This window comes from Atractosteus spatula, chromosome 26 (genome assembly GCF_055471065.1).
Source record: "Atractosteus spatula isolate fAtrSpa1 chromosome 26, fAtrSpa1.hap1, whole genome shotgun sequence".
NCBI classification, from domain to species: domain Eukaryota; kingdom Metazoa; phylum Chordata; class Actinopteri; order Semionotiformes; family Lepisosteidae; genus Atractosteus; species Atractosteus spatula.
Genome location: NC_142731.1, coordinates 6,514,198 through 6,739,007, shown reverse-complemented (window position 1 = coordinate 6,739,007; position 224,810 = coordinate 6,514,198). Strand labels below are relative to the sequence as shown.

Sequence of the window (224,810 nt, the reverse complement as noted above, 5' to 3'; positions counted from 1 at the left end):
AAGCTGACAGACTGGGCTAGAGAGCAGCAGAATCGTGCAACATTGACACAAAGCGCACAGTGATAACTGGAATTTCATCAAATGGAAGCTACTGCCGATTCTGGAATGTCACATTGCTGCCTCCTCCATGGACCTGAGAGCAATTCTTAGCACAGCACCCACCTCAGAACCCAGCTGTGACCCTGAGCACCAGCCCCGGACTCGGGCCTGGCAAAAACAGGCCCCCTGTAAAGAAAATAAGAGCAGAAAAGGCTGGCTAGCTAAACAGCGTACGGTACGTGCCTCTCCAAACACAACCCAAATGTCTTTAGCACAGGTTTATAATCCAGTCCGAAAAGTGCTGGCAGTAGCATGCTAACAAAATGGGATGTGTTTGTCTTTTGTCAAAGTAGATGTCACAGGCCGCAACAGGTAGGCTTGATTAACCCTCCGGAATGGACAAAAACAACACTGCACCAGCGGCGTGAAGGGGAGCTTTTTTACATAGAATGTTAGCTGACGGCTGAGGCTGCGTGAGCCGAGCCCCCGAGAAGGATTCAGTACAGAAGAGGACAGGGTGTCTGCACCATCGAAGTTACCTCTCCTGGCACAGGTAAACGTGCACCATGTCTGAGGAGTGTCCAAAGTCCGCCAAACTTAGACTTTTTTCCCCAACATCCCCCCCTCCCCTGTTTTTTTTTTAAGGACAACGGTGCAGCCGTGCATGAATGTCTGGCTGTCACCTCTCGTTAGAGGCGCCCAGCCAGCGAGCGGAGTGACATTTCGAGGCAGAGGCCTGCGAACAGATGAGTTCAGTCAGAAACAGCCACCACGGGGCACAGAGTGGGAGGAGAGTAAAAATAGATAAAAATACTAGATTCTTTCTGAAGAAGGACAGAAAAAACACACCAAGAAGGAGATGATTTAAAGGCAGAAATCTAAGAGAGTCATCAGCTGAACACATTTGCTCTCCATTCATCACTAATACCTCCTTTCTCTTCACTGCGCTGGAACACACACGCTCTGTCCTCCAAGCCACGCAGAGAACTTTTTCAGCTCCTTTCCAAAAGACTTCAGAGGGACCAGTTCCTCCTTCCTCTCTTCCTCTCTCTCTCTCCCCCTCTAAGCTCTGCGGATTTTTTTTTCTGAAGACATTTTTTACTCCCTTTGCAGAAACATCATCTAAACCACAAAATGTGGACGCATAGTCAGTGAAAAAGAGAAAGGGGGGAAACCTTGAAGAAGGGGAATAATTAAAGATCAAAAAGCAATTGTGGATCTTCCAGAACAGAAAAAAAAATGACAAAGGATCAAGCAATGGCCCAATCAAGAATATTTTGGAAATAAAACAGGGCAAATTGTCCAAGTGGACGAAGTCTTCCCACTGGCTCAACGTCTTTTGAAAGAACGCTACTAAATGTGTTCCCAGATTTTCACACCCGCTGCCCCTGTGAGCAACAGGAAAAATCAGTTTCCCCTGGGATTCTTTCTTGCATCACCATTTTGCCAGCCAGCTCATTAGCGTCGCGTCTCTAACGAACCGCCATTCGATGCGGGGTAGGATCCGAAAAACCGCTGGATTGCGAAACAGAACTTCCTTTTTTATTCTCCGCCTTCCAAGTTATTTCTCGATTGGTTTTCTAACTGCTGAGCTCCAGTCTCCGGCTCGCCGTGTCAGAAGCCTCAGCCCTGGAGTTCAGTCCTGCGAATTCACAGGCCATCCACTCTGCAGTCTGCCCCCCCCCCCCTCATCTTTTCTCGCTTCCTCTCTCACGCCACCTCGCCACTCGAAAGCCGCTTGTTCCTCATGCGCGACTGGCACAGTGCTTGCCGCCCACGAGAAATGAAACTACACGAGGGTCAGATCTGGTCAGATCAGACTGACAAGCGCTGTGGTCTAGCATGGAAGGGCTGAAATATCGAAACAAACAAACAAAAAAAACACTTAACACGGTCCTTCTTAAATGGCAAGGATGCAGAACAATGAAACTGAGCATCACACAAATGAAGCTACGACCTTTAAGAAGCTGTTGAATGGGTTTGTGCGGTTTCGCTCAGTGTTACCCAGGAGGCAGTTCTCTCTCTACAGAGAACGTGTTGTTCCCACGCCACAGCCCATGTACCTCGTTGTGTTTCTTCAGAAACATGGTGCAGATGCCCAAGAGGGAAATGCCCTGAATTTGACTTGTGCCCGTACCCATAATGAGACCCCATGCCAACAATGAAAGGGTAAAACAACAAAATCGGGTTTGGAGCTGTGCATGACATTGGACAGGCACCTATCGTGACTACTGGCACCTCGTCTCTCCGGGACCGCCTTGTAAAACTGGGGTGCCCCACGCTGGGGTCACATGGCTGCAGGTATCAGGTGACACAGGTTGATACAGGATGGGTTCTTTTTTCATATGTATCCCTACAATGGGGTGCGACAGGGAAGCAAAGACGGAGAAAAAGGGAAGGAGCTGATGATGGTGGAAAGGGCAGGCATGTGGAATTCTAGAAGACAAACAGCCTTATTGCTGGAGTCAGTGACTATTTTTATTACCAGAAACACACCCAGAATGGTTGTCCTAAGACTTGGCTCACAGCTGTTGCAGGGGGAGAAAGACAGACAGGCAGACGGGATCCTCTGACACGCTGCACATGCACTGCAGCGCCAGGCAGGTGAGTCAGTGTGGATTGGCAGAGAGCAGCCTCTTGCGCTGACATCACCGCAGGCCTCCGGCCCTCCCACAGGTCCCACCATTGCTGTTTCCTAGGAAACCAAGAAGGCTGTGGCTGGTTTCGGTCCACTCAAATCCCAGGAGCGCTTTGCCGCATCTGCGCCGAAACCCCCGGGAATCCTGGTCAGTCTGCTGCTGAAACAATCTGAGCTCCAGCTGGCAACACTTGGGCTGTGGGGTCCTGGGAGAGCACCAGTACCACATCATGAGTGGGTGTAGGTCTTCTAGGAATCCACCCAACATGGATATATAACTATATATATATAACAATGGGAATTTTGGGACGATCCGGGCAAGTTGTGAGCAAATGAAGGAAGTGAACCTCAGATTACTGGTGGCACCAGCGATCATCACATGGGGTGTCGAGGGTTTGGGGGCAGAAGTGAGATGGAGACAGAAGAGAGAGCTGACTGGGGGGTGAGGAGGTGGGGTAAACAGTCAATAACACACTCAGATGCCCCCCTTTCCTGTCAAACACAACATCCACTCCCCTGGGGGGTGGGGTTGAGCAGATTTATGGGAGCTGTGGGTTTTTCTCTCTTTGCAGAATGAGCTCTGCCTCGCACTCCTCGGCTGAGGGATTGATCAGTAGAGCCGAGGACAAGGTGTGTGTGTGTGTGTGCGGGGAGTCTGTCAGCACTAGAGCTCCGATCAATCCACCACATTGATTCTTCATCGGTGGAGAGGGGAAGAGTGTGCGCCTCGTGTGTGGAGGGGGGGCAGCTGTGCGGTGTACAGCGTAATAAACAAGGCGGTCCATTCCCGTAGGCTCTACTTCTCAAATCACAGCAGGGCAAGAAAATTAAAGACATTTCTCTTGTTCTAAAGGAGCGACGATCAAACCCGCAGATAGCCTAGACTGGAATGCCTGCTTCATTCATTGTGTGTGCGCGCGATTTTAGATCTCTGCAGATGGAATGCAAGCAAGCATGTGTAAACGTACTTCATATCCGCAGTGTCTGCCTTGTGGGGCGATGCTTTTAAGAACGTGACGGGAAAGGAACGCAAGGAAACAACAAGGATACAGGAGCAATGGTGCAGGTGCTTGAGAACTCAACAACTACGGTTGTCATCATCCATTACCAGCTCGAGGTGTCTTGACTTGAGCTACAAGTTATAGCAGTAGAGAGATAATAAACCAATAGCGTAACACATCAAACATCAGCTCTAACATATATTAGCAAAATTTACTGAGCTGATGCTTCTGTCCTAAGCGACTTCCATTTGCACACATTTCCATAGCTGCAGCATTCCGAGGGAAGCACCTTGCTCAAGGGTACAACAGCAGTGCTTCCCCTGGGAGTTGAACCCGCAGCCTTCCAGTAAAGAGTACTGTTTAGCTGATGACTAATCAGTAGCAAAACTTATGCTTGCATTTAGTTATCAGTGTCCTACCTAGAGTACAAGGTTAATGGCTTGCAACAACAGAAATTAACCCAGGACAGATTTATACCCATGAGACAATACAAAGGGTCTTTTGGCAATTGGACTACAGTTATCCCTAGCTAGGAGAGACAGAAAATGAAACCTAACACAGCAGGCACTGCCCGAGGAGCTAGCAGTCACTCACACAGGTGAAGGAGACGAGGGTTATGTCATAATGCTCGGCTTTTTTTATCATTAACACACCAGTCCTTTGCCATAACCAACAAGGCACAGGGACGGACTGCAGACATCAGCTCATGCTAATTACAGACAATGAAGGGTACTGAGTGCATCTACTGAGACAGCAGGGCTATCAGTGCCGCGCCACAGGACAATTGCGTTTAAAATGGTAAAACACAGTGGCACAGAAAAAGCCACTTCATATTCCCTGTGCAGATCCAGGGACAGAGATGCTAAATGATACCATAGTTATACTGGTCGACAGAATGAGGAAAACGTATATATACATACCCTGGTTTTATACATTCACATTTCTCTCTTCACACGCATGTATTAAATGCACTATATCTGTCTCCCTCTTGCTATCTCTCCCTATAGATGATGACGTACATTTTCTGCACAAGACGGGCCAGTTTCAAGTTTCAGTGAAATGCTGAAAGACACGCAAATCATTTAGGAAAAGGAAAGAAAAGACCTGTGAAATGAAGTGATTGAAACATGAGCTGACTGTCTTTATGGTTTAAGAACAATGTCGTGCATTCTTCACCAAGACCACAAAATTCTGCGCCCCGCCGCCCTCCCCTTTTGGATTATGCTGGTAGCAATCACAGAGGGGGGGGGAGCAGTGTGTGTCTGGAGGGGGGCGGCTTTAAGATTTATTTGCTGCTGTCGGCAAACTTTGACCTCAGAGCTGTAAATCTGTCAAAGGAGTCTGACCTGCCCAACAGGAAACCGGAGGAAAAAAAAACAGCACACCCACACTCACGCACACACACACAGCTCGAACATTTCAAAAGCTTTTTCCAGTCTTCACAAATGATCCATTGCAGCAGGAACAGTCGCTCCATTCCAAACAACCTCTGCCACATCAGCTCTAGCCCCCAGGCCCCACACCTCTGACACACACCGCGTCTCCCAAAAATAATAACCCGGCTCCGTTTGGGGAAAGTCTCTGGGGACCAGCTCCTAACCCGTCTCCCTCTCAGGCCCTGTTCTCACGGTGTTCAAGACCACACACCGCAGCACACAAACAGCTCCCCTCCTCACCAGGACTGAGGAAAGGATGAGGAGATCCTCTCTACCTGCTGCTCTTCCTCTCTGCCAGCTCAGTCCACTACGGAAGAGCCAGAGGCAAACATCTGAAAAAACTAGGATAGAAATATCCCCTAGACTCTGACTTCTGCTCTCCAGCTGACAATAACACCTGATCTACTGGGGCAGCACCCAGGTGTGGCTGCACTTGGACAGCTCTAAAATAAAGCAAGGAGCTAATATTTATTGCTGCTGGAGAGTGTGTTTGTGAATTAAACCATGCAAGGTGTGTGCATTGGACTGTTGTGTGTGAGTGTGTCAAGACAACAAAGTACTGTATGTGTATGAAATTATGAAGTTGTGCAATGAGCATATGTCTGACTGTTTATGTCTCTGCTCACTGAACATTTACAGGTGCGTGTTTTTATAAAGCTGTGCAATATGATTGTATTTAGAAGACTATGGGGTATGTATTGATAATGCTGTACAGTGAGTGTATGTGTTTGCGTGTGCATTTATTACCCTGTGCAACATACTGGCATATTTAAAAGGCCAAGTGTGTTTATTTATAAGGTCATGCAGTCTGTATGTGTGTAAGCCTGTTCAGTGTGGGTCTGAGAGTGTATTCATTAGGCCTGCAGTCTGTGTGTGTAAGATTGTTCAGTGTGTGTATTCATTAGGCCTGCAGTCTGTGCGTGTAAGGTTGTTCAGTGTGGGTGAGTGTGTGTATTCATTAGGCCTGCAGTCTGTGCATGTCAGACTGTACAGTGAGTAGCAGAGGGTGGCTGCCCAGGGCCCTGGTGCTCTGACACACTGCAGGGGGATAATGGGCTTGTTGTTCTGCCTGTTTCTGTGCTGCTGGCTGGATGTCTGGCAGGCCTGGGAACCCCCAGTCTTGGCATGCAGTGGCACACTGTCACAGCCCTGCTTGCTAACAGCTCAATTAACCACCAGGGCAGCCCAGTGCACAGCTACAGTATCTGCTGCAGCATGGGCTGCACCTACGGCACAGGTATGTGGACGAAGGCCAGGGCTGCACAGTGACCAGGGTGCATTTAGCACAACATTAGCAGGAAAATGCAACAGAACTTTAAATACAAAATTTTACTAGTGCAAAGTATGGCATTATCACGCTAGAAAGCACAACCAGCCTTGTTTAACTAAGTGAAAATATGGCAGAAGATCTAAAGGGACACTATGAAAAATAAGTGCATGGTAGTTTCATAGAAAATATATGCTAAACCAGTGGTAACACTTCACTTGAACCGAGCCAGCATAACAACTATAAGAAGATGTAAGGGATACAAATCTTAACTCTTATCGGCTGCATGACTGTGCTGTGACACGTTATGCATATTGTGAATAATTCTGTCCTGTTGTGTAGGAACAGTAGTCATAAACGATTTGGAATTTTATGTGGTTACACAAGACCACATTCAAATAAAGCAAGATTAGACTTTTATAACAGCTGGCACCCTAGCCTGCCAAGGAATTAAAGACAATTCAGAGGCCAGTCGAGATGTGTATGTTAACCCAACGGTGGCTGCAGGTGGTCTGTTTGGTGATACCGATGAGTCGGCTAAGCTCACCTGCCCCGTAGCTAAAGAGGCTGAGAGACGATTCAGCAGAGGAATTCGGGGGCGAGGTGCTTCTGCCACGGCTACACCAGGCTGTGCCGTCATCTCGTTTTCTCATGCCAACCAATCTGGGTTTTAACTCGCCCTCCCCACTGAGAACTGGACCGTGGCACGGTTTCAAAATCCCATGGCAGAGCTGATATAACTAATTGAAATCCACTGGAAGCCCTTTGGGATTTTGAGAAAGTCTCCTTTTATCCCAGTATTTTTAGAAATAGAGCAGAGCCATGGGATTTGGGGCCTGTATTTCCAGGGGACTCCATAACCACGATGTTCCCTGAAGTGATGGGGTGTCACTTAGACACCCTTTCTTTTGAAGCAGTACAGCATGTGGCCTGTGTGCCCCATAATGCTCTTAGCGGTCTCAGGCCACGCTGACGCAGTCAGGAATAAAGGGCTTGTGAAAGACTTCCCCTCTTTTTCCGCAAATTGAGTCACTGGAACAGGTTCGGATTTCGCAATGAGTGGCACTGGGCGAACGGACACAGAATTGCCTACTGCAGGGGTTCTCGACCAGGGGAACCCCAGGGCAGAGCAGCACTCACACAGCAAACCTGCTCTGACAGTGGAACTACTGGCTGCAGTTCTGCCTTTAAGACTTTTCTCATCTAGAGCTCCAGAATGTCCAATATTTCTGCACTTCAGTTCGATGTCATATTTAATCCGAGAATTTTTATTGCAAAGGAGTTCTTCGGAAAATGTTTACCAGCCAGAAAAGGCTGAAACTCTCTGGCCTGTTGTACAACACAGTGGCCAAGGAGATGTCAGTCAGAGGGCACTGCTTATGAAGTTTACATTACCATGGTCAACCTATTGAAAAGGCCAAGAGAGGAAACTGCTGGCCATCTTCTTTTCCCAACTAGAACTGCCCACAATCAGCTCCTGCATCTCTGCTCACTTATAAAAGGTTGATTATATTATTTTTTAAGGGGCTGCAAATTAAAGGTATCAATACTTTATGCATCAAATACAGCATATAATTGCTTTATTACCGTATTTTGACTGTTAATAGCTTGTTATACTATTGTAAACTGTTTAAAATCCTGACATTATCACAGAGCGTCTTAAGTCAGAGTAAAAATTAAGGCAGCACGTCCCTTTTGGTGCTGATCTGACACCAGGGGCACAACAGGATATGAGTCGCAGAAGACAGGAAGTGACTGGAAGGAGGTAAGTGACAGAGTCCCCCCCTCCGCAGGGCGATAAGCTGATTCCTGAATGAAGGCATCCCCATCAGCCAGTTGCCCTGCTTCCAGGAGCCACAGCCAACCCCACATGTCTCTGGCAACAGACCTCCGCCTTCCAGAAACACAAAGGAACAGCTGAGCAGCAGATAACTGGCATCACACATGTGGGCAACACCCATGAACCACTGCAGTACCTAGGAGCAGGAAGCACACAAGCACACACAGAGAGGGACCAGGAAGGGGAGCGTCCGAGAGCGGCAAAGGTTGTTTTTTGGCTCCGTGTGCGACTTACTGTTCTGAGTAACACAGAAGCAGCGAGCTCAGGGGGAATCCAAGAGGTACAGGCTCGCTGTCACAGGAGTCCGACGTCCATTCACGTCACACGACGTAAGGGAGCTTGTTGTGGGAACGTTTACATCTTGCGGTTTTCACAAAGAAAGAAGTGAAACTACACACCCAGCGCAGCCAATGGGTTGGCGTGCATCGACGAAATACCACTTCGGCTTGCAACACCACCAAAGACAGAAAGTAAAATAGTGAAAAACACCAAGCCCGTTTCTCATACATTATGCTTTAGAAATGCAAAATTTGTCTCACACTTTATACACAGCTTAGAAATATGCAAGAACTAGGTCCAGACAATTCTCTGAAGTGCAAAAAAGGCATTGTCAGTTGAAAACAATGGCACCCAACCCAAGGCTGGTTTTAAAGCAGTGCAATGAGCCAGACATTGGGTACACAGCAGTCTCAGCAGGCAGCACCAGCCTGGCTAACCCAGATGAACAGGCTGGCACTGCTGGACCTCTCACGGTAGTGAAGTCTCCCTGGAGGAGCCCTGGGAGCCACTGATGGCACTGCTGTGCCAACTACCGTACAAATAACAGGTTTGAAAACTAAAATGAGCATCAACCAAAACAGTTCCGCATTAAGATCTACTATCCTGGTGTCTTACTACTATTCAAAAGGGATTTTTTTTTTAATAAGGACAAAAGCATTCACAACCCCATATTTGCAAATATTTGTTTGCGTCTCCATCTTGATATACAAAAACAAAACAAAAACGCAGGCATGTTCCACAACGGAGGACAGCGACCTCTGGGGCACTAGCTAATGTTTTTTTTTTAATTTTCTCAAAGTAATCAAAGATGTTTGCTGCCTACAGTTTTGTCCTGCTTGCCTGCATTAGCCTCAGGGGTTGCAATGGATCTTTAAGAGCGCAAGAAGGCCATCACGTTTGCCTCTGAACGAGGTCCTTTTCCTATGTGAAAGTATCAACTTCTTTTTGCTCATTAACTTTATCTGAGCTCATTTCTCTACTCAAAGCCTGCCCTGTTTTCCTTACCGCACTGTAACCTTGCTTTAGTTGGGGTTTTTTTAGCCTTTCGTGAAATGAAATGCTTCCCACGAAATTCCGGGAAATCTGACACGCGGAGCGTCGCAGCTCGTTGGGAGCGTCACGTGACCTTCGATTGCCTGATTGCACGCTTTTCATTTACAGTCCTTGCAGCTCTTCCATCTGCGCCTTTGCCGATTTCAACACGGCTGGTTTCTTGTACCCTTAACAAATGACTTTTTCAGCCAAAAAAAAGGGTTTCTTCACTTTTTTTCTCATTACGAGAAAAGCATCGATCCCACCAGGCCTCTTTTGAGTCGCACGTCAATACCCCCTTTGTCAATCCTATTAACTCAAAACAGCAGCTTTGGAGTCCGGGCTATTTCCTTTCCAAACAACGGCAGCCCGAGACTCTCCATTGGCCGATCTGAATTCAATATAATTCTCACCTGCTACCTCTGCCACACACAGCATTCCATCTCCTCACTCGTCCCTGCTTTCTCCCGCCGCCACTCTTTCCAAAATCTAATAAAGCCATCTAAACACCGCCTTCGCATTTAATTAACAGCAGATGGTTGGGTTGCTTGGCTAGAGTTTCAATTCACTTACCTTTAACCCACTAACTACAGTAATGAAATCACTCTATTGATTTTGCTGGCTCCGGGACCCGTTGTGACTCAGTGAGGTAGCCTGAACCTGTGGGCTCCGTGATCTCCGTGTCTAGACTCTGGATGTACGTCGTCACCCGATTGAGTGCCGGCTCATGAGGGTCTTGATTCGAGCCAATGGGCTCCCCAGGCTCAGGGAAAACGCACCTCTGGCTCAGATGGGGTGCTCGGCTGTCTCTGAGCCCTTTCCTCACTGGAGTGCTAAGGGGAGGCCCAGTCTCTGGTCTGCTGTTCGGCACTGGTACCACACCTCCCCTTGGCAAACGTTCATCAGAGTAGATTTTCAAAGTCACTTTCATTAATTACCCTCCTCTTCCCCATACCTTGCTTTCTAAACCTCACTGCTGTCTTCCCAGCATTCTGGGATTTTTCCCATGATTCATCAGGCTGCTCTGTGTTGACATTCTTCTTCCCTTCACTGTAGTGTGGCGACACCATGACCTACAGCAGGACAAAGACCTAAAGTAAGAGCTAACCTTCACCGGTTTCACATACATTAAATCACTGCATGTATGCAAGATATACACAGACAGATACAGATATTAAAGAGATTCCTGATAACATTTTCAGGTTTAACTAACAGGTGTCCTGAGAGAACAATGATTATACTGTATAAGGATCGGTGCAGGTTAAAATAAAATTGTGGGACACTGTACTTTTTTTCCCCCAACAGCATTTATGATCTTACAGGTTAAAAAGGAGTGAAAGAATTCAGCCACAAGCCTTTGCTTGGTTTGATCATTTGAATCACATGGGACAGGTCTCCCAGGTTTTTGGCTCTCACCCTGTTTTATGAGGACTTCAAGGGGTCCTTCAGAGCGGTTCAGGGCTGTCCTCAGAACAGCCCGTGAAATATTTTAAGGAGTGTGAATGATTGACAAAATCATACAAATAACATTCCTGTTTAAGCTCTGCTTGATTCCCAGCTCAGGGCAGAGTCCTCATAGAGAAGCGGCATCATAATTCACAACTGTATTGTTGTGTATACTGTACATGACAAGCACATCAAGACAGTGTTAATAACCTGGTGGCCGTTCTTACCTATGATTACTTCCATAACTGTTAACCAGCATCAGTTATTTATCATTTAGAACCATTATAATAACATTTCTACCTTTAGTAAAGGCTACTTCACTGTTATCCGTGTTGGCTGTGCTGATCCCCTAAAATACAGTGATTGTGATTGAAAATGGTGGAATAATTCCAATGTCCGTTTGCTGAAACAGATTACTATGATCTGGTTTTATTTAGTGGCTCCAGATGTGCAACCTACTTTGCTCCTTCTGCAGAAGAGTTCAGCTAAACTTCTCTCAGACAGTCAGGGCAGAGATAGATTAAATCATCCTCATGGGCTGGATACATGCTACACAACAGTATGCATTTTGCTCTTGTACACTCTAACTTCAGGTTTCAACGTATTTGTCCAGAGTCCCTCCTGGACAGTAGGTTCCACAGCAGACAAGGCTGGAATGACCATACAGGCTCAGGAAAGGGAGGGGCTTATAGCAGAGCAGGATTATCTGGGGGGAGGGGCTTGGCCAAGCAGGCTCCAGTGAGGGGAGGGGCTTAACTGTGCAGGCTCAGGGGGAGGGGCTTACTGCATGCAGGAGGAGTATTGCACTAGCAAGGCAGTATGAAAATAGCCTAAATGTGTTCAAACTGAACTAGCACTATGAGGATGAGATTTGGATTAATGGGAAATCAAACAGCTGATCGTCTGAACCCAAACAAGTGAGCACTCATGGCACAATGCCATACCACATGGCTCCACAGGTTCCCCTCCTGGCTGCGTATTTTTGTGGGTTAGAGGTTAAGATGGGGGGGGGGGTCTCATGTCTGAAACGGTGTCCTCCCACCCCTCAAATGATTATTAATAATTTTCAAATTTAAAGTCAAGTATTTTCAAGAATATTTACCACTAGATGAAGTTTATGTTCATTTTTGTTTTGAGTGTTTCTGGGGGGGGGGGGGGGTCGGATACGCAGACACACGAGGGGAAAGGGACACGCAGCCCCAGAGCATCGTGGGTCTTCTCTTGCGGTTAGCATGACCCGGCACGCCCAGGGCGAGGTGAACAGGGATAAAAATACATCAGCGTACGACACCCCCACCCTTGGCCTCCCCCAGCCACAGCCAGGGAGCAACACGCAAAATGAGTTTCAGGCTGCCAGGAAATGAGAGATTTCTTAAATGATAAGTAAGAAAAAGAAGAACAAGGATGATGGAGGGTGGTGTTGGGGGGGAGAAAGAAGAAAGAAGATTACAAATATTTTCCACTGCACTGCACTCCTCTCAGACAAAATATTACGAGACGTCCAGATATCCATCCCTCTATATCCTTTGACCACGGCTACCACACGTGGGTTTCCTCTGACAAGACTATCATTTTTGACCCAACCAATTCTGCTTGGCATTGCATTTCCCATTTCTACGGTGGTTATAATTCACTGTGGTCCCTGAGTTTCCCAGTGCGCCCAGTGCTTGGAGCTTGTGACCTCCACGTCTCAAGACTACTGCTTCACTGTAGCTTCTGGGCTTCTTCACCACAAGAGGGTGCACTGAAAATGGAAAACAGGAGGCGCTTCTTTATACAAGAGTTAAGGGTGTCTGGAACAAAATACCAAGCCCATGGTGTCTTTCAAGAAATAACTGGATGAGGATCAACTAGCCAGTAGCAACCAAACACACTGGGCGAACTGAATGTTCTCATCAGCATCCTTACTTGAGAACCTTACTTGAGTACTTGGGGCCTGATGTTCTCATTTCTCATAGCAACCCACAATTCCATGGCTTTACAGGACAGTGTCTTCACCATGTTTATACTATGATTCACACCGGTGATCGTCTGTAAAAGGGTGTGGCAGCAATAGAAAAACAAGCATAGCTCTGGTGTGTGTTTTGACAATAAAATGTAGGTAATCTCTGTTAATGCTTTCCATTCAGCTGAGCTTAACAGCGCTGAAAGGACTAATTAATGCTCTGTACTAAACAAGTAATTACAATCAACTTTGTCTAACAAGTCGAGCACGCAGTGTGTTATTAGCTCCGAATGAAGTACAGCCACCACTTCATGGTATAAGAAAGGATAATTATTAAAATAATAACAGTACCTGATATCTTATCTAGTCCACTCCTAGTTCTGCTAATAATGAAACTGATGGTACTGGAACTAATATTACTACTATATTAATATCTACTAATAGTAGCAATACAGGCGCTCTGAGACACCCACACACTCTCTCACACACACAGTGAGGTGCTGTGCAGGGAGAAAGGCGGGGGTGGGGGAGGAGGTTAGTTAATGCCTTTTATATTTCCACTGAGCGAGTGACTTACAACATCTGTAGGAGAGAGCAGCTGTTTCCAATTCCAGGGAACAAAGGAGGAACAGCAGCGGTTTGAGAGAAATCGTTAGCGTGCTGGACCGGTCTTCACTGCTGCTAATGGGCTGTGGTCTCTGGAGGTCGGGTGCAGATGTGTGGGGGGGATGGGTAGGTAGGGGGGTGGGGGCACCGGGTCCGTCACAGCTGGAGAGCCCTGGGAGGGGCTGGGAGAGACTGGGGGTATTACCCCTGGAGAAGGCCCATATTGTAGAGCTGCTCCACCGTCCATGTTGAAAAAGTCCAACACACCCGCCTTCCCGCTGTGCTGCGATGGGTGAGCCGGGGGGAGAGACTGCGAGGGCGACAGCAGGGTTACGCAGAGCACAGACAGACAGCCCGTCTGCCAGGACTAAGAAATAACTTCAGAAGAGAATCTCTGGAGCCCCTCTCTGAAGAAATTCTATAAGGTCCTGCAATGCCTGTCCATTAAGAGACTCCCACAGAAAGCTCCCACTGCAACATAACTCAACAAGAGCGAGCAGCAGGAAAACAACGTGCAACACAGCCAGATGGGCCGTTGGAAACGGCAAGTATGCCAGAGACCTAAAAAAACTGAAAAAGGAGCTTAATGTCTGATCTTCCACAGGGTGTAGCACCAGGGAGGAGCCTGGGGCATCTGTTGGCAAAGCCCAAGCGCCACATGCAGAACTAAAGCCCATTAACCAAGAAACAGACACATTGATTGACTGCCCCAGTCCCCAGTTCAATGGGCCATAGCACAGCAGATTAGAAGCAGTTCGAGGAAAGGCTGTTGTGTGTCTTTCAAAAAGAGTAACTGAGGGGAGGCAAGAGCAGCAGGCTTGTGGCCTCAAACCAACCGGGCCTGTTGGGGTCCCAGGGTGAAAGAGTGACCCAGGCTCCCGGCTTTTCCGAAGCTCCGGCCCTGCTGGTCCTAGGAGGGAACCGATCTTCCATTCCTGTGTCTTAAGCTGCTGAGGACTTCATTTGGATCAATTATGTTAATGTTTGCGTTAATGAATCCACTTGAGAAATCAAGAGAACACGTGGAATCAAAGGTGGATTCTGAGAAATCAGAGCCACTGAAGTAAAGGGATGTCCACAAGTAATTAGGCAATTAGAACTACTTGAATGTAATGTGTGGAGGTGAACTGCAAAGGCAGGATTACATAGAATTCAATGGCAAAATTAGCTAAAAAAAAATCAAATAATATAAAATGACAGATGGCCAATATTGGTCAGTAGGGATGACGACAACCGAATCACTCTCACCCCAGTCGTGAGATATCATCTCAAGATAATATCCCAAAAGCTACAAATACAAATAAACCCATATTTTCACATTTCATCTCCTGCATCCCTCCTTCATCCCATCTCCTGATCTGCCCCTGGTCACCCCTAACTCTACCCCTTGGCCCATCCCTCACTGTGCCCCCAGCACACTCCTCATTCTGACACCTGGCCCCGCCTCTCACTCTCTGCCCCACCCTCACCCCGCCCCCTAGCACACTCCTCACTCTGCCACCTGGCCCCACCCCCTCACTCCACCCTGGCCCCACCCCCTCATTACAAAACACACAGGTGTCAGTGTTGGGAGGGAGGGAATAGGAACAGCACCCCAAAAACCAGGCCTAAACCCCAGATCAGGTGATGAACCCTGGCAAGCAGCACAGGTGCCGTGACAACGGGTAGTGTCTCTGTGAGCCACTTGCCATCAATCAGTGTGTGCCGATCGGCTCGCCATGCCTGGTGATCGCTTTCCACTATCACCCCCCCTCCCCCCCGCCTGTCTGTCGCCCTCACATCCTTCCTCCACCCTGAGAGCAGACAGAGAGAACCAACGGCCGCGTCTGGCCACAGAAAAGGCACCAACAAATGCAGAGCAAAGAAACCTGCGGAATACGAATATGAATATGGTCAGATTGCACAACCGAGCCACTGTGGTCCAGACCTGCTTGTCACAAGCCGCTGCTGCTGTCTGCCGACAGAGACTGCGGACAGGTGTGCCGGTTCACCACTGTGGGAAGACCAGAGAAGTTTACGCGTCTACTGTCCAACACACGCGTTGGACCGCTCTAAACCTGAAATTCTCCGGAGGCTCGGGTTCAAGGTCAGAAAAACTGGGACAAGTGTTAGCTTGTTATCCACACTACGTCAGCAGTTACAGCAGACACTTCGACCATCTGTGTCCATATTTCAGACATACTGTACAGAAGATAGACTCAATATTCCCCGACCCAGTTAACCCCTTGTCTTCGCCCTGGGAAGGTAAAGATTTCAATAGATCTGATCCTCCACCCATCCTCACAAAACAAAGCCGACTGCACCTGGCTTCTTCCAGACCTCCTGAGGTAGGACCGGCCCCGGGTATAGGAGACCTAGGGCCCACCTAAGGACCCTCAACGTGCAGCACAACATGCTTTTTTAATCCGCACATTCAAATGTGAGCCAACAAAATTCACTCCAGCGTCTGTTGCTTTAGTGCTAATCTAGGCCTTTGGGCATTTATAAAGTACAGTATAATACGGTATGATTAGTTGTGAATGCAAGTGCAGATGTTTATTTCACTGTCGAGCTAGGAAGCGACTCTCATCTTTGCCGTAAGATGACAATATCAGTGTGGTTTTAGCCACGGCTACATGGATTGCTGCATTGCAGAAAAGTCTGGGGTGGGAGCTGATAACAGTAGTGTGTGTGCAAAGGGTGATCCTGACTAGGGCCCCTAAAACACTGTCCCCAGGGCTAATTCAACCCTGGGGGGGGGTTCTTCCTCCTCATTCAGAATGGCTCCGATCGAGCCCTCTCAACCACCCGCAGCTGGAGTCTGGACAAGGAGATCAGGGGCTGTAGAGCTGCGGAAACATCAACAGGCACAGAGGACTGTTCTGCTTTGTTTTTTTACCACCTGGAAAGCGAACGAAAGGTCAGCCTGAGCTGACGAGGCCCCTCTCCTCTTATTTTTCATCAGCGCTCAGAACAATCTCCCAGGAGACCTGTCTAGCCCTCTAGAAAGCATGTCAGCCTAATAGATTTTTCTGTTCCAGGTCTGAACCAGGCTACATGCCTCTCGGGCTGCAGACACACTCCAGCTGGAAGCAAGTTTTTTGCAGCGGCCGGTGCCGAAGTGCGCCTCCTTCCCCCCCCCGCCCGTGCTCACACAGCCAGAGAGAGCGGCAAACTGAAAAGCAAAAAAGATCCACCTGCCTTGGCCGACTGTCCGCCACTGGCTGTGCTACAGCCCGAGCAGAAGAGCGTGCCGCGTTCCCACGCTATTGATCGGCGCTCTCCCAGCTGTGATCGGGGATGAGATCAATGACCCCCCCCCCCCACTTCCTGTTCATTCAGCAGAAAGGCACAGTTACCTGTGTGGCCTGGATGTCAGTAGGGTCGGCCACCCCACCGCTCCGCAGAAAGACACCAGCCGGCCCTGCAATGAGAAAAGGAGAACTTCAAGACCAGGCTCTTTGCGGAACGGTATAGGTACGAGCTCTGTTGGCGCCTGTCTGCGCCCGTGTGCAGAGCTGAGTGCCGGTCTGGCCTCTGGCACAAAAAGTGGAAGTGTTTGTGTTCGAGGCCATGTGTTGATGTGTGTCTGTGCTCAGCAGGTGCGGTGCTCTTGTGTGTGTGTGTGTGTGTGTGTGTGTGTGTGCGCGTGTGCTGCTCCGTGCAGCCCGGCCTACAGCCCACCAGCCCGGCCCCACGCCACGTCGGCAGCCCCCCGCGCCCCCCCTCTCCGCCGTGTCACATCGCATCTCCCCGAGCCAGGCGGGAAAAGGGCAGCGCCGCCGGGGCAGGAGCCCCAGGGAAAGGTCACGGGGCGGGAGGAGGAGGCCGGTCCCAGGGAGCAGCTCATCCCCACGTCTCCCGAGCTCGGCCCCCGCCAGCCACCTGCGCCGGACGGCTCCCGGCTTTTATCTGCCGGTTTAACGGCTTCTCCCCATTCCCATTCTGCTTCGCCCCCTCTTTCACCCGGATGGCAAACGTTCCACGTCGTCTCTCTGAGAAAACAGCTTCCTGCAGCAGCTGGTCCGGCACGAGCCCCCCCTGCTCCTGGGAACGGGCTCTTTTTGTGTGCCTTCAGCAACAAACGCAGATGAATGCAGGGTGATCGCAGAGCTGATAGAAAGGTTGGGGTCTGAATGCGAGTTGCATTTCTAGGGGACTATAATCCCTGCAGCACAGGAGAGCAAAGGGGCTGAAACTGACTACAGCCATTGAGGTCTGCAGGTGTCGCTCCATCCCTGTGCACGATTTCTGCACATCTCCGAGATCCAGCCCTTTATAAGGCCCTTCGGGAACTCTTCAAATCTCCAAGTGGTCCAGTTCGGGTTTTTCCTGTGTGTTTGTAAATAAAGAGAATCGATTCTTTCATTCTATAAAGCAGCTTTCAGTCCTGTTTCCTGTCACCTTCAAACCCCACATCCCTTCACTTCCTTGTCAGGAAACTGTACCCGGGCCTGGCACTGGTGTGGTAGGGTGCACTCACACACTCTTAACCCCTTCAGTACGCCACGGATAGGAAGACGCAGCATCTTGGCATTTAACAACAGCTCACTGTGAGCACCTTACCAACCACGTCTGAGGGCGATGACGTGCTTACCATCATGTCCAAGACTGTCTCCACTTTCTGCTGTAACAGCGGCTCGGGGCACGAATAGCAGCCGCCTGTTACCCAGCCTTGCTGCTCACGACGAAGCGCCGGCGTGCGGAGAGCGAAGCACAAGGCGCACAGAGCCGAGCCGACGGCTCCACCTAGCGGCCGCCTGCGGGACCTACCAGCGTGACGCTGTCTGAGGCGAAAGACGGGCAACTCCAAAACAGCTCACAGCGCAGAGGAAAGTAGGAAAGCGACAGGCCTGTTTCTAGACTGTCTGAGCCTGTTTTTGAAAGCAACTGGAGTTTTAAATTGGATTAATCCCCTGCTCTGCCTGGCTTATATTCACGTAACGGCAGCAAACTCGGGAGAGGATTCTTGAACTAGCAGAGAAAAGGGCCGAAGTTTGATTTGCATTCATCCTCCAGACCTCTCGTTCACATATCGGGATCGCAAAAATGAAAAGAAACAGCCAAATGTAGTGAAGTGAAAAAAGTAAAACGCAATAAGACCAGATCAACTAAAACTCCAGACCAAAATAACAACAAATATACACTCACATTTCAGACCGAATCTTTCTACTTTCGTCTTTCATCAAGAGCACCTGGGGTCCACCGGGAGCAGCCGCTCTGCACAGTCCAGTCTATTAGGAAATTAATAATCTATTAGATTCAGGTCAACTGACACGCTTGCTTCAATGCGGAAGGCATTATCGTCTCCTCGATAACATTAGGAAAGCGTCACCAGCAGACGGTGCAGCAGACCATCCGCAGTGATAAATGTTGAATCATAGTAACAGCCGAGGTAGATGTGTGAAAAAACGACAAGGAAACGACATAGAAAATAAATACATTTAACTAAATCAGGGGTCTCCGGCTACAAATGTTTTTACACGCATTAAAGAGCTGCGAAACACGGGGCATTCCGAACTACACGTGTCTTGGGTTCTCGGGATCCAGCATTGTTAAACAGCCCAGATATTGACGGAAACTGCACGTAAACTGCTTAACTAGATGCTGTTAAAGCTGGTTGGTTAGCAGTGCTGTGCTACACCGGACGCAGTTCTAAAGCTCTGAGTTCTGAGAGCAGAGATACCCAACACGGCTATCTATAAACGCAACGACGCGACGCTGGCCACACGCTAATATCCGGGGGAGCTCTTCAAGTTTCAGAAAACCGAGACATTTTAGCTTCATTCCTTAATTTGTCCCCTTTATACCAATGTACAGTGTACGCGCCCTATTGAAAAGACCCCCTCCCTGCCGCAGACACGTGCAGGATGTTCTCAAGGCAAGTTTCCAGACAGCGCCCCCCCCCAGAAACAGAGCCATCCTGCGCAAGCGAGCCCGTTCCGAAAAACACGGGCTCTTCCTCCCACGCGCCTCTGAAGCACCACGTTAGCTTCCCCACGTCACCGTTGAGCGGCTTCAAAGATCAATGTCCAAAAAAAAGAGAGAAAAAACGACGTTTAGAAAGACAGAAGCGCCCCTACAGATACGGGGACACACGGAAAAGAAGGCACGCACGCACGCACGCACGCTCCCCGGGCTCTCGGCGGACAACACGCACAAACACACACTGACCCCACGCCGCCCGTGGACCCGTGGAGATGCCGACGCACACGTACAGAGTGCGCGCGGAAGGGCCTGTCCTCTGCTAGCCCAAGCTCGGCACTTTAGTCTCTTAACACTTCCCTGGCTCAGGAAAAAGTGTCAGTTTCCGTCGGGTAGGATGTCCCCTAAAACATTTTGTACGAAGCGCCTTCGTAGGGCGCTGCGGCCGAAGAGCGCCCGGCGAGGGGCAGGACGGGAGTAGTAGTGGTCAGGGTGTGTTTCAAACGAAGTTCATACTGCTGGCGTACGCTTCACATACACTTTTAGCGTGCTTAGTTTGATCTTCGTGACATAGATCCGTGACTCTCAATTCCTGCTGCCACGGACCGGAGAAATACCGACTGCTCTAAGGCAGGGACTGATAAGGCCCAGTTATAAGGGAGTAATTCACTGTTTTTATTTTCCATTATTGTGATTTTAGTCAAAACTGTCTTAAAAAGAAGAAAGAGGTAGCTGGTCTCTGATGCAAAAAGGTTGAGAGACAGTGATGACATTGAGTAATCATTTTTTTTAATCAACAGTTTCAAACGCGTCTGGATAGGTTTCAAGTTTAATTTTGTTATAGGTTATGTTTTGGCTCGCCGGTTGTTGTTCCTCCGAAAGAAGACTCTACAGTCATTTACATCTTGTGAATGGTGCTGTACAGGTTCCATACCGTACTGCTGTGCTGCTGGCCTCTTGTGTCCAAGAGGGAAAATCACACATTTCGCATGGTCGCCAACAAAACACTGCCCCCTGCTGGGCTGTAGTAGAAATCACACGTGTGCAAAAACAAGTAAAATACTCGTACGCATATAAAACCATTGCACAAATTTAAAAAAACAGTTTTTCCGATACTATTATTTCATTGAAAACACGATCGAACCAAAAAAATCAAAAATACAGTTTTAAAAATACTTCAATTTATACACATTAAAATATGGCGGTAGTTGTCACTTCACAGAAACAGTTTCCTGGCAACAACAATTAAAAACATACAAACAGCAGAAAGCCTGGAATCTTAAGTCTCTCTTTTTGCACGTCACAGTGATGCTGATCCTTTTTCGAAACAAAGTGCCCTGAGGAGTTTTCAGACAGCTTTACTCTGGAACCCGTGCTGCCACCCCCGAGACTAAGGTTACCTTACTGAAGTAATCTGTGGTCACATCCATCTCCGAACTTCCCTCTCCGGATGGTTGCTTAAAACGGTCATTTCAGCGCTGGTGCAGTCAAACACACTGCTGAAGAAAGCATGCCCTGTGTTCGTATTGGGGGACGCTTATACAGTATGTGTAGAGCTGGCCTGCCCCGTGTGAATTTTACTTGTGTGCTTTCTATAACTATACATATATAAAACTTTCTTTGGTTTATTAAGCGCCCTACCCTTAAAAAATATAAGTCCCTACCAAATAAAAGAAAGAAGTATCATGTACTGTAGTGCAGAAGTATAAAAGATTACAGTACAAACCCACAGTCAGGAAGGTACACAGACCACCAGCACTGCTGTTAGGAATGAGCAACCTTCAAACTGCTTTATATTTAAAATACATTCATATATTTGATATAATAATAATTGCTTACACTTATATGGTGCTTTTCTGGACACTCCACTCAAAGCGCTTTACAGGTAATGGGGATCCCCTCCACCACCACCAGTGTGCAGCCCCACCTGGATGATGTGACGGCAGCCATAGTGCACCAGTACACTCAGCTCACAGTGGGGAGGAGAGCAGAGTAATGAAGCCAGCTCAGAGATGGGAATTATTAGGAGGCCATAATTGGCAAAGGCCAGGACACCAGGGTAATACCCCCACTCTTTTTGAGAAACGCCCTGGGATTTTTAATAACCACAGAGAGTCAGGACCTTGTTTTTACATCCCATCCAAAGGAAGGCGCCTTTTTAGAGTATAGTGTCCCCATCACTATACTGGGGCATTAGGACCCACACAGACTGCAGGGTGAGCGCCCCCTACTGGCCCCACTAACACCTCTTCCAGCAGCAGCCTTAGTTTTTCCCAGGAGTCTCCCATCCAGGTACTGGCCAGGCTCACACCTGCTGAGATCCAGGGGGTTGCAGGGTGATATGGCTGCTGGCCTTTAGGAAATTTAGACAGCTCTATAAAATAACAGACTTTGTTAACCTAATGAACAACTCGATATTCATTTCATTTCTTTCATGTCTTCTGTTCTCCTGTGCAGCTGCCTGACTTTTTGGATAGGCCAATATTTTTGTGCTAGAGAAGTGACTATCTCTAGTGAGTTCAATCAAAGTTATAGGGGAAATATGTCAGTTTACAAAAAAACTGCTTTTGTTTTCCTTCGATAGGAAGTTTGACTGATATTTCAACGAACAAAAAACACACACTGCCTCCCAAAAAGTGCTTTGTCGGTTTAAGAGAAAATTCACTGGCTTAACAAAAGAGCAATCATTTTAGCAGAACTAATCTTAGTTGACAGCACTGAGAAGAATATCCCACAATGCAAACGAACACTGCTGAATACATCTCACTTATAGCAGCTCCGTATCCACACTGCCTGAACGGTCATGTCAGAGCTGCTGAAGAAATTTCCAGTTAACAGACATTTGGGCATTTCATTTGCCCACAAGTATTTGTCCTCTAATCCATTTCCTCAGTCCTAAACCATTACAAATAGTCCATTACTCCCCTGGAGGTGCCTGACTTGTTCCCGAGTCTTGTTCTGATAAAACGGGCCTTTCCTGCATTTCTGAGCACAGTGCAGGAACATGCGCCTTTCTGCTCTGCCCCCTGATCAGGGGGTTCCAGGTACAGGGTCCAGGCCAGCTGTGCCCCCCACACCCTGCCCACACCGTGGTGGGCGTGGCTGTGATCCAGGGCACTGGGGGGGCCGCAGAGCCCTCCTCCAGCCCAGCGCGGCGCCGAGCTGAGCTCCCGGGCCAGGCTGCTGGCAAGGCTGGAGGAAGAGCCTGCACGATGCAAAGGCAGGCGATGCAAAGATCTGTCCTTTTTTTTTTCCCCCCCATTCTCAAAAAAAGCACGTCCTAACACAAAGTTTCTTTGAAGCAGACTAGATCCTCAAAACCCTGCTGCGGTGAGTGTTGGGGTTTTTTTCCCCCACCTTTATTCTTCCTATCTGCACCTCCCACCCATTTTCACACCACCAGTGACCCTTTGTGGGTCTTGCATTTGGAGCTGCTGCAGGTCCTGGTGCTCGCTGTGCTGCGCACAGAGCCGGAGTGGGCGTCCGGCTTGCGGCTGCCCCTGGGCTGTGGGCTCGCCCTCCCGGCGAGGCCCGGAGAAAGGGTCTGTCCCGCGGCCTCGTGGGCAGCGTTCTGCAGGTTCTCCCTCTTGCAGGTGCGACGGCCCAGCTGGCCGGAGGAGCGGGCCAGCTTGTAGGACACCTGCAGGAGCTCCGTGAGGCTGATCAGGGCCGACACCACGCCCACGGTGAAGTAGAAGCGCAGGAAGACCGTCTTCTCCATGGGGCGGGAGGTGAAGCAGTCCACCGTGTAGGGGCAGGGGAACCGCTGGCAGGGGAACTGGGCTTCCAGCGTGAAGCCGTACAGCCACCACTGGCCCACCAGGGCGCCCACTTCGGCCAGCAGGCGGAAGCCCACGTTGACCAGGTAGAGCAGCCGCAGGCGGCCTGTCTCTCGCGCCAGCTCGGCCCCCGCCGCGCCCCCCCCGCCCCTGCCCTTGCTGCTGAGGTGCGCGGCGTACACCAGGAAGAGCAGCGAGGGCGTGGAGATCAGCACGATGTGGAAGACCCAGAAGCGGTAGTGGGAGATGGGGAAGGCCATGTCGTAGCAGACCTGCTTGCAGCCCGGCTGCAGGGTGTTGCAGGCGAACTCCTCCTGCTCGTCCTCGAACATGTCGCTGGCCACCGTGCTCAGGATCAGGATGCGGAAGACCAGCATCAGCAGCAGCCAGAAGCGGCCCAGCAGGGGCGACTGGCCCTGCAGGCTGTCAAACAGGGTGCTGAGGAAGGCCCACTCCCCCATGGCTGGGATCCCAGCGCCCACCTTCCAGGCTCCACTTCCAGACTTCCAAGTTTATGCCTTGGAATTTGAGGGAGGGGGGGGGTGGGGTTCTGCCTGCTGGTTTCCACGCGCTCTCTTCTCGGTGCTATTACTCAGTACAGCTCCCAGCCCATAGTCAAGCACAACCCCATCCAAGTGCTGGTGAGGCTTTGTTAAACGAGCATTATCCACAGGGTAGCTTTGAGAAGCGTTCAAAGACCTTAAGCGGTTAGGGCGTAGTGCTGGGACCGACAGAACCCAGCTTGGCCGTCTCTCCAAACAGAATTCTGAACTTGATTCCCAGCCTCCCACTTGGAATATCAAGATTCGCAGACTTGCCTGTTCTGAGCCTTGAAATATGGAGGGAAGTCAGGATTCTATGCATTCCTCGCCCCAGCATGATTGAAGAGGTCGAGGTTCATCTTGGCCTGACATCTCCCGGCTGCCCTCGTACCTCTCTGTAAAGTCAGTGACCTAAAGGACAGAAACCGCAGCGTCAGGAATAAGGGTCACAGATCTCGCCGACTGCCTGTTTAATTCATGGAGAATAGGGGAGGCGTATGAGTACTTGTGTAAAACTCCCTCACAGGCAGCGACAAAGTCAACCCAGAGGACTACAGCACAGACCAAGCAGCAGTGAGGACTGGTGGCCAGAGCTCTGGACTTGAAACAGGAAGGTTTTGGGTTCAAATCCCCAGTGAGGCACTGATATCATACCCTTGAGTAAATACTTCCCCCTGAATCGTCCCAGTAAGATCTTCCAGCTGAACAAATGGGGGGACCCATTTTAACCCACTTTGCATAAAAGCATCAGGCAAATATATATACACACACAACCGTGAATCGTGAACCAGAGGACAAAATACAACTGCGTTAAAACTGAGAACAGGACCTACTTCTTTACCCAACAAGCCAACCACCCATGTTGCTGAAGCCGATATCCTGCTTCTTTCAAGAAATAGCCAAGTGAGGTGCTTGGATCAATTACATCTGTAGTTAAAAAGTACGAAATTACCTTGTTCGGTTTGTACCATCACTTTATTAGCCCTATACAATTTCTTGTCATTGTTCCCTTAAAGTGGATTTCAAATTACATATAAAATAATACACAATTTTATCTGGAGGTAGTTACATTAAAAATACAAATGGTTACTGGAATAAAAAAACACCAAATGCAACGCTCACAATAGAGCACTGTACTCTTTCTTGGCAGGATGTGTTGAAAAACAGCACGCATTTCCATTAATCATCGCTGCACTCTTGAGAAACTCAAATTCATGCAAAAGATGTTGTTTAACCTACAGTGTGTGATCCAGCTTTTGTTCTTAAAAGTTTGAAATCTTCACCTCTCCTGACTCACTCTTGTTCTCTTCCAAAGCAAAAGGCAACGACTTCTGTCTCCCATGAACTCAGACTCCTTAGATATTTGGAAGAATGTCTTGGAAAAAAAAAACAAAACAGACCAGACTTTTCCCCAAAATACGTCTGGAAGAAGATTTATGAGAAAGTTTCTCATGACTACTGCCCTGTCTAACCCATTCCCTGTCCTTGTGGAACCATGACAGAACTGAAAGGTTTCAATACATTCAGTCTAGAAATCCTAGTTTTGAATTCCTTTGGGATTTGTCTCCTCCTGAATCCGAAATGCTCTATCCCAAGGCATGAAGATGCCAAGGTTTTCTCACCAGACAGCAGATTCGCATCCCGTTTGACCAACCCAGCTCAGGACTAGAGAGATGACAGGCCGCAAATCGGATCTGAACAGCCGACAGGGCCCGGAACCGATCCGCTCCGCGATTCTGTCCGAATGGAGCACACCAGAGCTCTTCCAGGGACAATGGCAGGGATGTAGGGAAAAAAAAAACCCACCAGCTCCTGCTGGAAGCAAGGAAAAAAAATCCAGCCTACCCAACCGGGGGCTTTCTTGATCAACACTTAAAAGAGCTCCCATAATTACAGGAAAGGCAGTATTTTTACTGCAGGTCCTGCGTGCAATCAGTTCACGGGGGGACACTGCTGATAGGGGCGGCATTTTCCGGGGAAGAGAGAGAGGACATTGTGCCACGCCAAACCATAACACAGCCACGGGAGGGATATGCCACTCCTTTGGCAAAAAGCACTGTTTCCACCCCCCACTCCACTCCACTGGGTAACCCCTACACCCGCCCACGCACAGAGCCCCAGCAAGCCTGACACGGGCAGTACAGTCGTCATTGGCCTGTGCAGACAATATACTGTACAACACGCCCTTAATAATAACTACTGCTCCCCTCCTTACACTGCTCTGCACCACACATCGCCCCACATCGAGGCACATTCCAAGCTTCCTGTTATACCACTCCGACTTGGCGTCAACTCAGGCACCGTGTGAATGCGTTTACAGCTCAGTTAGCGCTTTGTACTTTGTACTGGATAATAACAGCTAATCGCCTGTTCACCAGGGCGTCTCCCGGGTTCATTATTGTCAGGTCCTGTCAGGAATAAGGGTACAGTACTAGATTTCTCTCCTCACGTCTTGTCCTAAGGATTCTGTTTTCCCCTCTGCCTCCTTTCCAAGCAGAAAAGCAGCTCAGGGTGTGAAGGAAGGAAGAATCGCTAATCTATATATTCACAGACAAAGGGTGGGAAAAAAAAGTCCGAGAGCACATTACAGAGTGTGTCTCACCCCCTTCTACTCCCCCTACACCCCCTCTATAAATTGGCTTCATTACTCTGCTCTCCTCCCAACTGATAGCTGATGTGTGGTGAGCGTTCTGGCGCACTATGGCTGCCGTCGCATCATCCAGGTGGAGCTGCACACTGGTGGTGGTGGAGGGGAGTCCCCATTACCTGTAAAGCGCTTTGAGTGAAGTGTCCAGAAAAGCACTATATAAGTGTAAGCAATTATTATAATTATTATTACTCCCATCTGGGAGACTCCTCTGTTGTTGTATTGAACTGTGCCTTACAACAAATTTCTTTTGTCTTTTCGCAGACCCCAGCTTGCTCTCCATGAGACACACAGGCGGGTAGAGAGAAGCTGGGGGTCAGAGCGCAGGATCGGCCATTTATACGGCGCCCCTGGAGCAGTTGGGGTTAAGGCCTTGCTCAGGGGCCCAACGGAGTAGGATTCCTCTGCTGGCCGCGGGATTTGAACTGGCAACCTTCCAGCCACAGGCACAGATCCTTAGCCACAGTGCCACCGCTCCTAATGAACGTCCAAGTGGAAAATATTATTAGAGTTGGAACATTCATGCAGAAACTACGAGACTACCCAGAAGAGGCATACTGGGAATAGCAAGAGGAAACACAGAAAGAAACAGTTTGCCATGAGAGGCCAACTTTAAGAGCTGAGGAGAGATCCCGTTAGGCCTGTAACGACCTCGCTGGGCTCGTTAAGGCCTCGTTAAGGGCTCGTTAAGGGCTGAGCAGCAGCGCTCCGAGACTGGATTGGGCCTCCAACACCGGAACATCATCGTCAGAACGCTAAAACCGCACCAAGCTGGACACGCGGCCAGGAGAAGAGGTCAGGTCACTGGACCACGGGATTGTGGACTGGATATCCAAGGAAGCCCAAGTTGAGACCAGGAAGACCAGGTAATCCACAGGATCTTATTGGAATGATCTCACGGAGGCGAGGGTCACTAGAAGCTGAAGGTGATGCACAATATTCCGTGTTTGTCCTGCACACTGAAGGGAAACCCTTTCAGGTTTGTGGTGGGTTACACACCAGGTGGTCACACACCAGTGCGATACACTCTTGCAAAAACAGAATCTGAATCTGTAATCTGTACCTTTAAATAATATCCTGTCACATAGTCCTACCTGCTAAACTGATATAGACTAAACAAAACGGTTGGACAAAACTCCTTAAAGATTCTCTTTCAGTGTTTGGCTGTTAGTTAAAGGAATAAAAACTGACATCTCGCAACAAGTGGTCTACGACCGCAGGTTAGTCCCAAACGACATTGCACGGAGCTAAAAGTCGACTGCACCGGCAGAAGCTGTACATCGTAATTCATTTCCTTGCTCATAATAAATTAATTCTGTTTTTTTTATATTTGTTACCGGTTGTTTCGCTATCAGGGTTCGATCCGACTCGCCTGATGAAGCGGCACCGCGTTACTCTTGTCCGACAGTGTCCGGAATCGGGTCTGAACAGGTGCTTCGACAATGTTCCCTACAGAATGCAAAACTGAAAGTTAGGAGATTCGGTGAATCTCGATTGTTAATTCCTCCCGCCTTTAAAACTGGGGGGTGGGGGGGGGGCAAACCGAGGATTCTCATGTGTACAATAGTTTGAGAAATAAAGACGGACAAGAAATTGGCTCCAAAAAAATAATATAATGGGAAATGGAAATGCTGGTGTTGGTTATAAAACTCCGGTTCTGCCTTTTTTTAACGTGACCGTACAATAGAGGAATATAAAGAAAGAGAAGTCTGAGTCACACCCTACCTTTTACAGCGTCGGGTCTGCATGTTAGTCCAGCACTCACGGCCCTTTGCGGCACTTTCTCTGTTGCTGCTGCTAGTGTTTCAATTCCTCGGAGTTGTTTAAGTGCTTTCCTGTGCCGCGTTGAATTTCCAGACGCCGGGATCGTTCAGAACTCCTTTTGTTTCCCTTATCACTTCCGAAGGCTGTTTTCCCTTTCTGTTTCTGCCAGCTGCCGGCCCTCATGAAGGGCAGCTTGAGCCGCGCACCGGGGTGAGCCGGAATGTTTTGACCGCCCCCGTCGCAGTTTCATCGTGTCGGACTCCTTTTGCAATATCAATTCATGCCCCGGCTTGAATTTCACACCTCGATCGTTAAATTTCCACGCACTAATTGTGCAAGAGCTGGCTCAGCTGGGTATATGGGCGAGGAGTGGCGGGAAGGTAGCAGATTCTGATTTTTGCTTTTATAAATGCACCTGTCCCAAAACCGGATTAATCTTGGAAGAATCACGTTTAATTGACTGACAGACTCGGCGCGCATGTTTTAGCGCGTCCCTAGCATGTCTAATCCCCTGATCCGTGGGCTGCCGAAGCTCTAAAGATAAAGCAAGAATTGGAAAACAGATCACCCATCACGTCCAATATTTGCGTACTTGAAGCAAAGTCTGCTCAAGAGGTCATTCCATAGGGCTAAGAGAAATTATAAGGAAGTAGAAAGCAGTTATTTTTTATTGAATGGTGAAGTGGCAAATGCCTATAGATTGACGCAGAGGGTTTTATTGGACAAATTAGCCTAAATCAGATCTCCAAACGAGGGCCCTACAAAGAGGACATACAGGTCGTTTTACGGCTTAAAGCTATAACCTCAGAAACATTAATGCGCTGCAATAAATGTATCGCGTGTCAACACACCTTAAACTAGTTGAACTGCTTTAACTGCAGTTTTCTACCATCTTATAAGCTTTGAAGGTTTCCTCCGTGAAAAGTTCCAGTCTGGTAAAGAAACATTTTACTTGCCCGTCTATCTGAGCCAAATTACATTTCAGTGTTTGTTTCCCACGTCTAAGCTTGTGAAACAAAGACCTCAAGTCGTCTGTTACGCTTGAAACCACTTTTACAGAAATTCTTGATCTTAAACATGACGGTTTCTGAACATGAATGTTACAAACTAGTTAATTGAAACAACGGGTTGAACGAAATCAGGGTGCTGGCTTGAACCACATGATTAAGTAGCTTGTTTCAGACTCCCACAACTTTGTGTAAGCATTATAAACAGAATGCACAGAAATGTGCAGGATGACCAGTTAGTACAGTGCCAAGGTTCACTCATCATCCCCATTCCCAAACGGCTCCAAATTATAGTTGAGCAAGCACTGATTCATCCCTTCCTAGCCCTACAGTAAACCTCCAGTGTTTCTATAGGCAAAACCCCAAGAACCTGCCCTCACACGTGCAATCACACACACCAATTCAAACTAATTTGCCAACGTAACTGTTTCCAGTTCTTGCAAACCAGCACATTCCAAATCACACGGAAAATTGGTGGATCTCACTTTAAAAAAATTCAAAAAGGGCCTAATTAAATTGGAGATCATTTGGAATAAAAGCCAGTAGATGGTGATTCCAGAGGACTATTATAAGTGCTGCTGTAAGGAATCTAATTAATGTTAGCTCTAGTCAGATACTCAATACTGCATATTATCTGCACAGTACAAATGAAAAAAATGCATTCTCCACTGTAATATGCAAGCTTTCCATCATCCACATCCACACGGTGCTTTCTGAAGCAGTTGCACTGGATATTTGCAAGTAAACACGTCACCAAATGCCAGCATACATACAGTGAATTTCCAAAGAATTTCCCAGGTCATATTTCAAGAACTGGGTTGTGTGGGTGTTCAAGATACAAAAAAAAAAGGAACGGTCAGAAAAAACAAAACGATTCAACTTGTTTGAGCATTAAAAAAGGAGATTTTATTTAAACATTAAGATCACAGAAGATATAAAAATAAAAAAAAAGCTTAGAAAAAAGATGCACTAGAAAATATTTACAGGACAAAAGACAACGCACAAGACAAAAAACAGCTTCTAATATGAAGGCAGTGCTTTCAGACAGATGGGATTTTACAATGAAAACGTCAGGCCTGAACAAGGGGGAAAATGCAACAGGAAACCTGTGTCCAGTTTAAAGGTGGTATGTTCTGTCAACGTGGCAGAACCCAGTGCCTTGCACATTTCCACAGCTGTGCGACCAGCAGTAAAGGACTCACTTCACTGTTAAGGGAATTAAACCTTATATATGTAGGAGACATGAATTCTCGCCCCCTTCCCACTTTTAGTAAACATTTTAACCTCTACCTTGTCAGCTGGTGGATTTCCACTGCACTGAAACGGGGACTAATTTGTCAGCTTTGAGACCTCCTCCGTTGTAAACCCAAGTGATTTCAGGCTAGTGCTGCAGAATACCATCACTTTACTTGCGATGTATCCACTTCTGCTCAGATCCAGAAGTCAAATATCCTCTAGTATGTAATGTCCATATCGAAAACTTTGTTCATTTCAACAAATGATTCAGAAAAAGTATTAAACTTACAGGTGCCTTGAAGTTGAGTTAGATTGAGCCATAAACTGAGATTCTCAAATATTCACGAGAATCTACAAAAATGCTTTAAAGCAGCATTTCAGCAGAAAAAAATCTAAAATAGCTACAACAGTTAAAACTGTCAGACATTAATACAGTGGTATTGAAAACCTCTTCAGAGTATTTTTATATTAGAACCAAATTAAAACTCAGGCAGTGTCGTTTTGCAGCAGGACCGGGAGGGGGGGGAATGACAAAGCGCAGGTGCTGATCGCAGTGCCCTGCTCCTCACGTCCTTGTGCCCAGCGAGGAAGTACAGCACTCTAGAAGTCCGAGTCCGAGTCATCCAGGGCGTACGATACAGGCTTCTTGGCTCGGCCCACTCTGCTCCGTGCTGGCAGCTCCTCCTCCTTTTCCGACAGCTGGAAGCTTTCGTCGTCTTCCCACTTCTTCGCTTTCTGAGGGACAGAGGGACACAGGTAGGGCAAGGGTAAGGACGGACACGGACCCAGGCAGAGGAGAGGATGGTGTAACCACTGGAACCGGGTGGGTGGGCAGACACAGGCCCACGTTCACCGCCTTCTCCAGCAACACTGAATGTGAAATGTGGTGGATCTGAACCATTTGATATTCTCTATTGCTGATTTAAAAGGAAAAAAAGTGCTGTTGCACATGGATCATCACCTGGTATCTAAGAAATATAATTTGAAAGAAGAATGGAATGAATAGGATCTTTAACAGCTCCTGAAGTCTGAGGCACAGCAGATATGAAGTAGCCATCTTGGTTATCAGCTGTTTAACCAACAGCTAATACACAAAAGCACAATTTATAATCTGCCGCTCAATGCAAACTAGTAGCATTCAAGGTATATCAAGACGCCTGCAATTTAAATGCTTTTTGCAGTAAACAAGAATTAAAACCTTATACTGAAAAAAAGAAATAATTTGAAACGGGACAGGACAATATGCTTTGGCTCAATCCCACATTGTCATGGCTGTAGGCAGCACCACAGGCAAAACCTTTTACCTCTGCTGGATGCTTGACAAGGGTTTTGCTACAGCGGCTCACGCAGTGTTGTAAAAGCACGGCACCCTAGACAAGCAGCAGCTCGACTGACCTTGCTCGCGGTCTTTTTGCTGGTGATGCGGGATATGAGGTCATCGGAGCTGCTGTCGGACTCAGAGGTCTTCCTCTTCCGGCTGGCCTTCGGCTTGGCCGTGCTGGTGCTGGTAGACTTCTTCTGCTCTGTTGACTGCGATGGCAGGTCGGAGTCGCTGGAGGTCAGGGCTGATGCCTTGACAGATTTAGGGGCAGCCTTGGGCTTGGACAGAGCCTCCAGGATTGATGGCTGCTTCTCATCTGGGAAAAGGAAAAGGGGAGAATTGAGCACGAGAAAATGAGGCTTCCGTACACCTTCCAAAGCAGTAGGGCTGTCAGATTAGGCACAACCCCACAATCTCTCTGCAGCCCATAATGTCCTGCCAGGGAGTAGTCACTGCCAGTCATATCACGGGGCTAGAAAGGAGTGCATGTGCAACCACTACAGCCCCTTTAAATGCTAATCTGTTGTAGGAGGATGTTGCCCTCCCTCATTTTCACTTTCACTATTGTCATTCTGCACTTGTACAAATGTACAAGAGAACAAAATAGTTTCTCCGGGGCCAAGGTGCACAATGCACTAGAACAGTCAGAACCGAGTATCATTAGCAGCTATTGAGGTAATTTTTAAAATTTGACTTATATGCCATGTCATGAGTAGATAAAGAGATAAATAAATGGGTATTTACAGTAGTATAAGTAGTAATGTGCAAATAAGCATTCTGAAATCCAGGGGTGGTTGGGGAAGCAGGAGACAAGTGCAGACAATAGGGCAGGACAGTCATAACACGACACAACAGTGCAAACATCACATTTTGACCTCTCAGCGTTGGAAAAGACTCGGCGAAATGTTCAGTGGCTACGCACCTAGGGTGTGGTTTCAACTGAAGCTTAATTTATAAAACTTATGATGAAAGGTCTTCCACTTTGTACAGATGATCAAAAACGGTTAAAAGAGCAGTCAAACGAGAAGTGTTCTCATACAAGTTTCTCCACTTTTCCATCGGTGTGCTACTCATGCTTTGACACACCCAACTGACAAAACCCCGAGTGCTGAGATCGCACCCGTGCTCAGCTGTACACCCGTGTTTTTATAGCGTGTGTAGGTGTGACAAAGGAGGGGCACCTTTTTTCTTGGGGGCAGCAGTGCCGAGCTTCTTGGTGCGTTTCTTGGCAGGGGCCTCCTTCGCCGGGGGCTTTGCTGGGGGGTCAGAGGGTACCGCCGTCTGCTCCGCTCCATTGTCCTCAGCTACAGTGGGAATAACGCAGAAACAAAATCAGACCGAGCATCTAGACTGAGTCTAGCCTGACCCAGTTTTCCCCATGGTAACCTGGACACATGTTCGTCCCAACAGAACAGAGAGAAGCAGTTCTGAATGGACTAAAACTAAACTGATCGCTCGCCAAACAGGGACGATCAACAGAACATCGGGGAAAAGCCCCAGATTGATTACTCCTGCTCCCAAAGACAACCGCAAAAACGAATAAGTTACATAAACCTGCTAACTGAAAAAAAATCGATCAATTCTGATTACAAAGGAATACAAGAAGTGACTGTCAAAATGCTGATCAAAAGGCGATATAGCTCATGTTTTCTAAAACAAATGACGAGAGAATGAATAGCCTCAAATTTTTAGTAGAAAGATTTCAGGGCTGAGCTGGGAGAGGGACGATTTGTTTTTAATTGATTTAGTGGCAAAAGTTGCTTTTCAGCAGCACATGTCTATTTAAATGTAAACGAAACCATAGTGGGAACAGTACATACAGGTCAGGTCAACGCTGCACATGCCCTGAACAGGCTTGTCTTTTTTCTCCTTCTTTGCTGGCTTCTTCCTGTAAAGGCAAATGAAATTTTGTTAAGCTGTGTTTAGTAACCTGAAAGTTGTCTTTGCAGCATGACAAAACACCATTTAGATCTGACAAAGGATTCCTTTCTTTCCCCAGGATTTAATATATAACCCTGTCAAAGCAGTTCTCTGCTCGAGGACAAAAGTTACCCCTGGCACAAAAGCCTATTGCAGAATCTACAATAACTGTCAAACTCATTTTCAACCCTGTTTGAGTGAGCATGAAATAAACAGCCCACATGTGCAGACTCGCAGGCCAAACATTGAAGTTAACAGCATTAAACCAACAACTGGCGTATTAGGATAAGGCTGACTTTCTTTTTGCAGTCTTCCATGATGGACTGTCGCAGATTAAAACGCATGCCAGTTTTATCATGCCTTCAGAGAGCTTGGCTTCTAGCACATTAACACACGGGGGGGAAAACAGTTTAATGCGGATTTTGCACGGAACGCAGTAAGTAAGGGAGGACTCACGTGAGCTTGGGTATCACGGATTGCATCGATTCTTCATCCTTGCTGTCAGAAGCCAAAGCCTCAGGACAGAAATCCGAGTCCTCAATGTCATCGGCTTCCTTCTTCTTCCAGTCACAGTCATCCTCACTGCTTGAGCCCTCATTATACTTCGCCTGAAGGGCTGCACAAATAAAATAAAAGCTCAAAGCTCTGTCCACATGGCATCATTTTGATAACATTTCGGCAGTACTGACCCAGCATCTTTTACACAATAAACAGGAAATTTGTTATAAGATCAAACAGTGTCATCAGGAGTAGCTTGGCTTTTAATTAAAACAAGGAAATCATCACAAATCCACATCAGGGTTACCTGTCAACACTAATTCGATTCCCAGTTTTAAGGCAGTACTTCAAGATGAAAGCAACTCTGGTATTGGAAGGAAGCAAATTTGGTATTTCGCAGTCAGCACTGGAGTGCTCAAAACATTTCAAAACACATTCCATTGGCGATGACTCCTGGCCTCGGCTGGTCAGAATTGCACAATTACAGTCAAAGAAAAGGTTGACAGAAGCACACAGTGGAAGCAAAGGTGTCTTCAGACTACAGAAAAATAGTGAATAATCTGTCCTTTAACTTCTCTCATCATACAGAAATTCAGAGAGAAGTGCTCCAGCTCACAGTGCTAGTTGTCTCTGGAAATAAACATCTGGTTTAATGACCTGTGGATCCAGCAGACATCTACAGGACATTGAATTTAGGGAATGTGACCTCTGATGATGGGCGTGACTTTTTTCAGTGTTTACCAACAGGAAGGCACACTAGTGCCGATGTGACCCTCCACCTGCCAGTTAGTTCTTAGTTACCAGGCTACCCCACCCTCTACCACGGCGAGAGGAGCCAGTCTTGCCTTTGGTGCGGCGCTCTGCTTTTTCCCTGGGCTGCACCTCCGCCTCGGCCTCCGACTCGGAGTCGGACCAGGGGTGGCTCTCCTTCTGCACCGGCTTGAACTGCAGCACGGTCTGCTTCCCGCTCTTGGATGCTGCGGGAGACCACCAGAATGAACACAGTTCACAGGACTTCGCCGTTCACCCTGGTCACCTAGCGGGACTATGTTTGTAGCATCAAGCATATATTTAATGCCTGTTCTTTCTGATTAAAGACAAATCAATACATTGGTATTTGCTGAACTTTTGACTTTTTTTCCCCCCCAATTTTGAAGAATGGGAAGAGAACCTGTCCCCCCCCCCCCAGAAGATTTATCTAGGTGTCCCTCTACATATAGATGCATTTTACAACATTATCCCTTCTCATACTTTACTCCTAAAGCAGCATTGAACTATCGCGGTCAGCAATCTGGTTTTAACGTCACTGGAGGGGAATGGTCTCTGCTTTAATGTTTTAAAGCTGAGAAGTTCAGAAAGTCAAGCCCAGCACTCAGAATTACCTGCTTTCTTGGTGGGCTCCTTCTTGGTTTTTTTAGACAGTCTCTGCGCCAGACTAGTTTCTTCTGAGTTATATTCTCCATCCTCCCCTCCCTCCTCCTCAAACTCCATCTTCACCACAACCGCATCCTCACTCTGACGAAAAGAGCAAACAGGTGAGATTCTGGTAGCACCGTGTGCGAAGTAAGGAGTTGGAGATGGCATGTGTTCGGAATTGTTTCACATTGAGGATTCAGCAGCAGCACAACAACTCTGATAAATCCATTGTCACACCAAACTAGATTTGCAGAGGAAGAACTTCCAGGAAAACGGTTCCACCATTTTTTAGACACTTTTGAAGAAAATCAACATTTCATGTTTTTCTACCCCAAAAAAAGGTTAGCCACTACCATTTAAAATTGCATTACTTTCTTTCTGGTGATGTCTGAAATCAAACGTATTGTGCATCATGATAACTATACACAGTAGTCAATTTTAAAAGCATCAGGTTTTGACAGGGATACCAGATGTTTTATTTTCACTTGTTTATTCGAGCGCCTTCTTGGATCTTTGCAAACTCAGCACTTGAAAAGTTGACACTGGGGTGTCTGGCTGTCTCACTGGCCCCAGCTGAGTCCAGCCCCTACCAGCCTGCAGCACTGCACCATCCCACCCAAACAGCTCAAACTGGCAGACTGCCTACTCAGTGTTCTCTTACTGGGGTCAGGATGGGTCTATAATGAAGCTCCTCCTGCAGAAACGATTTAGTCTAGTCATTTAATATGCCTTACAGAAAGTAATCAAACCCGTCTACTTTACCCCACAGTGGAAAGCATTTCTTAAACAAAAAGTCCTGAGGAGCACGATCAGAAAAGGGAAAGGAAACCTCCATTCTCAAAAGTTCACAATTCTTTCGTAGTAACACTTTCGCTGCAGACAGGAGCACAAGCTGAAACACCGGGCCCACGGGTGGCCATCAGACTGGTCCATCTCGCGATGGCAGATGGGCGTCTGAAGGAAGCCTGCCACAAACCTTGAGTTTCTTGCCCTTCTTGGTGGCGTCTGCCTTTTTGTTGGCGTCGGCCTTCATGGCGCTGGTGATGCGTGGCACAACGCGGCGGCCCTGTGGCGTGGGCAGGGTCTCCTCCTTCATCTTCACCAGCTTGGCCCTGCCCGTCTTCCCCTTGGTGGCCTTCACCTGCACAGCTGCGTCCTCCCGCTCCTTCTGCTCCACTTGCTGCGAAGGGCAGAGGGCGCGTGAGAGGCCGGACAGGCCAGCCGGAGCCACTCCAGTTCACACAGACAAGATCTCGTCTCAGCTCAGTGTACCCGACTTTCATAATGCCACTTCACGTCTAGAAGAGCTCATATGGAAAACTGTTGGATAACTGCCAATAAACTAAAACTTAACAAAGGAAAACTATTAAGATACATCAGGATTGCTTTGCATTTGTCTTCACTTTAAGATGGAAAACTCGGTGTGGCATGGATTTGAAAGCATATGGATTACAGATGAACTTCACAAGATGTACTTGATGGGATGAAAAGGCATTTGCAGCTCTCTCCAAACTCACATCCAACATCTCCACCAAGTTGGCCAAGTCCTGTTTCCAGAGGTCCGCGGGGCTCTTCTTCTTCAGTGTGTTCAGCTCATTGATCTACAGAGAGAAAGGAAATGAAGTAACAGTACGAGAAACTTACAGGGCAGGAGAGGAAAGTGTAATGGGGTTCTCTAGACAACTTGACACTGTAGGCAGAAATACAAAATCTACTGAAAATATGCTTCTCAATTTAGGGGAGCACAGGGTGAGGAGAAGAGGGAAATAGGCTATAAATTGAGGAACAGGACCTCAAAAGAAGGATCTCACCTTGACATCTCTCTGCTTGCACAACTCCTCCTTCTTCTCTTTGGTCAGGAACCACATGGGCATGCTGAGCAAGTAGTTATAGTCTGGGCCTGACAACTGCTCTTCTGAAGTCTCCTCTTCCTCAGTGTCTTCCTCCTCAGACTTGGCAAAACAGGCAGGGCAGACACTCGTTCAACGACATGGAGCCTGGCACTTCATCAGTTACACATCATAACTGCATCCTTATCGATACCTTCATATCTTGCATAAAAATCAGCAGTGAACTTTCATTCACAAGGGAATGTCAATGTTTAATCAATCGCCAAATGTTTGCATAATAGCATAAAAATTTGAAGTGAAGAACCATACAGCACTATAGAGAAAAGCCCAGTTGTTATTGTTGGAAAGTGTGAAATTTAAGAAACACGAGTACCCACCTTTTCTTGGGCTTCTTTCCAAGCCTTCACAGGATCAGAGTCATAGCCCATCTCCTGCAGCATGCGGATCAACTCCTTTTTGGGCTTGTTCTCTGGGGGATGGAGAAATGGAAGTCATGCCCTCATTCAGTCACCATAACGGTTAAAACAAATCTGTACACCAGCCATGAAAAATCTAGTTGTGTGCTTGAAAAAAACCCAAATAGGTATAAATTTAAACCATGCTTGCAGAAGTGGCACTGAGTGGTGTTGATGACTGAGTGGTCAGAAATGAGGCTTGAGATGTCGAGGCTCTTGAGTGACTCAACCCATATAGGCATCGAGCTGTTATGCAGACATCACTAGGTTGAGCCTGGGGCATGTAACCAAGGGGCTGGAATTCTTCAAGCAGCAGTGCCCAATGGGCAGAGTACTGTGTGGTGGGGTGGGATTTGTCAGGGTCTCTTAGCTACACAGCTGTTCCCAAGACAGTGAGCTTGGCATGATGCTCCATTCCTCCAGCTGGTATCAACCTTCCAACATTACACACTGGGCAGGTTGCAACTTTTAAAATGTTGCATCTCTCAAACAGGTACAGCTGAATAGCCAAGTCAAAAACAATTGCCAAATCCCTGTTTCTTGGGTAAAGAAATGCTATAAAGAACTGGCAATGCAAAATCACACCACAGGATGCAATAGTAATGGGTGAACTGGCCAAAGGGACTCACCGATGACAAGTTTGCCCTCAATCTTCTCTAGGATGAAGCGTGCCTGGTTGGAGAGCTTGGCACTCTCCGCCCCCAGCATGCCCAACAGCCAGTCCTTGCGCAACGTATAATACTTCAGTCGCAGCTCATAGAAGTCCTTCAATATGTCCTGAACAAAGTCATACTTCTTCAGGCTTCCAGTGTGGTCAAATAGAACCTGACAAAAACGGACAGACATCATTAACATTAACAGAACAGAAAAACATTGTTGAACTGGTGCACACAAACATGATAACACCATAACCAGGATCAGGTTCTGAATGGAACGCACTGTAACCAGGCTAAAAAAAAACCTAAGAATTGACCACAAAAAAAGCAAACTGATGAAAGGGGAATAACTGGAAAAATGACTAAAAACTTCTGTAGAAATCATGACTAAACCAAAAAGTTTTATTTCTTAATTACAGAACCTTTAATCATCTACTGTACATAGGCCATCACTAGAACTGGTGCTCATTCATCAAGTTACTTATGAGTGTAATTCTTAAACTACATCTAATCCACTATTCTACATTTACTGAAGACTCATATCAAACTGAGATTTGGCATGAATTAAGATGGGGTGCGAATATTTATTTCTACAGTTCCACAGACTTCTCCAGCACGCCACACCTGGGGGGAAATAGAGGGAGACATTACCATGGAGTTGCAGGTGAGGGTGGTCTGCAGCTTGAAGACCTTGTGCAGGCCAGCAGCCTCGGCCTCAGCCAGCTTCTCCTCCGTCATCTTGATGACGAAGCGCACAGTCGTGTCCGTGTGGTACTCTTTATAGTCGGTGATGAGGGCCGGGACCTTCTCGGTGCCGTTCAGCATGGGCTCCAGCACATTCTCTTTGTAGGCCTGCAAGGGAGACAACAGCGGGGGATTAAATGATAAAGACAAAAAAGTCCACCGAAAAAGCTGTACAAATGAAATTGGGGGCAAAAAAAGGCAAGAAGATTCAAATTTATTCTGCATTGGTGGAGAAAACTAGGAGAAATTAAATATGCACAAAATTTACTTGTTCCCCAGGTGCACATATTTTTCAAATATTTTGTTATGAACAAAAAAACAAAATAGGGAACATGCACAGCAGATATCCTAGATATACATTACTTCCTGTGAATACTAAAATTCTGCCACTGATAAGCAGCTACTAGAGAAAAATAACTAACATTAATTAAAGTAGAAAACATCAGTTTGCAGTAATCTGTAGTTTGGTGCAGATGCAAGGCGCTGGGCTTCTAGAAGCACTAACCTGAGTCCACGTCTTCACTGGCAGCTCCGAGATCTCAACGGTGGTGGAGTCGATGATGGAGACTTCGCCATTGATCACGTACTGGTTAGGAAGCAGCTCCTCAATGGTGCCCTTGAAGTTCTTGTAGTTAGGGAGCTATTAAAATGAAGCCGATCAGTAAGTCCGAAAAACTTCCAGATTAAATGTAGACAAAAGTCAAGAACGCCCACGTTTAAAATATGCAAGGAAAAACAAAAACACAGCATCACCTCTCCAGGATGCAATAAGTACAAAGGTTTAAAGTAACCAATCCAATACGCTACAGTTTTGACAGATGCAGCAGGTGTCGACTATACTGGGTATAACTCAAGACTACAGTTTCATTGTATGCATGAAACCCAAAACGCATTTGAATTCTCAGTTATGTATTTAGGAAACCTTCCTATTTGATTGCATTGAACCAAAAGCAATATCTATTAAGAGAACTTCTGGCTGCTAACAAAAAAACAGTCATGGGAAAACAGTACGTAAAAGAACCTCCAGCATCTGAACAGCGGGTTGACCGTGAATGAGCTTTACATGATGGAAAAGATGACATCTGGTTCCGTTCTACAATAAGAAAGGTTTAGCCAACACTGGTTAACTTGGGGGAAAACGATTCCAAATTAAGACCCGATTTGACTTTCTGAAGTAAAATAATGTAAGATTTTAGTGTAGACTTTTGTTTCTTTTTGTGTTGTCTTCTGGGTAATGATTAAACTAATGTAGATGTGGATAATTATGTTTCTGCATTTAACCTCCCTGTTTCAGCTGGCAGAGAGTTAAAAAATCTTCCTGCAAACAAAGAAAAGGCTGGAAGGAAAACAAACCTTAGCATCATGCATAGTTTACACGTTTCTTCAATAAATAGTCTGAAAAGGGAGACGAGACCCTAACCGCCTGTCACGGGGAATACAGTGCAGTTTGGACAGCAGCCCCCCAGGCCCTGCCGAGCGCGCTCACCATGGGCAGGGGCTCGTCCCCGTCCAGCAGGCGCCGGATGTTGTTCACGACCTCCCGCACGTCGAAGTTGGGGATGCGGCTGGCCCAGCCCGTGCCGATGCCATCGGCGCCGTTCAGCAGCACCACGGGGATGATGGGGATGTACCACTCGGGCTCCACGCGCTGGTTGTCGTCGTAGTTGTTCTTGAGCAGGTTGTCGTCGACCGGGGGGAAGAGCAAGCGGGCCAGAGGACTGGGGGGAGAGGCAGGTCCCAGACGTTGTGACACCAGCAGTAAGCCACGCCGAGTCATAATGTGAATCAGCTTGTTTGGAAATGTACTTAAACCCCAAAACGCCTTTGTTTTATTTTAATGCACCCAAAGTAATCAAAATGGCCATTTGCAGGCATTAACTTATTTCCCTGCAGTTGCTGACGTGAAAGGGGAACTGCAGTCCCAGTTTCTCAGACTGATTAAAACTCTGTAACAAAATTAATTCATTGATGGAGTAGAAATCCCAAATTAAGCACAAATTCGCAAACTTTGTGAAACTATTGTATGGTTGCCATTGTTGTCACAAACCCCTGGTCTCGCCACGGGCAGGAGCGAGATGTTGTGCGAATTGCACTGCCCTTCCTGCTCACTAGTCACCGCAATGACTAATGTAATGAGGTGCCCGGGTGAATAAGTACAGGTGGTGCAGCAGACATTTCACCTCAGAAATGTTCCGATGTGATCTGCATGCAGAGTTAACAAGTAGTATTTGTCGGCAAAAATTTGTCTCGAAGTTGAGAGCAATACTTCTATTGGATTAATAGAGATGTTTTCACAAGCCCATTTCTTTACAATGTAACAGGCCTGCTTCACCTCACCAAATGTTCTATTGACTCATTCTGAATTGCAGAATATGGCACTGCGTATACCTGAAAATTGTCTATTTCGTGATGCAAACTGGAAGTTTTACAAGGTACTGTGTGCATTTTACTTTCATTGTGGTTTGAAATGTGATCAATGCTGATTCTTTCTATCCCTGAAATATAAAACCAGCATTGCAGCTCCTCAATGGTTTAGAGCCACCTGCGTTTATAGGCATTGACTACCTTAGTCTCATCAATGTACTAAACAGCTCTGCAAAAAATGTGCACATGGTGGTTTCTAACCACTTGAGAAATGTTCAAGTCACAAAATCACACCGAAAGCGCAGAATAACGTCCGCACAGACGCTCTCATGCAGCACTGACCTCAGCATTGTAAAGATGTATCGAGGACTGGCAGCGTCTTTGCCACCGTGCAGCCTTGTGCCAAACTGCCCGAGGGGCTGCAGGAGGTTAAGGTTGTTGCTGCCGACAAAGTTCTGAGCCAAGGTGATGATGGTCATCATCAAGGACATCTATGAAGACAGCAGCAAAAGCCAATATGCAGGGGGTCAGCCTGTGGTTTCATGACGATCATGATGTCACGATGCATGATATTCCTCAAAGGGGCTTCACAAATGCCAGCCAGTTGAGCTGCACTGCAATCTAAATTACGCATCTGCTCTCTTGAAGGATGCAGGACACGCAATGACCTTTACATTATGATCAAGAAATCTTCACAAAATCAGAGAATTATCCTAAATAACCCTCATCTGTCATGGAAAATAGAAAAGATCTGGACATCACAAGGGAATTTCTCCCTTGCAGCATCGTTTCTGTCCTTAGGTTGTGTTTTTTCAGTGGAAAACACGAGAACCTCAGGGCCCCAGGAGGGACCAGAGCCAGCTGTGTCAGGGCTGAGGGTGTTCAAGGCTGAGTAGAAGTTCAGTCTGCAGAAGCTTTTTGCAAAACTTTCTCAACAAGTTTTTTTTATACATACAGGAATCAAAGCTCGGATCAGGTAGTTTTTTTGTTATGCACTGCAGTACAGTTAAGAGTGAAGTACAGCCTCGTGGTACAGAAAAATGCCATGCGGTATAAAGCCCGCTGTGTTCCACTCACCTCACCGTGGTGATAGGCAGATGTCTCGGCCACAGAGCCCGCCAGCTGAGCCACCTTCACCTCTCGTTTGTCATTCCTCTTGAAGCAGGTGAACAGCACCTTCCTCTGGCCCGGTTTCAGGCCTGGGAGACACATGGTGGTTAAGAGATGCAAAGGGCTGGTTTATAAAAATTGATTGGCATCACTAAGTATGAACTACAGAGTATTTGGTCCCATTTTAGACCTAGTATCCCAACAGAAGAAAGTACAGGCAGGTAAAAACAGTGAAGACAGCAGCCCTCTCAGACTCCTCTTGACAGTGATAAAGAAACTAGATCCACCAGACTGCTTTCTAACTTACCATCCACCAGACTGGGAATGGACCTCTCGTTGTCCGAGTTGGAGAACAGGACCAGCTCTTTGTTGATGAATTCATTGTATGTCAAGTATTGGGTGGTCTTCCCATACAGGTAATCCTGCAAGAGACAGATGCTCTGTTAATTGTGGTTGGGGGGCCTAGAATAGGGATGGGGTGGCAATTTTAAAAATAGTCTGCAGCCAAACCAAATGCCAAATCCAAAAACAAATGGTTTCCTGACCCATATTTTCTGGTGCTGAAAATAAGTGCAGAACTTCAGATGCAGCAACCACAAATGTGAAATTCATGCTCACCCTTCGCTTAAGCAAACCTCTGAAATGCTGAGTGCTCTTAAAGGGGAGAACAATTATGTATGTGACAGCTGTGCATGTAGCTTCACATCAAAAGGGTTTAGTCTCTTAGGGCGCACTGGGCTAGAGCTACAGCCTGCAAGTGAATCAGACCAACGGAAGGAAGGGGCAGACGTTTGCTGAGCAAAGTTTCTGAACAGAAACCAGCAAAACCATTACACACCTTCTGAGAAAGAGAGCCACAAAGCTTAGTTACTCAGTGCTCCAATACCATCTTTCTTAATGTTCCTACATTACATCTTAATTAAAAAATTCTTCAATGGAAAGATAACACTTTATACAGTGGAATAATGAAACAGTCGAAAGATAACTGACTTTTTTCCCCACCATTCCAAGACTCATACATGCAGCAATCATGCGTTATACAGCTTCAAACTGTCAACACAAAAAACCAAGTATTTTAAAAAGTTGATCTTGAGACAATCAGGAGCTGAAAACATTAATGAAAGCATGTTTCTCACCTCCTGCAAGCCGTGCTGTCTCCGCTGTCGGCGGTCTGCCATGAATCTCGTAAGCCACTCTTTGCGTTCGTCAACCTTCTTCTTACTAAAGGCCTACGAGAAATCAGTGTGTGACACAGAGACATTTCCCCCAGTCTACCCAGCTACATTCTTCCCTAATGCCCAAAACGAGCAAATGATGATTTGGATCTGACTGCCACTAGGATCTGACAGCTGTTTCAGTTGGAAACATTTCACTAGCAAGCAAAAAGGGCACTTAAGAAAGAGAAAACAATTACATGATAGTGGGGACCAGTAGGGGCCACTCACCCCAAGGTCTGTATAGGTCCTAATGCCCCAGTATAGTGACGGGGACACTATACTGTAAAAAAGACGCCATCCTTCGGATGAGACATAAAACTGAGGTCCTGACTCTTTGAGGTCATTAAAAATCCCAGGGCGTTTCTCGAAAAGAGGAGGACAACCTGGTGTCCTGGCCAAATTTCCCCCGGACCTTACCAACCATGGCCTCCTAATAACCCTCATCTATGAATTGGAGTGTCCACAAAAGCACTATATAAGTGTGAGGATTACTGATATACAAGTAAAATAGAATAAGGCTGCTGATCTTTGAAACCCCCCGTACAACATGTATATATTTTATTGTATATCAATAGGGTCAGTCAGTCCTCTTCAAACGTGCTCACCAGGGTGATTGCCTCATCATCGGCAGGACCAGCATACTTGAAGGGGATTCGATGTCTTTCCATGTCAGCAAAGTATTCCTTTGCCTCCTTAGAAGTGCTGGTACCCAGACCTGTAGAGAAGACACAAAGGGGTCTCAGTGACAGATCCAGAGATCATCACCCTGGGGCGATAGCAAGATGGCGGATCTGCACTGTTCCTGCAAATCTGAAAAGTGCAGAAAAAGTAGAGTACAAAAACCTAGGCTTCTGAAGAGAAACTTGAATTTTAAAAGATGAAGAAACTCCTCAGCATGTTTGAAGACTCTCTGTACAGGAGGATTACAGAAGATTATGGGAACTAAACTGTCCAACCTTTTCACTTACAATAATAAACCTTTCAGAAATGCCTGCAAGAACATGAAATGCTGAAGTATGTGTGGTTGAAAACACGGGTTTGAACTGCCCCACAGGCTGATCTCAGCCCTCAAACGCTCTAACCATATTAACACCCAGCACAGGACAATCACTCTGAAAACCGAGCACCAGGGGTCCCCCACAGTCTCACCATGAAGAAGAAACCAAAATTTCCAAGAGTGCTGAAAGACCTGGTCCAAGTCACAGCTTAAACCACCTTCCATACAATTAAATTGAAGAGATAAGAATCGGTTTAAAATGCATTTACAGCAAAGTACAGCATTTTTGAAGCAATTCTGTAAAAGGGCTGCTTACGTTGCCAGCTGCACTACCACAGGTGTTTACAACAAACCTTTGTAGTACTTTATTTTCCAGGATTTGAGGTTAGACTGGCTTTCCTTCCATTCATTAAATTCGGGGATGCTGTAAAAGCACAGTTCTTGCTTCTTGTTGGATGCCTAGTGGGGGCAGAAGTTGAAGAGAATAAGTGTATGGTCTTTGGACATTTTGGTCACTAAAAGGTTTCAGAAAAAAAATGAGATTTCATATGAAATAGTCTTTTCCCAAAAAGTATCAAACTTCCCAAAGGTAGGTTTAGTCTCACTTCTGTAATTATCTATGAACATATACTACAGTACAGAATCATATGCTTTTGAGGTTCCCAAATGCAGTAAATATATTGCTTAAAAAGAATGATTAGCCTAGTTTATACATTTAACCAACTTAACACGCCCAGTAGTAGCAAACTAATGTGTGATAACCTTTTACATCCATCTTTCCTTCAAAGAACAGTCAACATTGATTGCGTTAACAAAACTGTACAATGAACAAAAAATCAATTTACAAAGAAATTATTTCCTCCTCTCTGATCAATATCTATAAACTGGAGTGGTGGCCCACTGGAAGAGATACCTTGATGATGGGGGTGATGAACTCCTCCAGGAAGTTGTGCCTAAGCAGAGAGGGCCAGTTGTGGTGAATGAAGTTTATCAGGAGTCCCTTGATGTGAGACCCATCTTGATCCTGGTTGGCAAAGGGAAGGAAAACAATATACATCACCTCTGGAAACTTCATATGACACTATATTATATATATTGCATGCTGCCAGGAATACAGCTTCTCAGGGTGGTCTGCCATTACACTTTCTGATGAAAGACATCTGTTTAATCAATTAGACTCTTTCATGGTCTGATTTGACGGTCACAATTTTTAATTCACATTTTTAACACTAAGTCACTTGAAGAAATGCTCAAATTTGATGGCATTCAGTGGTCTGAGAAATGTATTCAAACCTCAAACGTTTCTTAATTTTAGGCTACAGTTGTCTTGCCTTTTTTACAATTTTTCCTGTTATGTTCCGATGTATATTTCCTTTTCCATCAGGTCAATGTGCATCAATTTCACATTAGGAGTACAAGTTACTTCGCAATAAAATATCAAGGCTGTACTATGGGAAATGTCTCTTCTGTTCCACAGCTCTACATAAGAATGGGCTTCCACTGCACCCATCCTACCAAGCTCCATTAGAAAAGCTGTGAAGGAAACTGACCCGCAGGAATGATTCTGGCATAGCTGGTCTATATACTGAAAGTACCACAGGACTAAATCCAAACTAAACTTAGGACTGAAATAGGAAATGCCAGCTAAAATCAGCACCTTGTCCACAGTCCTCTTAGTTGGAACAGAGGTCACAGTTATTACCAAAGGGTTTTGCTAAAAGTGGTGGGAGAAAGAAGCAGCAAACAGTGTGCCGTCACAGCACAGACCTGATCTGTCATGATCATGATCTTGCCATAGCGCAGGGTCTTCAGAGACTCGGCATCACTGTAGTTCTTCTTGTACTGCAGCCCGACAATCTTGATGATATTGTTGATCTCTGCATTGTCCATAATCTACGGAAGGCACACAAGCATAAAGAATTTAACTCCTCAGTGATAAGATACTGAAATACGTTTTTTTTTAGTACTTTCAATATTAGTCTGATCTATTTTAACTTATTATGCTATTGCTATTTAAAAACAGTCAATCCAGTTCACTGTATCCCCTTCTGTAAATCATGAGCCAGTAATTTCTCACATTAATGTGCGTTTAGCATAGTCTACTGCACTTACAGAAATCATGTAAATACAGAAGCGACCAGATGACATTTCCAAATCCCTAGCCCCAAGTGCAAGCAAAAACTCAGACATCAAACTGATGTGCATGATATTTCCTAAATGTCAGCAAGATGTGATTAACAGCTAGGATGAAATGCAAACGTTTCAAAGTCTGAAGGTTAAAACAATTCTGCTGTTTGCTACAGTTAGATCCTAGGCGCCACAGCACTCGGTTAGCTCAAGTGTTAGTTTGAAAAGCCATTAGGATCTACTAAAAGATGATGCATACGAAAATCCACTTGCCTAATGAATCGTCTTTAGGACACAGTGCTGTACATGCGTTCTTAATTCAAAGATTTACTCAAAACAAAATCTTTCTTTGCTCTCAGGAAAGTCTGGAAGCAACTCTGGCTATGATATGAAGGATTACAGAAATGAATTCATGAGTTAAACCTCCAACAGCACTTTTAAAAAAAAAAACGTCTGATATGTAGAATTCTGCGCAGTGAGCTCCTTGCTGGTCCTGGCTGCCCGAGGCCTACCTGTTTGTGCGAAGCCTCCCGCACGTTGAGCATCTTCCCCCGGAGGGGGAACACCCCGTAGCGGTCTCTCCCAACCACGCCCAGCCCAGACACCGCCAGCGTCTTGGCCGAGTCTCCTTCGGTCAGGATCAGGGTGCACATGTTCGAGTTCTTACCCCCTGGGGGAAAAAAAATAATTCACACTATTGAGAGCTTTTGTGGAAACCTTCAGTATTCTAGTGCCTATTAATATTGAGAGAAAAATAATCAATCCTGCTGGATAACTTCAAAAGCACCATTTGACCACTCATCACTTTAAGCTTCATACAGCAGGGCAGTAATTCTGAATAACCAAGATAAGATTCTTACTCCAGAACGTTTTATGTTCCTGGCCTTGTTGTTACAATGCTTTTGCCCACTTTAAATGCTATGTGTTTTAAATACCTTATGTATTTTTAAACACCTACTGGAGCCACAACTCAGGTCCTCACAGTCAGCCAGAGAGCAAGCTTCTTTTTCCACTGGCCTCCCTGCAGCAGGGCGCTAACTCTGGCTACTACAGCAGTGCAGTTTACCTGCATCGTTGGCATCATCCAACTTGGGGACCCCCTTGATCTTGGTGTGCTTGACAGCAGAGCACTTCTTATTGAGCTGAGTCTGAGCCTTGAACTTCACCCAGTTCATGACGCTCTCCACAACCCCACAGGAGGTGGCCTGCAACACACACAGGAGACAGGGAAATGAACCACGCCTGCAGGATGCCCACAAGCTCTGTGTGTACAGTCTAGTGAGGAGTTCAGAGGTCATAACCACACGTTTAATTAGAACTTGACTGCAGGAGTAAAACAAACAAACAAACAATGAAAGGGATCTAAATAAAACACAGGAAGAGAAGATCAAGGTTTCATTCTTTCATTTTCATCTAAGTCACTGGGATGCGAGATTTAGGTTTTAGTCTTCCACATAGGTCAAGTAAATATATGCATTGAGCCATTCTTCAGGAGCTTGTATGGGAAACAAGAACTCCCCTCGGAGAACTTAATACAGCAGCTCAGCCCACAGTCCAGGAAACAAACTCACGGCCTTGATGAACTTCTCGGTGAGCGGACACGTGGAGCCAAAGCTCTTCTGCTGCAGGGTCATGTTCTCCTTGGTCTGGGAGTCAAAGGTGGGGTTCTCAATCAGGCAGTTCACAAACAACCAGATGTGGTTCTTCACCTGCAGGGCAAAAACACCATGGGAGCCGGCAGGCACAGAACGAACCCTCCTAAAGGATTCACTGCCTGCAACCATTCTATGGTCAAACCATCGTAAGTCTCCGAGCTTCGTGTTTGGATGGCAACCTCAGAAAGTAGTGAGTAACAGAAATCAAAGGAAGATTAAATTCCAGTTTAGCAGTTTAAAGTCCTCTGACCTACCTGGAAGGGCTTCACTGTGACACCAGCCTTGTTCTTCTTCTTGACAACTTCGATGAGCTTGCCGACAATCTGGTCTGCCACGTAGTCGACGTGCCTGCCACCCTAACACAAGAGCAGAACCAACACGCTGACAGGAAGTCCCACATTCACTGGAACAATGTTATACCCGAAGAGGGTTAGCTAACCCAGGGTTACTGGCACCAGTTACCCAACGTGCCAGTAACACAAAACGAACCAGACCGCAGACTAAGGGGAGGCCGTGGAGTCACCTTGGTGGTGGCGATGCCGTTGACGAAGCTGACTTGCTGGAAGCCCTTCTCGCTCATGGTCATGCACACCTCCCAGCGCCCGTTCACCACCTCGTGGATGACCTTCAGCGGTATGCCCAGCTCGTCCACCTTGTCCTTCACGTAGAGATCCACGTAGCTGCGGAAGCCATTCACCTGCAGGCCGGGAAAGAAAGAGGACTAAGGGTCAAAACGCACAAAAACCCATCTTTGTAGTGTATAATTAAGAGACTACATTTTAGCACATCTAATTAGCCAGGGAGGCTTTATTTCCAAACCACGACTGATAATACATACTGTTACAACAAATCAACAGAGAACACTGTTTGGGCATGCAGTGGTCCAAGAATCACCCATTGCAATTAATAGTGCACATTCTTCTCTCATAAGAACAGGGATTTGAGAAGAACTCTCCGTCTTAAAACGTACATTTTCTAGGTTATCAGCGGCTAGACACTGATATAATCTTCACAAATACAGACAAAACACATTCATCTAAAATATTTACAGATGCAAGCAACTGCCTGGTGAGGGACTTGCTACAGAAGCAGACAGTGCAATACGAACCGACAGCTTCTGTCCATTGAGGAAGACTTTGACCCCCGCGGTGGAGCCGGCCACGTCGTACGCCCTCCTGGACATCAGGGCCACCGTGTCCTTGTCCAGAGACTGCATCTTGAACTTGGCCAGGTCCGGCTGGAAGGTGATGCAGGTGAACTCCTCCCCGTCAAAGGCCCTGATCTTCGCCTCGCCCGCGCACCCCATGTTATCATACCACGTCTGCAAAGCAGCGGGAGATCAGTGCTCGTGTCACAGCAAGACTGAGCACCTGTTTGCAGGACAGTGGAGAGCTGAACCTCTTACAACACTTTTACCATTACAGGGGCATCTACAGTCCAATCTGACATGAGTGACTACTGGGGGTGACAGTTATTCTTGCTGTGGATATTGAGAACAGTTTAATTGCAATAGTAAGTGTCTGACTCTATACATTATATAGTGAGAAACACCAACAGGCACTGATGTCAAAGCAATTCAAACCATTACGCAAACAATTTCCACGAAACAGCAACTTAATTGCAGGCTTAAAACAGTGACATTCCCCCCCCCCCCCACATGCCGTTACAAAAAACAAGAACTTTTTATGCACCTCAACTGACTGGATTGGGATGAGCTCAGCAGGAAGAAACTTCACTAACTTCATCACTTCACCATTTAAACAAGAACCCCTGATCAAATTATTCATGTTTTAACTGATAAACTGTAAAATCAAAAGGATCCCACCACCATGTTATTTATCATGACATATGATGTCTCTCCATCACATTTTCAACATTTGTACAGTACTTCACCCCAACCCTCAAAGTGCCCTACCTGTTTAAAACACTTCCTGGACTCACGACAGGCTGTCTCCACAGTGAACTTGGTGCTGAAAATATTACACAGCTTGGCACCATATCCATTTCGTCCACCTAGAAAACCAGCAAATGACAAGCTTAAGATTATTACTTTAACATCTCAGAATTTCGCAACACACAAACTAGATTAGGGTGAAGTGGGGTTATAATTATTCTTCAGATAACCACACTAACAATGCGTGTATAATGCCAAGTACAAATGATCATGATTCATTTACAGCGGTCAGCCTTGGCATCCGGTCATTCAAGCCTAATGGATGCCTGCTTTTATCACTGCTAATGGCTTGAAGATTCGCCCCCGCCTGCTTCAGGGGCAGTGCCAGTCAGTCTTCAACACTTCGCGCTTGGCTGTGGTGGACGAGGGGCCAAGAGGTTCGAGTCTTTAATGTCTTAGTATTGGAGCACACATGCAAACAAGCATCTCACTGCACTTGTGCCTGTGACAAATAACCTGAACTGAACTGAGCCCGGCTGGCCTTACCGGTGACTTTCTTCTGGTCATCGTTGTAGTTGCTGGATGTGAGAAGCTGTCCAAAGATCAGGGCCGGCACGAACACTTTCTCCACTTTGTGCTCGACCACAGGAATGCCCTTCCCGTTGTTCCACACGCTGATGGCGTTATTCTCACTGGCGACAAAATCCACACAGAGAGATCCAAAGTAAATACCCAGCCATCCTGACCTTTCCTGGCTATATACAATAAGAAGTTTGTCCCTATAAAGATGGTTCCAACTGCTCCTGAAATTTTATTCTCAAGGAAGCACAGCTTCCCTAACAAACATTTTGATCCAGGTGATAGATAGGATTTCCGAGAGTCAGTGACACTCAAGTGATCTTTTAGAGGTGTGTCATTGATAATTGTTTCCATAATAGTGTACTAGTGTAGGAATAAGTGTAGCAGTGGGTTACAGTGCAAGTATGTAACTAAGGCAGGGTTTGCGAAGCCCAGTGACTTTTGATTTTTCCTCCAATTAAGTCATTTACTGTTAAATGATCCAGCGATTTATTTAACTTGAGCTTTTTTATTGTTTTTTAAGCTCCGAAACCACAATAAAATAAAGTATCTACATTTGAAAAAACCACTCTAGGTACTGAAATGTTAAAATGTTAACGCTAAAATGTCGACTCGATTGCACCCTCGACTATAATCTAGAACATCACTCACGGGTCAATGTTGATCTTGATGCAGGACATGTTCTTATCCCGCTGTTTGTTATCTGCAGCATTCACTGGAGGAAAACAAGATCGTAGATTTAGGCTTTTACTCATTTTTCAAACAGAAGAACAAATTTTCTAGTTCAATTTTCAATAATCTTGAAAAGCTGTGTTTAATACTGTTGATCATTAATATGCACAGAGTCAAAAGGATCAATGGAAATATCCTCTTACAGCAATGTAAGAACACAAATACACACCGTCCATTATCCTGCGACGCTATGAAAAAGATCGATGGCTCAATGCTGTATGGTATAACAATGTCCGGAAGAGAAATCTTTGTCAATTAAGCACAAGTTATTCCAACAGAAGGCTACTCTGAACCCACCTCAAATTATTGATTTGTACCTACCAAGGATTTCATCAAAGATCTTGTACAAGCCAGGAACAAAAGTCACATCTCTGCAGTTCATTCCAATTTCTTCATCCATCACCCACATTTGCTAGAAAACAAGGCCATCAAAACTTAGTTATCTATTCTGGAACATCAAATTGGGGCTCTTTAACAAGATTTCAGTGTGAGCCGATTGTTAGTTGACTGGTGCCACAGCCTTCATTCAATGCAGTTACATTGCAAAGCATGCTGGAACTCTGCATTATGAAACATACTAGAAACTAGGGAATCCACCATAGGCTGCATTTCTTACTTGACTGTCCAACTACAGCAGGTTCTCAACATCCACAAGGGTTCAATGCAGAAAACCATCACAAATAACCAAACTGACATATAACCAAGTGCACCCCTGTACCATTGCATAATGTACTACAGTTTAGAGTGTAAACTGTCTAAAAGACATGAGACACCCTCCCTTAAATGATCACAAAAGTATTAATGCACTAGCTTTGAGTTAACAAAAATGACATTCATCCACTAAAACGGGGTAATAAACAGCATGAATCCATCCTCTCTGATTGCAGTGGCTGCCTGCACTTTTCCGGATATAGCTGTCGCACTGGGATGTGCATGGCCAGCGTGCCTGCCCGCCGAAGTGCCCACCTGTGTCACGGGCTCCACAGACCCGATGTAGGTGTCGGGACGGAGCAGAATGTGCTCCAACTGCGTCTTCTTCTGGTAGATTCTCTCCACAGACAGACGCTTCTCATCCTTCGCCTTGCTCACAGGCTTGTTCTCAAACATCGTCTACAGGGGACGCAAAAGGGAAAGAGGTGGGCGACAGCAATTTGGCTTTACAAACGCGCCCTGTGGACTGGTATTTAGAATCCCAGTCTGGGAGAGCCACTGTCCAGCGGGTTTTAAAGATCCACAGGAGGGAAAAGTTCGTGCAAAAGAGCTTAAATGAAGCCAATAATCATTTCAATTGTATTATTAATAGGTGCGCTGGAATGAAAACCAGCCCTGCAGTGGTGAAGTTCGGCTTCACTGTTTAGCTCATGCCATCAAGGAGTCTAAAACGGTTAATTTCCCCACAGGAAAAGTGCTGCATGAAATGATTTTGCCTTACTCTGGTGTCGTAAGAGAAGAAAGCGATGCGTGTCAATGCCACAGGCGGTAGTGATTTAAAATTGTTTAGTGGGGGGGGGGGGGGACAGACTGAAGTTCGGCTCGCTGCCCCCAGATAGTAAACTTGACCAAAAAAAAAAGTTAACGGACAACGCTCTTCCGCCCCGCTCGACCCAGACCGAAGCACTTAACATTTACAAGTGTAAATAGTCTTTTGTTTCTGGACACAAGAAAGACTAGACATCCATTGTAGCCGCTGCGTTCTATTCAGTCAAACCCCACAATATTTACCCCTCAAATCTGTAATTGAAATATCTCGGAAGAGTCTTCGTCCCAGATACAATGCCTGTGACTGTGGTAATTAAGAGAGGTTATCAAAACGCCGAACTCGACTTTCGTTGGTCCCGCTGGGACAGTAAGATGAGAACTAGTTAATAATTCAGTTCTCGCAGCCGAATAAGTAAAGCAAAAATCACGGAATCGTAGTTTTAGGGAAATCGAGGCAGGATGACCGTCAGTGGGCATGAAAAACTGAGTCCAGTTCTCGCCATTTTGTGTACAATAAGCACTTCGACGACCTGGGGACCATCACGATCTGAAATCTGATTTCCATACCCATCACCGGCTGCGACCGCAGGCTGCACGCAAACAGGACAATTTACCCTCGCCAGAAAAGAAAAAGAAAAGAAAAGACGAAATCGAAAGCACTTATCTGGAAAACTTTACTTTAAAGTAGTATTTGAGCATTGGGGGATTAGAATGCGGTCATAAATCCAGTTTTTTACTGTTCCGATTGTTTTCATAATCCCAGATTAAAAACTCCCCCCCACCCCGCAAGTCTTTTGGCCTTACATAACGGTTTTGAACATGAATGTAAAACCGTGTTTATTAGTCCAAATGAAATAGAATTGTTTAATCGTGCACAGACGAGGAAAGAAAAAGGTATATAATATTTTCAAGGAAGCATTCGGCTCCAGATTTCGGTTTTCCCTCCACAGATACCACCCGCATGCTCTTCGATATTAACCTTACCTTCAGCGTTCCTTCAGAGGCCATTTCTTAACTATTCGAGCGGTATTACAACCTATATAAAACAGAGAATGGCTGTTTTGCTAAAACAGATGAATAAAGCTAAAAATATCAACGTTAACAAAACCCCCTCAACCGAACCTAGCACTACACTTACTACCACAACCGACAAAGAGCCAACCCTTCACCGAACTGCATTTTCAAATTTAAAAATACGTTTACATTGCGCTTCAAAGATTGACCAATCAGATCCCGCGGTGCCTACTGACTTCCGTTTGAAATGTTTTTTTTTCCGTAGCTGTATCCGCTCAAGTGCTGTCATTGACCAATCACAGAACACAGCGACATGTTCTTCGTCTCACATTGGTTATCGAGGACAGGACGGGGCGGTGCGTCGCAAGTTGAAATAGCCAATCACATCAAGAGAGGAGAGTAACCAGCATTGCTTTCGCTCTTTAGCTGAATCGTAGGCTTAATAATCTTCAAGCAGCTGTAAGTTTTTTTTAATAGCTTTGATCCAAAATGCACTACCAATGTGCAAAGGTGGACTTTAAACTAGCACGTTGTTGTTATAAGATTTTTTTTTACTTGTGCAATTATGTATCCGTACTTTAAACTGTATGCAGTAACGCTGTATGTAAAAAGACTTCCCCCGAATACAGGACTCTATATTATGACTCCTTCCATGTGGAAACCTTTCTGGAGCTTGAGAACACGTTATTTGCCGCGGCTGGACCAGCTCGCTAGCATTATCAGGAAGAAATGTCGACTATGTGTACCGATAAGGATATCCGATAGATGGCATCGTGTTCCAAGCAAAAGTTAACGCGTGAAGACCAGCAAAAAAAGCTATTTCTCGCTGTAACGCGCCCTCTACCTTTGTCAGTAACCCCCCTGTCACTGTACGCTCTCACCCCATCCCGTTTGTGTTTATTTGTGGAAAGTAATTTTCACCAGTTTCGTCACCCCCCCATTTGCAACATTATTATTATTATTAGGAACAAGTAATAGGTTTATTCCATTCTGAAAAGAAGAAAGAAAACACAACGTTTCGGCCGTGGAGCCTTCTTCAGGTGTGAGCATATTATTATTATTATTATTATTATTATTATTATTATTATTATTATTGTTGTTGTTACCATCCTCCTCAGCCTTTATGACTGTTGTTTTTTGTTTTGTTTAATATAATACATATTTAGCTCATGACTAAACGTGTCCATGGTCTCCTCTATATATTATAATGGTGTCTTATCTTGTGTATTCTTCTTATTGTTGTTGTTGTCATCCTGTAAAATGCTTTGAGAAGCCACCTTTAAAGGTGCTATATAAAATAAAGTTTATTATTATATATTATTAGTATGACATGGGACTCGCTGTAACCTCAGTCCGGCCTGTAACCATGTGCACACTGTCTGGACTGTCCTCTCCCTGTTCTCTGAACCCTTCTTCTTTCAGTACTTGTGCTTTACAAGTGAGCTATTTGACAACGTGGCTGAGAAGCGCCTGGAGATTCCAGGCTTGTCAGAGGTACTGTTCATCCCACTGTTTAATAGCCCCTTTCTCAAGTACACAGTGTGCTTGCCCAGCACCTACACGTACCAATTTCAGCCGGATGTGTGAGCGGGTTGGGGCCTGGGCTTATTAACGCTGCCGGTGGAGTATGCTACACACATATCTACGCCTGCATCGGGCCTGCTCGTCCACTGCACCTGGGCGGTCGTCCGATCGCTGCTCTGAGAGCCCTGGCTCGGGCAGGGGATGTTTTCTGTCAGCCCGCATGCTCTGTTAATACTGAGTGACAGCTGTGGGCCCCGTGCTGATGGCGGAGTGAGCGGGCTCCAAACAGGGGAGAGGCTGTGCTGTGGATCCCAAGGGGGGCCCTGCTGATCCTCAAGGTCAGGCTAAATTTAGCCCAGGCAAGGTTGCTGATAGACGCCCATCCCAAACCGTTGATGCTGATCAGCAAGGCCAGACTGCAGTGCTGCAAGATGGCCACTCAACACAGCAAAAGCAGATCTTCCTGGGACACGCTTTATTGCTTGATGTCATTATTTCTGTCTGGCCCCCTTGTGATTTGGTGAAGGTATTGAAAGACGGGGTTATTCTGAGATCCTATCTTACAGTACATGCCTAAGGATCTTTGTTTCGTGGGAGACCTTTATTGCAGCAAAATGACATTTAGATAGATGGTTTGCGGTTAGGGAAAAAAAAACATTGCATTCCAATTTCTTTTTGCAAGTGATTCCAAAATGTCAAAAAACAACATCTCAGAACGCAGGAATCATTGACATTTCCTTTTGAAATATAAGCCATTTCAAATCCTGAACAGAACAGATCATAGGTGTGACAATTTTAGATGGGTGTTTGTTGTTTTGAAAGTGTGCTTCACGATTTCACGATTTAAAATGCCAGAAGCGCAGGAGAAAGAAACATTAGAATACATTTGATGTTACAGTGCCCCCTGCTGGAGGGATCAGTGTCTCAGGTGCTGTCAAGTAGTTGCGTTCACCTTTATTGCAGGTTCCCAGGTGTCCATCTCACCTGCCATCCCTCCTTTACAGCACGGCTAGAGGGCACACATCCATGAATTTTCAAAACTGCTTTCCCCAGATTTTAACTTCAATAAAAAGCCTACGGATTGTAATTGCGATTGTAAGATGCCTTTAACTGTTTTTAATCTCCAGCGGAAGCGCACAGTGCCTTTGCTTGCAAAAAAATTCAGCCTCAGTAAGTCAAAGGAGGTAACCATTGGCAAGGACGTCAGTGCCAACCAGTGCGGGAGAGATGGCCGGGGCAGTCTCGGATTCAGCATTGATCCACTCCTGACTGTGGACTGTAACACAGCAAAGAGTAGATCCTGGGAAAGCTAACATAGGAGCAATGAAAATGGATGGGGAAGACGCTGGGCGGACTGCTATCAAAGTCCTCCCTCCCTTGGTCGGGCAGCAGAGCAGAGCTTAGCCCGAGAGTGCAAGACTGAGCAAGGAAGGCACAGACTCTGCATCAATAACAGAGTCCAGCCACTTGATGGCTGTGGCCCTGTGCCATGACGATCCGGCACTCTGCACTAGACTGGAATCCATTGTTCGGCCTGACAATGGTATCCGTTATTCCCAGCTGTCGGAGCTGGGGTAGGGTTAGCATTGGAGTGAACAACAGAGTAGAGTTATATTTAGAGTCACAATACGGTTTAGGGAGAAAAGCTGGATTAAGCTCAATAATGCCACAAATTTAGAGTTAGATTTAAAGTTATGTTTAGCCTTAAGGTTCTGGACTGGGTTTGGGCTTGGGATATCCTAAAATAGTTTAAGGTGACAACTTTAAATTTGTCTAGAACCAAAAAGAAAAAGAAAAACAAGCAGGAAAACCAAAAACATGTCCTGTGGTGACATGCAAGCAGCAAAGCTGAAATTGTTTTCCCCACAATTGCTCCTTCAGGCAATTATGTTATTCATCCTTGATGTTGCACTGAAATCTTTCTCTCTGCATCTCTAATGTATTCATTAGCTGTTTAGATGTCATTATGCAGCGTGCCACCAGCGGATATTCAGGTTAGCAAACCGTCAGGATCTTTATGATTGCCGCACTTACTATTAATAAAATATTAGCTGTGTTTTGCAGCGAAGGTGTTAACCCTTTAGTTTCAATAGCATACCGCTGCGTTAATTTCTGAACCCCTATTTAACCTTGGTCTGCCTTTTCCTCTCATTCTGGGACTCTTTCACTCTTCGCCAGGAGTGCTACACTTGTTGGACAAAATATTAGGACCCCCCCCCCCCCCCACCTGCTGCAAACGGACATGGCTTGTATTCTGCAAAATTCTGATCTGTTTGCAGCCCCCATTCTTCTTCTTCTTAATGTATGTGTCTCCAATTGTTCCTGTTATATCCACCCAGCCTGGAAGAGCTAATCATGTGTTTTTCACGTTTTGATGCCCAGCTCACGAACCCCACAACCGCACACAGGGAGGATAGAACGAGCAAGGTCAGACAACTTCCTCTGATCCACCCACCTCTGAGCCGCTCGTCTTTAAAGGCGTCCCAGGTGCCACACTGCCCCCTGCAGGAGAGGCTGTTTACCAACAGCCCTGTGAGCCTGCAAGTCCCTGGGAGGCCACATGGGGGTCACTGTCATTGACATCCAAGATCTCTCTAGCTGACTAATCCCCCTTCCCCACCCTCTGCAGCTCTCGGCCAATTGTTCACCACCATTCCGGGATTCCCAGACATCCCAGCATCCCAGTTAGTGACCTGACCCGGGCTCGAACCTGAGGTCACAGAACTCTACCTAATGCTCAAGCAAGTACATTACCAGTTGAGCCACTGAGCCATCCCCCAGCACCTCTAGCTGGGTCACCTTCAGTCGAGGTTGTGAGACTGTGTGTTCAGAAAGTCTGGGGATCAAAGTCTGTCTCAGGCTCTTCATGGCCTGCATCCTTGACTGGGGGTGTCCTAATATTTTGGCCAGTGAGTGTGTAATATGGCACACAAGTTTGTCACTGCTTTAGAAGGGCTCCTCACGCCTTCAACGTCAGTATTTTTCACAACGGTGTTGTTTATTTAGTGTTATATGCAAAAGTACACATTAACACAAATGTGTTAATTAGCACAAATGCGTTAGGATTCTAAAACAAGATGGAGAACTTCAGTTATTTAGGTGGGCACAATACATTCAAGCAAAAGATTTGTGACCTGCTCATAATACTGTAACAAACACATACTTTGAGTATCAGCAAAATGATGCCTTCTAGCAATAAATAAATAAATTAATTATAATATAATAAATCAAGACTTCTTTACCCCTGCATTTGTGAATTTTATCTGGTTTAACATGTGCTCTTGGGCACCAAAGGAGTGTCCAACCTCCACTGTGGTCCCCTTGCAGAGGAATGGTGAAAGGGAGGCAACAGGAATGGGGTCTGATTGTTAATCGCACATCAGAGGGATAACAAAACACATTGTCACCTCAGCAGAGCAAATAGCACATGCAAGCATGAGTGTCACTGAGCAGTTTATTTTACTTTCGTTAGGTTCCTCCAGCAGTAACTCCTCCTGAGCTCCCTAATATTACCGAAAACAACACTGCAGCTATACTATACTAAGCCTACTGCTACTGCCATTAATATTCATAACAACAACCAGAACTGCAGTGAAGCTGTTGAGGACAATGATAACAGAAACAGTGTGCAGTACCATTTATGTTGTCACCAGATGGTGACTTAAAACCAGAAATTCCTTTTTTTTTAAAAAAAAAGATGGTCAATCATTTCTAAATGCAGATGGTACAATTTTGTTATTACAATCCACGGACAAAGAGGGCCTTTGGTGAGAGTTGTTGTTGTCAATTTGCAGAGCTCTTTCTTGTCCCATGCAGGCCGGTGGGGGGGGGGGTGTTAATGTGTTTTCCTGTTCTAAGTGCTTTAGTTAACTGTGGGATTTGTGGTCCAGGTGTTCTGCCTCTCTAGGTGCCCAGACAGGAGCTAATGAGTGTTGGCGGTGCCTGGCAGATTATCCATCAGGAGATGGGCTGTTTTAATGAGGTGGTTTATAATGAGTCTGCCCATCGCTGTCAGGGGACAGGAAGAGGGTTCTCCCTATGAAACACCAAAGAAAGAGAGAGCACCACAATGCACAGCAGGTTCTCAGACTTTCACATCTCCCTTTAACACACTGAGGCTGTCTGTGCAGCGAAGCACGGGGTGCTCTGTGCCCACATATTCTTCATTTCTTCAGATTAATCCCCCAGCTCTGAAGTTATGACAAGTCAACTCACAAAGCTATTTATATGGGACGAGGATAAGAACATGGTGGGGAACCTAAACGAGTTCTCCCATGGCTCTTCTGTTTGTTTCATACAGTGCTGACAAGGGCAAAACAAAAATGAAGGAAATGTGCAGATAAGGGGGGATCAATTTGGAGTTGCGCAGTGCATTGAAGCTCACTGCTGCAGTTTTATGAATGTAAACTAGTGCAAGGCCTGCTGGACTACTCACTCTGCAAGGGAGGTCTTTTGCATTCAGTAGTCCGTCCAGCTCCCTGCACCAGTTGTACTCTGAAACCCTGATCAGGCCCCAGAAATAAATGCATCTTGACATCATGCACATAGTACCAGCCCCCGGCTGCCTTTTTGTCTGCATGTGCAGTAGCCTGAAAAATTAAAAGATGGGAACAGAGGGAGGGAGGGAGGGGGCAGGGCAGTAGAAAGTCCATCTTTGTATTCTTGACACTGAAAATTCTGCCCCCTCCCCACATACATTTTCAACCCATACATGGGCCCAGTCAGTCCTACAGTCAGCCTTGCCCCCTGCCTGGAAGTTGGATTAGTGTGCCTGTAGCCAGATACTCAGTATCCGCTGAGCATTGCCTGTATCTGACGGCCAGAGCAGCCACAGCTGGGAGCCAGCGGACGAGAGGCTCCCCATTGAATGCTCTATTGCATTAGGCACACCACAACAAAGTTCAGATGAGGGTGTTTCCTTGCCCAGGGTCAGAAACTGGGTTTGTAATGGAAAACGGAAAGAAAAAGCTCTTTAGAAAAGACAAATTCCCCCTTTCTTCTTCTTCATTATTTAACCAAGCGCTTTGACTTGAGTTCTGTGGGCCTCTATCTCTGTTCATGACAGAGAGGAAGGAGAATCTTTTGTAAATTACTTACTGAGAAATTCATGATAAATTACGGCACAGAAGAGCATCTGTAGTTAGTATTACTGCCTCAAGAACTGGGGCCCTGGGTTCAATTCCTGGAGTGCTGTCTGCATGCGGTTTGCATGTTCTTTCTGTGATAACGTGGGTTTTCCCCAGTCCAAAGACATGCTGGTAGGTTAAATGGCTTCTATAAACCTGGTGTTTGCTTTAATTAGAGCAATGCAAGATTTCCCCCTGTTGTTAAAACCCTTGCTGCTCTAAAGGGACTCATAATACTGGCAGGACTGCAGTCCTTGAGTTGTCACTGACTTTGAAAGCAACATTTATTGGAATAATAAAAGAAGTTGCTTTCGCAGTGATTCATCATGGACACATTCAGGCCATCTTTCAACTCACCGGTGTCAGTCTGGAGTCTGATGCCTAACAGAATGAAATCTCTCAGCATGCTGGACTGCCTAATGGAAGTCTAATCATATTTCCTGTAATTTCATCTGCATATTGATTACTCTTCCCTCCGTCTAATCTACATTCCAGACCCTGGATTCTCTCACATTTTCTCCATTTGACAAGACACCTTTAAAACGCTCATGAATCACTTTATTGTTTTCTCACATCCTGCTGCCTTGTCCTTTTTTATCCCTTTTTTTTGCATCGGCTTTTCAAAACAGTATATGGATCAAACTGGAATTATCGTTTTAGGCTTTCAGCCTGACTGCTCATGCAGGCTACAAGCTTGTTCCTTTTGGGGGGGTTTTAAGAAAAAAAAGGGAAGGATGTTAAAGTAAATTTCAGGGTTCATATGAATAACTCCTGGTATCTTGAGTGGGGTGGATTTTATGTGAAATCAAGCAGAGTTCCATGTCAACATTGTAGACAGTTGCGTGACCAGAGTGTAAGGGGATCCCTTTTCATGCGTTTAGTAAACCGATAACTTCAGAGATCGTCCATTCGGGGAGCCAGGGTTCAAAAGCGATCTTTTTCCAACGGGCACACCATCCCACACTGGGAGGCTGCTGTAACCCTCGTTGTCATGGTTGCAGGTGCCTGTGATGGAAAACTCGGATGTTACCAGAGCGATCGGAATTCAAGATCAAACCCCTTTGTGTTTCTGACGTGCTTCCCTCCCAGCGGATCTTATCTGGGGATCTCCCTGCCCCAATGTATATATATACATGGAAAAAGAGGAAAGCCAGTAACACGAACTGGGAATCTGTGCCTCCTCCCAGGGACTGTAGAGGGGGCTCAGGTGAATGGGAGCTGGCATGCTGGCTGACTGCACCCAGGGGAACCTCCATTGCACCCAGTCCCCTCTGCTGATGCCGGCTCCGTTCCTGCGGCTGCTGCTCCTGCTGCTGCGTTATCAGGGCCCCGGAGCAGGGGAAGCGATTCCAGCGGGAGCGCGGACGCTTGCTTATCTCCAGGCAACAGGCAGCCGGAGCACGGCGGGATCACGCCGCCCGAAAGGCCCGATCCCAAAGAAACAAATGCAGCTCTCAGATCAAAACCCGATTAGCAGCGCCGGCTCGCTCAGGTAATTATATTTCAGCGCTGGACTGGCAGTCTGTGTGCAGGGAGGGGGGTGGGGGGGTGAGGCATAGAAGGAAACATCTTGAAGTAAAATTGCTGAGGACCTCATTTATTGTGCTCAGCGGGCAAAAATAGGAAATAAACATATCGGAAAGGTTCAGATCAAACAGACGCTGCTTTTTCCTTTCCACCCCAGCTGTATTTGAAATGGCTCTGGCACCGTTTCAGACAGGGCTGGCGTAACGTGTGCTTTCCGGCTGTCTGGCTCAGTCTCTGCAAGCTTGACTCTTCTGGCACCACAGGGCCAGAGTTGACTCTCTGACGGCCCCTGTACATGGGCTACACGCGTCCAGGAGATTCCTGCAGGTCTTGCATTCTGTAGATGACGACCTACAAAAATATCAAAGATGGCTTCCATACCGTGGCTTAAAATTGGTCCAGTGTTGGCTCAGGATGAAGGTGGCATTTGTGCCTGGAGCTTAAGCTCCTTTGAACCTACAGAAAAAACAGCCATGTTCTAATTTGTGTCTCAGTATTGTTCGAATGTTGGACGAAAGGTCAAACAAGGCAGGTCTTGGATACTGACAACAGTGGTCACATGAACAAAAGGACATACAGCTGCCATTGTTGGTCTGTATTGAAGGTGGAGTGACTCCAATTAGTTCAATTAACTCAATTTAAACAATTAAGCGCAGAGGTTTGTAATATAACCAGGGTATGCAGTGGCCTTCCTCTGATACATCTTCACGGAGTTCATTTACAGATTTCTTACATAGGAAAACAGGGCACAAATTGTGCCAGTTATGAACATTGGTTGTTTCAAAGTCAATTTTTAGGAGAAATTCAGGATGTGGATACAGGATGGGCGTGTACTGGACTTCTATACTACTTGGGACAGTGCTGTACTGGGCCTGTATGGTACCAGTGCCAGTACAGAACAGAGCTTCTATGGTACCTGGGACTGTGACAGTTTTGTCACCCAGATTAACTTCAGTCTCACATTTTTCAGCTGTTCAGCTCCTGCACTGTAGAATGTACTCTCTTAACAGGAAACAGGTTAAACCTCTCCGATGTGAAATGTGTCTCAGTTCATTTGTAGGCATGTTTCAGCGCTTGACTGAAGAGAGAAATTCCCCATCTTAGTTGATACAACACACCGCAATCCTGCCAGAGCAGGAAAGATATGATACAATAACAACGTGACTTGTTGCTGCCAGGAAAGGACAGAGCATTGAATATGTGACAACCAGCAGGAGACTTATAAATAGCTACAAGGTAAATATACCATTAATCTTTAATACCCAAAGGGTATTGTTTATAACGCAGCTGTTATCGGTCTCCGTCTGCGTTTGCCGGTGAAAAGCAGTGGGGCCAGGCGTGGAAAACAGCACATTAACGGGATACCCCCCGGCCCCTCCCCGCCTCTTAGTGTATGTAGCGTTGCGAGTTGTTTGTTATAATTGGCAGAGTGGCTTACTGCGCTGTAACTATCAATACCACTCTCCTCTCCTGCCGCTGCCGGATTGCTTCCTGTCGTGTTGCCTAGTTTGATGGTTGCATAGAAACCGGGGACGGGCAGCAGGCAGGCAGCGGGAGCGCGCTCACGGCTCTGCGAGGAGGCGACTGATCGCAAAGGTTTCCACTTGGCGAGCTCAGCGGCAGGGATGCGCCGTCCACAGAGGTAGGGGATATTGATTCCTTGCTGCCGGCGAGGAACGTCGCGAAACCCGGGCTTCTGCTTCCTATCCCCGCTTGCGCCTGCCTTCGGGCTGAAAGAGGCCGGACCGATACCGCCGTCGTTAGCAAGCCCATCAAGTTGACCGCTGCGCGTGTCCGAGAATCGCCAACCAGACGGCGGATTAGGAAAATACCACCATACAAAATCAAGGACTGTAAAGACGTTGTATGGAGTAGCCTTTTAAAAAAAAATGATTTAAGGACGAGCGAACCAGCCTCTTAAAAACCGGCAATGAATGTTATTGTGTGTTGTTTCAGTGGCTATTTTTAAGAAGAATCGTGGAAGTCAGATGTATTGATCCGAGACCCTTATCGATGGTTCTACTGTCCGAACAGACTATTTCACGGTAAAATACCTCCAGAGGTCCAGTCTAACCCGCACCACCACGATCTGGCCCGGCGGATCCCGGATCCCGGATCCCGGGGAGTTCCCCTGCGTCCTTCCAGTTATAAGGCAAACTTTCTAACAGCACGTCCGATTGTTTTCAACCTTTTTACAAGAAACCGGAGGGCTGAGGTTTATGCGTTTTAATTGCAGGTCTGTGGAGGAAGATAGCCCGTGAATGCCTGTTGCCTGGAGGGGAATTCTGACGGGAAAAGGCGACACATTCTCTCCACGATAAACGGGTAAGGTTGTGTTGATTTCATTTCGATCGGGGGTAAAATAACAAATAGTCATAGTAAATTACTTAACACGGAAAATGAGTAAGCGCGTTACTATTGTTAGCGCACTGCTAATGTTGTACGGGAAGTATGGAAAATACTGTATAAACAGCCTTAAATCATCAGTGGCCTATATGATTTCAGGAATTAATTACTCAAATAATCATTTCTAGTGAGGAGGGGGTTCGGCTCATTGGGAAAAAAAATAGATCAGTACTGTACATTACAAAAATCCTGAAGTAAGTGTAAATGGGTGATCGCTCCGGCCCTAGATTATAGAAGTTACTGCTCATGTTAACGAAAATCATTAATCATTAACGAGTGGTGTTCATTTCTTCTTTCATCCCCACCTTTTGAAAACGTTCATACTGTGCTCTTCACATCTGACCGGGGTCACAGAGTGTATCTAACCCTGACGTTCGCTGTTTGACAGAAAAGGGCTGTTGCGGACCCATAGTATAGTCTAAAACACAGTTTTATTTTCGTCGTTGCCGATGCCGCCGCGGTCCCGATAGGGGGCACTGGGCCGAGGAGCGATTAATCTGCGACTATCTGTTCAAAATACCGGCCTCTCTATTAATAGGACGTGACAGGAGAAAGTACTTTTACGAGCTGCTCTAGACGCGTAGCCGGAACTTTGATGTCGGGATTAATATAACGCAGCAGGCAAGTTGTCGCTAAGGGGTGTTAAACACAGCGCGGGGGGGGGGTCGGGGAGATTGATTTTGGGAGCAAAAGGTTGCTGACGGGGCGTCGTCTTTTATCTTTAGGGGCTCTGACGGTCTTTTCCGTCCACTGTAACTTCCCTCGCGTATTGCAGAACCGAGCAGATCCGGAGGGACAAATCCGTGAGTGGAGAGTTTTTGAGCATCCATGTGATAAATATATATACTGTATACTGTAGTATATGAGAGGAGAAGGGCTGGCGCTGTGCTGTATAGCTGTAATGCACGCATTACATCTCGCCGCCTAGTCTCTGTATCGCCAGTCCGCGGTCAAACAGCAGTGATGGGGACCCCACTTCGGGTACAAAGTCGAGAGGGAAACAGAAACAGTCTGTCGGGGTTCCAGGGCTGTCTGGTAGCTTTCCATCTGAAACTTCCATCTGAAACTCGGATTTAATATTGTTCTAAGGTAAATCTGGGGTTTAGGAACAGCAACTCAACTCCAAAAATGGACGCTGCAAAGATCACGCAAAAGTCAGCGAGTTTTACCCCTCATTTCCGACGAGTATAGAAACGTGCTGGTTTTCACTCCAACTCCACCTGCTTATTCAACTGAAGCCTTCTTTGAACCAGTAAGTTGCCTGACCAGAACATTTTGTTTCTGTCCTGCTCGAGTGTTTGGATTTGGATGTTGGTCATGAAATGCAGTAGTTAAAAGGAAAACAGCTGACATTGATTCTCGTAAGAAGCCACTTAAGGGTATAGATGTGTAACTGGGGGTCTCCAGGGCGAGGACTGGGAATATCTGGGCTAGATCCTAGGATGTGGAAGGGAGGGTGTTCTTTCTGCACGGACGGATGACCGAGGCCGACCGACCCATTCCCGCCGCCTAGCAGCGCCGCGCGGTCCGCCGTCCGTCTGCTGGAGCCCAGCCGGGCCGCCGCGGTCCCGGGCCTGCCGGACCAGCGCAGTGAGCTCGGCGCCCCGTCGGTCTTGTTCGCCCGTTTGGGAAAGGTTCGTTTCTTGGAAAAGAAAGGGGCAAGTTCAGCCGTCCTACAGAGACTCGCGGTAGACAATTGGGAAAATGTACTCCCAAAACGGTCTTAAATCCCTATTTCTATACGCAATTGTAGTTCTATCGACGCTTATAGCGTCCCTTTTTTCACATTCACAAACATAAGCACAACGAATTGGGCGTACAGAAAATCAGATTAATACTAAATTACTTTTTTATACAATTTCTCCTTGTCTATTGCATCTTCGTTACTATCACGTTTTAAGTTGACAAAGCTTGTATGTATGAATAGTCTACTGTGTGGAGATCGAGCGACTGGTGCATGTTTTTTTTTTTGCAAAGCCTTTTCTATTCCTAATGTATGCCTTACATCAGTATTTCCCCCATATACACAAAACAGGTTGTTAACGCATAGCGCTACAGGTAAAAAGGTCAGGTACTGTAAAGTACCTCTGTGCGCCCAGTGTTAGTTTCAGTGACGATGAATCGTTATTATGTGTGTGCAACACATTCCTATTGAACCTAACAGCTCTCCGGTTTGGAACTGTTAAGTGTTAATGACTTTGACTGTACCAATACGATTACCCTCAATATTGTTAAGGGTAGGCGATGTACTTAACTGCGCTGGGCCAACATCGGAGATGCAATCGTTCATATATCCGGCGGTTTTCGTCTGCAGTGCATCAAAACACGCTGTTGGGCCTATACTGAATAAATATGTATATGGATTGCCAATATGTAGTCCAATTTTATTTACACGATCAACGGGCCCTAATTAACTTTTAAAGGTATGCATTGGATCGTGCTTTGACAGGAAGGCGGTGCAATTCTATACGGGAAGCGGGCAACTGACTGCGAAACGCGATCGCGAGACAGCCGTAGAAGCAGACGTCGGGGAGCCAGCGCGAGATCGCTGCTGGAAGACATCTGTATAAATAGAGCAGGCGAGGAAACTTCGGCGGTGTTCGCAGCTTCGCAAAACGGGGGTTAAAAAAGTTAGCAAGTCTTGTTTTTTTTCGGTTTACTGAGAACCCACGCGAACAAGAGCCTTTCCTTGGCCCTGTAGGATTTTCATTTTTAATTAAAACCGAACGTAATGGCTATGTAAAAGGTGACATAAAAAGTTACAGTTAGGAGAGGTTTAGTGGCCTATCTCGGCTTCTGGGTCGCTTTAGGTGTCAACTGATGCAGGCGATCAAAAGGATATTCTGATGTAAGCGGGTAATTTCCTACGTATATATACTGCGGCGTACTTTCTCTTTCGGGTGGGCAGGTGCGGTATCGCCATTCACCAGAGCGTTTCGGTAGCGCAACACCTGTCCCCCGACGGCTCCTCCTCACGATCAGGTGCCGTTACAACGGAGAAGAATTAAAGACGAAGGCAGAATACTCTTCCCTCGGAGTGTAGTTATACTGTCGGCCTTGTCCTACACAGCACAATACCAGCTACACACACACACACACACAAATCGATGACCTGAACTACTCAGCTCGCTTAAAAGCTCCTTCTCTCAGCAGCCCGCCTGACTCTCTTCTCGCTCCTGTGTCGTCACAACGACCTCTCACCCTCTCACCTCTGAAACTCGCCATTCGTTTTAAAGCTCAAAACTCTTCACATTTCCTGAATCATGTCTTACACTAACATGCATCGACATGAGAATGCACAAATATTCAGCGAGAAGGCAAGAACACGGACCCCTGAAGTTTGGTTGTGCGCAAATTCCGTCTTAAATATGGCTGGGCACGGACCTGCTGTTTCCCATCCCAAACAGGGCAATGGCGTTACTTGAGCATGCCAAGCTCTGAAGAGCAGGGAAATCGTTTTATAGTTTTTAGATTTCAGAACATTGCAAGAACTGTACAGCGTTTTGAGCCAGTGAGTTACTTTTCACGGTCTCAAGAAGAAGAAAGTAACCACAGTCTTTTCCCGTGTCCTGAGTGGATATACGTGTCCCTGTTGTCATGAAAGACGATTCATACCAATTTCGTTCATTAAAACATCGAAACTTAATGAAAACCATTATTGCTACTGTATGCTAATGTGCTTTTAAGATGCGCATTTTTGTTTTTAAAATGTCGTTTCTCTTGCCCGTTGTTGGTACTGCATTAATGATAGCTGTTTTTTTATAAGTGAGGTGTTTAGAATTTCGTATCTCCAGGAATTCCTGTTCGATAGTTTTAGTGAGTTCTGGTTAATGACGCGGTCTAGATTACAGGGCTCATCCTAGACTTTGAGCCCCTTGAGAGCCTTCGAATATATTCTGAAGACACTTTTTACAAATGGTATTTCTTGGCATCTGATGAGACTTTGAATTACAGCGTGGCCTGTTTGATGGGTTCCTCTTGGGGGATGGTCAGTAATGCGATACTAAAAGGTACTTGGAGATTGATTTCATTTTTAATCTTGGTAAGTGGATTTCCAAGTGGTCAGCAGTCATTTTTCAAGAGCGTAAGGGCAAGATGGTCTTGTGTTATCATACCAAAGATGTATAATTAGATGAGAGGGTTGTATAACGGTGCTCCATTCGGGATAGGAGAGGGATAACCCTCCATCTTAATAAAAAAAACAAAGAAACTCAGAGTTAAGGACCTTTGCATTGTGTCTCATTGGCCCAGGATATTCTACCAATTAGCAGCCTTAATAGCCTTTAATATTAAGAGCATTATCTGCATTGATATGCTTATTAACATGCTCCTGCAAGACTTTGAAGCGAGACAGGCAGCATCTTATCTGCAGAATGATACAGGAACACTCCAGCGCACAGACTCTAACACACAAGAAACAGCTGGCCTCAGTCCCACAAGACGCATGTTCTGCTTGTCTGGGTGAAAGATGACTGCTGCTTCTTGTGCAGCTGTGCAGCTGTGCAGCTGTCCAAGGTCCTGACAGCCTTGTCTGGAACCCCCTCATATCTGAATTAGCCAGTCAGCATGACAGGGGAAGAAGCACTGTCTGATTCCGCTGAACAGGGCCTGGGACTGCTCTAAGCATTTTGCACGTGTGCTCTGCCCCTGCATCCATTCCCTGTGAGGGTGTGAGCACTTCTCTTTGCACAGTGCCCGTGTAAACCTAGGAATATGGTTCTCTGTGTTACCAGCCTGCATACTACAAGACAGACTGTCACAGCCTCCTTGAAGGGATTGTGCTATCTTTTACCCATCTGCCCATCGCCCAGATCAACATACCAATTTCAAAAACAAATCAGATGCATTTGAATCCTTTGCACTTCTGCAGTTAGTTAAAGCAGAGCGTGATGCAAATGGAGAAGATGCCTGCAGATGTTTTTAAGGGTGTGATGGAGTATGTCTGCAACTCGGCTCTTTTATTGTTCCCTGCCTCTCCTCTTCAGGGCTGGCTGGATGTGAGATGTGAGCAGCTCTCTGATGGTAGCAGGGGACTCTCCTTCCAGGAGTATGCCTGTATCCCACGATGCCGCTGCTGGTGGACTGGCTGCTGCGCTACTCTGTGGTGATGTGTCTGCTGCTGCACAGCCTGGTGCTGCTGACGTTCTGCTTCCACCACGCGGCCACCAGCTGCGCCAGGGGCTGCTACTGCTCCGAGCGGCCGGGGGGCGCGAAGACGGTGCGCTGCAGCAGCCTGGGGCTCACCGAGATCCCCCGGGACATCCCTAACGACACCCAGCAGCTCTACCTGGACTACAACCACATCACCACCGTGCCCGCCCACGCCTTCCGCGAGCTGCCCCTGCTCGGCGAGCTGGACCTGTCCCACAACGAGCTCGCCAAGCTGGAGCCGGGGGCCTTCCGGGGCCTGGCTGGCTCGCTCGAGTTCCTTGACCTCTCCTCCAACAAGCTCATGACCCTCAGCTCGGAGGCCTTCGAGAGCCTCCGGGCCCGGACCAACTTCTCCAACAACCGCTGGCACTGCGACTGTACCCTGTGGACCCAGCTGCACAAACTGAAGCTGCAGCCGCTGTCGTTGGCAGGAATCATCTGTCAGACTGCCCTGCCTGAGGAGTACAAGGGCAGCCCTTTCCTGCTGGTCAAGGATAAGGACTTCTGCATTGCCTTGAAGAAGACTACCGACGTGGCCATGTTGGTCACGATGTTTGCCTGGTTCACCATGGTCATCTCCTACCTGGTGTACTACGTCAGGCAGAACCAGGAAGATGCACGACGCCACCTGGAGTACCTCAAGTCCTTGCCCAGCAAGCAGAGGAAGTCTGAGGAGTCTTCCACGATCAGCACGGTGGTGTAGGGGGGGCTGGGGCCGGGGTAAAACAGTTCCTAGGAGGAAGGAAACTGAGATTATTCCAGTTCTCGTGCAACGTCTACATCTCATTGCCGATCATGGGCATTCAGAGCCAACATGGCAGGAAAGCGGTTGCAGTTGCATGTGTATACTGGTATGGAAAAGAGTTGGACCAGCAGGGCTTGGACGGTGGTAGGCTATATTACCTCGTTCAAGGGCAGACAGACGAAAAGGGCAGAAATCTAAACACTTTTAGAGTCTCTGTGGCCCATTTGCTTTGTGCACTTAAAAGCAGAAGGCTGGCCTACAGTGCATTTCCTGAACTACATTACACAGCAATAAATTTACACAATGGGAAAAACAGCTTTGGTCAGATTCCATTAGCTGCACAAATGGTAACATTCATATCAGTTAAACAATTTACCAAAACTGTGTAGGATGAACTAGGGAACAAAGCAACAGCAATTGACTTGCAGACTTTGAACTTTTCTTAGTTTTTCTACTCTCAGTAGGGAAAGTGCAGATTTATTGCTCAAACGCATAAGGAGATGTAACGTTAACTAGATAACTGGGAATTTACATATGAGTAAATGGCGCCAGTGTACATTTCACTGGGTTTTGCAATTATCTCAATGACATTTACTCCTTTGATCACAGGTTTGGAGAGGCAAAACACACAACTCACCACAGACAAACCAGACATAATCGGCAGATGGCTACAGGACATGTATGAGAGGGACGACATTGGTATGTCCTGTGAATACGCTTACCTTGCAGCTCAAAGGTAGCCGTCGATCCATTACAGCATCTGTGACATTGAAACGCTGGCCCTGCGGGAGCTCTGTTTCTCCTCGCCTTTTCCCCCCCCCGTAGATTTCAGGAGCACAAAAAGAAACAGAACAACGGAATAAATAAATAGATGGATAAAACAAAAACAAACTGGGCAATTTTGTCACCTTCCTTCCCTGACGACTTATGAAAGCGATGCTGGTTCATTCCAGGAATGGACAGCTAGTGAACACTTACTTACTTTGGACCTGTCCCACTCATTCCACCTGAAAAGCCTTTGAGCTGTGATACTGTCACGTCCTGGCCAGTACTTTTACGTTGTACACCTTAGGTTTGGGTTATGAGCCCTCTATTGTACCTGGGCAGGGAACGGACCGCTGTCCTCTGTTCATCGGCCACACGAAGAACTGAGCTTCACGCCACAGCCTTGAAGACTGGAAGTTTCTGTACTGCTGGCTCCATGTGTGGTAATCTGAATAAACATACTGTTACCACCCATTTCTGTGAAAAAAAACAACAACTTTATGCGTATCTTTACATGTGTTTCCTTTTGCAAAGTGCATGGAGACGGTTGTTCTCTGGGTCAAGCTACTACTGGGGGGTGCCCAGCTCACGGTTCCCCCAGAAAGTCAACACCAGCTGTGCTGCAGATTCTTCAGACCTGCGTAATACCAGACAGAAATACTGTTGTATACCTTGACAGCTGTGTGTTACAGGAAGCATCCAGTCAGTATCTCTATACCTCAGCTGTAATACAGTGAGTCTCCAACCCTGGTCCTAGAGAGTCCCAGTCCAGTTATTCTAATGGGTCACCCTAAATCACATTTTATTAAGGTTTAGGGACACTTGTTGAAGCAATTGATTGTTAAACAAGTAATATTTGAATGAAGGGAAAACCGGTTCTTGAGGGCTGAAGGATATTCTGAGTTTTGTCCCAAAGTATCTCTAAATTACTTACGTGAACATGCCACCTGTTTAATTGACCATAGTTAAATCGTTCCAGGCCTTTAGAAATTGATTATTTAAAGGCTGCCTATACGACCTCTTAGATTGGACCTTTCCAGGTGCAGAGGATGGGAAATTCCATAGAATGGGACACCCCATGTGGAACCAGTTGTTTTTTTCACTGCAACGTTGACAGCTTAAATTCAGGCCACCAACAGAGGGAGCCACTGAAATAGGATCTATGCTCAGCAGTGGAAAATGCCAGTTATTTGTTCTCGGAGAGTCTCCCTTTCCTAAAATCCCATACCAGTCCTTGGCCTAAGGAGGAATCCATCCTAAATAGGAATGTCTTGCTGTGATCATCAGCTCCAGTGCCTTGTGCTCACCCAGCTCATAAAGTATAATCATAATAAAATCTAACTACAAGAAAAATCACCTGCTGGCAAGGGAGGTGTAAAGATGTTTCTCGGCTCTCCCTGCCTGACTGTTTCACTCAGGCTTCAGAGCAGTGAGCCGTTCGGATTGCACAGAAAGAAATGCACTGCATTAGAAGAAAATTAAAAAACACCCAAGGGGTGTTTGTTATTTTTCAATCTTTATGTCTGACAGAGACGTAACAGGGAGAGTGTCATAGCACAGGCCGAGCCAAAGTCTGCTGCCCTGCCCAACCCCGATTCTCAAAGCCATCAGCAAGTGGCAAGTGAGATGTTCTCTGCACTGCTCTGTAGGGCTGTCTCTGATTTGGCGCCCCCTGCTGGGCGCGGGAGGGACATCTCCCGTCGCTGCAGTGACGATCAACGAGCAGAGCGCAAGTCCGCAGGAGCGCGATACCCAACGCTACCCCGTGGACAAAATAAATGCGGCTGTCCATTTTCGGTGGTTTTGCGCCGATTCCTGTTTCTCCCAATAGATTTCACGCTGCGTCGGCTTTCTCTTAAACTAGCTGTTTTTCTCACTTATATATATATATTGTATTCTCACCCCCCCCCCCCCCCCCCCAAAAAAAACACCAACCCCAGATATTCTTCAATAAAAGAAACAGGAACACGGGAAGGTGGACAACAGGTCCCTCTCGGCCATTTTTCTTTTAAAAAGAAAAAAAGCATCTTGAATATACGGGCGATATCAATGAAGGAGATGTATTCATGTGATACCGTGTTGCAGGTGCTCGGCGTGAACCCAGTTCGGATGTGGGCTTCAGTTACTGTCCGTCTCGAAACCCGTTCGCTCCCGCCGCGCATAGCAAGTCCCGATATCCGGGTGTGAAGCGCTTTATCGGTGAACAGAGCAGCAGCCTGTCACACTAATTTGCTCCACGGCGCTCACGGAGCTGCTGCAGTAAGCTTTAATAGATGTGTTTTTTTTTTCCCCAAAAAAAGACTCTTTGCTTTTCAGAAGCGATTAGTCACCACTATGCATTAATGATTAATCTACGACTGAATAAAATAACGACGGCGGAAGCGCGCAGAATAAAGCTGTTGAGGGAGCGAGTAACGATAGAAATAATAGACATCGTCCGATGGTAAAAACAGGGACTTCAATTTTTCCGCCTCTTCTAGTCAAGGTGATCTCAATGTTACTGTGCTTCAGAACAGCGCGGCCTGGCCTGTTTTTTTTATCGCGGCAGGCAGCAAATTAAAAACTAAAAACGCATGAACAGGGGTTTCACTGGTAATGCAATACCGCCGCCGCTTCCTCTCGGCTGCAGTCCATTTCAATTTTCAGCCAGGGTAGTATTACAGCGGGGCACGGAGCGGACCGGCCAGCGCTGACCCCAGACACGCTGCTCTGGTGTGTGTTACCGATGCCTGATAATGGCACACAAAAGGACCATATTGTATAACCGCTTCAATTTAGCAGAGCGCGTCTCGGTAAAAGCACACTGGATCAAGTTGCAGATTAAAATGCCTCCGGCCTCGTTGCCCCGAGCGTGTGCAGATTAGAATTGCTGGAGCAGGGGGATGCCCACAGTGTTCACTGAGCACACAGGGGGATCCCCACAGTGTTCACTGAGCACACAGGGTCCCCACAGTGTTCACTTCTGGAGCACACAGGGGGATCCTCACAGTGTTCACTGAACACACAGGGGGATCCCCACAGTGTTCACTGCCGGAGCAAACAGGGGGATCCCCACAGTGTTCACTGCCGGAGCACACAGGGGGATCCCCACAGTGTTCACTGAGCACACAGGGGGATCCCCACAGTGTTCCTCTGCTGTACTGCAGGAGCACATTTTGATTGGTTGGGGGGCTTTCCATCATGCAGCCCCCCCGCTAAAAGTTAGTGACTGACAGATTAAGCACAAAGAAGATAACAGCACAAAGATGAGGAGACCTGACTTTGTGCTTTCTTTGCATAAGCACTACAAACATACTGTATAAGGCTGCAGCCACATGGGTGCATAGGCCATCGTACATGCCATTACCATGGTATAGTAGTAGAGGATGCTGTTGACTGCTTGGAAAAAAAAGACTGTGAAGGGGCAAGTGTGGAGACCAGCACTTCAGTGAGGGAGGTTATAGCATGCACAAGCTACAGAACCCGTGCCTTAAAGACTGGCTCCCAGTGTTCGGAAAAGGCGGCTAATTTTATATAGCCTGTCTTGGTTTCTATGTTTATTTATAATGCACAGTCTGCAATTAAGGAGCCCAAGCTCAGTGCTGGAGGGACTAAGGGCTTTTGCCATAAGGGTATCGATTTCTAGCACAGCCAGCATGGCCTGGGTGTGGCCTTCCCTCACGTAATGAGCTCTGATCTGTTCTTTCATCTTTCTGCTCAGCTCCACATGCCAATAGTCCCCTCTGAAGGGAGGCAGTTTCCATGGCAACTGCATACTATTTCTTACATAACCCCCCCCCCAATCCCCCCACCACTCCCCTGACCCTTTGAAGATCAGTGTAACTCTGCTGCTCTGATTACGTAACACAATATACATATCAGTGGCTTGTACAGGAGAGAGATGAATAGCTCCATCACAGCAAGTGGGCAGCAGCAAGGTACTTTTCCCTACGCAGCATCATGAAACCTTTCCACACACACGTCTCTGCGGTGGGATGACTACCACCTGATGAAGAGGAAAGCTGTGTCTCCATTACCGATCCACTGTCTGACAACACCACAGGGCTGGAAAGGTGCCCTGTTTGCACCCTGTTTTGTATGGCTCTGAAGCGTGAACCTATGGCTTCAAACTCCATCCCTCCATTTTCAGAATGCGGCTCACCCTGACATGGGTGATGGCAAGCCAGAGCCTATCGCAGACGTATAGCCCAGGACTGAGGACTCACAACAGCGCTCAGCCCGGACACCAGTGCATCACAGGGGCAGCAGAGAAAGACGAGAATTCAGAAGAGCCAATCAGAGAAAAGAGACAATTCAGAAGAGCCAATCAGAGAAAGGTAACAATTCAGAATAGCCAATCAGAGAAAAGCGACAATTGAGAATAGCCAATCAGAGAACAGTGACATTTAAAAATAGCCAGTCAACCCTAACCAACATGTTTCTGGGAGATGGAAAGAATCTGGAGCCCCTGCAGAAAACACCACCAAATGTAGGAAGAACATTATAACTATCGGGAATGACAGAGACAGATGCCTAAGGCCAGCATCAAACCCAGTACCCTGGATCTGTAAGAAATACACACTGACCTCCATACCATCATGCCTCCTAGTTTCCTATATTGTTACTATTGATTTATTTAATTTTTCCTCGTATTATTCCAACTATGCCCCTTTGTTAGTTCACTGAGATCAACCAAAATGAAGGAGGCCAGCAACCTAAATAAAAACACATCTCAAGAGGTATTTGAATAAAGTGTAAAAGGCACAAAGCCGTTCTATTGAACAGCAGAAATTAAAAGTATCATTTATTTTGAAAAGTAAGTAGGTGCACAATCATTTATGCATTTTTCACAGACCTGAAAACATGCAACAGTAAAGTAATTCTCTGATCGGCACAGATGTCTCATGTTACATAAGGGTTCCCTCCAACTGCTTACATAAAGTGTCTTTGATCTATCCACACATGCAACCCTTTTCTCCAAAAATAAAGGCTATGCCTTTAAGTGCAGAATTCTCAATCATGCCCAGTATCAGAGATTGAAATATTCTTAGTTTTCCCTATGTATGTGGCTATGCAGGACTGGATAGTGGACTGTGGCTATAGAGGACCGGATAGTGGACTGTGGCTGTACAGGACTGGACTGGACTGCAAAAATATTGTCTCTAACAGGACTTCTCGGATCCAGACCCCAGTGTCCACAATCCTGCAGGTTTTCTATGTCTCCTCAAGTTATAGACAGTGTTACACCTGGGAGCAAGGTTAAAGCAAACCAATTATGGTTTAACATAATCAATTAATTGGATTCTGGTGCCCCTGGGAACCCCAAACACAACCAGTTGTAAAGAAAGTACCCCTGCAGTAAACTAGATTAGCCATGAGAGCATTCAAGAACCCAAGTGTGTCACTCATTAGAGAGGTAAAGTAATGGTATCTGATCCCAGGTTCAAAAACACATCCACACACTCCACTTTATTCACACAGTGGCGATCAAAATTAATAAATTACAATTTAATTAAGAATGCTTTAACTGGTTGTTGCCTGATCATTTTTGCCTAAAAAGAAGGGGAGAGGAGTGGATCCCAGGACACTACACAACATTTACAGAAGACTCGAATGATCTACAGTCTCCCAAACCTTAGAAACATCTAGAAGAGAGCTGCAGGAGTGAGATTTGAAAGGGCACTGTATAATATCATAGAGAACATTTTAAAGCTGCTACAGAAAACAAAAAGCAGATTGCACGGAAAAATGCCTTACAACTGTAAAAAACGGAGCTTAACTACTTGTTAGCAGCTTTTTCAATGATCTGAGAAATGCAAAATAGACACCCCACTAGAGGACTTAGGTTGTGATTTATCATCCACTTAAGAGAGAATAAGGGCGGACTTCCAATTGCTAGGATTTCAGCTGTCTAACAGGAAAGATTGCATAAGTGGTTCAGTGGAGGGAATATTAAATGAGCAGCATGTTTTATAAATACGGTTCAATACCATAGGAACAGCGGTTATTACTACTGTCAGCTTTATCAAGCTTCGCTGGTGTTTCTGATTCATTGACGCAGTTTATAAAAAAGGGAGGAACTCACATAAAATTCATCTGAATCTGCACTCGTGTTCATGTCGATTTATCGTATACAGTCGGCGTTAATGATGTTTGTCGACTGACTTGAAGAAAACAATCAAATTGATCTTGAGGTGTGGAGTTAATGGAGATCGATGGCCCAGTTGTTCAGCATTAGAGAACAGCGAATGATCACTGTCCTTGATCAGAGCCCTGGAGGTCTGCGGATTTCCTTCCTAATCTCTGCTTTCCGTTTCTAAATTGAACTAACAACCTTATCGACTGCTCACGTTTTGCCAATGTCTTTATCAATCAAGGAGCTAAGAATAACGGAGAAAGCTGCGGGATAACGAAATCTTCAATTTCGAAATTTCCCGGGGATACAGATTTGCAAGGGAGCACTTAGTCATATTAGGCTTAATACTGTAATGAACGGTGATATAAAATTCCCTGGCTTTTCTGAGCATTAACCAAATAACCAAAAAACAAAACAAAACAGGTGTGCCTTTTCTTTTATTTCTTTTTCACTTTACTTAAAGACGTTCAGTGGCTTAATGGAACAGCCTAACAGTCGACCGTACTTATTGAATGCAATCAACATAATAGTTCATGATCTGAGGTTCTGTGTTCCTCACCTCTTGCCTGATGAAGAAGTAGCATGATCGACTAGAGATGCCTGACTCCCAGAATCCCTAGCGCGTCGTCCATAGTTGCCAGTCATTCTGCTGGGGACAGGTAATTGTTAGCGAGTACTCCTGCAAAGTAGATAAGAAAATAAAGATCGTTACTGAAATACCTTTACTTTCTTCAGTAACCGTTAGCCTAGCGGTTTGCGTTCGGAAGCAAAGAGGATGAAGGAAACCACGGCGAAGCGGCGGGAGAAATCCCGTGAGTCCAAGCCGGAGAAGCAGCCGGAGTCGGGCCCCGAGTCGCAGGATGTGGAGATGCCGGAGGAAGACGCGGCTGGCTCGGGGAAGCCGCACCGGGAGCTCGACACCCTCACCTTGGAAGGTACTGAAACGGGAGAGGGCGGGACTGCCCCCCGTCCCTGTCGCGCCGACTGGAGTAAAAATGCTTTTAATGCCCAGTTCATCGGGTCTCGTCCGACAGGCCGTCATTTGTCAACAACAACTGCAGCTGCCATGACTCTCATAAAACACAAACAACAGCGCTTCTCCGCGCAAGACCGCACCTTCATATCGTCGTACATATTTTGGTCTTCATAATGATCAGCGTGCGTATGCATCTCCTTCATTTACGTGACTATATTGGTGTTTTCGTGTTTGTTTCGATGGTTTATTTTTGTCTTGTACTTAAGATAATGCACCCATACTGCCAAGCGTTTTCCATTTTCTTTGGGACCATCGCTATGTAAGCGAGCTGACGTTTAAATTTGTTTCACAAGCGTATGATAAAGTAAATAATCGTACAAGTGGCTTTTTAAATTATGCAGTAGCTCATAGGTGCAGAAAAGATGGACTCAACGTTCTTCTCTACCACATTCATACAAAGTGGACGTTTTCTAGCTGACGTCGTTAGAAATCAAGAACGAATAGGGAAAGACATTTCAGATGGGCTGCAATAAAGATAAAACTCCTGAGAGAATCAGGAGGCACACAAATGACAGTTCGGTAATGCTGGTGTTAATTCTTGTCGCTCAGCGGCGCGGAGGGTGCTGCGTAATCACGCTGGGACCGAAGAAGTTTCTCCTGGGGCTCTCGCTCCCTTGAGTTTATCTTAATTGTAAAAATAATAGGTTCGTGGTGGATGTTTTTAATAATTGCTTATACTTATATGGCGCACTTTTGGACACTCCACTCAAAACGCTTTACAGGTAATGGGGATCCCCACCTGGATGATGTGACGGCAGCCAGAGTGCACCAGTACACTCCCCACACACCAGCTCTCAGTGGGGAGGAGAGCAGTTCAGAGATGGGGATTATTAGGAGGCCATGATTGGTAAAGGCCAATGGGAAATTTGGCCAGGATGCTGCGGTTACACCCCTACACTTATTGAGAAACGCCCTGCGATATTTAATGACCACAGAGAGTCGGGACCTCAGTTTTACATCTCATCTGAAGGACGGCGCCTTTTTACAGTATTATGTCCCCATCACTATACTGGGGCATTAGGACCCACACAGACCGCAGGTTGAGCGCCCCCTGCTGGCCCCACTAACACCTCTTCCAGCAGCAACCTGAGTTTTTCCCAGCAGTCTCCCATCCAGGTACTGACCAGACTCACACCTGCTGAGCTTCAGTGGGCTGCCAGTTATAATAATAATAATTACTTACACTTATATAGCGCTTTTCTGGACACTCCACTCAAAGCGCTTTACAGATAATGGGGACTCCCCTCCACCACCACCAGTGTGCAGCATCCACCTGGTTGATGCAACGGCAGCCATAGTGCGCCAGAATGCTCCCCACACATCAGCTCTCAGTGGGGAGGAGAGCAGAGTAATGAAGCCAATTCATGGATGGGGGTTATTAGGAGGCCATGAGTGGTAAGGGCCAATGGGAAATTTGGGTTACACCCCTACTCTTTTCGAGAAACGCCCTGGGATTTTTAATGACCACAGAGAGTCAGGACCTCGGTTTTACGTTTCATCCGAAGGACGGCACCCATTTACAGTATAGGGTCCCCATCACTATACTGGGGCATTAGGACCCACATGGACTGCAGGGTGAGCGCCCCCAGCTGGCCCCACTCACACCTCTTCCAGCAGCAACCTTAGTTTTTCCCCAGAGGTCTCCCATCCAGGTACTGACCAGGCTCACACCTGCTGAGCTTCAGTGTGTTGCCAGTTGTGAGATGCAGGGTGTTATGGCTGCTGTTTAAACGGATCTTACAGCTGCAAATATGATTTCAGCCACGCATCACAGCTTTGGGCCAGTGATGCTCAATTAGGGTCACACATGCTAGAGGGGTGGGTGTTGTGTTTGCGCAGGCCGACCCAGCTGCTGATTCTCCCAACAGGAGATCTGCTGCGTGACCTTTTGACCCACATTTGCTTTTTTCTCAGACATCAAGGAGCACGTGAAGCAGATCGAGAAGGCGGTGTCGGGGAAAGAGCCCCGCTTCGTGCTCCGCGCCCTCCGCGCCCTCCCCTCCACCAGCCGCCGGCTCAACCCCAACGTGCTGCACAAAGCCATCTCCGGCTTCTTCACCTCCAACGCCGCCGGCAGGGAGTTCCTGCTCAGCTTCCTGGAGGAGGTGAGGACTCCTGCGGCGCTCCTGCCTGCGAGCGCAATGCACTGGTTTTCCTCTGCCGGCGGCGGCAGCTGGCGCACAGCCTCGGAGCCTCATGGAGGCTGAGGAAGCTTCAACAGCTGTCTTCACACGCTTGCCTCTTTCAGCTCTCGCCGACTGCTGTCAGTCCGACAGGCACACGAGCTTTTCTGTCTCCTCCTGCAGCTTCAGAAAGTTTCAACTGCGAGAGGCTGGAGACGTTGCATTGACATTGGCAGCGCAGTTCCCACCTACACGAAACACACACGGGGGTTTGGAAGCATAATGATGGAGTCTGCTAGCAGAATCTGTATGTTACTCTGTACCCCTATAGTGGTAGGAGCTGTGAACTCCTGCTGAATTCACATGCTAAACTCTCACCTTCACGCTTGCTGTAGCACAGATGCTTCCTCCCTCCCTGTACTGAACTCCCATCTTCTGTACTAAACTCCCTGATGGGGAATGTTTATACTAAAGTCCTGATAAGAAAGGAATGTTTAAGTGCTTTCTGAGTCCTGGAGTTTCTTGAGAAAGCTACCTCAAAGACAGGAGGGGGAGGGTGTAGAGAAAAGTATATATAAGCTGTGTAGAGCCATATCCCTTTTGAGCTATAAAACAATAAGCCTGAAATGCATTGTTTTTTGTATACATATAGTAAACCTTGGCTTGACGAATGGACACTTCAGTCTTGACTCTCTTGGTTTCTTCATTATTCACTCCAGATTATCCAAAAACATTACAATTGTATCCATACATGAACATTCAAGATTCAAACGAGCCCACCTCCCACGTGGACGTTCTTATGCAAAGGCGTTTAGTTCAGCTGCTGTTATGGCTGTAGCTGGAGAAATGGGCTGATGAAATGTCTTGACTCTCCTCAGCCTATGGACACGGAGGGTGATGTCCAGTTTCGACCACGAACAGGTAAGGCAGCTGCCACCCCATTGCTGCCTGAGGTAGAGGCCTACCTACAGCTCCTCCTAGTGGTCTATCTCACAAACAATAAGCGCTACACAGAGGTGAGTTGCATACAAAAGATTGATCTTCTGAATGATTGGGAATACAGATATTAGGTTTTGTTTAATTATGATCATACCATTTTGCTCTTAGACACTTTAATATGAATATAATTAGTTAAAAGACAAATACATAGTATTGCTCTGTTATTTTTTAAATGCTTTGTTAAATGTCCACATAATGAATTGCTAGGATTTGACAGCTTACTGCAGTTCATTTTTCTGCCCATGATATGTAATATATCAAATGTGATAAGCTTCTGAATGTCTTAAGTAATAATAATGAATGTTAGCATACTTTTCAATTGTAACATAGTAATAGAGGTGTATATGGAAACTGGTGTTAACTCCCAGAATATCATATAGCTACAGGTACAGACATTGTAAATAAAGCTTCTTATACCCGGTGAATTACTCTTGACCTGTGGTTTTGTAGGCTCAGAAAGTGTCCGATCACCTGCTCCAGAAGATCAGTTCTCAGAACCGCCGGGCCCTGGACCTTGTAGCAGCCAAATGTTACTACTACCACTCCCGTGTATACGAGTTCCTCAACAAGCTGGACGCCGTGCGCAGGTGAGCCCCCTTCCTGTGGAGCTTCCAGCTCTTAAACATTGTATTATAGAGAAAGACAGACATACCAGCACTGCCTGAAGCACAACATGTCACTGCAGTTAAAAAGAATCACGGCTGTATTTTAAAAAGGTTAGCATTTAAATTAACATGGTCTTTTTCTTGTGTGGTCACGCGCCTAATTGGGAGAGATGCATTGCAGTAATTCAGTCTATTTTACATCAGTAAATCAGCTTCATTATGTATAATTCTTTTAAGACGTACCTTTCATCAGAACATATTTACCTAGATTTAAAAGTACAGCTGTTACTTTGCAGAAAGGCACATTAATTCATTTGAAGCATTGGCAAAGAAACCTGTGCCTGTTAACCCATGTGCTGTGGAACAGACTGATGCCACTAGACACCGGGGCCTTTGAAACATCTCAAGACCTCGAGTTCCAGTTCAGTTTCTGCACCCTGTGCGTGCCACATCACAGCGATAAGTTCGCTGAAACTGGACCCAAGTGTTATAAAATCAAAGTCCGAGCAGCTGCACGTATGTCAACTTAAAATCTTCTAGAGAATAAAGTGGCACCAAGGATGGATGTTTCATTTAACTGTAAATTCCATCCAAGCGGATGTCCCTGTGAAACATGCCCTGCCTAGAGATTAGGTTTGATCACTAGCAGATTTTGACTTCTGTTTACACTCTGTTATTCCATGCCTTCCGATACCCACTTCCCAACACCAATGCCTTTTTTTTTTCCTGACGTGATTTTCTCGTCTTACCCCCTCGTAGCTTCTTGCACGCTCGTCTCCGGACGGCCACGCTGCGCCACGATGCCGACGGCCAGGCTACCTTGCTAAACCTACTGCTCCGGAACTACCTGCAGTACAACCTGTACGACCAGGCAGAGAAGCTGGTGTCCAAGTCCGTCTTCCCAGAGCAGGCCAACAACAACGAGTGGGCACGGTACCTCTACTACACAGGTCAGTGCTCCTTCCCACTCCTCATCTGACATGGCCAGTGTTTTCGAAAAGATTTTAGTATTGTTCTTGAGAAATATTTTTCATTCTACAAAATTGATCAATCGTTTAATTTAAGACAAATTGTGGAGAGTCGTAGTCAGCATGGCATCATCATTAGGAGAGGTTCTAATCTCACTTGAAATAACAGTTTCAAATTTAAAAATGAGAGGAGAGGACTTATTTTTGGGATGTATACTTAAAATGCACTGGACTTTAAATGCAGAACAGAGGAAATTTGTGCAAGATATTCAGGAACACTGGAGCCTGACCCTCAATAACAGACAAAACAAATATTGGTTTTTAATTTTTTTTTTAGCCAGCTGTTTCTTATGCACCTGGTGGTACTAAAGTCCTGCATGTGAATGAATCATACTCCATTGTAGTAATAAACCTGAAATCAGGGAGGTCAGTAAAAAGTTCATTATTTACTGTCCATCTGTAGAGTACTCATATATAGCACAAGGTGCATTGGCTTGTGCAGAGGACCTTGATCAGGGTGCCACAGTGGTGCCCCACATGAGATCCAAACCCACAGCCTCCCAGTTGCAAGTCCAGAGCACTAAATACTATAACATACCTCTGTCCCTGGTGCTTGTCTGCCTGTGGCCAGTAGTGTACAGATGCTCAGTTCAAGTTCTCAACCACTCTCGCCCAGGCCGCATCAAGGCCATCCAGCTGGAGTACTCGGAGGCCAGGAGGACTCTTACCAACGCCCTGAGGAAGGCCCCTCAGCACACTGCCGTGGGCTTCAAACAGACCGTGAGTTTGCAGGCAGCACGCAGAAAAGTCTGGAGTGCAAACGCCGTGTCCGATCTCTGTAGTGTAAAACCTAACTAGACTTCTTAATTAGCATGACAAAAATGTGTAGCCTGAATAAATCCCAGCATTTACTCATTCTATTTGGATGTTGGGTGATTAACTTCTGCTCCAGGAAGAAGCTGTGCAGTCTTCAGCAATCCTAGTTCTTAGGTTAATTTCATCTTGTGTGCATGGACTGCCAGTAACTTGGGGGATGTTTTTTCTTCATTTGAGCAAGGCATTCCTTAAGAACACTTGGAGGTTTCTTAACGATTGTTTTTAGTTCCCAAAACAAAGTGAGAAAAGGGAAATCGGGTCCATGTGATCCCTCTTCAGGTGCACAAGCTGCTGATCGTGGTGGAGCTGCTGCTGGGAGAGATCCCGGACCGACTGCAGTTCAGGCAGCCCTCTCTCAAGAGATCCCTCATGCCTTACTTCTTACTGACTCAAGGTAAGCAGAAGGCTGGCTTGAGCACTGCTGTGCGCTGTGTAAATCTGAACAGTTACAATCAGGAGGAGCTCATTGGGCCCATCCAGCCTGTTGGGTTATAAGTCACTGATTGATATGAGGATCCCACCCAGCCGTTTCATGAAAGAAGCCAGACTTTTCACAACCCATTGGGTAACAATATGAACGACTGTTCTTCGTTTTAAACACTGACTTTAATAATTTTTGGTCCGTCCAGAAGCTTCAAATAATTCCTAACATTTTTGTCTGATACACATAGTATACTTGCTGCCTTTTCCATGTTGCTTTTCATCCTGTTCTAATTGGTGCAGCCTCTATTCTAATTCTTGTTTAATTCAACCCCTCATTTTGACTGCTTTTGACCTGTTCCAATGCCTTGGCTGTTGGTGTAGCTGTGAGAACCGGAAACCTGGCCAAGTTCAACCAAGTTCTGGAGCAGTTTGGGGAGAAATTCCAGGCAGACGGGACTTACACACTGATCATCCGCCTTCGACACAATGTCATCAAGACAGGTGAGCACAGGGGGACTGTACTTTCACACAGGTACCCTAACTAGGTGCCCCCCTTTGATAAGGGTAGCTCACCGTAATCACAATAGCTGTTCATCAACCCGCTGTTTTGTTAAAGAGCTCAATACACAATTGTCTGTCCACACCAAGACAATTTCTAGTTGTGACCCTCTTTATGGATACACTTGCTTAGCCTGACAGGAATTTGTCCATAAGTATTTGAAAATCTTTAAATATTCAGTCAGTCTGAAGGAAACAAGTTTGTTTTCCAAACAAAAGAATGGAATGAATTAAAAAATAAACTAAAACAAGTTTTGTACTGAATACATGGATATTTTAAATTTAGAGTTAAGTCACTGTTGACTGGTATTCTATTTCTAATTTTAGACTGAACTTTTTCGTATTGTTTTATCGTGCGGCAGTGCTCTGCCCATGAGGGCAGATCGTCATTGGAAATGAGGATTTTTATCAGAGCTGGTTCTTGCGGATAAATGAAGAATCTTCCTCGAGTTTTTTTTTCCCGAGATTTAAAGGCCATCACTTTCTTCTGCACTGTAACGTCTGCACTAGAAGAATCGGCAGTGTGTGGGTACGCACAGTCAGGGCTGCACGTGTTGTCTCTTGAGGGTCTTTCAACCCAACCCCTCTCCCTGCTCTGTGTCTTCTGCCCAGGAGTCCGGATGATCAGCCTGTCGTACTCACGGATCTCGCTGTCTGACATTGCTCAGAAGCTGCAGCTGGACAGTCCTGAAGACGCTGAATTCATTGTGGCAAAGGTATGAGACCATGTGAGGCTGCAGTTCAGTTACTGGTAGCAGGCATGAGTAGTACCGATCACTGCTGTATATAGATTTAAAGTTTTACGCCACTTTATTCTCCGATGCTAGAGTTTGCACAGAGTTTTTGGGATGATGTATATTCTTTGATTTTAATATTTAAATATAGGACATGTGCTTCAGTGTAATCTTCTAAGGTCTAAGGGCCCCCTAGCCATGACACCTTGATTTGGCCTGTGCAGAAATCGCTTAAACCACTTGTAGTAAATTTTATTCCTCAAGATACAAGTTGATATGCATGTTACATCTGCAGTGCGTTAAATCTATTTTTGACTTGTACTTAGTTGAATTAATGAAGGATTGAGAGTTTACGGTGAATGAGAAGCAGTGTGGATTGACTATAGCCTATCCCGGGATTGAACTCGGTTATCTTCAAAAGCTTCTGGCGACTTGAACCAATTTATAATCCGGAGAGCAGTCCATTTCCGGAATGCCGAGAACGGAAATATAAGAAGGTGACTGACCTTGAGTTTTCATTATCCCAATGTGGCTCCCAGGCCATCCGAGACGGGGTGATCGAGGCCAGTATTAATCACGACAAGGGGTACGTCCAGTCCAAGGAGACCATTGACATCTACGGCACCAGGGAACCCCAGCTAGCCTTCCATCAGAGAATCTCCTTTTGTCTGGATATCCACAACATGTCCGTCAAGGTAGATAACCTGCTGTCTCGCGTGTACCCTTCATTACACCAGTACAAAACAATAGAGGGTCATTTTGCCATCCCCACAACAGCCTCAAAGACCTCTGCCAGTGAACTACAAAAACCCTCAACACTTTAAACCTCCATTCATTTTCTAACTGCTCCATCCAATTTAGGGTTATGGGAGAGCAGGAACCCATCAAAGTGCAAGGCACTGGGACAGGACGCCAGTCCATTACAGGACATAACACATACAGATATGCACGCCAGGGCCAAGTTTCTCAAAAACCCAGTTAACATACCAGCCTGTCTTTGGACTGGGGGAGGAGACAGATGCGATCATGGGGAGAACATAAAAAATTCCACTCAGCACCCCAAGTCTGGAGTTGAACCCAGGGCTCAGTGCTGCAAGGCTGTTAAACACTGTCCCACTGTGCTGCTTCACACATTCAGCAAATCACGGGGCTTTTCAGCCATCACTGATATTGGTATGCATCTTAGGCCGTGTATGGTGGTAATATGAGGTGGAGTCTGAAGAAGGTCAAAGTGCCTTGCCACATGCTTGAACTAAATATGGTGCAACAGTACAAAGATCAGAATGTTCTGTGTATTTGTTTTCACTGTCATGCAATGCCAGGTCTAGCCAGCAGATGGCGTTGCTTGACTGCATTCAAATTTGGTCCTTTTTTTTTGTCTTGCAGGCAATGAGGTTTCCACCCAAATCATACAACAAGGATTTGGAATCTGCAGAGGTGATGTCAGATTTTACTTGGATTTAATGCTATCCTTTGAAAGGCAGCAAATGTAATGGCTTAATTAAATATTTAACAGTATTGTATGGGATATATTGTGAACAATATTTGGTTAGTACATATGCATTGAACACCTATAGCTCAGTGACTTTAAGGAACCAATTTAACAACTTTTCCTACATCATCAGGTGTTGTTTCTTTGAAGAGACCTAGAAAAACTTTAACAGCAGGCGTCTTCATCTCTGAAAAAGGGAGAAGTTATGCGACTCATGTTCCTTACACAGTTGCCAGAACCTCTTTGAGAACGAAGTGTCACAGAAGGATGAAAGATTGCTGTTGTCCAGCCTCAGCTGCTTGCATAACAAGCTGTACCTTGAAAGTGCTTCCCGCCGGGGAGTGATCCACTGCAGGTTCCCACAAGAGGGCAGCAGTGTCTAAAACACAGCAATGTTTGCACAATGTCACTTTTCTGGCCTTAAGGATCTGCAATTAAAATAAAAGGTTTAATTTCAGACAGTTCCTGATCCATCTGTTAAGGGTTGCCTTTCCAGGATCATTAAATTATTGGATTTTCAGTTGTTGTTTTTAACCGTTATACAGTACTATTGTTTTTTTTTGTCACACGAAGGAACAGATTTCTCATGGGAGAATTGTTTTTTGCAGGAGCGTCGTGAAAGGGAGCAGCAGGATCTGGAATTTGCCAAGGAGATGGCGGAAGATGATGACGATAGCTTCCCCTAGATGTCTTTTTGTTTTGTTGTTTTTATCTCATACCTGGTTGTCTTTCTGGTCACATCTTTTTGGCGTCTGCTAATACAGTTCAATTATCCTACTACACCCTAGAATGGCTGTCTCTCTTTTTTTTTTAAGACTTCTGAAAAGCCTGTGGGCTGTATTATTGTTTGGTATAAATGAAATATCAAATGGAAAAGTAAACAAACCCTACATTGGGTTTTAAAAGTGAGAAACAGAAATTGTGTCAGGCTTTTGATTGATACGAAAAGTGAGATATTCTAAGATCCTGAAGGTACAGTTATTACTTCAGCTTATTTACATGTCTGACAACCACCAAAAGACAGTACTAACGCAGTATTTATAAAGAGGGAGAGCATCATCAATATAACCACAGTGTATTTGGCAAATCCTATTGCACAGGGTGATACTAGAGAAAGTAGACTTCTTCTTGCAGTCCATGACAGACTGGGAAACCTACCAGTCCCTGGGTTCTTTCTTTCAGAATTGGTTTCTGCTATTCTTTTGGTCACATGAGTATGACCTCACCCCCAGACAAACAAACAAACCACAAAAGAATTTTGTTTGGTTTTTGTTCCGTCTTTCCCCAGCCCCGCGTCTGCCCCTTGCTACAGCTTTAAACTCCAGCTTCCCCATTCAGTGCAGAAGCACCTTGTGCCTTCTGCCTCGCGGCAGGCAAGTGGACTCGTCTTGTGAGATCTGAAGGACGATGAAGTGTCTTTATTTCACTACCATCACTGCTGTGCAATCGTGCCCATGGGTTTAACCATCTAGCCAGCCTCAATCAGAGGAATGGGCATTTGTGTAACAGAAGCAATTAAAAACCTTTTTTATATATACACTACACACAGTGTTTGTTTTATTTACAGTACATCAGTGTGGAGTTTTATTATTTTTGGTGTGCTTGTTTGATATTTGCTCTGATATAGGATTAAAAAGAGATGGCTAAACTACCTAGTTATAAATTTTAGTGTTCATGTCATGGGGGAACACTTAATTTATTTTTCTCATATGCAGAAATGTAAGCCTTTAGGGCCTTTACAAATATCCACTGAATATAAGTGAAAGGAAAAAGGAAAGTGCAATATTACTCAACTGTTTGCAGTTTACTGTTCTCATATCTAGAACAAGACTAAACCTCATGGCCTTTGTATACAGTAGAGGTAACATTGACGTCAGAAATGTATTCCAATTCTGAATGGAAATAGTATGTAATATTACTCACAGCTGTTGGCATTGTCCCTGTATACCCTCCTGCAAAAGTAATCTTTGTTTTCTCTAGGTAGAAACACAGTCCTTTTGTGATCTACTGGTGTTTTAGCAATTATTCCTTTGTAATAACCGCTAATCCTGATGAGTATCACATTGTAGAAGTACCTTTTAAGTTTTGTAGATATGTAGGAAGGATCGTGTGCCAGTAAGTCAGATTTCACTGGTAAATGTGATGATTCTCCCAACATAGAAACAGCTCACACGCATCATTACTTGGGAAATATTGCAAGTAAAACTTTAACTTTGTGCGTCTGCTACAGTATGTCTTGAGTGAACTACTGTGATTCCTATCTTGCATTACTTCCCAAAGCCATTGTAGTGGCGTTTTATCAGGATCTCAATGTGGCTGTGGTACTTTTGACACACGATAGCATTGAAGATTACATAACAGCCAAGGTACTGAGTCTTTCCTGGGTTCCTGTAGATCAAGAAAGAGAAAACTACCTTGCTCTTCCTTGGGGCTCTGCAGGGGCTGGCTACAGCCAGCTTTGTCAGTTGTATAGATTCCACTGGCTGCAGCATTTCCTCCTTGGTGTGAAGAAATGGGAGTGCCCCCCTAGCATCACCTGCTTGAAAAACATAATAGACATTTTGTTAGACAAAGTTGAAAAGCAGTTTTGAAATTGTTTGCTTAGGATGCACAAAAGAACTTCTTAAGCAGAGGTTTCTTTTTCAGCTAGAATGGACTCTGAATTTGCACTGAAAATGGACTTCATGAATCTTTAAATGTTCACCTAATATAATTACACCTGGCAATTGCTTTTACAGTATTTTCGTCTATGCTTGTTTTGTATTTAAAGGGTCAAATAACATTGGTTTACTTCTTTCTCAATAATGAGCTAACTGGAACATGCCCCCAGTAAGAGTATGCTTCCCCCAACTCAACATGGATTTGAAGGTTAAAACAAGTGGCATATTTGTTCTGGGGAAGGGGGGGCATGTAAAATCCCTTTTCCATGAAACAGTTACTAATTCATTCACACAAATGGCACCTTAAAACACATACAGATTTGTAAATACAGCTTGTAGTTCATCATTTTTTAAAAGCAAAACAAAAGATTTATTTTCTATCATTGCTAAATCATTTGCCTACTAGTTTTTGTATGGGTTTGTGCTTGATAAATAAAAGCTGATGTTATTTGTGATTTGTTTTCTCATTTTAATGATTGTCCAGTGAGAATGTTACAGCATTTTATTTTATTCACCCATTGCCTTTTGGATTACTGCTGTTATATTATCTCAGATTCAGGGATTTTTTTTTTTTAAAGGGAGCCAAGATTGCAGTATGCTAAGGAGATCTCAAGTGTCTCTGATTATGTGAACCTGGAATCTATGCTATTAGCAAACAGAGAAATGATGTCATGAGCTTTGAGGATTTGCCTAACTGCAGGTAATGAATTGGCCCGCCTCATGCTTTTTAGGAAAGATGGGAAAACCTGAAGCAGTTATAGTGTGGCAATGTAAATTAGGAACAGCTTAGATGGACACAAACTGAAAGCAGAAGGGACAAAGGTTGAAAGATCTCAGGGGACCAGCCTCTGTCTTCCCCTCTCTGTGCAATGCAGTGAGAAACCTAACCAGGGCCTAGATTGCAGAAACGGGTGGAAATTTTACCACAGAGGAAACCATTAATGACTGCTTTCAAAATCAGTACAGCACTCTTCAAGTCCAGAATAGAGAGACCTCAAACTGCGCTCAAATCAAAAGGTTATCATTAAATCTCTTAACTTGCTCAATTGATCATCAATTTAATACTCGGTAACCTTGTTTTCAACACTGTCTTAATCGAGAAGTAATTATAAAACCATAAAAATGACAAAAACCTTAGGGTTAATATCATATCATGTTCTGTCATGATCATGGTAACACCAATTTAATATTCTTAACATTGTAAAAACACATGATTTTGGGTTCTATTTTTCTTGAAGGACAATAGGAGCAAATATTACTAATGGACCCAAATGTGCATTTCAAAACCATCTGAAATGATCTGTAACGCGTTTCCCTGTAGAATATAGTTTATTTTTATTTTTTAGATTGGTTGACACCCTCTTTCCCAGTAGACTTCCAAGAGACACGATAAGAAAGTATAATGCATCTCTCTCACACACAAAGTAAATATTTCGCGGTGTTAGAAAGGTACTGTACAGTGGCTTACGGTCCGTAGAACAGAGAAGATAGAAATACTATGCTGTACGTCATCTGTACACCTCCCTGCGGCACACAAGGCAAACCAGTGTGAGAGGTGACTGTAGAAGCAAGGGAGAGGAACCGGGATGGGACTGAGCGCATCCCGTCCCATCCCACCCCAAATAATTCGGGCTGTGAATTAATCCCCGTGAGAGCTCAGCACCCCATCCAGGGAGGTGGAGGGGGAGTGGAGTCGGTAGACTTAACGCGACGGAAACCAGGATGAGCTCTGGCCCAATGAGCTGCTGTGGCTCAACTGTGGGGGGGGGGGGGAAAGGACAGCAATTCAATGTACCCGTCTGCACACATGGGGCGACACCTGACAGCAGCTGTCCAGGTACCACGCAAACGCCAGTGCAAGATGAATGGTTGTGTTCAGAAAATAGTCACATATGCTTAATTCTCAATATACAACCTTTTTTTTTTATTTGACAAACTACCGTTTATAGATATGCTGTATGAGCACATATATGCTGAGTATTACGCAGTGCATAACAATGATCGATTTCAGTGTCATATGACTTCATTCGCATCTGACAAGATTGGCGGTTAAGTACTCCAGTTTACAATGATACTATGTTTCCTTTGTCAGTCTTGTGAAATTTGGGGATTTCAACATTCCATTGATTGTATTTATATTCCAGGGTCTCCTACTGTATTTTCAGTTCTCAGTTAGTGCTCTGACTAACCTGTTCAGTGGATCTAAAAATCTGACACTACAAACCCACATAGAATGAATTCTTTATACAGTAAGTAAGCTTATGTGTTTTCCTAAATTCTTACTTAATTCAAAGCTAAATTATTTGCTTTTCATTCAAAGTTAAATTACTCTTAGCAATTTGCACTGGGATACTGTTTCTTTTGGCAATGAAATAATTGCAAATTAACTTGTTTTTAGGACTGAAATGTTAAGCTAAAAGAACAACTCTCTTCGAAACAACATTTAAGCAAAGCAAAAGAAACAAAGCTACTCTGTGGATTCAGCAAAAGCCACCACAATCGAAAGAGAAATTCGGCACAATAACAGTCTCCTCTCCGAGGCACTGCTAAGGAGTGATTCTGAAGAGCCAGCAGCCTCTTGGATACTCTGTTTTCTGTTTGTCGTTCTGCATGATGTAACAGTTCTATCACTGATTAGGTCTGTAGGAGGCACTGTTCGTCAGCTTTGCTTTTGTTTCTGTTGTACAACCAGTACAACAGCGCTCTAGGAGTGAGCAGTGAGAGCAGAGAGCTAAAGATCATTTGTGCTCCTCTCTGCAACTCACCCAGAGCTCTGCAGAGCTGCCTTTCTCCCCTGCGTGCAAGGACTATAACAAGTGTGTTTCCTCTAACAGCCCTGTCTATGCACTTCTGCCTGGCTCTGCTGGCCTGTGCCCACCCCCTGCCGGAGTATTCTGGAGAAATCGGACTTGTCATGGAAGATCCAGAATTCCAGAAAGTAGTCAGCCAGAGCTGGAGCTTGGTGAAGAAGATCCAGGATGACATTCCAGAGGTGACCAAGGCTCTGGTGAGTACTGTGGGACAAACCCCGATTTAAAAAAAAATACATTCCATTCTTGGAGAAGTGCAGTTTGGCTTTGCTGGATTTGAGATACATTCCTGACTCAGGGAAAGTGACGGATCTGCGTGTGTTAAACAGACTGAGAGTCCTACATTTTAGCAATTAAAAATTTCACAGTTCGAAGACCAATTTTTCTGACTTGCTACACAACTTAAAAAGGACAGGAATTTGGAAATTTAGTAAAGGTCGTCTTCAAGTTAACTCTCCAGCAGTTTAACATGCTCACTCAGATAAAAGTCTTTGTAGACAGCCTTCTTTAATCCTTCCAAAGGTTTCAACACAGAGGCTGTAGCAGCTCTGCTGTCACTTCACGTTCTGTAGGATTACAGAGTATACTGCACATATGACTAAAAGAGTTTCGTAAAAGTTTCCTGCGTTATGCAACAAGTTATTAACTTGAAAGCTCGCTCTTCCTCAGCCAAGCTTAATAATGACTCAGGGATTTATCTGAATCACAAATGTCAGAAACCATTTGCCAGGCAGCACTCCAGGAAACCAGAGGAAGTGCAATTGTCATAAATAGAAATATAACTATTTTTTAAATAGCAGAGCCAAAACTGAATGTGGGATTCTCACAAAGCACAGGACAGCAGGCTGCTGCAGCAGCAAGCCAGTAGGATAGCATTCCCAAACACTCCTCTCCTGCAACATTACTTTGCTTTTGCTCCGATAGCAAGGGCTGTAGGTCAGTGTGATAAGCATGCTTGTTTTCAGCCAGTTGATTTCGCATTTGGGCTTTTGCAGAACTAGCGTTTGAGGTTTTGGCAAAAGTTGGGAGTTGTGGTACTTGCAAAGTACATGTGGCATGTATGCTTATGCAAATTTGGAATGAAACCAGGTACCCAGTAGTGCTGTACACCTCCCCACTCTGAGACGCCAATAAAACATTACAAAGCAAAGTGCTTTTGAAATCTGTTCAGCTTGTGGATTACATATTGCGTGGGTACTTCTTTCTGGAATGCTAGCAAACAAAAAACGAATGCATGAGAAGATAGAGACAGCACATGGATTGCAACTGTGTCAACATTTCTTTGCAACGGGCAGTCCGGCAATTCTTTGAACACTTATGGAATAATGTTATCTACTTCCCGTTATACCACACAAGGTCCTACAAATGCTTATTGTTGGCCTTAAAGGAGCAAGTACTGACAATACTACAGAGTTCTGGATTTGACTCCAGCCATCTGCACCTGTCTGTGTGGAGTTTGCTTCAATTTCCCCCTTTCCTCCCAAAGACATGCTGTCCACATACAGTATGATCGCCAAGCTGTCCAAGAGGAAAGAAGCCATGTGATCTCTTCCCCACCTTGCGCCCTGTGCCTCTGGCTTGTCAGACCCTCACAGGACAAGCAGCCTCCTGATAATAGTTTGAATTGCCAAGTCTTTACACAAAGAGTTGTAACCAGCTGCTTCATGAAAGAAGCAGACCTTGAGATCAGACACTTAAAGGCACACAAATACGCTGCATGGCAGAGTAAAGTATCAAGACCACTGTAATCCTTGCAAAGCATAAGCATGGCAGACTCCAGAGAGGAAGCAAGATTGTTTTCATGATGCCAGGCCAAGCAAGATAAAAGCACGGAATAACGCCTGATGATGCTGTGCGGAACGAGTGAAAACGGAGCAAATCTGAAGTTTTTCCCATTCCTCTTAATCCCTCCCTGGCAAGCCATGCTGCAGCACTGACGGGGTGCAGGGGGAGTGCACAATAACAAATTAATAAATACAATTCCGTCTCCTGCTACAGACACCTCGATCATTACAGGCTGAAAAGCTGAACAGTCAGGCTGGTGTGTGCAGATTTGCAGGGCTCTCTGCAGATAAACATTCACTGCCTGCAGCCAAACAGAGGGAGCAGCCAGAGCATGTCACTCACCACCCCAGAGGGCTTCTAGAACCAGGACGGCCCTCTGTGAAGCAGGCTCCAATTTCAGACTCCAGCCTGTCTGCTTTGTACCTAATAAACCTTGTCCATGCCTGGCTCACAGCAAAGAGGGTTAAAGTGCAATAAGCAGAGTGCAGGCACTATGAAAGCATGCTCAAGGATAGAAGCCCAAAAGCAACACTTTTTCCTACAGGATGAACGTTTTACTAATGCTTTTCTTTTTAAGCATAAAGAAACAAGATACAAACAATGACTTATGCCATGTGAGCATTTTACCAATATTCAAGAAATGTCTGAACGCCAATTGATTGGTTGCTAACCACCAAACGGGCTAAGCAGCCGCATGGCCTCCTGGTGTTTGCAATCATTCTTATGCTCTGAGACACTGCAGTGTCTAAGTGAAACCCACTGGAAATCCATGAAAGAACAAGACTTTCCTCTCTCTGTTTGGGAATGTGAGCCTGATGGCATCTCTCTCTTTCTCTCGCACAGGCCCTGCCAGACTATAAGGACATAGACCTCCAGATGATGGCCGCCCAGCTGGGAATCCCCTCTGCCCCTGTCCTCAAGGCCCTGACTACAGAATTCACCCTGGTGAGTAGAGCACGCCTGGCTCTCTCCCTGTACTGTAATGCAGGGGAGAGTGTGCGCGAGAGCTTCTTTTGCACTGGCCCAGGAGTGGATTGTTTAAGACAGGAAAGGGCAACTCCAGGATCACAAAAGTGGCTGGGCTTTCCTGCCCCATACTTTACAAAAAAGCCACAGGTGTCCCAGAACACTCCTGCAGCAAGCTTAGTAGGCTGGTGATTTTATGGCACGAGCCAAAGGCAGGTGTACCTTTAATTTCTGAGTCTGAACCTAAACTATCAAGATGCATTTAAATCTGCTCATATGGTTGATGCTGTGGCAATAAGAGTTCTGCTAAATTGTGATAAAACAGTGGCATTGCACAGAGCAGTACATTAAAGGCTGGCAAACACCACAAGCAAAACCTTGCAAAAGAAAAGGCATGAGCACGGCATTAGCCTGGCAGAACCAAGGAGAAACAGATTTGTTCCTTACCTTCTGAGCTCGTGCCTGCTCTCCTTGAAATCCGACTCCTGCTGCAATTTCCCCAAGTCCTTAGAGCTGTGACTGTTCCCCTGGCAGGAGACATCTCTCACCAGAATGACAGAGGGGCTCCAGATGTTCCAGCACCTCCTGGAAGTAGTCCGTGATCATTCGGTGGCTCCTGAGAAGCTGGACATCCTCCTGGCTGACATCAGGGACCTGATGACCCAGAATTACAAGGTGGGGGCCTTTCCGATACACATGGTTAAGAACCTACAGAGCCCAGCAGGAATAAAACAGTCACCTCTGCTCCTGGGGGGCCACTTAGACATTGGAAAACGTAGACTTCATTCAGTGAGTAACTGATTGCATTAGATATTAAATGCTCAGGTGTAAAAACCTGAAGGTGATGACCCTAGAGCTGGGGGTGAGTGACATCTGAATCCCTTACGAAAGGCTGAAGGTTTCATTTTGATTTTCTGGGGGGCTCCTGCAGGTGTCCCAGTTGGCCCAGCTGGAGATCAATGTGGTGCAGTACGTCGACTCAGGGCTGGCGGCCCGGCTGGCCGGGGAGTTCGAGAAGCGCGTGGCGGCACACATCGTCCTGGCCAACCTGCGGGCCTTCACCCAGGACGTGCACCGCAGCCTGCGGCACATGAGCGCCAAGAGCCGGCGGGCGGCGAGGACGTGAGCCAAAGATGGTAATCCTACACTGGACAAAAGAAAAATCAGCCTCTCTTAGCAAAAAAACATACTTTCTTGTCTCAAAACAGCCTAGAAAATAGGATTCATTTAGTAATGGTAGATTGTGATCCATGTCACTGTTTCTCAGCCACAGACAGAAGAATAAGCCTGTAAGTCTCAAGAAGAACCTTTGTATTTTAGGAAGCATGAGATTTAGCTGTGTTTTTCCTACAAAAAAACAACATATACATTGATCAATACAGGATTTTGTCCATTTACATTCTTAGGGCACATAATTCAAGCAATGCCAAAATAGCAAATTGAGCTATGAGATACTTTTGGTCTCCTTGCTTTTAAAGGGATCATTGCAGGATTCAGGGTGCCTTGTTATCACAGCTCTTCTGTTGTGGTCAGGTGTGGAGACAGTGACATGGCAGGTACTGAATGTTTCTCATTGCTAGGCTGGTGTGCACCCGATTGCACCCCATGCAATCGGCACAAGTACAAGATGAATCTGTAACTCAATCTTGTAGCATCCCTTCTGCAAGTCACACTGCAATCTCAAACTATACAGAGTTATGGGAATCTACAAAAAAAATTCGTAGCATAAGTATAATGAAAATCGCAAAAATAGTTTTTGTAGGGATCTCCTCCTTTGTAGGCTTAGGGAAATAATTTCTCAGGAGACATCAACAGTTAATACCTTATTCTTTAAATAAATTCTTAAATTCTTATTTATTAAGGGGGAAAGGGGCTGGAAGGGCTAACAGCAAAATGGTTTTGTTCTATTTGATAAATATTTGTATTCTGCAAAAGGTTTCCAAGGTTGATGGGGTTACTTTTCAAAAACATGGGGAATTGAAGAAAAAAACCGTACTGGCCCCATGTGTAGTCAGGCCCTGACTCACCAACGTTGCGTGTCATGACCATGACTCAGCAGATCCTCCCTCATACTCCAGGGTGAATCCTGGTGCACTGCTGACCATGACTAGGCGCTCGGTGATGCCACAGGGAGGCAAGACTCCAGGCTTAATTTTCGAATTTATTTATTTGACTTATTTACCTATTTATTTGATTATTTATTCACACAAGCAAAGATGATATTATTGTTTTTCTTCTATAAGCTAGATCATTCCCCCTCCTTCATACTCTTTGTATTTTGACGACATACATATTGACAAATAAAACATTTTTTAAAACACACACACACACACACATATATACTTGCACTGATTTAAAAATACTGTACATATCTCTACAGGAATGATAAAAACTACTTGCAACACCAGCGAGTTGTACATTGGTTACAGTGCTGGGCACTGTGTGCCAGTAACAGGCTGTGCAGAACGGACATAGCCCTGTGCTCCCAGCATGTCTGCGTTTCTTTACCTTGGCTGTTCTTAAAGCTCTCCTGGAATTGCCAGCCCAGTGTAGGAGTCTCCAGGGCTGCCTGGATGGAGAGAGCATCTACCGGGCAGTGCCGGAGTTGATTAAGAGAACAGGCAAGGAGTGACTGCTGTAGCAAGCATATCTCAGCATTCAGAGAACAGAGAGCGCAGAATCTGTCATGTTGTACATGATGGTGCTCTAAAGAGTTCTGACAGACCCCAGCTGTCGCTCTGAGCTTGTGGTCTTTTTTTCGCCAGGAGGTGACATGCCATGAGCATTACTGATTGTAACTGTTGTTAAAAACAGAAGAAAGTTGTGAAAGAAATGAGCAACAGGATTCTGAAAATAAGCCGAACTGTTTGTTTTCAGTCACTGTGATGCTGATGAGGGTCCACTCTTTGTCATAAACAGAATCCTTCATGAGTTTACTGGATTAGACTCTGCAATTTTGATATATTTATGGCTTTTATATATTTATTAATAACATCAGTTATAGCTCCAACGATGTGGCCAAGTTATTCTGAAGTGTCAGAATAACCAGTTGTGATCATGGCAGTATACTCTGTAACACTTCTAATGTCCTTTTGTAGCAAGAAAAGGACACAAGAGACACTACCATTGATATCTCGTTTTCACAATTTTTATATAAAAAAAAATAATCTTGATACGTTATACAAAAATGGGAAAATGTTTTATACTGAAATATGCAGCTTTTTATATTGTGTAATGCAGGGTCGCTCGTTGAGAATGTTGAAATGTTAAGTATTATTTATATTGTTATTTAGTTGTTAAGTAAATGTGTTTATTCATGGCAAATTACAGACAGAACAGAAAAGTGCAATGATATTGCAATGGTACAATTTAAATACAAGTGCAAAGGTTAGTACAAACCCAACACTACACAACTAGAATACACATCAATCGCAGTCGCCAGTACATTGTCATTCTTTGTGTTTTTTACACCTGGAAAGGAAAGTGCTTTCTTTTCGGGACAATATGGAACAGAGGAATTGTTTTCCAAGAGTCAAAAATCCTGTCTTTTAAATGTATTTTTACTTGTAGTATTTTTAGTGCTTGTTTATTTATTTCTGATATTTATTCCTACTGGCAAAACACGCTATTTTTTATTTATTGTATTGTACAACCCCGTTTATTACTTGAAATTTTCTTGATTTATAGGGTGCTAAATAAATCTGTTTTTCAAAAAAATACGAGTGTGATGTTGTCATTACTGGACCTGTGTTTCTGAAAATGGAGCCACCAGGTTCCTCCTGCTGGATGGTGGGAAGACCTAGACCTGTCTGAGGGCTGCTCCAAACACCCAAGAAGGGACCACTGGAAAGAAAAAAAAAACATGATTCTGTTAAAAATGCTTCGTTGTTCTATACACAATCATCAAAGCTTGCCAAGTGTTTGTAAAACTGCACTCAGAATAGGCACAGAAATATACATTAGCTCACAAAAAGGCCTCAGAACAGAAGAGACCATTCAAACAATCTAGCCCTCCCGGTTTACTAGCAGCTAGCTGATCCAAGGATCTAATCCTGGTATCCTGGAATTAGAAATTTAATCTAATTTCTTAAAGGATGCAAGTATCTCAGCTTCAAAACATGCTTAGGTTCCTTGTTCCAGACACCCACAACCCTTTGTGTAAGGAAGTGCCTCTTGTAAATGTACAGATACAGTAGGTAGAGTCCATACCAGAGCTGAGGTGACTGATCAGGCTAGAGTCCACTCTTGAACCTCTAAACGTTTGGTCTTAACTTCTACCCATGTCCCTCGGTCTGCGTTTCACGGGTGTTCCTACAGACATACAGTGGCTGGACTTGGACAGTGCCTTTCTGGGCTTCAAACATTTTTTTTCAAGCAGCGCTTACAACCTCCTGCTTCACAAGCATCCTTTCTACCACATTGACAGAAATAAGACATTTTCACTGGGTTAAACTGCAGGGCAGGGTCAAACTAAGACACAGTACTGAAATAATAAAAATAGCAAAGGATCGACTATCACCCTCACTGTGGAAATGATTAAAAACCATTGGTTTCTTTGAGTGTCAGTACAGGACCTTCTGTTCTCGGTCTTGCCTCTCCCCCATTGAGGGATTCTCCCCAGAAGCTGTGTACCTGGTGATCACTGAGCCCCTCAGACCAGCCACAGGTCCACTGGATGACAGATGAGTCCCTCCAGCCCCCTACTCCTGCCCCTTCGGTTTGGCCAGGCCGGAGGAGCCCCGGTTCGTCAGCGTTTCCGTTCAGCGTGACACATTGCATGGTCGGGAGCAATAAATAATTAATAACAATGAAGTGAAAAATGACGCGCTTGTCCCAGGTGGGCGTGAATCATGTGCCGAGCCTGTGATGCCAGGGCAGGGGGAAGTTCTGGGAAACGCTTTCAGGATGAACGCACAGGGATGCCGCCCTTGCCTTTCTTAGAAAAAGGAAGCAAGGACTGGCGGCGCGGGCTGGCGAAACAAAGTGACTGATGTGCCAGTGAAGATGGTCGGTCTATTGTTAGCTCTGGGGTTTATTGTGCAATAGCCCCGGACTTGGGCCACGAGAGGCCCCCGGCCTCACAGCTGAGGGGGAGCGAGGGCAACACGGCGGAGCAGATGACTCCGGAATGACATCATCATCATCGGAATGGCATGCAAAGGGAAATACTGAGAAGCAAAAGAAAAAGGAACGGGACAACCGAGGTGAATTCCCCCTGCTTTCGAGGAAGACGCAGTGATTTGCCCGTTCCTCCTAAGCGATGCGCGATGATGTGCTACCAGGGGTGTATATGAGCAATCAGGACGGGCTGCCGTGGGTCAATGGGTTTTATCGTTTCAAAGCGGACCATGAAATCTTATAATCCAGGGGGAATAACATGCAGACTCCACACAGAAGGAGCCCCAGTTCAGGAATCGGAGCCAGGCCACACAGACTGACATCACAGCGCCAACCCCCCCAGGCTAACCTGCAGGTCCAAACGTTCATCATTGTTTGGAATAACAAACACAGATGTTTGTTATTCATGCTGTCATGCTTATGCTCTTGCCAATCTTTTAATATAAACAACATCACATATTTTGTGACACCATTCTCTGTAAGTAGATGGGGAAGAGTCTATTCTGTCTCTATGAATGCTCAACAATCATAAAAGGCACTGAGAAACCTTTTTCTTCTCGACATTTCTATTAGTTTTTGAATCCATATTTTGCCAGATAATTCAACTGAGAACAAATCCTTGTTCATAAGGAGGATTAAGACACATCAGGGTACTATCTGCTGGGGCAGTGAGATACCTTTGTTCAAGGGTGCAACAGCACAGACCATACCATTCAACTGTTGCTTCCTTTCATTTGGCAGAAGACCAATAATAAAAGATCTGACTCAGCATGCCTATCTGTGATGCAGCACAGGCCGCTGTGTTAATCACTGTAATCTCTCCATGAATGATGCTGGTGTTGAGCTGGCTGCCGAGATGTCTCCAAGCTCTCGGGCTTGAGGCCAGGAACTGAACAGAACTGTATGCTGTTATCCAAATAAATGTTGCACTCCCTATTGTGTTGTTAACTTCCTGCATTAGTAACAAAATATATCATTTCATGTTTAAGAAACACGCACTGGGACAACCGGCTGTACATTCTATGCCATTTCTGTTTCAAAGGCTTGAAAACAAACCAAATGATTCAAATGGCCTCTCCATCCCCTGTTAATCGAGAGATGTGGAAGTTAGTGAATCAAAAGACTTGAGCCAGCAAAACATATCAAATTTCATCCCATATAAACGTTAGAAAGGTTACAGATGAGAGTGGGTTTTACAAACCTTAATTGCAACTGTGAAACTGACAGGTTTGAAGACTTACTTGCATGTGTGGGACCCTCCAGGGCACTTATCAGCTGTAACAGAAAACAGGCCCATGCAGCTCACGGAGAGCGGTCAGAGCAGGGGTCACGTCAGGGCACTTCAGCAGGAAATGCATCCTGAGCAGGCCTTCATGCCAACCATGTGACTCACTGTGATGTCATCATGCCCCGTTTGGCGTCACTGCTCCCTTTCTCCCTACCTTGGGCAACGTCAAGCAAAAAGCCCAGGATTCCAAAATCTGCAACAGATGTTTGTAAATGGTTAGATGGAGGAGGGTGGGAAAGTGCCCTTTCTTGTGCAGTAATATTGACGGAGGGGGACCGGGCTGACAGACTTGTCCTTGCATGTCTCGAGCACTGGCTCTGAGATCTGTGCTTCAGACACTCTGCGCTTCTCAAAATAACTTTGTGCCGATTCCAGAATTGACATGGCTTACTCACAATAAATACTACACCCTCCAAAAACCACAATACTTAAAACTGCGTTAAAACCCAAGAAGATTTTTAGATGTCATGCAATTGTTACCAGGCTTAAATTTCCTAAATCTGGGCCTTGCAGGCCACAGTTTTCATTACAGCTCAGCCTTTTCTTTATCCAGTTTTTATTCTCAACATTTCCCACGAAGAGCAAATCCCATTTCCTCATTTCTATGCTCCATGTGTTTTAAGGACACAACACAGGGCAATAACAGTAAAAACAGACTAAAAAACAGTTAAAAAAATTAATAGACAAGAAGAGCTTATTTCCATGCTGAAAATGAGCAAGAAAATGTGACGTTTTGGCTGTAGAGCTTCTTCAGGTGCGACGAGAGAGAAGATAATGGTTATAGTAGGGTAAGGTACAGGGCAAGCACTGCTCTCCTTTCCAGATGAACCCTTACCTATTCATACTATTTTGATAACCTCATCAAACTTGTTAAGTGCTTAACTGGACAAGACGAAGGCTTTCCTGGATCTTAGGAAAACATATTGAAAAAGACATTCAATACCTGCTGCACAGGATCTCTTGAGGACTGGAGTTGGGCTCCCATGAGCTAAAGAGATGCCAGTAAATAACCCCAAATTAAAGAAATGTAAATGAGGAAGAGGGAGGAAGACAATGACAGTCCCTCAGCTGATCTCAATGGGATTCAACAGAGACCAGATCGGACCGAACCTTTCCGTTTACTGCTGGAGGTCAAAGGTTATCCGTTATCTGAGCGATCAACATTCCCAAAACAGAGATGGAGTCACAACCCCTGGGGCAAAAGAACGCATTTTTAAGCAAAAAAAACGAGAATCAAAGACTACTTGAAACCTGTGATCGTGTTTGTCTGAGTCCACAACTACTATATCCAGAGATATGTTTTAAAAGATTCAAGCGAGGGCTCGTTTCAAAATTTTAAATTTAGATTTTTCTGGGACGTCAGTTGACCATAAAGGTTTCACATAATCCAATAGTTCCACTTCAGTCTTACATTGTCCAATGGCTGGGAGAGGTTCTGTAACTGAAGTAGAGAGGTATCTGATGAAGTCTAACTGCAGTTGAGTAGAATTTATTAATGAATTTATACTGTATGTGGCCTCAATTGCCGATGGAGAGAGGCCTTTGTTGAAACGCAGAGATCAAATATTGACAGATATCCATGATCAGGGCCTTTTTCCTGGAGGCTTCAAGAAATAAAAAAAAAATCTCAAAACTCTTTAATACTGTTTTATATGACAGATTTCTAGAATTTTCTTCTTCGTTAAAACAGGAAATTAACAATATTTCAGTCTCGGAAAACCTGTTCAATCAGTTTATGAGAATCATTTCACATAGTGTGTTAGAAAGTTATCAGATTTGCAGGTACTTAAATGTCCTTGAACAAAATTACCAATTTAATTTAAGAGTGGTGTAGTCTTACACGTGGAAAATGAGTTTTCAGATACAAAAGGCTCCAGCTCGGAAAGCCAGCTGCTTTCAGAACAGCCACGGGCAGAACGGGATTAAATCTGAGTAGGGAAACAATTTAAGGGATTTTCATGAATTTAGAAGATTGTACGTTACCTTTATGACACAAAGTTAAATATATTTAAGGACTGAAATAAGGAGAGTTAAAAAATGTAGCGAACTATCAGCAGTATAAGCAGCTCAGACTGGAAGAAACACTTCAGGGCTACTACACTGTGAAAAAGGTGTTTTTTTTGTGAAGCATCCTGTTGAAAGACATTCATCATATTTCTTAGTTTAACCCACGGGTGTCTGTGCCTGCAGGCCCTACATTCTCATCTGGTTTTAGTGTTGCCTGAGATCCTGAGTACATCACTTGTCTTCTTATTACATTAGTCGTGGAACTGATAAACTTCAAGTTAGCTACTGAGATGATTTAGTGAAGTGAATGTCTTAGGCCATCAACTGGAAAAGACCTTAAGAAACATCTTATAGCTCTCTTACACATTCCCTCCATTTTCAAACTGCTTTATCCAAAACAGGGTCGCGCCAGGGCCAGAGTCTATCCCGGCAAGCAACGGGAACATGGCAGGGTAAATGAGAAAATAATAATTAGGTTAACTGTTTGAGTGCTCTGCAACAAAAACCAGACACCACCAGGGCCTCCAGGCACTGGGTTTAAATAGGCTTACATGCCGGGAGGGACCTGACTGGAAAAGGACCCAACTTCCAAAGTTCTTTCTCCCGATGGGACAGCTGAGCACCTCCGGCTTGTAAGCGTGGGGGGGGAGGGGGGGTCCATAGCGTTGTCTGCATTCTGGATCTGGAGCGATGGTCGACAGCAAACCTTGCTTTAAATGGAAATCAGCATGAACTGCACCTTCATGAAACTACTAGCGAGTCAAAACATGAGTCGCCTACACTGACATTACACCCTGGGTTCAGAATGTTTTAATCTGGATTTCTGTGGCCATTGTACACCATCTGCATCTCCATTCTGCTGAAAAAGTACTTTTGCTCAGAACTCTGATTCAGCTACTGGCTAAAACGTGCAACGATATATATATATATTTTTACATCTATATCTCATTATCCTCATATAAACAGCAACTTAAATGGGAATCAACATCTGTAAACTCATCCTGAGGAACAGCTGGTCTAGGACAACCCCATCCCAGTAGGGTTTACAGGCCACCTCTGAAATCATCCATATCCAAAGGCTTGAGACAATTTTATCACAATCAATGACAAGTGCTTTGGAAATTATTACCTTCTCTAAATTCCCTTAATTCAAGAACACGCTTAATGAATTACTTAGACTAATTGCTTAATAATTTATGGGTGCTCCCAGTTCTTAGAAAGTGGTAATTTAACATTTACACATACAGTACGGTATTGCAAAATCATTCTTTTTTTAAAACTCAAGTGTGTAACAAAAACCTGGGAGGCACGCTGGGCTCTCGTCACAATTGCTGTTCCAAACCAACACCGCTGTGCTTCACCTGTTTAACGATACGAGGGGTCTGGAAGAATCTGGTGACCCCTGTGGCTGGAGTTGCCTCATCTATGACACGCATGTGGTTTCCTTCTGGAGACTCTGAACCTCGGAAAACACATCTCTTCCTGTGCATCACTTCCGGGATGAGACAACACTCTGCTCCTTACAACACAAGACTAGAACTAAGACAACCTCTTTGTAAGAAAGCGTGCATAAAGGTACTTTTTTTTTATTCGTTATGCTTTAACTTTAACACAAAGGTCAAATGTTCAGCTTGCACTGATTTTCATTATAAACAGTAAAAAAAAAACAAAACAACGCAAATCCGTTTTTGTGGTTCCGAGGCTATTACATTGTGTAGCTTAAGTGAACAAATAGAGCTCAGTCCATTTTCATTTTCAGGGCACAGGCTGTTGGTCTCCCCATGGCACGGCAGCCAGGGCCCCTCGCGCTCAAAGATGAAACATCAAATAACTGGATTCCTTTGGAACCAAGCCCAGCCTAAACTGGAGTACACAGTGTGCCCATGGAGTGTGTCCAGCTCCCTGCTGCCACATGTGTTGTCCACGGGGATGCTTAAATAGACTTTGGCATGTGGATGTTTCCGTGGTAGTGCTGCAACAGAACAGTGCCACAGCGCCCCCTGCAGGGCTACGCAGAGTGTCTATAGGGCTGCAATAGCCTTGGCGGCTACTCTCCTCCCTAGTGGCAGGCTCAGGTCTGTGATGGCCAGTACCACCTTGGGTTTTGCCAGGGCGGTCAGTTTCACCAGCTCGGACACCTGCACAGGTAAGCAGATGAGAGAGACGTCAGCCAGGGTCCACTTAAAGAGGGCGATACAGGGTTGGGGCACGTGTGGACGAGTGAGAGAGGGAAAGAGACCAGGCAGGCACAGGGTTAATGAGAGAACAGAGAGGGGGGGGGAACCACTAACAGCTGGATTGCCACCCTTTAATTCAAGAAAGATCGTTACTTCCAGGCCTTGGGACTCACCTACCTACCTGTTGGGAAAGCAGAGCTCTCGGTTCACCGATAAACCCCTTAACTGAACGAATAAATTTAACTACAACCTTTTATCGATGTTTTCACTTACTTGAAAGCTGCAGATTGTCATCTGCTTCTAAAAAGTACAACATCTAAAAGTCGCCAAAACATTTAAGCTGCAATCAATTAACGAGGTTATAATAAGGATATTATAAGATCAATTAAGGGTTTCAATAATGTAACAGAGCTCAGCTGGAACAAAAAGGTCTAGGAGTCTTTAAGACTAGAATTGGGAGCTACCGAACTAGATCATCTTCACCACCAGTTGAAATTATTAACATCTTAAGTGAAAAATGTAAAAGAAAAACACCTATACCTATGTGTTTTTTTGTATATTTACATAACATGTCTCCTGTATTTCGGGAGATGAACACACAAGGCACATTTACTATCGCAAGAACGATTCACAGAGACTTCGCTTCCACCTTGCAGGGAAATCGCTATCCTGCACCCCGAGTTCCTAACTCTGTCTCTGCGGCGCATCTGCCAGGGTGCACCAACAAGGAGCGCCTCACCATGGTGAAGGGCATGAACTGCAGGATGCTTCCGCGGCTGCCCTGCTCCAGGCACTCCACGCACTCCTCCATGAAGCTCTGCACGAACTGCGTGTGCGGCCCCGCGGTCTTCGAACTCAGGATAGACGACACCAGCAGAAACAGGTTCGCTGGAGAGAGGGAGAGAGGGAGAGATGAGACAGATGGGGGAGGTGGCGCTGCCCCAGCTTCGCATGGTGCATATTGCTCTCGTGTAACTCGGCAATATGGCTAAATTGCAGCTGCACTTATCAAACAGGTCACATCAGAGCCGCTCCCTCCAGACAGATTAGAACTGGGGCGCACAGCTCCTGCCCTGACAGAGACGCACAGACCAGGGCCAGTGATGGGAAGAGAGGAAGACGGGGGCGGACAGGAGGACAGGAGGACAGGAGGACAGGAGGACGGAGCAGGGGAAGAGCGAAGGTGCAGATGAGAAAGGGAAGGGTGGGCTCAGCCCCTAACACTGACCTCCGAGACACTTAGGTGGTAGAGAGAGAGACGAGACAGATGTGAACAGAGGAACACAGGCCTGAGGGAAACGGAAACGCATGCACGGCTACGCTCGCCGCACATGCCCAGACTGTCAGGATGGGTCAGTCAGATCGTACCCAGCACGCGGTTGAGGGGGTCTCTCATGTTGACAGTGTGTAGCTGGGAGGCCGACAGCGAGCTGCTCATGGACCGGTCCCCTGTGGAAAGACAGAGGCTGAAGGTCAGTGACTCGCACAGCAAGCAGCTTTCCCTAAGAGGAGGGGGGGTCAGGACAGAGAGAGGGGAAACGGAAGGCTTGCGTTTGAAGTTTAAAATGGGGGGGGGCGGAGGGCTCAGTGAAAGGGAAGAAGACGCAAAAGGAAAGAGAAAGACTTTGAGAAATCGGAGGGGGAGACATAGATCAAAGAAAGTCAAAGGAACACTTATCTAGCGTTGGAGTAATCCCGGGCTTTTTCCCCCACTCACTGTACTTTTTTTTCCAGGCTGATGCAACTCATGAACAAAGGCTCACATCAAAGGGAACTTTCCCATTTTTCGTGGGAGAAGCTGAAAGAGCCTTGATTTCCCAAGAGTGTAACTGTGTAATTGTTTAATTAGGAGCCCGAGCTTCCCGTGCTTACCAAGAGGAAGTGTTGCGAAAGGCAATTTTAGTAAAAAGAAAAGAAAGTGCCTGAGCACTTCCCAGCTCTAATCAGGGCCATTCGACCCGGATCTTCTAAGCAAACCCATTTCGATTTCTGCCTTTCTGACTAGATCAAGTGAGCAGATCTCACTTGGCTCAGTCTAGCTCCCTCTGCTAGCTGTCTATACACGTGTATATATGTACAGGGGTCTATACATCTCCCTCTGCTAGCTGTCCATTTCTAAAGAAAAAAAATGTCAGGTTATAAAAGACAAATCTGGAAGACTATTAGTGGCAAAGAGAAATAAAAATGCCTTTAAACAAGATAATACGCCATTTAAACGCCATACTTTGTAAAGAATATTGCCTAATACATATGATTTTGCAATATATATGCAACACAATTCTTCCATGCAAAGTAGCATTGTCATTAACAGAATAATAAAATCACACTTCTCTGTGCAAATAAATTAGTCTGAAGATCATGTGTAATTACTTTTGTATATATGCAGAAGACCGGACTACCTCCCCACCCCTCACTAACACCACACTTGCATGGGTTTTCTCTGGGCGCCCTGGCTTCCAAACACCTGCCAGTGTCATACTAATCGAGGATAGGTTTGCGATTCTAAGCAGAACCCCTTCCCCCATGAGGAAGAGCAGCCTTTGTGCTCCATGAAACGGTGGATTAGCTAATGGATAGGTTTGTGGCAAGCATTCAGAACAAACAGCCCGAGTCTGCTTTCTGTCTCCCCCTCTCTAAACAACAGGCAGGCACAGTGCCTGGCACCTCTCGCCTTGCTTTGTCATGGTGCTGGCCAGGCCAGTGCAGGATTATGCCGCTAGACTTGCTCTGCTGCCGTGGGGCAATCTAAATCACAAACTGGACAATGTTTTCCACTACTCTGACTGTCTGCTGCCCATTGCACCGCACCTCGGTAGTCAAGTCAAGATCAGGGATGAAGTTAAGAATTTTCTACAGCAGGCAAGTGTTTCGTAGTGGCATTTTCCTGGATTGTAAAATGTGGAGGACCGTCACAATCAGACCATCCACCACATTTAAAATGCATAAACCACTTATGTTTGGTGAACACACTGAAAAATATTAGTTGCTTGAGAAGCTGTATCGAAAATCATACGATGAGGAGCTGTGTCCATTACATACACTGACTGCCCACATGAATCCTGCCCTGTCAGTGTGCCATGTGCTAGCCATAAGAAAAAATAATTTGCAAAAAAAATGTTTAACCCATCTGCCTTACTTAGTTTTGATCTTACCCAGGAATTTCTTGAAAAAGGCCAGGATCGTGATGTTCAAGAACATGACTGAATAGCTTGTAACAGACTCCTACATCTCTTTGTGTAAAGACACGCCTCCCACTTTCCATTTCCCATTAGTTTCCATTTACATCACACTGTGAGGTATCACTAAACTCGTGAGACACAGTTTGAGTTTGAGTTATAAACAGGTATGCACAGAATTTATCATCAAATCATGTCACAGTGAAATTGTTCACTGCATTAGTAGTAGTTTACTTAGAAATAACGCACACAACTTTACCACTACCAGTAAGATTTTGCTGTTTTCAAACTGGTCCAAAGCAGATCAGTGATGTACATTTCCAGAAATGTCTTATACTGACATCTTAAAAGAATCCCTATTATCATGAATAAAGTTCAAATGAACAATTATTCAAACGATCAAGTTCCTAAGAAGATGATGATAATGATGAATGCGGTGTACCTGGGCTGGAAAGAATGACTGGGTCGTCCTCATTGGAACTCAGCAGACGCATCAGCTTGGAGGGCTGCGTGTCATCCAATGGAAACAGACTGTTGTAATCCTGCAGCCAATGAGAGATCACCAATGTTCATTTCAGAAACGCCACCACGTAAAACACAACAGGCGCATCATGGGATATTACGACTGTGCTTACTAGTATCCTTTTTAGCAAGGATTACAATGAATGAGGAAGAACTGAACCTTTCTATTTAAAACCGTCATCTACAATAAATCAAAACAAAAACCAGCATTTTGGGGGAAGTGGCAAGTTTCATTTTTTTTTTACCACTAGATCTGTGACCAAATCCGTCTTTCTTTCTTCAGGCTCTGTGTTGACGACCTGACGATGTCGTTTCGCGCCGCCGGGCTGGTGAGCGCGGGCGCGGGCGCCACTCACCTCAATGTCCTCCCGCTGTCTCTTGCGCTGCCGCGCGGAGGCCTGGCCTTTGTGGTGGGACGAGTAGGAGCTGAGCGCACACCAGACCGACAGCCTGCAGACAGAACGTGTCAGAGCGCGGACCCCACAACCTGCTCCCGTCCCACGATACGCAGGGGAAAAAAAAGAAACATTGTGTGCACTCTCCGTTTCTCCCAATCCAGTGTCACAGGGTGGCTGGAGCCTATCCCATCAAGCAATGGGCACAAGGCAGGACGCACCCTGGACGGGAAGCCAGCCCATCGCAGGATTTTGTGCACTAATTTTATTAATTGATGTAAGCCTTAAGTTGGAGGCTCCTGTACAACGGCAATCCCAGACCATAATGAAGGTAAGGAAAAGGGGAGATCATTTGACTCGTCCATGCTAGCAGCTTATTAGTCAGACTATCTCACCTCAGCCGTAGTAAAAACGTGCTTCCTAGGGCTAAATACATCCGTCCATTTTCACTCTGCTTTTCCTGGTGAGGGTCGCGCTCGGGCTAAATACAATCCCTTTTAACTCCTAATTCTGACTCCCAGTTCTTGTTTCATTGCTAACCCTGAAGTACAGAGTTTAATGAACTCTCTGCAACTTTCAGGATGGGTTTAGTTCTGTGGTCGCCCCGTTTTTTTTTGTTTCACAAAGTCTCTTTGACCGTCTTGGCCGGCTCTCCCCCCGATTAGGCGACCTTTCCCAAAGCGCTGATCTAGGGTGGACGCGTGTCTTTCCTGCGCCCTGCCCCTAGGCAGGCCTTGTGTTTTGCGACAGCAGCGGTGAGGGTCGTCACGGTGCCTTACTTGGCCAGGGCCTTGCCCGGGGGGTCTGCCAGGCTGTGCCAGCGCGCCGAGTCCGTGAGCAGGCTGGGCAGGATTTGCCCCAGGAGGGTGAGAGTGATCTGCTGCATGTCCAGGCAGAAGATACTGTATAGAAGCTCCACCGCACGCATCACCCACTCCTGACGGGTCCCCCTCAGCAGCTCCTGGGGACACGAGTACGTGCACATTGCAGAAACACACAACACACAACAATACAACACACAACACAGACATTAATAAACATCTGTTAAAGGCCCAGGTTGTTGAGACAGACACTGGAACTCTATATCAGGAACAAGAGCACACAACCACTTCATAAAAGTTTTTATAGTGGTTTTTATGTAACTCACTGCTACCTTATCACCTTTTGGTTGCAGAGCCTGCTCACAGCTGAAGAAGGCTCCACAGCCGAACTGCTGAGTCTCTCCATCTCTCCATTCTGTTTTTAAGCATGCAGTGAACCTTTCCTTTGTTGCCAAGTATTGTCCACCTGGGAAATATTTTGCTGTCCATTTTATTTGAGCTGTACTGCTCAAAACATACAACCAGACCGGTGACTGCACTTCGCAAAAATGTTTCTTGGCAATGAGTACATTGTTCGCATCAACAGAGGTATGCATTTCTTCAACACCTGACATTTTCTGTAATGTATTTTTGTTACAAGCTTTAACAATTAATTGAATGAAAGAGTTTGCTATGGACTATTACACACTTGGTCTGGCTTTGAGACTGAAATCCAGGCTGAGACCAGACTGAAAATGGCGCTGGCAGTTCATAAAGTTTAGGAATAAGTGTCCTACACCTGAAGCATAAGCTAAAGGTTGTAGGAGAGGAGGTCACAGTGAAGTGCATTGACACAGTCTCTCTACCTGCACCATGTGATCCCGGCACTGACTGACCTTGACCAAGTTGTTGGTGAACCAGAAGACCCCCCCCATGTGCAAGAGGCTCTCGAAGAGGTGCAGGGCCTGGCTGTCCACCCAGCCTCGCTGCAGCACCTCCGAGAACTGGTGGCTCAGAGCGGCGCGGATGGGCTCGCGGGGGGCCAGCAGGTTCCGATAAGGGACAGGCTCCAGGCCCTCCATGGGCGGCCGCAGCACCACGCCGGTCTGCTGGAAGACGTCCGCGCACATGTGCTCCAGGATGGAGCTCATGATCACCACCCTGAGGGGAGAGGGAAAGACAAGACACCTCACGAGACAGAAAGGGAGAGAAAAAAAAAAAAGAGAGAGACAGGAGCGGGGGCGGGGGGGGGGCTAAATGCCCTGACACTGGAAACGGAGACAGAGAAAGATAGGGAGGGAGGCAGAGGTGGCGGTAAAGCGGACAAATAGCAAATCCCAGGCCTGGTCCTGGAGGAACTCTGTCTCCTGGGCCTCATTCCAGCTGGTCCTTACATTGCCACTCCTAAATGCCTGACTTAAATGATCTGCTTGCTCGTTTAGACTTTTATTTAAAGTGTTTCTTCAGTCAGTTGTGACTTCAGAGGTACTGTTCCAAATGCTCCAGCACACAAACCACTTCTCAACTTGCTTGCCATTACCTCTGAATTCATGACCATTGCTATTCTGCCTAGGTTGGAAACCAGATAAGATAAGATCACTTTATTGACCACATACAATTTCTTGTATTAGGAATTTGTCTTGTCACAAACCCCAACTTATTCTCCATGAGACACACAGACAGGGAGAGAAGCTGGGGGTCAGAGCGCAGGGTCGGCCATTTATACGGCGCCCCTGGAGCAGTTGGGGTTAAGGGCCTTGCTCAGGGGCCCAACATAGTAGGATTCCTCTGCCGGCCACTGGATTCAAACCGGCAACCTTCCAGCCACAGGTGCAGATCCTGAGCCACAGAGCCACCGCACCACCCGCGAGTGGCCTGAGAGGTGGCCTAAAAGACCACACAGAAAAGAGGGATGGGGAAGGAATATTGACAGTGGCAGAGAAAGCAGTATTTTTAAAACCATGGCACAGGGAAAGGAGGCGGAGAGCTGTGTGTGTGTGGGGCGAGGGACAGAAGATGATTTTAAGAGCAACGACGTCCCCTACCGCTCATTGTAGAACTGCAGGGTGTTCTCTGCAGAGTGTCCGTAGAGAGGCGTCATCAGCTGCCGGATCATGGTCTGGGGCTTCTCCCTCTCGTCCAGGCCCAGCATTCTCACGTGGGCCACCAGCCAGGCCACAGCACAGATCGCCATGCTGCACACCTTCCCCTTGATGTTGTCGGTGATCTTCTGCTCCAGGGACAGGGGGGGTGGAAGACAGTTGGATCAACGGACAAGCACACACTCGCACCCACGCTGATGATCACACTGTGCGACGGGTGGAGGAGATGGCTATCAGCAGACAGCTAAGCCAAGATCCTCAGATCATCGCGACAGGGGGGGGTACATGCCAGCTTGCCATTCTCTCACAGGACCACAGAGTCGGGGGCTGTGGGACGCACGCACACACGAGCGGACCTGTACGGACTCCACAGTCAGCACGCCATTCTCCCAGGCGTTCAGCACCTCCAGGATGGCCGCGGGCGTGCTGAGGCAGATTTCGTGCCACTTCATCTGACTGGCAGACACAGGAAGAACGAAAGAAAGGAAGAAACTGCAGTCAGACACATCGGGCCAGTATGAAGTCAGTCTAGGGTAAGGGGTAGATTGAGGGGTGGGGATAGGAGTGGAGCTTGTGTTACACATGTGACTCTGCCTGTTGGACCAACTGTGCGGGAGGGCTCTGCTCCCCCCCCCGCGAGCGGGGAAGCCGCTCTGGAGCGATTACTCTTGCCTGCCGGCAGAGGGGCATGCACTCACACAAGCTTCATCTCCGAAGAGTTGTTGAGGAGGGCCACCAGGTTCTCCACTTTCCCCGGCTCGGGCCGGAAGCAGGGGTGGTCGGGGTTCAGGATCTTCCCGTCCTCCGGCATGCAGGTCTGCAGCCAGGTCTCGAAGAAGGGCGTCTCCCCCGAGGGGCTGGGGTCCGATAGGATCACCTGGGGTGGGAGAGGGGAGGATGAGGAGCAGGGAGAGCAAGAGAGTAAAAAGGTGTGTAGACGGTTCAGCTGGCATTCGCTAAAGAGCAGACCCCCCAAGACAAAATGCAGCAAGAGGACTCATATACAGAGTGAAAAACTTGACAAACAGTGCCAGCTAGTGTCCAACAGAGGCACTGCCTGCGGCACAGCAAGAAATAGTGGGGAAGAACAGACAACCTTTCTTCCCTAAAATAAATAATCTAATCACCAAATTCCCACACCTGCCAGAATCAGAAGAGCTTCCAATCCTGCTGGGGGAGGAAACTCCCAGTGTGTGATCTCCTGTCACGGCAGGATGTCACATGTCCAGTAACATGTTTTTACTGTGAGCGTTAACTGTATCCGCTTCGACAACACTGTAACTTATCAGTCGTGCCAAAAAACTCCTTTAATTGTGGATTAGTGGGAAACCTCTCCAGCCAGAGGAGTCCGAAACTGGGAGATTCTGCTATCAAGGGAAGTAGAGAGCATGAAGATTTAACTGCAGATTGAGAGAAAGGGACATACACTGGTACAGAGTGACACCTAGTGGCGTCTTGTGCAAATGGTAAAAGCAAATAACCATTGAGAACGCCTTTTACTCTAATAGTGATAGTGCATTCAGGGTGGACTGCAAAAGAGCTGCAGGAACAGATGCAGTGCAGATGCACTGAAGAATGGGCAACCGCAACACATACCCCCCATTTCTATTAATGAGACGATCAGTTCAGTCATGCTCGTTTCTGCCAGTTCAATATTCGAGGGCAGAGCCACACAGGGAACCCTGTTAAAATCCCTTTCTGTATTAGTAACTCCTAATAGATCTGCACCACAGGGCAGGGCATCGCAGTGCAGTTCACCCGCTGTGCCACCAAAGAGTGCTGACCTCCGAGCCATAGGTCTGGACCACATGGCACAGCATGAGGAAGGAAATGTCGAACAGCAGGGCACGCACGGAGGCTGGCTTCGCTGGGGAGAAAAACACAGAGGGGGAGGAGGGCGTCATTAAAAACAGCCTCAAGCTACAAGCCACCAGTTTCCTTCACACACTCTGAGGCATCGCCATCACAGCCAGCGCGACACTTACATCCTTCCCCGCTGATGTGCTTGGGAAACTCATTCAGCCTAGAGGACAAAGAAAAAAAGCCGTGTTAGAGACCATCATCGAAAACATTCTAACTCTCCATTCAGGCTCTGAGGTTCCCCCCTGTTTGTCCCATTTCGACTGCAGCCTCCACTCCTTCCCCACCTGCCCGTTTCCCTTCTCAGAGACGGCGTCTCCCGTCCTATGCAGGGATGCTCAGGCAGTGGTTGTCCCTGCACCATGATGCGATAATAAGATGCAATGATCTGACTGGCGTCATTTTGCACCTGAGTATTTCAGTATTTCAGGGTTTTCTGTAGATGGGCTGATCGGTTGGGTGTTGTGCTGTATTGCTTCGTCTCTCGCTCCATCACGCCTCCTTATTGCTGTGCTGTGATGTCATTTTCTGTGGTACTAGAAGGTACTGTGTTTGCTTGTGCTGTATTTTGCTACATCATGCTGGAGTGTACAGTGTTTCACAGAGCTGTGCCCTGCTGTACTGTGTTTTGCGGTGTATGGCACAGGCTCTCACTTGATGAACTTCCTGGCGAATGACTTGAGTTTCCCTGTTGCGGCTGCAGCAGCCAAGAGCAGATCCAGACTCTTCCCAGAGAGCATGTGACCCAGCACTCCCAGCAGCCCTTCCGGGGACTTGGAGTGATCAGCATCTACTGTCTGCATAAGGACAGGAAGAAAGAGGGAGGCAAGGAGGTTGGGGTGGAGGTCGGAGAGAGAGTTATGAGACAGGAGTGGGTAACAGACGCTGTCAGCAGCATCTTTCAGTTCCTCATGCAACCACATCCTTTCAAAAGTAGCCAGAAAGGCTTACAGACCAATGTAAAACCAGGGTAGCTTGTGAAATAAGCATAAAGCACATGAAGACCAAGTGAAAAATGAGCAAAAATAGCAGCCTGTTCCACCAGATGGGTTCAGGTTGTGGTGGTCCGTTAGGCAGGCTGAGCAGTGGAGTGCCTGCAGACATTTTAATACACGATCCAAAACAATATCTTCAATTTACAAAGCCTTCCCAAAGGAGAACCACTTGCCTTTTGTCAATATATTGATAAAACAGTAGCAGAATCCAATTCAGGTAATGACACTGCTAGCAAACTGTTCACACGACCCAGTTTGTAAGTGAAGTATTAAACAGCCCATCTTCTGAAGTACGGCCCTGTCTGCTGGGCTGCAGGGGAGAGGACAAGCATGCAGGCATCCCAGCCAGCGGTACCTTGAGGATGTTGGTAACGGTGGGCTCCGCGCGCAGGATGAGCCCAGGATTGGGCTGGATGTTGGCGTTTTCGGCCGTCTTTAAGCGCGGGGCGTGCTCCCTGTCCACAGCCCTGAAGAAAAATTCAGCGTGGAGAAGGACAGGGGGACCGGAGGGGGAGAGAGAGAGCAGAACGCAGAGAGGGAGACCAGGAAAGGAAAGCAAAGCGAGGGAGGGAGGCAGAAAGGAAAATAAAAGAGAGGAAGAGGAAGAATGAAAGGGGTCAGCTCCTCGCTCGGGGCCCGCGCTCTCCGTGGATGACGCGCGCAGGGAGCTGACCGATGCTACGTACCGCTTGGTGCTGAGGTTCGAAGTGTTGGCCTCGGACAGCAGGCCCAGCTTCCTGCACTCCTGCAGCAGCAGCTCGATACAGTCACAGCTGCAAGACAGGAGACGCGTCACCGCCAGCGGAGCACGCAGCTCCAGCCCCCTGCCCGGGCAGCTGCAGGACTTGTGCAGACTAGGAGACGGTTCAATTAGGAGGGGGCGGTACGGTGGCTCTGTGGATCGGGATCTGCGCCTGTGGCTGAAAGGGTGCCTAATTTGGAGGTATCTGTAGATTTTTCCCCCCCGATTATGACCGTTTCTTATGTCAGAATCTCCCTAAAAGGTACGGCACCCTGACGCAGGTTTCCCAGGTTTGTTCACTCAGTGAAATAATAAAAACCCAAGATGGGTTTGCTCATATTAAAAATCTATGCTTAGAATAAATAAAATGCACATTAAAAAATGAAATGATGAACACAACCCTGAGCACAGTTCAACCTATTACACCAGGGCACCTTAAAAACCCTTGTGAACAGCTGGGAGAAAACGCCCCCCCACCCCCCTCCCTGGGGCACCTACTTGCACCTCTGGTCCGCCTTGTCCAGCAGTGGGGTGAGCTTCAGCAGGTACTCAAAGGCAACGTTCACATCCTCCATGAAGTCCTGGCAGACAGAACAGACAGGTGCTTTCAAACACAGACAGCTGGAAGAGGACTTCTGGGACAGGCGCACACTGCAGCACTGGGCAATCAGAAGCAGGCTTTGTTAAGTACTATCAGGCATGAGCGACAGGAACAGGAAGGACCTCCCTGCAAACAGACACACGGTAGACTGGAGCCCGGAGGCCCCGGCAGACATGCAGAATAAGAGCGACAGACGGATGAATACCTTCTCTCCCTGCGGATACTTCTTCAGCCGGAGGAGTACCTGGGGGATCTGTGGAACAGTAACAGCAGTTTGGTAAAACCACATGTGAATGTAGGTCTGCAGGCAGAGGGCACACACGGACAGACTACAGAGTCATGTTACTGAAGTTCATTCCCAGGCTTCCTTCAAGAAAAGACTGAGCGAGATCCTCAGATCAATAACCTATTTGGCCGCAATGCTTCCCCTCATGTACACATGCCTCTTATGTTCTTATTATTTCTACTGGCCTCAGTGAGGAAGCTTTGGTTTGGTTCACACAAATTTCAGCTATGAGGTGTCAGTAACAAAACGTGCAATTAAGAAATGAGACAATGCAACTTACAGGAGTCTCAATATTTAAATTACAGTGCCCAACATTCTTTAACATGAAATAACAGGCAGGTGCTAGTGCTGGTCTTTATCAGCACTAAGCGCAAGTCGCCTGCAAGCATTCACACGACTCAGACATACTATACATTACCATCCATCCATTTTCTACCCACTTTCACTAATTCAGGGTTGCAGGTGAGCCAGAGCCCATCCAGGCAAGCAATGGGCAGAGGCTGGGGTACACCCTGGACAGGATGTCAGTCCATCATAGGGCAGACACTCAGACACACCACACCTCACACCAACTCTCCCAGCAGCCAACTACCCTACCAGCATGTCTTTGGACAGTGGGAGGAAACCCATGGGAAGAACATACACACTCCACCCCAGGAACTGAACCCAGGGCCTCGGTGCTGTGAGACATCAATGCTAACCACCATGCCACCATGTTGCCATAATATGTTTTACCATGGTAGTCATGCAAAGCATAAAATAGAAACTAAAATGCAGGTTGACAAAAACCAATCAATCCTTAAAGGTTTGCAACAGACCCTGCGCTGCTTAAAGGGCAACTGCAGAGCTCTGCGGGAGCGCTGGCAGAAAGGGGGTCGTGCACCACCCCCGTCCCGTCGCCCACCTTGAGGAAGGTGAAGGCGGTCCACTTCAGCTCCTCGGTGCCCTCCGGCGACTCGATCAGCCCGGTGAAGCAGGCCTTCCAGATCTCCAGCACGAACAGTGGCGAGGGAATCCGCTGGGGGGAGGGCAGCACACACACACACAGGGTTAATCCCGGCAAGCCCCTCGCCGTTGCTACCCTAACCTCACGCCTGCTTCCACAGGGACTTACACTGCAAGAACCGTCAGTGCAAAAAACCACACACACATATATATATAAACTTCGTGTGGGACATCTCCTGGTCACCCACGTAAAAGGCACAGGAATATTCCCAGGCTTGCACCCACGAGGAGTTCAGCTCAAAAAGCAAAGGCACGAGACTTACAGTTTTCAAAAAAAGAAAAGCTTGTCCTCACAGAGCACTAACTCATTCAGAGGATGCTCGGCGAACGCTGGGCGCCCAAGCGCTTTTACAGTCGGACCACAGCGATGCCAATGGAGCCCTCATCTGCTTCGCACACACTTGCCTGCCCCTATGCCGCTGTCGAGACCTAGAGTCTGACTCCAGTCTGCCTGGCGGTGCTCTCCTCTTCGCAGTGGGGAGCCAGTGCCTCCACACGTCACCCTTAGGGAGTCTGAATCTTACAGCACAACCCGTACAGACGCCCGCCGAGGCAGGGGGAGCGCCTACGGGAGGGGGTGGGGCCGGCACCCCCTGCTCACCTGCATCCTCTTGATCATCATGAGCTGCTCCACCAGGGGCTGCGTCTCCCCGGTCAGGTTCATGGTGCCCTCCAGCATGACCAGGGTGTGCACCGAGGGGAAGGAGGTGCGCTGGGGGGGCTCAGCCTGCACCGCCAGCATGAGGGGGATACTGGGGGAGAGGGGCGGAGACCAGCAGGAGCCAGGGAAGGGGCCGGGAAAGAAAAGAGGAGAAAAGATGGACAGAAGGAAGAGGGGTCAGGACTCATACAACTGTCACGAGCTTCACACCCCGCATACACAACTGTCACGAGCTTACAGACAGAATAAGGTCAGAACCCACTGAGCTTGAGGTATGAGATGCCCCCTTACGTTATATATAACACCACCCTCTTGAAGTATGAAGAACCGCTGTACATGATGAGACGTCCCCTTGAGGTATGGGGAACCCGTCTTATGTAACACCTCCCCATTTTACAGGTTATGAGGTAAGGTTCCCCTTGAAGGCTTGTAACATTGAAGAAATGCTGCATGGCGAGAAAGCATGGCACAGATCAAAGGCTACAGCAGCCTGCATTAATAAGGCTTAATTGAGTAGGCCAGTCTTGATCCGATCTGTGTGGACATGATTTCTTCCACAGGTTACCGGGTGCACTTATCTCAAGAGACAATGTCACACTACAACCCCGCCCTGCGCTCACCTCTTCACCAATGACAGGCACTCCTCCAGCTTGCTCCTCAGCACCTGATTGGTCAAACTGTTGAGGTTCTCTGTCACTCGGATCACTGCCTGCTCCACATTGGTCCAGGAGGCTGTCAATCACAACCAGGGGAAGGCGGGACAAGACCGCAGTCTCAGTTTGCTTCTACACCGGCTATGTGCATGTTTTTGGAATGTCAGATTCCTGCGCTAATGACAGAAACTGCACTGCTAATGGACAAAAGGATGCTGCATTTGTGATGAGAGCTTGTGGCGATTGTGGTGTGCAAATGGTTTGTCACAGCATATCTAAAAAAAACCAATCCTCTAACCCCCACCCCTGACCGGGGCACTGACCCTGCTCCTCCAGCCGGGCGATGTGGATCAGGGCCCGGTTCTTGGTGCCCCGCAGGAGCCCCTCCAGCCGGTCCACGCAGGCCCGCAGGCTGGCCTCCCCCGCCTGCTCCCCCTGCTCGCGCAGCCGCTCGCTGTACCAGGCGCAGCCCTGCAGCAGCCACACCAGCGCGGCCAGCAGGGAGCGGCACAGCCCGATGCACTCCTCCGCCTTGCCGTGGCAGCTGGAGGCAGCGGGGGGGGGGGGGGGGAAGAGAGAAGGAGCGTAAGACAAGAGGTGCACAGACGAGATGCTCAGTTAGTGGGGCAGAGCCACGTTTTCCATAACACCAGCGATGATCCGTCAGGCTGTGCCTGCCTCGGCCCATAATCAGGACTGGGTAAGGGTCCCTTGGGGAGCCCTACAGTTTAGCCTGACTTCACCTCTTGGGAGGTCCATCCCTTGGCTCCTGGACACCAGTGCCCCCCACATCCTGGTAGGACTGGTAGCAAGGAAGAGATTTGCCCACGGACAGGTAGTGCGACAGGGAGCCCAATCGCCTTTCACCAAGGGATCAAAACCCTGGGGGACAGCGAAGCCTCACTTGCACAGCTTTTGGGAACCGGACGGAAACCGGAGAACCAGGAAACCAGCAAGGACCACGCAAGCTCCACACACACAGGCAATAAAGGCCGGGACTGATCTACACATCCGCAACATGGCTGGGTAGCTTGATCCACCCTGCGAAGAATATGACCTCCGCTGACCTGTCATCACTATGTTATCTGCCATGCGGAGTAATTCCTCAGCCTACCTGAGCTGGTGGGAGAACATGTCCATTATCTCCAGCAGGGACTTGACGCAGAGCTCCCGGGAGAAATCGTCAAACTGGGGACCAATCAGAACAAACAGGGTGGAGAGGGTCAGTCACGTGCCCAGCTTTAGATTTCCACACACAGATTGAGAACAGAAGCAGAGGACACCTCTCTTATTAAACATCACCGGGATCTACATCTGGAGAATGCATTCCTTTTGAACTTCTTTGGGAATTAATTAAAAAGAACACCATGGAATATCTATTATCCAAGTACAGTAGAAATGTGATCTATATTAACTAATGCACACCGCAGATGTTTTGCTTTGGCAATTAAAAAAAACAAACATATACCCACCTTACTAACAGCTGTCAAAATGCTGGAATAGGAAACCATCTAGGGGAGAAATAAGATGACGAGAGTTAATTTTACTGTCAATATCAATGTCAATGTCAATATCGCCTCACCACTCTGACCCACAGATCAAAGCATGTCTCAAACCAAAAATCCCTCCATTAAACCTCCATGCCGCCCTGTACCCCTGGCACTGTACCTGTGAACTGATGGCGTACTTCAGGTAGGACAGGATGAGAGGGTTGGGCGACAGTCCAATCATGGCCTGTTCCAGAAGAGCTTCTGCACACAGGGGACAACAAATACCCAGTATGACCCATCAGAATGCCCAAAGAAGGACCGACTAGACTGTGTCCAGACCTGAAACTCCATTCAACAAAGCGACTATACTACACATACTGCATGTTCCTCAAGAGGCACAATGTAATAGAAAAAGTTAGTCATAGGTGCAGTGTTTCTTGTCCAAGCTGCAAGAATTAACAAAAGATATCACCGTTGTTTGTTTACTATTACCACCCACAATTAAGTGGATCCATCACCCACCAGATCGTCCTGGCTTGGAGCTGGGCAGAGAAAAAGCGTGCAGACACCCAGCAGCTGTAACTTTCACCATCCCTCATCAACAAGCAAGCATAGAGCCATCTGCTGTATCACCCTGCAGCCCACTGAAGCTCAGCAGGTGGGAGCCTGGCCAGTACCTGGATGGGAGACCTCCTGGGAAAAAAACTAAGGTTGCTGCTGGAAGAGGTGTGAGTGGGACTGGTAGGGAGCGCTCACCCCGCGCGGTATGTGTGGGACCTAATGCCCTAATGAGACGTAAAGGACATCATGACATTGTCTGCCAGTCAGCGACGGGAACACACACAGAGGCACGACTGACCAGCCAGGTTGAGGTAGTCCCAGGTAGCTCCCTTGGGGAAGTTCTTCTTGATGTTGATGGCCCACTGAAAGTCACTCCAGCGCTCCTTCCAGGCCTGCAGGATGGCCTGCTTGAGATTCACCACCTTCATCTCGTGCGCTCCGCCACCCCGTCACACCGACACGCCGCTGGGGAGAGCACACATACCTGGGTAAGGCTATTTCTGGCTGTGCCAACTCCAAGCCAGCAACTTGTGCTTTGAAATATTTCATTCTTACACCACAATTTGTGCAAATTCCCATTCTAGGCATGGAGAGCTTCACCCTTCTCCCATCACTATTGCCTTATTAAATATTAAACTGCTCAAATGTAGAGCTGTCAGCAAATAAACAAGGTCTATGTTAAAGAACACTATACGTTAATTTCTAAAATAGCCTTCAAGGCCTTAACGGATCACAGGTCTTTACAATTACAATCTTACGTCCAGGTGTCCAACAGTTAATTAACCACCTGCAAAGTTTAGCACAGCCATGGCATGAAGGAGCGATGAACAGCGAACTGCAGGCCTCACAAGACAAATACCGTGTAAACAACGCAGGGTTTAACTGGAAACAACTGCGTTGCTTCGAAAGTCACAGATATTCAGTATTAACCGTCAACCACAAACCAGTTACAACGTGTGAACAATGACGCTGCACATATCACATATCGAAAAAATAAAGATAACAAGAATTCAAAACGCAAGTAGCGGCGCTTAAACTTCAGAAGAGTCTCGAGTAGTTCACGTCCCCTTTCATGAAAAGCCAGATCCGGGAACACTGCAGACTTCGGTAACAAAATCCCCCCACAAGTGGAGTGGCACTTGACAACACACAAGCCTGAAAACGCGAGAGTACATCTTTTATTACTGTGAAAATGTATTGCCAGCGAAAATGTTTCAATTACTGCAGCGTAAAACTCTGCCCCAGAAAGCTCAGTGGCAGTTTCGCCTCAGCCTCTCACAGTTTATTCACTGTAAGATACCTCAAGGTGGGGATAGAGTAGAGTTTCAAGAACCCAAAGGGGATTTATCACACACTTTATAAATAACCCGAGGCTTTCCAATTCTCCATTTCTCCGACGGCTCCATGTAAACACGAAAATAAATTAGAAGTGCGGTATAGGGCGGTTACGCAAAACCTTGAAGCGTTCAAAAAATACTACACTGCTCAAATGTAGAGGTGTCGGCAAATAAACAATTTTAAGAGCACTATACAAGTTCCCCACAACAAGAGTAAGAATGTGAAAAAGTGTTCACGGGCGGCTCACCTCCTGTCCCGAAACGGTAAAGTCAAATGTGTGAAATTCTCAACAAAAGCATCGCGTTCAAAGTGCTAACGGTAAAGCTTTTTGAAAACTATACAGAATATTTTAATTATCACCTAAATGATACAATACTTACATTTTAATATTTAACGCATAAAAGCGAACCAGCATAACAAAACCAATTCAAGCCCTCTTCTTACGGGCCTGACTGTCCGGATTCATGTGTCAGAACCGCATTAAAGGATCATGGCTTCCTACGCTCTGCAGGCGACGGGATATTTATTTTTTACGTATTTCCTTCCAGCTGAACCTGCAGGCAGGGAGATGTGAAGCGCAGACAGTTGAACATTAGGACAATAAAAGTCTTGTATTTAATATTTTATTGATTTATATATGTACAACGGAAGTAATTATTCGGGATGGGAACCTTCAAAGCTTATATGATCGCAATTTTGCTTAAAACTCCCTTAAAAACCTAAAAAATAACAATGCAACCCTCCCTCCCACAATTTATGTAAAAATATGAAACTATTGCGTTCTGATTTGTAAGTACCCTGGCACCGTGTTGTGTTTTTCGTTCACTTGTATTTTGATCTCTTTTGGAAACCTTTTCACCTTTACATGCATTATTTGATGCTCAATAAAAGCTTAAAAAAAATATATATATACGGATAGGGGAATTGGAAGAAAACCACCTGTGATAAGGAGCAAGTTTTTTAATACGGTTGTGTTACATAAACCAAGACCATGTCGCGCCTCTGATGTCATTCTTCTAAAAAAAAAAAGGTACAAAGCTCTCACTGTGATTGGTTGCTCGACCGGCCACTATGCAATCGCCTAATAGGTTAAAACGCAAACCGGCTGTAACGGATTGTGGGAGTTGTAGTGCTTGTCAACCTGATCATATTTGAGGTATAGAAGGCAAAGGTTTACTTATGCTGAAAGGAAAAGAAAAGAGACACAACGTTTCGACTGTTGGAGTGATGGATGTGTGCTGATGTTCTACTTGTATTTTGATAGCTGTGAGATGAAACTTAGGAACATAATTACAAGACTGGGGGGGGGGGGGGGGGGAGGCACGAAGAGTTTTTCTAGGCAGCCCTACCGCGACGACACCTACTGGTGAAGCTATTTCTCACCTCTCTGCCTGATCGGCGCAGTCGGGCTGCTGGTGCAGAATGACAGTCCTGCAGTCCATCTCCTAGAGCAGCAGTTCCCATCCCAGTCCTGGTGACCCCCAGACCTGCTGGTCGGTGTTCCAGTTACACAATCAAATCCTTCATTGACCTAATAATAATCAGACTCATCTGAAGCGTTTGCTCCCGGCTCTTAAACATGCTGGAGCGTTAACCAGTGTATGTTGTAAGTGAAACGAAATTGTGACTGAAAACAAGAAGCAAATATTGCAGTGAAAAACTGGAATGAAAACCAGCAGTGTGGGTTTAGACAGTCCTCCAGCATGTGAAGTGCTTCTGTATGATGTCAACTCAAGGAATTAGAATTCAATTACAGGGTTTAATCAGGATATTGTTTGGTTTATCTACCCTAAAATCAAATACAAGACATCCACTGACTTTCATATTGACCTCACACAGCACTATACTGCAGTGAACTGTTCTTTAGCATGCAGGATTAAAAAATAATGCTGAAAAGAATATGATGAACGGAATACTTATAACAAATGCTTCAACAGACTGTGAGACCAATCAGCTGCTTAAGGCATAAGAACAACCCACCGCTACACAAGCTTGTCCAAAACCACAAGACCTCTTGATACAAATATGTTTCTATTGTCACGTCAGTGTAGCTCTCAGGCAAATTTCCTTTACCCTGATATTGTAGTTTGTAGGAGTTTTTCATGTTTTCATCACAGGAAAAAAAAAAACTAATCGCACCTACTGATTTTTTTAAATAATTCCATTTATTTCCAACATATATAGAACTTGTTTTCTCAGGGGTTGCATTGTTTTTTTTAAAGCACTGAACCTTGTAAATATTAAAGGGACTTGTTTCATGCAGGCTGGCTTAGCAATGTTACACCATTTCATATTAGCAACATTTTAAAAACAATTAATATTTTTTGTTTCTCTAATATGTTACACATTTTGAAGACCATATGTACAAAAAGGTAAAATAAACTTTACAGCAAATATTTGCATACATTTTTAAAACAACAATAATACATATGCATAGAACATACAGATTCATTTCTGTGTCTTTTTCCTTGTTTGTGTGTTTGACAGTTCTTGTCCAAGGCCTCAGAGGAATGGTCAGATTTTTGTTTCGATTAGTTTCGCTGGAAGATGAACAGTCTGCCTCCACCCTGTAAATTCAATTCTCCTGGAATGAAAAGCACAGTACCAGTTTTACTCTTCGATTTCCCCTTGACCAGTGTCAACGAGTTTCCTGCAAACAGAACAGTCGGTTGCTTTTGTTTGGGGGAAAAAAAAATAAAATAAAAACACTTATTTCCCCCATAGCAGCATTTAAGTTTTTTTTGTATTCATTTCAGACATGAATAAGGAAACTGCATAGTTGTCTTTTTTTGGAGTGTGCTTTTATCAGCCTTCAGAGAGGTATGCCATATTATTGTCACCTTGGAGATCTTGCTGACTAAAGGTAGAAGGAACAGGATAACGTAGGAGGTGGAGTAGTAAAATAAATTTAAAACAAAAAGGTAAAATGATCAAAACTAAAAACTGAGTGTTGCGTTGTTTCTTATTTTTCAAGGGAACACAGAGCATTATGCCCCAACAACACCCATCAGAAATGAGGCACTTCTAGGACTTCTTCAGAAAAAGAAAACAGGAATCTTGAATAAAAAAACAAAACAAGATTGTGTTACCATTTTACCCTGCAGTAGGCACAACACAGTCCAGGGGTTCACACAGTCAAGGAAACGGGCATCGCAAACGCTCAGGATTTGCTTCCCCGAATGGACAAGGAACATTGATGATAACTGTCCACTGGGGGGGCAACAGGATTCCTCGTTTCACTCTGGCAGGTCTCCCAGCTTGAACACACTGCTCATCGACTCAGGTTTAGGCAAGAAACTCCTCAGAAACTGCCATGGGAGATCACACTTAAACTTCCAGTTGCAAAGGAAGCAGAGCTACAAGTGCATTTATCACCAAAGCACGGTGTGTAAGGGTAAAGTACTGTAGATACTTAGGAGATGCCAAGCGGGTGTGTTAATTGTAGTGACACTCTGCAGCCAGACTTAAGCAATATGTCCCTTTTATTGTGTCATCTGCTCCGATCCAAAATCATGTCTTAAACTAATCTTCCTTCATTTTTTTTTTTTTACTCCAATCCATTCAGGAACCAGTCCAAGTATCTCCAGTCACATGGCCTGCATGTTTCCTGTCTGAAGACCTCTCACTTCCCGTACAGAGTTGACTTTCAGTGGACACGGCCTCCTTATTCTGCCTTTCATTTTGCATTCGCTATCAAGCTCTTCCAAGCCACGTCCCAATACAATCACTCCTGTGCAGAGCTCTGCCACAGCGATGGAATTGTCTGACTTTTCAATATCACATCCGCACCTATGGTACACACAGCATCCTGTCTGCGTGCCTGCCTGACTGCCTGTGCACCCAAAAACAAAACCCTGAAGGTGGAGATGAAGCATCAAAAACCCATGTTAGCTGTATAAATAAGATCTGCAGGTGACACACACAAACCCTGGAATACAAGGGATGGCAGTTCAGAAGCGTCAAGGACTGGACATGGGCTTCTGTTTGCTAGCTTGCTTCTTACAATGTTTAAAATGCACCTTCAGCAGGTGGTCCTGCAGAGCACGGTGGGGGGGGGGGGGGGGGGGGGATGAAATGATTTGTCCCAGCAGTGGCCAGATGGTCGGCCTAAGCTATTCCCCTAAGGCCTGCGAGCAGTGGCCGCAGAGAGGATGCCATGGACAGACAGCTCATGCAGAACAGAAGGTGCGGTTCTCTGATGGCATGTGACCAATGGTCCTCATCGTTCAAGGGCAGGGAAGAGGCTAAAAGTGCCAAGGGCACAGAGCTGAAGAAGGGCGCCGCCTTGTGGTTAAACTGAACAGCAGCCTGGTCGGCCTTTAGTTGCGCTGGTCAGCTGTGACGGGGGTGGCCTCCACATGCATACATCCCAATGTGCCTCACAAAAAGAAGCAACTAATCACTTTTGCATCAAGGCAGGAGTGTGGAAATGCAGTTGTCAAGAATTTCTTTCTTTTAGGTGAACAATCTAAGGGCCGAGGGGGAGGTTGCTGCAGGTGGGAAAAGAATCATATTGCTTAAATCTTGGCAGCAGGGAGGCAAAACAGACTAAAGGTCCATAACACCCTGTTCTAACATGCCGAAGGACTACTAGACCTTCTGCAACAGGTTTCTATTTCATTTTCTGATGGTTGACAATTTTGCAATATGTTATTGGTTAATTCTTCTTTGTTGCTTCTGCTCATGTTCCTAGTTCCCTGTGTAATCTGGCATTTTGAGCTGAAAAGAAGAGCTTCTGAAAAGACTCCTCCAGACTGACTGCATAGACTCCTTAAGGGGGGGGTGGGGGAGCAAAATTATGCTGCACCCCAACTGAAAAAGCATTGTACTGTATGCAACACTGATAAAACTCCCCCTGGAACAGCCAGCATGGTTCTCCTCTGCAGCAGAAACTAAAATTACAGAGTACACTACTTTTAGTTAGGGCAACACTACCTCACCCACTGGGACACACAAACTGGAATGCTTTAGGGCCCTAAAAGGTCAATATAGGCAAATCTGGCAGGTCTGGCTACCCAGAGAGAAACACGCTGAGCTCCCACTACAAGCGGGGAGGAAAAAGAGAAAGAGATGCTCTTTCTGTGGCACTGCAAGAAAACCTCTGGATAAAGATCAACATTCCTCCCCACGTTAGCAATGCTAATCCCTCACATGTATGATTCAGAAGAGCTTCCAGTCCTAGATTTCCAGACATGACAAGAGATATAAAGTTTTTAAATGGTGCCGTGTTTTATGAACACACTTTTACCCTTACACACACACACACAAGGCTCCCTTCTAAAATTAAGAATAAATGATTTTTTTTATTGATGTAAGGCAGATCCTGACTAGGAGAGTTAAATAGTACAATCATCTGATGCTCCAGTAATACGTTCTGTGAAGACACTTTCAGGTTCGTGTCTGAATGAACTGCTGTATGTCAAATACACAGAAAGACCCCAACGGTCCTTCCCCCATATCAACACACCAAAGGACCACATTTCTACTGTTACACGTCCACACAAATGCAATAATTAAGACCTTCAGACCATACAGCTCACCAATTCACAATCTGTCAAAAGGCTGCAGCCAACAAGCCCATGTAAACACAGTCCTGATAGTTCAGATCTTTCCCCCACCAGTCTGATCACAACATCCAATTAAAAAAAAAAACACTCTTTACCCAACAACCTGGACGTACCCAGAATTCCCCCCACCCACCTGCAAACATTGGGAAATATGGCCAAAACACGAAATCCAAATATCGTTAGTATCATTACGGTTGCAGAAAAGAAGTATCAAAACAACAGCCAGGAAAAGGCCTAGTGTCAGAATTCAGTAAGGAAACTATGAAAACTAGTTGTTGTCCTCAAACGAATGACTACGTGTATGAATATATATATATAGCCCGTGTGTATGTATAAAAAGTACATCTGTTTGTAAAAGTAGTTAGGCATTTTAACCCCTTTCCCAGAAGATTTCTCTTCAATGACACGAGGGCATTCCAGGTCTCAATAACTTTGTCCAGAGTTCCCAGCTGTGGGGACACAGACCGCCATCATCTCACTGGGAGAGGAAGCTCTGATGACGCCTCGACTGGGAAGTCTTGGAAAGTTGCATAGATTATGCCTGAAGTTCTTTCTAGTGCACGATCCTTTCCGGTGTCACTTGTCTCTCTCGAGCCAGCCCTAGTGGCGATCGTCCCTCTCTTTCAAGTCCTTGCCAATAGAAACAATGGTACGGCGCCCCAAATTCAAGGCTAGATACATCGCAGAAGTGTTCCCGGCAAGGAGGAGGAGGGATTTCACTGAGTGACAGGGCTAGGCAAAGTGCTCCCAGAACTCTCCGTCTGATCACTGCACCTCTGTGAGGAAATAGTCCCTCACAGGAAGCAGTTTTATTACATCTGCTAGAAGCAGTTGGAGAAGCATTTCTTTCTTTTAAATGCATCAATACTCCCCCAAATTAGCCTCCATGTGGCCACCTTCTTGTTGAAAGCGGAGGTGCTGGCACACTGGCAGTGGAGTGAGGAAGTGGAGAGCTCCAGGCTGCAGGCAGTGGGAGGGCCAGCAGGGGGCAGTGTGGGAGGTCCTGCAGTGGAAGCACTTAAGCATACTTCTCACAGACCACCTGCATCCACTGAGCTGCTCACTCTGCGTCCTAGACCGACTGGGACACTAGCCTCATCGAGCAGCTAAGGCTGGAGTGGAGTGTGCTGGAGTGTTCTGGATCTGTTCGCCAAGCGTCCTCTTTGACAAAGGAGCCATGCCGTCTTCACCACCCCAGCACACTGCTACTTCTAAAAAGGAGCCGTTTTCTGGGGACGTCACTCTCGAGGAGAATGAAAAACAAACTCCGAGGGGGAACTGATGCTAGGCTCAGCACCGATGCCCCCCATTTTCAAGAGTGTACCTTCATGTTGGGGAGGGGGGCGCCCCTTGTTTTCAGTCTATACCTCCTCAGGCGGGGCCGTCCACTCCGGGTCCTGGAGGGCTGCTGTGCCTATAAGGTTTTCATTCTAGCTCGGCTCTTAACGAGCTCAATTAGTATGGTATTGTCTTAATTGGACTAATTTGACAGCTTCTTCCAACTCTTCAGGTGCTGCTGCTTTAAAACAATCGAGAACCCCCCCCAGATACACCGGCCCCCCAGGACCAGGGGAGACACCCATTTTCTAGGGGGGGAAACAGAAAAGACTGTGAGGGAATATTTTCATTACTTCTTTAAGCTGTCAAGTTCCAAAGCAAAAGCCAGGATCAACGAGTTCTACCGAAAATGCCCTGTAGTCCATACACAATAAGTGCTTTAGTGAAATGCATGTTGTTTTTTTAATCCACACCAGTCAAGAGTATTTCCCAGGATAACAGGAGAACCCCCAGCAGCCATGTGAACAGGGCTGTCCAGGAGAGGAACAGTCTCTTTACACAGGAACAACCCGAGAGTTCAGATCACAATAAAAGTACTTCTTTTTCTTACAAAAAATATATAATATATATATACTGTATATAAAACAAAAAATAAAAAAAAAACATAGGGAAAACATTTCAAGTAACAGTTTAAAGGAAATGACTGTGCATGGGATGCACTGATGTAAACAATGAAAAAAAAAACAAATCAGACTGTAATTATATACACACTGAGGTTAACTTAGCAAGGCTTTGTACAAATGTTACAAAAGTCGCACTCACACACACATGCACAGACACACAACAGGGCTGTGAAGGCTGCCTGGTGTCAGGCAGTGAGCCAGGGGCACAGAGCGAGCCAGGCTGCACCCAGTGTGCAGGTTTACGCCATTCTCACAACTCCGAGCCACCCGAGCAGGTGGCAGTGCAGAGCAGGGGTTCCCAAACCCGGTCGTGGGGACCCCCACACTTGCTGGTAGTCATTGCAGCTGAGCTCCGTGCGGGAAAGGATCCTTAACTGAACCAACAAGCTGCTTGGATGCAACCTGCTAACGTTTTTTTTTTAAAAGTTAAATTACTTTAGAGATGCAATAGTAAAAAAGCCGTATAGTTAGGGACTGAAAACAATTAAAGAGCTTGGCGGAAGGCTATTATTATGTCTGGGAAGGGTGAATGATTTGATGGAGGGCTCTGGCAGAGCCAAAACAAACAGGTGGATCCCCTGGACCCAGGAGTTGGGACCCCCTGGTGCAGGGTTTTGCCACACGTGAGGCCAATGACAAATGTTTCCTCAAAAGGGACTGGAGAGGAGCATGGCTGGTAATCAAGGACTCCACTGGAGCTGATCTCCCTTCCTCCCACTCCTCCATAATCTCAGACTCGCAGCCACTTCAGCACTCTGCCCCCCTCACAGCGTCCGCTGCCTGATGACCACCCAAGTGACCAGCGGGAAACTCGCGCTGGTGTCTACCGCGAGAGCGCGTGCTTCAGAAAGCAGAGACCAGTCGCTCTTCTAGCTGAAACCTACGAGGATTAATGGTCGAGAGACTGTTTGAGACGTCTTCCATTTTCACTCTTTGCAAACCGATGTTCCCAGACAGTAATTTATTTTTAACGCCAAGTAAGATCGTTCCTCACGAACTGAAAAGACACTTGCCTTTGCAACCCACCTGACCTCTGCTACCTACTGCATATGGTGTACACCTGTCCGTCGTTCTTTCTGCTCAGATTTTTAAACGCATGGGGGAAGCAAATTACTGTTGCAGCTGCCCAACAGGCACACCATCCTGGCACGACACCGAAACCCTTCCTCTTGTGGCTTCCTCATATTTGGTTTTCAGAACTGTATTCAAAAGGTATTGCATGTTAATTTACTGACCACAGCAGTTTAACAATCTAAGCAGAACATGACGGTATACAGACTGAAGGAATGATGGATTCATTAGGGCATGCGAACTGTTCCTTTAAAGCTCCAAGAGCTCGGTCTAAAAACACTGGTCTCAGTCCACTTGGGGCGTAGGACTGCCTTTAAAAAGAGGTCTACAGCACTGCATATGCATGTACAGTACATGCAACTGATCTTTAGAATGGAGTTCATGGAGAATGAAGACGTGACAGCGCTTACACCCAGACCCCTGCTGTAACACTGACTGTGTAATACTGTTGAGCACACCGATCCGATGTTCAAGACCCACTATGGTTCCCTGCCAATGCTCATACCTTGGCCACTCTACAGAGCCATGCAAGCATACTGGAGGGCTGCGACTCCCATCACTGTCCTTGGTACCCTGTTGGCATTTTTGCCCCGGCTGGCCGGAGAGGGCCCCCTTTGTCCCCAGGAAGGGCGCAGGTAGAAGCCCCTTACTGAGTCAACGTGTCATCTGACCACGACATTTCAGTAAGCCGCATGACCCAGGACCCCTGCGGGTGGAGAATGCGTGTATTAGCTGCTGTTGTGTTCTTTTTGAAAAAATCGGATAATAAAAGATCCCTGCAAAGCACTGTAGATCGCAGTTCTGGTTCTGTTCCATCTCGGAGTTTTTGTCTTTTCCTCGGTCTCCTCTCTCAGGTTTCCGCGGCGTCGTAAGAAAGCAGGAGCATTCCTTTCCGACCTCAGTCTCTCCCGGCGGCACGAGCTTCTTCTGCCCTCCTGCCAGCCGCGTGGGCGCACCTTCTCTGCTCTTGGGACGGGAGCCGTCCCGAGAGGCTTGAGGGGGCCTGGCGATCCCAGGGCCGGAGCAGCTCCCCATGGCGGTCCCTGCCGGTGTCGCTACAGGTACTGGCGGATCCTGGAAGGGGCTGCGTGCGCGTGCGGCTGTGCCGGGCAGGGCGGGGGCGTGGGATCAGGAGCGGGAGGGGCGCCCCGGGCGCCGGGCTTGGCCGCCCCCGTCTGGGCGGAGCTCCTGAGCACCCCCTGGTCCTCGGCGCTGGGGGGCGCGGACGCGAGCGACGGGCGTTGGCCCCCAGAGCTGGCCCGGCCCCCTCCCTCCTCGGGGGGGCGCGGCTCGGCCGCCCCGCCGCTGAGGTGCACCACCACGGTGTGGCGGCGCCAGGCGCTCTTCTTGCGGCGCGTCTCGGGGGAGTGGGGCTTGCGCATGCCCACCCCGAACATGTCGTCCGCCGAGCTGAGCAGCCGGGCGCGCACCTGCTCGGCCAGGGAGCCCCGCCCCCCCTCCGGCCCGGCGGTCTGGGGCGGGCCGGGGGGCTCCTTGGCCCTGCTGTGCACCGGGGCCGCCGAGACGCCCGGCCTCACCTCCTCCTGGGAGGCCGGCCCCAGCCCCAGCCCCAGCTCCAGGTCCAGGTCCAGGGAGCGGGCCTTGGCCTTGTCCCCCTTCAGCTTCTTCCTGGCCAGCGTGTCGCACTGGATGAGCTTGTGGGAGTTGAAGGAGGGCCGGCTGTGCAGCCGCTGCGCGGTGGAGGAGGACGAGAAGGAGGAGGGGGTGGTGGAGCGGGCCCCCTCGCTCCTGTCCCCGGGCTCCGGGGGCTCCTCTCCCGCCAGCGGGGGCTGCCGGGGTGCCGGGGGGGGCTTGTAGTGGCTGTAGAGGAAGCTGCGGGGGGCCGGGGGCGGCTTCTCGGGCCTCTCCTGAGTGAGGGAGCGCGAGGCGAAGCCGCTCTCGTTGTCCGTCTCGCTCACCAGCTCGCTGCGCTCGTCGTCCGCCTCGTCGCCGCGGCCCTCGGAGGCCAGGCTGCGGCCCAGCGTGGACAGGGTGGAGTAGCCGGACACGATGGAGCGCGAGTCCTCCGGGGCGCGCCACGGCCTGGGCTTCGCCGCCGCCGCCGCCGTCGCCGCGCCCTCCTGCGCCCCCTCCTCCTGCCCCCGGGGCTGCCCCGCCGCCACCTGCTTCTCTTCCTCCTCCTCGTCCTTCTCCTCCTCCTCCTCCTCTTCTCCATCCCCGAGAGGCTCTGCGTCTCCCGCCTCCTCCTCCTCCTCCTCCCCCCCCCCCTGCGGCGGCCTGTGCCCCCCGCGGTTGCTGGCCTTGACGGGCTCGTGCTCGGAGTCCTCGTCGGTGCTGCTGCCCAGCAGCCGGGCGTCGCGGCGCTTCTTGCGCTTGCGGGTGACGGCAGACATCATGATGGACAAGGTCAGGAAGTCCTTGGCGTGCAGATCCCGCTTGGACCCCCAGGAGCCCTGGGTACACACACAGGGACGACACGGCGCATGACTCGCAGGACCCCGGACTGCACACTGGCGCTCAGCCCCAGTACAGACTGGGCCGATAATTAACTGGGAACTGGAAAAGTTTCCCCACTTAAAAGACAGTCCAGAGTCCGGCTCAGAAGTTAAAAGACGTTCTTATTTCATGCGCATGGGAGCGAAACACACGGAGATGCTTGGTGTATTTTTCTCAAAGAAATTAAACTAGAGCAGTCCTTAGATATTTTCCCCTTATCCAGCATGCTTCCCTGTGCTTACAAGATTGGCAGTGTTCCCAAATCACGCACATCTTCCTACTTCCCTATTTGCCAAAGATCACTTCTTTTATAATACAATTGGTTATTTAGGTTCGTCGCACGAGTTCCTATATAACAGTATAGAATTACATTGTAGCCCTTGAGTCCAGCATTCATCCAAACAGGTTTAAACCAGCTCTGAATGTCCACCTTCAGCAGAGAAAGTGTGTACAAAGTTCATAGAGACCCTCTCCACAGAATATAGGTCTGTGAATCAATGAAATCACTATTAGAATGATGAAAGAGTAATACGAGTCAAATACTCCCTATGCTGTGCCGTATGAAGGGAGTATAGGAAGTCATGGGATTGAACACAAAACTTCCCAGCAGAGTACAGTTGTTAAGCAAGCTCTCTTACCTTGGATTTAGCTGAGTCGCTGTTGGTTGAATCTGAAATTGGAAAGGAGGAGAGAGGAGGTTAGAGTAGGGCTGTCGGGACGTCCACTAGTGGGTCAGTGTCACTGGAGAGGGGGGTGGGAGGGGTGCAGAGACCAGGCCACAGGACTGAAGCACAAACCCCTCATCTTGTGGAGGCACTGCTTCAGTGGAGTTTTGCTCGGGCGCAGGTGTGTGCGTTTTTGGAGAAGCTGTAAATTACGAAGGGTTCCAAGTCCCCGGCTACCTGCCCCAGCGGGAAAGTGGAAAATCCCGGGTGGGGGGGCTCGCGGGTCTAACGAGAGGCCGGTGGCTCAGGGGAGGGACCATCCTCACTCGGGCTGTGGGGTGTGTGTACCTGTGGTCACCCTGCACCCCCTCCTCAGCACCCCAGGGAGCAGGCAGCACAGGAGCACAGCGCGAACACATCACAGCACACACACTGCTGGTGCTTCACCAGTGAGGAGGGAAAGCCTGGGAGCTGGGGCAGAGATGGCAGTGAGCACAGGGGCTGCTCCAACACACAGACGCACACACCGGGAAGGGACAAAAACAGGGCGTCAAGGCGATGGAGTTATGGGTGAAGCTCCAAAACACAGCCGCTGGTGTGAAGTAACGCAGGTCAAAAGGCACTCACTCATGGACTGACACACAGGGGCATCAAACACTCACATCGGCACTGAACCTGAGAGCGCACACACACACACAGACTCTCTCACAAGGCCAGAGAAATCCCAGTCCTACCGGAGAGGCTGCTCCACAGGCTCAGCTAGGAAAAAGGAGCAGAACGGTACAGAGAGAGAGAGGGGGAAGTGAGTATAAAAGGAAGGTATAAAAGTCCAAACCCTAGCTACTTAAAGAGAACTACAGCTACAGACTTTAGCCGAGTTTAAGTTCAGCTATGGATTCAGAAAGCAGTGCTGGTGCAGTCTCTGAGGCACCCTGCATGAAGACACAGGGCAGTGCTGTGGTTTAGCTCTTACCAGAGGCCTCCCCTGGAAGAACTGTCCTCCCAATGTTGGACAGGAGGTGGTCAATGTTGGGGACGGGCTGCAGGTCTTCCTTGTCCACTGGCGTCTGTGATACGGGCAGAGAGAAAGACACTCTGAATTTGTCTTTATTTCAAAGACCTTAAGACACCGTCACAGGTGTGATTCAGACGAAATAAGCACTCAGAGACCTAGATTAAAGAAGGGTGTTATTTTACATTGTATTAGATCTATCTGATAACATCTCATGGCTCATGGTTCCTGTCAGCTCTGTGAATGAGAAATGGTTGCGCTAAACTACTCACTTACATGTTAACGGAATCACAACTCATCATGTAACTCCGCATGACTTACTTTGTCATCCTTGTCAGTTTCCTCGTTGAAGAACCAGGAATGCTGGAATTCAAGAAAAAAGAACCAAAACAATGAGCACCCAAACACACAAGGCAAGGGTCAAAGGTCAAAACTCATCTAGAGCAGCAAAAAGATGTCTCAACCATGTTCATCTCTCTATTAGCTACACTAAATAAGCATAGGCTAGCAGGCAGGATATGTTAGGCTGGGATAATTCACTGTTATCATTTACAAATCCTTACAAAACATTAATGTTCTGGTGGATTTGTTTGTGGGTGGCTAGCATCGCTGCCTCACAGTGTTAGGGACCTGGACCTTGAATGCTATCTGTGTGGAGTCTGCATGTTCTTTCCCCAGGGAGCTGGGACACTCCCGTAATGGCTACAGAGTCCACCTTCCCAGAGGCCATGCAGGGCCATCCCAGGAGCTGCTGTTCGGCCTGTGAGGCTGGCTGATGACCCTGCAGGGCCCGTGGCTTTCTGCTGCTGCTGACGGCATCGCGCTCTCTGTCTTGCCCGTGCCTATGGGAGGCCGTGCAGCTCTGCAGACTCGCCGACACCAAGGTTTTAGCTCTCCAGCAAAAGAGGGAGGCATGTTTTCTGTCTGCGTTTAGCTCCGAGTTCAAGTTCGAGCGGTTTCCTACTCACATGCTGGATCAGCGTCTCCACGATCTTGTAGCGGTCTGGCATGTGGGTCACCATGTCCGTCATGTTGTCCTCAGAGGTCCTTACCAGAGTGGGGCCAAACACCAGCGCCAGGTTACGGGGCTCCATCTACAGGCAGGGAGGGAGGGAGAATGGCAGGAGGTTGGGGTGGGGAAGACCAGTAAATGCTACTGCGCTGAGTGATTGAAACAAAGGTAATTGCTACTTTGGAAAGAAACTGCAAATTACAAAAATGACGTCCCAGCATGATATTACGTTTTTGTTATTTATTAATTCATGCTGATCATAAAGGAAATTGCTATTCCAAGAAGCAGGTTTTTGGACCTGCGTTAAGTTGGCATCCAGAGCACTGTGTGGGAAGGTGTGGGGGATTTCTCCACGGTTAGTGTGAGCGCTGGGACTCACCTTGTTTTTCTCCGAGTGATCTGCCACAGTCTTGAGATGGCCAACCAGGAACTTGAGTGTGTGGTAGTAGTGAGCTGGCAGGTCATGGATCTAGACAGCGGGAGAGTAAGACAGTTACTGTTCACTGGCCAGACTGGGAGGACGGTGGAAAGCTCCTGCCTGGAAGGTCGTGGGTCCGAGTCCCCGCTGCAGACACTACTGCCGTACCCTTGAACAATACACATCAGCACCACACCTGCGGTCCAGCCAGCTGTGTCAAAATAGACCAACACGCTGGGCATAACCCTTCACGGACCAGCATCCCAGTGAGGAGGATTAACTGGGATTAGCTTTGATCCAGTCTCTGCTAGACTTGAGAGCTACCTGTGATTGGTAACTAACCAAAAAGACTATTTGATTTCACCTGTGTTTAATCAATAGAGCATTTATTACGCATCCTATCCTGTGTGCTCCATGCACTTTTCCTATTGTAGATGCAGCAGAGATTCCTTAATTCTCAGACAGGATTTATCTACTAGAATGTCATACCAGAGGTCTGAAGAGTTGCCCATAAAGAGGTACAGTAATGCTGCCATGTGCCAGGGGTGGAATGGAGCCTTTGCAACACGTTTCCTCTCCCTGTCCCAAATCCACCCCCTTATCCCATTCCCTGAAACCCCTGTCCCACTGCCTTTCCACCCTGCTCCTCCGGCCAGTACCCACCAGCTTCTTCATGGTCTTCAGCCTCTCCCCAGCATCCTCCATCCTGTTGGCATCGATGAAGTCATTGTACTTGTCTGTAGGAATGAGAGGGAGGGTCAGGATGCTTCTAATTATTATATAGCCAGCAGCAGTATCAGCCTGCAGCTCACAGCTGGCAGCCCACTGGATCTCAGCAGGTGTGAGCCTGGTCAGTAACCTGGATGGGAGACTCCTGGGAACAACTAAGGTTGCTGCTGGAAGAGGTGTTAGTGGGACCAGTAGGGGGGGCTCACCCTGCTGTCTGTGTGGGTCCTAATGGCTCAGTATAGCAATGGGGACGCTATACTGTAAAAAAGGCGCTGTCCTCCAGATGAGACATAAAATTGAGGTCCTGACTCTCTGTGGTCATTAAAAATCCCAGGCCAAGAGTAAGGGTGCTGCCCTGGCCAAACTCCCCCCCTGGCCTTTACCAATCATGGGCTCCTAATAATCCCCATCTATGAACTGGCTTCGTCACTCTGCTCTCCTCCCCACTGAGAGCTGGTGTGTGGGGAGCGTACTGGCGCACTATGGCTGCCGTCGCATCATCCAGGTACGGGATACACACTGGGGGTGGTGGAGGGGAGTCCCCATTACCCATAAAGTCATTATTATTAAATCATTATTATTAACTCTCAGCCACCAGAGCAGAACTCTAAAGCCCCCTTTTCCTTAGACCTAGCCCAGCTATGGTAACAGAACATGCCTGTGCCTGCCCCGTTTCTGAAGAAATCACCTTGTCCAAGGCTGACCTCCTATCATTATCTTGAGACAGTGACATTAGCGCTCCTGGATCAATGTTGAAGCCCCTGGCGCAGGCCGGAATGGTAGTTTTATGCCACAGATCTCCCGGGCCGAGCTGAGGGGAAGACAGCCTGGCCCTCCCCGGGTGCGATCAGGGAGTGCGTGTGCTCTCTGAGCTCAGAGGGAAACTCACCGTCGGTGAACAGGGGCTCTGGCAGCTTCCTGAAGAAAGACTTGAGCAAGCTGCTGATCACATTCAGGTCCTGCCATTTCTGGGGGCGACAGAAGACAGATACTCAACAGCGCAACACACAGCAGCCACTGCCAGCGACAAGGCATCATCGGCATCTAGCTGGTTTCTTGGCTCAGCTTACACCTCCCACATATTTCACAACTGTACAAAAAAATCCAGACTTCAGCGTAAGAACTTAAAATTCTTAAAGGTGCAGGCTTTATAGTCCTTTTTCTGTTCTGCCTATAGTTCAAGAATCAAGTCAAGAATCTTGCTGTAACAAAGACACGGACTGGAAAATCTTTTATTCTTGTGGCTGAGCCTAATAAGCACAAGCACAGGGCCTCACCTCATCTGAAGGGTTGATGTCAATGCCCTTGTTGAGCTGATCCTGTAGGCTGGATACCACTGCGTTGTTGCCTGGCACTCTGTAGATACCCGTGTACTCCAGACCCATCTCCTCCACCAGCCCACAGCAGATCTCCACGATCAGAGGGATGAACTGGGGGGGAGAGAGACCACATAGCACTGAGCACCAAGTATCTCATCTTTTTTTTAAAGGAGCCAGGAGTATCAGCTTTAACAGCATGGCTGGTCACAAAAGAGGCCCCGAACAGGCATGGACAGCATGTCAAGACGGCGCCTGACCACAGGGAAGCCCAAGATGTGAAAAGGCCTGGCATCACCCAAACATAGTGGGAGATCTACAGACCCTGCAAGGTTTGTCTGTTTTTAGACCTGAGCAAAAACAGCACTGTCTCACTTCGTTGTGTCTGAGATGAAGACGGAGGGCGAGGGAGATGAGGCCTCACCTTGTTGCTGATGGCCGGCTGGCAGTCCTCCAGCCTCACCCCGAAAGCTTTGGGCCCCGACTTTTTGGGCTTCTTCATGATGTTGATTCCCCAGGGCGACTTGGGCGGGCTGCTCTCATCTGGGCAGGCGGGACAGAGCAGAGGACAGATCAGTCAGTCAGTGGAGCAGCGCGGGAGGAAATCCGTGGCCAGTTCTAACCTATCCTAAGAGCCGCGATCAAACAGTCCGTCTAGACAACCCCGCAAACTTCTAAAAAGCTTCAGAAGATCCAGAAGTCACAGAATATTTTCTCAAGGAACATTTCTCAAGGAACCTCAATTTCAGCAGCTTTCTTGACTGAACCGGCTAACTCCAACACCCTTGCCTGTAAAAAGCTCCGGAAAGCCGGGGGAAGGGACTGGAGAAGGCAGGATGCTTCTCACCTTTTCCGGAGGAGTCCGTCTTGGGGGAGCGGGGTGCCCCCGTGGCGTTGTCCATCTTGGTCAGCAGGAACGGCGGCTTTATCCGGGCCGCCCTGGGAGAGGAGTCGGGCTTGCCGCCTGTAGGACTGCACAGAGACCGGGACAGCCCGGAGTCACCTCTCAACACACGTGGCCAACCCATAACAACGAGAGTGATGATATGGATTTATTATTTAGAATGACACAATGCTGGGCTCCGGTAAGGGTTCTTATTTCTAGCATTAATCAGAGAAAGGCACAGCTAATAATAATTTAAAACATGCAGGAGAGGACTACAACACAGCTCTGTTCTCAGTCCCTCTCCCGCCCCAGACTACGTCTTTGTTGTGCTTTGAAATGAGGAACACACACCTAAACACAAACCTAGGTCTACACACAAAAGAGCAGCTTACAAGTCATAATGGCAAAAACACAGCAGCACTGCTGCGTATACCATGACCACCCCAGGCCCACCTGCCCCGTCCCTGGGTTCACCTGTGTTTCCTGTACTCGTTCAGCTTCTTACTGATGAGCGCGTGCCCTGAGAAACCGGACTCCTGTCAAGGACGCAAAGAACAGATCTTTAGCACTGCGGGACTAGGAGGTCTTCAGGCACGAGCAGCAATCGCACAAAGCAGCGTGCTTGCAGCCAGCTTTCAAAACACAAGCTCTCTCCTTTGACCAGGATTTGTCAGGAGATAGGGAGCCTGTCCTCAGCTCTGGTACCTGATCGCTCTGCTGGTTTGTGGGACAGGGCCACGCACACAGTGCACTCATGAGAACATTTACGAACAAGAGAAGGACATTCCTCCCACCTGACCGGTTTGGGAATTATTTTTTAAGTGATCCAAATATCTCATCCAGCCAGGGTATCGGCTTTAACAGCACGGGCGGTCAGCTGATTCCACACACCCACAACTCTTTGGGTAAAGAAGTGTCTGCTGTTTTCAGTTTCATAGGGTCTGCTTCCCGCTTCACAGTTCACTCACCTCGCTGTCCGTCTTGCTGTTTTCCCGGATGGCCTTGATCCAGCTCAGCATGTCCTCGCGGTCCTCAGCCTGCAGCAGGTACTCGCAGAAGTCCTGCGTGGTGAGCCGCAGGGCGTGCTTGCGCTTGGTCTCGCTGTAGGCGATGTCCACCAGGCAGCCTCGGATGCTGATTGGCTGCTCGTCCTCGCAGGGCCCCGCCTGCAGCAGCACTGCCTCCCGCTTGTCCTTGTACAGGAAGAGCGAGTGGGAGCGCATCACCGAGTACACGCGCTTCCACGGCCGCATCCCGCTGCCCACCTTCTGCAACACACACAGAGACACGAGGGTCAGGCATGTGCACTTCTAAAACACACACAGACACAAGGATCAGGCATGTGCACTTCTGCAACACACACACAGACACGAGGGTCAGGCATGTGCACTTCTGCAACACACACACAGACACGAGGGTCAGGCATGTGCACTTCTAAAACACACACAGACACAAGGATCAGGCATGTGCACTTCTGCAACATACACACAGACACGAGGGTCAGGCATGTGCACTTCTGCAACATACACACAGACACGAGGGTCAGGCATGTGCACTTCTGCAACACACACACAGACACGAGGGTCAGGCATGTGCACTTCTGCAACACACACACAGACACGAGGGTCAGGCATGTGCACTTCGGCAACACACACACAGACACGAGGGTCAGGCATGTGCACTTCTGCAACACACGCACAGACACGAGGGTCAGGCATGTGCACTTCTGCAACACACGCACAGACACGAGGGTCAGGCATGTGCACTTCTGCAACACACGCACAGACACGAGGGTCAGGCATGTGCACTTCTGCAACACACACAGACACGAGGGTCAGGCATGTGCACTTCTGCAACACACACACAGAGACACGAGGGTCAGGCATGTGCACTTCTGCAACACACACAGACACGAGGATCAGGCATGTGCACTTCTGCAACACACACAGACACGAGGATCAGGCATGTGCACTTCTGCAACACACACAGACACGAGGATCAGGCATGTGCACTTCTGCAACACACACAAACATGAGGATCAGGCATGTGCACTTCTAAAACACACACAGACACAAGGATCAGGCATGTGCACTTCTGCAACACACACAGAGACACGAGGATCAGGCATGCGCACTTCTGCAACACACACAGACACGAGGATCAGGCATGTCCACTTCTGCAATACACACAAACATGAGGACCAGACATGTTCACTTCTGAAACACACATAGACACAAGGATCAGACATGTTCACTTCTGCAGCACACACACAGACACGCCCAGTTAAAGATGCCCCCTGAGGCTGGTGTGCTCTGGGGGCACGCTCACCTTGCCCTTCTCCGTGAGGATCTGTTTGTAGTGCAGCCAGCCCTCCTTGCGCACGTCGCTGAAGGTGAGGTTGCTCAGCTCGGAGGTGGAGTGGCGTTTGGACCGCGTGTCCTCCGCAGCCCCCAGACTTTCCAGGGACTGAAACAGAGGGAAGGCAAGTCAATGAGACACAGGTGTGGACATTCACCTGAGGCTCAGCAGAGCTGTCTTTCAGGTAATGCAACTGCTTTTCTGTCCAGCACAGCTTGTGCTTTTGCCTCATAATCATCCCTGAAACACTGCCCTCTGCATCGCCATGGAAAATCTGCTGCTTGCTTCTCCCTTTTGATCAGATTTGCAGCATGGCTGAACAGTAGCCAAACAGAAAGAACAGATTTTCAGAACCATGAGATGCTGTGCTAAGTGTTTAAAAGAGAGCTAAGGCTTTTGTTTAACTTCCATCCCGACATACCTGCTCTACTTTGGTGATACAGACACCAAAGGCATCACGCAAATTAATGATGAGTAGCTGTTATTAGTCGTTACATACAATTATTGTTAGTGGAATTTAAATATGGCATGCTGCGGAAATATCGACTTAGAAATAGGTTCACCTGCAAGCTCTTACACATGCAGAGCTGATGACAATGCACCAATGCATAACTATTAATTCAATCCCCCCCAGAATTTTTTGTTACTCCTTTCTGAAACACGTTCTCTTAAGACGTGAACTTTCGTAGTTTTGAACTCACCCCATCGGTAAAGAAGCTTTTGACTCTTTTTGGAAGTCTCCTGAAACGACAGAGAAGAGAGAGTTTCATCAGGCAGCCAACAGCAAGGCCATTGTCTCGTCTCCTGATCTCGATTGCTCCTGCTCCAACTGAACACAATAACAGGGGGAAAAAAAAGCCAACTGAGCACACCTGCTGGCCCAGGAGGGCCACAGTACCACCAGGCAGTTACAGTCCTAAAACAGTGAAGACCTGATGAATGGGGACATGAAGAAGACACTCAGGTGACTCTGCAGAACCAGGAATAGCAGGGACTAGCGGACAGCAGTGCGTTGCTCCCTGGCCGTGTCTCAACATCTATGCTTGTGGTCTTGCGCCCTTCATATGTGCGTCCGCGCTCAAGTCTGTAAGGGCTTAGGGCGTCCCATTTCTAAATCTGTGTGTCTCACGAGCACCCCAAATGCGCTGTTCATGCGCCCTTCTCTGAAGTCTGGATCGGAGCAGACTTTGCTGAAGGGAACGTTTCAATATTCTAGCCTATCAAACCGGAGAGAAGTCGCCACTGATAAATAGGAGCGATGTCACGCGAGGGTGTCCCATTACCCTTTTTATAACGGTGCTCCTCGAATACTCACGCACTTGAAGTCCACCCTTGCTCTATGTCACAGAAGTGTGGCCTTGGGGGAAAGGCTCAGGGCTCGGTGTGAGAACTGGGACACAGCCTCACTCTACTGCTCAGGGTGGCGTGGTCGATTTTTTTGGGGGGGCGGGGCAGCTAAGAGGCGGGGTCATGCACAGGCGTGGTCAGGAGGCGGGGCCACACAGGAGGCGGGCCATACTCACGAGAAGACGCGGCCCTCCTCTCGGAAGGTGTTGAGCCCCTCGTCGCAAGACTTGGAGCGCTCCGTGGTGATCGCCAGGAGGTAGGAGGAGCGCCGGCTGGCCTTAATGCTGCCTGCTCGGAGACAGGGAGACAGAATCCCGGAAGAGACGGGGTGAAAAGACACCTCGAGGACTGCCTGGGAATCAAGCCACGCAGCAGAAGAACGAAGCGCGGGGGTTGGAGAGCAGGGAAAACGGAGTGGAGGTTACGGGGGAGAAGCAGAGCAGAAGAGGGTGGGGGGTGGGAGGCACTGTTCCCCTCAGGACACTTCACACACAGCTGTCCGAGTCCAAGACAGACCGAGCAGAACCGCTGTTTCGCCTTCTGCTCTCAGTCTCCGATGGCAGGACTCCTAAGGGAATTGGAACGGTTGTCCCCCCCACCAAATAAAGAGATTTTGTACAAAAGGGATGTGATCTACGATTTTAACTGTGACCTCTGTGAGAGGAGGCGTCATAATATTTCGTCAACTGCCTCTGACAAAATAAAAAACGGATAAGCGAGAGAAAAATGAACCGCCGAGGCGCCGGTCTGCTGTCCTGGCTCGTACAGGCGGTGTTTAATTGTCCCGGGCACAAGGAGAGGGCCTGGCGTGCCCAGTGTAGCTGGAAGCAGGCGTGCAGGCATGCCGGGGTGGGGGGGCGTGCGAGGGGCGTCACTCACTGCAGTCGTGCGAGAAGAGCCTGGTGAGGGGGAAGGTGAAGGTGGGGGAGGCGGGGCTGGTGGTGATTGCGGGCGCAGAGCTCATGGCGCTGGACACCACCGAGGAGGCGGGCACGTGGCGGGCGCGCAGGTCGGCGCTGGGGCTTGTCGGCTCATCTGGGAGGGGAAGAGAGATCAGAGCCACACGGCGCACACATTACTGTCACTGTACACCAATCAGGAGACACAGACCCCCGTCAGAGTCCCCCTGCGGGAGACGCACGCAGACTCCCATCGGAGTCACCCTGCGGGAGACACACGCACACTCCTGTCGGAGCCACCCTGCGGGAGACACACGCACACACACACTCCCATCAGAGTCACCCTGCGGGAGACACACGCACACACTCCCATCGGAGTCACCCTGTGGGAGACACACGCAGACTCCCATCGGAGTCACAGTATTATACACATAGCCTCACGCTGTACCCACACTGCTCTGAACATTGCACTCTGATTGCCTAGAGCCCATTCCCAGGAACACACTCGTCAACACTCACCTAAACTCTCCAGGTAAAAGAAAAATTGTGTAGGATAATTAAAAAGCCAAAGAAAAGGTTCTACCACTTGGGGGAAAAGACCACAGCAAAGTAAAAAGTCCTCATCACCCACCTACTGTATAACTATCCACTCCAAAACACGCGAGACTCATGGGCAGGCTAACGCACAGCTAATGAACCAACACTGACATGGAGACATTAAGCAAGAAAGAGCCCTGTGGTGTTACTCACTGCACTCCAGCCAGCAATCCACCAGCTCTTGCTCTGAAGACCTGGCTCAACAGATCAACGCCGCTCTGTCAACACTACTCCGTGTCCCACGGGACTTTCCAGACCCCCCCTCCCTCCCCCTCCTTCCAACAGGAAAGAGCACCAACGCTTTTTTCGGGTCCTGGAGACTGGGGACGCCCAGGACTTTCTCAAGCCAGAACCATTCCACACGTCTCCAGCAGAAGGAGAGAATTCTAGGAGCACGCAAGCCCACCTGCACACGTACCTGGAGCTGGGGGATATTCCGATGCGAAAGTGACACAGTAGCTTGTCTGGAAGAGCACATAGTTTCAGTTCTCCATTACTGAGCTGGGGGTGGAGGCAGGGAGGAGGGCTTGCTGTGCGTGTGTATGAAAAACATCTGAAACCTTTGCTGGGCTTCCTTCAGGCTGCATGCAGTATGCAGAACACCAGTTGCAATTTTATGACTGGTCTAAACTCAGATATGACTTGAGCTGGCTCTGCAGCTCTGCGTCTCTCGTGTTAGAAGGCCTGTACCCCGTGGCACCGTTATCTCTATTAAGAAAAGTGGCGTTGGAGATTTAGGACTGGTGCTCACAATCTACACCTCAGATCTGAGGAATCGCATGAAAAACCACTTTCTATCTCCTGCTCTTTGCACTCGACACCCTGCTACATGCGTTTCATGTCTTCTTCCGTTTCTACTTAAGCAAGGTTCTTACTTGACACCGAATTTGTTCCTATGGGAAAAAAAAACAATGCATGAAAAAATACTCGGAAGAAAAAAATGAGGTGAATATCGAAACCTGTGCAAAATCTGTGCAAGTCCTCAGACAGACGCCTTTGCTTTCAATTGGAAGAAATATTTTCTAAAGCAATCTCTCTCTCGAATGAAACAATATACTGAGCTCTACCACACTACACAGCCCTGTGTGAGGGGTGAGGGGCTACAAATGTGGAAAAAAACACAGCTCACCAAAAAGTGAAGAGACAAACACATCTTTATCTCATAGCACAGCTTTGTGCGCCATGCAGGGCCTGACATGGATGCTGATGCAGAAGGACACTATTGCATTGGCTCTGTGGGGAAACCAAATTTACTCCTGTAGTTCTACTCCTGGTCTTTCCAGTTTAGCTGGGTTCTTGATCTTATGTGCTTTCTAGTGTCCTTTCCCTTCCATCCATTATCATCCATCCATCTTCTAACGGCTTCTTTCAATTCAGGGTCACGGGGAGCAGGAGCCTATCCCAGCACGCAACAGGAGCAAGGCAGGGAACATCCTGGACAGGACACACACACTCATATCTCGGACCACTATTCCCAGAAGTCAATTTACAGTACCTACCAGTATGCCTGGAAGCGGGTGAACCTGGAGGATCCCCACGCAAAAACGGGGAGAACTCCAGGCAGAGAGCACCCCAGGTCTGGGACTGAGCCCCAGCACTGCAAGGCCACGATGTTTTCCAAACTGAATTCAAGAAAAGCGGTTTTGTTTTGTAGATCAAACTTTTAAAAACCAAGGTACTGCCAGGACACTGTCACTCTGAAAGTGGAACAGTCTCATACTGTAAAACCGCCTGCGCAGCTCTCAATTTCTGTTCTTACTCTGGTGCCGCAGTGCCGCTGAAGGGCCAGTAGTGGGCGCTGTTGCACTGCAGCATTTTTTTCTGCCCACAGACATGACCCACATGCCAGCTTCCAGCTCAGCACTGGACAGGAACAGGGGAGTTATTCAGAGGTCTGTGATGCTGAACACAGAAATGATCAGAATCTTACTGTTTACAGCTGGGACTGAAATAGCACTGCTGTGGATTTACCAAAGGCAAACATTATCTTTGTAACGATGTGGGTCTGGTACAAGGCGATGTGAACATGACTTCACGCTTTAAAAGAAAAGCTGGTGCTCAGAGGTTTCTGGTTTCTTAATTAATGATCGTTCTTCAAAAACATCCGAACGGGTGATTCAGAAGCAGTTATCATTTTCGCTTCGGGGTTAGAGCAGAGCCATTTCTGCTTCAATCACGCACACAGACAGAAAGAGAAACTGTGGCCTCCTCGGTGAAGCGAACTGAAACTCCGGCACCTTGGGATCTCGCTCACTGCGACTGGACCGCAAGCTCAGAGGCAGGCAGGATTCGCGGCGCACTGGAGAGGAGCTCTCTACCCCCCAAGGGCAGGGCTGATTTCATTTTGAGTGAGATCAACAGAATGCTCTTTTTCGCATTTCCACCCTGAGCCGCCTCCTTCACTCTGCTGCTCTTTCGGAGCTCGACTGATTTCCCATCGAGTAATCAGCACTGGTTGGAATAAAACCAGCCACCCCCTTTTCAGCTGCACCACCCTGACTCTGTCTTAGAGGATTCGATCCCACAGACTCCTGTACTGAGCAGGATCACAGCTGCGAGACGACCTCATCGGGCAAATAATCTAACCTGCTGGTCTAGCCCAGATCACAGATACCGCCAATGGAAAATTACCCAGAAGGCACTAGGAAGATGAAGACAAATGAGAGAGCGCTGGCAGCCGGTGACAGCTCTGACTCACAGAGACACACAGAGGGTCTTTCGGGACAAGGGTTTTTAATGCCCCTCCCTGCACTCATCGAGAGATCTAAGCAGGCCATTTGGACACAAACCCTGCTGTTCTTAAAAGCAAAGCAGCCATCTGACCTTCTGATGTGATGTCAGGAAATGTGATATGTTAAATACCCTTATCAGCTGTATTTGACAAGACATATGGCAGTGTCATTATCCCAGACACCAGAATAAACAACGTTTTACATTTGGATAGTTCTTAGCAGTTTGCAAAGGAACAAGTGATAGGTTTATTCCATGCTCAAAAGAGAAGAGAGAAAACACAACGTTTCGGAGTTTGCTCACTGACATGTAGGGGATGAAGTTACATGTGATTAGTTCAAGCACTCGCGTTTTGTTAACAGTATTCACTTTAAAAAAAGCGTATCTGCCATTCGCAGTTTGAGGGAATGGGAGTGGGGGAGTCCCTTTACAAGGCAGCTCAAGTGTCTGACAGCGTCCTCGTGGCCGCGGTCTCGAAAGGAGGAGGAAGGGTGGCAGGGCCTTTCAGGCTGGCACACTCCTCTAGTCCAGTCTTCGTGGGGACCTTTATTTGGGCTCACGGTTCCAAACTCCACTCCAAAGAAACTCCACAATGGGTGACAGCAGGCCCACATCGAGCATCCACGGCTCTCTCAGCTTTAAAAAAAGGGCCATGTGACACATTAAAAGATTACATACTGTACATCGCAGGGGACGTCCCCACATCGCCTGTTTGTCAGCGCTTCGAATCTTCCTGGAGATGTTATCAGATTTTGGCTCCACATTCTGTCTCAGAAATACCCACAGGGCTGCGAAGTGCACTTCACTCGGAAATTTAAAAATGACACCTGTTCCCTTACTGTATAAAAAGGAGGCTGGTCTAATAACATGACACTAAAAGGCCTCTTTACGCCAAGGGTAGTGGGAGTATGGAACAGGGGAGACCTAGGCATGTGGTTGAAGCCAGTACCTTGGCTTCCAGTTTCTTCGAAGGCTCCAGACCGGAAACGTTGCGTTTTCTTTCTTCTCTTTTCAGGATTGAATAAACCTATCACTTGCTCCTTTGCAGCCTACGGTTGCTGACGCAGCTCCCCACCTGAACTACTTCATACTGATCATATCCTACAAGTGCCAGACACCAGCAAGGAGTCCTAAAAAGACAGCAGTGTCACAGGCGTGCTGACAGCTCGGAAGTTTCATGTGTGTTGTTTTTGTACAAGTTGCAGGCTGATGGAGCAGAGGAGCAAGTTCATTGGTATTTTAGCTCCACCTCTGTCTAGGCAAATTTACTCAAATGAAGGTAGCAAGCATGAAGCACCATACCGCCTGCAGCTCATTGGATCTCAAATTGCAACAAGGGGATTCCCACTCTTGTAATGCTTTCATAGTTCCTGACAATTAAAAACCATTAAAGGCTTACTCTGGTCTGCCCAGTGCAGGGTAACTAACAAGTTGACAATCTACTGTACCTAGCATGCAGTCGCTGTGGCTTCATAAATGTGGAACAACTGGATAACCAACAATCCAGGTAACCTGGACTGCAGCACCGAGAGGTTCCAGTATTTGTTGCAAACAGATGTGAGTTTTCCCAAAAACGTCTCCCAAATGCAGAAAAGGGCAGACACTGTTTGTGGTTGGCACAGCCTTGTCTTTGCTTACATAAGAGACTCACACGATGACAACAAAACATGCAGGCTTCTCGGTAGCAGAATTCAAGCAGCACTGACCTCGGATACCACCCAAAACAACGAGTTTTCCACTAGCAGGTACAGAAAGAGTCAGTATACAGGCTCCTAGATCTTTCAGCCCCATTCTACAGAAACTAGGCCCGTGTCTTTCCTTAGTCAATAAACATGCCCCAGCTTGAATCCCTAAATCCTAGTTTCGGGCCATTCATGTTAACCAAACAGTGTTGTTTTCACTTTTAGGTTTTTCGCACAAGAGATCTGACGGTGTGCAATGCTCTGCTGCACTGTTGAAACATGTTCTCTCCTACTGCTGAAGCCCGAACAGAAGCCACAGACCTCTGCGATTGCATGAGTCAAGCTGGGTTTAATATAATAACAACATGATTCCAGTCACTCAGAAGGCTCCATTAAAAAGGTGACATCATCTCGATTTTCCTGTAACTCAATTCAATTGTAATCCAATTCTCCTAATGTGCTATCATGCGATTGCTCTCTGTTGCTCTTTCTGCTCAGGTTATTACTTTGCTATGCAAACTAACTTTCATCTGGGCATAGGCAGCTTCTGATCAGACTCCACTATTTTTTGTTGCCTGGAAAGCACTTTCAAAGATGCTTTGCACAGTCAAAAGGTTGCTCTGCTTTTTTCTAACTCCATAAAACTCCTGCTAATTTTCTACCACTATGATTAAGAGAGAAAAAATAGCAATATTCCCAGTCTAGATTTTCACCTTAAAGCTCTTACAGTTATTCTCCAAAAACAGAGCAAGAAGATTTTTCAAATCACCCCATTAGTATAGCAACATGCTCTGTGCATATGGAACAGAACAATAATCACTTCTTCTCATTGGTCTTTGAAGAATTTCTCTTTTCTGACACAGTTAGCAAGCCATCTCAACCTACACCAAGGCTAATCAGCCTACAGCCCTACCAGTCCACCCCATCCAACAAATGTCCTGCAACAATTGCAACATGTCCCTTAATTATTTAATTGATGATTAGCATGATAAACACAGCAGTAAAGGAGCTGCCTATCAGGTCCTCAAATTGAAATGGATTGGAAGGGCTGCTGTTTGGGTAGCCTTGATCTTGGATCATCAGAATATCATAGTGAGCAGAAGGAATAGATTATGCAGGCAACACCTTAAATTTAAAACCTTTAATCTGGTATCTGTCCAGTATCAGTTCTCAAAGCCTTTTCTGAATAAACTGCATTATTTTAGGGTAGCAGCATAAACTATGTGCTTTTATGCACTCAAGGAATTGTCTCCATGCTCTCTGCACAATGGTTTGAATTGTTTCAGGCTTCACTGAAGAGCCAGTAGCTGTGGTGATAATCTGATATGCATTTCTTTTAGACCGTGCTGAGCAAAGTCACCCACCTGATAGTTCGACTTCAGGGACAACACATCATTTGAATGCGTCTTTCTTTTCGAATGCAAAAAGGAAATTAATCTGTCCGGTGAGGTTTGCATATTCCCAAACTTTATCCCAGCTGTGAGTAATCCATCCAAGCAAGACAGAACAGGTCCTGAGCTATCAATGTAATGCCTAGTACCTCCTACACACACCATCCTCTGTATCCTTACTGCCAGGATCGAGGTACGAGGCAGGGCTATATGGATTGCGTAAGGGAGGAAGAAATGGTTGTTGAAATTTCATGTTTTCCACCTGATCACTATTTGCAGTGTATGAGCAAAAGAACAAAGCAGCCTTTGGCACAGTTCAGTGGAGCTTAGTGGGGCTCCCCCCAACTTCCCGATTAGAAGTTCACACTAATCTAACAAGACACTGGGGAAAATCAGAGAAAACCACAGGGTGGTGAAACAAGAGAATTTCCTGCTGCAATTCCCACTGGAGACCAGACTGAAAGCTCAAGGGAGCTCTGCCTCTGCCTTCACAGCACGTCTTGTTGTAAAGGGATGTCCGTACAGCCACTCACCCAGTGCTAAATCCTCACCACTGCCAAAATATGCCCCCTGTGCCCCCCGCCACAAAGCTATCACAACCAAAAAAGAAAAGCCAGCGAGAACGGGCACTACTGTAGCAAACCACAGTCACACTAGCAAATAAAAGAGATTGCAAGCTTCTACCCCTAAAAAGGACAAAGTAGCCTTAGTTTCACTGTAGTTACCATTGATTTCTATTATCTTTCATTCGAATTAGGGGTGTAATTCTATGACGGGGGAGGGGGAGGGAAGGGGGGCAAGCTGTGATGTCATAGAACCTGAATGAGATCATGGTGAGTGATGTCATAAGCAATGGGTAACTACAGTGAGGGCGTGACCTCTGGCCCCAAGAAGCATATCCATGGGCTCCGCCAGAGACCTGCTCTCTTCTCCAGCCGGGGCCGACGGCAGACGACTCAGAGAGGAGCTGAGCAGTGAGGCAGATCGGCAAAAACCCAGGAAACAAGACGACACCGAAGCAGCCACTGACCTATGAACGGGATGGAGGCCAGCGAGTCGTCCTCGATGAGCAGGGGCGCTAAGCTGCCGTTGGCTTGTCGGGTGCTGAAGGGGACTGTGGCGCCCCCTGCTGGGGGGGCTGCACCGTCCTGGGGCTCGGGAGCAAGGCAAGGAGGGTCCTGAGAGTCTACTGGCAGAGTGTAGTGGGGGTGCCGGAGCGCATGGGACGTCCTCCTGCCGGTCGGGGGCTTCTGCCTCAGCACCACCTCCTGAGTGTCCCTGGGGGCCTCCCTCCCCACGCCCACCTCCTCCGCCAGCCTCTCGTGGTTGGTCAGCCGGCGGGCTGCGTCCTGGGGCTCCTCCGGGGTCTGGGCCGGGAGGGGAGGGGTGGACGCGGGGGCCGAGCCGTCTGGGGGGCTGCTCTTGAGAGGGGGCGTCCAGGTGAAGTGGGGTCCAGTGTACGAGGGGTCCCTGAAGGAGTGGGCGTGCATGAGGCGCCCGGTCTTGCGGTAGAAAGAGGGGCTGTAGCTCCGGTAGCCCACAGGCTGGTCGTCCGCGTTCTGGGGGGGCAGCCTCCGAGGCTGGGCCGCAGGCTGGGCGTGCTGCTGCTGCTGCGATGCTGGCGGCGTTGGTGGCGGAGGCTGCTGCTGCTGCGCTGGCCTCTGCGGGTGCTGCCTGCCTCCTGCGGGGGGCGCCGGCGGGACCCCATAGTGATTCCCCGGCCTCTGGAAGCCGTCAGTCCGGGTCGGGGCCTGCAGCAGCCAGGCGGGCCGCTCGAACCGGGGCGACACCAGAGCCGCCGCCCGGTCCAGCATCTCCAGCGAGTGGCCGTACCGGTCGTGCCTGGCGGCCAGCAGGTTTTCGGAGCGGGCGCGGCCCGAGGGCTGGCCGCACGGCGCCCCCCAGTAGGCGTCCCCGGGCGCGGCGGGGCCGGCCGGCTGCATCAGCAGGGTGTCCTGGGAGGCGCTGTGGGGCCAGCCCGGCCTGTAGTGGGCCAGCGTCAGCCCGGCCTCCCCCAGCCGGTCCTGGGAGTAGCTGCGGTGGCGGGGGGGCATGGCGCGGGCGGAGCGCTCGGCCGCGGGCACCTGGCTGTAGTACCAGTCCGTCAGGGCCTGCTGGCAGCGCTCGCTCTGGCTCAGCCCCGCCGGCTGGGGGGGGGCGGCGAGGCCTCGGGCCTCGTTGGCCCCCCAGGCCTGCCCGGCCTTGCGGGACGCGGGCGGCAGCTGCTGCTGCTGCTGCTGCTGCTGCTGCTGCTGTGGGCCGGCGCCGGCGGAGTGGTGGTTGGCGTAGTGGCTGGTCACAGCCGCCGCGGAGGAGGAAGAGGAGGAGACGGACCTGCCCCGGGCTGCTGGGCCGTGCGAGCCAGTCATGCCATACTGGATCTCCTCCGTGCGATGGGCGGGGCTGGAGTGGCCCACGCCCCCTGGGTCAGCCCCGCGCGCCTCCTGCCAGCCCAGCGCCACAGACAAGGAGCCGGCCGGGCTGGTGACACCTGAGCGGTTGTCCAAGGGGGAGGACGGGCCCGAGGAGCCGGAACGGCTGGTCCAGTTGTCCAGCTGGTTCTGGCCCATCGGCGGCTGGGCCCCGGGATTCTTGTAGGTCTTGCGCGGGTAGCAGATGGGCGGCGGATCAGGCAGATTCTGGGCTCCTCCGGTGTAGGGCTCGTTCCCTCTCAGGTAGGCATCCTGGGAGTATGCCTGGCAACGAGAAAGAGGTTTTGGAGTGAGAGAAAGGGAGAGAGGGTGCAAGAGGCCGGGAAGGAGGGGATGATAATAAGGATCAGGGAAAGAAGGAGTGAAAGACTATTTTCCTCTGTTTTCCCAAACTCACCAGGGTACTCTTCAGAGCTAGGAAGTCAGACCATATTGCCCCTGTTTTTGCAAATCTCCACTGGCTCTCCATTCACCAGAGAGTGGATCTGAAAGTACTGCTCCTGGCCTTCTCGGCTCTAAAGGGCAAAGGTCCTGCCTACCTCACCTGACCTTCTTCTTCTTCAAACTGCGCCCTGGTCTTTCAGATCAGCTCAGTTTAATCTTCCTCAGGTGCCCAGAACCTAGCTGCTTGCTCTGGGTGACCGTGCTTCTCTGTCTCTGCTCCTCGCTTGAGGTATAGCCTCTCCGATCATTTCAGACAACCAGATTCAACTGAGACCTTTAAACCCTTTTTCTTCAAGCAAGCCTATCAACTTCCACCACTATAATTAAATGTCCAAACCCTTTCCTTATTCGTTATTGGCAAGTTCCTTGACTTCTCTTCTTCAGCCTTTTCTTTTATTTGAAGCACACTGAGATTCACCGTGATAAAATGGTCTATACAAATCAAATGGAATAAGAATAACATTATTATAACTATTAATAATAACTCCTGACACTATTCCCCCAGCAGTGTGGGGAAGTCTCCAGCAGGGCTCTGCTTCTCAAGCACAAAGGAGACCAAGGGAACCTGCTGGACTGTTGTCCCACAAGGTGCAGAGGGACTGGAAACCAGAAGGACTGGGACTCTGCAGATTTATTAGCCCTGAGCACCTCAATGGCTCTGCAGGCCCACAGGGCTCCCAACAGCCAGTGTCTCCTTCAGCACAGGTGAAGCCATTCCAGCCCCTCACTCCTGGCCGCTGTGTGACCAGACCTGCTGCAGCATTCCACCGAATGCGGCCACAGCCTGAATCGAAACACCCTGAATCGAACATGAGCAGGAAAACCACTCCCATTAATAAGCACTGCTACTGCTCCTACCCACAATAAAAACAGCAGAAACAGACGGGGAAAACAGAGAGAGACCAACAGCAGACAAAGCAACAGACTCAGCAGGACAGTGTTCTGGGGATGCTTAAGGCAAACTAATTCACTCACAAATAAAGAAATAAAGAGATAAATGACACACCAGTGAAGCCCAGAAACATCCAGTACAAAGCACTACAGCTGCTAACATCGTGCTCCAGGAGAGCACTGTTGAGTTTACCTTGGTGGTTCCCCTTAAGAAAGAGGTGTACAGTCAGTGTTCCTCGAGGAGAATGAACAAAGGTAATGGCTGAGATAATGATCCCAAAGGCATAGGTCCCTGCTGGCACCGGCCAGAAGCTCTCAATGCTCCACACCGCCTCGGACTGCCTCTCTCTCTCACACTCACGTACACACCAGCCCTCTCTGGCTCTGCTGAGGATGACGTCAGCCCAGCTCCCTCGGGGGGTGCCCCGCCCCCTGGCAGGCAGGGAGGGGAGGGAGCTGTGCACGGGTGATGTCAGCCAGAGACTGTGACTGATGCAGCCTGTGAGGAGGGGAGGGTGACTGGTAGGAAGGTGGGTCTCAGGGCTGGCCTGTGATTTAGAAGCGCCCACGAGGTGGGATTAGGAATCTGTGCCAGATCTGTACCCTTGCATACCTGTTTAGATGTACTGAATGGCTGCACTTACAGTAACCTAAAGGTTTTAAAGGGTGCCTGTGTTTTTGCTGTGTGCAAACTGTCGGCCAGGGCACTAGTCTGTGCAAGTGCCTGTGACCTCTGTGTGTCTTATTCGTACCTCCTGAAGTGTGCAAACCCTCAACTGGGACAAGGCGTTGTGGTTTTTCAAGTTTTCGTGTTTGTGTGCTTATTAGTGCCTTTGTGCAATGGAGCGTGTGCCAGGATGTGTGCCTGTGTGGGGAACTGGGCGTCAGGAGCTGCTTCTGCAGATTTATGGGAAGAGCAGGTAGACTGTAGGAAGGCAGAAAGGTTGTACTCACACTTACCAGCTGTAAGACATCTTCATCTTTTGGCATGATGGAGAGCTCAAGCACACTCTCACTGCAAAAAAGGGAAGGCTAAATTAGCGAGGACGTTCTGCTAAATGATGAGAACGGCGATGGGGCATCTCTGATCATCTGCAACAGCCTGCGGTTTGACTCCTTATTTACTGCAAGACCTGTTACGGGTAGCTGCTCCCCCACCAAGGCTCTTTTGTCAACATCGGTAAGCGCTGTGAAAAGAGGTGTCAGTTTTCACAGGTGTGTGAGAAGGTGTGGAATGAGGAAGCTCAGCAAAGCAAAGACACACAAGTGGACATAAAGTATACTTCATAAATGGGACTATGTAGCGGCTACAATTTGCCCCCAATCTCCACTCCCCCCCAGCCTGCCAAGAGCAGCAGATTTATTCTGGAACACAAACGAAGCAATCCAAGATTTACACTGGTGGATCATTGGGCATACAATCATGTCATGATTGGACAATACATCATGTCATTTACACTGTAAACCGTGAGCAGAGGGGTTTTCCCCAAAGCAGTTTAGGTGGAATCTCTTTAAACTGGTATTCAAAAACACATTGTTTCAATGAATGCAAGGATCAGAGAGGTACAGTACAACCAAGGCCCGCTTCAGGAAGGAAGAATGCCTGATTTGTCATCAGCGTAATTCAAGGCATCCAGCCTGTTCTCCTTCATCCACCAACACACAAGTCCACAGAAACCAGGAAATTGGCTCTGTGTGGGGACAGACCATGTCTTGGAAGGCAGTGTCACCACAGTGGCCCGAGGCAGTCATACCATCAGCACAATTATTTTCAGGCTGTAGTAGCTACTGCAGAAGAAATTCCAGGAACGCCTGTCTGGCTTAGATCGAGGGCAACTGCTCAGCGACACACTGACAACGCCCTTCTGCCAACTACTTTTCCATTCCTGACAGCCAGCTAGGAGGTGTCCATGTTGTGGCAGGACAATGCAAGATCACTCCATGATGGGGTTACAATGGCATTACTTCAAGTGAACAGTGTCAAAGTACTGCCACGGTCAGCTTTTTCTCCTGACCTGTGTCCAGCCGAGCATCTGTGGGATCAAGTCACCAACAGGAGACAACCACAGCTGTCCAAACTTTGCCAGCTGGCTGCAGCTGCGCAGGAAGTGTGGTGGAACATCCCTCTGTGGTCTTCCTAGAGGCTGGTCTGCGCAGAACTACGCATCAACACTGCCAGGATTGCGCAATAAACACCCTGAGAGGCCATACTCGGTACTCACTGTGAATTTATCATTTTGAAATTTGATTATTATTATATTTGATTAATCTAACCTCCATTTTCTGACCGTGCTTTTGTTTATTTTTTATTGAATAACACCTTACAAACAGCTAAACTTGTTATTCCTCTCTTAGGAAAGAGAGGACCATGGCACTTCAGCCATCTTTCCTAGGAATAACACTACCCCATTAAAACACATCTGGTTTGGCAGGTATTTGCGTGACAGTCCAAGATAACCCTGGTCAAATAAAATACATTTTAAGTAGAGTCCACAAGTCCTGAAACTACTGAGGTGCTGCTTTTAGCCTGCAAAACTCAGTTGCATTTGTGTTGCCAGCGATAAGGTGGAGTTCTGAAGGGGAATTTAAAGGAATGCAGTAAGCTCAGAATAGGCAGACTCCCACCTAAAAAAACCAAACAGCCTCATGCATGTACAGCTCTTCACATGATAAGCACAGACATACCCGTTTCGGTATTTGACTTCAACACTAATGACTAAGCACACTCGTCTGGAACGATGACCTGGTTTTCACTCAATTGTAAACTAAAAGCAGCCTGAGTGCATTACTCAGTTCTTGCTAAAGAGCACAGGGAAGGAAACCAAGCTTTGTTTGACAGAACTTAATTAGAAACGGAAACACAACGGCACAAATCCCAGTTTATTTAACTAATTTCGGGTCCTGGGTTGTAAAATGCTCCATGTTACACTAGCAGGTGTTTGGATCATTGTCTGCACAGAATGTAAAAAGCAAAAAAAAAAAAAAGAGGTAATAGTTCAACCTGATGGACTGGACAACAGACGGACAGGAGGGGAGAGAAAAGAGAAGGAATCAGAAAGGAACAGAGAGGGAAAGAAAGAAGGCAGGATAGAGAGATAAGAGGGGTTTGATCAGCTTTCAGAGGCAGCACAGAACTCACCTGTTCTGGATCAGCGCGATCACCTGGGAGTAGGTTTTCCCCAAAATACTCTCCCCATTCACCTTCACTAGTCGGTCCCCTGCAAAACACACAGTCCCCGGTTTGCAGCACAGGTACTGGATATCAGGACACAATGGGACTCCAGCTTGCACTGCTGTCGTGTTTTAATAATAATAATAATTGCTTACGCTTATATAGCGCTTTTCTGGACATTCCACTCAAAGCACTTTACAGGTAATGGGGATCCCCTCCACCACCACCAGTGTGCAGCCCCACCTGGATGATGCAACGGCAGCCATAGTGCGCCAGAACGCTCCTCACACACCAGCTCTCAGTCGGGAGGAGAGCAGAGTGTTGAGGCCAAATTATATTATTAGGAGGCCATGACTGGTAAAAATTTGTCCAGGGCACCGGGGTAACACTCCTCCTCTTTTCCAGAAATGCCCTGGGACTTTTAATAACCACAGAGAGTCAGGACCTCGGTTTTACGTCTCATCCGAAGGACGGCGCCTTTTTAGAGTATAGTGTCCCCTTCATTATACTGGGGCATTAGGACCCACAAAGACTGCAGGGTGAGCCCCCTGCTGGCCCCACTAACACCTCTTCCAGCAGCAGCCTTAGTTTTTCCCAGGAGTCTCCCATCCAGGTACTGGCCAGGCTCACACCTGCTGAGCTGCAGGGGGCTGCCAGCTGTGAGTTGCAGGGTGATATGGCTGCTGGCCATATCAGATCTTTTAAGATCAGTTCTGAATAGACACAGCTGTGTTTAGAGACAGGGCGCCACAATGGCGCATTTGTTAGCACCGCTGCCTCATAGCGTTGGAACCCTGATTTCCAGACCTGGGGGGCTATCTGCATACCCCCAAAAAACTCCTAACCCTAACGACCTAAACGAGAGAGAGTCCCTGCTGGCCTGGGCCCAGGAGAGCCCTAGCCTGTAGCTTTAAGGCCCAGAATGTTTTCCTCGTCCTGGAGGAGGGTGTGTTGGGGTCAGGCTTAAGGAAACCCCCCAGCGTCTGGGAGATCGCCGCAGGTGTGTCTGCAGCCCTCGGGGAGCCCTTCATTAAAAACAGATTCCAGTAAAGTAGGATATCCTGGTAAGCAACTATTTTCAGGAAAAATCTATGAAATAATAAACCGCGCCGTGGGACTTCCTCGTGCCTGTGTGAAGATGGCTGAGGCCGCGGTGCGGGAGGAATTCGCCCAGGTTAGCCGAGTTCACCCTGCGAGTCACAACAGGAAGCGGCTCACGCCGGCAGGGCGGGAGGGAGGACAGCGCCGGCCCCGGCGTGCCGAGACAACCCGCACTGCAGGCGCCGCGTGCTCCTCACACACCGCGCTCCTGCAGAGCGCAGGACAGGCAAGGTGTGCTCTGTTGCACCGGGTGTGAGACGGCACTCTCTGGTGTATGGGGTGTGAGACAGCACTCTGGTGCACCGGGCGTGAGACGGCACTCTCTGGTGTATGGGGCGTGAGACGGCACTCTCTGGTGCACCGGGTGTGAGACAGCACTCTCTGGTGCACCGGGTGTGAGACAGCACTCTCTGGTGCACCGGGTGTGAGACAGCACTCTCTGGTGTGAGCCCAGCTGGCTGCAGGGAAATACCCAGGCCATGAGGATGAGGCAGTCAGAAACAGCTCTGGGGCAGCTGTGCAGGTAGAGCGAGGGATGCGAAGCAGTGAATGCTGGGAGTGCTGGGAAGTGATATCAGCGGCATGGACTGGTCCTTTCTCCCAAACCCCTTCTTTCATAAACTCAGTTTTGAATCCAGTATGGGTTCGCACTCGTTCTGCTTTCCTTAAGCTAGTTCTGCAGTGACGACTAGGGTTTCTCAAGCAGCCTCCTGACCTGAGCCCCCGTGTGGCCCCCACTGACCCCTACCTGTGCAGAGGCCAGCCTGCTGCGCGGGACCCTTCTCTCTCACATTCTTCACAAAGATGGTGTCCATCGGCTCCAGGCGGCTCCTCTGATATCCTATGAAGACCACATGTATGGTTGCACATACAAGCAGAAAGATAACCACCAATGCAAATATATATAAATTCTATATTTATATTCAGCTGTCATACCACAGAAAAACAAACATTTGCACAGTGTTAAACTGTGAGACAGCACTTTCTAGGATCTTTGTCAAACACTGCTCAAAGTGAATCGTGAGCTAATTCTTGTACATCAAAGGAGCATACACTTCTAATCTTATGTGTAAATCTCCTGAATTTTCAATGTCTGAGTGACCCCAGGCACTCCACTGTTTTACTGCCTCTCTGATCTCTGCTTGCAAGTCCACTAGGTGGAGCTGTTTCACAACTTTTGTTGTGATGTGGGCGTCTACTGAAAGGGTGAGGTTGGTCAGATGTCCAGGTCGATGCCATTTTTTCCTCAGTGAACACGTGCATTAGGGACAGCGCAACACACACCACTGACGTCATTTTTTTTTATCCTGATGAAGATAAAAAAACTCACCCTTCCCATTCCCATTCTCTTCATCCTAGAAAAACAAACAAACAAAGATGTAAGCGCCCACAGTGCAGAAGGCCGAGTGAGGAAGTACCACAGCCTGTTAAAGCTTCTCCGAGTTTAGTGATGATGCAGTTGTGATGATGATGTTGCACTGCCTGGGGACAGTATATTGTCTCTCTGGTTTTCCAGCTGCAGATTTGCTTATTCAGAGTCATGGTGCTACATCTTCTTTAGATCATTAAGAGTATTCTGAAAAAAGGCATGCCTTTCTCCAGCTGACACGGGTCCTCCAAGCAGAACATGAGAAAGACAATGGACTGTTTACATGGAGCAGGCTTCCTACGAGGGCCAAGGCTTGCAAGTTGAAACTGTCATCCCGGCATAAAAATAACCAAGTCAAACCCTGAGGACAAACACTGTAGGACAGAACTACAATGGGAGACATCGTGCAGACCACTCCCATTTTTAAATGCCTTTTAACTGCTGTAACCAATTGCATGACGGTGACAAACATGACAAAACTAGTATCAAAGTCACTGCAGTTACAGCGAATTGAACTGGAAACACAGGCCAGCAATGGCAGCTGATGTTCCTCGGCCAGCTGATGCTGCTGTCTCTCCGCAGCGTCCGTAAACAAGCACTGCCCCCCACACCCATCCTCTCTTAGTCAGCTCTTACAGATCTCTCTCCAGATCCACAGCTTCGGAAGCAATACTGTGCAACTAATTAAAACCGCTACTCTGAGTCTCCACAGGCTTTTAGGTCCTCTGTACTTTGTACAGCATTCTGACAAGAAATGTGCCTTGGTCTGCCCTTTAAATGCTGACAGAGTTTTGCTTCTCATCACTGAGAGAGGGATGAAGAGCTCTCAGCAGCGGCCACAATCACTCAGCTCTGCCAGGTGAGGGCGCCGCTGAGCACAGGCCTTCTGTGGCAGAACTAGGCGGAACAATAAGGAGTAGGCCCAGTGGAATCATGGGAAGCCTGCAAAACTGCCTTGCAGATTTACCGCGGGTTTACCGCCATAAGGCGGAGAAGCGCAGTAAATCCAAGCAGAGGAAACCAGCATTTAAAAATAGAGGCGATTTAGGACTGAAATAGCAGGCTGCGAAGAGGTGCTTTAAAAACAAAAACATCCCAGAATTGTTAATCGTCTGGCCACTGGCGTTTTAACGAGCACCTTTTGAAATGCTATCAGCTGGCAGCCCCAAGTGCCAAGCAGACTCGCTGGCAGACTCGATGAGCTCAGCGTCAGGTGCCGTTTTCACCCTGATGACCAAACCTGGGGAACTACTGCCTCAGTCAGCAATCAACACTGGGCCGAGAGAGCACACACTGGTACGCGCAGCTCTGGGGAACAGCCTCTTCCTCCCAAAACACCACTTACTGCACATGCAAACGCCAGCACAAAAAATAAATATACTGTGCAAAGATGAAGCAGACCCGAGTGGAATCGGTTTGAAAGGTGACTTTAATGCTCCATTTGTATGAGAGGCGCTTTTGTATTCCCCAGTAAGAGCTCTGCAGTGACAGAATGCATGGCTTCAATTACATTAAGTTGATGGGAAGGCAGTGATTGACTTAAGAGCACAGTGCAGTTTAGCCAAGTGACCCGGGGGGGGGGGGGGCCACCAGGAGGCGCTGGCCTGGATCACGCAGGACAGCTGACCGCGGGAGAACTGTCCCAGTGCCTGGGCATTGAGCTGGGGGGACACAGGGAGAGCTGAGTGAGCACTTTGAGAGGAACTGCTCGGGCTTTAGCTGAGCTGACAGTGCTCATTCCTTGCAGGGGGAGACAATAGCAGGGTTTAAGGGAAGAGAAAGCGAGCTGGCAGGGTGCTCCGGCACTCCTGTGGCACATCCGGGGCCAGCCGGCACAGGGGAGCTCAGGGCCCGGCACAATCTGCCTCTCCGCTCTCGGACTCTTGCTCTGGCCTCTGTGCGAAAGATTTTTTGTTTTCCTCCTAGGGAAACAGCCAGGCTGCGCTCATCGTTAGAATATAAAATCTGCAAAAGCAGAGCTTGTCTGTGTCCAGTATAGGATAAAGCCAAAACAAGTTCAGCTGCACCCTTCCAGAGTGCTCACTGTCTGCTGCTTGACCTTCTGACTCAAAGACTCCCAACTGTTGCTCCACCAGAGTGCCCTACTCTGAGACAGACCCATTCGCAGACCCATTCGCAGACCCATTCGCAGCACACCTGAGCACAAGATACTTCATTCTCTTTAACTTTCACGCTTCCAAACATGCTCATTTCTCCGGTGCCAAGATAATCACTCGGTCCAAGCTGTAATGCTGACCATTCTCAGCTGCCGAGAGCAGGCAGGTGACGCCGAAACACCCCTCTCTCATCTCCAGCGCTACATGACCTCCATCCGCCACCTTGTGACGTCCTTCCCAGAGGTCTCTGCAGTGACAGTACTGTGTCTTCCTAACGCACAGGGCCTCCTGGCCGCTGCAGCGGGATAGAGCAGCGCCGGCGGCTGTGTGCGGGAGCCTGGCGCATGGCAGCCGCCTCGTGCCGACATGTGCCGGGCCAGTCAGGGCTTGAGGATCTTGAGGACCCAGCAGTTTCAGCTCAGTCTGAAAAGCTCAGCTCACTCAGCCCTCCAGCAGCTGAACAGCACCCCAGACCTCCGTGCAAGGGGCTCACGTTCGGCGCCTCCTTGCTTGTAGAGATATAACCGGAGGTTTATCGTTGGTGTGCAATATCTCTATCCTAACTTTAACTTCTAAACCTGGCAGACCGAAGCTCCTAGCATTCATAGCATCAGAAAATCGGGAGCCTGTCTGATCGCCCTGAAGAGAAACCGATCACACTAGAGGCGCGATGGCTGGAGCCCAGCAGGATCGCCTCTCCGATTCAAGGCTTCTGGGGAGATCCAGTGCGGCGTGAGGGGGGACTGACCTTCAGGCTGGTGTGCAGAGCGGACTCGGGGGGGTACACGATGAAGTGCCGCAGGGTGAACCCGAACCCCTGGGAGTTCTTGTGCAGGACCACCGTACGCGGCCCCTGCCACGCCGGCCCCTCCCCCGACTTCGGCTGCGCGTTCTCATTGGGCGACGAAATCCCATCTCTCCGCCCCTTCGCCTGCAACACAAAGAGAGAGAGAGCCAGGTCAGCACTGCTGCAGTTTCACCATTAGACTTTAGAAAAAGGCCTGCAGGTCCCAGGTACGATTTCACCAGGTGCACGTACACCTGCACACCTGAACAGCAGGGGGTAGCTCTCCAGAGGAAACAACATGCATACTCTAATCTGAAGACATGCTTGCGTCACACTACAGATGCCAGTCATGTGGTATAAGGCCACAGCGGCATGTGAGCAGAAGATCAGCCAAACATGAGAGGGGGCCATTCTACCCATCTGGCTCGTTTAGTTGCATCTCCAGCAGTTTGGAGAAAGAGTACAGGTTTCAACGAAACAGCTGGGCAGCTTGTTCTGGCCTTCCACACACCTCTGGGCACAAGAAATCCAAATCTACTTAAACGTTGTTCCCTCCAGTACCCTCTGGATGCCATTTCTGTGTTGATTAACATAACCAAACATTCATAAAACGGGACAAAAAAATTCTGAGCAAAAAAAGGCAGAAGGTAGATTCTCCCTCTTCCAATTCAAAAGCCAGATTTGATTTATGAGGAGGCATCTAAGCAGACCTGCTGCAGGCTGCTGTGTGACGGCCTTGGGAATTTTCCGCACTCGTTTCAGAATTTGTCCTCAGCAGGTTTACAACAGTAGTTTGTATCATTCTAGCCGTGCTGGAATATCGCCTCGAATTCTTGGAGAATAACAGGATGCATTCTGAAATAAGTCAGGTTCATATTGCCAAATATGCTTAATACATCTCCTACATTGTCCGCTCACAGAAGAGCCCATTTTGTACAGCGCAAACTTGTGCATTCTTTGACACATCCTGGTCTGACTGGTACTGGCTCAGAGATTCCAGCAGAACCAGCCCGTTTGGCTTGGCAGCGCTGGCACGCATCTCTGAGTCACGTCCCGACACACATCCTGACTTGTAAGGAATCTCTGCTGAGGATCTTTCAAGGCAGAAGGGGGACAAACCAAAACAACTGAAGACGAAAGTAAAACGAGAAATTCATGAAGCTTGAACAAAACAGCGGGTCATGAAAAGATGTAGGAGTCAAAGTAAGAGCCCAGAGGGGGTGATGTCATTGACTTTGGACTTTTAAACTGAAGTGTGGACAGCACCCCAGCCACAGAGGAGGCTGGAATCTAGAAATGGAACAGTTCCAGAGAGTAATGAACGCCCTGCAAACTTTCATGTGATCCTGGCAGCTTGTGTCTAACTGGACTTTCAGCTCAAAACCCCCTCAAAACTCAAAAGCTTTTTAAAATACAGCCCCCAAAAACTGATTTCTCTGGCCCTCTTTCTTCAGACTAATGACAAAAATGTCTTCTGAGCTCTAGAGGCTGGGCAAACGGAATGCGCAGGGTTATAATATACCTGCTAACACCAGAGACTTGCAGATTCTGCAGCCTGTACAATTACAGCTGCAAGGGAAAACCAGGTGGCGAGACAGCAGCAGCGCCTACCAAGATTTCTTTCTTGCACATGTGAAGTCTCGGAAGCACAGACGTGAACAGCAAACAGGAGCTGCACACGGCAGACGTGAGAGCGCACAAGCAATCGCACATCTGCCTCAGAAACAGGCTGAGCTGACGCCTTCGCCCCACCACAGCCTGGGCACCCCTGAGCCCCAGCTCGCCCAGCACACGCGGGGAACTCAAACCACATGCCTGAAGCGCTTGGAGTCGGCTCAGCCCATTCGCCTCAAGCCACTTCTTTAAAGCCCTGACGAAGGCCATCTCTTGCACACATCCTGTGCGCGGTAAAAACCTTGACCCTTTCCTCTGGTTGGAATAGCCAGCTCTGGACTCATCTTGGCGCTGGGCCCACCGAGCACCTAGAAAAACAGGTCTGTTTTTGGACTGAGAGTGGGGGAGTTTTTTTTTTGCAGTGGGTTTGCAACCTGCCAGGAACCGGTGTACGCCTCATTCCCATCAGCAGGGGGGGCGGGGGGGGGGGTTTCAAGTGCACCCCAGCTCCGGCTAGAGGAGGTCTCACCAGGGACATGCAGCTGCCAACCTCTGCCAATGGCTGAAAAGAAGCCCCATCCTGCCGTCTCCTCACTTCCTGCCCGCACGTCGGAGCACTGTGCTGACCTCGCAGCCCCGTCAGCGCAACAACAGGAAGTGGCAGCCTTGAGGCAGGAAGAGCAGAGCGGGGGGGTGGGGGACGGGGTGGGGGGGGTCACTAGCCATTCAGAGAATACCATGCCTCTAAAAATAGAGAGCGAGGGAGAGGTCTCTACAGCACAGGACAAGGCTGATGGCTCATTCCACACTCCCAGTGTCGCTGTCCCTGACTCTCCTCCCCTCTCCTTCCAGGCCCAAGGATTCAAATACAAGTTCTGCCGCTCAGGAGCTGGATCCATTTCAGGTTTTGGGGAAGCGCATTGTGTAAAAACCTTACCGATGAAACAGAATAAGACATACGTACACAGATGTGTTTCAGATTTTCTGCATTCTTGCTTATGCCAATAATCCTGCCTTGTACCAGTTGCATGTCGGATTAGGCTCCGGCTCCACCTTCAATACTGGACTGGATTAGTGGGTTAGAAAATGCACGGATGTGTGGATGTTTATGCAAATGTTGCCAACATAAAGCAAGGAGTATGAAATTAACCAGCACCTGTCATTGGCGTAAATACAAAACCCTGCAACACAGGAAAACCTGGAAAGGCTGTGCTGCGCATCGGGAGTCTTATTTCCTCGGCTGAACTGCTGCAGCCACATTTCTCCCGCCCCAGAGCTATAAACACTGTGAGGACCATGCCTCCCTCCAAGTCCCTGGTCAGCACCAGTTTCTAAAAACACATTCCCAAACCATGTCCCCTCCCTTTCCATCTCTCAGCAAGCAGCCACATTTACCACATTCCCATCATCCCATGCCTCTGCTCCCCGCTGCTAGCACAGGCTCCCTCTCCCAGCCCCTCTGTCCTTCTTATCTGGGCCGTAATCCCTTGACTCCATACTGGGCGTTACTGCCCTATCGACAACAGAGCACCCCTTCCCAGAATCCCACAGCTCTTAGGCAGAAGGCAGAAGGAGTTTCTCACCTCCAACAGCGCTTGCAGCCAGAGCCAAAGAAGAGGAAAAGAGAGCCTGTGTGATTGCGAAAGGGCGCAGAAGGGAGAGAGAGGGAGAGAAAGACAGCGCTGCTTTTCTCTGAGACGGGCTTCAGCCTGGACAGGTTGAGACACATGAAGCGTTGCCAGAGGAGGTGGGGGGGGGAGACATGAACTGAATGCAATGCTGTCGGAGCAGGAGCAGCGAGGCCAATTCTCAGACAAGCTCCAACACGACAGTTTCAACCACAACCCCTCCCGGCACTGTGAGCCCTTCAATTACTCCTTGCTCAGACTGCAGCCGTGCCCTTAATCCAGCATGAAGCAACTGGGCTCAGCCCCACCGTGGGAGCGCGCCGGCTGTGCTGTCTCCGCTCGTCTGACGCCCCTGACCACGTGTGCACGTCATGGCGCTACACTGCAGACGACCTTAAAGAACAGCTCAAATTCAAAACATCTTATCAAAAAATAAAAGCCAAACCCACTGGACACGCAGAGCTTGCGTTTGTGCATCAGACGCAAGCACTGCATGAAGAGTGACAGGCACAGGTATTTCATCACCCAGGTGACAAATATTTATGTGCATCAGTGAATGAATCATGTCAGGATTGCTAGAGTTAAAAGCACTATATAACTTAAAGGAACTATTATTCCTTATTATGCACCTGTACAGTGCACGCATGATTTCCTGTAGTAGTCATCAAAAGTTAGCAATGGTATGCAGAACCTGAACCAGTTCCAAACTACAGAATGGTCTCACACAAACGTGTTGTGAGTGGAGGAGAGCAATAAGCCTGGATAAAATGAAAGAATTAAGGCAAAATAAAACAATCGAGGCTGACTGCTGCATAAATGTCGGAAAACAAGACAGTCCACGGGTTTGCTGTACTAAGGTATCAGAGCTGCTGTGTGTTTGTGATCATTCTCTAATCAACAGGCCAGCTAGCAGGCGCTCCCCAGCTCCGCAGGGACACGAGCCGGCCGCCCGCTCGGAGCTGACGGGGCAGCTGACCGTTCACATTCTTCTCTCCCCACTTTAATTAAAAGATCTTCCTGCGAAAGGTCAGGTCTGACACCCGGAACGAGTCCCCGGCAGCTTTATAACAGCCCCCCGTGCAAGAAAAACAGCCAATAACTGGAATTCCTGCACATCGCCGGGCTTTCCAAACCCTGACATTGCGCCTTTGGCAACACAACGCATCCGCCTGTCTGTCTTTTGTTATCCTGTTAAAATATTAACATAAACAGAGCTATTACCCCATGTATGTGTCATGTGCATGTGAGGAATTTCTACCGTTAGTTCGAGAGCAGAAATGTGAAAACAGGTGTCACACCATTTTACACCCTTCGCGGCTTCCAAACGACACGAGAGGTTTTCAATCCGTTGAACAATGTTCACTAAGGGAGCGTGACTGGCATGGTACGGGTTTGCTCGAAACCAAAAAACAATACCAGCAGCAACGCCCAGTGATTAAACTACAGCCTGCTGGAGGGGTACCTCAAGACACTGAGGCCTGCTGGAGGGGTACCTCAGTCTGCTGGAGGGGTACCTCAGGGTACCGTGGCCTGCTGGAGGGGTACCTCAGTCAGTTGGAAGGGTACCGTGGCCTGCTGGAGGGGTACCTCAGTCAGTTGGAAGGGTACCGTGGCCTGCTGGAGGGGTACCTCAGTCTACTGGAGGGGTACTGTGGCCTGCTGGAGGGGTACCTCAGTCTACTGGAGGGGTACTGTGGCCTGCTGAAGGGGTACCTCAGTCTACTGGAGGGGTACTGTGGCCTGCTGAAGGGGTACCTCAGTCTGTTGGAGGGGTACTGTGGCCTGCTGGAGGGGTACCTCAGTCTACTGGAGGAGTACTGTGGCCTGCTGGAGGAGTACCGTGGCCTGCTGGAGGAGTAGCGAGGCCTATTACACAGCCAGAAACTGTCTGACCCCGAGACTGCCCTCCACGCGACACTACCAGGACCTCGACAACCAGGGATCTCCCCTCCGTTCCCCACTCAGGCATTTCAGCAGCCCCTGCGAGCAAACGCACCCAGCTGTGACAGCCCAAGTGAGAAATGCTCTAGATACTACACACCTACCCCCTCTCCCACTCGCAAGTACATCACCGACCCCTGTCTCTCTCCCGCAAGGAGCGTTCAGCTGAAGTCTCCCGTGTTCTTCCACCATGGCCAAACCATGGGCACACTACTAACCCCTCCCACCGGGCAATATGCCCACACTGAAAATCCGGCCATGAGAGCAGTATGGGTCCAGGAAAAGCTGCAAGTGTTACTTTATAAATCATGCAAATTTAGCTTTTGTCTTCATTTCAGAAATTGCAGTGAAATCACAGGACACAGTGTCCAAAATTACAGCCCAAAGGGTTCGACCAGGGACTCAAATAAGCAAAGTTTCGTTTTGTTTTTTTGTTTTTCATATTAGACAATTATTCCTGTACCACCACCTTCATCAGGACACATCAATGGGAGGCAGACAGGGTATTCAGTTTGATGCTGAGTGTTTAGTGCTACATGACAAAGTGCACCTGTCGTCAGCATGCCTTGTTGTAACTGGCTGAAGACAAAGGGAGAGTCCCAGCTGCATGCATAACACTGTGCACCACTCAGATGACTCACCAAAACAATCAACTTCCTTAAACCGGTTGCAAAAAAAACCACTTGTAAGACACATTCTTCCCATATTAAGCCAGCAGTGACAAAATGCGACTTTCCTTTTCATCACACACATACAGTGCTATGATCTGATATCATCTTCCAGGAGCGATCACACAACACTGTACTAACAGGCTTCAGAGCATGAGCAGAGACATTTCTAGTAGCCACCTCTCTCAGAAACTCAGTCCACCCCCACCGGGCTCTCGAACCGCCACACAGCGGCACCCCCTGCTGGCGGGGAGGTGGGCTTCGAGGCCACCCGCGACCATTACCGCCGACTAATAAAACTAATTAAATCCCAGAACATAAGCAGTGTACCGAAATGCACTCAAGACAGAACCCCTGAGACACTCGGGTGACCCCGAGCTCAGTTCCAGGGAGAGCCTTACCCTCACGTTTTGGAGCTGCTCCTTCCCCAGGGCTCTCGGACCCTTGACCGCGGGTCGGCGCTCCAGCCCCGGCGCGGGCCTGGCACGTCCGGCCTCCGCCACGCGGCGCAGCACGGCCAGCCAGATGCAGCGCGGCTCGGGGGCGCTGCAGTCCACCCCCACCGGGCTCTCGAACCGCCACACGGGGGCGCCCCCTGCCGGCGGGGAGGGGGGCACCGGGACCACCTGCGGCCGTTCCCCGACTACCGCTGACTGCCCTGCCGCCGACATGCTGCCCCGCACCCCGACACCGAGATCCAGACAGGCAGGGGGGACCCCGAAAAGCAACGGCTCCAGAAAGCTCGGTTACCACAGAGAACAAGTCCGAGGTCCCCGGACCATCCTTTCCCCAGAGCTGCTCTGCCGGGACCGAGTCAGATTCCCGTTCTTGCGTTCAGCGGCGCAGCGCGGTAAGAATCCGGGATGCCTCCCCGCTGGCGGGAACCGTCCCGGAGAAGAAGACGGTCTCCTATGATTCCCAGAAGTTCCGCGCACAGCTCCAGGAGATCCAGAGGTTTGCCTGCAGGCCAAGGACCTTGGATTGTCACCGTTTACTCTTTCACAGGCAATTAAAATTCAGAAGCGCTCACGCTGGCAGTGAGGCCAGCTGCCCACGGGGTTACTGGAGAACCATATAAACGCCCTGGAACCATACTAACACTGATTAACAGCGACCGAGGAAAGGAAGCGCAGACAGAAACAGGTACATCTTTTTGGGGTCTTCCTTTTCTTCTTTCCATGATCCGCCGGTATTTATTTTCCTGTGCCAAGCTCACCAGTAGTTCTCACACCAGGGCTCGGCTTCGGGGTTTCAGCGACACTTGTCCGTCCGAAACTTGCTCTGAAACTCCCATCCTGTGGGCACACACTCCCCCAGTCCAGCCCAGTTCAGCCTGCCGGCATAGGGACGCTTAATTGCTGCTGCCCCCTCTCAGTCACCCCCTCCTCCCCACTTGCCCTTCGCCCATCACAACAGGCTCGCGGGCATCGCCTCGGTCCGCGGCGCGCAGCCTCGGTTGTGGAAGAGGAAGAGCGGAGCGCACGATCCTGCGAGGGCAAGAGCAGAATCCCAGTTTCCTTGACACCTGTGTGCGCCGGGAGGGCGCGCGCGCGAGCGTGTGCGCGGTACCGCAGAGAGGCAGAGGGGATGGAGAGCGGCGGACAAGTGCCACTTCACACCCCCACACACCGCCGGAAAAAAACAGGGTCAGGCTTCAAATCAAAGAAAAGAAAACGCTCACGACTTTTTTTCCCCCCTTCTGCTTTCTTTTCGTCTTCTCCCTCTCTCTCTCTCTCCGGGTCTCCTGCTCTATCCTCCGGCAGCGCAGCGACGTTCCCCCTCCAGCCCAAACACAGCCGCTCACAGGCAGGGTGGAAGCCCCCAGCGGCAGGGAAGCCAGACGGAAAGACCGGGATAGACAGAGAAGTCAGCGACGGCGGCGGCAGCCGGGAGCACAGACTCTGCGCGGACACACAGCGAGCGGAATGAGACGGAGTGAGGGAGGGAGAGAGAGAGAGGATCGGAACAGACGCCTCCCAGCTCCGCCAGCTCCACACCACATCCAGGATCCAGCAGCTGCTATAGGCTACCACTCCGATCCCAGGAACCCCTGCCCCACCCTGGAGTGACCCCTGACCCCACCCTCAGCAGCTGACTTTAATGGGAGTCACACTGCGGTGCTGTTTTCACCACATGTCTGACTGGGCGGTGGGTGGGTGGGTGGGAATGGGGGGAGAGAGACAGAAAACCTTAGCTTTCACGAGGGTCTGCTCTTTTAACAAACACACTGCTCCCAACTCTGAGTTCTCACTCCAGTGCAAGACGACGGTTTCCCCCCGAAAATCACCTAAACTTTAAATAAACATGTGAACCCACAAAAAGAAAAACGCACATTCAGGAGTATCTCCACAGACAGGAAGGGGACAGCAAACATGGACAATTAACACAACATGCATACGGTATTTAAAAAAATGAGTACCTAGAATACCAATAACCACAAAATATCGAAAAAAACGTTTTTTTAATGTAAGGTCTAGTACCTCAATGAGGAAAAACAGGTTTTCACTCGTTGTCTGGGAAGGCCAGCATGTACAAACATGTACAGTACGTGCACATTGAGAGAGACACGCGCACGCTGGACTTGTGAATGAGGGGAGGCGCTCTCTCTCTCTCTATATATATAAACTTTATTTAAATTCAAATTCTTCCACCACAAAGGACTTGCAATCTGTGGCTAAGACCTCATTTTCTAGACCAGCCTTGTAATGTCGTCAACAGAAAAGCAACTGAAGAAAATAAAGCGAGTTCTCCTGTATAGCTGCCAAAAGGCCTTCCTGGGTAACTTGCGTAGGACAGATGTACTCTGGGCTTTAAAGGAAATCTGGCATCAGATTACAGCCCTGTGTTGTGCATGGAAGCAAAGTTTCTATAGCAAACAGGATCCTTGGGGGACCTCTTCATGAGGGTAATGGAATTGGTATCAATGGATCTGTGCCTGGAGTCTGCTCTCTGACCTACTGGGTTTTTTTTGTCCAGCCCTACAGCTTACAGGCTTTAAGAAAGTTTGAGGGCAAAATAAGGCACTCGTAAAACACCCAACCGGTTTTTAAAAACACCCCCAGCTTCTTTAATACCCCACAGGAGACAGGCACTGGCCAGTGGAGGGATGGGAAAATAATTCTATAACTTTGTTGTTTGGGGCTGATGTCATTCTCAATCTCCTTACGATAGTGGCTCTGTGGCTCAGGATCTGCGCCTGTGGCTGGAAGGTTGCCGGTTCAAATCCCGCGGCCGGCAGAGGAATCCTACTCCGTTGGGCCCCTGAGCAAAGCTCCTTCACCCCAGCTGCTCCAGGGGCGCCGTATAAATGGCCGACCCTGCACTCTGACCCCAAGCTTCTCTCCCTGTCTGTCTCTCATGGAGAGCAGGCTGGGGTCTGCCAAAAAAGACAAATTCCTAATACATTCCTAATAATCCAAGAGATTGTGAATGTCCAATAAAGTGATCTTAAGACTTCATGAAATCAGTACCCCAGTACAGATCCTGGATTTACATTGCCATTGTTGTCCACCCATGCAGCCCGATACAGGTCTTGATGTGCTTTTGAGGTGCCTAGCTGCACCCGAACCATGACAACATCACGGTCAGTGAGGGCGCGGGTTCACAAAGGCGGCATCAGCACTGAACGAAAACCTCAGGAGGGAGAGAACGATTGCACTCACACACCCCCCCCCCCCCCCCACCACCAAAAAGAAACGGCCCACCCTGGGAAGGATCAGAGTGAGATTACAGGGCTGTGCAAATTCCCCCAGTCAGAGGAGGAGACAGGGAGGGCGAGAGATGCCCCAGGAACCAGAAGGGAAGAGAGCATGGGGTTGGCAGAGAAAGGCAAGTTTGGTGTGCGGGTGGCTGGGGAGAGATGAGAGAGTAACCACGAAAGAAATGCTAAACAGTTCTCTCCTCCCGCACACAGTACCATCCTACTGGCAGGAACAAAAGGCTCTCTTTCTCTCCGTCATGACATTACGGCTGTTTACAGGGGAGAAAAAAGTAAGGCAAACAAAAGGTGATGGAGTTAAAGAGGCCGAGGGAGGGAGTAGCTCGAGTTACAGCTCGCACGGGGGGGGGGGGGGGGGGGCGACTGCCGGCAGGGTGAGGACGCGCCTCGCCCCGACCTGCAGGACCGCAGAAATGGGGACCCCCACAGGCCCAGGGACCGCGAAGAACCCATCAAGAACCCCCCACACCCTGTTAAAGCAAACAGGTCCAAAGACTTCCTCTACCTGGCTGACTAAATGTGCACCATGGCCATAGCCAATTACGAAACTCGAAAGTGGCTGATGTTTTAGGTGTGTTACCTCTTTTGGAGCATGGGACGAAATAGACTTTTGGAGTAAAAACACAAGGTATTCAGATATGCACACCACAAATTGCTGAGGTACACTGGGACCCCCCTCTTCCTTACTCAGCACAATTTAGGACAAGATCCCCATGCCCGTAAAATCTGAAGTGGATCAGACTACGACGCCAACTATGACTCCTATTTGCCTAAATGCAACGCTTCCTCCGCAGAGCTCCCGCCAGCCCGCCAGGGAGAGGAGACCCCCTCCCCTGCACACAACAGGGGAAGGAGCAATACTGTGAGGACAGGAGACAGGACACCAGGACTCCGCACTGTCCGTTTACAGTACACTTTAAGGCTGTCTGCAGCACTGCAGCACTGGTCTGGAGTAACATTACTGCTTGATTAGTCTTTGGGCTTTTGGTAAAAATGATGCACTTGATCAGTTTAATGCTGTAACCCCGTGCCATCACAAAATCACTCCCATTTATACGTTATTCAGACCGGTCCCAGTGAATGGATATTGCCCCACTGTCCAGAAACCCCCCTCACATGACCGGACCTGCCCAACATCGCTCTTCAGTGACCGTATATAGTCAAACACTCAGCCTGCAGCAACGCGCTGACTGGAGACGCTTCCCTCTCACATGGTTCAGAGCTGACAAGCCAAGCGAACAGTCGTAAGGCCGGGTGCTGGAGACGTTCGCTTAACTCCCCCCCCAAATCCTTGTTTTCCTTTCCACTGCGCTCTCCGCTCTCTGAGGAACGAGAGCCGACAGCTCCGTCTCCTGTCGGACGCCTGCCGTGAGCAGATTAGGAGGCAGATACCATCAAACCCCCTTCCCTCCCTGTTAGAACCCGCGCTGAGTTTTGTGTTTGAACTGAAGAGAGGAATGCCCATTCTTGACTCCAAACAAAGAGTTTTGCACCTCTGAATTCCAGCACCTTATCACCTCAAAGAGCTACGCTGATGAGAAAACTAAATTTACAAATTCAAAGCCAGAACGCACCCCACACACCAGCTCCCAGTGGGGAGGAGAACAGAGTGATGAAGCCAGTTCAGAGATGGGGGTTATTAGGAGGCCATGATTGGTAAAGACGAGGGGGAAATTTGGCCAAGACTCTGGGGTAAACACTCTTACTCTTTCAGGAAACACCCTGAGATATTTAATGACCATTGACAGTAAGAACCAAAGCCTTTTTACAGTAGAGTACCCCTGTATAGGGGCATTAGGACACACACAGATTGGAGGGTGGGTGCCCCCTACTGGTCCCTCTAACATCTCTTCCAGCAGCAACCTTAGCTTTCCCAGGAGGTCTCCCATCAAGGCACTATCCAGGCTCTTACCTGCTGAGCTTCATTGGGCTGCTAGCTGTAAACTGCAGGGTGATACAGCTGCTGGCTTACTGATATCCCAGTGTGTGTATTCAGACTGATTCTTCCAGATGCCAGGACTTGAGACTTGAACTAAGTATTTCAACCAAAAAGGAGTTTCCACAATAAAACAACCATCTCCTCCTAGACTCCTAGAGGGAGGGAGCCTGCAGTATTTCAGCTGTCCAGAACAGAGTCACACTGGACACCCAGCCCAAGGGCTGGAGCTCAAAACAAATCCAGACAAGGGCACTACTACAAGCTACTGATTCCAGCTCCTTCGAAGGACAAATAGATTCGATTAAAAACAAAATTTGTAGCCATCACCAGATGGCAAGAGCTGGGGACAAACAAAATTAAAGATAAAATGAAGTTCAAATGAATTATTTAAACTATTTTAGTATTTACTGTTCCCTTCCGGGTCACATTTCGGATGTATAAAAAGCACTAGATAATGTCTTCCAAGGGAAATAAGGATGCTGGCAGGTCTTCGTTATTTGTAACATTAAATACCAACACTACAAGTAATTAATTAAAATCTGGTAATAAACCCTAGAACTGATCACCCCCATGAGATCTAACTGTAACAGCAATGTGTTAAATGTGCTCCAAAGTAATAAGCTACTGCAACAAATGGGAAAGTAAGTTTGCATGTTAGCCCACGGTACTTTTCAGAAGTGACGTCCCCCGCCCTGCAGGCTGGAGGAGGAGAAAGGGTTAACGTGACCTCAGAGCACAGGCAGGGGCCCGGTGGGGCGCGTGCAGGTGCGAGCAGAGCGGGCAACAGAGAGCTCCCTTGTGCGACGGGACGGGGAGTCGCTGACACCGAACAGAGGCGCTAAACAAACAGCGCTGGGCAGACAATGGTGGCGCTGGCACCGGGGAACAATGAGGCACGTGGGCCGTGGGCTGTGCTGTGGGGGCTGGGGCCCCCTCTAACTATACAGCACTGGCCACCAGACTCAACACGCCAACCCTCAGCGGGGGGCAAACCAGGCTGCTTCTTGCGGCAAAAGCCAGTGCAGACATGCTGGGCCACCAAGTGGGCCAGTGACAACGCGAGTCTGGTCTTAGCAGACGCCGAGAGGACAGAACAGTTTGATCCCGGCTAAAAGCACTGGCCTTCTTTTATATCCATCCATTCAGGGTCACAGGTCTAATTCAGCTGGAGCCTATCCCGGCAAGCAAGGTGAGATACACCCTGGACAGGATGCCAGTCTATCGCAGGGCACACACACACACATCAGGGCCAGTTCTTCCAGATGCCCATTATCTGAGTAGTATTATGTCTTTGGGCTTGGGAGGAACCCAGACACCCCAGAGGAAACCAACACAAACACGGGGTGAACATACAAACTCCACACAGAGAGATTCCCAGGTCTGGAGCCGAACCCGGAGCCTCAGCACCGCGGCCCCCCACCGCCCTCTTTTTATATCACATCTGAAAGTCTCAGTCTGAGACAACGGAGGATGTGTGCTTGTTCTGTGATTCGCAAGACAAAGCTTAGGTGATGACGTGAAGGATGCTGGGAAGGATCCAAGATGGAGTCTGCAAGTTATAGACCTTAGTTCTAATGAGAACAGCTCTGCCAGCAGTGGAACAGAGACGTGCACACACCTACACACACAAACGGCGAGGCGACAGCCATGCGGGAGAATAAACTAGGTGAAAAGGAGGAGACAGATGGCAGCGATCTGTGTCCCTCCCACAGTGCTCAGAAAACCAGCACACTGCCACCTTTCGGAAACAAACATTTAAACACACAGATGGAAACGACAAAAAAAAACAGAACAAAATACATATACACAGTCCCAGCGTGAAGTCACGATACCCGCTGGCTCAGGAATGAAAGAGAAGAGCTTGTAACAGATCCCAGCGACTTGGGAACAGGACATCGGAACGAGAGGATTAGCCAGCTGCTGGCCGGCGCATTTAAGATGGACGGATAAAACCAGCTAAAAAGAAACGTGCCTGTTAGAAGAAGGAGGGGTTCCTAGGCAGCCCCACACGGAGATCATCACCGACCAGCTAGCGCCTTCACACCACACAGGGAATGTGCAGGGTGGCCAAGTGTTAGCCAACCTGCCCGCGTAGCGCTGCCCCTGAGAACAGAGCCCTGCCGTATTAAAATGAACACGCCCCCCACCAAAAAAATTGTAACCATCAGACCTGGCATCTGTTGACAGCTCATTTCAGTAGTCATAGATTCCACCCCCTCTCCCCCTGGCATGAAAAGAGAACACTTTTTTTTTTTAGCATGTGACCTGAACACTTGCACTTTTCGGCTTTCTGTAGAACCACCGATTGGTTCCGACCGAGGGGCGCTGACGTGACAGACCACTGGCACTGACAGCACGGCAACGCAGTGAGCCACACGCACAAGCGAGCACGCCGGTGCATACAAGACTGCTTCTATAGCCGGCTCGGGAGATGTCCCCTCTGCCTGGGCGGGGCGCCACCGAGCTCAGAGGGGAGCCCCCATGAGACTTGCCTCGCGAGGAGACGTGCCTCGCGGCTGTGGTAAGTGGTGACAGAGCTGCAGAGGCAGAGTGCCAAGAAGGAGGAAGGGGTGTGGGATCAATAACTTGGTCCTAAGCCAGCCGGCTTCTAAGGCATTTAGAAGAAGGTCTCTAGTTGTCAAGTGCTTCTGGAGACAATAGCTCATTTGTCTGGTCTCACTGGTAATGAGATGCCTCTAGGACCATGGCTGCTCTAACAAATTATGGAGCTCACGCTTTTATCCCGAGCAACATTTCCACAGCTGGGTAAGTTACCGGAGCAATCCGAGGGAAGCGCCTTGCTCAGGGGTACGACAGCTGTGCTTCACCTGGGATTTGAACCCGCAAACCTTCTGTTTCGAGTCCAGAACCCTGATCGCTGTGCCACACTTGGACCACTTCTGCTGCGCTCAGAAGCCCACCGCCAGGAGGACTTTATTAGTTTGGTTAACAGATCTGACCACCCCAGACGTGGCCCAGACGCAGCGGGACACATGTGCAGAACATCTGGTGATACTCTTTTATGGATGCCGCCCGCCTGGAGAAGAGCCCCACGCCTTCACTTGAACTAAAACACTCAACACTCAGCCCGCCTGTAGCGACTCCCCCTTCCGGATTTTAGAGTTTGTTTTTTGCGGGAATCTCGAGCCCCTTAGACCCCCCCAGCCTCTCCCTGCTTTTTTAAAGGAAAAAAAGGCAGAAGGCAAAGACGTGGAAACTCTTCCCATCTCCGATCAGGAGGGTGGCCTCCCGGTCTCCGCTCTCTGATCGCCACCCCGGGGGCGTCGCTGCCAGGGGGGGAAGGCGCGTCTTCTTTCGGTGGGAAAAAAAAACCAGGAAAGGAGAGGTAGGGAAGCAGAAGGCGGGAGAAGTGTGTGTGGGGGGGGGGGGGGGGAGGGATGTGTCAGGGAAGAGGCTGCGCCGTGCCCCCTCTCCGCTCCGAACGGGACGGACCTGGCCGGGAGCAGAGCCGGAAGAGAAGGGAGAAGGGAGGCCCCAGCGCTCCAACCCCTGGGCTGGCAGCGGGAACAATGCTGGGTTTCTATCCATGCTGCCAGGAGAGGAAAAAAAACCCTCCTGTCTCTTTGTACGGAGAGCTGAGGGAAATGGCAGAAATAGCTGGACAATGTGCTACATCCTGCTACCTCATTTAACAGGGAAACAGCGGATCAATGCACCGAGCTGAATGCCCCGATTGTCGGAGAGCTGCTTTTTTTCCTCTCCTCCAAGTTTGGTGAAACCAGTCAGGTTTTCCGTGCTGATTAGAGCCTTTTCTTTTTGCGAAGAGGGGGGGAGACAGGAAGAGGAAGAAAAGGAGGGTGGGAAAGTGGATGAAACATGAGCATAAGACCACAAGAAAGGTGACAGATGAGAAGCCATTCAGCCCCATCCGGCCCATGAAGCTGCTTTCTGAAGGACCCTGGGGAATCGGTTTGTTGCAGACCTCTGCAACTCTTTGTGTAAAGTCACAGATACCGTAACTGCACTGCAGAGATACAGAGAGTGGGCCACCACTCAGAGGTACCACCCAACGCTTAACTACCGATACACCCTTTCAGTCAGGCACAGTAAAGGGGGGGTACTGTAAGGCAGCAGTACTGTGGGGTGGAAAGGGGCAGAGGGGTGCAGACTTTTCTCGGTACAGTGATCTGACATGTTCCTCCTCACAGAGGTCATCCCTGTCCGCCGGTACATTTCTGTCCAGTCAACCAGCAGGAGCAGAACCTGCGTCCACATACCCCCCCCCCCCCCACCCACCACGCCCTACTCCAAAAACCAAGACAGGGCCCTGGCCGACAGGGACGAGGTTCAGAAAGACCCCAGTAAAGCCACAGATCTGTCTCCACCCCCAATGTCTTCGTGAACAGACCACCGTTTCTCCCTGCTCCCCCGTTACTATCCCGCATCCCCCCCGAAATTAAAAAAAAACAACAGAAAAAAACACTTGAGTTACTAAACAGTCAACAAAGGTGCCTGACAGGTAACATCATTCCAGGCCTTTAACATCATCAGCCTCTCTACCCTCAGAAAAAGCACATGACGTTTGGAAACCTTTCATTTGTTTTCTTGTTGCATTACTAAATGCTCTTGAGACTCTCTGTCCACAGCTGCAGGGGGTAAATGGGCTCCAACGCCCCAGTGGTGCCGGTCTACTTGAACTGCGAGGCCTTGTGCTAAAAATAAATCGAAAGAAATCAGTTGGGATTAAAATGAATCCTAAAGAAAAAAAAATTCAGGGTTTCAGATGACTGTGTGCGAGGGAATTAGTTGGAGATTCAGGCTCACTCACTTGGAAACACAAAGGCGCTTCTCGAAGAGTTTTAATTTTCTGATGCGTTCAGACAAGCAGACACATTGTTCACTGTCCCGGGGAGCTCGGTGTCTTGTGCGAGGACTTCTCTGCAGAGCAAGGTGCTTCTTTCCAATCGGATTAGGAGGGCTGCTCACTCGCTCCCTCCAGGAGAGCCCGTAAAGAAATCCGTCGGAAAAGGCGCGGAGCGATTAAAACGGTATTAATTAAAATAAGAGGCTCAATATAATTTGTAGCGATGATCACATTCCTGGGAAATGGGCAGGTAAAAAAAAAAGATACTGTTGTGTCCAATGAAATTAATGAGGCAGAGAAAAAGGCATGACCTTGTAAGAAGGTTTAGGTTAACCTTAATCCCTTATAAAACTGACCAGGAAAATCCAGCCTGCTGCACCATCAGGGTGCACACCTATGAGTGTCCACTAGAGGGCAGCACTACAGCACAAAGAGCCCTGTTCATTGGGAACGAGCAGCAGTATACAGCCGTTGTGGGGCATTTGTCCTGGCCCCAGAGGTCTGGGGCTTAATACAAAACAGGGATTTGATGGCAGTAGCTCAACTCAAGAGTCCTATGGGATTTGCACTATGAGAGAAATGAGCCGCACAGCATGGCCAGCGATTCACATCAATGGCGGACTTCTCGGAGCTCGACAAATAGGTTTTATCTCAAGCAGGTTTCTAGAATTTGAAGAAAAAAAAACAAAGAGAGCTCAGTAACATTCTAACTCTATTTTACTCCAAGAGCTGTAGGCACCTGATTAAGAAGCCGTGAAGGGGAACATCTCTGTCTAAGCCACTTCCAAACCCCCTCAGGAAAGACTTAAAAAAAGTAGCTGAAATAGTGATATAGGGATTCGCACTATTTATCACAAACCATGTGAGCAACATTATGGCTGAACACTGCCCTCCAGCCCCTAACTGATCTCACGTCCAGGCTGCTGGACACTGGGGAGAACCCCCCCCACCCCACTCCACTGCCCGTGAGGGGTGCCTCTCCCATCAGCAGGCACCAGGCTGGATACCGCGGGATGCTGGATCAGGAGAGGACCAGACAGGCAGCCGGAACCGGCCTAGTTCGGACGGGAACTTTCGTCCGCCCCAGGGAGCCTGGCAGGGCGGACCGGGTCGGTGCCACAACGGGAGGGAGGCGCAGTGGCGCTGGGAGGAGGGAGAAGCTGGGATGCAGGCAGGGGACCCGAGGCTCAGCCCAGGCTTGCAAGCGGACTCGCACTGCGGAGCTGGGAGAGGCGCCTGCCTGCGTGTCAGTGACGCAGGGGGAAAGCTCCTGGCCCGCCAGGCAGTGGTTCCGTCTGGGTCTGAAGGGTCATCAGAGGTAGCCCAGGACGTTCTTAAAAACTGCTTCCCCCGGCCTCCCCCCAATTCCGAGAGCTTGTTAAATCCCATCCTTCGGAGCGGCGCTGCCCTCCACCAACAGCACACGCCCGCGTTCCTGCGGCGAGACGCTCTCTGGGGGACCACGAACCCAGCCCGCTCTCGTCTGGGCCCCCCGGCTTAACGCAACGTCACCCCGAAACCCGCAGGGCGAAGGGATCCACGGACAGACCACAGCGAGACAGCGCCCAGGGGTGCCGAGCGCTCATCACCGCAGGAAAAGCGGGAGAAGCACCAAGCTGATTCCCAAAGAATCCTTCTGAACGAGGAGCTGCGGAAAACACACAGGCCTCCACCCCCGGCCACAGGCATCCTTCGGTTACAATCAAAACCGCTGTCTTGATTTGCGACTGAATTACATCACATCACAAAGCAAATCTGCTGCCGTTGCTTGAAATTAAAGGTATCAGCAACTGCGGTTTCTTCAGCCTTCCTCTAAAAAACAGCAAATCACTGCGAGACAGACTGGCTCGCTGTTTCAGAGGCCAGAGGAGCTCGGGACGTCTGCACCAGCTGGACTTCAACTAGTGTCTTTACAGAAACGCACGGGGAAGGGGTTGGTCACAGCATCATCTTTTGTTTTCACTTCTACTTAACGACTAGTTTTTTTATTGTAAAAAACACAAGAATAAGGCTCTCAGCACTGGGCCTCACTGATAGGCTTCAGAACATTGCGCAGCATGAATATTCTTCCCTCACAAGAATTGAGGTTTCCTCCAAGTCTGGCAAATACAGGTGCACATAGTCACAGTCTAAGAAGGGATTTGGGAGAATCTTACAAGACAGAAGAAAAAACGCAGTAATGAAAAAGTGCAAAAGATGCTCCTGTATGAGCAGCTGAACTACAGAAGCCTTGATGTGGATGAACTGTATCTCATAAAAAGAATGACAAGTCTGAAGACAGAATGGTGGCAGTAATTCTGCAAGCGACAGGTGTCTGACAGGTTGCGCGGTTCACAGGACTGTGATCATGTCAACAGGCTGAAGACCCTGTACAAGTCTGTCCTGTTAACATGGCACAGTGGACTGACTGCCATCACCACACTTCTGAACAGCTACAAGCTCAACATTCAATGATGCATTCAGGATTTCCAGCACCATGAGCCCACCCAGACACAGAGCTCCCACGCCAGGAGCTCATTTCCACTAAACACCTGCAGCTACTCGTGCTGGATTCCCAATGAACTTTTCAATGGATTTAATCCTTCAGTCAACAGGGTAGCATTATTATTCCCAATTAAAGCCCTGGTGCGACAATGTGACACACAGTACCTTCCATCCTAGTGTACCCTGCAGGATCACCTTTACAAGCCCAGGAGCTGACAGGAAGAAAGTTAAAACTGCCCTGCTACATGCCACAGCACTTTTGGAGTTCAATACTGTAAAATGACTTCCTCACTGCTATGACCTGCCAGTCTGCATGATGCTTTATCATGCCACTCCATGATTTACCATCTTCTGACCATGATTTATCCATTTTGACCATGGTATAGTATAGGGATCGTCATGAGGGGCTTAAAGGGGCTAATGGAGGCGAAATCACACTTGCCAGCACTTGGCAATCTCAGGAGCTTTCATCCAGAGGAAGCAGCACTTATTTTTAGACTCCTACTAAATTTCCATTTTAGGGTGTAATTTTTGAACCGTTTGCCCCTGGTTTTTCCACGAGGCAGCTGTTCTCCGGGCTGCAGGATCGGCACACCCTGTAGCGCGATGTGTCGCCGCGCCTCCCAGCTGTGCTGATCTCCGACTTCTTCACGCTCAGCGCAGGCGGGACGCCTACGAGCCCCGGCGCAGCGCGGCAGTCCGAGTGGAACTGCGCAAAGCCCGGCCTCCCCCCGGGAGACCTCACTCCACTTCCGCCACGCGCAACGCACTGCCCAGCACGGGCTGGAGCTGAAACTCTTTTCCGCAAGCTCGGATAATAAAATGATACCAGATGCATGCAGCAGCAGCAACAACAGTCACAGCCCATCCTGGGAAGTAACTGGCACAAGGCAGGGTACACCCTGGACAGCATGCCAGTCCATCACAGGGCACTCACAGATACAGAGACACACACACACACAAGGGCCAATTTTCCCAGCAGCCAATTGACCTACCAGCATGTCTTTGGACTGTGAGAGATAACCACAGAACCTGGAGGACACCTAAACAAACATGGGAAGACATGCAAACTCCACACAGAGAGCACCTCAGGAATTGAACCCATCTTCCCTGGAATTTCTCTTCTCAAATGCACTAGTCTCACATTCTGGTTTCTGTTTCCTCTGCAGCTGAATGTGCGTCTGGTAACGATGACTCTTAAGGCCTGAACGTGCGTAGAATAGTTGGGGAATCAGAATAGAGTGGCACAGGCCCCATTTCCCAGTGCCTTCAGAGCAGTGTGCGACGCTCATCTACATCCCTCATACCCCACTGCCTCACACTCGGCTTTAGGAACATCTTTAATCAGGCATTCTGCGGCAGCAGCTACAGAGTGCACAGTCAATCCTGAGATGAGTGCGTCACGTTCCCCAAGTGCAGTGTGCGATTAACATGGCTCCTGACTTAACATCTTCGTCCCCCGGGAGGAAAATTACACTGCTGTAAAAAGAACACGACCAGTGCTTTCTAATCCACAAATTAAAACTGTTATCCCAGTATTAATTGAAGAGCACACTGCTATTATTTCATTAAGCTGATGCTTGTGCTCACCGAGATGCACATGGCTTTATGCCCTCTGACCCACCCTCCCATATCCCATATTCCCACTTGTAAGAGAGCAGGAAAACACCTGCATGCAGACAACACCCCCAACCCACCCCACGCTTCCTCATCTGGGCCCATACCGCAAACGACCTTTACAAACCTGGAGCTGCGAGTGGCTCCGAACAGAGAGATCGGCCTGCGCAGTCAAGCACGCGAAGCACACTCCAGCGCTCTGCAGAAGGCTCTTCGGGCTGCTGGGGCTACGATGGGCCTGTACCAGCCAGGAGAGCAGGTCCGCCCATTCCAGTAGTGGGATTTGCCACAATTCCCACGGGCATGACCCTCGCGTTCTCAATTCCCACTCGGAGAAAAGACTGGAACAGCTCTCATGTGCTTCAATGGGACTCCTCCAGGGTTCTAAATGTTCCAAGGGCTGTTCCATTTAATTCCCCCCCCCGATTAGCACATATCTGTAAGCACGCGTCTATATCAGATGATCTGTAATATACAGTATCTATCCCCTGGGGCAGCCGTGTATTGTGGGAAGCTTAAGGCCCGTTTTTGTTGGCAGAAAGCTAATCCGTTTTCTTCTGCACAAACTCCATCTCATCTTAAAGGCATCTTTATAAATCCTCTGTTCTGTGGCAGGGAGCGATTACAAAAACCACACAACTGCAGCACTGCCTCCCCATCCCCCACTAGAATCAATCGGCCGTCACGGGCGCTGCTGGCTAGCATGTGTATATATAGTTATTCCACGTCTGTATAATTAAGAAAATGAAAATTACAAGTTGAGTTAAAAGATCGCGTTCCCCACAGCCCGTCAGCTTGAGTCCTCAGCCCTGAATGGAGAATCCGACTGGCTCCCCAGCCCCGAATTCACTCTCCTCCAGCCCTCAATCAGCTTCCCAGATCGGAGAGCAGGGAAAAAACATCAGAAAGATCTCATCTGAGGGATGGCTTTTCCAGAAGCTTAATTTTCCAAAGATGCTGGCAAAGTGTCATTTACTAGGTCAGGCCACACACCCTTCTAACATGCTCTTCCTCTGACCCCTCAGTCCAGGAATTTGACCAAATAAAGGCTCTTTCGACCTATATGGCAGCTCACTCCTTTCTCTTGGGCTCAAGGTAATTCATATCCAGAGCTGCCCCTGATGCAGGAATTGGCACCCAGTGACACCCACTAACACACTGGGGAAAATGGATGTTCAAGAACCTTCAACCAAAAAATGACAAAAAAAAACATTTACCAAGCAGTATTAACTCCGATTCATGAATCGGCAACAAATCTGCTGTACTACAGTGTCAACGTCTATAACTGTGTATTTAAACAAGGCAATCTGGTACAGTACAATAAGGCATAGTATTCAATTTGCTCTGCTTCCTACTGGGTAATGAAAAAACTTGTTCAAAGTGCATATACAGTAGGTGCTTAAAACTGACTTGTGAAGTTAATTGAACAAACAAAAATGTCAATTAAAAAGGAAACTTTCAAGAAATGATCTCCTCTCTTACTTTATCCCATTTGAGTTCAAATAAAACGCGTTGATTTCACCTGCCCCAGTGAGCAGGCTCTCAACATGTCACGGAGCTGACCGCCTGGCCAGCTCCAGCACCATCCTGGCCCTCACGTTATAACGAAAGTTATTTTCTCCTTTTCGAAAAACATCAGGCCAAGAGAGCAAACTGGGCGGAAAGAGAGGGAGAGAGGGAGAGGAGCGGTGGGGAGGGAAAGAGGCTGGAGACACAAGAACGGGAGAGCAGAAGCAGAAGCAGAGGCAGAGGCAGACAGAAGTCAAGGAACCTCCGAGGGGAAGCATGAGGACGGGCCTGGTGCCCGAGAGCTGTGCCCACGCCAGGCAGCATGTGGGAGAGGAATGGGCAAGGCAAACAAGGGATCCTCACGCGGCAGGAATGTTACAGACCACCCCGCGGGGCTCCCATTGGCCACAGACCGCCTCCCAGAATTCCCCACAGCTCCCCGCACAGCCAGCGGCCCCCCCAAACTCAGCACAGCAAGCCAGCCTGCGATGACTCGACTCTAAGCATTTTCCGAAAAGTGAATCCGGGCAGTCTTTAATCGAAGAGCACAGACCCTCGGCTTTCGCTTAGAGCTGAACTCCGACGGTCGTCGAACGGGTTTTTTTTTTCCCCGGGGTGAATTTTGGACGCGCGCGACACAGCCGAAGAACACAAGCCCAGGGGAGAAGGCGAACGAGTGAAGTGGAGGTTTGGTTTGTTTGTTTTTTTTCTAACGAGACAAGGCACTGGAATCTTCTAAAGCGGCTTCCTGTTCTAAAACCACCCCACAGTTCATATAGATCAATCCCTGCCCTGGTTTAAACTCAGATCTGGTTGTCTTTTTAAAAATCTGTAATGCATGAAGGCAGACACACAAATCCGTTCTCACCCAAAGGAGAACTAAGGGCTTTTTTCCTACTGCCTGCCTTCTTCTGTAAGGGCCACAATGGACCTGGAGTGTCCTGGGCTCAGGTCTTAATTATGAGCCCAGGACACAGCCCCTCCTCTGAGCACAGCAATGACAGAGATGGGTGGCTCTGCGTGTTTCCAGAGTCCGCCACGAGCCGGCACACAACCTCCTGCGTGGCTGGAGCAACACTCGGCTTCCGATCGGGCCTGTCTGTCCCTTGCCCAGCGACCCAGAGAGACCCGCAGCATGGTCCTGCCCCCGCAGACAGACTCCTCTCCCTCTGTCGAGGACTGGACCTGCACGGACTACTAAGTGCCTCCCCCATTACAACAACTACAACACAGAAGAAGGCAGCACAGCCGACTTAAGGACGAGTCCTGTGTGAAGATGGAATAAAAACGGTTTGGTAGGGCAGTCAGATTTTTAGCATCCAACAGTACTGTTCTTCTACGGCTAAGGAGATTTGGTAAACATGTGTAGGAACTATTGCCTAGCACTATATGCTATGTTTAAGCTCCAGTCTGTTACTGTTCTGGCCATCCCCCCCCCAAACAGACACACTCCAGTATGCTACTGTATTAAAAACACTTCCTACAGACAGTACACTACCATATTAAAAATCTCCACATGGGTATATTGAATGTTTATCACAGTCTTGCTACAGTTAGGAAACTTCTTTGCAGAGCTTGCTCAAACAGCATGTCACTGCCTGTGCAGAATGCTTTCTCCTCCAGCGTTCTGATCTCCCTTTGGAGACCCACAGATTATTTGACACCAGGGCAACAGAAATAGCAAATACCACAGGGGGCGTGGCACGTGGGGGGTGTAGAATGATTTCAGGCGTGAGGACTCCAGCTAAGTCTTTTGTCAGTGCTGGAGTACAGTAAAACATGAGATCTTAGTGCTTTTGTTACAGCACACTGCCAAAAATTAGGTCACCTTGATCCCAGTGCAGCAGTGCTGGGAGAGAAGCTTGCTGGCTCGGTTCAGGGGATCTGTTTGTACAGCACGCCAGCTGTGCCAGTGTGGGGCTACAGATGTCAGGGCTGGCTTCAACTCCATGTGCACTCAGTCACAGCAGAAGGCCAGAACGTCTCTCAGCACCTGAAAGCACGGCTCAGAGCTTGCCCCACTGGGTCTTTTTACGCTGCAGTTTTTTATAAAACACACAAGATACTCCAGTTAAAGTGAACCTGGCAGGCTTGTCACGAGTAGTTTGTGGCTTTCCTAATGAAAAAGGCTGGCTAACTAGACGGGGCTGCTTTATAGGAGTTTGCCGAGACTGTTACTGCTAGCCAGCTCCCCACCCACAGCTTTAGTTTTCCAGGATCCTCTGAGTGCTTTCTTATTTAAAATCCTGCTGCCCCCTTTTTCGTGGCACAGGGCTCCTGCAGGGAACAAGTACCATCACAAAGTTAGCAGAGCGGGGTCTGCGCCTCTCCCTACAGGCGCCTCTCTGCTACTGCGAGCTCTGCGGAGCACAGCCCTGCCCACACCCAGAGGTCAACCAACATCACACATGATCATGAACAATGAGGTAAATTAATCTGTATTTTAGAATTTACCTATAACTGGAAGGTTGCAAGGTCAAATCCCAGCAGGGCACTGTTGTCGTAGTCCTAAGCTAGGTGTTCCACTCAAACCGCTACAGTAAAACACCCAGTTGAGTGCAAAAACTAGCTGCTTTGGATGAAAGTATCAGCCAAATGATTTACAAAACATTGTGGTAGGTTAACTGGTTTCTGGGAAAACTGGCCCTGGTGTGAGTGTGTGCATCTGTCTGCTATCCCAACAGACTCCCTGTCAACAGCACTGCGCTCCTTTGACCATTGCAACCAACCGAGAATCACGAACACGGACCTCCGCCGAGAGCTGCAGAAGGATGAGGACTTTTCTCTACGGGCAAAGCACAAATGCTACAGTACCACAGTACAGCAGAGGCGTGGGGGTCTGCGAGACGGAGAGGAGCAGGAAGGCGTGGGTGCTGGGAGCCGCAGACCAGCGAGCAGGGGAAGGCACGGATCGGCCGCAGGAAACGGGGCTGCAGCAGCCTTGGGGTCTCAGCCCGGCGGGGCCCCTCTCCTCCCGGGGCTGCGGGAGACCTCCTGCCGGTGGAGAGACCGCGGTTCATGGCCACACTCCCGCCGGCTCGCCAGCACAGGGGAGACTAACAGGCAGCACCCGGGCTTAGACGCACCACGCCAGGGTCACGAAGAATCTAGCAAACTGGCCAGCTTCCCGTACTTTAAATCTGAAGTGAGCGGAGAGTCCGGTGCTAATTGTTAGGTCTATCGGAAGCCGCATTCCGGCCTTCCGAAACGCAGCAGGATTGCAGGGTGACCTTTTTCCACACTGACATTCTGACATGTCCATGAGATCCTGCCACAGCGCGGACCTGCTGCTTTTAATTCTTTCGCTGCGGGTTCCGCGGCTCTGCAGCCCCCAGGTCGCCTTGACCGGCTTCCGGCTTCCGGCCTCCCCGCCTGGGAAACGCGTTTCCGCGCCGAAGTTCGCCGGAGCTAACACGGGGGGGGGGCGGGGCTTTCAGGATTCCAGACGTGACGTATGTCCGGCGTCAGAGAGCGGCTGGGAGGGGCAGGCGACCAGCCGGAAGCGCTCACCGTCCACCTCCGAGTGGCCTCGTCACGCAGCGTTTGAAAACGATTCCGTGGCGACAGCAAACGACCAACTCAACTCCGGGGGGAGGAATAAAATGCCAGAATTTCAAAAGAGTCGAGCGGGGGAGACGGCATGGCTTTCCTGATAAGAAGGACCACGAGCAAACGTGGGCGAAAACGTTGCCTCTGAACTGCAGGGCTACATTGAGCCGCACTGGAAAAGCCTAATTCAACCCCCCCAAACCTAAGCAGTGTCGTGTTTACCCCCTGCTGGGCTTTTATCGCAGCTCCAGGCCTCTTATCTAGAAATCGGCCCCCGCCAGCAAACCAGAGACACGATGGCTTCTCGCCGGGGGGTCGGGTTGCGTTCTCAGCCTGAGACGCGTCTGAAAGCTAAAAGCCTCAGCCTACTTTTAATTTCTTTTCTCATTGAGATTTATAATCTCGGGGAAAATGCACTTTCCTGCCCTGCGGAGGGGGCGCCGGGCACAGGGTGACACACACTGTTTTATGAACACAGTGTCCAAGTCTCCTGCCAACAGGAAGAGCACAGATTGGGTAAAACCCCTCGTCAGGCTCGAGGTTCCGTGGAAACGCCACTCGACACCTCGGTTTACAATTTGCATGTAACCAGCGCGGAACCTTGTCTCACTGCGGTGCAGTGAGCGAAACTAGAAAACTACACACACCCCCTAGATGCACCTAGTAACCTGAGACCGTCTGTAGCCTAGTTAACGTGTTTTTAATGACCAAAACGTCTGTATTAGTTCCTCGCTCATTAACTGACACCAGGTGGTCTCATTAAACCATGATCAAAATAATGGTGCCTGTAAACAGCACTGGGACCGGCTCCGCTTCATCACATAGTGAAGGATGTGACCGCTCAGCTCATAAGGAAAGCGGACTGACAATTCCAAATAAATGCCTTTTTTAGGGGGGGAAAAGGGAAGAGTCTCAGTTCATTTGCTCCTGCCTGCACAGATCCTGTCTGAACTGAAAAAAGTCCAGGAACAAGCAGATTCACACACACCAAACTCCTGTGCCGCCACTCTTTTCCTTTCGGGAAAGCTGACACCGCGCAGATCTTACCCACTTTTAGCAATGCAGCCCAGAGCACCAGGATCTCTGCAAAACCGCTGGACAACTGCTACTGCTCTGTTTACGGACCAAGAACTGAGCCTTTATGCTGAAGAGCAGCTAGTGGACCCAAAAGCCGCCCTCCCCAATGCCGAACAAGAAGAAGAAGAGGAACAGATGAAACTCCGTCCTCAAGCACACGTGAAGGGGGAAGGCGTGGGGTATGCAGCAGGCTGGGAAGTCAGGCACACTCCCGTGAGCCAACAAGCCTTCACACAGCCCAGCTGAACGCAGGTCGGTGTGGCCTTTCCTTAAAGCCACTGAACACTGGCCCAGAGGGAGGCCGAGGGCAGTGCAGCAGGTCTAAGAGGAGACAGACTTCATATGGAGCAGGAACACCAGATAAAAGAGACTTTAGGCTGACATAAAAGCACGAACACAAGCCTACTGTCTGTCTGGATTTCGGTTTGAGGTGTCGGGGGGGGGGTGAGACTTCATGACGCATCAGAGCAGACAGGAATGTCAGCTGTGGAGGGCCGCAGAGGGGTGGGGGTAATTAGTGCCAGGAAACGGGAGACCAGAGCGAGAGGGGGTGACAGTGGCTCTGCCCCGGGGGGCAGGAGGGCAGCAGCTGAGAATCCAGATGGGCGGCGACCCAGGGGGAGCAGAGCTGGCGGGGAACAGAAACCGCCCTGAGAACCGGGGCTGCTGCCTGCACCTGATGCCCTCCCTCTCCCCCTCCTTCCCACCGCCTCTGTCGGCTGCACAAACACAGATTCCGCTGCACGACCCCCGACACTCATAAAGGCCTGAGAACCTCCGCAGCCCTCCGGCAGGCCACAGAACACAGGGCACCATTCAGTGTGCATGCTCTTCAGCGCTCCTCTCGTAAATAACCCCCTCCTGTCTGAAGGGCTGCGACTGCATGATCGCGAATTAGAACGGATTTTCACAGTGCTTGTCTGTGTGTGTGTGTTTTGGGGGGAGTATTGAGCATTTCCCAGTAACTTAATTCTTTAATTCTGCGAAATCTTGACTTACAGTCCCTGCTGTTTACTGTGGGATCTCACGCATCTGACAGAACAGCAGAAGAGCTGGCAACGTGGTGGGGGGGAGGAGAGATGGAAAAGTCAAGCTCTGGGTGGCCAGAAGCAGAAGCTGAAGTCTTTTCAAGGTTTAGTGAGGCACACCATGAGGACCGCAGAGTACAGTGCGGAGGCCCAGTTCAGGCATGGTGACGCACACAGAGGCAAAGCGCAGCGCCCAGTGAGAACCAGGGGACGTCATGCCAGAGCAAATGCATTTCGTCAACATGGTGAGATTCTGTACCAAAAAAAACACGCTTTAAAAGCATCGTGTGGGATTACTGCCGTAATCTCTCATTCGGGAAGTTAAAAAGCCATGCCGTTGCTCTGCCTCTCAGATTAACACGAACAGAAAACAAAAGAGGAACGAAACCGGGCTGCAGCCTTGCAAGGGAGAGGTCCGCGTCTCTGGGTCATGCGAAATAAACAGCCCCTTAACTCCGTGTTCAGCAAGGGTCGCACTTCCTGCTTCCCCTTCCTAAGCACAGGAGGAGAAAAAGAGGAACAAAAACAGCTGTTCTCTCAGTTCGCCCCTGTGTGAAAACGGCTCTTGTTTGAACGAGCGGTTCTTATGCTCCCACTCTGAATTCCAGAGGGCCTCGCTTGGAAAAAAAAAGGACAGTACTGAGAGCAGCTGGCAGCCTGGACTGGGGACTTTCCTGCCCTCACCCTGCGCTCCACACTGTTCTAGGATAAAGGAGAGAGGAACAGAAGAAAAGGAGGGGGCAGCCAGCACTGAAAGCGCCAGTGGGGAAGGGGAGAGAGCCGGTTATCACGTTCACTCAGAAGTGAAGGTAATGCTTAACGTCTCTCTAATGACACTCCGGACAGCTCCTGACCCCTCCCCTCCATCACTCCATCCCCTGTGATGTATAACAGGATTATTTTCTGGCTCCTTACCTCTGAATGGGGGATAAGAGCCAACCTCGACCTCTGACCCTTGACCCCCCCTCACGGGCTGGGCGACAGAAGCTCATTGTCGGGTCTGCATTTCAAAGCCGGACCCCCACCCCCTGCCTCTCAATGTGAGCAGCCACGCTCACACTCAAAACCACACGCACACACTCGCTCCTCCTCTCCAACACAGGCAGCACGAGGAGCCCGCCAGAGACTCCGGGGTCAATTCAATTAACTCTGAGCTCGTGGAAGTCTGCAGCCCCCCCACCTCCTCCTCCCACAATCCTATAGATCGTGTTCAGGCTTGTTATTTTCATCCATGATCAAAGGAAACATAAATATAAACAAATCTAATAATAAATAAATAGTTGCATTCAGATGCTGGACAGCTTGTTTTATTGTAGACCAGAGGCTAACAGATGAAAGGTAACAGAATCTGTTCTGAAGTGCAAAGGGATTACTGAGAGATTACAAGGTTACATGTCCTGCTATGTTGTTTCCTTCTGTCTCTCTCCTCTGTGTGCGTTGATTCTATCGTTTCCCGTTGTGAGGCCGTGGTATATTCCAGCTGGCTATTTCAAGGAAAACTGAAACTGAGGTATCCGAGTGTGTATTGGTAATTATTTAATTAGCTGCCGAATCACAATACTTCTCATTTAATCAACTATAAAAGACATTAAGAAAAATCCTATAAAAGTCTAATTATTTTCAAATTGACTACTCGGGTTGAATCCAAGGCCAGAAGAAACAAGGCTGTCCTGGAGCTGCGCCTGACCTGCTCTGTATGGCCTTTCACAAAGCAGCAGTCTACTCGGTGCATGGCAAGACAGGACAAGCAGTGAATAGCGTAACCTCTCTCCCCTGAAAACATCTGGAACACTGCAATGACACTGTCCACTAAAGCACTAGATTTACAAAAAACAGACCGGTTTTAAGGAGTAAAAAGAGAACATCGCTCTACTGCAATCAGTTCGGAGAAAACTTCTTACACACATGGACTAGAGGAACCTAACCTCTGACAACGTTGACCTAGGTCCACCAGCTGCTTCAGGTTCTTGTAACCCAGGACAGAGAGCATTCAGGAACGAAAGGAGAGTGCACTTCTCATGTAAAAGGTATGGAGTTGGGGGGTCTGGAACAACCTGGCTGACTGTGCTGTTGACTTGACAAGTTCCTCTGACCAATCAGCTACTATGGAACAAGCGAGAGGGGCTGAGGAATGCATTGTCTTTAACACAGACAAAGACCGCCATGAGAAATTCCTAAGCTGCCGAGTTATTAGGAATTGACAGGAACAGAAATTCCTTTGTCAGATGATCCCTAACAATCCCTGCCTGCTGAAATGCACTCAAGCCCTGGGCAGGAACGTGGTGTTTTCTCCGGAGGACAAGCCCATGCTGGCCCTCCGCAGCCGGCTGGGAAGATGTTACCTCACTGTGAAGCCGATATCTGAGCGCATCTCCGCCAGCAGACTCCGGCCTTGCTCACGCACCTCCGTCAGCTACAGAGGAAAACCCGCACACCGCAAATCCGCAAGAAACACAACCCCAGCTGGGAACCGAAGAGAGAGCGAGCGGTTCGGTGCCCTTCATAATCTACACCCCGAGCTTTGCAGAACAGGAGGTTTTTGTTTACAAATGTCAGCTTCCTGTGATCTGTTACAGATCTGCGTTTTTGTAATGAGGTTGGTTTCATCCTGCCATCTAAACAGGAAAATAAGAGGGAAAAGCCTGAAAACGACAACAACAGTAAGAGCTACAGATGATGCATTCAGGTCTCTGGAATACAAACAGCAGAGCGGGGCTCAGTTAATGATTGAAGTAGACAGGGGACATGGTGGTCAGGTCAAGGCCAGCGAGGCTGGGACTGTCGGCAGAGATCTAAGGGCTGGTGTGCGACAATGTCAGACTCCCCACTGAAGTGTTAACAGTGTTAACACAACTCTGTCTGCCTGGGAACTCCATAACTCTGCTTTACAAGTGATCACCGGATAAACAATTCGTGCAATGAACCTGGACGAGCCTCTGTGCTATATTTAACTCCACTCGGAAAACATTAACAAGGAACTACACGTTGCTTACTGGAAATAACCATCTGTCCACTTTCTAACCGCCTCTTCCAATTCAGGGTCGCTGGGGGAGCAGGCGTGTGTCCCAGCAAGCAGTGGCTGCAAGGCAGGATACACCCTGGACAGGACGCCAGTCCATCTCACCGCACACAGATACTAACACACACGCACACACACTAGGGACAGAACTAGGACAATTTTCCCAGAAGCCAATTGACCTATCAGCATCTCTTTGGACTGTGGGAGAGAACCGGAGCACCCAGAGGAAACCTATGTGAACACTGGGAGAACATGCAAACTCCACGCAGACAGCACCCCAGGTCTGGAATTGAACCCAGGAGCCCAGTGCTGCGAGGCTCAACACTGTGCCGCCTTCCTTGAAATAACATCTTTATTTAATTAACAAGAAAGACCAGTTCTCCAAACGTTTAACCTTCCTACCCGGATAGCGTTCCTAAAAGGCTTTTCACTTTTGGTGGAGTTGTACACCTGAATACACTTTGTGTTTCAGTACAACTCCAAAGTATGCTGATAGGGACAAAAAAAACCACACACACACACAATCTGCCTTTGTCATCTTAAAACCAGCATCGGCTCACTAGGGCTGCTTATGCTGAGAAGACAAACATGGGCTGGAAAGGGCAGAAAATTTACTTCCCCCCCCCCGGTCCCGTTCCTGGATGCCAGGAGACGCAGCGGTGCTCAGGAGCCCCGTCAGACAGCGCCTTCCATATCTCAGCCAGCCCTCTCTCTGATAAGAGCGTGCCAGCCGACGACTGTGGCACCGGCCGTAATTACACCCGCTTGCACGACTGCTCCGCACGTGCAAGCAACCCCCCTGGGGTCCTGAGCAACTGCGCGCGCGCGCTGGCACACAAATGCTATATAAGGTGCCATGCCGGCGCTACAGCTGAGGCAACGGTGCGCTGCTCCTGCATCTGGGTGTCGCTGACCGCAGGCGAGCACCCGGACGTCACCGCACACCCACGAGCACCTCTCCCCGTGGACATTCACGCGCTCATTAATCAATTAGCATTCCACACGCTCTTCCCTGTCGATACCCTCTCACTCCACTCGGTCTCCGCTCGCTACTGAGGCTCCCCCCCCCACCCCGAGCTCAACCTGCGTCCAACCCGTTTGGAAAGACACTTTCATCTGATCGGCTTTTTGGCTCTCGAAACTACAGCACTGCCCCCCGACTACGGCTTCGCTTAACGTTTTCGGACTTGGATACTTGTGGTACTAAACAGAACCCTTCCGGGAAAGGCCTACAACCGCCTGGCGTAGGGTCCAAACCAGCTGCTTCGCCGCACCTCCTGACGCCGCCGGGCTCCCGAGCAAAAGCAACAAGCCTGCTTTAAAAAGAACTGCACCGCAAGCACAGCACGCGGCCCACGGAACTCAACCACACCTGACATCCCGATTCAGAAAACCCGGAGTCAACTAAAAAAAAAAAAAACTCTCCCTGCAGGCCGACGCACAAACCCTACGTTTCTCTTTCCTGCCACATGAATTTTTAAAAAGCTATCCCGTCGCTGATCAATAACACATGATTTCACCACCCACGTTTTACTGCTAAAACCTCTGAGGCAGCATATTCACGGCCTTATTCTGCGTTCCGTTTCATCTCTCTCCAACATCTGCCAGCAAGACCTGAAACAGAAATAACTGAACAGGGCTCCAATGGCTGCTGCGTACCCCTGCTGCAACACTCCCGAGCACACTGTGAAAATGACGGCTCTACGTATTCATGATTAACTCGTAGTAGTATGGGCAGCGCAGGGCTGCAGTGGTTCACCTTACTGTCTTGCAACGGTGGGGCCCTGGGTTCAAACCCTGAGGTGCTGTCTGTGTGGAGTTTGCATGTTCTCCCCGTGGCCGTGCTGGTTTCCTGCTGGCACTCCGATTTCCTCCCAACAGTCCAAAGATATCCTGGTAGGTAAAGTGGCTTCCGGGAAAACTGGCCCTGGTGTGAGTATGTGCGGGTCTGTGTGTGCCCGGCGCAGGACTGGCATCCCGTCCAGGGTGTACCCTGCCAGGGCTCTGGCTTCCCTGCGACCCTGTGTTGCATGGAGCGGTCAGGGAATGGATGGATGGATGGAGAGTTATAGCCTTTTGAAAGTCTTTTCCTAACCGAGCGCAACGACGCAAATCAACCTACCCTAATAAAAGAAGAGGATGCCCAGAGGAATTAAGGCTGCACCGAGTCTAACGGACTTTAATGGGAAAATGAGATCTCTTCAGGAGCTGCCTCATTCATGTGATTTCTATTAAAAGTTTAAATTGATGTCACAGCTCATGAAGTGGCTAAGCTTGACTGAGCTGGCACCTGCAGACATGACTGTCTCAGCAAGGCTTTTCCTGCAGTTCAAGTCCGAATACACTGGCCACCCTTTCCAGAGAGCCACATACAGCAAACCCAGAAGAACCGAAACAAAATTCGCCCCAGGCATCAAAGCTTTTGCATATTCTGAACCAAGACAGTTTTAAATAGAGAAAAAATGTTAGAGCTTGAACACAGATCACCATCAACACTACTAGTAAACAGGGTGTTAGTCTAACACTTTCAAATTCACGGAGGGCCTGGCCTCTTCTGGATTTTGTTCCACCCTAAGTTGTCAATTAAACAATTAACTTAATTGTTTTCTAAATTAGACATATCTACAGTAGATAGATAGTAGTAGATAGAGTGTGGAGTCAGCTGTGATTTTCCTCGCCACTCTGAGAACTGAATTATGACAGAAGTCGCACAGTTGGGGCTGCTGTTTCCCAGTTATTTTTCCTGCCAGTTTCCCCAATCCCGGACAGTTTGGTTTTGCTTTTCAAAACATTTTTAAAGTCTTATACAGCTGATTATACAAGACACACACTTCACTAACGGTACAGTGTAGCAGAGTGTGGCTGGGATAAAACACAGAAGACGCCAGGCTCACCAGCATTTGACCTGCAGCCCTTCCAATTCACCCACTGCACCAATTTGCAGCAACCAGGTCCTTAATTAATTAATTGGCAATTAGCAGAAGCAATAAAGCAATGGTTATATCAATGCACTGGAGGAGGTAGAAAGACTGCAAGTTTAATAGCCCTGATCTAAACCCAGTCAGCGCTAAAGATCTTAGACTTTTTTGGCAGGCCAGAGAGAGCACAGAAAGGACAGAATGTAGCAGCCGAGGGCTCTCTGAAACTGGAGACCCAGACACCTGTTGCTTCACTGTTACAGGGGTTCAGAAGTGTGAAAAACTACCATCAAGTCCGCGCTACCAGGGGGGCCAGCTTCCGAAGATCGGCTAAAAGGTCAACGGCATTTTGTAAGAAAAAGGGAAAAACATCCTCATGTCACAATCAAAAAATACTTCCTGCATATTATTTGGAACTGACTGTATGGATTAACACATTCACACATTATAAACGATAACTAGCACTACACACTTCCTTCAGGTACGGCCTCAGGATGTGCAACAATGAAATCACAAAACAGCAGGGAAAAACTGATCACAAAAAATGCCCTTGTAAGAGGCTGCAGTCTGAGATGACGGCACTCTGTTCACACACGTACAGTATACACACAAAAACAGCGTGCAACGCAGCGTGACGTCAGACAGGGAAAACAATACAGACATATCGGGACGAAGCAGAAAAGTATGTCTTTGAAGCAATATTTTTGTTCAATTAGACACAGCGGTCTGAGATCAACGGGGATATTTCCGGCGCACTGTCCAGATCGCCCTTCGCTTAGTGGAAAGAAAGGCGTTTTCGAGCAGGAGACATTAAGGAAACAAACACAACCAATCATTCGTGAAAAGGGACAAGCAAAGACTTGAAACAGCTGAAGACGGGAGGGTTTCCTTCCTAATGTTGGGAAGGACATCGTTTTGACACGCGCACCCCACATCATGTTTGGAAATGGGAACACAGGATTCCGCGCTCGTAAACAACACACTTCACGTAAACATTTTCTGCGTTCACCAGGAGGGAGATAACTTACTCACCCTCCGCGTCCAGAGAGTGGGAGGGCGCAGACAAGTCTATAATTTTCCGAGCGACGAGCAGGGGAAAGAACCGGAAGGAAAAGATGGGAGTACATTTTAAACCCCTCAGGTCTGGAGCAGAGTAACAGCCGAGGGGCGGGAGTGGAACAGTAAATATTCAAACAAATAAACTGCAAGAAAACGCATGCATGTTAAATCCCGAACGTCTCTAAAGCAAAGAGCCCAATTCGGAAGTCAGAGGAGGGGGTGTCAGTCTAGTTTCGGGGTGCCGGGGACCCGTCCGCAGTCGGGCTTAAAATCAGGGAGCTTAAAGTGTGAAAAACGCAACTGGCGAATCCACATCGCATGGGTACAGCACGTATCACACATGTAATATATATATACATGAAGAAGAAAAACCGGTGACGTTAAGGGCAGCGGGAAGCGAGGAAGACTGAAAAGCGACACCGGACGGGCGATGACAGCTCTCCAGCTCCGGGTCGTGGGTCTCACAGGAACCGGTACCTCACCGGTCCCGGAGCGGGACTCGTCATTTCCTCTGCGGAGAGACTTTCAATGAGCCGGTTTCCCGGTTCCCCGGCCTCTTCCCGGTGCTGTCCGTCCGACAGCGACTCACCCGCCTACAGCCCGGCCACTGCCAGCCCACCCCCGGCAAACTGAGCAACGCCAGGGGCACACAGGGGCACACAGCACACAGCCTCGCCAACTGCCATCATTCCCTCAGTGTCGCTTTAAAACAGGCGACGAAAACTACAGCGATCGCTCTACGTGCGCGCTTTAATCCTCTTAGGACATTCTGGTCTCCCACTACGGTATATGAAGAACAGCACAAGAAGAAACCACGCACACACCAGAGCCAGCACAGACTTTACGAATGAACACTTCTGCTAATTGTGTCCGCACCCGGCGTCCCGCCGCAGACGGGCGCTATCGGTCACATCCAGAAATAAGCCGGCCCGCACGGCGAGCACTTACTTCTGTGTCCGAGCAGGGAGGGATTCCAACCAGGCAGAAGGCAACGCCATTCATTGGGCAGCTGGTCTTGTTCGGCGGAGAAAAAAAAATTGGGAGGAGGAGGAGGAGGAGGGGGGGGGTGCTGTATGTGTTTCCCCGAGAGAAGTTGCGATTAAATAAAAAAGTTAGAGCCAATGTTGAAGTAAATCCCCCCGAAAAATCCAGTGAACAAAAAAAAACTATTCATGCGGATCTCAGCGGTGATAATCCAGTTGTCTTCGCCTCCTTAGTTTCCTCCGCTAAACGCCCTCTTTTCCGTTGCCTGAGCTGTTTATTACATCTCTCCTCCTCCGCCTCCTGCCTGCTTCTTTGGAAATCTCTCCCCCTCTCTCTCTCTCTCTCTGCTCTCCTCTCCTCTCTCCCCCCTCGGCTGGCCCGTTAGCCTGAGTGAGACGGGACGGGACTGGACGCGACGCGACGCGCAGCGCAAATCCGTGCGCTGTGAGCTCACTGCCCTGCCCGCCGGCCGGCAGCGCCCCCCCTCTGCGCCTCCTCCCCACCCCGCCTTCCCTTCCTCCTGCCGGCACGCGCGCCTGAGCGGCGATCCCCAATCCCGGCGCCGGAGAGGGGGAGAGGGAGGGGGAGTCACCCCTCTTGCCTGGCCCCGCACCAGAAACCAGAGCCTATCCCGGTGGGCAGAGGGAGGGAGGGAGGGAGCGAGCAGTGGGAATAATCCCGCTGGCCTTTGACAGGAATAGAGGAATCGGGAGGAGAAGCCCGGCGCGGAGCTGGACGGGGAAGAGGGGCGGTTTTACGGGAAAGGGGGGGGGGGGGGTAGCCCTGCTCTTCACGACCGGACGGCCCTGCCCGGGCCACGACGGTCAAGGTCAGGCGATCTCGCCGGCAGTCAGACCCGCCCGCTCAAAGCCCAGCGGGACCGTCAGACATTGGAAATGATGTGTAAAAGCGGACAGAGCAGCCTGCCCGCGATCTCGTTTGAAAGGCAGCCTGGGGGACCTCTCTGGGCTACACCCCGAACCCCGCAAGACGTGCTGCGCCACAAGGCGTCACTTTTATCAGCAGAAAGTTACAATATTTTAATTTTATCTTAACTTAAGTGGTGTTTTTTACTAGCTCTTCATTCCCCCCACTTAACTCTTTAGGCTTTAGACGTTTCTTTTAAAAAGTATTTTCACATCTCAGAATGAAGTCTGAGCGCAGTATAAATCGTTAGTTCTCTACCCAGGTACTGAGCGACCGAAGCCAAGTCCTTCCATTTTCAAAAATATCTCAGTTAATGTATACTTCCGACCACGGCAAGGTACAACACCAAGGTTCTGTGGTTTCATCTCAACTATCTAATCAAGAGTCTGCTGCCTTATTTCTAAGTGCAGAGCTTTACACAGGTGATCACCTGATGAAACACAGACACAGGTGGACAAAGGCGCTGTACAGACACGCCACCAGGTGGGAGTGACGTATATCGGACACGCCCACATTCCGGAGTGCCGCTGTCATACACGCCCATAAGTGGGAGTGGTTCCATTTCAGACGCCCACTGACGGGAGTGGCATCGTATCGGACACGCCCATGGGTGGAAAAGACGCTATATCAAACGTTTATCAAACGTTTTATGTGTGTAAAATTGTAGTGAGTGGGTGTTGCATTTACTCTGGTGCAATCCAGTAGATTAGATTTCTTCTGTCACACCTGAATGAGGGCAACTGTGAAAGTCGTACAGGGCTGATACTAATGAAAAAAACTTTTCAACTTTTGACCTGAGAGGCAATTTTAAAAACATTCCTAAAATAAGAGAAATGAAATCAATTTGCCTGCCATTAAGAACGTGGCTGAATCAAAATCCAAATGAGACAGCCTTCTCCCAGCATCTTGAGCACCCCTGAGTATAAGCTAAACACACAGATATTCACCTACTGCTCTTAGCATAAAAGCTGAGACATGCAGGGTTTTGCAGATCAACCTACTTCCCTGTATCGTGTAGAACAACATCTCCCTTCCTCTTAAACCGTTCTGTGTCTTGTTCGAAGACTGGTCTAAAAACCGTGTTACAGCTGACAGAGCTGACCAGGGCAGACCCAGCACACGTCTGTGGAGCAAGCGCCTCTCGCAGCCCGCGGGCGCTGGCGGCGCCGACCCCCTGCCCACGTGGGGGGGAGCCACTTCAGAGCTGCACGGGCAGCAAGACTGCAGGCATGAGATCCTGGCACCGCCACTTCCCCTGCAGAGCGCCAGGGTCCCATCACACACCGGGCCCCCCGCCGCTGTCCCAGGTCTCGCGCTGTGCAACACACAGCTCGTGTGACCCGAACATCCTCCCCACGGGTGACTGCACGGCTGCAGCGAAGCGAGAGACACACAGTCTTTGCTGTCTACCCTGTCTTTCTCACACCTGGAGAAGGCTCCACAGCCGAAACGTTGCGTTTTCTTTCTTCTCTTTCCAGCCTGGAATAAACCCGTTACCTGTTCCTTTGCAGCCTATGCATGCCGACACCGCTACGTACTTGAACCACGAGAGACACACGGAGCCCTGCACAGCATTAACAGTGGCAAAATCCACTTGAAACTCGACCAGAAATTCCACTTCATTCCGTTGAACGAACAGAGATTGCCCCAGCTGTATGCATTTAAGCACCCGGTACCTACACGGCCACTTTTTCTTAGCCTTTAAAAGCAATCATCATCACACGGTTTTAAAAAGCGGTTTACATAAGAAAAGCCGTCACCTGAAACTCAAAGTAAATAAACACGCACCACAGGCACCCGCCTGGGGCGGAGTTGGCCTGTTCCCTGGAAAGAGCAGTGGGGATCCAGAGAGGGGTTCAAGGGCCTAGTCCGAGCAGAGGAGTCTGGGGGGGTGGGCCGGGAGACACCTGTGTAGTTTACCGGACAGAAGACCACATGAGAGCCCGGACAGGAGGCTCGTGGCAGGAAGTGATGTACCAGGAGGCATCAAAATAACGTCACCCATGAGCCCTGGAAACAATGACGGTGGTTGCATTTTGTAATGCCCCACTGTATGGCTAAGGCTCATGCAGAGGTCGCTGCAGGAGGCAGAGCTGAAGTCGTGAGTCAGCGTGCGGGAAGGGGAACTGCTGGGAGTCGAGGCAGGATCATGGAGAGACACTTTCAGAACTGGAGGGCCACGTGCATTAACAGGGAATGCATCTCCACATACTCTCGCATCGACTTCCTACCACTGTGCGCCTGCAGAGGTTACTGCTTCGGGCACCTTCACGCATAAATAAAACTCTTAGTCGTAATTTTAGACCACGAAGAAATTTTTTTCTTTTCTTTTTCTTATCTCCTTCTCCCCGCCCTCAAGTGATGTCAGATTGCCGAACAAAATACCAGGCTGAATTATCCATGGAGAAAATGAATCATTACAATTCAGAGAAGCAACAGGCCTGCCTCCAGAGAAGCTGCACACAGGGGTGGCAGGGATGTCCAGATAGATACTGTAAGTATAGTGGCAACACGCCAGGTCCATTGCAATCGTCCGCTGAAATATTCCTGCGTTTGCAACCAGCCCTCTTCATTTTACTGATGTGTCATGAGATATACTAGGTAGCTTCTGAACATGCAGTTTTAAACTTTATTATTTATGCTTTTCAGTCATGTGTAGTCAATTACTAATTGACAGTGGCAGAAACACTCATTGTAAATGCGCCTTCCAGCTTACTGAAGCACAAATTTGCCACCAGTCCAGGTGTGCTGGTCACGTTATTATTGGAAGGGATTCCTCTATCCCTACAACATCCATCACTCCATTTTCTTCCTGCTTCCCCCAGTTCGGGCTCGCAGGGGACCCGGAGCCGATCCCAGCAAGCCACAGGTGCAGGGAGGGGTACATCATGAAGGGGACACCAGTCCATCCTAAGTTACACAAGCTCACACCAGGGCCAACTCTGCCAGTATATCTTTGGACTGGAGAAGGCACCTGGAGGAACATGGGGTGAACAAGCAAAACTCCACTCAGACAGCAGCCTTGGTCAGTAAGTGAATCCAGGGCCCCAGCGCCGCGAGGCAGCAATGATGACCACTGCACCACTGTGCCACCCGGAGCCAAACACGTTCAAGCTTTATGTACAGTTTTCGTGTATATTGTCAGTCATATACCTCATCATACGTGGACGGTGCAGATGTAACTAGCAAGCGAATGTAGTTATGGGATGTGCAGTGCAGAGCTACATCTGGGCGTCTGTCCATGGCTCACAGCATTGCCCAGGAGGCAAGGCAGCAGCACGTAGTCATCGGACCGCGAGGAGAGTCTGACTCTAATGCGGTTCGACACGTGCACCCCTTGGGGGGGGGGGGGGGGGCGCGAGCGAGCCGAGCCGAGCGGCCGGATCTGCTCGTGACGCGAGAGCGCAGCCTGAGTCACCTCGACAAAAACACAGCAAAGCCAATCCAGCGTGAGCAGACCTCCGCTCTCTCTCCCTTTCCAGGGGCACCATGACATCACTCGCAAGCGCCCGCTGCCCACTGCATTCACACAGGGGGACTGCTCGGGTGTTTACAGGGCTCACGGTTCATCTGTCTCCTGCGCAATTCCTCCCTCCGTCACACAACCCAACCCTAGCCATTAGCAGCATCCTGACCCCCACACGTCAGAGATCACGCTCTGCGCTGGACCACAGATAAAGGGGGCTCACAGCCCACCAGTCACACTCATTTTTATTTTAACACACCCACCACCCTCGCTCTCAGGGCCTGAAATATAATCCATTTCTGTACCCCCCCCCCTCCCAGCCTCCGCGACAATGTGAATCTGCTGTGATCGAGGTTTTTCCTCTGGTTATCTCCAGCATCTCTATAGCAGAACTGATAGCCACCCTCCTCCATGCCGATACTATGCAAGGCTGCTATCCCATCCCACTCCCTTGTGTAATCTCTCAGGCACTCTCATACAACACAAGGCTGCTCCCCTTCTCTCTCTCCTTCCTTCGGCTCATGCTCTCTAATTCAGCAGCAGGCTGTTACTCAATCCCTCATGCCCACTAACGCACTGTCAGGGCCTGGTCTGCATCCCCCTCCAAGCCTGCCTGTGCCAGCTCTTACGCCGGGAGCAGAGACAACAGTGTCTTCCATCCTGCCTGCTCTCTGACACAGTGGCCCTTCTTCTGAAGGGGGAAAGGGGCACTGACTCCTGTAATCCTGGTTAGACTCCAGAGCAGGTTGCAAAATGTGCCCCAGGAGCAGGTCTCTTCTGTGGACATCTGAGCTGAGGCTACAGATCCACTTGTGGAAAACATGGGGCAGAACCCTGGAACGCTTAACTCCCTAGTCAAGCTTCACCAGCGCTGTTCTTTGGCCTAATGTGTGCTGTTCCATTGCAGCCCTGTTGAACTGAGCGTTGAGAACAGTAAAACCCAGCACAGCTGAAGTGTGTGCCTATGAGCAAGATAGGGCTACGGCTGTTCTTCAGGAAAGCAGGCATGGTGCCATTAAAATCAAGGAACGCAGCTAAATGCGCTCTCTCTCACTTGCAAGGCTATTAGTGGAGGAATCTTGAGTTCACTATCCCATCCTCTCCCTAATGCACTCGGCCAGTCATGACTGTCTAATTAATGGTAACAAAATCTAAGATGCCCAGCCGTCCCTCTCGGTGATGCACTTGATGTGGTCAATGAGAACAGTTTCGCCACGAGCTGGTCGGATCTGGCGGCAGCAAGTCGCTGATGCGCAGCCAGCGCGCGCTTCACATGTGAACAGCAATGTGGTACAGCTGAGGGCGAAGCCAAGCTAAGCTAAGACCTAACTCATTAGGTTCCTAGGCTACAACAGTAACCTACAACGGTGGAGTTTATGTCTGTTTAATCAACTCTACTTGCTTCCTCTTCTCTTGCTTTCAGTTGACTGGTGGTATTGAAATCTGTGCGTTACTACACACACGTCTGGAAAGCCCAGGGGCCACTGCATTCAGGATGGTATAGCTTCAGGGGATGTTTAGCACATATGGCTGGGATCTCACCCTTGACTGCAGCAAGGGTAAGGTGGTCACAGTGCGGAGCTCAGGACTGCAGCCTGCTTTAATCCACGTGTCTCGGCCAGTAGAGCCGAAAGGGGTCTCCAATATAAAACACGGCACAGAAGCCTGTCCGGGATGGGTCAGTGGCATGGAGGAAAAAGAGCTTCCCTTTTGCTTCCGAGAAATATATGACCAAGCTATAATTACATTTTTTTAAAAAATGCGTGTTGTTTCCAGTCAACGCCCGCTCACTCTGCTCACACACTCAGTTTTTCCTCAGCTCTTCTATTCAAGCATCTGCGTTGTTTTTCCCTTTAGACACTACTTCCTGTGACTGAGGAGGACAGCTTCCTGTCGTGCCCCACCTCCAGCCTCCCTGACCTCAACGCCCCCCTTTATAACTATCCCATCAGGTGCCCTCCCTAAAGGAAAACTCCCAGAAGTTCCCACTGCGTTGCAAATGTAATCTTGCTGCTCCACACGGCTGCCCCTGGCATTACAACCCCCCACTGAGAGCAGTAATGAAATAACCAGCGTGGTCTACATCCACAGGACTCACTGGAGACCCCCACACCCCACATCCACAGGACTCACTGGAGACCCCCACACCCCACATCCACAGGACTCACTGGAGACCCCCACACCCCACATCCACAGGACTCACTGGAGACCCCCGCACCCCACATCCACAGAACTCACTGGATATCGCTATTATGCTTGAATTGCGAGGAGTACCTCGTATTTTTGTAGTTCCCTGTGTTTCAGAGTGTCTCCACGTTCTTAGCAAAGTCTTTAATTAAAAGATCTAAAATACCACGAGCATGTAGGCTTGTAAATATGGCACAAACAGTTCTCAAGCTTGCTTCACATATAAATAATATCTGACCATACTGTTAGGACCATGGTAGACCGGTGATGCATTACTGAGCTCTGTATCAAAAATCCTTCATTATTTTAGCAACCACATCAAAAATGTCACCTACAGTAACAGACAAACAGGAACTGATCCTTGACATCGTGTTCAATAAATCATAAGAAACGGGCCTACAAGTGAGGGAGGTTTTCTCCAGGGTGCCTCTCTGTGGATGTGCTCACACTGAGCATCAGAAGAGACTTATTCATGTATTTCTGGAGAGCGATGAAATGTTTTGGGTGTCATTTTGATTCGATGATCGTTCATGACCTGAGTGGCTTTGAAGGAAGCACGAGCACGAAGTCAGTCACCCAGCTGAGGTGAGGTGAAGGATCCTATTGACCTTACGTGCTAAACCACTTATCGAGAAAACAGCACCTTCATATTACAGGTGGCAGCAGCATGGACTATGTCACCTCAGGTTTTGTGTCGACCATCATTTCATTGACTTAATAATTTGAACTGTTCCCTCCCAGCTCTTAAACACGTTGGGGCTTTATTGTATTTTGGAAATGAAATAAATTCCCAAACTTGTGGCTGGAAACAAAACACAAACATTCCAATGCAGCAACTTCTTAGATCACTTAAGGCTTCAGTGATCCCATGTGGGTGGGCTGGAATGAACACCAGCAGGTGTGGGGGTCACACGGACCAGGACTGGACACCACTGCCCGAAGGCTTCACCGCTGTCGTCATGGCAGGTCACCTGAGCTCCTGCCAGCAGAGCAGCAGGCATACCAGATGCTGTCTCTAGCCCCCTTGTGGACAAAGCAGGCCACGACAGAGGGACAGGAAGCAGGAGAGGGCCCAGCAGTGACGGGGAGAGAGGATTCTGCAGCTGCAGCTAACGAGTGCCAGCAGCAACGCGATGAGCACACAGGTCTCCATGCCTGCAAAGCCTGGGACGAGGGATCTCCAGGGTCTGTCCAGGGTGTCGGACACTTGGACACAGTCTGCCTGTGTCCCCTAGTGTCTCCCTGTGACCAACAGAAACACAGCCCCCAAAATACCACTGTAACACCCTTCTTCTTCCGTATAATGATATCAAACACAGGGCTCTGGTTTTCAAATCCAGTTCGAGTTTTGAAGATTTAACTTTGGACTGGTGAAATCTTTACAACAAAATAGAACATGTTCTGAACTTTAATTTTAAGCAGTTTCACTAACAATAATAACACTTTTACCTGTTGAATGTTTAACATCTTAAGCTTCTGCCCGCCCTGACACAGGGTAACACTTATTGTATATTCTAACATCTGCCTGTTTACAGTGCGCTGAGGACATTGTACTGGAGCAGTAACAGCGCTAATCTCATTGAAATGAGAGCGTGCAATACTATATTGCACCACTGGAGGGAGACAAACCTCCATTTCTTTTCCTCCACAGCCACGCCTCAGCCCTGCGCTACACAGCTGTACGCTGACCTTTAACCTCTTGCACATGGTCTATCATTGTGAATGTGGACTAGATTCCCAGTTTGCTGAAACAGCTCTTTGGTTCCTCCGAGTATCATAAGGGATGATTTATTTTACCGTCGCACAGCAGATAATTTCACAGGAAAAGGGAAACAGCACAGATCTTGCATTGCACCAGAAAAAAACACGTCTGTAAACTGCCGTAGCAGCACAATGTGAGGTAAATTCAGGGTAATGACACCAGAACTCACTTCTACCAGTCCACCAAAGAGCCAGCTGTTGACGCTTTGGAAAATGAGTAGGTTTTGTGGTAAGACTGCTAACTGGATTTGTACATTTGGAAGTTAATTTGGGAGCCACTGTTCCGACATCAGTGTTATCATAACCGTGGTGATCTGAGACACTGGCATCACGCTCCACTCAGTGACCGAGCTCCTTCTACAGAGCAGACCCAACACCAAGCTGACCAGCGGTGCTGTCTGGAGTGCACCGATTTCCCATTAAGCTCAACCCAGGGTCAGTTAACAAAAGGCAAATTCAAAACAGAAGTGATATATATATATATTTAATACAATTAATAAACAATTAATAAAAGCTTGAGCAAAAAATATTCACTGATCACATCACAGCATCAGACTGAATGACAAGATCACTATTGCTTTCCAGGAATCAGAAATGAGCGTTAATTCAGGCTGGCATATTAAAATCATTTCGGTTTGGTGCAAATTTAAATACTGGTGCTGTTTAAAGGTCTCCCTAAAATACAGGGTTAATGACAAATCCGATGCCTACATTAGAGACTTAATCAGGGGTCATGTAATTAGTGAGCGCTTTAAAGGAGTCGCTTACAGTACAACCAGCATTAGTCCTTTTAGATACAACCCTCATAGAGTCAGGATGGTTAAATGAATCAGTTTGTAGCAATTTGTTATTGTAGCAATCCATAGAGTAGGACACTTGACTGCTGCACTCTAAGTGAGATATCCTGTTCAAAGGCACAACACCAGTGTCCAGAAATAAGACTTGAACCTGCAGGTTCAACATCTGACTTAAAGGACTTAAAACTTGAGCAGAAGGCGAGTAACTGGAAACCTTTTTAAAGCAGCTTCGTCTTTCCCTCGCAAGCCGGTACTAACATATTCATTTGGGCTGCTTCACACAAAAAATTAAACCGTCAAAGACATTTTCATTTCAAGTTCTTTTTAGCAGAGAGACCATTTCTCTTACCTCTGCAGGCCAATACATGCGACACATATCAGTATGTAATTGTGTTTTATCTTTTGTATTTATTTATTGTTGTTGTCATTCTGTAAAGCGCTTTGAGAAGCCACCTTCAAAGGCGCTATATAAAATAAAGTTTTTAATTATTATTATAATCCCTATACAAATTTTGAACGCTAAAACACTGCACAAAACTTATAATTTATAGAATTTAGAACAAACGCCCTTTCCCTTTGTTTCAGTTTTTGTGTGTGTGGGATTATTGGATGTTTGATTTGGCCATATTCTGCTCCATTAAAGCACAAGAAAGGCTAAAAATTGCCCAGTTTGGCAGTTCATAGTTAATTGATCAAAGGATCTCATCCAGCCATTTCTTGAAAGAAGGTTTCAGCTTCAGCAGCTGACTGAGTAGCCTGTTCTGTAAGCCATCCATCCAATGCATTTCCAAGCGTCTACCAATTCAGGGTCATGGGGGAGCTGACGTCTATCCCAGCAAGCAACGGACACAAGGCAGGACACACCCTGGACAGGACACCAGTCCATCACAGGGCACACGCAGACACACCAGGGCCCATTTCTCAAGAAGCCAGTGAACAAACAAGTACATCTTTGGACTGTGGGAAGAAAATCAGAGCAAACCCACTCAAACACGAGCAGCAGTGCCAACCGATGTGCCACTGTTCCACCCCCTTTGTGTCATTTTTGTTGTGCAGCACTTAAATACTTCCCCTGTGTCACATCTTCTCCTTCCTCTTTGAGGCGTACTGTTAAACACCGATTTCTTTATTTTTTTTAAAGGTGGTTGTGTCATTATGCTTCTGCTTTTGCTTGTGGACTTTTTCATATCCCACCCCGTCTCAACCCAGCTCTATCAGTATCAGCTTCACACAACCGACCAAGCCTCACTGCCACAGACGTCCCTGTCCCGCACCTCCAGTCTGTCTGGGAAAGGTCAACAATGCAATGTGCTCGCTCACACACAGCGAGCCGTTTACTTCCTTGAGATGCTCGTCCTACTTCCCTGGGACAATCTGCCCATTGTGCGCGCTGGCGGTGGCCGATTGGACACGGACAGCCTGAGAATCTTAAAACCGCTCGGCACAAAGTCAGACCGCAGGCGGCTCGCTTTCAGAGCGGGGCCACAGACCCACTCTGCCGACAGAGCAGACCACGGGCTGTGCCGCGCCGACACAGGGGGAGCACTCGGTGACCCCACCTGACACAGCAGGGGTCACACGCCCGTGACCTTGGGCCAGTGTGGCGGCTCTCTGGACGACGCCAGGAAATCTTGTAGCAAGCGACATCTTTTACAGCCTTGTTAAAATATAATTACAATGCGTAACGCTCCACAGAAAATTCACCATTGCTTTCCAAAACCAATCACTCATTCGTTACTAACCATTGCTTCCAATACGGGCTCATGGGGGAGCCAGGGTGCAAGGCAGGGTACATCCTGGACGGGATCCCAGCCCATCGCAGGGCACACGCAGACGCACACAGACTCACACCTGGGCCAATATTAACCTACCAGCATGTCTTTGGACTGAGAGGAAACCCGAAGGAAACCCACGAGAAAACTGGGAGAACATACAAACTCCGCGCAGATAGCATCTCGGGTCCAAAATCAAACCCAGGGCCGCAGAGCTGCCAGGCAGCGACGCCAACTACTGTGCTACAGTGCCGACCCAAAGGGAATCACGAATGCAGAAAACACACAACACAGCATCTTCTCCACAGCTTACTGCTGTGCAAAAACACAATGTAACACAGCCAAGCAGCATTTCCTGAGTGCTAAAACTGCTTATGACCCTGCTTCCGAGTGCACACTGTCGATGTAGAAGCAGCAGCAGCAGCAGCAGCAGCATTCAACAGACTCCCACCCAGGGAAGCAAATAAAACTGTAGCAGCCTCACGAGAAAGGCGCAACTTTGCATAGAATCGAAATCAGTAGATAACAGGGAATGCTGGCAAAAACATGGAGTTACATTGTTAAAATGCTACTGCATTTGCTCACCTGTCAACCTGGGATTCCGTAACATTCGGACAACTTAACGATGTGGGCGAAACATCCCCAAGTACCATCACCCCAAAACACAATGTGTAACGTAACCAAACTACAGCCTTCCAGGAGCATTTGGAAATCAGCTGGGTATCTTCCGCACCTGCTTGAGAGGTTGTGGGAGCGGATTTTTAAAGATCGAACTCCTGCAACGCATGCACATGTGTCTGGACTATCCTCTCCTGAGAGTCCAGTGCATGACCAAGGGTGGGTATAAAGAGGCAGCTTCCATTCTGAAAGCACCAAGTTACAGAACTGCAATTGTTCCGTTTTTGCAGTAAAAATAAAACCCCAGGTGAAACACAACGGTTTTAGGGCAACCAAGTGCCTTATTGTCACAGCTCAGCTGAACGTCAGAGATCAGAGCTCCACCCTGGCCAGCATGGGCGGAAAGCACTCCTGAGAACACAGAGGAGGACTGGAATCGTCACTGACTCGCTCACTGTACACCAGGAGCCCTGCCCCGCCCTAGTGCTCCTGCAGAGCCCCTTGGTGAGGTCGCAGTACAGCCGAGCCTGCTGGACCGACCACGTTCTAACACCCAGACAGACGGCAGACTCTACTACAGCACTGCAGGGGCCCGGAGAGAGCCTGACAAATCATAAAAGGAATCTCTTTTGAAAGGACTGTGCATTACAGAGAGAAAGCGGAATAAGACAAAGGGGTCATTTCCTACAGCCCCCGCACTGTCCTGAACTAGGATAAAAAAAGAGATGCTCTTGGAAGCAGCCGTTGATGAGATCCACTTATAGCACCTAGAGGCTATTAGACTCACCCTGGCATTCTATGATTGCATCACATATACCTGCCCTGCATGTTGCACTCAACACAAGTACAGCTTTTTTTTATCTTACACCTGCTTAATTGCCTTGCTCCCCTACTGACTCAGGGCGAATAAATAAAATGTGCAGCTAACAGCCACAATCAATAAGAACATGTCCCAAGAGAACACGCTGCAGCTAAACCAATTTCAGGTCATTTGAATATAAATTCTGAAATGCTTTCCCGGCTCAAGACACATCGCCGATCAACGTTTCTCAAGCTCTCTTCTCCCCGCTTTTGAGCTACACCCACCGTGGGCTGAAAGAATAGAGTGCAGCAGCAAACGAGCTTCAGCCTTCATAATCCAAAGGCCTGAATGGACTGTATTGTGAGGAGCTATCTCCTCCATGTCTCCCTCTCTCTTCCTCTCCTGCCCTCCCTTCTGCGCTGGACAGATAAACCCCTGTTCAGACGTTCTGGTGAAGATTAGCGGCACGGAAGTTAGAGCTGCCTCCCTGCAGTCTGGGCAGGCGTCCGTGCCTGCAGGGCGCTGTGGGCACAGGGCGGGCTTGTCGTGGGCCGCCCGTGACGGGGGCAGGCTGCAGAGATCATTGGACATGAGAAGATCAGAAAGGTTACCAGCGAGAGGTGGCCATTCAGCCCATCTCGCCCATTCGGTACTTTGGAGTTAAGCGACCCGAGGATCCTGGTCTCACCCGGCCATCTCTGGAAAGAAGCCAGGGTATCAGCTTCAGCCACGCGTTCCACGCTCCCACAACCCTTTGCGTAAAGAAGCGCTTGCTGTGCTGTTTGCACCGGCGCCCTCTGGTTCATGTTCCACTGTTCATTCCGATACAGTCTGCTGGACAGGCTCAGTGGATTCCTTTGAGGATCAGGAATATATCACCTCCCCTTGCAGTGTTCAGTGTTACACTGAAGTCTAAAAAGTCTAAAGTCTTAGACTGAAGTCTAAAAAGGTTCAGTACCTGTGGCCTATTTGTGTAGGACACTCCCTTAAGCCTTAGAATGCATTGGATTCTCTTCTCTGGACAGATTCTGGAGCAGCAATATCTTTGCTATAATGCGGCGGCTTGCATTACAACGTGCACACAAAATTGCACGCGTTTTCATGGCTCTGGCAATGCAACTTCTACAGCACAGGTTTCCATCCGTCTCATCCAGGGACAGTCCCGCTGAAGTCACCCGGTCTCCCCCAGGCCTGCTGGGCTCTTCCCTTTAAGTTAGAAGGGCGGATGCACACCCCAAAACCCACAACGATTCTCACGCCTGGACCCCGAGGTGGCGTGTCGGGACCTAGACCCCTGGGGTGCAAACAGACTGGCCACTGATGAAGCCCTGTCTTGTTAAATAAAAGCAGCACCCCTGGTCGTGCCTGTGGAGCAATCAGCAGCCTGACGCGCCAGGCCCTGTGTGACACTGCCCAATGCCGCTCTGCATGGGTCTGCTCCTCTTCGTGCTCAGTACTGTGCCACTTTCATACTGGAAATACGATGCAAATCAGTCAACGGCTTTGCTCATTTCAGATCAATAGCCCCTCAGCAGGCATTGCTAGTAATTAAGTGCCTATTCCTACTGAAGGTGGCGTGGACTCAGCATATAAACGACACGCAAAAAACAAGAATATGCTCATTGCTGTCTTAACGTTACCTTTACAAAGTAATGGCTGTGAATATGAAACGCAGAATGCAAAGTGAGGTATTGAACATAAACATGTGGTATTTAATAATAAAGAAAATCTAAACAATTCCCAGACCTTATGATAAACTGAAATGAATCAATAGAACTACAGTATGTGCAAATGCACAAATGTTTTTGTTCTTTCCTTTAGGGAGGACAGAAAACGAGCGCACTCTGGAACTGAGTGCTTCTGACAGAGTGTGAAATGAAATGCAGACATCTGATTGGTATTTCATGGGTGTTGACAGCCTGTCTGTAATAGCGGCTGCCCCTGCAGCTTAAGCACCTGTTCTGGGGGGTTTTCAGGAGCTGGCGCTTGCTCCGAGCCCGAGTCCTTGTCTAATTGGTGAACTCATCCCGCGGTTCTCCGGATCACGGAGCCGGAGAGGATGGTCACAGACAAACAGCTCTTCTTCCCCCGGCTGCCCTGCGGATCACCACGCTGTCGGTCAAGGGGACGCGTGTGACAGACAGGGCTCCATGTGGGAACTGGGGGCCTGATCTCTCCACAGCAGAGCCCAGTTGCAAAAATCATTCTCTCTCTCTCTTTGTCTGCTACGTCCCTCCCCACCACCAGCCGACAATCTGGGAACTATTTTAGTAAAAAGGAGGAAAATTCCAAGTTCAAAAAGAAAAAAAAACATTTGTTTGCGTTCGTGCCCTGAATAACGCCCAGCGCAGTGCACGCTTAGCTCGGCTGGGTGGGCCAGGTGTCAGGAGGAGATAGGCATGTGAGGGGGCGTCCCTCCGCCTGCACGCCAGCTATCCAACCCGCTGACGTGGTCTGAACAAACCCGTGAAGCAGCTAAACCCGCTGGCCCGCTCTCTCCCCTACACCAGTCCGAAGAAAGAAAAAACTCCCCTCAGGTGGGCTTTTGACAAACACGGAGCCCTGATCACAAATCCCAGCAGCATGCCGTATGGAAATCCTGGATCCTGGAAAACTCCCGAAAAAAAAACTATGTTTGTAAGATGGGTAACGAGAAGCACAGCAAAGTGGGACGTTGGACAAGCTAGCTGGAAAAGCTGTTCCCCGCAAGTTGTAAAACACAGCTTGCACTTTGGAGCTGAGAACAATGCTAACTTTATGAAATCCCACTAGGTTTCTCGTTTCCATTAAAATGTCTAATCCTCTGTAACGCTGTAAAGCTTCTTCCCAGCCATTCATAGCGTTTTCCTCAGCTGCTGCCTGCAAGTTGGTATTTTTTCTCATTCTACCCTGCTGTTCTTTCTACAGATTTGTACTATCCAACGCTGTCTAGCTACCGTTGCAGCATTCATTGTGACTGGCACAAAACTAAAACTAAAAGCCAGCGGGCTTCCTCTAATCTCGGACACTACTGGTCCTCTTCACATGTGGCCTGTCTGTGCCCTGGCTAGCTGGGATTCTCTGGCAGATCCAGTTCGGTTCATGCCATTTGTAGTCTCCTGCCATTTGACAGCTTATTTTGCACACAAGCGCCTACTTCCCTTGTCCATGTTCTGTGCGGTTGTATCCTTGAGACATCTGCTCCACCTACTCTCTGCTGCATTTACTATTACAGTGAAAAATAACTTATTGAAAGAACCTGACGGCCATCAGGCGGAAGTAGGGAACTACATCACTACAATCCTCTGAATCCTCAATCCTGAGATGGCAAATTGCATGAGAAGCCTGTGCTACCCTTCAGTGCAGAAGAACTTACTGGGAGCTATCCTGAATGGCAAATGACTTCATGAATGGAAAACAAACACGTCGCATGAAATGAAACATAACCAAGCAGGAAACAAACGGCAAACAGGCATTTCTTCTCCTTCTTCCACAGAAACTGTACAGCAACTAAACTGACACATCTGACTACAGGTGAGCAGAGGCTTGGAACTCCTGTGTGTGCACAGAGGAAGAAAAGCACATGCGTTTTGTTCCAGCTAACAGCTTGTGTTCACAGCCTGCCCGTGCGTCGTGTAAGCTAAGCAATGCCCCTTCTCAAACGGTGCAGGAACATGGCAGCGCTGTGCTGAGCCTGTGCTCTTTTTTCTCTTTTAATGGCAGAACAAAATCAAGGTGCACATGAGAGCACGAGACCGGAGGCTTGAATACAGATATTCGCAACTCGCTTTACTCTCTGCAACACTGTACTTGGATTCTGGAGACGTGGGTGTGCCCTCGAACATCAGCGCCAGCTCTGTACTGGGCAGCTCTTTGCATAGCATGGCATTTCGGTCTTGTTTTGGCAATCCTCCCTTCTCCAGGGGAGGAGGGCTTTATCGACACTCCGTGCCAGGTGCCGCCCCATCCACCTGACTGCTCCGAGGCCGCCGGCACATCTTGTACCCAGAGCACCGAAGAGCAGAGAGGCTTCGACTCCGGCAACACCGCATCAGTACGCTGCAATGGCTAAAACCCCACCAGGATAAACCATGACATCATCCCAGCAGAGTGCAGCAAAAGAAGTCTGAGGCTTATTGCTCATTTTTTCCATGAAGTAAGACAGACCGAGGCACTGTAAAAGCAAGGACATCGCACATTTGTGACAGTCAATGCATGACGAGGTAAAAGTGCCTTATTACCAAGCAAAAATGAGTCTGGATTCTGCACACATATGGTTCTCCAAAACTGTACTATTTGTCCAGAGACACCCTAGACTCTGGCCTTAAATTAAAACGCTGATAGGCATCAAATTACTACGAGTACAAGGAAAGGCTGTGCAGTATAGTGATTAGTGAACTTCTAGCTACCACAGGGCTGTGAGGACTAGCACAAATAGCCTCCTCTGATATTCAACTGTTCTTCTGTTCTTACCTACGGCAAATTGTCCTTTACTAAAGCTGCAGAGGCAACAATCTACAACCGTTTCAGTGGATAAATTTGCCGGCGGATTGCGGAGCCAGTTTGCAACTTTGTCAGAAAGCAAACTAATTTCAGTTCCCACTGCCTTCTCCAGGTACAGTACCTTCTAGACCAGGGGACTCACAAGGTGACATGCTGCACTTTTCACCCTCAGAGGAGGGGCCGGGACAGGCACAGCTGCATCCTCTTAGACAGGGACTTTACATAATCTGCTTGATCCTGTTCTGACACTTATTACTTCTTCCAGGTCCCACTGTGGGAAGCACATGCAAGTACCTCGCATTTCTCTCTCGCCATGTCTTGGATCTCTGCCCTGAGAGCGGCTGCACTCCATCACATGTATGAGTATTCTTCTTCAGACAGATACCGACAGCCTGAATGCTGGTCAACAAGGCGGGGAAGCATTTAAATGCAACACATGGCTTAGGAGACAGAGTTCCTGCTCTCTCAACGGGCATCGGGGAACCAAGCATCACTGTCATGGTTCCCCATCTCACGTCCTCACACAGGGATCATTAGAAGTCAGCATCGCCATTACTAATTTTGAAATAGTTAGCAAGTGTCGGGAAATCTGCAGTGACAATGAAGTGTTGTTCGGGCAGCAGATGTATCACATGTGCAGCATACTCTACAAAGAACAAGCCAGGGTCACACACACCAGCGAAATTACTTCCAATCAGCACCCTCAACGCTGTGAGAGCAGTGAGGGGGACACGTCCTGCCCTGCCCCGCCCTACACCACACCAGGAAGCAGAGACAGCACCTTCTAAATACTGCTTCCTGACCCTGCACCTGGAAGAATTCTGCCTTTTCTGTTTTTTTGCTCTCTATTTTAGACATCTTCCTTAAATCTTCCTTTAGCTCTTGCTTGAATGCCCAAATGGAATTTGTGATTGGTATCATATCTGTAGCGAATTGCTCCCATATTCAGGTGTGCTGCCTGAAAAGTAACCAATTGAGCCAGCAAGTTGATGAGATACTGTGTAACAGTAGGGTCTTTTTGACACTCAGGACTGACCAATGAAAAAAAATAATTAAAAGTGTAAAAAAGCAAGCAAATCAATTAAGGCATCAATTAAATTAAATGTAGAGCTCAGCTGGATTGAGAGCCAGGAGATACAGTGTTCCTCCAGGATCTGGGATGGAAATCACAGTCCTAGAGCAAGCACCAGTGAAAACCTGACTAGGTTCATCAGTTCATCAGTTGATGACAGTTCATCACTGTGTCCATCAGTTCTTTATTCTGTCCATCTTGGCCAAAAAAAAGGCAAATAAAGAGCTGGGAGCTGGCCATACACCTCTGGAGACTCTTAATAAAAACAGCATTTTAATTTCAGGTTAAGGCCAGTTTGGAACAAACATGCATCATGATGATTGCGGGAAGGTTTCCTAAACAGAGATAAATAAGTTTGGATTTTGAACAGTGGATTCACTGTTTTTGGTACGTCACATGTTACAGAAATACTAAATAATAATTGTAACAAACTGAAGACTGTTTTCTTCCTGAGTAAATCGAGCACTGAAATGAGGTTCATTAATTCAGAACAAAAAAACTCGCGCTTGCAAACAGTGGCCGCATTCCCTGCTGGAAGAAGAGCTGCTGCCTGTTGGAAAAAGGCCCAGTAGGTCTCTAGTATAAAAGCTGATTCTATGAGAGTGCTGGCCAATAAAGTCTCAGACCTCATGCCTTCTATGCCCAGTGCTCAGTGCCCTTACAGTGGGAGAAGAGCCCGCAGCACAGCGAGAGACAGCACCCTCATGGCACAGAGCACCTGGGTCAGGGACCGGAGAGGTGCAGGGATGGGGGGGCAACAGGCAAGACCATGGCTGAACAATGCTTCAATTAGCACGGACCTCATCCTGAGGGAGGCTGACATGGATATGAGCAGGCTGTCGCAGCGGGATGTGGGAATCCCCCCTGTTTCAGTGAGAGCCTAAAAACACACATCGCTGTCTATACAAAGATCTAAACCGTAGGACTGATCTCAGCTGCAACCAAAGACTTTTTTAAGAGGCACCCAAGTGTTTCCTCTAAAAAGCTTGAAAGATTTAAATTTAGGCAGCAGGACAGGTTTAATTTATAGGTATGCTTGCTTAAATGCTTAAATGTTCAGCTGCCTGTGTTTTTTATAGGTTTTGTAATAGTGCTTAAAATACCAAATACACTTATCTGTGGCTGTCAGCCTTAATGCAAATTTTTATTTTTATATCTTAGTTTTATGTGTGTGAGCCTAGATAACCATGTACTAAATGCATCCAACTGTAACCTCACTCTGCAAAGCATTTTGAGATGGTACTCAACGCTAGACCGCACAGTGTAATATGAAAATTGATTCATTCACCGATTAATCAACTGATTGACTCCTCAGCCTGGCAGAAGGCCCTTTGTCGATCGTGCCAGCAACTAGCATGACCACTGCTGGGCTCCAGCAGCACCTCAGCCCTCCATCGCTCGCAAGCAGGAGGCAGGGAGTGCCGACATCACCCCACGCCGGCACTCGAACCATCGCTGGTGAACGGGAGGGCTTCAGTCGTCGGCCGCGAATTTATAGCTCATGCAAAAATGGAATTATATCTCAAAACAGATGGGTTTGTTAACCGGATCAGGAAAGTAGAGCACAGGAGAGAGGAATGAATCAGTACACAGGGAGGATCGAAAACCGGAGCTTACACTACCACAAAGATCCTCCTCGTCTCTAAACAGACCTTCCCAGTCACTCCGAAGCTGGGCTGGAACAGGAGGCAAACTGATAAATATGCCGTGTCAAACGGCTAGCCCCCCTTCCAATACCTGCTGTATCCCACACACCACCTTACAGACAAGCTCAGGAAGGATGGCTTCAGCCGGTTTTCTTATGGAAATCTATACAGATGAATAAAACATCACAGCTCCATTCAGTAATACTAAGCACGGCCGCGCTAATGAGTGCAAGGCGACAGTCCAGAGTCCAGAAAGGATTCAGCACCTGGGATTAATGGGACTCCGGACAGGGGCTCTCCACAGGGGTCACATTTTGTGCTACGCATGAATAAATAATACACCCCCCCACCCACCCCTCCCCTTCGCCCTGTGGGATTATCAGGAGTTGAATGCATGTATATGTGTGTGTGGGGTGGGGGGGGTGGAGGCAGATCCCCCCTCTGTGAAGACTCCAGCAGCTACAGGTAGGACCACAGCATGAGACACACAGAGCAGGGGCCCTGCCTGCCAGCGCTGACACAGAGCAGCACCGAGCTCCCAGGGAGGCAACACCCTTCTTCCATGAGAGCTCACACTCACACACACGCAGTGCAGAACGGGCAGAGGCGCACACACACGCGCACACACACACACAGCGGCCAGTCCTCTCTCTCTCTCTCTCACTTGCACAGACAAATAACCTCCCCATTCTTAAAAACCACCCCTCACCGTCCTCATTTGTCCATGTAACCCTTCAGGAGACCCCCATTTAAATTTAATTTTGGATTTCCAGGGGACGCTTGCATTAAAACCGATAGCTGGAATGAGCTGGAAACAAACCGATAATAAACACACTACAGTTAAACTCCCTGCAGTATCGACCGAATAACACAATATCTCAAAGACAACTTCAGTAAGGACTGATTCAGCCTCTACTGTATCATTTCTGCATCCTGTGATAGATCTATAGAGATGAATAAAACATCACACGTTCATTCACAAGCAGAGTAACCCTACTAGAAGACAATCCACAGTTGTTGTTTTTAGAGTCAATTATAGAGGATCCTATTTCCCCACATTTTCATGTCCCAAAATATAAACATGTCGATAAAATAAAACACTCTCGCCACAGCAAAGAAGGTTCTCTGAAGTACGAGCGCAGTTCTCTCCTGGGTGCACTCAGATTAATCGGTCGTTAAAATTACAGTATTATCAATGAGGACGCCCTTTGCCTAAATGTTTCTTTCTCACCCGAGCGATTCCTGGCACCGGCGGCAGCAGCGCTCGAGCCACGGTGATGAAGAAGACAATATTGTACGCTGTACCAGCGCCACAGCCTCAGAGCCGATCCTCTCCAGCCCGCGAGCCACGGTTTAACAGAGGTGCTTTCCCACAGCTCCCCACTCATGAGCATAACAACCAGGACTGAAAAACCATACGGCAGTCCTAAGCTCCCGTGACAGGCTGTCATTTCTAACCTCAGATACGAAGAGCTACGCTGCAGGGCTGGTTCCGGTTAGGGGTCCAGGATGCTGGGGCTTCACATGGGCCCCTTTCTTGCGGTTGCTGGACCGCTGACCCCCCCCCTCCTTACCTGGGCCATGACTTCAGCGGGGCTCCTGCTGTCTCCTAGACCCTGGCATGGCAGTGTGAGCGTGGGAGCAGAAACAGAGACGCCCCGGCCATCCCCTCCTCAAATGACACACAGGCTGTCGCGGGAGGCAGGCGGGGGGACACAGCGAGGCTCTCTCCGAAAAGGCATGATCGCCCTCTTCCTCGCCCACCCCTCTCTCTCTCTCGCCCTCCCTCTTCCTCTTTCTCCTTCTCTCCCTCTGTCACAGCGCCGATATCCAGCCACCGGTCTCCCCTCTTTGGCGTCTCTCGGTAAGGAGGGTAACAAGTGCTGAAGCCTCCCTTCTTCTCTCCGGCAGAGGGAATAAGGAGAGAATACTCCCCTCCCTCACTCTCCCTGCTCCTGCGCTCTCTCACGAGCTGTAAGCCGACCCATCGCCTCTCCCCCCTCTCTCACCCCTCCCTCCGTATTCACTGCTCTCCCCTCCCCCCCCCCCTGAGAGAAAGCGACATAGCGAAGGAGGGAGGGAGGGGGAACCATGTGACCGTGGGCAGTGGTCTGTGGGATTCTCTGACAGCTGTCCAGCTCATACCTCTGTGAGAATGTCCGTCGCCGTTGACAACCGCTGTCGTGGGCATGGCAGCCATCTGGCTCCAGGTTCGCTGCTATAGGCTGGGAGACTACCATCCTTAAACCCCCCTCCTGGGGCATGCTGGGATCCGTAGTCCTCCTGCTCTGATGGAAAAGGAGTAGCATTCAACAGTCGTGTCTTAAAGAGGCATTTTCCACAACCCTGCTGCACTCAAAGGCCGTTTCTCCATCATGGCAACATACTCTCCTGTACTGACAAAACCACCAGGGTCATGAACGTCGTTACCAGACCATGCATGGTGTACAAACCTAAGCCATCTGGGTGCTGTGTGTGCAGATTTTTTTTATTCTTTTATTTAACCAGATGAATCGGTTCAGGATTAATTCGCTTTTGCAATGCAGACCTGGAAACCTACACAGCAGGGCAATCACTGGAGCGGATTTTGAGGAAGTCCCTTCCTCTAGAGTGCAGCAGTGCTCCCTTCCGCCCCGCGTTCTGCGCTGTACTGGGTACATGTCACACTACAGACTGCTGGACCGGATCTGGACTGATCTGAGCTGTAGCCTGTTGTGCTCGCTAACTATTGGCATGGAAGGGGGAAATGGAATGAAAAAGAACTTCAAAAAAAAACATGCCGTGAGTGAGGGAAAGGTGGCAGAAGAGAATGCCGCACTTCGAGAGAGATGCAAAACCGGAGCCCCTGTCAGTGTGGGAGCTTCCCATGGACTCTGGCTGTACTTAAAGTTACAGCTCCTAATTCCAATCAAAGAGGCTGCGCACAAAGTGAAAACGATCCAGGAACACGATATTTAGGCTCCTCTTTAGTTTTCTCGGTTTACATTCTGACTCCCACGCTCCCCCCCAAAAGGACACGGAACCCCTACCGCTCACACGCATGTCTGGACAAACACGCCGCGCGCGCCCAGACGCACACACACCCTCCCCGAAACACACAAGCGCCCATGGCCAAACGCACACAGCAAACAAGAGCTCCTCAGTCATTCAGGAAGAAGACATCCTCCAGTGCTTCCCCCCCGGCTCTATCTCGGGAAACTCACACCCTACAACAACAGGAACTCGGGGCCCGGCTGCGGGGGCCAGCAAGCACGAGGCCGGGCTGCTGGGGTAAACAGCCATCGCAGCAGCAGGGCAGCAGATCAACGGGGCAGCAGAGGAGCAGAGCAACAGGGCAGCAGATCAACCAGGCAGCAGCAGGGCAGCAGAGGAGCAGAGCAACAGGGCAACAGGGCAACAGGGCAGCAGATCAACAGGGCAGCAGCAGGGCAGCAGATCAACCGGGCAGCAGAGGAGCAGAGCAACAGGGCAGCAGATCAACCAGGCAGCAGAGGAGCAGAGCAACAGGGCAGCAGATCAACCAGGCAGCAGCAGAGGAGCAGAGCAACAGGGCAACAGGGCAACAGGGCAACAGGGCAACAGGGCAACAGGGCAACAGGGCAGCAGCAGGGCAGCAGCAGGGCAGCAGATCAACCGGGCAGCAGCAGGGAAAAGCGACAGGGCAGCAGCAGGGAAAAGCGACAGGGCAGCAGATCAACAGGGCAGCAGTGCAACATGAAGGGCAACAGGGCAGCAGGGGAGCAAAGCGACAGGACAGCAGGGAAGCAGATCAACTGGGCAGCAGGGCAGCATGGCCCAAGCCGTGGAGCACCTCACTGAATTATCCCATCGGCTTTAAATCTGTCTTTATAAAGCTCTGTCCTAAAAATGCAAATGACCCCCCAAAAAAGGGCCAATATAAACTGTACATACACAACACCTGGCACAAACCAGAGAACACACAGCTGCACCAGGCAGTAACCTGTCACAGTTACTCAGAGAGCTCTTCTGTACACCAGGTGCACAGATATGCGTGCAGGAAAACTGTGGTTCCTTCATAACAGGGAATTGTGAAATATGACGAGCACCTACAGCATGGATTGTTAGGGAATTTTATTCCCCGTTTTTCTTTTGCTTTCAGTTTTGCAATACTTTACAAGCTCTGTAGCTTTACTCATGTTCTGGCAAAAATATTGTCTATCCATTAATTATTGATTGAACGCAGCCTCTTCAGTCCCAAGCAGCGACGCCTGTGAGAGAACTTGATACAAGTGTTTTCAATCCTGTAAGGCTTCAACTCCACTTTACTTCTGAGAGGTGCAACAACATTGAAGGATCTCCCCTGTGCTGCGGTGGTCAGTCAGGGTAGTGCACATTTTCAGTCTTACTGCTGCCCAGAGAGGAAGACTAGGGACTTCAAGGTCCAAAATACTGCAGATACTTCCAGGAAGGCATGCATAGAATATAACTCTTGCACTCGGAAAAAATAAGAGCAGGCACAGGTCAGGATACAAGAACAGGCATGAATTATAATTGCAGGAGAGTTCTTAATAAGTGCGTTTTCTACACTCGTGTGACCTGCTTTTCCCCTATATCTGATTCTACCAGGTCGATCCTCTGTCAATAAAGAAAAACTTTAAAGACAGCACTAAAGGAGAGTCAGGCAACCACACTGGAAGGAAACGTCCACGCCAAAAAAAGCCCTGTGTGATTGTCCTGTGGCAACGAAGAGCAAAAAGAGGAGAGATGAAGATGAGGAAAGAAAACCGATGGAAAGTTGCGAGAGAAAAATGCAGAGAAGGGGCAGGAGGCTGCAGAGGAAAAGAGAGGGAGATAGTGTTGGATTAAGGTTGAAGCAACCTCCTAACATCGATCAGCAGAAACGCACAAGACTGTGCAGAACAAGCATTAGGGAGGCCAGACCAGGAGAGGAAGACAGCCGAGACGGCCAGGACAACACAGGGGCCTGGAAAACCCAGGACTCTCGGCAGAGCGAAACAGGAGCTGGAAACCTCCCAGCAGGAGCAGAGAGAGAGACACAGAAAGGGCACACATGCCGGTTCAGAGAGGGGACTGAACTGGACGGTGTACAAAACAAGCAAAATAAGAGAAGCAAGCCTGTAAGATTACAACTGGGAAGCAATTTAGTCCACACTGATCCAAGGATCCAGCTGTTCTTTAAAGGACACTCCACTCCAAGTGCTTTACAGGTAATGGGGATCCCCTCCTCCACCACCAGTGTGTGCAGCCCCACCTGGATGATGCAACAGCAGCCATAGTGCGCCAGTACACTCCCCACACACCAGCTCTCAGTGGGGAGGAGAGCAGAGTGATGGAGCCAGTTCAGAGATGGGGATTATTAGGAGGCCATGATGGGTAAAGGCCAGGGGGAAATCTGGCCAGGACACCAGGCTATGATGGCCCATAAGCACACCCCTGCTCTTTTCGAGATTCTTTTATCATCTCAAGATAATTTAACAGGAAATCCTTAAGTGTCCGCTCTGCTTCATTCGCGCGAGCCCTTGTCGTTCAGTCGGCCTTTTCTCCCGCGCCACTCCATCGAGAGACCCGGAGGAACAGTTTCGGCGGGAAGCGGGGGGGGGGGGGGGGGGAGCTGTAAGGAACTGCTGCGCGAGAGGTAAGTGGGGAGGGGATGGGGGGGGGTCCCCACAGGAGGGGAGAGCGACGGGACGTGTGGGCTGTGTC

At 48.4% G+C, this 224,810-nt stretch overlaps 7 protein-coding genes across 18 annotated transcripts; 3 read left to right on the top strand and 4 right to left on the bottom strand.

The window, feature by feature from the left end:
- Positions 1–20,597: 20,597 nt before the first annotated feature.
- Positions 20,598–28,421, bottom strand: LOC148814733 (gap junction delta-3 protein-like). Of its 2 annotated transcripts, XM_088906311.1 has the most exons (3): positions 28,127–28,408; positions 27,739–27,850; positions 20,598–24,165 (listed from the first exon to the last, which is right to left on the bottom strand). In XM_088906311.1, the coding sequence occupies exon 3, from the start codon at positions 23,671–23,673 to the stop codon at positions 22,825–22,827; it is 849 nt and encodes a 282-aa protein (XP_088762437.1). In that variant the 5' UTR covers positions 23,674–24,165; positions 27,739–27,850; positions 28,127–28,408; the 3' UTR covers positions 20,598–22,824. The 2 variants fall into 2 exon arrangements, with proteins under 2 accessions (XP_088762437.1, XP_088762438.1); XM_088906312.1 differs by lacking the exon at positions 27,739–27,850 and having other exon boundaries at positions 28,127–28,421.
- Positions 28,422–30,055: 1,634 nt separating this feature from the next.
- On the bottom strand, positions 30,056–54,557 carry top2a (DNA topoisomerase II alpha). Its single transcript, XM_088906207.1, has 35 exons — positions 54,407–54,557; positions 52,910–53,053; positions 52,265–52,355; positions 51,863–51,926; positions 51,179–51,324; positions 50,654–50,751; positions 49,847–50,059; positions 49,262–49,435; positions 48,993–49,094; positions 48,655–48,792; positions 48,150–48,288; positions 47,596–47,753; positions 46,724–46,849; positions 45,870–45,980; positions 45,310–45,415; positions 44,565–44,674; positions 43,879–43,971; positions 43,050–43,164; positions 42,710–42,831; positions 41,975–42,123; positions 40,755–40,986; positions 39,774–39,908; positions 39,176–39,376; positions 38,498–38,693; positions 37,791–37,882; positions 37,375–37,515; positions 37,081–37,164; positions 36,540–36,743; positions 35,530–35,662; positions 34,993–35,124; positions 34,106–34,265; positions 33,550–33,617; positions 32,911–33,033; positions 31,804–32,045; positions 30,056–31,143 (listed from the first exon to the last, which is right to left on the bottom strand). The coding sequence occupies exons 1-35, from the start codon at positions 54,428–54,430 to the stop codon at positions 31,009–31,011; spliced, it is 4,701 nt and encodes a 1,566-aa protein (XP_088762333.1). The 5' UTR covers positions 54,431–54,557; the 3' UTR covers positions 30,056–31,008.
- Positions 54,558–64,068: 9,511 nt separating this feature from the next.
- lrrc3ca (leucine rich repeat containing 3Ca) lies at positions 64,069–71,806 on the top strand. Of its 8 annotated transcripts, none has more exons than XM_088906528.1 (5): positions 64,069–64,255; positions 64,850–64,938; positions 65,745–66,271; positions 70,005–70,864; positions 71,525–71,806. In XM_088906528.1, exons 4-5 carry the CDS (start codon positions 70,085–70,087, stop codon positions 71,570–71,572), a joined length of 828 nt encoding a protein of 275 aa, XP_088762654.1. In that variant the 5' UTR covers positions 64,069–64,255; positions 64,850–64,938; positions 65,745–66,271; positions 70,005–70,084; the 3' UTR covers positions 71,573–71,806. The 8 variants fall into 8 exon arrangements, with proteins under 8 accessions (XP_088762654.1, XP_088762649.1, XP_088762650.1 ...); XM_088906523.1 differs by having other exon boundaries at positions 64,570–64,938; positions 66,109–66,271; XM_088906524.1 differs by having other exon boundaries at positions 64,570–64,938; positions 65,745–65,822.
- Positions 71,807–78,359: 6,553 nt separating this feature from the next.
- Positions 78,360–89,149, top strand: psmd3 (proteasome 26S subunit, non-ATPase 3). Its single transcript, XM_088906113.1, has 12 exons — positions 78,360–78,730; positions 80,746–80,936; positions 81,833–81,970; positions 82,404–82,540; positions 83,318–83,508; positions 84,203–84,306; positions 84,682–84,796; positions 85,207–85,326; positions 85,996–86,099; positions 86,657–86,812; positions 87,504–87,554; positions 88,218–89,149. Exons 1-12 carry the CDS (start codon positions 78,571–78,573, stop codon positions 88,293–88,295), a joined length of 1,545 nt encoding a protein of 514 aa, XP_088762239.1. The 5' UTR covers positions 78,360–78,570; the 3' UTR covers positions 88,296–89,149.
- Positions 89,150–93,111: 3,962 nt separating this feature from the next.
- Positions 93,112–97,263, top strand: LOC148814729 (granulocyte colony-stimulating factor-like). The gene is made up of 4 exons (XM_088905953.1): positions 93,112–93,276; positions 95,708–95,809; positions 96,365–96,505; positions 96,762–97,263. The coding sequence occupies exons 1-4, from the start codon at positions 93,112–93,114 to the stop codon at positions 96,954–96,956; spliced, it is 603 nt and encodes a 200-aa protein (XP_088762079.1). The 3' UTR covers positions 96,957–97,263.
- Positions 97,264–105,816: 8,553 nt separating this feature from the next.
- med24 (mediator complex subunit 24) lies at positions 105,817–124,099 on the bottom strand. 2 transcript variants are annotated; one of them, XM_088906306.1, is made up of 26 exons: positions 123,988–124,099; positions 122,568–122,734; positions 121,887–121,969; positions 121,691–121,729; positions 121,333–121,406; positions 120,542–120,762; positions 120,186–120,297; positions 119,506–119,656; positions 118,804–118,917; positions 117,819–117,866; positions 117,511–117,593; positions 116,957–117,043; positions 116,626–116,737; positions 115,930–116,072; positions 115,401–115,438; positions 115,200–115,282; positions 114,114–114,292; positions 113,772–113,871; positions 113,359–113,543; positions 112,210–112,474; positions 111,293–111,474; positions 110,475–110,568; positions 110,039–110,138; positions 107,789–107,869; positions 107,160–107,308; positions 105,817–106,381 (listed from the first exon to the last, which is right to left on the bottom strand). In XM_088906306.1, the coding sequence occupies exons 2-26, from the start codon at positions 122,695–122,697 to the stop codon at positions 106,265–106,267; spliced, it is 2,970 nt and encodes a 989-aa protein (XP_088762432.1). In that variant the 5' UTR covers positions 122,698–122,734; positions 123,988–124,099; the 3' UTR covers positions 105,817–106,264. The 2 variants fall into 2 exon arrangements, with proteins under 2 accessions (XP_088762432.1, XP_088762433.1); XM_088906307.1 differs by having other exon boundaries at positions 116,626–116,725.
- Positions 124,100–125,753: 1,654 nt separating this feature from the next.
- On the bottom strand, positions 125,754–220,957 carry LOC148814727 (rho GTPase-activating protein 23-like). 3 transcript variants are annotated; one of them, XM_088906292.1, is made up of 24 exons: positions 220,700–220,957; positions 163,980–164,162; positions 161,076–161,100; positions 160,494–160,586; positions 158,612–158,690; positions 156,427–156,487; positions 152,736–154,401; positions 145,286–145,441; positions 144,583–144,694; positions 143,761–143,800; positions 143,030–143,167; positions 141,670–141,969; positions 141,176–141,237; positions 140,663–140,787; positions 140,240–140,358; positions 139,777–139,929; positions 139,389–139,467; positions 138,434–138,507; positions 137,732–137,821; positions 137,309–137,434; positions 136,662–136,703; positions 136,302–136,395; positions 135,302–135,333; positions 125,754–134,620 (listed from the first exon to the last, which is right to left on the bottom strand). In XM_088906292.1, exons 1-24 carry the CDS (start codon positions 220,706–220,708, stop codon positions 133,262–133,264), a joined length of 5,217 nt encoding a protein of 1,738 aa, XP_088762418.1. In that variant the 5' UTR covers positions 220,709–220,957; the 3' UTR covers positions 125,754–133,261. The 3 variants fall into 3 exon arrangements, with proteins under 3 accessions (XP_088762418.1, XP_088762417.1, XP_088762416.1); XM_088906291.1 differs by lacking the exon at positions 220,700–220,957 and adding an exon at positions 199,560–199,958; XM_088906290.1 differs by lacking the exon at positions 220,700–220,957 and adding an exon at positions 170,271–170,540.
- Between the last annotated feature and the right edge of the window lie 3,853 nt (positions 220,958–224,810).

Coding starts and splice junctions, on each gene's coding strand:
- LOC148814729 (XM_088905953.1), top strand. CDS start 93,112: ATGCACTTCTGCCTGGCTCTGCTGGCCTGTGCCCACCCCCTGCCGGAG. Junction 93,277..95,707: donor CAGAGGTGACCAAGGCTCTG/GTGAGTACTGTG, acceptor TCTCTCGCACAG/GCCCTGCCAGACTATAAGGA. Junction 96,506..96,761: donor TGATGACCCAGAATTACAAG/GTGGGGGCCTTT, acceptor GGGCTCCTGCAG/GTGTCCCAGTTGGCCCAGCT.
- LOC148814727 (XM_088906290.1), bottom strand. CDS start 170,540: ATGTCGGCGGCAGGGCAGTCAGCGGTAGTCGGGGAACGGCCGCAGGTG. Junction 145,442..152,735: donor GGCCTCCATCCCGTTCATAG/GTCAGTGGCTGC, acceptor TTCCCCTCCCAG/ATGAGCCGACAAGCCCCAGC. Junction 143,168..143,760: donor AAAGCTTCTTTACCGATGGG/GTGAGTTCAAAA, acceptor CCTCTGTTTCAG/TCCCTGGAAAGTCTGGGGGC.
- lrrc3ca (XM_088906528.1), top strand. CDS start 70,085: ATGCCGCTGCTGGTGGACTGGCTGCTGCGCTACTCTGTGGTGATGTGT. Junction 70,865..71,524: donor AGTCTTCCACGATCAGCACG/GTGGTGTAGGGG, acceptor CTTTGATCACAG/GTTTGGAGAGGCAAAACACA.
- top2a (XM_088906207.1), bottom strand. CDS start 54,430: ATGGCCTCTGAAGGAACGCTGAAG. Junction 49,436..49,846: donor TCAATGGACAGAAGCTGTCG/GTTCGTATTGCA, acceptor CCCGGCCTGCAG/GTGAATGGCTTCCGCAGCTA. Junction 33,034..33,549: donor GTGCAGCGTTGACCTGACCT/GTATGTACTGTT, acceptor TTCCCACTGTAG/CTGAGGACAATGGAGCGGAG.
- med24 (XM_088906306.1), bottom strand. CDS start 122,697: ATGAAGGTGGTGAATCTCAAGCAGGCCATCCTGCAGGCCTGGAAGGAG. Junction 115,283..115,400: donor GCACATCAGCGGGGAAGGAT/GTAAGTGTCGCG, acceptor TTTTCTCCCCAG/CGAAGCCAGCCTCCGTGCGT. Junction 110,569..111,292: donor CCGGGCAAGGCCCTGGCCAA/GTAAGGCACCGT, acceptor TTCTGTCTGCAG/GCTGTCGGTCTGGTGTGCGC.
- psmd3 (XM_088906113.1), top strand. CDS start 78,571: ATGAAGGAAACCACGGCGAAGCGGCGGGAGAAATCCCGTGAGTCCAAG. Junction 86,100..86,656: donor CTGAATTCATTGTGGCAAAG/GTATGAGACCAT, acceptor TGTGGCTCCCAG/GCCATCCGAGACGGGGTGAT. Junction 86,813..87,503: donor TCCACAACATGTCCGTCAAG/GTAGATAACCTG, acceptor TTTGTCTTGCAG/GCAATGAGGTTTCCACCCAA.
- LOC148814733 (XM_088906312.1), bottom strand. CDS start 23,673: ATGGGGGAGTGGGCCTTCCTCAGCACCCTGTTTGACAGCCTGCAGGGC.